Raw genomic sequence first — 269283 nt, forward strand, 5'->3', positions numbered from 1 at the left:
CAGCCTCGTGCAATGAGCAGCAGTGTGAAAGGACTCTGCTCCAATGGACAGTGGTTATACTTGGCAAGCAGGGGGAAATGAGTAAGTAAAGATTTAAGAAAGGTTTACAGTTTGGACTTAAGATGTGGACTTTATATTTAGTAACCTCCCCTTTACTTTAGCATGTTCCACCAACAACCAAATTCATGATGTAAATGGCTTCATGTCTGCTCATACTTGAGCTGCGTGTGTCTGCATCCTCAGCTGATACCTTTGAAGATGTCAGTCACAGGGCATTTTCAATGTTGCAGCCTTGCCTTCTGTCCCATTATTGTAGGTGAGAGTTATTCTTTGGGAGCTTCAAGCAAGCTTTTTGCAAACTAAAAAGCTATGTTAACAAAAAAGAAAAAAGTATCCTACCCTTGCAAATAATTACACTACTTTATTTTCCAGTATCATAATCTCAGGGGATGAAACAGTACAGATCCTTTCCAAGACACTAAACTGCTTTTTTTCCCCATCTCTCTGATCACAAAATAATCAAATTAAATATAAATTTGTTGGTTTGCTACATCCATTACATTGGAAGAACATAATTATTGGAAGTGGCTGAGCTCCAGGAGCCAAGGGTGGAATGAAGTGCTGTCTTCTCCTGCTCTTGTGTAACCCCACTTGAGTGTTTCCAGAAAAGCACACAGAAAGATAGAAGGATGTGATGGATAACAAAATACAGCGGTTTATTGAACAACATGGGGCAAGGCAATGTTCCCTTTACATTCAATGAGAATTCAGGAGTATGAAGCAAAACATGCTATACACACAGAGACATGATACTTTGGTTAAATGTCATTCAGAAGTTCTATGCCAAACCTGATAAAATTATAGAGTGAACAGTCAAAAAAAAAGAAAATAGCTAGGCTTGCATAGACAGATTATTGTCAGTGCACAATGTATATTTAAGGATTAGCTGTTGCAATGCAGGGTACACTTGCAGCTCTGAGGAATTTAAACCTTCTTACAGATCTATCTCATTGCATGGCTAATATTTAGATTCAACAGGCTGAAGTTTATCCTGAAGAGCTAAATGAGACAACTGCAGTTATTTCTGTTATAGTTAACTGTATTGCAGTGCACAGATGCAGCTGGAGACACACCGTGGAGTCTACTTAGAGTGAACACTGATACAGTGGAACCTGTTTACCATGAAGTAGAAAATACTCACTTGTGTGTGCCACTGTCCTCTCTGGGACTCTCCCGGAAGAGACCAAACTGCACAGCTGAGCTTTGCCCTGTCCTCTTCACAGGGAGGAAGTGGTTGATGGCATCTCCAGCCCAGAAGCTGAGGGCAGTGTAGCTTCTCAACACAAAACCTGCATCCTGCCACCCGTCCTGGGCAGCACTTGTCTGAGCAGCACTTGTGTACAACACAGCCAGAGCATCCACAGCAGTACCGCACGGCCAGAAGCCTGCTACGGCACATATTTTAAAAAGTTTAGTAGACTGGGATCTCGGTAGGTTTATGCCTGTCCTCCTCAACAACAATAACAAAAAAAAAACCCACACAAACCAAAAACAAAACCCAAAACAAAACAAACAATCAAAAACAAACAAAAGAGAAAGGAGATAAGCTGTCTGTAGTACCCACTGCTGTGTGTCAATGCTATATCCCACAACCACCTCCCAAAGCAAATGCAAAGTAAGCAATGAGCTTCTTGAGAGAGTGAGGCAAAACCAAAACTCTCCCTATATCCACAGATGCAGGGCAAAGTAACACTCAAAGTCACCCCCAATGGGGATTCCTGCTGCAGCACCCTCTCTGGCATCACTGCCAGGAGCAGGACAGCAAAGAGCTCAGTTACCCATCAGTCCATGCTATGAGCTATGCTTCATTTCCTACTGCATCTCTCACAGCCTTACAGCGTCAGTGCTGCCTGGAGGAATGGCAGGAGCATTGCTTGGGGTGACAGACACCCAGGAGATCATTCTGTGTAAGAAGCAATGAGTTTCATGGACTGGCTGTACTAGGTTACAAGTGTAAACTAAGTAGGGGAATCCTCACACTGTCTCCAAGTGCTCCCCTTATACATAAATTAGCAATCCACAGTTAGTTTGCATACAGGTTAATATGATTTAAAATAAAAACCTTGATAATAAAAATATATAATACACACATTGATCAATAGCAATAAACTGAATGAAAACACTAGAATGTAACAGTTGCTGCAATTTGACACAAAATAAAAATGCAAAACAGTCTAGCCCTGTAAAAATAAAAATTTTTTTTCCCTAAGTAAGAGAATATTATTAATCCTGATTCAAATCCTGACAGGTGGGAATGCAGAGATATAAAAATACTGTACATACAAGATCCCTTTTATAAAGTGAAGCAGACTGCAGCATTAGTAACTTCCGTCCTTCTTCCCCAAGAGGAGAAATTCAATGATGAGACATCATCCATCCCCTAAGAGCTGGTATTTTCCCACTCCCACTAAGTTCAAACCCATGAAGTTCTTTAAAAAAAGATGAGATTAACCTGTTGGATCTATCCATGTGACAACAACTGCTTTTCACTGGCAGAAAGCTGTACAGTCCACATTAAGACATTGTTTCATAGCAAGGTGACTCAGATCAGCCTGCTGAAGACATCGAGTATCCCTGCACGTAAGGCACGATCACTCGGGTCCGCCTGACCTCTCTTCTGCAGACCATTGTGCTTCGGACGGAGGTGAGGAGGTGGCGAGAGCTCTTGCTGGTGAGTTGTGCCTACTAAGGAGATTAGGAAGTGCCAGGATTTCATGGTGATGAACTTTCCATAGGGTGCCTGTTGCCTTGTTAATGCACAGAGTCAGAAAGGAATGCAAGGCCTAAGTGACCTGGGCAGAGGTCCAAGCATGGGCTCTGACATGCTATTAAATCCAGAGCAAAACCATAGGCAAAGCTACTGAAACTTGGCAAGAGAAGACAAGGAAAAAATGAAGTTACTTAACATTTTTCTGCCATAGAAAGGAAATATTGCTCTGATTGTTTCTTTTTAAAAGATCAACTTCATTGTGGCTCTTTTTAGGAACACACATGCAAGATGCTGATTTGGCATCTTGCCCACACAAGCTACATCTTCTTGACTCCCATCAGAACTGTCGCTGCTGAGCCCCAAGATGAATGGGCTCCCTGCCCACCCATGGTCTTAACTCAACCCTTGTTGACTTCAATGGGACTATGGGATCTCCTTCTGAGTGGTAACTAAACAAACAAGTCCAGTTGCAACCTTTGCTTCAGGAAGTCTCTAACCTACCTGTTGACTGCATGAAGCCAACAAGGTGAAGTGTTCTTTAGACATTACCCAGCTGCCAAACAAAAAAATCAGCCCCAGTTTTCTCACGTATCATTTCCACTCACTCCCATTGAAGTTAACTACTTGGATACTCCCAAGCATTCCTCCTGAATTAAAAGGTTCTTAAAATGTCATCAAGCTCAGGGCCTTCATGACTTTTCTGATTAGAATAAGACAAAAGTTACATCAGCCAAGTGCAAGGAAGCCCATCACAACCAGCTACAGAGGCCCAGGGAGGGCTCAGTTCCTAGTTGGCAATTTCCCCTTGTCTTGTACAAAAGGGTCACCATTTTTCCCCATTCACAGTGAGTACAAAGTACAACCCCTTTCTGATTTGGCAGGATTTTTTTCCCATCCAGTTTTCACAAGTGTACTAGATTATACAAGTGGCAGGGTCTGGAGTATTTGCAGAAATTATTCATTCATAAAACCCCACCAGGCATCCATTTCACAACAATAAATACTCTGATGACAATGGAGGGAAAAATCCCACAGAAATAAAGTGGCATTTTCAGCAGTAGAAATTGTGACTGTTACATGAAATACAAAAATAATTTTTTACAAAATAAAATCATTGCAAATGAGGTTGCCACATTGGCCCAAGTTATCAAATTAAAGCAAGAAAAAAAATACAGTCTGTGATGTTCTTTTTCCAGATCCTTTAAAAATACGTTAACGCTTCTGAATGGACAGAGACGGAACTAGAAGAGGGAACAAGGCATGGACAGTAAAATCTAGCCACTGGCTGGGGTATTTCCTGAGAAGAAGCAGCTAGCAAGCAAGCGCCTGCAAGTCACTTAAGGGTCCATGTATGTGAGCAAGCTCATGGTCTGGAAGCAAAGGTATGCAGCTAATGAGATGCTGCTGATGCACAAAGTTCTATGTTATAACATTTCCAGGTAGTGTTTACCTGAAGCAGAGGTCTACTGGGGCTTAACTGTTTTTTCACAGGTAAACTGCTGCCAGCACACTCATGGGGGTAGGATATGGGTTTCTTCAGTTGTTGGTCAAGGCAAGGTATTAAACCTGTGCTGTGGTATTAAACTTGCTCTTGCAACTGAACTAGTTATTTGCCTCAGTAAGTATCCTGACCAAGGACAACAGCCACTGCCTTGGGATTTGAATTGTACATCAGTGCAAGAGCAGAGAGATATGATCTCTTCCAGTTTCCTATCAGCGCTCCACAAAGCTCTACAGAGCTGTCTGGCTCCTCTCCCAGGCAGATAGGTGATGAGGGCGAGTACAGCTATGGCTCTGTCTCCCTCTCAGCAAACTCAACAGCAGAACCACAGCTCCATGCTAGGACAGACTCAGTGCCAGGCACTAAGAAAGCTGGGCTGCAGAGGCAATGCAGTCACGCTTTGTTGCCGTGAACTAGACTGCCAATGAATAGCTAGCCTGTACCAGATGAACAGATTCCAAATCAGTGTCCAGATGCTTGGTTTTAGAGTTAAAAAATGCACTTGAAATAAAACTGAAAAAAAAATAAAAATTAATAAGACAAATTGAAATAAGAGGTGACCAAAGGAAAATGCTACTTGTTTGAGCATGAGAAGAATTATTTTTAAAGAGTGGAGGGAAATAAAGCTATCAAAAAGAAAATACAAAAACACTGCATGAGCAAATCTATACAGAAATTTATACAGACACCTTATTCTCGCAGACCTTGCCATGCCCTAGAGAGGAATCATTTTATCCTAACTGGAGTCTGCCTGGGCTGCTGGGCAGGAGCAGCGTAAATGGGAGGCAGTCATTCTGTGGACTGTTTGGCACTGTTTAGCTCAAAGTTGCCTGTAAATGTAGATTTTGGATTCAGTGATCAGTGCCCAGATGTTTCCAAAACACATACAGGTTCAGACACAAGTTACTGTATTCAAGTGCATCAGAAATTGGGCTAGGAGTTACCGTAGTTCCCACCTGGCTTCAGTGAAAATCCCTGGCTTCTACCACACCAAAGCTCAAAGCATGTGACCACAGAGGTCCCTTCAGGCATTTAAATCTGTTAGTGTAATTCTTCCCAATCCACAGCTCGCAGCTTCATCAACTATCTGGCAAATCTTAAAAGTCATGCACACGAAGTCTAATTTCAGTTGAAATTCTATTTCCTTTTAACTGTTCTATCCTATATCCTAGAGGTAAATGACTGGTTACACACTCTACCCAAATTGCTGGAAACTCTAGGAAGAAATACTTGTTAAGAAATACCCTAGTTAAGAAACATTGTTCTACAGGCAACTTCTTCCTTGCTAGTCTCAGGTTTTGGCTTTTGCTGGTGTATGTTATGAAGACGCCCTCTCCTTTCTGCTAGCTAGCATGGTTCTGTCAGATTGGCTCAGCTGTCTTATCTGGCACAGGAAGAAACACATTTACTCTTACAACTCTTCTTGCTAAGTCATCCTAATATCGAAAGGACTCGTACTTCTCACATTCTGCTGCACTACCATAACCCAACTAAATTCTTGGATTTTCCTCCCTGTTGTATGTGCATCTTATCAAAGCTCCAGCAAAAATAAAAAAATAAAAGTAAACGAAGGCCTCAAAACAATACAAGAGAGAGCTGTTAAATCAGCTGGTTGATTCACACAGCTCAGTGGCGGCTAGATTGTACTGCACTGCTGAAGTGATGACATAGGTGTAAGAAACTGAAACGAACAAGTGTTCCTTATTAATACAATGACACTTAAAGAGGAGATCCTGGGAGTGGAGGCTGTACCTCCCATTGGGTAAGGAATTGAAAAATTGCCTGGCAATTCCAGTAATGTTTGCTACAGAAGAGTCAGTACCAAAGCAAAGGCTAGCAGAGTTTACTGCTTCCTACGGGAACCTGGAAAGCAAAACAGAAATACAAATAAGGATAGATCCTTGTGAAGAAAATACTACCTGCAGTCATCTTTTACTTGTCCTGCCCTCCTAGACGTCTGCGGGACTTCCAGGTAAAGTCAAATGCCAAAAATGGGAACCGCCCATTACTTTATGCAAACAAAAGGAAGGACAGATCCAGAAGACAGGCAGATGTTTGCATTTGTTCTAGGCTGTGAACGGCACCGCAGCCACATTTCACAATCTCACTGAAGTAAATTGAACAAATACACAGCTTAGAAACTATATGAAGTGCCATCAGCTTTCCAGCCTGTGTGATGAAGAACGTAAAAACTTCCCAAGCTTTAAATTTTGGTAAGTCAACTGTCCACATTTAAATTACAATCCGTAGAGCTGAAAGAAACCTGAGCAACTGAGTCAAACTCTGGCTGCCCTTTCCTCCCCCAGAGACTCTACAGATAACTCAGACAAATGGTATTTGGATTTAAAAAACTGAGGAAGGTAACCCTAACCACACTCTTGTACCTAGCTACTTCAGAAAATGAGCCAACAAAGCAGTACTGAGGTGCTACAGAACAAAACAAGCCTGTTCTGAGGATAAGATTCTGTCTGATCATGCCATTTGCCATCCAGACAGGTGATGTTGAGGTTTTGTCTTGTATTGGATTGCTTGATACTAGTGAGTCACCTAAAATCCATCATGTCATTGTCTTCATGTTATTTCTCCTTCATTTGCTGCCTGGATTTACAGTCATTTGTCATTAAGAGATTACAGAGGACAAGTAGAGAGCAGTTTGACAAACTCAAGAAAAACCCATTCAACTTTTTAGTTTCTCAGACTACAAAGTGCTCACCAAACACACAACACTGGGTAGTAGCACCTGCCTGTTGGGGCAATAATTTCCATTAATCCTCTCTATTAGCACTCCTCTTTCAAACATCCCGTCCTGCAGGACGGTTATTTGAAGAAAACAGCCCACAATAACCCAAGTGCTGGGGCAACCATGGACTCAATCCTACCTTTAGGAGAGTGCTCAGGTCTGGCAGTCTGGCGCAAGGGGCTGGGCTGGCTTGTGTAGTATCGAGTGTGTTCAAAGTCATCGAGGAGAGACTGTGACCTGTCAAGCACAGTGAAAAAACAAGTGTCAGGGAAGAAAACCTCAAAGGCATAACAGCATGGCAAAAGCTGTCCTTGTCAGTTTGATGCAAGCTATGCTTGGCTCGCTTTTCACCTGCTCCTCCGAGCATAGCCTGTTACTGTTCCCACAGTGAGAAAGGCACAGTATTTACTATTTTTCATGGACCATGTTCATTTGATAATTGTTTCAAGTTGTCAGGAAATAAAGAATTTTCATTATGATATTTGATCCAAACTTCACTCAGAAGAGCAACATTTTAAAGTGTTAAATGCTTGCCCAGTTTTAATCCCAGACTATTTTGATAAGATCTCTCTCAATGTTTACCTTCAATGTCTATACTTCATTTGTTGGGTTTTCTTTTTTGCAAATTCAACTAGAAGTTTAGGCTTACATCTAGTTTTGAAAGCAAGGCCACCAGGGTCACCTCCAGGGTTCAGACTCTCATGAGAAGCATCAGGCCAGGGTACCAAGTGATTCAGAAGCAGCGCTGGGTTACAGCATGATCCCACAGCTGCAGGATGAGGTACCTCAAAACAATTGTTTGCAGTGAGGTGTCTACATACAGCAGTGGGAGCAGTGTATAGACCTTAACCGGAGAGCATCTGGGCAAATGCATCATGATTACTTGTTCCTGCCCAGAGGTGATATTTGGCTTCACATCCCCAGAAGCTTTTTAAACCTCTCAGTGTTTCTCTGCCTTTTAACAAATGTCACTGCACAAGCTCATCAATCTCTGTCAGTGCCAGGCAAGAAGACTGATACAGACAAATGCCATGAGCACAGTCAGTGACGCAGGTCACCAAAAACTTCATGAGCTCTCTACCCTCAATCTCTTTTCAATGATAAAACCTCTGCTCTCTACCAAGCCCCAAGTGAATGGTTCAGGCTGTTCACTCCACAACTCCTCCTTAAGACTTAGCTTCTGGGCAGCTTCCCAACTCCATTTCCCCATTTTTACTAGCCAGTTTAAGCTCACCTCGAAGACCTGTCACCTTTGTGTCGCTGAGTTTCAGGCCCTTCTTTTGACCTTGAACGTGTAGACTCGCTTGCATCATGCTGATGGGAAGAAGAAGAGAAAGCAGTGCATAACTTGCAAGACACCAGCAGGTGCGTTGAGGCTGCCACAGCTCCATGCAGTCGTTTCATGCATCAGTTTATACAACCAACTAGCAACAGCCAGACAAGGGCTAACAGTAGCATCAGGACTAGTTTCCACTACATGAAACTCAGCCTTGCTTACCCAAACTCAATTTTTGTCCTAAATATGAGACAGTGCTGAGCGGACTTGTCCTGAAGCGGAATCGAATGCGGTCAAAGCATAATGACTGCACAAGGCTGGGCGGAGCAGGAGGGATCAACTGCATGCAGCTGCAACCACTCAAACACAGTAAGGAGGCTGAAAACAGAGCTATCTCTAACTAGCCCCAAGATTAGCACAACACCCCCTTCAGCACCTTACCAGTGCAGACGGTGAAATCAGTTTCCTATCACCTGCCAGTGTCTAGGCAAGCCTCTAGAGTATTAGACATACAACAACTACGCTTGATACACTCAATACCTTCATTACGGAGCCAATTTTATTGTGAAACACAGTGACAACCGAGGCAGCTGCATTGCTCTTTTCCTGCGGTGCACAAACAGAACCTACTACTGCTTTTATCACTACAGTCAGGACTTCAGCAAAGGCAAAGTCCTGCACTAGGAGAACTGACACTGCCTGAGAGAGGCCACAAGGTGCTGCAACATCCAGTGCCAACTCTCCAAGGCCAGAGCCCAAGCCTTTACCTTGCTTGACACTGAAGCCAAAGAGCATCTAACCAAGTAGGTAGTTCTAGAAGGCTTGGGAAGCAGCTGAATAACAGGCAGCAAGACTCTTTGGATACAGAAGTTTGCATAATTCCCTTTGCTCTCACCATACATCCTCAACTCCCTCTTGGAATGGGAATAACATTATAGCACTTCATTTGTGGTGCCTCCTGTAGCTTGACATACCTTCCAGTCTTGATCATGTCTCCTCTTTTCCAAGGAGGACCTTTCTCTCTCCTTCCCTTTCTTTAAAGCCTTTTTCTCCTCAGCCATCAAGAGTCGGGCAATTTCCTAGACGGGAAAATAAAGAGAGTGTGTCAGACAGCTTTACTGCTCTTGTAGGTTTGAGTTATTTGAACTCTTTAAACTACTGAATGGGAAGGGTGTAAAGGCAGAATTTCACTCATTTGTGATCAGTGACAGAGCAGAATTAAGACTGACTGCATTCAGAATGCCAAGTGGATCCCTAATTTGCCAGAACTATGTTTGCAGAGCCTTTCTGCCCTTTTGCTCCTTTTCCTTCAATGCGAGGGTTCATCTTGCAGCATCTATGATACCCTGAGCAGCGCAACTCCCTGCCTGACCAGCCTGAGGATACACAAGAAACCCAGCTGGGGACAAACCCCACTGGAGCCCTGAGAGCCTACAAGGAGAGAAATTAACAACTACAGGGTCAGAGGGAACAAGAAGGGTTTGGGAGCTTCCACAGTAAAGGAATACCACAAACATTTGACGACTTGCTCACCTCATCTTGGGCTACTTGAGCTGCCTTCTGATCTGCCTCATTAGCCTGAAAAAAAACCCAAAAAAAAACCCTTCAAAAAAGGAGGGTTGTCAGGGGAGAAAAAAAACAGAGACAAAGAGTAACACTTCTGAATTATTCATACACATTAACATACCGGTCAGGGCAAGTAGATGCCCATACAAAGATGCTACCATCCTCTCCAAATATACTTAGCTAGGTCAATACTTACCTTACAACCCAACACTAAACTGTCATTTCAGCTTTTTAGCTGAGTTTTGCCCTCATCCACCTGCCCACCCTACTGCCTTCTCTCTCAAAGACAAGCACTGGCCTGTTCCTCTCCTAGGCTGGTCACACCGACTGCACACCATCTTTACCTGCCTGGAAATGTTCATTTAATATCATTGTGCTTTGACCATTTAATTACTGGGTATTTATTTCAGAAAATAGGGCTCTAGTGTCAGGATACCAGCTGTCAACTGTTTATATATGTGTGTAAAGTCACTATCATATATAAAAGCTTTGCAAATTCAAGTTGTCATTCCTGGCTTCCTTAATTCCTTCGAGTTGACTAATGCACCCTCTCTACTTACCATGAGCTCTTCCTCCTGCAGCTTCCGGGCAATCTCTGCATCAGACAATTCCTGTTCCCTTTGGGGTGTATCATACATGACTTGCTTTGTACCCTTCGACCTAGTGCCTACATTATTGCAAAAGAAAACAATCAACTCAACCAAATGCTTTCATAAGGAAATCCCTACCACCTCAGCGACCCACAAAATACCCGTTCAAGAGCAGCAGAAACCACAACAGCGTACCTGCCAGACAGCTGGTTTGAGAGTACCTTTAGCTGAGATGTAGCATGCACCTTAGGGGGGGGTCTCTATGCATACAGAAATATCCGACACATCAGGTCTCATATAACAAACGCAACTATACAGCATAAGAGGCCATGTCCGTTGAAGCAGTCTTTGCTGACAGAGAATGCTAGAAAAGGATTTGCAATTTTCTATACTCTGCGTCGATACATATATGCTGGCAAAACTGGGCAGTAGAGAGCAGTCTAACCCCTGTTACCGGCATGGCACAGCCTGTGAACACGCTGCTGGAGTGGCACGGGCTACAAAAGCCACCTGGGATAGACTCACATGAAGTTTCAGACAAATTCTTCCTTGGGCTGACCCATAAATTTTACAATTCACAGTAAGAAAATAGCCAAGTAAACTTTTCTGAAGTTCATACAAGGTTCACTACTTGCATCAAGTACAGAGTTTTATTTGTTTATTTATTTAGAAGATAAATCATCTCCAAGTGTTATATAATTTTGCATTTTGAAAGTCTCTCTATGATCTATTTGCACCAGGCCATCCAAGGAGTCACACAGTATCCCTGTTATTAAAATACAAGACTTCACTCACGTACAATGAATGCCTTCTTCCAGCTACAGTTTGAACTGTATTGTTCAGACATCTAAATGAGCTTTCTGCTCTACATCCACAGTACACATATACTCCAGACATCCATCTGTCTCTCTACCACACCACACTCAGGAAATACATTTCGCTCCAAACTTTCATGCCTCCAGCTACACCATTTTCACATATATTAAAAATACTTTCCTTCCCACCAGGTAAGACAAAAGAGAGAAAAGGAAGTAACCATCTGACCTCAAAAAAAAAATAAAACCAAACATCTTTCTTTGCATTTATCAACACCCTTTGATCATACTCCAGCAAGTATCCCCAAGACTTCAAACTGCAGAGTGCCAGAGACCTCATGTGTCAAGCTGCAATAAAAATGTGGAATAGGGAACCACCTCCTCATCAAGTTTTAAAGGGGATGTGTCGAGGTTCATGTGTTCTGTTTTGTTTGAATCAAACAATCAACGATCTTAAGCAATCAATGCCCTTCTTACAAACCAACTTGGCATAAAAAGCAAAAACTTGGCTCTGGCGCATTACAGTTAAATGTATGACCTGGTCTTTCCCAGCCCAGTTAGATCAACCCACGCTGTGAGGAGCTGCAGTCTCTGGCTAGCACAGAAACTCTGGGAAAAAGCACCAGCTTGGTTAGAGTTAAAATTATTCAGAGAGCTTCCAAGGCCACAGTAAACACAGTTTTACCATGCTGGAATGAACAACAGCCTGGCTGACAGGCTCCCATACTCTATTAGCTCTATGAAGAATAGATTTCCAGGAATTGTTTGCTGGTCAGCCCAAGCCTGACCTTTCTTCATAGACTGACTAGTTTGCTCAGAAGACAACAAAAACATTACTGCCACGTCACTTCTGCCCATAGTGAGAGGAGCGCAAAGCCCACCATGACCACTGCCTACAGGAAGAGGATGTGAGCTGCTGGCTATTTCGACTCAGTTATGAGTGTGATGGGATACTCAGTCACTCAGATTCACATTGTATCAGGGCAATCATGACCAACTAATTATTTATAAAAAACTCTATTAACACTTTCCAATTCCCCAAAGAATTTTTTGCATGATGGAGATTAAGAATAATTCTCCCAGCACCTCCAGAGACAAACACATTATCATCCCCATCTTACCCAAGTGAAGACCAATTAAATGGCTTAAAGCACAAGTTTCCCACACTGTGACATAGATCCAAGCCTCTACACTCCTACTTTCACCAAATGACAGGTTAATCCCACCTCCAGTGTAGTTTTAAAAGTGGAAAAATGGATCTGGCTCTTTAAAGTCCCAAGTGTTATTGAATAACAAGAACTACACAGGTACACTTACACAGAAATCGACAAGAACTCCATCTTACAAATAGAGCCCAGTTGGACATCTACCATCACTACTGAACTTTACTTGAGTTGATTATGTTGCCAGCAGAGTTTTCAGTAAGGACTGGATAGGAATTGCTGGCTTGTTAGTAGTTAAGCAAACTGCCCTCGCTTACAGCCCTGCATCCCAAATTAAGAAAACACTTGTAATCCTAACACTTACTTTTTGGCTTTTGTGGTTTAAGTTATGCAAATGGACCACAGCATGAAATTTATCATGAAAATATAAGTTTGAGGGGTTGGTGTTGGATTGGTTTTTTTTCTGTTGTTGTTTCTATTTATTTATTTTTTAACATACAGGATACCAAGAACACCATTCCCAACAATATTCTCTAACTCGCCCCCTCTGACATCATGGGACACGTCAGCAAATAAAAACAGCAAAACTATTAATGGATAGGAAGAATCTCACTAAATAAGGAAGGAATCCAGGCAGGATTCACCGTGCACACTTTGCAAACATATTGGAGATAAGCATCTTCAAAGAAACAACATTGATTTCAGATGCTAGGATGAGGTGTAAAATTGTCCATCCCCACACGTAAACACACCTTCCCCATTACTTGGTTACCTGAGTGTCGCTGGTACTCTCCAACCTTTCCCCGGGTCACAGCATGTGGGGAGGGAGAAGGTCTCGTGTGTCCTGCCCTTTTGCAGTCTCTCTCCTCTCCCCTCCTATGATCATCTCTAGATTCAACATCACGGAACTTTCCATTGTGCACAGGCCCTTGTGACGAGCAGCCCTGATGACGGGATTTGTGGCTTTCAGGGCGCATCAGCTGGCTGCCACCCTGATGCCAGGTCTCTTGCTCAGCTTCTAGTTCCATCTCAAGAAGAGGAAGGTGCTTTTCTTTTCCTTGCCTTGTTGGCTTTCTGTTGTGCCGTGCCTGGTCTGCGAGTCCATGCTCTGACTCCAGGTCAAGACTGAGAGGTCTCCAAGCCTTTTCCCTGCTGGCTGTTCTCCTTTCCCGTGGCTCCCAGCTATTGCTGTGGTCACAAGCACTATGCCCAGCCTCTCTTTCCAGGTCAAGGCTGGGAGGTCTCCTGGACCTCCCCTGGCTGGCCAATTTGTACTCCTGCTGATGGCCACTGACAGCCTTGTTTGGTTGAGGAGACCTCTGACGATGCTCTGAGTGGGAATGCTTGTGTTCGGAGGCACCATTGGACAAAGACGAGGGCGCTTCTTGGTGCTCTCTCCGACGGTGTGTGCGCTTATGACCACTGTGTGCCCTGCGAGGGCTGGAAACCTGCTCTCTGGGGTCGACCCAGGGGTGCTCTGAGCAATGTGAGGACAAACAAGGAGCGAGTTAGTGGTGCAGGGGTTAATGGTAGTTCAACAAGGCCAGACTTAGTTGCAGATGAGGCAGCTTGATGCAAAGAGAAGCTAGAAATGCAGGCAAAGAACGGTGGGATCAGAAGGAAAAATAATGAGGATATAGTGCCTGCAGGACATAAGTGGGGATGGAGTGAAATGCTGGCCTGGCTAGCAGCGAGGCAGGATGAGAGTCAACGGAGTTAGAACAGAAAGCACACATCCAGCTCAAAAGCATTCCTAAGTGCCTCCTAAGACAAAAATGGACCAACATGGAGATGAAGGACTTTCACTGATGTCCCTGAGGCTGAAAAATAGCCAGCAGAGCCACCCATCTCCTGGTGCCATCACTGCTACAAGATACTGGAGCCATCCCAGAAAGGCTTGCAAAAGAGGGTGTGAATCGCAGGTGAGGCTGGGAGGCAACTGGGGAGAGTAAGACCAGGAGGGGCCAAGCAGAAGGTCAGGATGGGTCCTAGTTTATGAGCGCCTGTGCCTTGCCCTGGCTTCAGGCACAAGGTTTTTCATCAGAAAAAAACAAGCCTCATCTAACAGGGAGGCAAAGACCCACATAAAGCAGAAGAGAAAGAGGAAAGTCTGATGAGATTTTTTTTTTTCTTTAAAAAGCAAAAAATGACTGATAGCTGCACCATCCAAATACTTTCCATCATAGATTATCACATATCTCTCACAGACCCAGAAGTTTCAGGGTCCACAATTACTCATTGCTTAAATAAAAGTTTAGGCTCTGACTGCAAAGAGAGTTATGGAAATTTAAGGGCAAGATAAGACTTCACACAACCCAGGCTCCTGACCTCAGCAATGTAGCTTTTCTGAAAAGCTGCTTACTTGGCAGTTTGGCAGGGTTGTTTCCTCCGTGCTTTCCAGAAAGCAGGTGGAAATTTTCTTTACTTTTAGTTTCAGTAATATACCCAACACAGCTCTAAGGATGCAGCAGTCCACCTGTAAACAATCTGCTGATCAATTTATTTTCCAGTCATCTTATTTACTAAGAAAAATCATTGCACTGAATGAACTATTAAGTCCAGAGCAGCTTTTCAGAATGAAAGCTTATTTCTGAAAAAAAAAAAAAAAAAAAAAAAAATTCCTTGAAGCAGACTGATTTGAAACAGAACTATACGAAAAACAAAAACCAACCCAGCAGCGTAGGACTTTCCTTCTCCACTGCTGAGACATCTTTTTATAGTATCTAAAGATATTTAAAATAGATTTCACTGCACATGGACTGCGTTCTATTTTAATAAATAGCCTTGCCTTCCTTACAGCCATCCAGATTTCAGAGAAAAAGCCCCAACAAAATTGAATGTTCCTTTCAAGTCATTCTATTCAGAAAAATCTTTTTCAGAGCCAGCAAAAATATAGCCTACAGAAAATCCACCTTGAAAACAAATCTGTATGACTTATCCAGAACAGCTATATTTTTAAAAATCCAAGAACTGCAAGAGTAACCACAGCAGTTCCTGCTGACTGCTGAGTTTTTCTGCTCAGTTTTAGATCATTTGTGTCATTTGGGCACTGGAACAGGCTGCCCAGGGAGGTGGTCAAGTCACCTTCCCTGGAGGTGTTTAAGGAATGGGTTGATGAAATGCTTAGGGACATGGTTTAAGGAAGTGTAGGGAATGGTTAGACTCGATGATCCAGTGGGTCCTTTCCAACCTGGTGATTCTATGATTCTATTCTATTATTTACAGAAAACAAATATCCAATAAAGCAAAGTGACTTACTGAACAACGGAGACCACAGCCTGAAAGCAAGAGTCATTTTTTAAGTGATACTAACAAGGTCTAAGAATTAACTCAATTCTGTCATTAAGGAAAGCTCAATAAAAACAGCAGCAGAGAGCAGATCATGAGAGAGCAAAGCGTGGCTGCACTGAGAAAGGATTGCTGCAGGTAATGCAACCATGCCAGACAGCTTGAGAAGAAGATTTACTTTTGGGGTATCTTGGGGTGATTAACTCCTCAGCAGGTGCTGTGTAAACGCTCTTTAGATCCTGGTGTTAATCTCTCAAGCAGCAAATGACTGAGTGAATACAGAAATATTTTTCATGGCACTGACACATTTGTGAGGAACTCCGCCTTTCTTAATGTTTATTTTTCCACTTTTTAATAGCTCAGATTCCTCTGGAGCAATAGCCCTTATCCACACTCCTCCTGGATGTGCATAATCTTTTCTTTAGTCTCAAGACAGACTAAAATCCAAGCAAAGCAAGGTTTTTGTTTATTGAAGTTCACAAGTAATGAGGACGACACAAACAGAGGATGCTGAAGCCTGATTAGATGGCACCTAAGTATTTAAGATGTTCCAGATCAGTGGACTAGATGACCTGGCATCAAAATGCACTTCAGTCCTTTCTAGTTTTTAAGAAACGAGGACGAAGAGCAGCACTACCACGAAGGGTCAGACAAAACACCTTCTCCCTCACCTCTGAGAATACAGATTATTGCAGGAAGAAAAATTCAACCCACATGATATCCTGCTCTCTAAACCCACACCACAGTAAGTTCAGAGAATCACAGGCTTTTGTCAGCTGATTTCTGTTCTAAAAAGCCTCTCTGTCCTACCATCTCTGCATGTCCAACATTATTACATATACTGCATTTTTTCAGGGTCTTGTCCCAACTAAGTCTGAAAAACTGAAGTGTGGGTTGGCCATAAGAGTCCCAAGATCTAAATCTTTCCCAGTTATGTACACATAGCAGAATTTGTGGCCATGAAGTTTTCACTTGATTACTAGTTTTACACTTCATGCTTTCGGTTTTATTAGCCATCCCTGAACTTCTTTCCAACTGAAACTAAAATGCTTGTGTAAGTTCAAAAAAAGACATTTGAAATTGCCAATCGCACTGATGATAAAATGAGAAGTAAGAAATAAGGTTTGATCTCCATCTTCACAATGTTAATCCAAAGCAGCCCATCTCCGGACCATCAATTTTTAAGAAAGAATACAAGAACCACCACCAGTGCACAGCAAAGCCATCCCCAGATTGCTCCATAATTAAACACACCCTGATTTTCTTCTCTCAACTTAAAGAACGTCTGTATTCAATCATAAAAAGGGATCAAGAGAAAGCAATACAGCACCGCAGGTCATATCTTTTCCATAACATATAGTCCCAGATGATAATCACAGCAGAGACGCTCTACGGAGATGACCTTGTTATTCAGTAAGTCATTCAAAGTGGTTGTGCTAATTTTAATGCTTGGATACATACCTGCAAGGAGTTATTTTTGAAAGGCTGTTCCATGAACCAGCATTTATTCCTTTATTTATGCAGCTGTGCCAACATCACAGATGAGCACATGAAACTACTTCTCTTCGAATGCAAGTGTGGAATTGTATCTGAATGTCTACCCTGCGTGCTTATGGTTTTACACAAAGGTAACTGTGCCATATCAGTACCATCAGCTACTGTCTTTTTCCATAAGCCTTTTCAAAACATACATGCACGGGTGTGCTGGCACATACACACATGACACACCCCATCCCCATCCTTTAGACCATTTCCTACGACAACAAAAAACATAAAATTGTCTTCTTCACTTTTTTCTTTTTAAATATTTCTTGGTTCTAGAATAAGGTCTGATCCTGACCCTGGAAACTGATGCAATGCCACAGTTCTGAATGCAGGACTGCAGGATAAGGTAAATAACCTAAACAGTTTCCAGATAATGAGGTTCACCTACACTGCCATGATCTTGGTTGTTTATCTAGCAGAAACGTACCTCCACTTTCTGCATAATAGCTATCTTCATAGTCTGCGTGTCCCTGGGATTCTGGGTAGTGCTTCTTGCGCTTTTTTTCTTCTTGAATTTCTTTCTCTTGTAGGAGACGGGCAATGTCCTGCAGAGTGGGAGGAAAATAGACATTACCCTTCCCTCACAAAAAATATCACCATATTCTTTTTCCTCTAACGCTTTATTCAATTACAAAAATGACAGGGTTACTCTCAAATTCAACCCTGGGCTAGATGAGGCTTCCAGTTTCATGGTTGACACAAGAGGCCACCGGTAGTCAACCTTAATCTGGCCCACCATTGAGCTTCCAATCCCATGGCAGACTCAGTTTCCTGTTCCACCTGCACACACACACGCAAAGCCCTAATGGCCAAAGCATTGAGAAGGGGCTGCACATACAGCCCTGGGTTTTCAGCGAGGATCTGAAAGTCACACAAATGCACACCTGCTCACACAAGTGTGCTAGACCTCACCCCTGGACTCCATTGGGGAAAGAAAAACAGAAAAAGATTGTTTCCAGCTGAATGTACTTTGGATTGGAATGAGACTCCAGAGCAAGACATGAACTTGCTTCAAACCAGCTGTAATTTACAGGGCCTGTAGCATGCCAGGCAGGGAAATGCATCAATTTGACAGACAGAGACTGAAGGAAAAGGAAATCGAAAGGGATGTTAGGAGGAGCAGACTAGGGACAAGGCAGGGGCACTGCGGAGACTGCAGCCGTTTATCTTCCATGGCAGTTTTGGTAGATATGCCATCAAAGAGAATAGCGCTCCATTTTCCTAATTGGTTTTCCTTCGAGATGACTAATGGATCAACAAGGCCTAACAACAGCAAGCAGATCCCTGGAGCTTGCTCATTTGGGATCCAGAAGCTTGCGAGTCAGTGGAGCCAGTCTGAATCTAGGAAGAGAACCTGGAAGATACCAGCTGGGCACACTAGCCCTTTGGATAATATTCATTTAAGCCTCTCTAATCCTCAGAACCTTTATTAAGTCATGCATGTAAAGTACACTTTGCAGGCAGGAAAGGCATCACTGAAATGCAAACTAAACGCCAACACCCTCCAAAGGAAAGCCAGCACTGGAGGACATTGGATGGTTATTCAAGTACTATTTCAGGATCCAGATAAGATCTGCTCAGCAACCAGCTTTATGGAGGACCTGGGGATGCCACAGGCCCTTCACAAAAAAAAAAGAAAATTCATTTCCCTGACAAGGTTAACCTCTTCTAGCAAGTACAGTAAGTCTATAAATATATGGGCTTAAGCCCGTTATCTCTAGGACTGAGATGGCTTAAGACTTGCAAATCCACACAAACCACTTTTAACAAACTGGACTTGTAAGCAGGTAGGCTTAGCACCTCATTTACAAACTCTTTTCACCAGACTGCATCTGCCTCAAGCACAGCTCTGGCATAACGCTGCTAGCCACTACGATACCAGATACCAGACCGCTACCACCTACACTGCACAACTATTACAGCCTGACATGTGACAAATACAAGACTAGTCTGGCACGTGTCCAGTACTGGTGTGATACAGAGTGAGCGTCCTGCAGAGGTCTACAGAAGGGGCTCTGATGTTGTCACTCTGCCAGCTCACACACTCACTCACATTTCTCAGGCTCTGGATCAGCACAGAAGCCCACCTAGAAGAAACAATGCTGGGGGAAGACTCTGGAAGGGAAGCAGGATCAATTCAAACTCTCCAGAAGTCTGTTGCAAGGATGGGTGGTACTACCACATCCTTGTACCAACAGCACCCTAACTCAGTCCACATCTACATTTCAGCCACACTTGTTAACTTCCCACATACCAGCAGGAAGATAAAGACTATTTATGGCTTTTCCTCATCACTCTGAGACATGTCCATTTGCAGTTTGCTCCCAACAACAAAAGGCGGTCAGCACAGAAGCGTCACAAGTGTGACAGGTTACAGGGACCTATTATTAGACTACTGTCATCCCAGCAGCTCTCCCCATCAAGCAGGAAGGAAAGGTGCAATTCCCACACACAGCATGAGTAGTATTACATCCCCTTCACCACTCTGATAAAAATGAGACAGATGGTCAACATTTATAGCACAAATCCCTTAGCCAGAATGTTCCTCCCATCCCCATTACCACAATCTCCTCTTGGAAAGCCCCTCCACATCTGCCTGGGTAGTCTTTCAGTACTTGCTTTGACTTAATGATACAAGAAGAATACGGTCTTACAGAAGCAAACTGATGCATTTGTCATGCGAGGGCTGATTTTTATTTCAGACTCTCACAGGAAACACAACCTTGTGTTCAAGTTCTTCCAACAGAGAAAAGGCCACTAGGTGCCTCTTGAGCATCTAGAGGCTACTCAACCTTCTCAAAAACCTATCTGTAATCAAAAATGCCATCACACTTCAGGCTCACAAAGGTGTCCTTCTACTCGGTGGCATTTTTGAATACCAATCTGACAGGCTGACACAATAAAGTGGTCAACAAGCCAAATATCCTTTGAACATCATGGACAAGCCACACCACTCACTCTCAAGCAACAGCAGCAGAGCAATATTTTGCTATAACAAAAGGAATCTGGTAGCAAGAAATTGTTTCAGGGTATTCAGGCTTTGAAAGACTAAATTGAAGATGAAAGAAGGTAGTGGAGAAGCCAGAGACAGATGGCTGGGCTGAAGTTCCCACTGAAGTTTTTGTACCAAAGACCAAGCAATCATGACCCATGATTCTCCCGAAAGTAGCACCTGTCTCCTGACAGTCTCTGACTGCACTTTCCTACCCCTGGGCAATAAACCTCAAGAAGACCCACCTATTACTTGCCATATTCATTACCAAGGTCACTGGTATCAACAACGCTTGTGACCCTTAAGCATGAGGATTATGACTGTATCTGTTACTGTTTCTGTAACAGGACTTGCCAAAATTTCCATGCATGCTGAGCTCTGTGAGGACCAGGACTGACACCATGCAAGCCAACTCCCATGGCTAATGACCAAGAAGCGTCTGCACTGAAAGGCCCACTACAAATAGCCCTGCTATCCCTGAATCTTCAAAGGTTACCTCATCGTTTGCCTCTTGCCTGCGTCTCTGCTCCGCTTCAAAAACAAGTTTCACTTGGATTTCCTGAGCGATCTCGCAGTCCTGTTGTTCTCTGGAAGGCAAGGAGACAGGATTACAGACACTAAAGTCTTAGGCATGAGTCAGCCTGGAGAAAGGGATAAAAGAGCTAAAGAACCCACTTGATTTACACAGAAGACTTATTACACGGTGTTAAGGCAGAGCCTATAAATCCCCACTAGGGACCAGGACTCCCTGTACTTAATGCTGGCCAAATTTAGAAAATAGCTCCCAAAACATACACAATCAAAGTACAATGCAAGATAAAACAAATTCATAGGCAGTTTGCTAAGAATGGAGGTAGGAACCACAAGATAGGGCAGGCCGAGAGAACACACAGGTGTCTCTGCACACAGTCTAATTCTGATGGGGAGTTTTTGTATGTGTGGTGTCAAAGGAGGGGTTTAGGGGTATGGTTAATGCAGGTATATTTCTGGGAAACAGTTTTCATGCGAATGCCGAGAAAGTGCTGAAATGCAGCTATCAAAATGCAGTACATAGGCCAAGTAGAGGCTGGAGGTGGCAGTTCAGCAATGAATGAGAAACACTGCCAAGGTGGGACAAGACCACAAAAGCAGAACCAATGCCAAGAGGCAAGAGAACAACGTGCATCAAAAGGAGGGGCAAGGGAATCATCAGCACAGCGCCAGTGCAGATGCAGGAACAACACAAAATTGCTCTAACTGGGGACAGAGAGATACCCAAGTAATAGAGACATGAGAGTTTCGTCTATGGAGATAGACTAGGAAGGCTGTATTTCAGGGAGGTCATACAGAAAGCATCTGGCACAATTCTTGCATACTCAGCCATGCACTCTGATGCCTGGCAAACAGGCAGCTGGAACGATGGCCAGGGTCCCTTAGGGCAACCCAGAAAAGAGCTGGGGGATTTGAGAAGAAAGATCAAGAGCTCTTTTTTTTCAGCACTGCTGAAATTGAGCCAAAGACTAGCTCTGAACAGGTCAGAAAAATCAATCCAAGCTATCTCTGCAACTGAGACTACCGAAAGGAGAAGGAGATGAGAATAGGAACAACAGGCAGAGTGTGCTTTATTAGAACTTTTGAAGAATATGTTGTTGAATATGCTGTCAACAGACAGGTGATAGGAGGACTACCAAGAACATATTATGGAAGTCAAGCAAATATTTCCAGAGAAGCAGGTTCAGTTACATTGAACTCAGCTACATTCAACTAGCGAACCTGGAGGCAAAAGACTGAAAGAGAGTCTACGACATGAGCAGAGGAAATTAAAACAGTAAGTGCAGACCAGCACTTTTGGTAGCAAAACAGAGATAAGTGTCACGGCTGAAACCATCAGTGGCACCACAGGGCCTTCTTTTACAGAAAGTGAAGAAGAACGAGAGAAACTGAGAGTGGATATATAGCTTAGGGTGGGGAGGACGGACACTGTGACAAGAAGAGTTTAGAGGACAAATGCCATCAAGAAACAAGTAATATATTATACGGAAGGAAAATGAACATGCAGTAGGAGAGAAAAGTAGCTTCTTTATTTCTGTTAACTGCTCCTTGGTAGCAGACTTGCACTAGGTACAGCGCATTATTTACATGAACCCCAAACACATATGAACCTTAAGTCAGTGTCACAACATGACATATTCTTCCCTTTTCCCAGACCACCACACTCAAACACCTGTGTATGTTCATAAATTGAACTATATTCAGAGTCATCCTGGCACCCATGAATTTCAGTGTTCGTAGGGCTCAAGTTATCAACAGGCCAAACAACTTCAGACATCAGTTTCTGAATAAAAAATCATAAAGCCTGGCATTTTGCGCATGTGTCTATGTGCAGTTGAGTCTGTGGGGAAAACTGTTCAAAGGCACACAAGCTCACATAGCAGCAAATCTAGTTCTTGAACTTGCCATATAAAAAGGGAACCTGGTACCAGCAGGGAACCACACTCCCCAGCAAAACAATAGCTGAATACACAAATCATAGGGAGCTGACTGTTAATGGGCCAAAGAAAGTGGATCTCTTATGACCCCAGTCTCAAAGGACATGAATCCAGGTAGAAAATAAGTTAGAAAGGTCAGACATATCAAAGCATCGCACGTCTCCAGTTCCCCCAGCACCTGTGAGCAGAGCTAAGGTGCCAAGTTCATCGGCACCAAGTTACTTGCTAAATGCTTAAAATAATCTTACTGCAGACAAACAGCAGACAGAAACAGCTAATAGCCTTTCATAGACAAGGCAACAAGGTCATCGCTTCTCCATTCGCAGCAAAGAACACTAGAAGCAATGCCAAAGCAGAGTATTTTCTTGTTCCTGATGACAGCACCTTGGGATATACCATACCAGTCTCTAAGAACCACTGAACAGCAACAGAGGATTAGATTTTGGGGTTTATTGCTCAGTGGTAATTAAATACTGAGACTTGATTAGTTAATCAACATAGGCTAGTGATCGAGGGTACGAAAATAGGTTAAAGGACTCTGACAGCTTTTCTTGTCCTTTGGATTTTTTGGTGTGAGTTGAAGTGCCCACCAGTCCCCAGAAATCAGCTAAAGCAACATAAACGTCATCAGCCCTGAACACCACATCCAGGAGTCCTTTATTCCTGGGCAAGCAGGAGCGTGAAGAGCACCAGGAAAACTCTTACATCAGTTGAGGAAAAAGGAGGGAGGGAGAAGGGAGGGGGAAGAGAGGGGAGAAGTCAGAGTGATCAGAAAGCTCCCATTTGTGTTGGCTGCAGCTACTAATCATTACCAGATGAGGAGAGAGGAAAAAAAAAAAACCAAAAGAGTTTGAGGGAATCATTCAAAGGAACTGCTTGCATTAGTGTAACAGAACCATCACAGCACTGGGAGCAAAATAAGGAAATAGCATTTTTCACGGTATTTCCAACAGTTCTGTTAGCAACCTTGCTACTACGCTTGGCAATGTGCAGGCTGCTCAGCTAGATGTGAGAGGTGCTTTTAAAGAAGCATGAAAATAAGGTTTGATGCTTCCCTGAATTCTTAAAAAGAGAAGAAAAGTTATTTCTATTTTCTCACTTATGTTCACAAAGATCTTCTGAAGGAATCAAATCCGAAAGACAGAAGAAAGCCCATAAATTTGAAGAGCTTTTTTATGTTCCCTGTTTCTAAAGACCACCCAGTTCTGCCTCTTTGCTTCTCCCATCACCTTGCAGCATCAAAATGTCCTAGACGATACAGAAAGCAACGACCACAAGGATCATTTTGTTGCCAGAACACACTGATCTCGCACAAGGAGGAGACAGTGGGAACGTACAAAGAATTAAAGAAGAAAATGATCCAATTACAAAAGGATGCCTCCAACTTTTTTTACTATTCTTGCAGAACAGCACATGCTTTCAGGAGCAGAACTGCTGCTGACACATTTTGCATCAGCAGTTCTGCCTGTAACTTGGCTCACAAAGTCTGTAAATCTCATTCTACAGTCCTACAAGAAGAAAATTGGTTGCAGTCTACAGCAAGTAACAAAAAGGAATCATCTCTGCCATATAAAATTAATTTTTATGTTGTCATATACATGCTCACATCTCTAATTGGCAATGAAGACAAAACTAGGGAAAGACAGCACAGATCTGAGAGATACGCGTCTCTACCCAGTGTTGCCTGGGTGTGCTGGGAATATTGAAAACAGTGGCTGATTTATAGCACCGCAGCTTCAAGACTTTTATGAGCAGTTCCTTTGAAGCTAATCCTATATCTCACACATCTGCAATACAGAGGTCTTCTACTCCACCAGTGCCTCTGCCAGATGAGCCACCCAGAGGCTGTGATCCACCACCAATTGTACCTGGTGGGTGGCATCAGAGCACGACACAAGCCAGGAGGCAGCACAGCAGCTGGGAGATGCAGCCTGCCTTGCAGACCCTGCATTTGCAGGGAGTCACATCCTCTCTACTGTCCTCACTGGGATATGACAGAGCCGGGTCAGGCGACCCACTTGTTACATCTCATGTATTGCAAGAGGCTGCATTGGGGAGCCGGGGACGGGGAACAGAAAAAGGAAAAAATGAAACAAAACAACCGTAAAACATACAACCAAATAAAAGCACCAATGTCAATTCTGGATTGGAAAGTACAGTTTGTCTTGCCCTGCACTGTCATGTTTAATTTGTACACCAACTCCACACCCGAAGAGCCATGGCACACAGAAAAGCAAACGACAGGCCACAGGGTTAAATCTGGTGTGTGAGGCCTTAGCAAACTGGATCACTCATTAAATACCCTCCCACAGCCGCTGCAGATGTCAATGATTGCAGAAGAAGGCCTGTCCCCCAGAAACCATCTCCACCCAAGTGACCCTGGGGTAACAGCTCCTCTTCCCAGGTCACTGCATACTGGAGCAACTGCAAGCAGGGGCTTTCACCTGTTCAGTGCAGCAGGATACCAAAAACCACTGCGCTCAGCTCCTCAAAAGCACTCATCAGGCACAATACAAACACATCAATACCTGCAATTTCCAAAAGCGAGAGAATTCACTGTAACACTGTGTATTTCTGTGCTGCAGTTTCTTCTTTGTCAGACTTTAGCCAGGGACAAGATTAATGCAAGTGGCCAAGTTACCTCACTTTGTCAACAGGCTGAACAGGAAGGCTCCTTCTCATGGTCAGACAACCAAACCCAGGCCAGGCCAGGCCTCAGGGCCACGTACTCCCACCCTGTCCGCAAGACTCTGTGGCAGGGCCTAGTACCAATACTTTTATGGCAATGGGTAGCCAAGGAAAAAGGAAACAAAAGAAGGCTGATCAACCTGAACTCCAAGTACTGTCAGTAAACTCCAATCAAAGCAGTGTTCTGACCAAAACCAAATTTCAGTGTTCTGACCAAATGGGACTAGCATTTCAACACCTCCATCCCAAACTTACAAGTCTTTTCGGTGTTTCTGGATTTGAGCACGGGCTTTCAGATCCTCCTCTTCTTGCAGTTGCTTGGCCACCTGCAAGTCATGTTTCACCAGACGATTACGCTGAACGTTTGTTGCCAAGTGATGCTCAACTGGAAATAAACACAGACAAGAATCCCCCCAAGTCACCCTGCAGAACTTCATGGTGTGAATAAGACAAAGCAAGTGGGAGGGAGATTCCAGGCTAGAAAGAAAGACAGATCTAAGCAGAGAAACATCATAGAACATCTCTAAAGGTGGGGAAGTCCTGAACTGAAGTTACACTAGTAGCTTGAGTTTATCTCGTTTTAACACTGGGGGGGCTGTATACCTGTGTCTGTTCCCAAAACAAGATCTGCATATCTTAATCACATGCAGGTTTATAGAGAATGCTTTTTAGGCTTTGCATTCCATTTTCTGCCCAAAGGAAATCACCCTAAATTAATAAACTGGGGCTGGAGGGGACCGCCAGAGGTCAGTGAGGATTAGTTGAACCTAAACTACTTCTGATGGCTGCTTCCCTAATTTGTTCTCAAGAACCTCTAGAGGAGGAAACTTCTCTCACTCTCAACATAATTGGTTTCAGAATCTCACTACCTTTATATATAGAAACAGAGCAACAGAGTACTACAGTGAATCCTTTACCATACATGGATACTGCCTGCAAGAAAAGACGGCTACATGAGCTACAGCTGAGAGCCAGCTTCAGTTCAGTGGTCTCAGGTTCCAGCAGCAAGGACACAACTTCAGTGCAAGCTGCACGCTTTATAGAACAGCTGGAGCAGTACTAGCACCTAGTAGAGGAAAACACCAATGGTCTTGGCCCCCAGCAAAGGAGAACAGAGGGGCCACCACATCTGAAACTGCAATGCAAGCGTACCTCAAGTAACAGATAACCATGTAAAAAACAGAGAGAAAAAAAAAATCATCAGTCACTTTGAAGTTCCTGACTGTACTTTTTTTTCCTCCTTTTTAAACCCTACAGTGTACAGCTGCCTTACAACAAAATATCTTAAAAGGAAGCCTCCTTTCAAAAGGCAGGCACTGGCGATTCTGAAATAAGTAAATAAACAGACCTCTTCTGGTTGTCCCTCCAGTCAGGCTATAAAACTTAAGCTTCCAAAACTGCTAGTAATTTCTAAAAACCTTGCAGAGCAACAAAACCTCAAGTGCACTCCCACATGCAATTTTATCATAAATGGCATAAGCAAACAACTCTAAAGGAGAGCACAAAACTTACACATGAAATATTATTATCTCTAGGGTACAATGTGAGCTGCAGCAGAATACAGAGTAGTGTTACATGACAGTGAAGATAGCAATAATCATCTGTAATCTATTAAAGAGAATACAAACGAACTAAAAAGTAGGGAGGATCTTTCTTTGCAAAACCAAACAAAGCCAGATATCTGTTGGGACAAATTTGCTCCAGTTTGAACAAGCATCATTGCGACTTACTTTCTTGCTCCTGTAAGTTATAGGCCAAGGTATGATCTTCCAGAACAGCAAAGTCTCGACACACTGGACAGGGAAACAAAGCCAAGAGAATTAGCATCAGGAGTTAAAAACCTCAAAATATCAAAAGAGCTATGGGGGTCTGTGAGGCACACATGCAAAGAGACTTCTGACACTTCATACCAAACAAGGTCTGGACTGGTGGGGTTTTCCCTCTCAGCACTTGTGGCTATTTCTGCATGTACTTACTTTTTTGTCCCTGTTTGTGTAACAAGACTCCTCCATGCTCCCCTACACCTCCGCTTCTTTAGTTTAAAACCAGAACTGCCCACACCACTATTGGATCAGCCCTTGTATACAAAACCCTGTCTTCAAACCAGATCTATACTAACGCCCACGCTTAGCACGTTCAACTAAAACCAAGGTCAAGTATTTGTGCTTACTATGACTTTCTGTGCCAGGTTAAAGAGTCTGAGAGTAGTATAGTCTCTGCACAAAGACACGTGCATACTGTCACCTCTGTGGAGCTAAGCAGACTGAGCTGTACGGCTCTCGCTGCAAGGCACTTCTACTGGCTTGAGAATCATTTTACAGTTGTCTCCTGTAAGCTTCATTGATCTTTTTCAAGTGCAGATGCTGGGTATGTACCTAGAATCCAGATACAGGATCAACCACAGTATTACCGGCGGGGATATACACAGCTTCTTAAAAAGATGCTGAAAAAGACCTGCAAACAAGCCAAACAGGAAGGGGACAAGCTCCCTTTGACACCAGTCTGAAAGCAGCAGATTTTTGCCAATGCCTATCACTTTCACACTTGAACTTTCAAAGGAACACTACCCACACTGCAGAAGCCACCAGCATTTATTTTTAACTTGTTATGATAGGCAGCAGGGCAACAAAACACAAGCCACACACATATTGGGACAGGGACACACACACAGCATCTGTTTCAGCATTTTGGTGGTACACATCAGGTTCTCAGGAAGCCAACTGTGACCTGTACCCCCAGACTGCAGGATGGGGCCTCGCTGCACATACACGGGGCCCCCGTCTGCTTCAAGGGGAGGTTAAGGCAGGGACACTGGAAAGGTCTACCACTTGTTCTTCCCTCAATGTGACAAGCTAAACAGCTTAACAGGACTTGACAGGACAACACATCCCATCTGAAATGTACGGCACAAAGTAAAAGAAACTACAAGGTGCTTCTGAAGCTGCAGAGGGAGGGCAAGAGCCTCTGTCGCTGCACTCGATAGGTGAAACTACTGGGGAAGACTGAGGTTTCTCTTTAGCAGAGCACAGTGACAGCCTGGAAGAAAAAAGTGAAAATAACATCAAAATCCCCAGAACTTACCAAAACTACAAGGGGAATTTATGAGGAGCCCATTTGTGAGAAACTCATTAATGAAAAGGTTCAGAGTCAGAGAACACAAAACATTTCCGTCACCACAAACGATGGAAAATACTACAAGGGAGTAAGGCGGCAGCTGTGTCTTCCCGAGCCACAGTCCTGCAAGCCTTCCCTCCTTTCAAATTGACACAGATGCTTCACTACAGAAGCACTGAGATGTTCCTCTGTGCCCAGGCGTCTTCACAAAACATCTAGAAGCGTTTCTAGTTGTGTGTACCAAGAGATCAGATAAATGCTTTATCATTTATTATATCCAACAGAATTTTTGGTTGAGTCTTTCTGCGTCAGTGTGTGTTTTACAGATGACAAAAGGTCCCAATAGCTAGAGCAGTGCTTCAGGAAAGAAGAATGACAAACAGCAGGGCGGAGATGAGGACAAAGATGACTGTCACACGATCCCATAGTGACTCACTTTAAGCACGTACAATTCTGGACGGTGCAATTAAGGTTTTTTTGTTGCTTTTTTTCACTGCAACTTCTTTTAAAAAAAGAAAGAGGATACAAAATATTAAATGCCACTGAAACACTTCCAGTTGGCATTTACGTATAAAAAAAGAAATGCTGCCTTCAGCTGCAGATCTGGAAAAGCCACAGCTGTGTTGCACACAGAAGTGCTACTCACAGGTGATATACCAAGGGTGCTCAGTGGTCACAAACACATTTTTATGGGATAGGGCAAAGGGAACTTGCTCACAGGGACTTTACTTCTGTGATGCCTAATACTACTTCAGCTTCACAGCACAGGTGTGGAACTACCCTCTGTTTACAACAAGAATCATCTGACCTGCTGGAAGGGCACATCCAACTCAGACGTTTAAGCCCTACTACCAATCCAGAGCTAAGCAAAGACACCTCAATACAGAGACAGAACATACTCAAGTCTAGGGCTGTGCTTCTACCACAAAAAACACTTGTTCCTGACAGTTAAAAAAAAAAGGGGGGGTGGGGGGAGTGATATTTTTAACTGCAGCGAGTCTCTGAGCAAGTCCACTGCTCAGCTGCCTGAACAGCTGTACTAACAAGACAAGGCAGGCAGCATAGGAGCAAGGATGAACATTTCAGAGCTGCATGGATGCTACAAGAAATGCTTATGAAACTGCATCTTAGTCCATTCCAACTCCTTTCTGCATAGACTCCCAACACTGCTCTGATTCTCATTATACTGGAGAGCTCTTCCTTGTTTGTCATGGTGTTGATGGTGCTGTCAGACCTTTGCTCCATCCTCCCCAGAGAGGCACATGTACAGAAGAGTACTTTAGTTTTTTTAACTCCATTCTACCCACACCCAGAGACACTCTTCTATTTGTTTGGGGAAAAAAAAAATATGTTGACAGAAACATGCTTGGCATACAGGTGAGAAAGTGGGAGGGTCATGGTAAACACTGCTACTCTTCTCTTGACAGTCTTGCACCAGCCCCAAAGAAGTCTCATCTCCTTGGGTAAGCATCATTCCTACAACGTAGCAGTAATTGTTTAACCCTTTTTGATTGATGGGCCACTAAAAACTTCCTAAAGAAATCAGAATCCTTAAATAAAAAGGCCAAGGGCATATACTGTTATATAGTATAGGTGGGTCTGCTTCTTCTAGCTGCCTCTCCAGAGACCTACTCAAAGTAGTTTATGGGTCTCCAGAGTTAAAACAAACAAGGAGAAAGCAAGTGGGGACAATACTCTAGTACAATCCACAACGTTGCAGGGTCTAAATGCAAATACAGGGGCTGTGTCTTAAGGCCATGATGATTCACAGAACTACTTGCATCAGAAGGACCTTAAAGGTCATCTAGTCCCAACTCCCTTGCCACGGGCAGGGACACCTTCCACTGGATCAGGTTGCTCAAAGCCCCATCCAACCTGATCTTGAACACCTAGATCCAGTACAGACACAGGGAAACAGGATGGCTATTCACAATGTGCTACGTGTCTGGGCTTGATGGTGCTGCGAGCTCACAAAGGACAGAGCAGGCTGGCAGGACAGCAGCAAGCACTGGGTTTGCTCACACATTTGGATTCATTCATGCACTGCTGAAGAAGCCACTTGGCTGCATACACACTCCACTAAGCCGCTCTTACAAACCCGCAAATGGACAGCTCAAGCGCATAGCCCTCGCTTTGTACTGCTGAAGCTGTTGGCAGGGCAGACAGCACAAGAAGACTTCGTCACAATCAAAAGCTTGGCTGGACTGGCTGCCTCTAGCTCATCTGAGCACATTATTCCCAATTCCCGCGATCCCAAGAACAACATGAAAAGAAGATGAGAACGTCCTATTATGAACACAACAAGGTGCTGTCAGCCAGCCAGGTGGCAAGAGATAGGACACCTGCAACTCCCTAGCAAACCTGGGGGTGAAGGCAAATCCAGAGCACTCCTTCAAGACTAGATTGAGCACCCATGGCACAGCATCAAGCAAGACCACATCTGCAAGTGTGCCCAAGGAAATCAAACCTCCATCCTTGAAGACATAAATCCAACAATGAGGCAACTATGAAATAACTGGAGATGTAGACCAGTCAGGCATGGTCTGAAATGAAGCTTCATCAGTGCAAGTCCTCATTGCCTGCCCAATGGCCCCAGAACACTCATTATCAGCCAGTGCATCCACAGGATTTGTGCTGAGAAATAGGATGGCCCCAATGACAACAGAAAGACTCACAATTCCTCCTCACCAGGAAGCTTCATATTTAAGGGGGAAATAAATCTATTTCCTTATTCCACAACTGTATGTCTAAAAAAATGAAAGGTAAGATAAATGTTACATTGACTTCCCACCTCCAGGCCCTGGCTGTGAGCCATCAGATGGCCAAACAAGCAGCAGCGGTTTAATCACAGCAGGCGCAATTGGCAAGTCCAGTGAAGCGTGAAACATTACCAACAGGTTTACCATAGCCTGATTAGGCCAATCTGCCTTGGCACAGCAGGGAGCAGGCTTGGGATATGCGCTTCTGGCACATCTGTCAAAGAAAGAAATGCCAGCCCAGGAATCCCTGCTGCTGCCACAGCTGGCAGAGGTGCCAGCAGGAGAGGACAGCGGCATAGCTGGAAGCATCATCATTCTTGCAGTAGCGGTGGGCTGCAAAATCCACGTAGTGGCATGAAAGATGGAGTTCACTTGCATGAGGGACCTGAAGAGCCTCTCTGCAAGCTCCAAGTTTAAGTCTCTCCACTAACAGGAGTTCCCTCAAAATATGCCTTTCTAAGCACCAGTGTAGCCGAGGCTCTTGCAAGCATGGTTGCAAGCCCTGCATTTATGGCAAAGATAAGAATGTCTCTAGTTACAACTTCACAAAACTTCACGAAATAACCTTTTCCTTTTTATATTCTGCTATCTGCCTCACTAGTTTTCTCCAGCATTACTTCAGCTTCATAGCTCAGCATTTCTAACAGCAAACTGTTTCAAAGAGTGAGCTAACCATAAGAGAAGAGCAAAGGCAGCCTTAGAAGTGGTAAGGGATACTTAGGTGTGTGACAAAGAGTTAGGTAACATACAGGAATGGGTGGCACGAATACCCACTGGCTCCACAAGAGCCCCTCTCCAGGTTCCCAACCACGGCTTAAGGCAAAACATACCCCATACTCCTCCGCCAAGTCTCAGATCATGTTTCGACATTCACCGACAGGCCCAAGGGGCCCCCCTTGGTTGACGTGGCCCTTACGACATGCGGCAGGATACTGGCCAGTTCAACGATGAGGGACCGCACACGCATGCTCCAAGCATTTCCTCTCAGGTCTTAAAAAACATCTCTTGCTCCCCACCCCCTCCACTCTCAACATTTTCCCATCACCATCATGTGCTGGATAATTCACAAAATAAACTAGAAGGTGTGAGTCATGCTTAGTTTAGAGCATCTGCAGTTTTCGAATCCTGAACTGAGGGACAGGAGGGAGAGGAAAGACAGAAGTGACACAGGAAAAAAACAGTTTCACCAGCTAAAAATCATTTTTAGGGCCTACAGAGCTGACAAATTAAATGGTAAGCAGCAAGTGCAGCCTGCTACAACCCAGCAGTCTCAGAAAGATAAGTTATGAAGATCCCTGCAAATGAGAAAGCAGGCTGGGACCTCGTAGAGACCCCTGCCAGCAGGGACTGGTCAGGCAACTCCAAGCCAGGTAAGCCCTCAAAAATTTGCAGATCATTTTCTTGAAATGAAGACAACATGACGAAGTAGCCACTCAACTGGAGGTGAGAAGCTACCCAACAGGCAGTTTCCAGAGGAAACATGCAACTGGGATGCCTCCTTCCCACTCCCAGTAAAGCTGCTCTGCATGATACACGGCCAGACCTCAGCTCTTCTCATTACCATCCTGCCTCTCCCATCGCACCAGGAGATTGCTGAGCTCTTGCAGCCACACACAGGCACTGAGAGAGGCTGGCCAGGACATGTCTCAGCTGCTGCAGCTGCAGTTACACAGACATTCCTAGAACCTTGTTCATCAGGCATTGTCAGTGCCAAGGACATCAGAAAACTCACACAGGGAGAAGGTGGCTTCCAGTCTGGGCAGCTCAGGGAAGGGAACAATTTCTTCTTCTCAGCCACAGCACTAGACCATCTCACATGGCTGGGACTTACGAAGTAGCACAAGGAGACTGGGAGGCCCAATCGGGAACCAAACTGAGGGGTCTCAGCCTACTTCTTAAAAGCATAAACATGTAAAATAAAAAAATACCACCAAAGAACTATGATTCTTTTTATCAGCAGTCTTGAACTGCAGGCTAAGAACAGCTTGGGATTTGGGAAGGAGGTTATCGCCTCTGCTCTAAGCTAATGCCTTGAGGTCAAGGTCATGAAGTTTGTGCTCCATCTGTACCATTCTCCAACAATAAGCTCTCAATGCCCAACAATGCCTTAAAAAGGAAGGCTATAAATAATTTTGGAAACAAATTCTCAGAACAAGAGTCTATGTTTTAACCTGCCTTGAAACCTGCCTTAAATCAGCAGCATTCACAAAATGCATTCTCTTGAGGCTCCTAGTTTGGCATTCTCAGTTCTGTAAACGTGCCTGCAAACTGTACCACAGAGCAGTCCTCAAGCTGAGAGGGCATCTGTTGAACACCTCAAAGCGGAAGGTGATGTGCTGGCACAGTATAACAGGGAACTGGAGATACCCAAGATCGCAAAAAACCAGGACTAAAAGGAACCTAAAAAGGTCATCCTAGAGCATGCCTCAGACACGAATTTTGACAAAATTCATCATTCTGACTTTATTATAGAAGGCTGTCATCTTTCTTATCATTGGATAACTGCACCCTACATCAATTCATCTACAATCTTTCTAAGCAGGGGCATCTCTTCTTATCCTCCAAGCTTAAAACACAACCCATCGATAAAGAAAATTAAAGACCATGTCTTTGATTTCCAGAAGAACATGATGAGTTGAAGCACTTCATGCTTCCATACACAGACATACTTGAAAACGGTGTTGAACCTTAAGGAGTACTGGCACACATGCTTTGAAAACTTCAGCGTGTTAGCCAGGTCCAGCTGGGTCCCCAGACACGAAGTACTCTGACACAAGAACTTTCAAAAATCCTCAGTCCTATAGCCAATATTGGGGCTACGGCTGCTGCTTCCTATTCCAGAAATATCTCTGCATTAACGGGCTAAATACACAGTATTTTGCCACTTCAAAGCAGACAGCAGATAAATAAGCCATGATACATCATATCTGTGAGTCATTACCTGCTAGGGTCAGAACACTATTACCTCCGTAGCCCTATTTTGACTGCCCCAGTGTCCAGCAACCTGTACAGGACTGCCTAGACTCAAAAGGTCACCAGTGAGGTCAGCCATCCTACTATGGATCCATCGTTAACATCCAGGTGGACAGGCATAAAAACTCAAGGTATATATATTAGTCAGAGATGGCTTGGCTAGTTTGATGCCACAGCCAAACCGTAGACTCCCGACAGCCAAACACACATTTCATTCACAATATTCAAGACATAACTGGGTCTGTCTGTAGAGAAAGTTAGTCTTAAATCATTGACGAGAACAAAAGTTGTTTCTGTAGTCATCACCTCCAGCATCTGCCACAGCTCCAGCTGACTCAGCTAAGACGTGTGCAAAATGAAGAACCAACAATAAAGACAGGGAGTTTTCCTAACAGTTAACTTTAACCACTGCCTCTCAACCATGGATCACAGCAAAACAAACAATACTGCCTCCAACAGCAGGTGGTTTACCCTCATTTTGCCCAAGGGCTAACCACCACACATGCCACTGGAGAGTGGGGCATGAGTTACCTTCATCGGGAGAGGTCAAAACCCTTGGTTCACACAGATGTGCCCATGAGCACTACTGCAGCTGTAAAACATGCCTTTTAGAGTGTCCCATGCATTATATGACACTGTACTCTTCTGGAGGGTTTTTTTTTTTTGTTTCTTTTGCAGACAGGATATCAGTTTTAATTTTAAGCCCAACACCACTCATTTAAACTGGTGTAAGGGAGGAGTAAAAGAAAAACAGTTTCCTTTCATGCACAACTCCAAACAGCCACCCACTCAGAAAACTGCTCAGGCATGGAGTTTGTATCTCAAGAGATTTGCACTATATACGTTCCCTTCCCCCATACCCATCTCAGTGATCACTGTATTTTGCTTTGATATGTTTATTTCAGCTTTTATTTCAGCATTTTAGGCAATTATACACTACACAAAATTCTTGGAAGGACACACTGAAATTTCCAGATAGGCAAAACTTCTGTTCTCTGCTAAATGCAAACCTAAATCCCTTGCTCAGTTCAGAAGTTTCTCTGCAGAGAGCTGGCAGGCCCATTTTGCGGACCACAGTGGCTTTCAGGAGCCATGGCACCCTGGATCTCAGATGCTTCACTAGCATTTCTACACCCTAAATTTCAGACTGGGGTGAATAAGCTCACACAGCAGCTCCAGAGGGGCAAGTAGGCAGCCGGGAGCAGAGAGGGCAAGTAGGCAGCCGGGAGCAGAGATAATTCAAAGTGTCAGCTCTTCTAGTCTTCTCCAGCTTCAACCTAAAAGACAATGTAGCAAAATACAAGGGAGACAGGATTCACAAAGGGAGCTCTCAATGCCTCTCTAGTACAAGGTCATGCACTGACTCAGTATAGTGACTGTTTACGCAAGTCTGACTATGGGAAGCTTGATGCCCACACAGAAGGTGCCATTTGCCAAAAAAAGGTTCCAATTCCTCTCAAAGACCCACAGCATGGTTTTATACCACAGGGACCTGCAGTCATATGGAGGACCAAATGTCTCAGAAGAGAATAAGTAGCAGAAAGACTCCCTCAGATGCCACTTTCTGTTCAGCTTTTCGGTGAGTCAAGCCAAGCCTGAGACTGCTCTGAGGCTTGTAGCTAAATGAGAGCGGCAGCTTGGAAGGATGGACTGCAGCAACGGTGCACATGCAAACAAGCCAGGATTTATTCATCCAGATCAGATACCAAGAGAAGCAAAGCTCTAGCAAGATAAGCCTCAGGGCAGCCTCCCAGGCTTGCTGGAAACCTGACCAGCTGCTGTATTTGAATATGGAGGTGTCTGTATTGATTCTGCAATCAGCTCTGATGCTTGCACAGATTCTTATCAGCTCCCTTTTTCCTAGAAGGATGTCTGCGAGGTGGCTCCTGCCACCGGTTCAGCTGCTGGTAGAGCTGCAGATCTGCTCAGCAAGAAGAACTTTCCTCTACCTAGCCAACCAAGGCTTCTCTGCTTTCAGAACCCCTTTTCTTTGCTCTGCCATGTGTTCATGGGTACTGTCTCCTCTCCTGCCTTGCTTCCTCTGCTTAAGTTCTCCAGGTTTATTAGTCAGATCTGGAGAACACAAAGCACCCCAGATCAGTCAGACCTTCACATCCATCTACAAGAGTCACAATTCAGTAAAGCTGCAGCACTAACAATACACATCCCCTTCCTGCCACTGCCTGGCATCAGCACGCTCTCCTTAGAGCAACTACAGATTTAAAAGAGTGGCAATAAGAGGGTAGGAACAAGCAAGTTCCTGGCCTTTAGGGCCAGATGGGCAGGGAGGCAGAGCTCCCACCAAACTGTTTCGTGGCATCTGTGCCTACAGCTGATGTGCATTGCAAAGCACGAGGAAGAAGCGGACTTAGCTGCCTTTTAAATGCCTCTTCCCCAAAAGCACAAAGTGAGCTCCAAGTCAGTCAGAAGTAAAATTTTTGTTTTGAAAGCCAAATCATCTTTAGGGAAAAATAAAAATAAAAATAAAACTGTATACTCACAGTTTTAAAAAAAGAGACAACTAAAATAAGGACCTAAGCTCACCTGTTATGTGGCCAGAGCTGACAGATGCTCTGGGCAATGCCAGCCACCCAGCATATCAAGTAACTGAGCACTATAATCAGAGCTGGAGGCCAGTCTGCCTTTTCCACCCTGTATCAGCGATGCAAGGAGTGCAGGCAGGGTTATGCAGCCCTAGCCAAGGAGCCAGTCCCTCCAGCACAACAAACAAGGACAGGAGAGCCCAGCCTTTTCCCAAAGTCAACTTCGTTAGGAAACCTGGCACCAACCGAAGGCCTGCAGGAGAGTGCAGCCCTGTGAACAGCAGTGCTCTCTGCGTGCCACAAAGCCAGCCAACACCCTGGCATCCTGGAAAATTCCCAGGTCTTTTCCTGCTGTCCTCCATTGCTTCACCCCAGCTCCCAGTAGCACTGTCAAAGGCTCCAGTAGGCACTGGTGAAGTTACAACCCAAGCCTTCTCTGGCACCCCATAACAAAATTAACTTCAGAACAGAGGGAGGAAAAATTTCTTTCTATCAGTATCCTGTAAGAAATGTTTGCTATGTCCATAACAGACATATACGATAAGCTCAGATACTTTCGCAGTGCAAACCCATTTTCAGACAGCGAGAAGCTTTCCACTCATGTTGAGGAAGGCTGCCCTGAGCCAGGCCAGTTTTTTCCCAGCCCACTGTCCAGGTCAGCAGTGACAGTCCCTCTGGGAGGAACATTTCCTTCCAGGGCATGCTCCAGTCTCTTGTCTGGCCTGGCTGTGAAGGGTCGAAGCTACAAGCATCATGTCTTCCTCCCTTTAGTCTCATTACTTCTCACGTCAGTCCTTTCAGTGTCTTTATGGTATGTCTGTGTCTCGGTGCCTTCAAATTTTGCCTCATTTGTGTCCTCTTCCCCTTTGCCATCACATACTGAACACCACATCCTGAACCCATGTAACACTTCCTCTTAAGCCAATTCCTACAGCCATCAAGTCCTGGTTCAGGACTGGGAAAAGAACAAAACATACCCATATGCGCACAGGAACTCAAAAGTTTTACTGCACACAGCTTTATACATCTTCTTTGAAAAGAGAAGTGAAGAAGAGTGACTCACTTGTAAACCCACTTTGACTTTCTGTCCTGAACAGCACTCACCACAGGCACAGCTGTCGAGAGTGCGCAGACCAAACCGCTACCAACACAGGTCTCAGTCAAACAGGTCTCACTATTTTTATTTGGCTGACAGAGCAAGTGTGGCAGTAGCACCGTGGGTTGGTGTGCATTTAAAATAATCATCGGTTGAGTTTCTGGAGCCTGGCAGAAAATCCTTGGGCAGAAGGGCTGTGCTGGGCTTCTGAGCAGGTTTTCATTTACACCTTTCTCCCCAGGGGCAGTAACACTTCAGCAAACTTAATTCACAAGGCACCTGGGGTTAGAGGGTAGATTTTATGAGCACCCAGGTTTAACTGGTCTCCTTTGCTTGATGTAAGTTTCACAACAGCCCTGCCTTGCATCTTGTATCTGCATTGTGGTGCTGTGCTCTCCTGCTCTCTTTCCAGCCCTGCTAAAGGTCTCTCCCAGCTGCCGTACAATGCCAAGGCCATACAGCATGCACTCAATGAGCTTGTGGTGTCTTTTAAAGTGCTGTGAATGAAAACAGAGAGAAGGCTCCAATTAAAGTTTTTAAAAGTGAAGTACAAATGAAGCATCAAGTGATTTTCCTGAGGTCTACTGTGCATCCCACAGAGAAGCCAGCACCGTAAGGTGAACATGGAGCATCCCTACACACAGCAGCCTCCGTGGAGACAGCAGCCCTGCTTTTCCAGGTGGAAATGCCCAGCAAATGTCCTTTGCTCATTGCAACGCAAGCCACCAGCCACAGAAATGCAAATATCTTTACTATCATTTTAGATATAAACAAAAGGCCAAAGCAGCAGAGAGTACTATGACAGAAACTGGACCTAAGCTTCTCAAATCTTAGGGCACTTTTACCAACACACCAGCCTCCTTCCTCAGTGCCTTCACATTAGCATTACACAGCAGAGCACCAAAGCATGAGTGGGAAGCCAGCCAGCTGGGGACACTGGAAGGGGACCAGGAAGCAGAGAGAGAACGTGTAGTTCTTCCTATAAACCACTACATTCACTTGAACTTTGAATTCAAGTCTCTGAGCAAGAAAAAAAACCCCAAGGCTTATCCAAGCGAAACAGAGCCCCAAGGCCCATCCCATCACTTCCCCAAGCAGGGTTTTCCTTGCACAGTCCCAGTGAAAGCACAACTGGTCTCTCCAAGTCCTTGCAGCAGCCACTTCCAGCTCCTGCCTGGCATGACATTGCTCATGGCCACAGGAAATTAAAGATTAAACAGAAGCTCATGGTCACAGCAAACACAATGTCATCTGCAACACATCGCTCAGCTGGCATCATTACTCGGAGAGCAGCAATGGCTAATCACCTTCACACTAACCCTAGAAATCAGGGCAAAACAGACTGTGCTCCCTCTTTCCCCAGTCTGAAAACTTGTCAGCAACTAAAGACAAGTCTCTATCTGCAGAAAGAATCAACATGGGTCTGGAAGCCAGTCTCTGCCAAAGAGTGTTTTTTGGAGAATCTTTTTGCTTTGGTACAACCACCTCAGCAGCTCGCAGAGGACAGTGCTGAGGATTTAAAGGCTGCGAGGAGGCAGACCTGCCGGCTCAGTTGCATTTTAGAGCCAAAAGCATGAAGTATGCTAATCCTGCCCATCTCTGCCAAGTGCTGCAGACCCAGAACAACTGAATGCATAATAAAACTCTCACCCAGCTTTAAGTAGAAGTTAAATGAGTACCATAGCCTCAGCTACTGAATTCATGCATGCTGGAAAAAACAGACCTCCTATTACTCAGAAGAGCTGGACATGAACCAGTGACCTAGAAAGAAGAGCCTGCGTCTATGTCCCATCATCCTCCATCTCCTCGCTGCCCCCAAGCCATCCAGCTAGCCTGAATTTTTCAGAGGCCTTCCCCAAGGAAGTCACAAAGATGAAAACCATGACAGTGTACATCACGCTGCTAGGAAAAATCTCAGCTGGAGCCAAGGGTACAGCACAGGTGGCTTCACAGTGACCAGGCTGACCCCTCAGCTGCTTTCAAAATTGTTGCCCCTATAATACTAATCCAGTTAAAGGCCAAACCTTCCTGCACATGAGTACCACTGACAACTCATCACTCAACACCAGCCCCATAAAAATTCCAAAGCAAAATCCCTCCGCAACAGACTCCTTGCCAGCCACCAGCATTTTCTGAACCCACTCCCACCCTTGACAGACATCAAGTTCCTCTCCTTCACCACTGGGTTGCTGGGCACACACACTGGCACCAGAAGTCCTGAAATAAGCAGATAACATCAGTAAGCCTGTTGCAGGACAGGCTGAGACACTGCACCTCAGAGCTGGCCCCCTTCCCTGGTCATAGCCAGCAGCTAGGAGCTCTCTATTGTAGGAATCTCAGAGAGGGGCACATTAAGCTGCAGAGGTCAGAGGGTAGGTGCTGTGTTTAGGAGGAAGAGGAAGAATGATGCTTACAGCCAACTTTTATTCCATTTATGTTAAGGCAAAAGAGAGACACCCACTCTGCCTTCCCCATAGAATGACTTGCCAAGACAGAAAATAAAGACTCAAGCCCTTCCTAGTCCTTCAAGGATATGTTTTTTTGCTACCACAATGGTAAGTTACCCTCTCTTGCAACAGACTACAACGAGCAGCATTTGAATGTACAGTTCAGAAGCTTCAGAAAATCAAATTAGATGCTTAATGAAGAGTAGAAACCATAGTGTGAACATCATTGCTGTGCCTCTCTAAGCACAGGTGGCAGCAACAATCAGCCTTTGTCAAGGCTGGAGCTCAAGAGACAGCAGCATGGCAGGGTTGGTTCTAACAAGTGGCATAGACATTCTGCCATTGTACTTCTCTATAGTACAACCAAAAGCAACATTAAATAAAAACACTTAAGCCACTGCAATTTCCCACAATTCCAAACAGCTGTATATTGCTGGACCAGACTCTTCCTCCTCCACCTCTCCTACTTCTATCCTCACAGAGGATTCAGACTGGTAGGAAACCTGTACTTGGGTTTTATCTGCCACTGTTGATAGTTGATGGCTCTCAGATACTGCATCAGATGAGAGACTGAGCTTCAGTCTTAGCAGACAGGCATCCCTTCTTAAAGCCACTGCCACAGACCTCAGCCCTTTGGCAAATGCAGCAAGAGCAAACAGGATCACAGATAGATACTCCAGAGAGGAGGAAGGTCTGCACAGCTCCAAAATACCTGATCAGGAACTCCCTGCATGCAGGCAGGGATGCCTCAGGCCCAAAAGGTAATATACATCACTTTGAGATGGCATGGAAGCTGCACTGAAGAGCTCAATTAAAACAGGCAGCAAAACAGAGGGTGCAGCCCTTCCCAATTTTAGCTGCTAGCAATGCATCATATCACACGAGATGAGAGACAGTTACAGATCAAGCGCAGCCCAAGCCCATTTCTTTAATTTGCATCATCAGTAACTAATTAGAACAATATTTCCAGGATGCTTTTGTCCCCAAAAGGCTCACAAATGAGACCTCTAGTAAAGAAGATTGACACACAGAGAGCTGAGCAATCCCCTAGGGTAGGTCAAAAGAGCACAAAGCAAAAGCTGCTTTGTGAAAAGAGGATATGTCACAGACACTTGAGAGGCAAGCAGAAATACAGGCAGAGAAACTCAGCCCACAGATTGCAACTAACACCAAAACCTTCAGCAAATAACTTACAAGAGCTTTACTGACCACAGTGGTCAGACCATCTACTTTACTGTCCGTGGAAAAATGGCTTTGTAACACCAGGCTGCAGCACCAAGATCTAGTTTACACTAGGAGAAAGAGTATTTTGAAGAGCGTATTTTCCACCAGCAAAGCCCTGCCCCAAAAATAAACTGGACCAGCTGAAGTAGTTTTCACCAGCAAAACGCCATCTATATCAGGCCCACTCCTAATATAAATGCCTTTAAAGATAAAGGACAAAGTAAACACAAGAAGGAAGGCTTCATACAGCACCTAGCTACAGTCACCAGATTTTCACTGCCACCAATGCACACAAATGACCTTGCTTCGTAGAGGACCTTTTGAGACCATGAGGAGGAGGATGTTTTCTCACAGCGGTCCCAGCTACCTGCAGCCAAGGAGAACCTGGACACAGCACCTCCCAAAAGGAAAGCTGGTAAAGAACAAAGTGCGCAAACCAAAACAATGTTCTGCATTGTTAATGAGTGACTAAGCTGACCTTTATCCAAAATGAAGAAAGGGAATTTTTTTCCAGAAAGATCAACAGTGATTTCTGTATCAGGAACAATAAATATTTCCCTAGGTATGGAAGGCAATGCATTTCTTTCCATGGCTGGCATTAATACCCAGACATGAAAAGACCTAATCCAAGGCATAGCTTGGTTTCAACACTTTCCACAATAAAACCAAATTACATCACTAAACAAAGCGTGAAACATGCCTGAGGCTTTGCAGTGCGTGGCTGAGGCCTCATCTACTTTTCACGCTGGAGCAAGTGGGTAAAGAGTAGCAGCTATCAGGTAGCAAAGGTTTGTCATACCAGGGCAATCTTGAAACTTAATCCATGCCAGCCATATGTGCAAATTTACCAAGGACTGGTGGAGCTACATCGTAACCCTGTAAACATCCTTGCATTCAGCATGTAAGCGACCTTAACTCAGTCTAGTTAGTTCACTTCAAAAATTAATAAAGCTAAATCAAATCAAGGCTATTTAAATTCTAAATAAGAGCGTCTACACAGGGATTTAATTCACTTTAATCAATCCACTAGAAAGGTTAATGGGATTAATTTTCTTGAGCAACCATGTGAGAACAGACTCTAAGGTTGAGATCTTGGACACGCTAAAACCACCAATTACAATTTTGCTAATGACTTAACAGGACCAACATTAACCCCTAAAACTTCAGCAAACAGGTATTGCTACTGGAAGAAAAGGAAAAAGAAGTGAAGCATTAAAGGATGACAAGAGGTCAAAAGGAATCTCCAGCTCGCTGCACAAACACAGGCATTCTACTCCTGACTAGCTGAATCATCAAATCCAGACTTCCTATTTTGCAAGAATTGAAATTTAAACAAAGAAAAAGAAATAGCGGCACGGAAAACAAGTTTGAGGAATTATGCTTGCATTCAGACAAGCACACTGTGTTCTCCGGTACTACAGCGTAAACCTAAAATAACTTGATTTTGACAGAGCTTCTACGAATTGATATCACTGTCAGAGAGAACAGAGTCTAGCTCGTACAGAGCTTTTTAAATACAAGGCAGCTCCAGGGCAGCTCTAACTCAGCTTCACGGCGCACAGGGGGAGCAGATACTCTGCTCGCAGGGGAGGGAGCCCGGAGCACTGAAGGGGACTGTGTGCAGCGAGCAGAGAGCAAACGGGTGGCCACGGGCAGCCAGAAGGGGAACGAGACCACTGACAGACCCTCTTCCAATGCACTCCCGGGGTGTGCGGGCATTCCGCGGGGGGGAAGTGGCTGCTTGGTGCTCCACGCCTCAACGCAGGGCAAAGTCTTCACAAAACCGCCGCGCAGGCTCAAGCATTCCTAACGAGGACCTCAGCATCACCAGTCCCCCATCGAAGCACCAAACGTGTCGACGTTCACGGTTCCGCTGCCGTTTTTCAATGCCCCCAGCAGAGCCCCCAAACCCAGCCGGGACACACACACATCCCCACGTCAAAGCCCCCCCGCAAGGTCTCCCAGCTAGGAGCTGGAGACAAAGGGCTGAGCCCCCTCCCCCAGCGCCACTCCCCGCCTCCTCCCGAGCAGGAGCGGGGAAAGGCAGCCCCGGGCCGGGCTCGGAGCGGCGGCCAAGCGCTGCCCGCAGGCCCTGCGCTGCCCTCCCCTCCCGCGGAACGGGGCGGCTCCGCAGCCCCCGAGGGACCCCACGGCCCGGCTCCGCGGGGAGCGCCGAGAGCCGCCCAGAAAATTCATAATAATATTTTTAAAAAAAAAAAAAAAAAAGAAGAGTTTCCCCCCTCCCTTCCCCCGTTTCCCCCCTCCCTTCCCCCGTTTCCCCCTTCTTCCCCCCGTTCCCCCCGCGCCGTCCCGTCCAGCTCCCCGCGTCCCCCCCGCGGTGACCCCGACCTTCTTTGACTCCGGGCAGCTTGGAGTGGTCGATGCCGATGCCGGCCATGGTGGGGCGGGCAGGGCTGAGCCCTCGCCGCCCGCGCCCCGCGCCACAAAGTTGCAGCGGATGGAGCCGGCGCGGCCGTACGGGGCGGGAGAGCGGACAGAAAGCGCCGCGCGGGGCGGGGCGGGGCGGGCATCGCCGCCCCCTGCCCGGGATGGGGGCTGCGTCCCCCGCGGGTTCCCCCTCTCGCTTCCCTTCCCTTCCCTTCTTCCTTTCCTTCGCTTTTCCCTTCCTTTCCCTTTTCCCTTTCTTTCCCTTTTTCCTTCCCTTTTCCCTTCCCCTCTCTTCAGTTCCCTTCTTTTCCCTTCCCTTTTCCCTTCCCTTCTATTCCCTTTCGTTTTCCTTTCCCTTCTCCATCGGTAAAGTCCAAGTTCAGCAGAGCGGGCAGCTCCTCCCCCCCCAGCACATTTATTTATGCTTAATTTTACTTTTTTTCTCTCTTTTTTTCTCTTTTTTTTTTCCTTTTCTTTATTACAGACAGGCTGGAGATCTGCTGCCGCCAGGGTGGCTTTTCAAACCGCTTTTTCAGCCCCTCGGCGCTTTCCCGTGCCGGATCCGAGTGCCTCTGCCCTTGCTCCCCCTTCTCTGGCCATCCCTTCCCGGTGTTTGCATTTGTCCCGGGGTGTGAAAACGTGCCCAGGGACATAGAAACGTGCCCAGGTCGAGCCTCAAACGAGCCAGCTGCTCAGCGGCTGCCGATGTATGGGGCACTTTGGGCTTCAACTAGGGGGGATGTGATGAGTTTGTCTGTTGGGACAGGCACAGCTTGAGGAGGGCAGTGCAGACCAGCGATTGGTGGCCAGGGAGAACCTTGAGAGGCCTTTGAACCCTGGTAACACTCTGACACGTAAGGGTTAGAGCCAGCCTTCAGCAGAGGTCAGCAGGGACAGGGAGGACTTAACAGCTGCTGTCCACCTTTGTTTTCCAGCAGCAAAGAAACAGCGTGAGATAATGTCCTCTGGGAAAAAGGGAGGGGATAAGAGGAAGAGGATTTGGGATTTAGAGATGTCTGGACTCCTTCAGGCTGTGCTCAGCACAGGCAGTCATGCAAGACCATTTAGTTTTGATCACAAATAAGCCTGTGTCTTACGAGTGCGTGAGAAGCAGTTGAAATCAATATTACCACACTTGAAATGAGTACACCCTCCCCCAGCTTCTATTCCACTGTCCCACAGCTACTGAACCACTAGTGGGTATGATGTTGCAGGGGTGAAAGGGAGCTGAGCCTCTCTTCCACTCCCATTCTCCAACAGGCTCTGGACAGTTCTGTGCTCTTGGTAACTGCGACAGGAGCTCAGAGGGAGACCTACTGGGATGCGAGATCTCAGAAAAAAAAAAAAAAAAAAAAAACCCAAAACAGCAAAGGGAACAAATCTCAATTTTATTAGAAAGTAAAAACAGTAAATAAACTAACTGTGAAAAAAAAATTAATCCATTTCTAGAGGGATAGACGTGTGCTACTCCAGAATTTTCAGTCCTGTTTTCTGAAACTCAGGAACTGCCTGCCCTTAATTCTGCTGCTTTCAAATGACGCTTTCTCAGGCCAAAAGCAGGTATGCATAGACTTTTGTCTTTAATCTGACCGCTTTTACCTTTCTTTCAAGCACTCGGCATTCTCCACAGAAAAAGTCACTGAACTGTGTATGTATTTATGATCCCTCCTCACTTACATGCACCTAGCATACCTCTGCTGTGTGCTGAAAGCTGATAAGCCTTCTGCCTAGAAGGCCATTTTACCGATTTACTGGAAGGTGAGTGGTGCACAGGATGACCTCCACTGCATGGGTACTCCATATGATCATACAGATGGGGATTAGTCAGCGGGTCTTGCCCTCCAAGGGGCAGCTCACACAGATTATCTCCTGTCACAGCCCCAGCTCTGCTCAGCTCCTCCTTCTAATCCTCCTGCCATTCGCACAAGCAATACAACTGGACTGCTTGCAAATAATCCTGGTGGTTACAACCAACTCCATACTAAGGAGGGACTTAAAAGTCTCTTTTCAGTTTTTCCTAAATTTGAGTTTTTCTTGAGTCAGTGTATTCCTCTGGACATCCTTTGCTAATCAAGCTTTTTGATGGCTGAATAACCATTTATTATTGGACAAAAGTGAGGCCAAAAGAAGAGGCCAAGCAACCAGGAAGATACAGGAGAAGTGGCAAAGAACACACCAGTCTGACTTCCCAAAACCTGAATATGGTTTTCTTCTGTTCTCTCAGTATAAGGTATTCAATACAAAGCAGCAGAAGTTGAAAGCCTGAAGCATTCACATTTACTCAGCAGCTTTAATGCAACAGAGCCAACTTTATGACAAAACTTCTAATCTGTTCATCCAGATGACCCTGCAGTTTACTCCGTGCACTCAGACTTTTGCTCTAGTCTTCAGTAATGAATATGAATCATATTAAGTTGTCTGGCTCGGGTGAAAATCAGCAACATAAATAAGTCACAATCTATGCTGCACTCCACGTTGGACTGGTTGTGGCTTTGGCTGCTGTTAAGGGAGAATTACATGCCTGGCTATGGGCAGCTTCACTAAAGCAAGATCTAGTACCTGATGCTCAGAGTCACAGCAGAGTGTTTCTTGTGTTTGGTTTTACACCACACAAATAACATGTCTCCTTTAATCTTGCAAATATATTTGTTCCTGCAAAACCTACTGAACCTCAGTGGTAGCAGTTAGATGGCAAGTTCTGCTAGGATACAAGGAAACTTCAGGCAGACAGTGTAAGTGACATTATTTTCTTGGTGCTGCCAATGAAGGGAACACCTTGAGGCAGTAGAGCACAGAAAGGCTGGAGCAGGCTCCTGGAAGGTGTAACATGAGCAAAACTGGTGAACAGCATTTGCCAATTCTTCTTTAAGGCCGAGTCCTACACACCAAACAAAGTATTTTCTTTGCGTTCTTGATCTTGGACTTCCCTCTCAGCTTGATTTTTGAGAGATTTATTCAGATGTAATCTCTGAGACTGGAAGATGGCATGAATCACTTGAAGACTATAGAAAATTTCAAAGGCAGGTACAAAAAAACCTCAAAACAAAAAACAGGAGGACTGGAAATGAGAGGAAAATTACCTAGGAATTGAGTTACTGATGTAATGCTACCACTGCAGCAGGATCACATTTTATGTTCCCAAAGGGCTCCTCATTGTGGTGGATCTCAGTCACTCTCCCAGCTCTCATTCCTGCCTAAAACCTGCTGCTTCTAGACAAAAAAGCATGGGAGGTATTTGTTCTGCTAGGCCGACACCAGCTTTTCCTGTGCAAATTGTAGAGCATCTAACTTGACAAATGGTAAACACTGCAGTGGAGAAATTAATCCCAATAAATCTGGGAAGGCTAACCACTTACTTTTATTTAACACTTCAATATTTTATAGAAGCGGGTACTTAATCTCACAGGAGCTTCTGTTGGAAGACAAGCCCATCTCATTTCCCAGGACAATAGCAACTGGGAAGCTGATGCAGAATTTGAACTGAAGTGCTTGGCACACACCTTTAACTTCATTTAGGAGGAAATCTGCAGAGCTCTAGTCCAGCCCCCTGCTCAAAGCAGCACAGGCTTCAAGGTCTGATGAGGTTACTCAGTGTCTTGTCCAGGTGAATTACAAAAATTTTTGAGGCTGGAGATTACAACATTTCTCTGAGCTGCTGTTCCATTCTTTGTTCCTTGTGATTTTTCTCCTTATATCTAGGTGGACTTTCCCTTGCTACCTGTGACCCTGGCCCCTCATCCTTGCTCTGTCACCTTGTTTGGCTCTGTGCTTTCCATCAGCCACTCTGCATGGCAGACCCTATGTTCCAGTACACCTTGATCAGTGAGGAATGTGCTCCAGTGGACAGCTGTGGGCAGGGGCTCAGAGATGGCACTCCAGCCAGGACCATGCCTCCACACAAGTCTTAAACCGAGGGAACCCCAGGACTGGGTACTTTCCCTGCCTGCACCCAGGCATCTGATCCTGGCCCCAAACACATCACTCCGGGGGTATACCCAGACTGTCTCACTGGTGCACCACAGAACACTGAAAACATTGCTGAAGGGAATGTGCAAAGCAGAGGCTGAAACTGTTAAAAGCAGATAAAATCAACATGATCTGGACTGGCCCTCAGAAAAGCCACAGCAGAGTTTTAGAGCTGGAGTTGCCAGGCAGAGCATTGGGACCAGGAGCACCTTATGCTGCTAAGCGTTTTCTGCAGGCAGGAAGAAAATCTTGTGCTTGCTTCTTAAATAAACCAGGCACCTCTCCAAGTGTCCTGCTGTCATTTCAGGTCAACAGGATAACAACAACTGTGAAATAAATTAGGACTCAAAAGATGTTCACTTTTAACAGCACAGTCTTTGTTAAAGTTTCCTTAATGATGGCAAGGCTAACTTCCAATTGATGGGGCCGTTCTGGGAATAGTCAAAAGAGGACAATGAGACAACCGGCAGGGACACGTACATCAATTAATGGTCAGTGCAAAGGGATGGAAAGAAATGTTTCTAGCTGTCTTATGGTATCAGATGCAACCCAAACACTTGTCTAAAACCTGTGGGTCAGTGGTAACTGTTGCCAGATGACTGACCTTCCTTCTCAGCTGTGCTAGAGGCATGTGCTTTTGTTTGTCTCCTCTTTGACCCACTTCAGTCATTAACCTCCCTGCATTTCTAATCTAAGACCCACTTTAAGAAAGGTTTGAAGTCCTGTGCCAGAAGGGGCCCATATAGAGGAAGCAAACATTACAGCACTGGCAAGGAGGTCCAAGAAGCAGGTATGTGATTTCTGCAGGTAGCTGAATGGTGCCTGTGGGAATTCAGGCTCCCTGAAGAACAAGGGGAGCAGGAGCCTGGGAAGATTAAGCTGTTATAAAGCATACTGAGGGTAATGAACGAGGTGATTGCAAAGAATGAACAAAGAGGAATCTAAACTTGTGCTTACATGTAGTATAATGAGGACTACTAGTAAAACAATGTACATTTTCAGAACAAGGGCTTTTGTTGACATTCAGGCTGGAGAGGGAATTCATGCAATCTGGAGTCAGGTATGATGCTGCTCACCGCCCAGTTATATGCACAGATCAAGTGTTTGTACAGGCTACCCTGGAAACTGCAAGGTGCAAATTAGCTCTGCATCTCTGCCCATAATTTTACGTATGCATTTGTAAGGGTTGTAGTTTCGGTGGTGAGCCAGGCTAATTAACTCATCCAAGTGCCACACTAACACGTACATACGGCTTTTTGGTGGCCAGCTTAGGGCCTCCACCCCAATGGCAAATAGATCATCTTCCTGGTGATAAGATCAGGAAGTCTAGCACAGCCTGCTGCTACTTAGTAGAGATAATAAATCTCATGCCTGGTTTTCCCCACCTTCCCTCTCTATCCAGATGGTAGCAAGCTTCGTCAGAAGTCACATGCTAGACCACCACTTTGGGTCCTCCTGGCTTTGTGTGCTCACAGAAGTAATAATGACTGCCGATATCCAGTCTTTAGAAAAAAAATAAATGAGCAGAGATCTACCACTATTGGCATGAAGATGGACTTGCAGCAGCGTTTGATGAGGGCTAATCCCAGCTCTAGAAATCATCTCTTGTTGATCATGTTCTGTTTTGTTGCCTCAGCTACTGTTTCCACAAATGGCTGTTCTCTAATATCTTATGAATGATAAAGAGGGAAGAGGTTCTCCAGAAAGTCAGGCAGGCTCCTGCTCCAAATTGCTCTCAGCCCTCCTACTTCCACCGCCTTTATTGGAGGCCTAGGAAGGCTACCTTCTGTAGGGCAGTGCTACTCTTGCAAAGACATCCCACATTTACTCAGCACTCAGTGTCCCTGACAAGTTCTGGGACACTGCTCATGTTCATCACCTAGGATGGACTCAGGGCCTGCAGAAAGCAAATCCAAACAGAGGACAATCAAGCTCAGAGTAAATCTGATGGTATAACAAGGTCATTCCAGATCACACCTCTTCATGACACTGTCCTGGCACAGGTATCAGATTAGAACTACGCATCCACAGCAACATTTACTATTCAGGAATATCACTAGGAATTACTTTCTTTGAAAGTAGCAGGTCACAGCACATTTCAAAGCAGAAAGGTTTTCTACACTGAAACCCTCATCTCTTCATGAGGAACCTCAACCAAGTTTCTTGGTTGACCCCTGGTCAGTAGGGTCTGGTCTGGAAGAGGTGTTCTAGCTCCAGATTAAGAGGCAGAGGTGGGAATGATACAACAAATGCCTCTGCTCCCTGTTTTGTTCCCATGGGCTGCCTCCTCCCATATCCCATGCCTTCATATTCCTGCATTACTCTTTTAGCCCCCAACTCCAAGAGAACATTTTGAAGCTGGCTTATTGTTGAAGAAGATGATCAGTTTTCTGACAGCCCCCAGAGTGGATGTGAAAGGCAGGCAGCCCAGCCCAGCTGCATGCCTTACCTTCTGCTGCCTTAGCCACAAGGAAATACTCCTCTTTAGTACAATGCCCATTTGACAACACCCTGGTGATGCTTCTGTCCACTTGCTCCTTTGGTTGCTTGCAGTGAGATGAAGACTTGAGCTGCTTTACACTCTGCCTCAGACCTTTCCCTTTTCTTTATCTAAGCTAGGAGATGGTTAAAACATAGCATCTAATTTTATGGCAGTAACAGGCCAAGCAACAGCTGAGTCCCAAAGACAAGCACGTAGAACGGGGAACAAATTGCATGAGTCAGACTAAAAGCTTCATAAATATTGACTGGTTTTAAGAGCCCCCTAAGGAAAATAGAATCTCATTTTATAACTACATCTCCCTATTATGCACTCCCTCCTATCAGGGAGCTCTGAGGGGGGCTGCTGTCGTGCCTCATGTGCACATTATTTTAATTTCTTTCTGCAATCAAGCTCTTCTGTCAGGGACTTTGCACTGCACATCAGCAGAGTATCTGAGCGCCTTCCAGTGGTGCTTTAAATAATGAGACTAAAGTGGCTTTTGTGCTCTCAAGTTCACTCCAGGGTAGAAGTAACACAGGCAAAGGAGAAATGAGATATTAAATGTGTAAGAGATGAAGGCTGAAAAAGATTGAGTGGTTTTCAGTACCTTGTAATCTGATTCCTATTAAGCGAAGCATGGTTGGAGAGAGTGGCAGACAGAGAAGAGGAATGTAGACAGAAGAGATGAATGGTACCACATCTACAATGGTGATGCAGGCAAGAAAAGTACATGCTATTGAAGAGAGAGAATGGACTTACCTACAGAAAATGGAAAACATTTGTTTGGCATGTGAATAGACAGAGGAGGTAGAGGCACATGGGTAGATGGGTAGGGTGGATTGCAAGTCACTGCCCAGGGTGGGGAGAGAGATAACTCCTGCCTTTCTGAAATTATGTATGAATCCCACTTCAACCCTGCTGTGAGGGAAGCTCCCCTTTCTTGCCTGATAAAAGCTCACCAACTCCTCCTCTCTTTGCAGGGGCTGTAAAGCCCCTACTCTGCCTTTTCTTGTACAAAGTATGTCCCCTCCTCATTTCCAAATTGATTTGACATTCCCCACCCTCATTCTTATAAATGCTCTAAAGAAGAAAATAGTGAGACATGAGTCCCCCTGTATGTACTGCACAGTATAAAATCCTGCCTCTGCCAGTTGAGACTACCTTGGTCACAGCCAAGTCCAATACATGGTGCAGAGGTTGCAGGACAGTTCATGTGCCATTTCTCCCCACCTTAAGTAGAGGCCCTTCCCTGATAGGTTCTCTCACAGCAGGTTGTTTGCTTTGGGACCAAGAAAACTATGATTAAGTGGAGACTGTAAGACCACAGCAAAGCCTGTGGGTGCTGTTGAGGCTCACCTGAAATACATGACGCTTGCGATGTTTTTACGTGTTCTTAGGAGGATCTGGAAAAGAAAAATTATTCTCCCTCTCTCCAACCCCCAAATGTACAATCTACAAAGTGGTCTGGAAGCCTGCCACTCCATGCTGGCTCTGGAAAGGAGCCCTTTCATGCTCTCCCGCTTTCAGCGGCTCAACGCTGCCTCCTGCACCTTACAAGTCACACAAAACCCACACTGAATCCTCCTTGTCTGAAACAGTAGGAGTTACCTCTTCGGGGTTGAGTCCAGGCTAGGTTATTTGGGGAACACAACTCTTCTAGAGGTAGTCCTAGCTTCATTGGAACTAACAGCAAAGCCCAAAGTGACTTCAGAGAAACGCAGAGTTTTGTATAACATACCTGAAAACATTTACCACTCCAGGACCAGAGAAGGAGGAGTTGATGCACCGAAAGAGGCTGAACATTTTGAGGAGAATTATGCTTAAGAGCAGCTCGGGCCAGCTACTCCCTAGGCAACAGGGAGCAAAGCTGCCATGATGCTGCCAGAAGGACAGGTACCCATCCCAAGATGTGCAAGCAGGGCAGGCCCTGAGACAGCAGCAAGATTCAGTCAAGAGTCCTAAGGATCAGAGAAGCCCATGATGACGAGGAAGGTCCAGGGTCGAGCTTAAAGTCAATCTGCTTGTCAGTATGAGGCCTGACAAGCAAATGCCAGACAGGTCCACACTAATGGAACATGTCTGAGGTCAAGCCAGAAAGTCTACCTGCATATCTGGGTCCAGATCAGTAGTGGTCACAGCCAGGGAAATACATAGCTCAGGCAGAAATAGAAGGGCTCCAGGTCTGAGCTTAAATGAGGTTCCTCATCCTATGGAAAGAGAGGGTGAGTGGAGGCCCCAGCTGAGGCTGCTCAGAACTATTAACAACCTCAGGGCCTTGGCAGAGGTACTCATCCCTCTAGCAGTCAGAGCTGGTGCAGCTGAGTTTAATGGCTTTTGCCTAGGCCGAGTTTTCTCCCTTTTTGCCCTTTGAACTGGTTGGCTTTGTCTACCGCTGGCAATTTTCCAGTTTGATCACTTGAAAATGGCATAGCTTTATGAAACAAAAAGGAAACTTTTACGTGTAGAGACTTAGATAGACTATGAACATGGGAGATAAAGATGGAGCTCTTATCTTCGTCTTCTCACTATCTTTGAGCTGTAAACACAAGTGCTCAGTGGATGATGTAGAAGACATCACTGAGTAAAGTAACATGGAGAATGTGGAGACTATATTGTTTTTCTATTGAGAATAAAATATGTAAGAACAGTAAAATTTAATAGTATTTCCAGCACCTGGACAAATGCTAAAAGTAAATGAATTTCCAGTTGGGAGTCTTACAGAACCCCAACACTGCAAATCAATCATCTCGTAACTGCTACAAATGCAAAAAATCCACTAACATCTGGCAGCAGCTGTCAGACATCTATCCACCTACCCACTGAGAGCATGCCCTCACTCACAGCATCCAGTAAACTTCCTTCAAGCACGTAAATGTACAATAGTAGTCCCTCATCTTCAGCAGGGCCCTCACTTGCACACTATATATGTGAGTTGCTTTCAGAGCTGAACAGTCACCATGACCCAGAACTTAAATTTCCCTGCAGGGAAAGAGGGAAACTCGGGGAATAGCTCATCTTCCTGAAAAAGCTGGCCAATAGCACATGATGCCTCACAGCCAAGGGTAGGGGAAAACAGTCAGAGGTCTCTGGATCCTGAATAAACTTAGATGAGATGCAGAAACCCACCTTCTCTATCAAGGTAAAGCCAATTTCAGAGCAGATCTCAAGACAGACAAGTAAGGAGCTGAAAAGCCATATAATACGAAGTAAAAATGGACCTGACCTTCCCTTATGAATATGGTTTTGAGTCAAAGCTACTATTGTCCATCCTGGAGAGGGGAGATTTAGACTAGACATTAGGAAGAATTTCTTCACCGTGAGAGTGGTGAGGCACTGGCAAAGGTTGCCCAGGGAAGTCGTGGATGCCCCATCCCGGGAGGTGTTCAAGGCCAGGTTGGATGGGGCCTTGGGCAGCCTGAACCAGTAGAATGTGTCCCCGCCCATGTTGGAACAAGATGATCTTTAAGGTCTCTTCCAACCCTAACGATTCTATGATTCTGGACTCCTGTGCAAGAACTCCATCAAGTTACAGCCTCCTTTTCATGGGGTCTGCTCACTACTGACCAGGTTGAAACAGGCAGCTTAGGGAGACAGAGGTGGCTGAAAAAGTGTTCCCAGTAGGACATAGGTGTCCTTCAGCCCAAACAGAATTTTGTGAAGAAGGAAAGAGGAGTACTTCAGCTGATTGGTCACTGGTTTACAAGACTGAGAAAAAAAAGACTAATTTTATTTATTTATATATACTATATCTACAGGGAAAATTTTGGAATATTTCCTTAGTAGAAAAGTATTCCTTAATGGAAACATTCAGTTTCATAGGCACTTCTAGCAAAAAATCTGAGCCTCTCCTCCATGGTTAGTAAAAAGTGAATATTAAAAGTAATAGTAAAAGAGTAGTCATTTTATAGCTATCCAAGGTACACAGCAAGTTGTGGGGAAAGCTGGAGACCAGAAGCCAAAAGCCCAAACATGGAAATGCTATTGTCTTTTAGTTAAGACGAAATGCAGGTACCACCAGATGAAGCTGTGCTGGGTAATCTGGCGTGATGTGTTGTCAAAAAAGGAGACAAAATGAGTCATTAGGAGTGTATGTACAAGTCAGAGCTTGGCCAAAGCGTAGTACAGATGATTCAGTTCTGCAGAAGAAGTAGAAGTGAAGAACACAGTTTAACACTGTTACTAATACAGCATTTTTCTTGGTAAGGTTTAAATAGAAATCTAGTAGCAGGTCTCTGATCGATAGTGGTGGACAAGAGTAGGAGCCAAACCAGGATGTAGTCCTTACCTAAGAAGACACGGAATATGCAATGTGCCTCAAGGCTTTGCTCTAAATAAATTAAATGTCTGTGCAGCCAGAGCCAGCATCTAACCTTCCACTTCTTTTTTTCCCCCTGAAAAAACTGAAGGCAGTTGCCCATCCTTGATGTATTCCATATCTGCTGCCAAATCTGCACTCCCCCACTCAGATACAATCCCAAAATAGGGTGTGATGCCTTTCCCGTTGACAAAGCCATAAGTCATGGTGAGCGAGACACACTCAACATCCTCAAATCAGTTAAATGAAAAGAACTCTCCCCCTCTGTTTCCCACCACTTCTGCACTCATTATATCTCACATTAATTAATATAGGCATTAGGAAGTGAGATGATAAATTACAAAAACCCATTAACCCGATTCTCTCCAAACTGGTGGTGTACAGCAACTTCTACGTTAGACGAATCTTCCTTGTTAATGTGGGAGTCTTCATGTCTGAACTCCATTAAAGAAGCAGCCCTGAAAAAATATTTTCAATGTATGTATGTATGGAATGTATATCGATGTGCGTGGATGGAGCATGCCTGCGGGAACATCAGAATTCATTAGATCAACCTGATATGAGATATATTGAACAAGTTCCATCTGACGTCTGTTACTGGGTTGTTCTGTCCACTCCCAAAGGAGTGAATCATATTGACAGGTTGAATTATATCTCAAGAGATATTTTTCTCCCCTCCTCCAAAGGCCATTTGCAATCACAGCACATCCACTGCCTCTTAAAAGTGAGCTCATCTGGCACTGGGTTGCATTGAAGTCCTCCACCGTGCCTGAAAGAAGAATGCTTTTGGGTGGTGGGAACGTGGAGAAGATGTGGTCTGTCCAGCTGTCCTTTGGAGTGCTAACCATCTTGACCATGATTGTGTATATCCCATCTACACATGGAGAGCCTTTTTTACTACAAGGTAAGCTGAAATACAGACTAGATGACACAGGTACGTGGTTATCTTTTTGCTTTGCTTTGCTTTGCTGCTTGTCATGGCCATGCAACACTTCCTTAACTATGGGAGAAAATCAAATTAACCTTGAACTATACTAAACAATCAATTAATATGGGTAATACCTAAAGACTTGTTCATATTAGCCTGAGCTAAAGCTGTCCTTTTGGTCTGCAGCTGGTCATATGGCACATTCTGCTAATCAGTGGAAATATCAGATCTGGTGAAATCTGGTAGGAGTAGCTCTTTCTCTCCGAGAAGAAAATTTCTAAGGCAAAACATTAAAATATGAGTGTAGCAATTCCAGTATGTACCATGCGAGATTTGACAACTTATAAATGCCAGTAGCAGGGTGCTCCTGACTTTTCTTATTCGCAAAAATTCTTTTTATATGTTCTTCTCCCATAATTTTAATTAATCTTAGCCTGAACTTATTCTGCAGGGAATGTCAATCATTAATCTTTCTTAAAGAGAGTTGGCAGTAGAAAAAAATAGAGAGCAGCTAAATATAGGATTGAAAAAAACATTGCTTTTCAAGTGATTTTTCCTCTTATATCGCCTATTTATTTTTATAATGACAACCAAAGCATTCCTGAGGCCACTCTATCTAAATACTACTTCTGTTTAGATTTTACTAGAGTGTTTATAGGGTTTTTTTTTTTTTCTGTAGCAAATCCCCCAAATCACTAAAAAGTAGCTATTTTAAAATCATAACTGGCTTTCATATTTAGGAATGCGGTTTATAGCACTCCACGCTAACTGCAAGTTTAACACAGTGTGTATCTCAGCTGATTCCCTTGGGTTTATTTCTAGAGATCACAACTAGGACCAGCAGCTTCAGCTGCAGCGTGAAGCAGGGTTAAGGCTGGCCAAATACTTGGGGCATCACTTTGGTCAGGACCCCTGTGTTTCTGCAGATTTATGTGACTTTAGCTAATGGAGCTGATTCCCACGTACTCTTGAGGATCCTTAAGGCTCATCTGGTACAATGTGTTGTCTCATGTGTATCAAAAATAACTGCATTCATCCCATTGCAGCTATGTAGAGCTGATGGCTATATGAGACCATTTTCTCCTTTCTCACCTCCTTGGAGGGAGTGAACGGAAGTCCTAAGGATTCTGAAAGAAGACAAAATAAGCCTTTCTGCATAATTTCTTACTATTTTCCATGGATTCTGTAGGTGTCTTTCAGGGCTTTGTAGAATCGGGGGGTGGGGGGTCAGGGGTGTTCAGATCAAAGATTTTGAGGAGTGATTGTTCTCCGTGTAAAGTCTGGCTCCTATTCTGCCAAAAATTAATGCAATACTCGGGTTTCAGATGATCCTGGAAATCTGTTCAGCAGAGCTTAGTCCATCCGCTGTGTCCACTGGTTTCTGCTGAACCCCTGACCTTCACAACCATTCATTTGAGGGCATAGCCACAACCACTACAGGAAAACCGCCGAGAAGGCTCCTTAAAGTGGCCTCATAGAGAGACCCAAATTGCTTTAGGACAGCAGCTTGGAGGGTTTTTTTACTGGAAAACAGAAAAATTTTGCATGGCCTACAGCTACTATAAGAGGCTTCCTTGGGGATAAAGAAGTTCGTTTTAAAATCCTCCACACCTTCACTGTGTTCAGGAAGAATTCCCTAATACCGCTGGCAATCAGATAGAGCAGCCCCAAGGCTAAGTAAGTACAAGGATAGACTGCAAGGGCTTTTCAGCTATGGTACCCACAGGTCAGCCCTCATCAGGAGTGAGTTCCCACCTCTACTGGCTCTGGACAGGTGGGTGGGCTGAGAGGGGAAGCACCTGCAGATTTGAGAAGAGGGTCCTGTGTGTTGCTGTCTTGCTTTGCAGAGGCGTCTGGTACAAGTGCCTTGCAAAAGGGGTTGGGACTATCTAAATCAAGGTGAAGTCTCCGGATTTCTGCAGTGAGCCATGCTGATAAGGCTGCAGCAAGACTGGCCAGCAGCCCAGAGTTGGCACGGAGGGCTCTCCCATCCTGCACCCTTTCACTGCACAGTCCTCGCTGCCTGGACATTTTTTCCTGTACTCACAGATCCTTCCTCTTCCCCCGCTCTCCTTCCACCCTGGCAGAGTGCTGGCAGGAGACATTTTTCCTTCCATTTCTTAGCCTTCCTAATATAGCTTTTAATGTTGGGGGCTGAAGAGTCCATGCATTTTTGTCATTAGAGATTGAGAAAGATTTGTTTTATCTGTTGCAGAGAACCAAGTGCTTCCGGAGAGAGACGACACAAATCACGAGGACACACTGCTGACTCTGCTTCTTAATAAAAAACTTGCATGGCGGAGACCAGAAAATATTGGTGAGCAAAGGGGATGGGAGATCTCAGCTTCTCGCATCTGTGTTTGCATGAATGCAAGGAACCTGCTCTCCAGGTTCCTCAGAAATACCGAATGCTTAGAAAGTGGAAGCACCCAGTGTGGTGTCTACACATGATTAATCTCAGAATTTCTTCATCATGGGACTCCTGGACTTGCTTTTGCAATGCAATGTAAAGCTGCCCAGAAGCGTACACCACAGATCCTCAGACACTCAACACTGATCTGCCAAGGGTGTATATTGTGCATACATAGCTAATAACAAGATGAGGTGCTCCTGAGTCCTTGTGCCCCTACTATCCCTGAGACATTCTGTATTATGCCTGGGGCATGGGCAGCCTTGGGAGTAATTTCTTCACCCACAGCTCCACACAGCCTCATGTGCTTTTGAGATACCTTTCAGTATCTTGCTGGCATGCTAAAACCAGCAGCATCTTTAAAGCACATGGGGCAGCTGGGTGGAGTTCAGATTTTCCAGAGAACATCCACCTTAGATTTCTTGTCAGATGTAGGTTAGGATGACAGTAGTGGGAGATCCTGTCTCAGCCAGAGCTCCCGCTACTGCTGCAGGAGGTTGAGACAGTGGGCTTTTCCCACAAAGTGGAGACACTAAAGACAGGCCACGTAGAGGCTTTTCCTCATGGTGCTCTTTGAAAAGGCACCAAATTAAAAGCCACCTACATGTTGCAACAGCCTCCAAACACAGACCCATTAAAGAGAAACTTGGGCTTTGCGTGACACTACACACAGCAATCACAAGCACCATACAGATTACAGGGGTCAGCTATTCCCACGGCCGCTGCAGCCAGGGGAGGGTTTGGGCGGTATGTGGTGGTCTCAGAGCAGGAAGCTGCCCTTCCCTGTGAAAACAGCCAAGAATGGAGCCTAGCAAAAGTTTTGTTATGAAAATTTATTCGTTAAAATCACTCGGCTCTGTTCTCCAGCCCCTTGTTAATTCAGTGAGGCAGTGGTTAAACAATCCTGGGACGAATAAATAAACACAAATAAATCAAATCCTTATATTAACAAAGGCATTCTTCTTGCAAAGGGGATGCATTCAAGAAATAACGTTTTGTTTATGGATTATTGCACTTATTAGTCCTAGAGGAAAGGCTGCATTTTATGCCAGACAATTGAATATAATGAATGTCTGAGGAGAGCGCAGACAGAGGATTTACAGCAGGCAGTTTCTCAAGGCTTCGTCCATAAATTAACTTCCTTCCCCCTGCCTGAGATAATATCTTCCAAATTTTGACTGCTGTTCATTTTCTATTCATAGCAGTCGTTGGCCAAGCTTATGGTTTGCTGAAAGTTGAGCCAGAATAGGCACTCAAAACTCTGACAGAGGTAAAAATGTGTATTATAATAATAACAATGATAACAACAATGATAATAATAGTCTCTTAAGTGGCACTTCTGGACTTGTAGATATGCAGGCCTGGGCCTCTACCTTCTAGACAGGTAAAGATGAACTTAAGAGAAATCTGCCTGTGGTCGTTGCTGGCAGAGCCAGGAACAGAGCCCCAGTTTCCTGACTCCCACCCCATCCTCATCCCAAGACTGTGTCTTTCAAACTGAGCCCTGATGGAACTGTTGCTTTTTCTGTTAAATGAATATCTATCAGAAAATATTCAGGATTTTTCAACTGCATTTTTTCCTTCTCAAAGGAGTAACTGAGAAGGCAGTCAGCTCTTTCTTGGCACATTCCTGCTCAGTTTCTAACATTTTTAAAAAAGCCCAAGTCTGGCAATCTCTCTGTGTGCAGAAGTCTTATCTTATGTCCTAAATCCCCTTGGAGATGCAGACCAATGCTTGCTGCCACATTAGGAGCAGACAAAGGAGGAAGCTCAAGGGCTGGTTTTGGCTTTCTTGTCAGGCCCAGCAGAGACATTCTTTAGCTCTTTCCTGGCTCCTCTGCTTATTTTAGAGATTTTTTTTTTCCCAAACTGGCACTTATAAACAGCTGATCACATAGCGTTCTCGTCCCAGGGGAACTGCTGTAGTCCAGTCACTCAGATTTGACTGAGCTCATTTTGTCATGGCGCTTTCCATTGTTTTCATTGTATTAAAAAAATTAACTAGTTTTGACATCACTTTGAGTATGAAAAAAGGTACCTCATTCCTCAAGAAGATTGAGATTGAAATCTTCCATGCCTTTCTGCAGCTTCACCCTTTGCTAGTCCAGGCCCTTCCCAATTCAGCTGGAAATTTTAGATCCCTTTCACAGACACCAAGCCCTTCCTTGGTCCTGGATGAGACAGGGCAGTTCATTCATCCATCTGCATAAGTTTTTTGACAGTCTAGTACGGTACTGCTCAGCCTTGAGATCTTTAAGTCTGATTCATGATGCTAGTCCCCAGGTCCCTGTGTTCCCTTAACATCTAGAAGTGCAAAACCCACGCACTCATTGCTATGTTACTTTTCCCGTTGCTCCTCTGCGACCCCTGATGTTTGATGTTTATAAAGCAATAAGCTATGCTAGGCTAAATCTGTGTCTGACTTCTGCCTGCAATGGGTGACGTGAGGGTAAAAAAGTCTTACAGAAAGCAATGGGAATTAATCTAAAAGCCTAGTGGCAGAAAGCCCAGCATTAGGGATTTGCTTTTATCAGGCTGAAAATTAAAAAGCAGTAAAGAGGTATCATACAGTATATGACCCTGTTGTGCCCATTCCCCTAGAGCCTGGTGAATGATAAAGAATCCTTCCTCACAGTTGAGAACCAGGGCCAAGTGCCAAAGAATTCAGCAGAGAAAGGCTGCTTTTCTGTCACTGTTTCTGCTACCATAGATCTAGAGACCACTATCAGGAAACAAATGATAGCTGGGTCTTTTTTTTTGTCAACACCTGAAGGGGTTAAATGAAGAAACTGTTTTGTATTTGAGCTTTGGAAAGCAATGCAGATACTGATTTTGCTGTCTCCCTTCTTGCAGATTGGGAGCTGGCAAAGAAGTTTGAAGAGCTTGAACAGGTAAGCAGAGCAAATGCACAGACACATATATGCATACTGTTGCATCAATAGCTAAACAACTGTGCATATTGTCCCTATGCCCTATTCTTCTATCTTTACATTCTGCTACTCTTCAATCTGCTGCTATCATGTAAGTACGTCTTATACAAAGGGAAAAGCAAAACTGGGGCTAAACAGCTGCGCAGGCTGGAAGAGATAAAAAGAGAGCAAGGCTGTGAACTAGTGTGGTAAAGGGTGAGACAGACTTTGCCTCTGCCATAAGTGAAAGGCCAGCAAAGGCTAAGCCGGGAAGAAAAAAGGCCAAAGGGAACCTCTGTCGAAGAAAAAGGAGGGAGAAGGGAAGGTCTTGCTGTCTTCCTAGCTGACTGCATCTGATGTTGGGTTGAAGATAGAGGGATAGCCACTGCACGCTAATCCACGGTGATTTTTGTCAGGGCTCTTTACTGGTAAGGGGTACCCTACCCAGGGTCAGAGTCCCACTGTGCTGTGAAGAGTGTGCGCACACACATACACACCGATAGCAAGAGGAACCTCATCCTACACTGAGTTTCCAGAAATGGGGAAAGGTGTGCAGCAACCTTGACATGGTTCCCACTGTGTTCCAAAACCCACAGGCAGTGGAAGCCCTTCTTACCCTCTCTCAGGGCAGGTCTAGCTGTTGGCATGGATCCTGAAGGTCTTGCTGGGTTCCGCTTGGTCCTTTTAACTTCAGACTGAAAAACCACAGTGTGTCATACCAGATGGGAGGCTGCCAGCTCCTACCCTAGCCCCTCGCTCCAGTGCTGAGGGACGGTAAGCTCTGGCTTCCTGGGAGCAACACTGCCAGAGCAGCAGTCTACATCGCGGCTATAGATGCCCCTGTAGCTACACATGGAGAAAAAATACCAAGAACTTTCCACATTACAACCAAAGGAATTTAGCAAGAGCTGGGCTGAAGAAAGGGCAGGTACAGCTCAGAGTAATGGAGAAGCAATGCTCTCTGCCACAGTGAAAGGATGACTGGAGATTTCCTACGTCAACATTGACTTGAATCTTTGTGGTGCAATATCCTTCTACATAGCCTCCTCTCCAGAGGTTTGTGCCCTCAGGTGGGAGGGTAGAGCAGAGAGTTCTTACATTGCTGCCACCACACAAGCCGCTTAATTGAGGACATGAGGAGGTGTGAGTGCTCCAAAGTCAGATCCTCCTGTTCCAGGGGAGACCTAGATGTCCTCCCCAGTGATACTGTCAGCCAGGCTGCCTGTACCTCCTGCTACTGAGCCACCACTGTGCTTGCCAGATGATGTGGAGCTCCTCATAACGGGGTATTTGTTTACTGCTGTGGTTTCATTTCAACAGCTGGAGAAGTTGAAGGATCAGCTCTCAGCTGAGGAAAGGTCAGAGGTGGCCTATGCCTTGGAAAGCCTCTCAGCATCCCAGCCCAAAAAACGAGGTAGGTTTGGAGTTAGAGCCCTGCAGCAATCCTGTCCAGCTCTCATCTTCAGGGCTTCCTTTCTGCAACAAAGACAGTGACAGTAAACATGCCCCAAATATGCTGAAAAGTAGGCTAGCAGTTTTTCTAGCAGTCCTGGCCCTGTCTTGTTAATGTCTGGGTGGTTTGGCAGCTGGTGAGGACCGTGTCGCCAACCTTGTCTGCTGTTGGGGCAGCTACAATGGGTATGCACACCCAGAACCTCACTGCAGGCAGTTAGTGTTGCATTCCTCCTTTCACAGAGGAACACGGGATTATATAAGCAAAGAGTGCCTGTCCTGGAGGGGGCGATTTCTGTATGAACATGTCCCTGCAGTGCTCTTTGCTCTGGGCACAAACCTAGTCCTGAAGGCATAATGAGGCATGTGAACTGCATGCATTCCCTCCTGCCAAGGTCACAGCCTCCCTACTAAGTAAAAAGGAGCACTTGTTTGTGCTGCTGAAAAGTAGCTAAAAGGGGTGTGGAAATCAACGAAGAATGCAAGGAACTAAGATCTGGTAGGTCCCCAGTTGGTCTCCAAGCTTTTTCAAGTCTCTATCCAGTGATTCAGGAACATATTGCACCAGTGCTCCTGCAAGACTGCCCCTGACAAGTACATGGACAATGCTGCTCATGCTGCCTCCCAGCAGCTGAAAAACAGAAGTCACTGATGACAGATCTGGCCTGAAACCAACAGAGCTACTTCTGCCCTTGCCCGACACTCTGTGCATGCGCAAGCTGACAATCTGCCAGACAGCCAAGAGAAAATCCCTTTGTGCAAAGCTTGCTTAAGTGCTTAGGCAATCCTTAGACAATCTGCAATTTATAAGCAACCCTGGAGGCTGTCATTAATTTGGCTAATCTAATTCATGGCCCCACCAGTCTGGAAGGTTCAAATGTAGATAAAACAACTTCCCCTTGCCGGGTTTAAATCAGATTCTGCCAGAAATTAAAGCAAAGAATCTTTGCCTTCATCTAAAGTCCTTCCAGTTTTGGGGAAGCTCATGTCTTGACATGAGCACTGCTGATTCAGTAGCTTTCTCCCAAGATCCTGGTTTCAAAAGCCAGGCAGGTATCCCTTCTTATAATTGATAATAGGACATATGCACAGGTTTCAAAGAACAGCACATGCTGGTGGTACAGCTATTTTTTTCAATTCCAAAACGTGCATCCTTCCCTAATCTGGTCTTCTTAAAAGGTTCCACAGAGATCAGTGTTGTCTGGAGGACAGTTAGCAGCAGAATGAAAGGCTGACCAGGTTTTCAATAAAACTGTAAGGACCAGATCTGGTCTCTCCAAGCCAGTATCCTGCCCTTGCAGTCAGCTACAGGTGAAAAACCCCACACACCCCTGAGGCAGCAAAACTGTAGACAGGAAAGGAAGCACCAAGTCCTGATATTGCTGAAGTAGAGCAAAAGGAAAAACAAACCCTTATCAATCAAGCAACACAGAAACTATTTTTAGACCCCTTATTTACACTGTAAGCAGCTAAAAGAAATGCCTAAAAATGTTATATGAAGTCAAAGCCCAGAAACCACAATGCTGTCTTCATATCCCAACTCTGTCAAGATATGAGGCTTTTGAAATCCACTCTGGGGCTAGAGCAGAAAGCCGCAAAAAATCCCTGGGACACTAACATCCTTCTCTTGTATCCTTTCCCAGCCTGCTTTTGGAAATACTGCATCTGAAGGCTTGCCAGGACTGGAGGACAAAGATGAGCCCTTCCCCAAACTGCCTTGCTGGGTATTAATGTGTTAAGATTTTGTTCTATTCTCTCATCGTGCTCCTAACTTGGATGCCATCCTCCATGATCGTGACACAGTCAAGTCTAACAAGGACTGTGACAGGAGACAGTAGCCAACTACCACTCTCCACTGTTCCTTTCTTCCAGATATAATATATATACTGTGATTTTCTACTTGAAATATGCTTCTCAACTTCCTTTGCTGTCCGGTGTGTGCCATTCAGTCTGCTGCCACTGTACACTCTTCCCCTTCTCAACAGGTCTCCCAAGGCACCAAACGCTAACTCAGTTCCCCTGAGCTTAGGCCTCTGCCCTCATCTGCAGACATCACTCATGGTGGGGTCTGGGTTTCCCATTGCCTCCTACGAGCAAGTCTGTGATGACACCCACTGTTGGGACATGAAGGCAGACTGGGAGTAATGTGAAGGGCTCAGGACTGCCTGCCTCAGCTTGCTGAGCCAGAGCTGTTCCTTGTCACGTCCCATCAGTGTACACAGTAGGTTTTGGGGAGAGCAGGCACAGAAGTTTGGATCCTTTGGATATCATTCCAATAAAGATTTTTCTGTTGCACAGAAGCACATGCTGTTTTCTTTCTCACCCCTTGCATAGGTCCAAAGGTGCAGCACATTTCCCTTGATGTAGGCTTTTCTTACCCTAATTGTTCATATGAAGTTTACACTGGAAAAAAGGTTTCCATTAAACACCTAGGTAGCAACATTAGCCTGTTTAAATTAGCCTGAGGAAGAGGCTCTTCATTTTGACCAGGATTGAGAATGAGGTTTGTGTCTTCCTCATGGATATGTGCAGGCTGCTGTCCTCATAGGACTGGACCAGACCAGACTGGACCAGACTTCTACCTACTCACCCAAGGAGATGTTTTGAGTGGAGATTTTTGGCTCATCTGGCTGGTCAGTGCAGGTGCTAGGCGGCTTTTTCTATGGCAGAATTAAGTCTGCCCCTGTCCAAAAGGAAGAGATCACAATCCATAAGTCATTCCTATGCATATTTATCTTAAGTCACATTATCCATATGTTTTTGCAAAAACAAAGACCATGTTCCCACAGGTGTAAATTCAGAATAAATCCTGGTGTTAACTTCGAGGTCTCAAACAGCTTCAATGAGAGCAGAATCCAGTAGCCACTGTAAATGCGTGGGTTGATTTTGACTAGAAGTGAACTGCCTCTCCAGCCCTTCAACTGTAGCTCGCGTACTGTAGCTCGCGTACTACATATTCTTCAGGTCTTTACCTCTCTGAAAGCTGTAATTACCATACTACAGTCTTTGCCTTGGGCTCTGGCAAGGAGCACACACTTACCACAGCAGTACCTTGTATGTACTTCATTAACAGGAGACGTACTCATCCTATTACAAGCCATCACTGGCATCTGTGGAATAAAACCAGCTTGATTATATCAGTCAGGTCTAACGACATGCACAATACAGTTTGCTGTTAACATTAATTCTTTGTTATTTGCTTGGTAGTGATTTAGAACACATTTCCCATTTTCTGTTGCTTTTGTGCAAGTTCAAATGTACGTGGGAGCATACTTTCACATCCTCTCACAACAGCACCAAATCCAGGAAAAATTATAGCCTATTTCCTAGAGAAGGGTCTCTCTTTTAAGAGTTTGGTGCTCTACCTGAAAGGTATGTGTATTACAAGAGCTGCACCGAGTGCCTCAAGCTGGTGCTTAGCTCAGTTGCCTTCAGTTTGCAGGAAAATCCCAGTGCACTGGAAGGCTGGAGCATCAGGCTCCATCTGTTACCTGCTAGCTGTAGCCATACCTTCCTGACGTGGTGTGACAACTCATCAGTGAGTCAGGAAAAGGAATACAGTGTTTGTGATTCTCATCCTAGATGTAGGAATTCCCTGGAGTGGAATGCACCTTGCTGCTTAGCTGTGATTTTTAGACTGCATGGTGTGCTACATCCTATCAGTGCAGTTATTTACATGTTCGTGGTATCCAAACCATCCCACTAGTTCCTCACAGGCACTGTATGCTGCTGCAGTCAGGTGCTTCTGCTGGAGTGGTGAATAAGCGTTGAATGTAGCGCATTTACTAATTCAGAGCAAAGATAGTGATGCTTACCCTAAGCTCATTCTCCACATGTCACTGAGGAGGTCTGTCCTTTCCGCTAAACACACGGAACAGACACTCTGCTCTTCCTCGGGTGCCACTTCCACATTGTGGCTGCTCACACCTCACCCATGCATGGGTGGTCACTTTTGCTAAAGTTAGTGACTGACAGGCAATAATTAAAGGGATTTCCCTTAGACATTCTAGTAAACTGTGTTGATTTATTCGGAGAAAATCCTCACAGGCATCTGAATGGATTTGCAAACAGGCAGCACAGGGCAAATCTAGCGTGCAACAGATACTGCAGTACGCCCTCATTTTATATTTGTTGACCTCTCATGTTATACACAAACACTAAAGTTATCCAATACTGTCTATGAAAACAAATTGTTGTGTTCGGTCTTTCAGACATCAACATATTTTAAAATGTACCTGATGATTTATGGATTTTAAAGAGTGCTTTTTGAGCCATGTCATCGTGCCCTGTGGTGGATATGGCAGAGAAACAGAGAAGCTGTTGCTTTCTCCCAAGTAACCCACACAGTTAGGTGGGAATCAACAGCAAGACTGAGGCTTCCAGCTCCCAGTTCCAAGCAGCAACACCGCAGACACCTCTGTCCTGCTTTGCTTTCACATCACCCTTCAGACAGAGGGCATTTCTGAACAAAACTTACAGGCTTTAAAATCCCTCTTTATTCAAAAGCCCAGGCTAATACCTGCCAACTCTTAAAACACTTTTATGATCCAGCAGCGACTTTGTAAAGCTGCTGTTTTAACACTGTTTTCCTCCGATCTGTCTCTCCCAAAATATGCCATGCAATGACTCTGTCCATGCTGCTTTTTACAAACAGCTGTATAAGCAGTAAGGTCATAGATTCCTTAACCTGCCCCCATAAGCAAGTTAACAGCAAACTGACGAGATAAGCTCAATGCAATAAGATAACTGCTTACTAAACCGCAGAAGGGGCTCAGGGTGGGTGGTGGCAGTGAACTGCAGAAGGTATGGTCAGGGCTTGTCTGGGACTGCATTTGCAGACTTGCTTCTAGCATGGATGGAAAATCTGGTTTTGAGTCAGCCACTTTACACGCACACACTTGATCCAGCTATCACAGCCTGGGATCAGCGGAAAAGCAGGGAGCAAAAAACCCAAGACAACCATGTATGAATTTTTAAGCTCTTTTTTCTTTTTCTGACTTCTAAGAGCTTGATCTGGAAAGCATCTGTGGTGCTTCACCTCACACACAAGTAATTCCACTGAAGGAGGAATGATCACCTAACTCAGCTAGAGAGTGCTCTGCTTCATGCAAAAGATGAGGACACCTCTTGATGTGGTTCTCTGTTTTGTGCCCCTGCTCTCAGCAGCATTAGCCTATACTGGAGATAACAAGAAAAGTAAAGTTCTTGCAGACTTTCTGTGACTGGGCAAGTCTTGGTTTCAGAGCAGGGCTGTAAGCAAGAAGGAGAATGGAAAAGACCCCTACTATGGCTGAGCGCTGCCCACTCTCAGATTTGAATTGGATGTTAATTCTCCTTCTGAGTGGGAATCTCGTCTCCCACCATGACCTGAACCAGCGCAATTGCCCCAAAGTTCCAGTCCTCACAATACCTTTAACATCAAAGGTTCATTGACTTCCCAACTCCTTTCCAGTAGCTGACTGGTATGTTGACAGTATTTTTCCCTATATTGCTAGCTGATGGCCAGGTGCTTCATCCCTCATATATGATTAGAAAATAAACACTTAATTCTTATCTCCAGCCTTAGTCTCTGCCTAACACAGGGTGTTCTGCATGAATAATTTTTTTCTTTGCCCTACATAATCCCTTCTTCTCTGGATCTTCTTTTGTAATGCTAAGGATGATTTATACCAAAGAACCGCAATCCAAGGAATTTAGCTGACATAGACCAAAGTCCAAGAAGGAGTATGTGAGGTTTAGAAAACATCAACTAGGAATCTGAGCATTGAGATGTCAGCAAACAGCTCTTTTTCAGACATATTTTATAATCTGGAAAGAAGTCAAAAATGTGAAACAGGATTTAAGATAACCCTATTTTACTCTGAAAGAAGTGAAGAGGACATGTTTACACTTTGCCAGAGTGAGAAATACTTGCACATAGAGTTGGATGTCCAATTATGCCCCATGCACACATCAAGAGGCTAAAATAAAGCATATGATGCAGATAGTCCAGTGAGTGGATGACTTCATACTTGGATGCTATCTTATGTTACGCATAGGGATGAGTGAAATGTATTCATTAGACTAGAAGTCTCACCACATTTCAGGATCTAAAAACATGTCTAAATATGGTGCAGATATAAAAGAAAGACTACTAAAAACGTCAGGACAAATACTAAGGTATTGTCACAGATCTTATTCAGACTAACTCCCGGTGCAGCCAGTAGACATCTTCTCTCAAACAGCAGTTGAACTAAATTTTAGGTTTGTCCCATAACTGTTAAATTTTCCCTTCATCTATGAAACAAACACCCCCTTGAAAGAAATGTGCAAAGCAAACTGTCTGATTTTGATGGACTGTTGGCATCTCTGGAAGTTTTATTTTCAATCAAAAAAAAAATCTAACTAGGATAATGAACTTCTGCAAGTTTAAGAAATAAATGCCATGCAATTAAACTATATACATATTTTCTGTTCCCTCCTATCAGTGACACTGTGCACAACTATGAGAGCATTTCGACCTGATGAATTGAATTTGTTATTATTTGTAAATGCAACATTTGAAAAACACAGTGGGAAACAGATTTTGCAGGACAACAGTTCCTTTAGTGTTGTATCATAAGTCAATGATAAGACATGCTGTGACGCATCTTCCGTGTTTCAGTAATGTTTCCAGTACAGCATCAGTCATTCAGAACAGAAGCACCTGCAGGCAAAAAAAGCAGTAAACATTACATTTTCTCATGTCAGAAATGCAAGTTGTGGACAAACACACTGTAAGGTGGTTAATACGATATAAAAACATGAGGAATAATTGTTTACTTGTAAGGGGTACTAAGCTGAAATTTAGGGCATTCAAGCTACAATGACAGTTACAATCCATGTTATAAGAAGCCACAATTCACCAAGCCACTCATTCCAAGACTACTGGCATGACTTGAGTACCTCCATGTAATGAGAAAAGCTTGGGTTCTCCGAGCCTGCCCACACTCAGAGTAATTTGGCTTACTTTGCAGGAACTGCTAACCCTTGGTGTTGCCAAGACGGCTCACTCCGATCCGGTCAAGAGGAACTCCAAACCGTCTCTTAGGCAGCTCAACCACTTTCCTGTTTGGGGGAAAAAAGCAAATAAGGAGGGAAAGATACCATAGGAATAATCAATATATTACTACATCTTTGATTCCTCCATTTATCCCACTAAAAGCTCACTGTTCAGACACAACAGCTATACAGGAGCAAAGGCATGACCATTTAAAAATAAGATACTTCACTTCTCTTACAAAAGAATAGGCAGGAGTTTCACCTCTTACAGACTGGCTGACATTGATCAACTATCCCTGTTTTTATTTGGCAGCAAACAAATAAATTCACACATTAACTACTATTCATAAAAGGAGAGACACAGCATGTATAAAGGGGAATTGTTTCATGCATAGCACAACATACTTCAGGTGACCCGCTAGCCTGGATCTTTTCAATCTCTAGGGCAAACTGGGGCTAAGATGATTATGGAGGTAGAGAGCATTACACAGTAACAGAGGGCACAAGTCAGAAGAGCCTTAACAGGATTTTCCAATGGGGTCTCCTAAAGAGCAGTGTTCTCAAAATTGTATGGTAGCAGTTCTATGATGACATTGAAAACTGGAGGGGTTTGGTTTTGTTTTTCTTCCATATGGTACATTTCCTTATTGTTTGACGAATGAGGGCATAAGAAAGTGTGAAAGAAGTTCTATGCAGGAATATTTTTTTATATATAAAAAATGGTAATAGAGAAGTTTTCCCACCTTTATTCAGTGATTTCTTTTTGAGAATCCTTCCCACTAGCAGTAGTTTTGTTTTAATTCATTTTGGAAATGGTGTGATTTGCTGTAGCTGAGAATAACCTCAACTTTTGCCCTTGGAAACACTTGCCAGTGAAATGCAAGTCCAAGAGAAGCCTTGGAAGATGAACTTTTTTCCCTATCTGTCCTTGTCAAGGAACATAAAAAGAAATTTTGTTCTGTAAATGCACAGTAACTAACTGGAAAGCATGCTATGGTGCACTCCGATCTGACTGTATGTGCTAGCACTGCCATGCTCGCTAAGCCTGTGGCTTTGGGAGCTCTGCATACCCCACTCAGCACTATCGGTTTAGTCCATGGTCTCATCTGAGCAGTCTCATTTCCTCATAGCACTTGAGCTTGGGATGAAGCCTACAGGAATCATTCCAGGATCAGCAGTCCATTTCATACTACCTCTTTTCTAGCTACGCTTTAGATGAGGTCAAGAAATGGGAACTGACGGTGTACCGCATGTGTGGGGATCACCGCATGGGTTACGCTGGAGTGGCTACAGAACGTTGCAAGTGAAGGGGAGCTGTCTGCAGAACCCTCGCTGTCCCTTCCTCAAATATCTACATATCCAGCACTTTGAATGCAAAGGGAAAGCAAGCCAAGGGCTGATCCGTTGTTGCCTCCGGATCAGCACTCTTCCGCCCTCAAAGTGTCAGCACAGGCTTGCAGGGGGCAGGTGGGGGACTTGGGCTGCTACAGTTATACTGAGCCTGACTTGATAAGAAGGGGAATTAATTTCCCAGATTGCATAATAGGGGCGGGGGGAGGGTGTTCCGCATCTTCAGTTGTAACACCGTTATTCTCTGTAGTTGAACAGTGAAGGAACTTGTGCCAAGGGGGAAGGCTGAGCAGTCAGGCAGGCGAGCAGCGCAGCTCAGCTTCCCCTCTTGTGGCTATCCCGAACCACAGCAGGACAGCCATCGCTCCCTCCCATGCTGTTTCAATCTTCCAACCCAGACTGGGCCTATTTCAGCACTTACTAGCGACAGAGTGATATTCTCTATTTAAAAATAGCCTTCTCTAGGATTTCCGAAGTCTCTTTCTCTCCTTCAGTCTAGGAATCTTTCTACATCTTCTAAAGACTCATGTCTTCTTGCATGCTTATCCCACACCCTGAAAGCTTTATGAACTGATGTTGAGCAAGATTAGGATGTGGACCCTACTGTAACTGATGAGTGCCACAACAGTCTGTTAAGTGGTTTTATATTTGAACTACTCTTTTCCAAGGGTTTCTGCTGTGTCGCCAGGCACTACACACACTGCATTAGATTCAGCCCCCTGAGTTATTTAACGGTTTTCACACTTCAAAAGTCATTATCTGGTCTCTAAAGGTAACTATCTCAGTTGGTATAGGAATGGGCTATTACCTACTGTGTGCAAGACAGACCTCAGTTTTACTCCTCTAAATACAGAAGCCTCTGCCTGTTTCCACCTAAAGGTACAGCCTTATTACTGGCTTGTAGCACTCATCTGATCTGCAGTCTGTGCTGATTCTAGAATCTGACTATCAGTGATCAAGGCAGCTCAGATGGTTCTAATAAGGGAGTAAATCTCAAACTCAAAAGCTAATTAGCTTCCCCAAAGCTATAATCTCAACACAAAACTGCAAACTGCGCTGATAATGCTGGGTAAGGAAGAATTTTGTGCAGTGTTTCACACATTTACATGAGCTCATTATTCAGAGACAAGCTGTTAGAAATCTCAGATAATTTTCACCACAATTTCCCCTATTTGTGGTTTTTTTTTTTTGTTCCCCTTGTGCAGCATGTAGAATGAAATGACATTTCCACCCAAAAAGTATGACACTAACTGGGAATATTATGTACTTTTGCAAAAAGCTGCTTCAAAAATTACCGTGTATTTCTTCCCCTGGAAAGGGCAAACACGCTAAAAGGCAAACAAAGAATGAGCTGATTTTGATCTCTTGAAGAGATAAAGCAGAATAGTTCTGCTCAAGGTTTTAAGAATTTTGTATTTTATCACTCTTGGCTGCAGTCAAAAGTCCTAGTAGCAGACTGGGTGGATAAATGGAAAAACAACAAGAAAATATTGCAAAACTGTTTGGAAAAAATACTTGTAACGCTGACTAGCTCTTGTGAATACTTTCCACTTCCAGATTAAGCTTAAAGCATGTTATTAAATACTTTGTGGCACTGGGGATTCCATCCAAAAGAAGACAGTTTCCAGAAGAAAGGAACAAGACAGTTAAGCTCTGTCAAATATGGTGAGCAGCTCCTTGAGCTTTGCCCCAAGTGCACTGTCTCTCCCCAGCCATATCACCGTGTCATGGCTTAGCCCTGTTATAAACATGCTTATCTTCAAACGAGTACTGTGAAGGTATTGTTGTACTGATTAAAACCTGGCATATCATAAGCTGATTGAGGTGTTGAAGCCTGTTTTATTAACTGTCTGCCCATTTACACAACGTGTTCTTCATCCTGCTATTCAAGACATACACACCACCATACCGCCTCTTCAACCCAGCCTCGGGGACGCCAATTCCTGCCCCTCTATTTTTTAACCTTAGGCATATTTTTGCCTTAAATAATCTCAATATAAAAAAGGCAGTTTAAAACTGAATGTTAGTTCACATGGGTGCAAAGAAACGTACTAATAAAAAAAGCATATGCTTGAATGTTCTTTGTTAGCTGTATTGCATTATGAGGATGAGTGAAGCGCATGTAATATTCATCACAGCTGAAGGATTACACACCATGTAATCAGAATGGTCTCTGTAGAGATTCCAGTACCCTGATCAGAGGCACCTCACAACTGACTTGTAAACCTGCTGGTGGTTAAAGCTAACCCATCTGTACTCAGGACAATTACCAACAGTCTTCTTCCAACTTTATCACTGGTAAGAACATCTAAGAATTTACCTCTGTTTGACTTTAGTATCTATAGAGGTCGAAGAAATCCTGTCAATTGGGGAACCAAATCCTGGGAAACTTCTTTTCTTCTTGGTCTCCATCACCTCATTCTCCAGAGACACCAGCTCATCCAGAAGGAATAATTTGGCTGCCAGGTTGGTGGCCGACTTCTCTTCACTGGCAATGGGATGTGCTCCCATATCTAGATCAGCAAAAGGCTCCGAAGGCTGCAAAAAAAAAAAAAGGAATATTTTCTTGCTACTCAAGTTCCAGAAATACCGTTTCAACCATTGTCACAGCAGCAGTCCTATAAACATATAATCACTAGGATGCTAAACCGGGGCCACTCTATTAAAACAAAGTTCCTTCTGTGAAATATGGCCATTTTGCACCCTTAGGAGTCTGCCATAAATGGTTGGGATCTTTTTTTTTAATAGAAATAAACTCATCTTCATTATCATTGTAAGATTTTTCAAAATTTATTACCTCACAAAGGCATTTTTTGTGTGCCAGCCCACTGTCCTTACCTCAGCAGTGTGATTAGTATCACTTATAGCATAAGCTGAGTAATTTAATCCTTTTAAAAAAATGCAATCATCATTACTAGGCTCCAATATCTATCCTTGCATTTTTCAGAAAACTGATTTTTGTTTTTTAAATGAGCATTAATAAATAATAACAAACACTTATACAGAGCTTTTCATCCAAGGCTGATGAATTATTTGATTGTTATGCAAAAAATATCCCACGATAAACTTGCTCAGCAGTGATGTTCAAATAATTTATGCGAAGGAGGAGGAAAGGAAAGAACAGTATGTTGACTTGACACAGAAGTTTGAACCTTAGTTATGACATTAGGCTTAACTTTTCAAAACCAAACTCTGCTTCACTTTCTGGAATAGCTGAGGATATTGAGGGTCTATCAAGACAGAAATTAAACAATCAAAGGGAAATGTTTGCTTTGCAAATGACAGAAAATTGTAGGGCAGCAGCTAGTCTTCTAAAGCAGGTGTCAAGCTCAAATCATTCTCTCTTCAGATGAAATATTTGCTTTCTTGATACACATGGCCTTCACAGAATTAGGTAAAAATTTCTGACCAAAACTTTTATTCTACACATCGAAGCAGGGTTTCCTCTCTCTTTAAAAGCACTCCACTATCTTTCTTATTAATACACAGCGAGTTTAGTGCAAATGTAAAGGAAGCCATCGCAGAGATATGTGATATATTTGTATCTACCGCAGTCCACACCATAGCTGTGGTGATGACATTTCCCACTACTGATGAGTGGCATAACTGGTGATGGAGTGTATAAAACTGATATTTATGTAAGGAGGAGTGCGCAACCACAATGATGACACAAATGATGTAGCACTGCTAGTACTTTTGTAAAGAATTTCATATCGTTCTCTGACTTTGCTTTCTATGAGTCTCAAGTGCACTGAGCCATCCTTTCTGGTCCATTTCAGGGTTATACAACTTTCATAGAAGTCTACAACAAAATCATGCCTTTAAGATAGGCTGAAGTTTCCCATTTGGTTAGTGGGGAATAAATAGCTACAATAATGCTTGAGACTAGAAGGCAAAAAAAGCCTCAAGTACTTTGTGCAATCTCACTTACTTTGCTTAAAAATTATATACCAGAATTGTAAAACGTAAAGATACAGCTTAAATGATAGTCAGAAGTGGACCGGGGTTCTCCTATGGTGAATCACTGAACAAAACAGAACTTCACAGATAAGCAGAGATAAGTGTAGTATACAGGGAGTACAGTGCAGTGTTTATAAACTTAAAAAGAGCAAAGAAGTGAATGAAGACCAGTAATTTTCTCCTCAAGAAAAAGAGCTCCTCTGTCCACCTAGTGAAGTCACCAGCTGGTGGATTTAAAATTAATGCGAGGAGCCACTTTTTAAACACAGAACATCAATAAAGTGAAATGCATTGCCAAAGAGCATCGTGGATACCAAGACTTTAAACTGTTTCAAAGACAGTCTTAGCAGCAGCTAGAACATGTCCTGATGGAATGCAAGGCTCTGAATTGGAAAGTCTCTGAAGATGTTCTCTTCTTATATTCTTTTCACATAAGTCTGTCATTGCTAGAGACGGGATATCAGTTCTCTGCGGCATCACGGCAGCAGATACTTTAGCACTGACGTAGGGAGTGGTTCCCCCAAGCCCTATTATCTATAACAAATATTATTTTGTATAAACATGGTATGCTTATGTGCAGACAGAGCAAGGTAAAAGGATCCATCAGTATTCTTCAGTATGCATCTAACTTCTAAGCTAATCTTAAAAATCTAGGTAAAGACCCCACAGCCAAACAGTGCTACTTTGATTAAAATTTTAGATCCTTGTTTTTTTAATAGCATGAAACCATTACCTAAATACCTTTCCTGCAAAATCTGTTTTGTGTCAAGATGACATATAAAAAGAGAATGCAACAGAGGTATTTTCAGGTGCAACCCCTGCATATTGTACTGGATGAAACATAAGACAGCTCTTCCATTTCATCTGCTGCTTTCCTTTGCAAGTTTAAGTAAATTACTTTGCTACTTCCCTCTCCTGGTCTCTTCTGTCTCCTTTAATCTGTGACTTTTGTGTAGGTGTTCCTCTCTCAGGGATCTCCTTATGACTTTTGAAAGCTTCTTATGTTATTATCTGTCTTTCAAGAAGAATAAAACCTTCTCTTCAGTGTTAGAGGAGTTTATTTCCCTGCCCCTACAACCTCCTTCCCCTCTGCAGGAAGCTCCCTAGCCAAAGTCACTGGACAGTGCTTTAACACAGAAATCGCATGGTGTTTCAGGAGAAGTCGCATGAATCTGGATGAGATTTCATTCTGTCTGTTGTCCCAGATCCATGCAATTTGCATCACTCTGTTCACTGGGGAAGTTGTCCTGCTCCTGCTTGGCCCTTGCAGAGTCAATACCAATGGTTCACCTCCCAACACTCTTTGGAGACCACGGCCAAGAACAACACGAGGAAGAGCAGGGTTATGTGACAACCACCAGAAACATTCACCTACCTCTGGAGCTGCCTCTGCAAGAAGCACTGAGCTAGAGCTCCACTGCAGCAGGGTAATCACAAGGGCCAAATGCACCACAACAAGCTGGAACTGCAGCATCTGCAAAGGAGAATATCCTGTTAATGACTTCACAGTGGCATTCCTGGAGGAACCTTGCTCTCAAGGTCTTAAAGAAGTGAGAGCAAAGGGACATTCTCTTCCCACAGCTGTTAATGTTTGGGTTTTTTGTATCTTACAGAATGACTGCATAAAACCCAGTGACTAGATAGTGCCAACTGAGTGCTCTTCACCTTTAGGTGCAGAATGATCTCACTCCTCTTTGCCCCTTTACAGCCCTGCAAATCATTTAATTCATTTCTACACAACAACCTAGTCCTTGCAGGGGCAGCAAGTAATGAATGCAAACTTATGTTAAAACCAGATGAACTAGACACTCACTTGTAAGAAGGGAGACTGGCTCATAGGCACCCAGGATGGCCCCAATACCCCTCACCCCACATGCATGATAAGCACTTAAAGCTGTTACAAAAATTGCATTTTGAAAGCAAGACTACATTTCATCAGTTCTCATCAGCCACAACTTTCAGGATCTTCTTGGGATCCTGGAATAAAGTTATCCAGCTACTACACCTGGAAAAAGCTTACATGGGAATCCATCACTCAGACTGGTGGTGTTTCGATCGCATGCCACAGCTGTGGAACTGGAGATACCTACAGAGCCTTTCAGTGCAAGGAACGTCAAGTTTACGGAGGCCCGGGATCAGGAAGCTGCTCAGAGGGTTCTTTGGCCACACAGTTTAAGCCCTTATTTGCATCTAGCTGTTAAAACCTGACATGCTTCCAACTCACTCAGGTGGCAACATTTCAGCTCACATTAATGAAAATTAGGTGGGGGCCTCTAGTACTGAAGATATCCACTAATTTGCTGATTAATCTGTCTCCAGGTCCTACCCTAGAGTACAATTCAAGTCTGATTGTGCCATACTTTGCTGACTCTCTGCTTGGCAAAAACAGAACTAGAAAGAGTTTATAAATATATTTCTATGATGTATGATAGTTGTTTTATCTTTTGCATAGAAAATTTCCCATTAGAGCAGGCAGAAAACACATGGTAAAAAACATTTGGCTTTGTACTTTTCCTCCACAATACAAAGGAGAAAAGCCACAAAAATATTTGGAGTCCATTTTTTAAAAGTAAAGATATAACATTTGCAGTGTTTCTTCTTGAAACCATGTTCCATGCTTGGCTTTTTCAATACATTTTACGTGTGTGTCTGTTATTTGGTTATTCCATTATACATATGTATTTTTATTATGTCCATGAGGGATCAGAAGTCTGCTGGTTATTCTGTAGGAGTGAAACAGACTTAGTCCTCTGGAATCAAAGAACAAAGTCAAAGCATTGAGCCAAGCGGTACCACTGTCTCTCAGTTTGAGGGCAACAGCCGTTGCAGTCGGACAGGGGTCTGTCTGGATGTTTTTAAAGCTGTAGTCCTCTACAACTTATATTTTTGTATGTGGGCGTGCATTGAAATTTGAAGCAGTAGTAGACTACCTTCACAGGTAACCACATCCTGATTATTTAGATACAGAGACATAAAAATTAATGGCAAGGTTAAAAACACGTTTATTATGGTTTAAGATCTGGGCTGGTATTCATTCAACCCAAAGAACTAAATATAGCAACTGGTACACTAATCAAAATAAACATTAAGGCACCTGCCACACAAAAGACATTTGATTAACTGGTCAGAACTCAACACCAGTGAAATCAGGAGTAGAGGAAATCATAAGTAGTTAAAGCTTGGCTCTAGTTCCCATGGAAATAAGTAGCTAAGAAGTAATGTCACTGGTTTAAAAAAGAGCAAAACTTAAGCCTGGCGAGATCCTGTTGTGCTGATTTTTATGCGGCAATGGGACCAAGGCAGAAGAAAGAAAGGTTGTTCCAGTGGACCAGTTTAGCTCTATAAAAGCATTTGCAAAACTAAGGGTTCAATGAGGACTATGTAAACATAACTAAAATCACAGTCTTCTGCCAGTCTCGGACTTGGCTTTCCACCTTCAGCCATGTCATAGGATCTTAGCAGTTAAAAGCAATTGTTGCTTTTTCTCCTTGAGCTCCTCTGTTGCAATCGGGCAAGCCGAGCCCTCCTGCCAAAAAGGTTTTCCCAGCCATGCACTGGTTGTTGCTTCATCTCAGCCACATTTTACCTTGACCCATTCCAAGCGAGACCTAAAGTAAGGCTTGACATTATTTGTTACTGAAGGAGAATACTCAAAGCTCCAACAACCACATGGGCCTTTTCAAGATTTACCCTTAACACTTACATTGAATTTGCATCCTTCTGGAAAACACTTCACCACCAGTTTCACAGAGATAGGTCAAGGGATCGGGGTATTATTCTATGCCTTTAGTATCTCAGGGTCTGGTCTGGTGTTATCTGACATAAAATATGATTTACCCTTAACTAAATGTAATTGCAAGTCTGAAATTCAGACATATTTATGTGTTTTACTGATATTTTAGCTTGAAACGTGTCAAAACTAAAATTCCTCATAATTAGGTATCTTTGTTGCAGGTCCAATTAAAATAAAATTAAAGATAAAAGAGAGAATGTTATTCTACCTTATCAAAGCAGGATAAACATTCAAAACTTTTTCTTAGGAATATGTGCAGAGCCACTTTTCCAAGAAAAGATCACAAGAAGGCAAAATTCTTTACCAAACAGAAACTGTTAAGTCTCCAACATCAAAACAAAGGACTTAAAAGAGGTTTTTCTTTTAAAGAAAAAAACAACAACAAAAATGATATCCTGAAGATAAGTGGGCTGAACAAACCCCAGACACTATGCAATCTATCATCAAACTCCAAATCCATTGCCTGTCAAAAATGGTAACAGCTGTCATTGTTCTTACCCATTTGAACTATCATATTTCACATTACTGTAGAGATTACTCTGCAAATATAAATCACAAGAGCTTTATTTTTTCTGCTGGCCTGTTAGCAAGAGAACTAAGGCAAGATATCATGCTCTGCACTGTAATCTTTCACTTCAGCTGCCTCTATATATTGATGACAATGCTCTGCTTGTCATTGCAACACCAACACAGGACTGAGCTCACCTGCAAATGAGGACCTTCCCTTTGTAATGAGCTTGTGGCTGAGCCCAGAAGACCTTGGGGTTTTATGCTGTATGGTCCCAAGCTGACCTGATGCAGAGCTCCTGTGCAACCTGCTCTAGGTGAACCTGCTTTAGCAGGAGGGTTGGACTGGGTGATCTACAGAGATCCCTTCCAACGCTGACCATTCTCTGATTCTGTGATAGACAATGGGAAATTCCAGGTAGTGCCCATTAGGACTCAGACCTTCTGTTATATGAGCACTGAGATGATACTGGTGAGTCTCCATCAAGTACCTGTTAGCCATGAAGATCTCTCATACCATGCTGGAGGAAATCACACCTGTGTCTACAAGCCAGTTATGGATGTATTTTGTTGCTGCTCTGGTGCCACAAAATTCAAGATTAACTGCTGCTACCTGTCTTAATCAAAGGTACCATTGAGTCCTAACGCTGGCCTCACTAGCCTTGGACTGGACACCTGATGGGAACCTACCTTGGCCAAAAATATTATGATGGATGAGTACCTTACCAAAAGAACATCTTATAAATGCTTGTGTGAAGCTCTGAGAATAAGTCTGCTCCTGCTGAAACTAATTTGCCCTACTTTTAAAAGTTGTAGGATGGATCCTCTGAGCATATTTATTACCACAAAGCCAAAAATATGCCCTTACCCATAGTCCTAGTGATTTCAGAAACTCATAAGAGACTGCATACATCTCAAGGGTAATTTTCTAGTCATGTAAATATCAAAGAAAAGAGAGAAAAATCAAAACAAATCCTACCCTCAGAAAAAAAAACAGAGTCCAAAAATAGGTTAGAGTGGTGTTTTTGCTCCCATCCCACAGATGAGATATGAGCACTTCTTACATACCGCTTTCTAAAAAGTTACTGAAGCAAGTCACTGAATCATGGGTCTTTGTGGTAAAATGAAAGGCAAGCAGTCAGATCAGGCACTTCATGTTATTAATAATGTGTTTCCTGGAGTAGTTGTAGATATTTAAGCAGTGCCACATATTTTATTAAGATATATAGTACAGAAACTGTCAATTTCTACAATGTAAATTCCCCACTATTTTCAGTTTCCCAACCATGTAAACAGGTGCATGTAGATTTAATATAATGTAACTAGAAAGAACATAAAATTCATGCACTTATCCAAGAGGTGTAAGACTAGTGATTTTGAGATAGTGTCTAGGTATTTATGTGTCCCAAAAGAAACATGTCCATCAGTATTTCAAGGCCAAGGATGTACCATTTCCTGTAAAGTAGTTCCTTAAAGGCTTCTCAAGAAGGCACTTCAGATTAGCCACTGTTTTTCAAAGTCTTAAATTCTACAATTGCATTCACTGTAAAAACATGATTTCCAGTGTTCGGTCCTGATGTGTTTTCTTATAACCATGATAATTATCTCTGTGTTTTATCGAAGTATGTATTGTAAATGCTGACTCAACTATTGATAGCTGTGCTTTTGGTGGATGCAGATGTGATCAGACAATGCTCAGGTATACAACCATTCTTATCATCTGTACTAGGACAAAACAGATTTAACAATAGCCTAATTTGCCCAGAGTCTGACTAGTCTCAGCATCAACCCAGCCCATGGAAGGCACAATGTTCGTGAAAGCAGCACAGGAATCACATGGCTTGTATGAAGAAAGGTTGAAAATGTGACACTCTAGTTCCCACACAGGGTACAAATACGGTACAAATGGACACAGCCCTGCTGGGGTACATTTGCTTATCAAACACAAGCATGAGTCAGGAAAAAAATTAGCTAACACAGGTGGACAAACACTTGTGGAAGACCTTCCAGTCATTGTCTTCATCTCTTCATTTGAATAAAGAGTATGAAATCAAATGGCCATGCAGAACAAATGAGGACACTTTTCCTTAGAATGGGCAGGAAGGAGATAAGTTGGACATCTTGCGAACTTAACTATACTGTGCAATAAAACCATTTTTAGCAACATATTTTAGAGATTTAAAACCCCAAACTCACTTCCATACCATAAAAGTAGGAGACCATGAGCAGGAGACAAACGTAAGCGAGAAAACCCATCTAGAAGCCTAGGGACTATTAAATAAGAAGCACACTATGATGTGTAAGAAAATATCTCCTAAAGTGAAGAACTTTTTTTTTATGTTTCCAAAATGAGATAATTGAGTGAGCTACAGTATTCTTGGTATGCACAAGGGAAAACAAAACATTATTATTCTTCATTGCTAGCAAACTCTCACCCTACACTATTTATATATGTACTGACTGAACATGCCAACTTTTGTAAGGAGTTTTAGCAACTTCTCATTTTGTTTTCTCCTTCGTCTTTAGCACGAGAACTAAAAACTGTTCATTGTTAGAGTGCCATCTTCAGCATCTGAGGTAAAAACAAGAAACACTTCTATCAATAAAAATCAAGAAATATATTGTGTTTTTCTAAATTCAGAAAAAACATCTCTGTTCTTAACAGCACTGTAGTGATAAGTGGAAGTTCTTCATACCTGTTATGAATAATATATTATCAGAATATATTATTAATACAAAGACATAGGCCATTCAAAGTCTTATAAAAATATCCTTGAAGATACACCTTCAAGATAAACTCATAGAAGAGAAGAATGGCATTGAAATTTCTCAACAAGAGAATCAAACACTGATGCTGATTTACTGGAGAAACACTTTTAATCGTTCTGATCAAGGATGTTGACTGAAGAAGAAAAGTCAGTTTCTTGGTGAAGATGCATTCCAAATGGAAATTAGAGAGTAATCTGTTTCTCTGAGTTGAAAAGGAAAGTTGTAATTGCTTGCAATCTTTGTTAGGGCCAATAAAGAGAGTCCTTACAACTATTTGGTGGTTCAAGGTTTTAATTTGCCACGTAAGAAGCCCAGAGAGGTACACTTGTCATTCATTTAAAGAGCGAAAATGTAGTCCTACTCTGCTGAAATCAGTGTCACGAGTATTTATAAATACTGAAGAACATCTGGTCCAACCAGATACATTTTCCCCATAATTTACACCATATATTTCCTTGGTTTGGGGCTGGTGTGGGTTGGTTGGTTTTTTTTCCTGTTATTCCTCATGATATTCAAAGTATTTTATAAGAAAAGTAGATGGAGCTACGTTTTGAATACAGGTGAGCAAAGACAGACAAATGTAATAATTTTCCTCAGGTTTCCTGGGTGAATCAGTGGGCACAAAATGTCCCTGCAGCTCCTCAGCTTTCAGCTCTGCACTGTCTATAAAAGCATGGCCATTCTGAACTGAAAAGCCAAGTAAGGAAATTTAAAGGCACCGTGTGCTTGTGCTTCAAAAATTAGTAGATTCCAAACTTTACTGTAGCCTCTGAACACCTAAAACAAAGGTTATTCACATGTATTTACTGCTATGATTCCAGTCTGGGAGTCAAAAAGAAACAGTGAAATAGATTTGAACTCAGAATGGAGAAATTACAGTGACTATCACTGAATGAGTCTGCCTGCATTTACAATGGTAAAAAGCTGAAGTAACAAGGTCACTGAATAATGATAATTACTCTATTAGTGTAGAAGAGTTTCTGCAGGGTTATTGTATTGCAGGAATGTGGCAGAATCTGGATGAACATTTATCTAATATAGGATATAATAAAATCTTTTTGCAGATCCATAAATTAAAGAAAAATAATTTTCCTACACAGTTTGTCTTGTGTTTTGCAATATATGACATGCAGAAAAGGTCTGCCAGGTATGATATTTAGTAATGCAATGGAACTATTCTGTCATAGCTCTTTGGCTTACTTTAAAAAGTAATATGCCTTTGACAATAACAAATACAGAGGAAGATCCATAACAATATAAACAGACAGCAGTTTACTGCAAAAGCATAAAAATAACTAGTCCCTGTTGTAAAATGCACTGACACATTTTGTTTAAATATTGGCTGATTAACTTAAGGAAATAAGTTTCTACTGAATATTATTAGTTCAGTTTTAGTGCCAAAAATATAAGTGATAAACATCTTATTATTTTAATTCCAAAGTGGAAAAGGAAGCTGTGCTTTTCACATGAGACATGGGCATATACCTTGTGAATGCCTGTTAATACAAAAAAAAAAAAATAGAAAACAATTAAAAAGAAGAAAGCATAGAAGAAAAGAAAGCTTCTGTAAACAGAGCAGAAGACACAAAACATCCTCAAACCCATCTCATCTTACCTTGCACTGGAAATGAGCAATTCCAGTCTTAAGGGTCCTGCTATGTTCTTTCTCCTAACTTATCCCTAATGTTCAGCTTTCTTTCAGAGTTTTTATAGTCTCTGCTGTGGGCTACAAACTCCAATCCCTGCCTTTGCTTTCTCTTACATCATTTCTAAAGATTTTCCACTGATCCTTGCCCTAAACCTTTCTCTGTCCTGCAGTCTCACACACATACTTGCCTCACATTTGTTATATTTATTGCTCTGATCAAGATGATTACGTTATAATTAAAGGTCCAGGGGGTTATTGTTGTTTTTTTCCTTTTTTTTCTTTCAAGATTCAGACAGTGTTGGGAGTGGAAAGAATTTCAGCAGCATCACCATTCCTCTAATCTCTCACTTTTACAAAACTGCAGTACAGAAACCTGATGTCCTATTTTTTTCTTTTTTTTTTTTTTTTAAACTGTATTTCTCATGGACAAAGGGAATAACTTTAGAAGGACTATGTTAACTCCAGGAAGAAATTATTTAGTGCACTTTTAGTAGATCACCACTATTCTAAGATGATCATTAGAAAAGGGATGTGTTTCATAAAGCAGATCACAACAACTTAAATCTTCCAGTGTTTCAGTGCTTGAAATGATTGTAAAATGTGAGCTGTGAAGCTGCCTATCTTTCCTAGGCAGTACTAGAGGACTTATTTCTTTCCCTGTTTACCTCACTAGAATAAATCTATCTTCTCTTTTGCCTCCTCTTTTTTCGTCTCAGTTTTAATTGATTCACACAGCAATTGAAGACCCATTTGGGGGTCTAAAATTCCAACCTGTTCAGACTCCTTAACAGTTAATTCATAGTGACTTTATTCTCTAAACAGATAGGCACGGTACTTTCAAAACAGATTTTACTCTGACTTGTGGAAAGCTCTTCCTACACATAACAAACAGTAAAAGAAATTTCAAATGCAGCCTTACAATAGCTGGGAGAAATTCGCCAGCCAGGAAGCAAAACCTTTGATTTAATCATCTGCCTTGATCAGAGTGATTAAAAACAGAAGTTTAGTGATATCATAACACAGCTCATTTCCCAGAAGAAGATGGCAGCAGAATTTTGCATAGCTGCCTTCAAGTGCCAAATCAATAGAGCTCATTGCAAAGCATGTTTTTGCCACACTCCCTGACTGAGTTGTAAGGGGAAAAACAAGTAAATGGAGAATGAGAGGCTGCTCTCCTTTTAGATAAGTAATACACATTTTCTATTTCAAAATAAATGTGTCACTGTGCTCTTTCTACAAAAGCATGCAGTCTATAAGATTTCAGAAAAGGACAACGATAGACACAACTATCACCATCTCTGTCTAGGTGTGAAAGACTCAAATCTGAGTAATTAGCCATCTTCATGGGCTGCTACTGACCTTAGAACAAGACATATGTTTCCAGCACATAGTGGGGTTTTCTTGGCAATAACAACAACAACAACATTTAATTTCTTGCCTGAGTTGACTTAAATTTAGCAACAACTTACAGATACCGTTTTGATGGCTCCTGGAGAAGGCTGCTGAGGAAGCTTGCTAGATAATGAAAAAGGTATGCAGTGGTTACTTAGCCAACAGAACGTCAAAGGATCAGATATACTGAATAGTAATATGGTTCTATACTTACAATATAATTAGGTTAGGACAACCGAGAGTTTGGAAAGAATCTTTATTCATTTACAGTTAAGACAATAAACAAACATAATTTGATTTTCTCAACTACAAAGACAAAAAAGAAAGAAATGGGAGGAGGTGAGGATACAAGCCATGAAGCACTTTCTGTTACCATCCAAGAGAAAGACAAGCTTGCCTCCCTGCTGCCCTCATGCTATTGCAAGTATTTTCTGTAATTTTTCCAACACTAGCTTGCAAACCAATTGAGCTGGGTCAATGTTTTCTGTAATTCCTTTAGTAGAGACGCTCTTATTCAGAGAGCAAGAGTTAGCAAGGGTTCACTTGCCTAAGTGTTTAGAAATCTTGCTCTTTATCAGCCTTGCCTGTGAAAACTATATTTGGGTTTGTCAGACCTCATCTTCAATACCTTAGGAATGACACGTGAATACAGTGACACGTGCTTGCTAGTTTGACTGTATCATACGTCCAATGTTTTTCTTCTCCAACTAAAACATGTACCAGTTCTTTTAGATCACTGTGGTCTAAGTCGCAGAAATCCCCTCATTCTGTCGTTAAGTTGTCCCATGACGATTGTACCTGCCAGCCTTTTCAAATTATGGGACCCTTTCTATTGATCATTGATCGCTCACACAAGGTCACACATTTGTCTCTTGTAAATCAACATGAATAATGCAGGGCCCAGAAGGTGTTATGTATAAAGCAGTAGATCTACCCTCACAATAGGTCATGACCTTCAGGGTTTAGCATGGGAAATAAGGACAATATTGAAGTTATAAAAAGTGGAAATTTTTTTGAGTTTTGAAAGGTTTGCCCCAAAATTCTAAGAAATAATCCAAGAACTTTTTCTTTCCAAATAAAAATTACAATTTAATATTTATATAAAGAGCTGATCTCTACAAATCAGGTGCTCAGCTGATACTGATTCATATGGCTCTGAGATAAACAACTGAGATATTCCAAATTATGATGTCTTCAATCTAATTTTATTACTTCGGACAATAAATATTGGCCCAATTCTGACCAGCCTGAAAGTGGGTTAGTATTTCACCACATTAAACAAACATCCAGCATTTTGTAGCTGTATCACTGGTTCAGGGAGAACATCCAATACTACTTTTATTGCACTTACATTCAGATCTTGTCTAGAGAAGAGGAAACATTTTAAAATAAACACCACAGCTTTTCAGCCAATATAGAAGAGGGAATTTAAGAAACCAAGCTGAAAAAAACAAGCTGACTCCCACCTATTTTCATATAGATACACAGAGCCAGAAGCAGATGACTCACTGTAAGACAGGACTATGGAAGAGAGACCCTGCATTAACAATGTGCATGTATGTATTCCAATTAAAGGTACATTCTACCTTGGAAGGAAAAACTATATTGAGAGATCTATTCTTAGTTCTCCAAGCTATCAAAGCAGGTTTTGCTGTGTCATTTCCATTTAAGAAGACTCCTAACAGCTAGGTAGACTTTGAGAAGCAGAACCCACAAAGGAAAGGTAGCATACAAAACCAAAGACAGTAACATTCTTCAGGAATGTTAGGCTTGCTACTAGCAGCTTCTGTATATGTATTTTCAAAAAATCCTTTGTGCTAGAAGTACTTGTTGTAGGACGTGGGTCATTACAGCTAAGAATCCATAAAAAGCACTCACAAAAAAAAGCAACAGTCCCAAACCCAGACAGTTTATAGAAATGCAAGCTTTTTCTGTAACGGTCATGCTATGATGCAGAACAATGTGTTTGGAAATAAAAGAGACAGTTTATCTTTTGTGCCCATGCCATTGGCTCCCAGCCCAAGACAGCTGTGAGGAATGAAGATGGCCAAGAAGAGTAACAGGGCCTTCTGTGCTATGGACACAGTGTTCCACAGGATAGTGTATGAGAGGTAACAAAACCATACAAAGAGGTCTCAAAGTACTAGGCAAACAGTAATAAATTCTGGGCCAATACCAGCCTGGTCCTAATTCATACTGGCAACGCAGAAATAAAAATGAGTAGACTGTGTTTCCATCCCCTCTAGCTACGCTATTTGGAGTCAATGCTAAATATAAAAATGACAAACTGAGAATCAGTCCCATCTTTCTGTGCTAAGAAATGGAAAGAGGAGTGGTGCTGATGTTTTCACTCTGCTGTCTTCTCAAAGACATGTATACTGATGTCACCTGCCACAGAAATAAATGCTTTTTGATGCAGGAACCCTTGTAGCATAGTACACAAAGCAAAGAGCAGCAAAGTGTGCATATTGGCTGCAGGGCACAGAATTCCTAAATACAACCTAAATACAAATGTACCTAAATACAAATGTGGCAATGTAGCACAGCACTTAAAGCACAGCAGCAGCATAAATTCAGAGACATGCTCATAAGAAGAAAAAATAAGCCTGTTCTGAAACGCTGCCCTGATTGCATCCTTTTTTTCACACAACTGATTACTATTTTCCTTGTAGAGCCAAAAAGTGGAGTATGGTTCATTGACAGCAGGACAAAGGGTACAGATGAATTAAAGAAAGCAGCCAGCAGCAACACGACGGCAACGGTCTGCAGGAAAAGGGGAAGGTGAGTGATACTTATCAGGATTCCACATGTGGACCACTCACAACATCACAGGATGCAGCAGGAAATGTTACCGATAGTTTCTTACCTGACATGCAGGTATAGGAAGAAGAAGCCATGCAAAACATGGGGCTGGGCAGCTGTTTCTCCCTGGAAGCAATTCCTGCACCAAATAATGTTAGTAAGGCAAGTACTGTCCCCCGATTTTTAGTAAGCATGTTCCTAGGACAGTGGCTCGCACAGCGGCACCATCCCATGCTGGAAGCCAACTGAAGCGGAGCTGCTAGAGTAAACCTGGGCGTTTGGAGCAATTGATGCTGACTGATTAGATTTGCTTTCCTGTTTTGCTCTGGTTTCAATGTACTTCGTTTCTGCAACAGACCTCACAAACAAATGCTGTTGTAGAAATGAAGGCCTCTGGTATTTGTAAGAATTAAAGATCCCATGACAGTTCGTAAGTTCATCCTAATGCTCGGGCCAAATTGTAATACATTACTTGGCCACGTTTCCCCTATCATTTCAACTGGACCAGAGATTTTTGCTTGTCAGACCCACTGCGTCTTTCTGCAGTGAAGCTGTAATTTGCTAAACAGCTGCAACATCGCAACGGGATTAATCCAGGGTAAACCAGTAATCATCTCCAGTTACAGCACAAACATTAATCAGTCAATCACCGCCCTCTAGAGGTACCCACACTGCGGGCAGAGCTGATGTGGCTTTGCTGCAAATGAGTTATCTGACAGACAGAGCAGCTCTGTATGCAAGAGGAGGAAAGTATTTGCTGATTAGAGTAGATCCATGTACCATTACAGGCATAAATTACTAACACTGATTGTCAGCTCCTCGATTATTCCTGCCCTCTCCTGCCTGGGAGGTCACCCAGCTTGCAGCATTTTCATTCATATATTTTGCAGTCATGGTACTGCGGAGAGGAGTGAAACATGTGGGTAGATAGATGACACAGATGACACAGATGGTAATAAAAAGCAGTAAAAATAGCTCCCAGGCTAAACTTGCTTTTGTTACCCTTATTCTCCCTAAAACAATGTGTATAAACTAAGTCAGTGTCACAACTGTAAGAATGCATTGTGCCCACACTAGCTGGATGTGTTGGTGTAAGAAAGGAAGTAAGCCTTTATGTATAAACACAACTACACTCATTTCTTTCCTTGACTGGAATAGTTAAGAACTCTTGAAGGGAATAATATAAAGATTGATGAACAGCAAGTAACCAACCACATAACCAAGTGAAGAATATACTGTTTCTAGTGTGCAAAGAATTTGTTTGAATAGGTAATTATTTAAGGAGAAACTGTTCTGTGCAGAGACTTAGTGCAAGATTCTTGAGGCAGGAATAGCTCATAGCCAGGTTTCCTCAGACACATCCTCTTTTTTTCCAGCTGGAAATTCTTTCTAGGTGGAATACAGCAATTTTTCACATTTTTTTTCTGGCAGACTGGCCTGATGCACTGGCTTTCCTGTCTATAGCGGGATTCTCCAGGTATTCACACATATGCATATGTGTAGCCCCATACCTGAACATATGTTTCTGTTGCCAACATTTAATCAAAATAAAGAGCTGATGTCCAGGATCCCAGTAACCATTTTGTTGCCTATATTACCCTGGGATTCAGGAGTGCTATGTTCCATTGCTGAATCACAGCACAGGGGAGGCTGGAAGGCACCTCCAGAGACTGCCTAATCCAACACCCCTGCTCAAAGCAAGGTCAACTCAAGATACTTGGTTAGGGCTGTGTCCAGTCGAGTTTTGAATACCTCCAAGGACAGACACTCTCCCATCCCTCTAGGCAGCCTGTTCATTGTTCAGCCACTGCCATAGTAATAAAAAAAAAAAATAAAATTAAAAAAAAAGCAAAAACAACCACCCCATTTTTCCTGATGTTTAATTGGAATTTCCCGTATTCAGTTTGTGCCCACTGCCTCATGTACTTTTACTGCACACCACTGAAAAGAGTCCACTTCAGCGGTTTTCACTCCCCCATCAGGTATTTACCCACGTTGTCCCTGCTCTCCAGTCCCACCTCTCTCATGCCCTCCTCATATACGCCGGATGTTCCGAGCCCTTAATCACCTTTGTGGCCCTTCCAGTACTCCCAGGCCTCTCTCGTACTGGGCGGACCAGCACTCCAGAGGTGTGCACACACTAACAGCCTGGGATGCTGTTCACTGCCAGTCCTGCAAGGGCAGTGCTGGCTTATGGGCACCTCACCTGCCAGGACCCTCAGGTCTTTTCTAAAAGCTGCTTTCCAGACACCCAACCCTCAGCCTGCATTGGTTCATGGTGTGAGTCTCAGTTTCACTGCTGCTTTGACTGGATGACCTTGGGTTCAGCTCTCTGGCCCTTACTGACCGCACTCTTGATGTTACTGGCATCCTTTGTAAGGAGATTTAAAACTTTCGTAGTCTGAGGTGTCATCTTTACTTATTCTTCATAGGTAAGTATCCTATCATCCTCTGTCACCGTGTGACCGCTCGTATCGAAAATACTCACTTCCACATGGGCTTTTATAGCAGTCACTGTCCTGCTGCCAAAGCGTTGCCTCAAAGATTTTATTTAACTTACCTTCTCTGCTGCAGTGTCCTTTATTTAGGAGCTTACAACGCACATACATATGCACATATTATACTGCTACACTACAGGTCTGGAAACTGAGACAGAATACTGAGCATTGTACAGTATCCTATAGCCAGGAGCTATAGCATCCTCATCAGAACATAACAGAAAATGCCCTTTGATCTTACCAGCTTCTTTTCCCTCTGTGGCTGCTGTATCCTAGCATTAGCCAAGAAGCCAGATGGAACTTCTAATTTTGTTCCCATAGGGAGTGCAGGGCAGCAAATATTATCTGTGAACATTATTTCACTTCTGCACAGAGCTGAACAATTTGTGCACTAAATATTTGTGATTAAAACTGAGAAACTACCAATTTAAAAATTTTGGCATCCTAACACTGCCTGCTTATATTTGCTGTGTGTTTCTTCTTCCTCTTCTGCATCATGCCAGTCGCTTGGATGGATCCTTCCCCTCTGCAGGCTAAGGTTTGTCTTTAATGAACATTTTTCATGAGGATCTCTGCTCTGCAGAAAACTGAGTTCCTTCATGGATTTTTCTATCCCATTTGAAGTTACAGTGTCCAAGCACTTTGGAAACAAACTGATTCATTGTTTTCACAACACCTTCAGGGGCAAAGAAGTACAATTATCCCCTGCCAAATTTCAGAGCCTAGCTCTAAAAGTGCACGTTTGTCACAGCTTCTCTATATAACTCTCTCCCTAGTCATACATAGCAGAAAGGAGGCTTGTATCATGCACAGCATTAAGTCATTATAACTATAGGCATTGCTGCTGGCATGCTAATGAAACTGTATAAATCATTATTGATTCATGCGAGCAACGTAATCCTCTGGGCTTTAGTTACTCACACCATTCTGGGCTGTGTCCAAAACCTACATGCTGCCCTCCCCAAGACATGGCTGCTCTCCAGAGCCTGTTCAGTGCCTCTCCCCACCTGCCTCCCTTCGTCCTCATCTTCACAAAAGGCTCCTGCATCTTAACACAAAGACTTTAGAAGAAGGGGCAAAAACACCCTCCTTCCACTTGGTTGGCCCATTTATCCCAGGTGCGAATCAACTAGATGGCATGTGGGAGAAGGTTGGCCCTCTACCTCTGTAAGGGCAGACATAGGGAATTTGTGCTTACTTTACAATTAGACTTGGAAGCCAGGAGCAAGAACATAATAGAGTTTCTTGTGTAACCATATATTTATTTTGGTTACGTGCGGCTTCAAGACAAATCTAAAATGGTGCTGGACCATGTTGCTGCCCTCAAAAGAAGTTTGTCAGCACAGTAACAATAATGTTCTGCTTCTGAAAATGATGTGCTGGGCTTTATGGTCAGCTTTTAGGTTTGAATGCTTTTTTTCCACTTTGATATTTGAGCCCTCCTTTCAAAGCAAATCCTTCGAGTGTGTACATGGCTCTCCAAGCAATGGTCAGGGGAGGACATAGTCAAGCACAAAAAAAAAATATGCTGACGGCATCTGAAAACGATTTGTAATCTCTTAGCCGCATGAGCTCAGTCGCATTAACATAGTGATTTAAATACTGTGGATGGCTTTTCTGATGTTCTTTTAGAAATTTCTTATTGGAATTATTAAGCATCCAAAATATATTTAAAACCAACGAAACAACCAGTGGAATGAAACCCGACAAATAATACTGACTAAGCACTCCAAGCCCTATCTTGCAGCCCCAAATCAAACACATTGCTACCAAGCATACAACTCCAGTTACTGTATGGGACAGCATCTGGAACTGGACTACTGAACTACATCATGCCTCAGAAGCTGTGATGGTGCATCACAAAAGGATCCTCCATGGGTCTGAAGCATCTACATTCCCCACAGCCCAGCCTTGCCATAGTAAAGACGAATGACATTGTGAGGTTTTTGGTGCCTCGCACATCAGATGTGCGTAAGCTGTGGCCACAAGGAGTGGCTGACTTTTTTTTTGTAAATGCTGTGATAAAATTAGAAAAAATAACAGCACATGGTAAATAATACAAGGAGTGTTCTGAACACAAAAACAGAGGTGGGCTGCCAAGGCTGCCAATGAAAAAGGAACAGACCCTTCACACTGCCACAGATACCTCACTGCTGGTTACCGAGTGCAGAAATTCTGCCCTCAGCAGTGTGGTGGCATGGCTCCATCGGGCTGGGGGATGCCAGGTGGCTGAGCAGAATAGGACTGGTTGCACACAGACATTACCAGGCACATAATGATGCCACTAGTGTCAGTCCTGCTCCTACAAAATGCTCAGGGACATCCAGCACTGTCAGGAGCAGAGAGTGCCCTTTTCATTGAGAGACGAATTGGGTTTGCACTGGACCAAACAGAGAGCCAACAAATGGAAAACACAGTCAACTGCCAGCCAGTCCTGGTCTTCCCATTCCAGACACAGGACTGGCTTCTTTTTAGGCAGGTTATAAGTGGAATAACTGCTCTCAACTCAATAGCCCTAATAGAGAGTGCTGTCATCACACTGTAGTCAGTGGAGTTATCTGTGATTTACACCACTACAAACAAAACCAAACCCTGGCTGCAAAGACTGAATGGAGAGAAAAATCAGACCCTTCTTCTTCAAGGCATTTGTCACACACAACCACTACTTGCAGCACCCTGACCTTTCCCTTCTTCCATCCTTCTTTTCCCACCTGGTCCTATAAGTTCCTCAGACCAAAGGCTGTCTTTTGCTATTCAGTGAAGTTTTTTTTCCCCCTCCATCTCAAGCAGGTCTCTACTCTACTGCCACACAAATAACGCAATGTAACTAGCATTCCCCTTGGGGATCAGCTAGGGTTAATGAACAGCATTTGACACTGAACTGCAAACCTCTTCCCTTCACCTGTTGACTGCACGTGCTTTGAAGGCAGCTGGGCACACCAGCCAGAGACTCTCCAGGTTGTTTTCTGAGGGGCTATGGGAAATACTTCATGTCAGAAAAGGAAGTTTAAGCTAAGCGTACAGCCACGTGGTTAGAAAGTAGAGAAACCTCAGCCTGGAGCTGACAGTGACTGATGACTGTAGGTGCTGTGAGCATTCGCTGCTCCTCATGTTACCCAAATGTCAGAGTTTTAAAGTGATGTTCTTAAAGCACCACAGGACTGCAAAGATCTGTGTAAACTGAGAGGATAATCATCATGCAAGCAGATCATGAGCTGTTTGACTGTGTTGAAATTATATTATTTGGTATCCCTCTAATTTGTCACGTGACTTGACACTAGGAAAGAAAAAACATATTGTGTTTTTATGCTCTGGGTCCACGACAATTGCTTTTCCTGCAGCAGACAATGATTTGTAAAGTGAGCTTTCTTATTCCCAAACCACCCAAAATTTTGCAAATTGGTTTCCACGAATTTGAAGTAGTTAAGAAATAACCTTGGCTTGGGGACTGGCTCTGTTACGAGGCTTTCGCTGCCATGACAGCTAGCTGGGGGAAGATAGTTATTTCTAAATTACTCTATTTTTACATTAATATTTCTTTTAGAGTAAAACAGCAGTAGAAGCAGTATTATTTCCATTACTTGCTCTGAAACAGGATAACTCCTAGGAACCACAACTTTTTATAATCTGATCATAGGCATCTCTGCTCGTTTCATATGGAAGTATATCCAATGCCTTCCCAGTCTGAAGCCTGGGCTCAATGTGGAAGTGCAGGGAGCAGCCTCTTTTCTCCTTTGTGCTAGGAATTGGCAGCAGAAATATATCACACTTTACAGCCAACCTTGAATGGCCAAAACCATACAGCCCTAAATTACAAAATCTTGCATCAAAAAGATAAGGCTAGGAGTTCTCATTTCAGGAAATCATCAGCTGCTGTTCACCCAGCTTGGGGCTAGATTTGAATCCACGATGCAGAATTTCAGATAGAAATATTTGATTTGCATATCTTAGTCAGGAGCACTGATACTCAAAACCACAGGTATTTAAGCATAAAGAGGTCAAAGAGCACCTGTGTGTGAAGCTCTACAACCCAGATCTGTCCAGAGCTGTCCTGTCCCTTTCCAGTTCTGTTTGGCCGCACTCTGTTTTGAAGGGTACAGAAAGCCAGAACAGAAAGGATTGAAGGGAGGTCCTCTCAGCTAATATCACCGTCCCCTTGCTCCTCTTTTTACCTTTGGAGAACTCACTACTTTCTATAATCGGGTCCAGGTTTTGCAGCGCACTAGAAGTGGCAGCAACAGAGAAAGCAGGGAGGTGCTACCTGTCCTGTATTACTACAGAGTGAGACATCACACGATATGCTGAGCCTTTCCCCACCTGCGAAATGTCCAGCTTACATCAAGAGCTATGACACGTCTGGATTAGGGATTAAGTCAAATATTTTCAAAGCTCTTGTTCTAGTAATAAGGGCCTAAATTTGGCATCCTCTGAATGCTCTGAGGATGCAAGCACTGATATGTCTTGATTGTTTCATTGGGCTCTTCATGCTTCAGGAAATCAAATGTGCAATTTTAAGGTTTTCACAGAAATTGCTAAAAGTGATTTAATGGCTCACTTTAAAAAAATTAAAATATTTGTCATGAAAAAAAGGAGTCCAGCAACTTACAGAGGGAGAAAGGGGGCAGGAAGATGGGTAAACAAATTGAGAGGCACAAGACTGAGCTGCATTCCAAGCACACAGTGGAAAATGCAGGCCAGTGCCAGCAGCTGATAATCCAAATTCTCTTTCTATGCACCGACCTCTTCTGAGAAAAGGAAAGAATTTAAAGGAGCGTAAATGATAACTGTACACATTCTGGAAGCAAACCTAAAAGCACTGCCAGGAAAAATCACCCTTCTTGTTACAGAGCCATTAACACATTCCCTTCTGTTTCCATCCGGGCAGCAGAGCTCACACCTACAGAGGGAGCGGGGAGAGAGGGAACGCTTCTCGCTCTGTAATACACAGTCTGTCCTCAGCACAGCAGGAGGATGAATATTAAATCTGAATGGTAGGATAGTGACACATTATTGGGAAAAGCCACCGTAACACACTGAATGTTGATACCCAGGCAGGCACGGAGCACATGAACAGAGCAAATGTTGCACCCGTGGGAGTTCCCAGCAGACAAGGTGCAGGTCATTTTCTCCTTCCCCTCCCACAAGGAATAACAAGCACTGCTTTAGGTACTGCTATCCAAAGTGCTGGGAACTAAGGAAATGGTCCTAGCTATTTTTTTAAGAATGACAATGTTCACCCCTTTTACATGCTACAGATGGCTGTAGTAAAAACAACAGAATCACCAAAATACCAGCAGTTCAATCCACAGATAACATAAATCTGCAGAGTTTGTTTTTCCTTGTTCTTCACACAACTATAACCCCACACAGGTACTCTACTCTGCATTATATTTCTCCCTGCATGCTGCTCCGTGCCTCCACCTGGATCCAGTGGGATGGAAATCATATTCATTTTGCACACCTATTTTATGCCAATTTTGTTTAGAAACTTGGGTCAGTTTACACACTGATTAGATCCAATTTGCACAGATAATCAGGTTTGCAAAATCTGTCCCAAAGACTTCCAGTGGAGGATATTCCTGCTTACCCTAACTTTATATTTGGCCCATTGGCCGTGGTCATTGCAGGATCGAGGCAGTGTCAGTATTATGAACAAAGGACTAAATGTTCTTTAGTGCTGATGAAAATCCCTAGAAAATCACTAAAATCAATGGAGATATTCCAGATGAGGTAGGTATATGGCTCAACAAATATAGTGGAACAGAAAACATCCACAGATACAGGAGAAGATGTTGTCCAGATGGTTAAGCTAGCCTGGTGTCTGTCAGGAACACATCCCTTAACACCCATGCAAAAACCTTTTGCACTGCGGCTTTAGCCCATGACACTTATCTTCCTGTCACTGGCCCAAAACTGCTGATTTTGTTGGCTCATGCTGCCTTTCACTGGACAAAAGCTTAACCGCTGATATTACCCAGAAAACATGTTTGGGGGGATATTCTGGAGGGATACCCTGAGTGTCGCTGCTAGCGAGCTCCAGCGCAAACCCCGCTGGCAGGGTCAGAAGGCTGACTGCAGAGGGGAGGCTCGGGGCGCGGAAACTGGGGCTGATCCTGCTGCACTGGGACAGGGTGAAGGATACACAAGGACACATGGTGAAGGATAAACTAGCAAAATAAATAAAAGGTTTCTTTTATCTCACAGCATTGTTCTGGTGCTATAGCCTCCCTACACTTAGTAGCATTTACATTAGTGTAACTGAAATGAAGATGTGGTCCAGGAGAATTAGAGGACTCTGAGACCAGCTGAAAACAGGAAACACTGCTTTCCTCCACCAGATTAAGCAAGTTTCCAGTGGGGCAAGTCAGCACAAACACCCTGAAAGTGGAAACAAGTCACTGTCCAGAGAAACACAGATTTTCACAATGGCTTTAAATCAACTAAACTTTCCAGCAGCTGAGAATTTTCCCAATAACCTTGGCTGAAGCTCAGCTGACCTGTGTCAGACTGGGATCCTGACTTACAATAAGTCCTCTACAAGTGCGCAACAAGTGCCAGACCCACCTGTGCTGAGTGTGACAGGTAAGCTGCTGGGGGGATGGAGTCTGAGGTTAAGCCAATAACTCCAAACAGAAAGCAGAGATTTGGCTGCTAAAGAAAGGATGCACCGAGTTGGGCATTTAACCATCAGCCCTCTTTGGACAAGTGCACCTGGACTAGAGAAATCAGCTAATGGGGTCTGACATTTCCTTCAGGAAACATCTGCATTTAATGTGCACTCTTTGCTCAGATTTGTCTGTCAGAACATTAATCCAGCACAACAAAAAAAAATGAAAAGCCCAAGTCACCAGCTGTGGGGCTGCTGAAACCAGGCCCTTTGACTTCTTCAGGGAGTTTACTAGGTGTGTATAAGTAAACATCGATGACTACAATTCGGCAGCAGTTTAACAAACTGCTAGAATCCCTTCTGAAATGTTTATGAGGTGAAAATAAGCAAGCAACCTCTGCAAAACCAACTGGTATTTTTGAATTTATGAGGCTTCCCATCTCACAATGTCTCTTACTTTACTTTGAGATATTAATTTAAAAAATGCCTTTCTGAGCTATGCTGATATGGGAAAGCTGCTGGGATTCTAGGCAGACAACCCAGGAACCACAATAGATTGCCTCGTATTCACAGTTGAATTTTCTAATAAGGCGGTGAACACTTCCAAAATGTCACTGCACAAGTGGCCATTGGTGGAGTTATTTTAAGGCAGTGGTTCATGAAGGCGCTTAAACTTCTTGTGTCTGTTCCTGAATCGGCAGACATGCATTCCTTGAACTTTCTTAAGATCCTGCTGTGAAAAGAGACTTTAATGGCAAATACAGCTCTAAGATTACTTACTGGAAGAGAATTTTATTCCTTCATTTTCTCCTCTTTGTACTGGTGTCAATTAGAAAAAAAAAATATTGAAATTCAAGGAGTTAGTACTGAATAAAGGCACTCTGTAGCCTGAATTGAGCCAAAAAAAGCACCTTCTGCCTTACAGCAGTGGTGTTTTCCAGTGATAATCCATACTGGAATACAGGGAAACTGAAGGGAAACAACCAGCTATACCACCCCTATCTGTGAAAGCTCCTTCATCTCCTTTTCCCACACCATGTACTCAGGGACAGCTTTGAGGCTGATACGTTACAAGTGTAGCCAGGCAGATCGGTGGGTGTCATGAACAGTGTCAAGCAGTGATCTGGAAGGCATTTCCAAAGAATCTCTTCTGCTCCTTTCTTTGAGGCTCTGAAAAGCACATAACTACATTTCATAATCCCTCACCTCCTCCCTCTGGGAATCTGACTCATTTCCTTGTTTTTTGCTTCAATTTCTCTTCTCCCAGCACTTTTAAAGTTAGCCTTAATGCTCGTGGAAGTTGCCACTATGGGGAACTGATTTCCATTTCCTTACGGAAGCTGTGCAAGATCCTTCACCAACCACTTCTATGTCTTTGACAAAGATGTCCATGAAGTTCAAAATGTTTATGTTGCCTATATGTTAGCAGAAAATCCAAGAACCTCCTTTTATATACACACCTCTGGCTAAACAGATGGTCACGCTGCTTCTGACTGCACTTCTCTACGCCCAAAAGAGATAGCAATGCTGAGCAAATCAGGGCAGAAATGAGAAGAGTAGGTCCTTTGTAGCTTTGTGATTTTCAAGTGCCGTTAAAGCCACAGGTGTAATGAAAGCATTACCCACGTCCTGGAGTTTGCAAGCAGAAAACACAAGCACTGAGGCATGGAAGAAAGCACAAGGCTGAGAAATTTCTTCTCACAACTAATCCTCTCCACTTACTTCTACTGCCTATTTTTTGTATTACCTTGACACTTCAGAACCTTGTTGCTGAGTTGAGGCCCCGTTGAGTTGGATAGCTCTGAAGTTATTCCTAGTCTTTCCCAGCCATGAATAACCTGAATAAAATAAAGTTAAATCTACAAAACTCCCCAAGCTCCCTATTTGTCCAATATCCCAAGAATTTAATATGTTACATTTTAGTACTGAGCCTTGAGGTACCTGCTGTTGTATCTCAAGGCACATTGAAAATAATTTTATTTATTTTTTATCCATTACTTGGTATTTTATCCTGACTACTCCACAAAATGCATAAACGTTTTGTGACTGACTTTGTCATAAGGACTAATGGTGCTATAAACAAACAAGATCTTTAGGCTTCCTTTAATTATTGTTTTACCAACAAAAAAAATTATTTTTTTTCTTTTATATTGGGGAATAATTCTCATCTGAAGAAACAATGCCCCCTGGCATGCTTCAAAATTCCTTTTTACTCAGCCTAGGTCTGAAATGTCCCAATAAAATCTGCTGAGAGCTGACAGCTGCCTCTTAGCAACTTCTGAGAATCCCATCTTTAACAAAGATACCTACTGCCTTTACAGTTGGAAAGGTCAAAGTGAATCAGTAAAGGACCTGGGACAGACCTGACAAAGGGTCAGAGAAAAGGAGGCTCAGTTATCATCGCTCAGGCAGTGGGTGCTTTACGTTGTGGCAAGGTGGTTGGTGTGCTGCTGTACAGCTCCTCCACTTCTATCCAGGTGTTGCCACCTCTGCCTGACAATCCTGGCCAAATGCCACGAAAGCCACTGGCTCCCTTTCATGTAGAACTGTCTGGAAAAAGGAATTTCTGATCTATGAGAAATTCCAGCATTTTGAAATTTGTTTTTCTTCCAAATATAAATGAGAAGCCAAAATTCCATGGGCCCTGTGGAACGGATCTCCTGGAGAGGAACAGAGGAAGGAACAGAGAAGATTAAGAAACCGTATTTTGGGGAGGGGAAAGAAAAAAAAAAAAAAAGAAAAAGATTCCTGCTGATTTTTTTTTTTGTAAATTAACTTTGCCACTTATTAACTTCAAATCAGACCCCAGAGAAGACCCATGAAGTCTGCAGCTCACTGGGAATCTGGGAGAAAGATGCAAAAAAGAAGAAACAACTAATGATCAGTCAGAATCGATAGGCAGAGGCACATTGATAAATAGGTTATTTTCAAGTTGGTCATATATTTCAAACAACTTATATATATCCAATATTTATAGACAGCCATACTGCTCCTCAAGGGGTCCAGCGAAGCTGGAAGTTAAGTATGGTTTCCGGTTTCAGAATATATATCCCCACTGAAAAAATTTACTGAAGTATAAACAGTTGAACATTCACTTAATTGCTTTTCTTGACTAGTTCCTATTAGTTTTTAACCAGGAACATTATTTTTTACATCTAATACAACACCCTACTGACACCTGAGCAAGTCTCACTCTCAGTTTCAGTGTTTGACCTGCTATTTAATTCTTTAGCCAAAACCTGTTGATCCTTAGTATCTAATGTCAGCCCTTTAAAGTTACATAAATAAAAGGCACTTATCTGTCAGTGAAATGGAACATCTCCAGTTTCCTTAATCATTGCTGTTGAGCATCTATTGCATTCCCTTTTACATAATCTATGAAAGGTCGGGAAGTTCATAGGCATAGCAATATGCATACTCCTGACATGACTGTAACTTCTTATTTTCTACCCTATGAAGAGGCCAGAGCTGCCCAAAGAGGAGTTAAAAATTTTAACTGGAAAAAATAGGCTTTACACAGTGATCTAGAAAAGAAAGACAATAGTGAGAAGGCAGCTTGCTACTCACAGTCAGATATTCAAGGAATTAAGGAATTATTACAGAGAATTTCAGGTAAGGAGACAAGATGGAGTATATGGCCAAAGAAAGGGCAGATGAAATGCCACTAAAAGTGAATTGACGCACAGGGGAAGAAACAATTCTAAATAATTCTACTTTGCCTACATACCAAAGGGCTCTGAGCTGACTGTTTCTATTCCAAAATGAGGACCAAGAAGGGGTTTGGCAGAGGCTGACCTTCAAAATAACTGCTTCCAATGTAACAGCTTGGGATCTTCAATTGAAAATGACAGGAAATAGGCTCAAAAAAGAGAAAGGACCTCTTTTCAACCAGTGTGTATTTAAACAGTGGAACTCCTCACCAAATTATATACTAGATGCCAAAAGCTTACACAGATTCAAAAATAAAGTCACCAAAGGAAAATCCCTCAAGGACTATTAAGTGCAAAATATCGGGTCTGGTTCTAAAATCCCTCAGCCACAAATTGTTGGAGGCTGGGAGAACATTAGAAGGAAGTGTCAAATATGCTCGCAGTACTGGCCACTGTCAGAGTGAGTATCCTGAGCTAGACAGACGGCTGGTCTGACCTGGTATGACTATTCTAGCACTTTTAGATCACATTTTCCTGTTTCCTTGTTCTCCAAAAAGTGTTAAAATATTCACTGAAATGATCATAACATTTACACACACATACCATACTGTGTCCGATAGACAGAGTTGGCACAGAAAATTTCAACCCAAAGTCTTAAAGCTTAATAAATTTTTAAGCAAACTAAAATAGGTAAATGTTAAATGTTTGCAATTTAAGTAAGAGACAGAGCTATCATTCCTACCTTTAATTCAAAATAAATATATTTGGAGTTCAAGCAAACAGTACATATCAGCAATTTGGGGTAATATACAATACAGAGATTATATAACTGTCTCTGAAGTGAGCTTTGTATACTCAAGAAATTCAGAGCTAATCTTAAAGTTCAGAGAAACACAAATATGCTGAGATACAAAAACACATACATATTATGCATCCAGACATAGTGTGGTAACATCTGCAATGTTTCCCACAGTCTAAAAGGCTCTAGTGGTTTTAGAGATATTCTTTACAGTTAAAATACAGAAACTAGTAAACCTGATAATATTCATCAGTTTGGTTAGAACTTTTCATATGCACACATACACGTAATATCTTTGTTTGAGAGGTTGGCATCAATTAAATTTAATTGCTTCCCCCGTGGGCTTAAATCAAGGCTGTATACTAAACCAATATATTACTATATATAGTCTCTTTATAAGTCATTCTTGTTTAGCAGTTGCACCTTTTCCAGTCATTTAGAATAGAAGCTGACCTTGTTCTCTAGCACAACCTCTACTATGAAGGCAACAGAAGAAAGTAATTATACTTAACAGGCACCACCCTTGTTTAATGGTGTAGAAATATGCTAGTGCCAGCCCTATGCCTGGCATACCAAGAGAAGTTAAATATGCTAAACATGTGCAGCTCAACCAAACACCAGTAAAATGCTGGAGGAGAATATGATAACCATTGACAAGTACAGAAGAACTGGAAACACTAAGAATGGAAGAGCACTGTTTAGGATAATATCTAGTCATCGAACGATGCTTTAAAAGTAAACACAGGGAAAGCGATGGAAACATTTCCTAATGGAGGGATCCAATAGGTTGTAGAATTGTCACCCAAGGGAGATGGAGGAAGTCCTTTTGACTGAGTCATTTCTTTCTGGACTGGGCAAAATGTTAAGCATACTACAAGGAAAAAGTGTACTGGTGTGCAGAAAGACTACCAGGTCTACTGTTCAGAAGCTTAAGGCATTTTTATTCTCAACAGTAGCAGTTTTGTTCAAAACAAACACAAACTCATCAAAAACTTTTTTAATTGTGCTTGAAGAGATGAGTGACTTCCCTGGTATTTCCCATCTCTTTCTCAAATTTAATATATTTACATGTATTTATGACTCCTCCTTAAACTGCATTTCTTGAACAGAGGTTTCACCTTGTGTGTTCCTAGACCTGCAGTCATGTACACAGCAGTCATCTGATGCTGTGTGGCAGGAATGGATGCAGCTTTATAAGATACTTCTCTTGAGCAGGTCTTGCCAAGCATGACTAGTTTAATGTGACAGATTATGAAATGAAAGGAGAGTGGAAAGGAAGGAATAAAAAGTGCCAGGGAAAGATTAGATTCTCCACACATTTCTGCATTTATTGACCTTTTCTTCTTCGATATACCATTAGTTACCCAGATTAACAGCTTGAGATGGCAGGCAAGCTGCCAGGTGCACTATTTAGGTCAGTAATGATGCAATGAACTCTATTGGAAAATGATTTCATTAAATGAAAGTATGTGACTTGACATTTGACATAGCAAATATCTAACTGACATTTGTAATTGCTTCTTTGTAAATATTGAGATCTTTTTAGTAACTTCATCGGGATCTAAAAATGAAAACATCTTTGAGAAAACTGCATACAGGCTACCAACAGCCAGTACTCACATCCACGCTGCAAGTCATTACATGTGAGTGCAGTTCGGCACCAGTGTACATAAATCTATAGATCAATCTGCAGAGAAGCAATGTTTCACCTTGAAGTTTCATGAAGGCTCACTTGGATGGTTTTCTTTCAGCAACCTGTACAGCAAGATTTTAGTCATAAATTTGACTTAATTTGCAATTTATTAATTAATAAAATACCACCTCTTGGATTTGATCCAAAGAGAAAGTAGAGAACCTAGCTACGGGTGGCAAGCAGAAACACTGTTCAGTCACACAGGACACCAGGCTAAGCGAAGCTCTGCTTTGGGTTCTGATCAGTTCATAAATAGTATGAGCTGATATGATTGTTGACAATAGAGAGAGTAAGATTTGAAAACCTTCAGGTGTATGTTTCTGAAGGCAAAGGCTATATTATTACTTTAAGTAATGGAGCAATGAGGGTTTGTATCTTTTTTTTTTTTAGGTCCAAACCCAGGCTCTCACTGTGCGTTCACTTGAATCATTACAATATTTGAAGTGGTTGAAGTCCAGTGATATACAAGCACTCCACTGGGGTAAGAGTTTGATCATAGTTCAACCATAGCATGCTGGAGCCACCAAAACATTTATCTTTTTAAAACACTTCCAAGCTACAACAGTTGTCTTCCAAGAAACTCCTCTTGCTACCTGGTAATACTCTACAAACACGAGCACTTGGAGGAAAATAATTGTCATGCCTGTTCATGACATAAATCCAGCATGCAGTGATGTGCCCTTAGTGTAAACAGGGAATAACATCATGAGAATCAAAGTAGGCTGGCCTGGTTTATCTCCCTTCTGTCAGCTAGACACAAAGACTTTGGCAGGCTCAAAATCCAGCCTGGTCTGCGATACCACAGGAACAGGGACTCATCCCCAGAGAAAGCAGGTTGTGGAAGGCTTCCCCTCAGTAGAAGAATGCAGAAGCATCCTCTGCACCAGCCACACCTGCCTGTGGAAGGGATTACTTGTTGGTGTCTTCTAGACTCTAGCAAGAAGGTTGCAAGTGTCACTTGTGATCTTCAAACAGTTAAATGCAATGAACAGCCATTAGCTGTGCACTTAAGTTTGTTGAATTTTAATCTCTGCAGCTGTGTAATGTGGCCTGTCATCTCTTTTAGCACAGCAAGAAGAGCACAGTCTAAATTCTAGGACTCTTGTTGCTGATGACAGTTCCGTGCAGCTCTTGTTTTCCTCACACTGCAAGACCTGGCTGGCTTTGGCACATCCTGCCTAACTGCTGCTGAGTGATGAGGAAATATTTGCCTTGAGCCGGAGCACTAAACACCTCCTTTGTGGTTAGGAGAGTTGCAGCTTTCTCCACCGTGAGGTGGTGATTAGATTGAACCGTTACCTCTATTTTCCACCTTTGCTACAGTAATTGCTTTCCCTTGTGCCCCTCACTGGACAAACGAGCTAAGGAAATATTCTAGGAACAGCAAGGGCTTTTGAATACTGCGTAACACAAGCATTCTGGCTTTTGGAAAAGGAGTTGGCTCTGCATATGTGTGAGCACAAGTCTGCTATTCTACCCCGAGGCAAGAAATTAATTGCTATGACTGTACCCCCTCTTCGCCATGAATACAGCTGTCAAGCCTTAGCCCATGGCTACCACATAGGGTCAACATATGATTCTGGGCTTTTTAATGTCCTATACTTTAAACTAATGCTCCTGTAATTCATAGTACTATTACCTGAAGGGCAGAATAGATCCCTCTTCCTCCACTAAAGGGCAATGGGCAGTGCAGATTTAACTTTCCTGTGGAGAAATATTGGTTGCATGACAGATGTAGAAGAAGAGAAAGGTGCTCATTAGAAGCTAAGCTCTGTTCTACCCCTGTGGCAAGAGAATTAAGATGGTTCATTGCACCTGTTTGTCAGTCTTTGTTTGTCCATGGCCATGTGCACCTTGGGAAAGCCTTAATACCTGAAGTGATGTACCATCAAGATAGGAAGCCCCATGTAATCAGGTTTGTGGGAACTCATGAAATCCAAGGAAGCTGGACCATGAAATATTTTATTATCCCTAGTTTCTGAGCCTCAGAGAATTTCTGCACCCAGGCTAAGATGGCCTGCAGTTTTAAGCAAAACACAGGATTAGATTGGCATTCACTGTGGTCCCAATCACAGGTCACAGTCCTGACTGGGTAATGAGAACAAAAAGACCCTCTCTCCTGTCCCACAGCCTCACAGCCTTACAGTCTGTTAAACCTTCCTCCATCGCAGACTAAGCTGAGCTGTGTCACATTCCTGCAGCCTCAGGCTTGGAGTGCATTGGGCAGACAGCATGTGGGGAATGTGTTCAATCATGGAAGGCAAACGCACGTCTGGGTGCCTGTGCATACAGACAGACAATAACATGTACAGGATGTGAGTGTTACATTACAGACATAGTCCATGTAGCAGAAAGCAACTAGAAAGCCAGGGAAGCGCCTGAAGCTGGCATGCTGGCTGCCACCTAACTCGGGAGTGGCGAAGGTATTACTTACATTGCCTGGTTTACTAGAGCCTTTGTCTTGCCAGTTCCAGGACTGGTTCCAGGCTGAAAAGATGATGTGGTGACTTGCCTTTTCTAAAGGGACAGCATTTCCCTGATGATGATGAAGGAGTCAAGGCCCTGAAGGAAGGTAGGAAACATTACATTCTCTTTCTTTAGGGACAGAAGCAGCCAGTCTGCATAACTCATCTGGATCCAGAAGACACAGCATGGCATTCAAGTTTGGAGTTCTTCTCACTGCAGCACCCACAAAACAGAGGAACTGAGCTTCACTTATCTTTTTATGCTACCACGTGTGCCTTCCAAAGAATAACCCTCTTGCCATACTAGTGTTACAGATGGAAAAGACTTCTGATATGAGGTTCCTGCTCCTACTCCAAATGCCACACAACTTCAGATTTGCTCAGATCTTCAGCCAACGTGAATCAGCTACTGAAGCCTGACTCATCAACACTGGATCTTCTACCTTCACAGAAGAAAGCTGATACTTAATCCATAATAATGCCAGCAGCAGAAAAACACGTACTTCTTTATATTTTTAAATAATTTGTGTAACTTTGTTCAAGTGAGTTACTACATCTCTCAGCTGGCACAAATCCATCAAGTATGGCACTCCCTCATTGATGCACTCCACAGTGTTTTACTGAAGTGATGTTATACAAGAAATACTATAATCTCAGGATAATATGGATTTGATACAAAAGTAAAGTCTGAGAGAATTAATCCAAGAATGAAGGAATGCCTAAAAGGAACTAAAGGGAAAATGTAAATTGGAAGTTATAGTTATAATCTGCTGTGGCAGGCAAATATCCCTATCATTGAAAAAGCTCACAGGATTTTTAGTAGCCTAATAATATTGATACCTTCCTCAAAGATAATGGGAAAGAAAAGCAAATTCCAAATTTTGGAAATAATGCCAAGTTTTCTGCAACAATTTAAAATACACTTTCCCTTCCTCTGTGAAAAGAAACTTAATTATTTTCACATAATTAGCTTTAAGATTTGAAAATTTTAACCCAGCTTTTACTGTATTTAATTTTCATACACCACTCAAAGAAAAAACCAAACTAAACAAAACAGGCTATGTCTATGGAAACCTCACTGCAACACCTGCTTGGATGTCAATAAGAAACTGCTTGTAAATTACTTAAGGTGGAAAAAACTTCTGAAGAATTAATAGAGTCCTAGAGCATCAGATCGTTAGATTCCAAGTTAACCTCCATGTGTGTTTACATTTTGCCAAGTCAGCATCCATTAACTTGTGTTAGACTAAAGCAGAGGCATCCACTTTGAATATGTACACACGAACAGAGATAATCCAGCACTTCCCTTGCTAGGAAACCAAGGAAGTGATAAGAAAACTACTTTGTGCAGCTGCAATATCAATCTCACATAAGAGTGGATTATTAATGCGATTTACATGACTTGCACATTGCCTCTTTATAACCAGGCGGCAAGAAAGAGCTCATTTTCCAGCAACCCGCAGTGGAAGACAGAAGTTTTAGTTTCTGGTTTTCAGCATTCCTTCCTTCTGTATGAGGAGTCTGACCCAAAGACCTAACCAAGAAAGGATTTGCTCTGGATTCTCCATGCCTTTGCATGGCCCATGGATGGAAAAACCTTCATCTCAATTAATATTTGCTCTCTAGTCTAAGTTTGTCTACGTTCTGAGGGCAGCCCACTCCAGGTGGACACTGGAGTCCACATAGTGCATCACTGGTAATGAGCAACATTTCCAGGGAGGAGGGGGAAATGGGGGGGAGGCAGGCAACAAATCCACACTGGAAAATTCTCACCCTTTTCTGAAGCAGTTGGGAAAAGAAAGCAGCAGACAGCACATAACATTTCCAGAGGGAGTTAATATAGTCAGAAGGTGGTATAAACTGTCCTAGGACTTGACCAACAAAATCTGATAGCTGCCTGTTCATTTGGAGAAAGAGAGTTACTGGCAGGTGTAGATGGCAGAAATTGGAGAGATGCTACAAAGCAGAGAAACAGGGGACTTGCATTTCAAGGTTAGGCAGAGACAGTGGTTAATAGACATGGTGCCACTGTCCATAACTTTGTTAGCCTCTACCTCTATTTGGTGTCTCTGTCCCAGGCTGAAGGGTCTCAGTCTGTCCCATCAGCCATCATAAAGGAACCATTCTGCTCATCTGGTCATCTTCATTACTTTTCTCTAAAGTTTAGAATGGCTGTGAGCAGGACCCATGCACACTGAACTCTGGAGTGGCAGGAGTGCCTGCAGCAGGCCATTGAAGAATGACACAAGTGCTTTACTGCTTCGCATTGCTGCTAGGCATGTGGGAAGAGTCTGTCGGAAAGGTGGCACCCACAAGTATGCACTGTGAATGCAATGGAGACACAATAAAGACTTCCAGCACAGAGACAGGTGGAGTGCACTATGTCACACGGTAGCTGAGTTATGTGTACAGTGCCTCAAATGCCTTTGGACATCTTCAGAGTAGGAATATCTCCTTACTAAAAGAGCTGCAGCATGTTTCTACAATGGAGATGGATACATAAAAACCTTCTTCAATCATCAAAGCATTCTGTTAAATGACAGTGGGGAAGCTCCAAACATAGATAACATCAGGATTCCTTTCTAGGCATAGTTCAGGTTTGTTTAAGATTGTTTTTGTCTGGGTAACATAAACTTTCAAGAAGAGCTGCCAGAGCTGTAAAGAGAAGACATAACTTACAGTACCAGAGGAGTACCATTCTCTGTGTTGCCTTCATGAAGCTCAAAGACCATGATTTTATTAGAACACTGCTGTTGCAAGACCGCAGAGTAATATGCTGACATTTTTAGCTTCATTCAGTATGTATTTTTAAAGCTACATTTATATTCCATCATAAACTGACAGGGGACAGAAGAAGTCACTATTGCCACCATGACTGTGCTCGAACTTAAAACGGAAAAGGCTCTACTCTGTGGAGTGCTGCAAAAGCCCCTTTTTCCAAGTCAGGGCTTACACAGAGGTTTGCAGCAGAGCCTGTCTCTCTAATTTCTGACCACTCCCTCTTAATTAGAATACAAAGCCAGTAGGGCTTCTAGAAGCTTCAGCTTCTTTCCTTTCTCCAATTACAGGGTCTAGTGAATTCCCTAGTTACAGAGAGGCAACACGCAACATTACAGACTGCAGTGCAGGGAGAAACCCAGCGCTCGTTTCAGATGCCTTGTCACAAAAGGAAGCTCCTGCAGTATTTCATAAGGATACTCAGTCTCTCTCTATTGGCCTTGTATAGCAGTTCTCCTGCCCTGGGAGTACTTCAGCTCTATTTTCTTTGCTCTGTCTACAGCTGCCAGGGCAGTCTGGTGGTGTGGTACCCAATGGGAGCTCACATGGACAGAATAGGAAGAAAGAACAGAAAAAAATGTTTGTTAGAAATGAGATGGTACAGAAGTGAGAAGACTGTATTTTTGGTACTAGACAGCCACAGAGATGTCTTTTTTCTTTGCTGCGTATTTCAGAGTGCCACTACATGCTACCTCACAGATGGATTTCAAGGCACATATTCTTAAAGAAATTATTTATTCCCTGCATTAAAAGCCTGAGGACTAAGCCAGGAATCAAACTCACTCTACTAAGCTCTCTACAGACACGTAATAAAAACTTGGTTGATGCCCAAAGCAGTCTGCACTGTTGCACACACTCACTTTGGGATACTACAGAGTTCAGGCTGGTATGAATCCTGCCTTCCTTTGTGTAGAGTCAAGTGTGTACATGATCTCGTTGTTCAGTAACTGTCTTCTGGTTGTGCAACTGTGCGATGGGATCTTGGCTGACAAGTAGGGTGCTGGGAGAATACAGCAACTCAAGTACAACAATAAATACATATTAGATGCTCAAGCCACTGTATGTGCATAGAATAAAAAAAAAAGACAAAAAAAACAAAAAACCACCCCAAAATTAATCATCTTGCAAGGTTTCCTATGCCTAATTGCTTATTTATTTATCCTGGAATGATAAAGTAGATGTTCCTAATTGAGACAAAAAAGCAATATAAAATGCAATATCATGGCTACTTTCATCGTACATAGAAAGGAACAGCAACACAAACTTAGAAGACGGCTGAGACCAGATATGAGTACTATATCTAAAGAAAGCAGAGATGTTCTCAGGATTGCTGTCATCTGTATTAATATTTTCTGACATTTGTATTTCACACCCCCTAACAATTTCAGCCAGAGAACAAGATTGCACTGAAAAATGTGGACACAGAGCTACCAAAGAAAGATAGACCCTGAACACCAAACTTACCCTCTTTACAGTGTACTTATTGCTGCTAATTACTTCCTCACTTTACCTGCCAAATGAGTCAAATAACCATACTGTCCATCATAAAGCCAAAAAGATTACAAGATAAACGCTTTAAAAAATGTATACAACCCATAACATAAGCCTGGAAAAGGAAGAAACTTCACAAGGGACAAAAGAACCATACAGCAGATACGTGTCCTAACAGAAGAACAGATTTGTCACACAAATAAATGTAGTGTGTTCCAAAAAAAACCCAATCTAATAGTTCTTAAAAGAGCAATATCCTCTTCATGGCTCACTGGTACTCACTGAGGAATTCAGGAAAACATTCTAACAAGACACGCTTTGGCTGATAATATCATTGGGTTGCTGGGATTTGATTTGATGTTTTCATTCTTTTTTCTTTTTGGTTTCTTGTTGTTTTGATTTGTGAGAATGAACACTTGTGTCAAAAACAGGATCTTGGTTACTGAGGAATCTGTTTATTTCGGGCCCTTTTTCCTAACTTGGTATCAGTTGGAACCGCGCACTGTTCTTGGTATTTTAAGGGCCTAATTTTAGGCCCCAGTTTTTCAGATGTTGGCCAGAAGCCCCACTCGGTGTCTCTACACAGAACAAATGTATTGGAAGAGTTGTTTTTATCTCTGGTGAGAATGCAGAGTTTCTGAAGACATACCATTGAGTTCAATAGCTCTAGGTCTGGGCTCAATGCTTGTAATACCAGTTAGTCTGACCATCTGTGGAAGACGTGAAATAGACATTTGATCATGGATTCATTTCACTTCAGGCTCTTGTTAAGTGAAGAGCTGCCTCTGGTTACCCACAATAAATCTAGTGTCCGTGGCTGCACAAGCTGAGACAAACCAATTCCCTTGCCAATTCTCTGGGTTCTTTTCCCTCTCACCAGAACATCCCAACATTTCACAAGCTGAAAGATCTGGTGGGGCAAGTTGTGAGTCTCTTGCCACTTTCCCCATGCACTAGTAGCACTCACTGGGAAGGGTTAGGCTTGGATTGTGTCTGCCACACAGAAGCTGAGAGCTGATGACAAGCATAATAGCCTCTTAACTTCGGGGCATACGTATGCTAAAAATGTGATTATACTAAAGCAGGAAGAACAGATACATTTGGAGTGCAACTGTATTTTAACTAATTTACCTGCTGCAATTTTCCTCTGTTATTGCAACAATTGTGGCTTTGAGACATCATCTGTCAGGTGCTTCTATGCCACAACTACCTTTCCCCACCACCCCCGAGCCACCCCGCAAACAAGAGCTATGGGCACCACTCATAACTAACAAGTGTTAAGAAGGAAAGCTGAAGGCCCCTCATATAACCAGAGAAAGGGTGGTAGAGAGGGTTATTTGCACAGAATTCAGCTTGGGTTTTCAAACCAGTATTTATAGGTTTGGAAAGAGCCAAGAACAAAAACTTTGAAATAGTTATTAGGGGTTTTATGGAAACTGGATGAACGGATGGCTTCAATGGGAAGCCAAATAAATACAAAAAAAGATAATTTAAGCCTGGCAGGAGACCTTTGGATCTTGAAATAATAAAGCTAAAAAAAAAATAAGAAAATAAATCTTTTGAAAAGTGGCATAAAGAATCTGAAGTCCAGAACAAACCCTTTTATCTCAACAGTAGAGATGTTGTGCTTAAATTAAGGGACAACAATTGCTACTGTACTGCCCTTTTATTAATTATTATTAACATAAACTATGCTGTCCTATGCATTGCACTCTAACCACAGCAATACAGTCAGATAAACCATCCAATAAGCACAAAGATGGCATTTGAGAGAAAAGCTGAAATCATCATAAAATAACACCAAGTTATATCCACCAAGTGGCTTCTCCCACTTTGCTTTATCTAGTAAGTCATGCATATGCATTTAAGTCCTTAGATGGTCACAACGGTGCCTGTGCTAACCACAGTAATATCCCCACAGTGGTGACCCTACGTTACTTGGAGCGGTGTCTGCCGAGCTTCTGTAGCTGGACACCTCTCAAAACCAACCCACAATCTATGATCTGTGGGGTGGAAATGGAAAACTCCTCGTTTCTCATCCTTTTCTAGAAAATCAGGCACCGATTTGAAGGAGCGATCATGGCTTCTTTGTACCTGAACACCTATGGTTTAAATGATGCCATAGTCTTTTTGTAGACATAAATGTCAGGAATGAGCAGAGAACACCGAACTCAGGAACAGAGACGATAATCCTTATGATACAAATAGGTTTTATGCCAGCAAAAGTGCACCCCTAGTGGAGCTTCAAAAGCCTCTTACAAAAATAACAGTAAATGTAAGGTGAGTTTTATTAATTTAGTTAACTCAGTAAATAGATGAGACATCCACAGTCTATTATGCACTGATAAATGGGGGAAACAGAGGCAGAAAGCAGTGAAGAAATCAGCCAAACAGTGGGAACAGCAGGGATCAACCCAGAACTTCTGACTCATGTGCTTGTGCTCATTTGGCTAATGCTTCTTTGATGTAAGCCAAATCCTGGTTCTGGTCTCATTGAAGCCAATGGTAAAACTTCCATATATGTGAGCAGAGCAAAGATTTGAGACTTCAGTCTGTCATCTGCACTTTATAGGTTTGTGCCTTTATAGATGGGGCAGATATTTCATTCTGCTCTGTGGTTCAGCCAGCTGGATAGTGTTATATATATTTAGGGCACAATGAGAAAAATAAATAGCAATTAAAAAACAAAAAAAAAAAACCCTTTCTTCCATATGGAAGATTTTAGTATTTTTAATAGTAAAACTACTCTTCTTCATTTATGGCACTTCCACAGAGAGATCAGTTGCTTGTAACTGTGACCAGCAACAACAGCTGAACTCATTCTACCAGGAATCTGCTATGCCATGGCAGCTCCCCATGGTCACTGGAGACAACAGCTCATGCCCATATGTACCACGCACAAAAGACACTGCTATGCTCAGTTCTCTCTTGTGTAATCTTCCCGCTGACAGATGCTGCTGGACCCTGTCAGCCCACAGCAAATAAGCAGGGCTCAGGTCAGGATGCAAAGTGAGGTTTTCAGCAGTAAGACGACTGCCAAAGGAGGCAGATTAAGGACCTGTTCTCCTTACTCTCACGTGATGCTGAAGTGAGCATCAGAAGGGAAATAATGTCTTTGTCTGAAACACAAAACTCTACTTTTGACCTTCTGGTAGGATGCTGACCGACTACCAGTCTGTATGCTAGAGTTCCCAGTGTGCATCTTCACTGCCTGTTCCATGACCCGTTCTGAGGTCAATCCAGATGTCACATGCCATCACAATGTAATATCTAAGATGACGGTCTCTGAGGTATACTTCACTGGAGCAGGAAGCACAGCCTGTCTGCAGGAAGAGTGACAGCTGCTCACTCTCCTCCCTGCCTTTTGACATTTGAGGATTGCTCCCAGAGAACGAGGCTGCAGCTTTTGCCATCTCCCCTCCAAGGAGCAGAGAAATGGGGAACTCGGACTCAAGCTCTATTCCCTGAGACCTAGCCTTACTTAGGGTTTTGTCAACCACTGCACGCTTGTAAGGCTCTCTTAAAACTATTAGCAGGTGACAACCAACACCATTATCCTTGAAAACAAAGCAGCGCAAAAGTTTTAAAGCTCATACAAGCAAAAGATGAAAGTACTGAAGATCTGGTTGCATCCATACATTGCCTGCAGCAGAGGAAAGAAAGAGGAACCACATATTTCTTAAAGCTTGCTTCACCAGTCTTCTCATGAGTAAGTCTTCATCCAGTGATAAGAAAGTAATTGTTCAAAATCTGGGAGAAAACTATCATAAATTATACATATTAAGAAAATTAAACTGTCTTAGCTGATACTTCTTAATTAGCTAGTCAGGTACACTGAATATACATCAGCCAGTATCTACCTTAGTTGAATTAATTCAAAAGAATTAGCTATATCTGCTCTACTCTCAAGTACCTTTCTAAAGAATCTGAGAGATGACCGCTGAACTAGATATATTCTTCCTGAATAGGGTGTGCAAAAGTGGGCTGGCAAGCCGCTGCTAAGGATTTGAATGCTTTGTTTGAAATGCTAGAAATGCCTCAAAGGAATCCTCTTCCTGACATGGGAGAGAGGAGAAAGGCATTTTTGTCCTGTATCATTTTAATTTCTGCATACTTATCAGCACCATGCTAAACTCTAATTAGCTAAAGTTATAGTATAGTAGATCAGCCTTCAATTCAACAACTTTGGAGTCGTCCTTCTTGAAGTAAATACAACAATCACAACAGCATCATATTTCACTGCGTTGGGCAGTCCTGTATCTCCCAAAGAGAAGGGATGCATTGCTAGGACAGTCCATTCTAGGCACCTCACAAAAGTGAGGGCAAATTCAGTGTAACTGCTTGTCTCAACCAATCTGGAAAGAAGTGGGAGGCAGGGGCAAGACTGCTTTGTCTATGACAGATCCCAACAGAACTGAGAGAGAACAGATCCTTACTGCAGCTGTGACTCAGTCACCAACAGATCAGAGCAATGATTCCATTGTACATGCTCTCTCCTGTTCTCATAGGTGAGGCTCCGGTAAGCACACCACCTAGGTTTGGTCCTGAAATTAAGATACATACACATACAACCCTCCTCATTACCTCTCTGCTCCTACATATAGGAGATTTGAGGCAACAGCAAACAGCTTCACTTGAGTTAAACTGACTGCTTCATGACATGAAGCTGAATGTAGTCCATATTTTATTCAACTCTTCAAAGGAGCCACAGGCTTTGTTCTAGAGCACTGCGGGTCAGCAAAGTAGAGCTGGCACAAGGCAAAGGGGTGGACTTGTCACCTCAACTATTCTCCCACAAAAAGCACCATTTCATCCCAGCAGTTCCCAGAATCTCAGAGCGAGGAGATCTAGGTGATGATACCCTTCCCTCTCCCCTAGGGTAGATGGCTTCAGTCATTGAATAGTTTAATCTCAAACAAAACATAGTACATATATGCAAACACACTCACACAACACTATCCTCAAAATACTCCCAAACCCAAAAGACATTGAGATTTTCTTTAATTATTGTATTTTTAAACCCTTGATTTTCTTGTGGTGGGGGCCTCAGAACCATTGGAGACCTTGGGGGGTGGAGAGGTGCCAAAGACAATTGTGGCCTGGGAATATTCGCCAGCTGGACTACGAAATTTATTTTTCGTTCTGAATTGTTTTTTTCTGTTCTCCTTGCAGATCCTGCTTTTTGGCTCACTAGGATCTGCAAACGCCCAGCCTTACGAAGTGCAGACCTGGACTGTGCTAAGGTTTCTGTCCCTGAAACTTAGAGTGCTAACGCAACAGTGAGCAGCAATTTGATATAGCAGGAAGCCTGTCTTTTCACGAACTGCACTCACTAGCCACAATTCTTACTGAACTCTGAAGGCCTAATTTTGCTCCTGTTTACATCCATTCAGCCTTAACAGCTACTGTTGATTTATATAAGCAATATGGTTTGGAATCTGGAATTCATTTCCTATTCTAAAGAAAAAAAAGAAAAACACATACTTTGAATCCAGCTATCTTGCAGGCTGAAATTCTGTTCTGCATTTTTTCCTTTCAATGCCACAGCCTTCTCTGTTCTTTCTGCCTAATTCCAATTTTCAGATGAACTGCTGAGATGCTGAAATTCAAACTACACGAATACTCAGCATAAAAAAAAAAAAAAAATCACAAAGACTGCTGGTTCAATACTGTCTTACCTATTCTCCATACATGAAAGCAAAATCTCTAGTTGCCTGACAGAGTGAATAACATCTTGCAAGTGCGACTGGAATTCTGCCCCAAAGCAGGTAAGTGCTGCAGGAGCTGGTCCCCAAGGCTTCTTCCCATCATGGAGACGTGCAAGAGGGTTTTGAACTCAACCCCCAGCTGAAGTGCCAGCACAAAGCACCAGGAATTATCCTTTGCAAACAGCTGAGAATACAGGCTGTGACATAAAAGCTGCTGATCTGCTCCATGTGGCAAAGAGGCAGCACTATCTACCAGCTGCACACAGAAAGGGGATTTGGGAGAGTATTTTAGATCACACAAAGCCTTCATTATGCAGAAGGGTAGAGAACAAAACTCTTCTATGTAATAATGGTGAGACACCTTCAGCAACAGAGGCCTGAGAGGAACAGCTAAAGCCGGAGGAAGAGATTACAGATGCTAATAGGTATTAATCGCACAAAGGTCTGGGAGAAACTAAGGCCGAAGGAGATGACCTCCTAAATGGAATATCATTAAAAAGGGACTGAAAGGAAGCACTGGACTGACTGAAAAGTCCCGTATCCTGCAACTCTTGCAAAAGACTCTCTGTGGCCACTTTGTAAACAGTTACCTTCCACGTCCTTTTTTAAGACTTTCATCTTTTTCTCATGAGTCAGCTCCTGCAGTACCCAAAGCAAAATAGATCCACAGTTCAGATAAGAGAGCTCTTGTCCTATATGCTGGTTTTATCTTTAGTAACCAGAGCTGGCCAGAGAGCTAAAAACCAGAGGAATTTTAACAGTCGTGTTAGAGGGCCGGAAGGCAAAGACTTACTATAAGACAAAGCCTAGATGAACATCAAATAGCACAGTATAGGCATCTTTCCCCCACCCCAAGCAGTCCCCAGTGACTTTTTAGAGCTTGATTTCTAAATACAACACCATATGCAAGAGACTTGGAACTTGCATTCTTCTTTGTCTTATTTATTATCCAAATAGTTGTGTTCTTTTGTAAGCCTTATCAACAGTGCCCCAATTTCACAATGCTTCAGTCAGTCCTTTCAGAAAGAAGGAAAATCCTCTATTATCTGGTTATGCCACTAACATCAAATCAGGAATAACTTGCATGAACAAAAGCAGAAGCATGCTATGTATGTGCTTGTCCAAATTATTTGGCAAACAAGTACACTAGGAGAGAACAGATAGATGAGGGATAATAGAGAAGTTATTTCCTCATGAATGTTATTCTTAATAAATAACTTGACTCACTTTGCTAAGAATGATTTGACAGAAACATGGTATTTAAACTGTTTAAAACTTTTAATTTTTAGTTGCTTCTCATACACAGCTTTCTGTCAGAATTCAATTTGCCTTACTGGATTAGGGGACCAGAATTACACCCAAGCACTGCACTATAAAGCAGCAAATTTCCCATTTGCTCACTGTTCTTCTTGTTCCTCTTGTGCCTCCTCTTTGTTTTAGAGTTCTTCAAGGGTATATAACATATTTCTGTCCACTCCAAAATCCTAAATTGCAAAGATAGGGTGAGATACAAAACACCCCACACAGGTGATCAGGACATAAAAACCCACAGTTGTCAGCCTCCTACCACTGAACATGAGAACTAAACTCAAAAGCAGGCACCTTTTCATTTCTTCATTTTCCCCCACTCTATACAGCTTCAACGTGCACAGCTTGATTTACGGAAGTTTGTAGCCCATCCATCTGGGCCACATAACTATGGATGACTCCAGTACAGGATTAAATACTTTAGCAAGAATCATGGGCTTTGCACTGCGCACCTAATGGCAAAGCGAGGCTTAAGCACATGAGCAGGATTTGAACGTGCAGCCAGCACACCCCACGTACTGCCACTGCTTAGAAAGCAGACTTCCCTAACGTTTTCTGGGTCTTTTTCTTTGCCTCCCCTTGAAATCTGTTGTCAGAGGAAGGGAGTTCAGAGCTTCTCTCTACCAACGGGTCAGTTTCACTCTGTTACATTAATGGGAATTGCAGGTGCACATCAGCACAAATGTTAATTTCTTCAAACAGCAGAGAAAAGGATACATGCACTCAGGGAGGAAGAATATACATCCATTTGTGCAATCTTAGCTTTCAAGGGGAAATGTGCAGTGGAAAAAGAAGTAATGATAGGGAAATTAAATTAAAATGCAGGGGGAAAAAAGAGTATTAGTAACAGAAGGGAACGTTTACCTGTAGTGTTGGCCAAAATGCTTTCAAGGTGCCCAGTGAGAATACACAGGTGTACAGGAAGCCCCTCAGGCTATCCAGATACGATGCTGACTCAGAGAGTTCTGGGGAAATTGTCCTGTTTCTACGGTCTAACTCAGCAGCTCAGTCCAGCTCTGACCTTGGTGGCTCTCTTGTCCCTTGTTTCTCTGGGCTGGCAGGATCTCCTCACAGAACCTGGCCGAACAGCCCTTTAGGCATTCCTGCAGTATCTCTCAGCTCTCCTGCCAAATGATCTGGGACATGTTCAAAGGCACTGCAAGTGAAGAGGGGGCAGTACTCTGAACAACATGACATGAGTGTGTTCTGGTAAGATTTTCCTAGGTACCATGTGATGAAGAACATGGGAGGTTGTTCTCACTTACAGTGCAAGCTCTTTGCTCAGGCCTACAGAACTGACCTCTCTGAGCCCAAACAGATCTCCACCAGCCTCAAAGAGGGTAGTGCCTCTCTACAGACACTCATCCCCAGAGCAGATTGGCTAAGAACTGCACATCTTCTGGTTTTGTTCTCATATTCTCATGCTTCTCACTTCATCCAGGCTCACTTCCTACTTTGGTCGAGGTAAGGATATTTATCATAGCATGACAGAGAACATAAGATGGAGACACTCAACCTGGACAATGCTGTTTGCACTAAAAGATTTATTAATCATCAATTATTTATGCCACAGGAATCTTAAACATGCTTCCACTCCTCCCACCCCTGTAGTGATGCTGTTCTATGCCCTCTCAGAGTCTTACTTTTACCTCAGCTCTGGCCCAGTCACTGTTCCTCAAGCTCTTCACCACAGGGTCAGTCTTCTCACCTAGCCCGCTCTGCCCTGTTCTCCATTCTGTGTAGTCAGTCTCTCAAAAAGATGGACTATATCCCATGGAAGGAGCTAATCACTGTCGTCCCAAGCTCAGTCACTTTTATTGTCCACCCTCGTCTCTGTTGATCAGAACTATCTTTGCCACCACTCATTCATATCAGAGAGAAAAATGCTCCAGCATGCCGAGGGCACTTCCAGGTGGGGGTAACACAGTCTCACAATAGATGCCCCTGAATCTAGAAAAAACACATCAGTGCTCTATTCCATCCGGTAAGATAGCACTGCTGAGAGACACCGAGAAGTCATCCACTGCAGGGCCACGCTAATGTGGCAGAGCTACAGGCTCTGTGTGATACTACGCTGTGTGATACAGGTGGAATAGTTTCTTCAAGGCTAGTTCAGGTGTCTCTAACTCCACATGGTACACACAGCGCATTCAGGTGCTTGGTAGTATCCTCCACTACCGGGGGTGTTTTAATAAGGGCATTTCATGGGAATGACCTATTTTGTCCCAAATTCTCCAGATGGCTATTGTTCTCCCTCTCACTTTTTCTTTCTTTTTCTGGATAATCACCATGAAATGGACAAAAAGGCGAGTAAAAACTTGCCAGACTTTGCATTATCTGAAGTCACTATTTTACCTTTTTTGTCAACTCAATGTCATTCCCCCCATCCCTAAGGGGCCGTATCAGCAGAGGAGAAATTGTTCTTGATCGAGACACTTTCTTTTAATTCAAAGAAGTAAAAGTAGATGTTGATAGAAATTGTCTTGCATTTTCAATTAGAGAGAAGAAACTACAGTTTACTGTCAACAGAAACCAATAAAAATAGTATCAAAATAACAATGGCTCATATTGCCATGCTTTATTTCTTGCATATCTCATGCTTCACTCCCCCATATCTACAACCTACTTTCAAAAGTGTTATCTGTTTCTCATATGCAGTAGTAGCAAACAAAAAACACAATAAACTCCACTTTTTATCTCAAAATCCAGAAGAGACAGGAGTACATCTAAAGTAAGAGGCTCAGGTTCAGGGAATTCAGCAGCAGTTCTTCTCATGTTTATGTTTAATGCTTTCCTGAAACTACACCTGCACGCCAAAACGGACAGATTCACATCCTCATGACCGGAGAGAAGCATAGTTTTAACACTCTTGTGCAATCTTTTCTGGCTCACTTTAGTTATTTGTAGTATCACTAAGGAAACTAAACGTGAGACTGGTGATCTTTATTCAACATGTGCCTTCCCAGATGTGATCTCAGCTAACTTAACTTCACTTAACTTCAGTCCATTCTTTTCTTTACAAATACCTATGAAATCAGGTTGAACTGGAAGGTAAGGGATGGTCGCTGTGGCTTAGCAGATTTTTGTCTGGTACATAAAGAGCTACAATGATCTCTAATGGCAGGCTGCCGAGCCTTTGGAACTACAGTGCCTGTGATGCTAAGCAGAGTGTGTTGTGTATTTGGTATGAATGAATCACACCTAGCACTTGCTGGAAGGTCCCACAGCACTATACAACAGTGGCGTGTAACTACCACTGGACACAGAGGCAGAGGGATATGATGTGACTCACTTAAGATGATGCAAGTGGTCTGGAATACAGATACAGTGCAGGGCTGCTAAGTCTCGATTCAATGCTTTTGCCAAATGAACCTGACAATAAAACACACTGGACTAGATATGAATAGAGACAATTTTGTCTTAAATTCAGGTTCTTCTCTACCTTTCCATGGCAGCTAGCACACTGTTTTTAAAGCATTCACCTTCATTTCTAAATAAAATGATCATGGTGTGCCAGTGCTTGCTGTTGGTTAGTGTCTGTGGAAAGTCAGAGTTTTATTTATGTAAAATCAGGTGAGAAAAACCTAAAACTCTCTACTTTTGATCTGAATTCCTCAAGGAATTCCTCAAGGGTCTGCTTCTTAGCCTATAAGCAAACACAGGTATGGAATGAATTTTTCATGGCAATTTCAACAGAATACAATTAGCAGTTCTCTGATCGTGACTTTTCATGCAGTTATCCTCACAGTTCAGCTGTTTGTCAGGAATGTGTGACCTTCTCCAATTTAGAGGTGGAAAACCAAGGCAAGGACTCACACTCAAGGCCAACTTCTGTGATCACTCACGCAGCTACAACTCACGCTCTGGATGCAGCTTGAAGATCAACTGATTCACATGGGCAGAGAGATGTAAGGCACAGAGAGCAAAAGCCTGGGTTATGTTCAGACTGGGCCTCCGTTGTATCTGGCTCCAGACATACGGTGTAGCAAATGTGAACTTAGGCTCAAAGTATGTTTCAGACAGGCAGAGATGCCGGAGGCACTGGTAAGTTACCGTGCACCACCTGATTTAGGTGAACAATCTCTGAGAAGGCTCTCACTTCTCAGCAAAGACCTAGCTAAGCATGCAATAAAGGAAGTTTCACTAAAGCAGCATCACCTTACATGAAGGGAGAGTTGAGTGCCTGCATCAAGACAATGACCGTGACTCAGGTGACATGCAGTAATTTGTTGAGTCACAGCAATGCATTTATCCAAATCCAATCAAATTTCCCCTAGTCATAATAGAAGCCCAGAGCAGAGTGCAGAAGTTAATTTTCCCAGAGCCTCAACTACTGAGCCTGCATTCCCTTTGTTCACTTAAAAATGAAAAATAACAGTCAGGTGTATCCTTTTATTAGGAAACCAGTGTTTTTGTAATTGCTCCAAGATGAGAGCTTTCATTCATTCAAACAGCTCCTGAAAGGACAGAATCTGTACTAATGCAGATTAATAGAAGATTTGCAATAACAATGCCTAGAAAGGATGCTTCTTAGAAATTAACATCTTGACAAATGTAAATTTTAAGATGTGTACAGCTAATCACATGGTTGTTTACTGCAGGCTTTCTTGGACTTCAGAAGTAAACATATTGCAGGCCACGGTATGCAGGACTAGACGGGACCTCAGCCTTACAAATCCTATGCAAGAAAAAATTTCCCTGTCATAAGATTTTCCATCGTATTGAAGTACTTGTGCAATCTTTTGAAAGTTATATATATATACACATATAGAAGAGCTCCACAAAACTGCAAATCATTATTTCAACCCACAGCATAAAGCTGCTCTGCAAAGGTAAGTGATCAACAGGAAGAAAGTAAGCCTAAGATTTCTGGTGACATTTGGGTTTGTAATGCTTGTTGTTGTTATGCATATGCATATCACAGTCTCCTATGTCAACCACTGAGAGAACCGTGATTTCTATCAGTCAGAAAACGGATGGTTTCATCACAAGCCAAAGTTATGTGAGGCCATGAATTGTCCGGTGCCGCGAGTTGTCTGGTGCCTGTATTTACAGCATACTCTAAATAGTATGCTACATCCCATTATTTATGTATATTCCTTAGTATTTTCAGGAACCTAGCACTAAAGAGCTCCCAGTAAAATCTAGCCCTCCTGCACAGAGTGCACCTGCCCTTCCTGTGGGTCAGTTTCCCGGTCAAATGTGCATTTTAGACAATGTTTTCTCAACCAAAATAAAGCCATCACTGCTGAATCTTCCAGAAATCCAAACCTGGAGGTTTCTGCAGAAAGTATAAAAATGATGGTAGCAATCCCAGCAGTTGCCAGTTCCAGCATCCATCCAAACTCCAGTTTCTCCATTCAGGTCTCCAGTTTCTAGCTTAGCAAATAAGTGTTGAGCACAGTTTGGCTTGAGTCAGTCCTCAGCCTTTGCTAGAAAGACACAGCGCTACCAACAAAATAACATTCTGCAGGCAACATCAGAACACGCTTTACTTAAACACTCAGTCTTACTTTGCCCATATGAAAAGCTGGTGGGTGTTGTAGCAAACTGACTCTGAGTAGTAGGCAGTGAGCAGCTGGCAAGACAGAGGGGAGTTAGTGTAAGTTTCTATAGAACGTGTTTCTGTCTATATGGTTTTCTGTGTACTTAGGTATGGCAAGATTTAACCCCCAGGAAATTCTGTCACACATTTTCAGGAAGCAAATCCTACATTGCCAAGAAAGGACCCATGACAGCAAAGATGTAGAAGCTTTAACTTTCCAGAAAGAGGATAATCAACTTTAGTTCAACAGCAACACAAGGGAACGGGGCACCTTCAACAAGAACCTATTCCACTTAGCGCTGCATGCCCAGAGCAGCTCCTGCATGTGATCATGTGGCTACATAGAGAGAAACAAGGCTCAGAGAAGCCTACCACTGGGTTTCAAGTGTGCTCTAACTGTGGAGACCCTACACAAAGCAACACCTGCCAAGTTGACACCCTTTCCGGCATTCTGGCCAAGAAATCCAGGTACAAATTATGCAATAAAGCCTGGAGGGGGGAGCCTCTACATATTAAAAGTGGAAGCTGATTTCCCTGTTTATCTCATTACAGAGGACAATCCCACCTGATCTCTCCCATGTCTTGTTCTTAGTCTAGCAGACACTTGCATCACTTGGCAGGTACCTGCAGCCAAAAAGACGCATCACATTTGTATTCTTCCGATGCTATCAGTAGGTAAATAACCATTTTCACAACAGTGAGGTTGACTAAATGCCCTTGGTAGCTTCTGGTTTATGTGTGAGTTGACAGCACTGACACTTTCAGATGGTATTAAATACCTCATAGAATTGGGCCAATAGCCAGGGCACAGATCTGGCACACGGGAAATAATAAGTAGAATATCTCCTTGTTACCACAGAAACTTGAAAACACAGTGAAAACAATGCATATCCCTGCAGAATTACTGAGGATGAACAGACATACACTTTTGAAATATTGAAATAGATATTACAATGATGCTTCTGTATTGCAAAATAAATCCTATTTCACGTAGACATGAATGTCAGAAAGCCAGATATTGTCAATTGATACTGAAACTTCCTATAAATCCCCTAAAATCTGTTGGATAACATACAGGGAACTGATTGTACCAAAGCTTAAAGAAACAAGAACAGCAGTGACAGTTACAGAATTAAACATACGGAAATACCAGTTGTATTTAGCAACTTATTCTTAATCAAGCTTTTGTGGTTTTTATTTAATAGGCATATTTATTTACTTCCATGGACTGCACAGTAGAGACCTCATCCTACCTTCTTAGTGGGCTTGATTCAAAGATCACAAAAATCAAAAGAAAGAACTCCATTAACTTTAGTGAGCTTTGGCTCAAGGCTTCAGGCAAGGCAACAGTTGAGCCAAGGAAGTCAATCAATCCTTCTAGCTGAATTTTAAGGAGGATCAAAGGCAGTAGTTTGATAATCTCTTTTACTGCACTCTTCATGATTCAGACTTAAGGGACGTCACTCTTGGTGGAAGTGAAGAAAATCTCTTAGAACTAGAGATGCATTCTATCAATATTGACACAGTATCAGATTAGATTTTCCTGCATTACAGAGGTACTGCAAGAAAATATCTGAAGACTATAAACAAAACCAGGGTAAGTTCGTACAGGTCCATATTATTGTGTATGAAAGAAAAAGCTCCTAATTACTTGGTGCAAAGGTGATGTTAGACACCTTGCAAACATGTTATCTCTCCTTATTCACATTACTAGAGTTGGCATCAACATAGACATGGCTTGGTAATATAATACCAAGAAAGAAAGGTAGTTGAGTGTCTTGAGATAGAAGCTCTGCAGAAAATCTGAAATTAATATGCATTCCAGCAAGTTCATCACAATGCCTGCGAAGTAGAAACTATAAACTAATTCTTGGACATAAAAAATTAATCACAGTAAAAAATACAGTAAGAACAAGAATGTCTATGGTGAGAATCAAAGTAACAATGGATAGTGCAAGAACCTCTTGGGTCTTGCTAAGTTACAACCTTCTCATGGTGTCTCTACCCAGTGATGAGGCCAACTTTAAATACGTTCTGGACCAATCACATACTACAGCAATAATGAATTTAGTCTACCAAAAGGTCTCCACTGAGACTGATTTTTATGTCACAGTCAGGGTGGCGGAACATTTAATTAGAAAAAGTACGGAGCTGAACTGCTATCCAAAACTTGAACCAAAGCTTAGGGAGTTCATGAACTGTTCATTAGTATTTTCTTCCCAAATGGCTAAAATTGCCATTTGCATTTCACTGACTTCAGGTATTGTTGTATTTAAAGGTAGATACTACCCAAAATCCAAGATCTTAGTAATATCAAGCTGCGAGGAAGTTCGTAGCAGTATAGAGTACATGAAACCATGGCTATGTCCATTGATTGAAAGGAGGGATCTCAAATAAGCATAAAACACTAATCATGGTAAACAGCCTGTAACAGGTTCAGTTTGCGAGAAGAAAACCAAGTATTTCAAGGCAATCCCTTTATGAATCATTTCATGGTAATGTTAAGAGAACTTGAGAGCACAGCGTCTTTGTGCTTATCACTATTTGTCTTAGTTTCACAGAATCCAAGATGAAACAAGGGCCAGGAAGAATCCTAGGAGGTCAACCCCATCCAGACAAGCACCTCCAGTGCTGCAGATCTTATACCTTTCTTGGTTAATTCAAACCTGGGCTTTGCTGCCTTTCTGTAAGACATATTCCCTGGGAACTGTAATTAGACACAAGACAGCTATTTGCACATACTCTGCTGTTTCACACTGGGGAATCCACTCCAACCTCCCCACAGGCCAACAAAAGAGGATGGAGATCTATTCTTTATGGGGAGTGGACCACTGAGAGATCAAGTTAGATGCCCAAAAGCCGAGTCTGCAGAAGAGCCAGAGAGAGAGAGAGTGTCATTGAAACTAAGTGTTGTCCGGAGCATATTGAAAAGCTGCAGTTGTGTTTCCTGCTGCAGAGCTTCTGATCATAAACCAGTGATCTAAGAAGAACATAAATGCCACATGCTGTTAATAAGGTCTATTCCAATCACAAATACACATTTATCTAATCACTCTAAGTCTCAGACCTAGATTTTTTTCACTATAAGTCACTAACATGTCACAACGATTACCTGAATTGATGCCAAAGGAAGTCTGGCTTCAGATTGCTTTGAACAGCTCTTTTTTTTTTTTTTTTTTCCTCCTCTTCTTTAAAAATACTCTTTACCTGGAAGTTTTTGCCTTACACTTAACAGTTCAGTAAGAAAACAAACAAAGAGAGCTTTATATCCCCGGATCTCACAACGTTTTGCAAACACTCATGAACTCTCCATGCTGCTGGGCTATTAACTTGCAGGTGCTCATTCCCTGTGAAATTCAGGGGTAAGGAGCCTGCTTGTAGGTGGAGCAGAACTCATAGCTGGTGGAGCCCAAGTTCAGCTCTGTGCTGACCAGACACAGTGGAAAGTTTTACCTTTTATCGTAATATTACAAGGTAGAATACAGCTTAGTGTCAGCCTGGAAAAGAAGCAAGAAAGGTCCCCAGTGCCTCTGCTGTCTTCAGACACGCGAATGCGAAGGGCCAGTAGATGCAACCTGTACCAGGCAGCGGGCAGCTGTAGTTAGCAAATAGCAAAAACCATCCCTCCATATGGGAACAGGCTTGAGTAAGTTCCCTCCTCCGAAAAGGCCAAGAACTGCCTTCAAACATTTCAGGAACAATTAACAGAGCCTCCGCTTCCATTTGCTTATTTTCTTTTTTTTTTTTTTTCTGGCTTATCTTCTTTCAGACTGCAAACTTGCAAGACAAGGACCAAACTAAGTCCAATAGAGGAATTCCATTTATCAGGGGAAAAAAAACCCAATAAATAAGACAGTCCTACACAAGAGCTCATTTATATTCTAGACAAAATGATACTATGAACTAAGCAATGACTACCCAGTAACTTAGAATAAAATACATCACAGAGACATGGTAACAGTCACCTAACCAGGAGACAAAACAAGAAAAACAGTGCTGTAGTGATTCAGCTGAGGAAAAACTCCTAATGCTTGGAAAGCTGAAAACATGCAAGTCGGTGGAAAATGCCCCCAAATGTACTTTATTAAATGGTATTTAATAATGTCATTAATGTAATTTCTCTTTTTACTGCTGCCGTCATCAAAAAGACTTGTGGATTGAAGGTGAACTGACCAGTCAAATTTTTGGAGACACAGTGAGGCTTAAAGAAAAAAAGTAAAAAGTTTTTTAGTAATACAGGTTAGGAATGTTGATATAGATATGTATCTCCAAACTAATATATATAATGATTTTTCTTGTTGACAGCATCTGTTTAAAGATGACCTCATGGCTGTTAGCCAAAGGTTTGGAGAAGTATTATTTGGCCTTGTAAGTCACTATTATGGAAAGAAACCACATTCTTTTGGGTTATTTGGTGTACATGACAGCACAGATGTGATTTTTGCTAGGCTGGCCCTGTCTTTGCAACTAACTCTACTTTCTCTGACACAAAGTCGATACCCGCCTCTGCCAATACTCCTTCATTTCCCACTCAGAACTGGTGTTGGCAAGCAGCAAATTCTCATCTTGCTCCTCCCCCCTTAAAGCATTGCTTTCCTCTGCCTTTTGTCTATGGGCAAAGGAAGAAACCTCAACCTTTCAGCTGCCTTAATCTTCTTGATCTGGTGAAGCGCTCCACCACTCCCAAGCATTAGCAGATTTCATAAGCAAAGCAACGCCAACCCTCTGGTGTGATAGCAACCCTTTCCAGATAAACGTTTTCCAAGGCTGTTTTTTCCATTAGGTTCTTGATCCCTTTGGCACGAATTTTCCTGAATTATGAATTCCCAAAATGAAATCTGAAGCACACTGTCTTTTAAGGAAGAAATAGATTTTGAACACAACACAAATTATTATTGTTGCAAAGTGGCGGTGCCTATATGCGTGTGTACCTGTTTGCACGTATGTGCACCATTTCCTTCTGCCAGATGGTAGCAGGAACGTCCAGCAAGGGCCTACAGGTCAGATACTACAACGTAGCAAAGAGAAATATCCAAGCTATCCAGACACTTTCTGCAGCTGGAGAACCTGTATTTTACTCTTGCTATCTCTTTGAAGTTTTAGGTGCTACATCTGCATACAACGACAGGCAGAAGCAAAGGTACCTTTTGAAGCCTGAATAGCAGTGTTCGGGGGAAATATAGGAAGGAGAGTCCCAGCTTTCTGTGTGGTGTGACAGGGCAGTGATCTGGGAACGCTTAAGTGCATTTCTGCTACCTGGATATGTTAGAGACGGGTTGCACAATGGCAAATAATTACTTTGTCTTGCTACCATCTGATAAGGAGAGCAGGAATTGCCAGATCTCATCAGTGGCTGCTTTCAACCAAGACAGGCAGGCTGGGTCAGAAATCTCCATTGTGGACAATTAATCACTAACTAACCCAAAGATATTTCCTTTCGTTAGCCAGAGGAAACCCAAAGAACAAGAGTTTAGCACCCTTCTGCTTTTTTATTTTCTCTTTGTGATTAGCCTTGAAAAACGAATAAACATTGAGTGTGTCTACCTCATAACCTGTTTGTCTGCATGTATAGTAGCTGTAGGGAGCAAACACTACCACAACAGATCTTAAATCAAAGAGATAGTTTTTTGTCTGCACTAAAGAAATAATTTTTTTTCTCCACTGACAGTTTTCAACTCCTAATAAATTAGAAATCAATCATACAAACCTGAAAGCAAACAGAAATGTACATTTGCTAAAGTATGTATGTGCCTATATATGCAGATTCAATACAGGGTGAAAACTTTCCCACAATTAATTCATTCTAGATGTTTTTCAGTTTTTAAGAATGACCTAAGTCCTCCTACAGTGAGTCCAGTCATGCAGTGGAAAGGTCCTGGAATTACACCCGCTTATTTCTGATCACACCATATGTATCGATACTAATACTCTCTTACATTATTAAAACATTGCTATCCTTAAGTAGCCTATAGGTCTAACACCAGCCTAACAGCCTGACATTCAAATGATCTATGCTTAAGCTCATTACCAGCCAAAAGCCCAGGACATAGTTTCCCTTGGCTTAAAATCCCTTCTCATTTCCAGAACTTCTTTTCCTCCATCACTTATGAGCCTAAATAATACATGACAGTCCACATTAAACTGCCTTTGTGTGACAGTCCTTGGACAATTTGTCAAACGGCTGCAACTCCCTTTGTGCAGCAGGTTCTTAATGAACTTTAGGAAGGGCTTTGTAACCTCTCAGATCAACCTGAGCCCTTACAGGCCCTACTTAGTGACCTCTTTATTAAATAAATACTTGTGCTTTAATTTTTTTCTTTTTGGCAAGGAAGATACATGACTGTATGATTTATCTAAGCAGTTGTAAATAGAGAGGAGAGCATATAAACACTGGTCCAACCTGAGTGGGCTGCTGGGCTTCCCAAAAGGAGCACCAGACAAATCACAGTGTGGTACAGAAGCCTGAACAAGGACACACCAGGCACAGGGGCTCACGAAGGGATGTCACTCAGACAAGACGTTGCCGTCATATTTAGTTTCTAGTTAAGATGTGCTATGCATGCAGAATAGCCCGAGTTCTATGTGCTGTGTGGGGAGAGAGGCTGGCGCAGAAGGTGAATAATGAGACACAGAAGAGTTCGTTCTAGAGTCCTGATTCGTGTGTACCACATCTCATTAGGGTCCTTGAGTGAAATTACCTGCTCTGCTGACGTCAATAGCAAAACTCCCACTACTGTCAGCCTGGGCCAGGATTCCCCACAAGTACTTCTGGCACATGAGAAAAAGACACAATAACCAAACAGATGCGACTCCCCTCTTGTTTGCAGGAGACTGTTCACTGTCCTACCCAGCGTGACATAACCCTTACTAACTGCTGTATGTGTGAGAGGCTGCAGCGTGAGGCTAAGCTACGTGACGGTGCATGAGAGGACACAGACCCTGGTAAAGTACATAGATACAAAGAAATTGCACTGTTGCTGGTGTTGTGAGGGTGGCATTCTCTAGAGCTGCTTAGGGCAGAAATCTGAACCTGTGCCAGCTGTCCCCAAAACAAACTTGTGTGTTTATGGTCGATGCAGTTCCTCACTGCCTGGAATTTTGTGTTAGCAGTTACAAAGATGCAAAATAAGGACAAGTCAAGCACTTAGTTTGGGAAGAGTTGTACAACTCTGACAAAGTTTGATCCATATTTACATTTAACTTTAGTTTTGCAGTTACATAAAAGTAAAATGGTCCCTGAAACATGTTTTTCCAACAGAAGATAGTTATGGATCAATGATTCAGGTTTCAGTACCAATCACATCTTAACAGAATTTAAACCCACGTTTACCTTAGGCAGCTCTCAGCTGGGCAGTGAAAGACACAGATTCTCTCTCTACAGCCCTTTCAACACGTAATACTTTTTACTATGAAACTGCACAGCAAATTTCACCCCCCGGATTTCTACTTTCATAGTTATAATCTGAGATCGCTTTAGTAAAATACACAGGGGAATTAAACTGTAGGCTCAGTGGGCTACTCCGGGAATATTTCTTTCGTGACAGCTTCCTGTAAAGTAATTGAAAACCCAGGATGACTGTGTCTCATCACACTCGGATGTGCCAGATTTAAGTGTTACTGCACATGGTTCCATCGATGGGGGGGATGGTGAATCCTGGGGCTTTCGGTTTGGATCCTGATGGACAAGTCCACCTGAACTTGCTTGCTAGCACCAAAGTCTCTACAACCTCTTTGCAATTACACGGCTCCTGCACTCCTGATTCCCCAATGACATCGATCAGAAATACATGGACCCGTGTGCTCTGTTGCCGGCGAAAAGGAAGCATCAGAAGGAACACAGGGAAAGCAAACGCCGGGGGCTGGGCAGAGCAGGGGAGCCTTCCCCCTTCCAGACGTCTCTCCCACTAAAAACCCACTCGGTCCCGGAATCAGCCGCGGGCTCCGAGGCGGGACGAGCTCGGAGCGCCGCAAGGTGGGGCTCTCGGAGCGCCGAGCGCGGCCCGGGGAGCGCAGGAGCCTCCCGGGGGCCGCGGGGCTGCCGGCAGCGGGGAGCGTGGTCAGAACTGCCCGAGGAGGCAAAGAGAGGCTGGGAGACCAGCAAACGCCAGTTTTCCTGCTGAAGTTGGAACCAGGAAGGCAAGATTCACCTAGGAGGAGAGGTAGATGGGAGCTGGCTGCTGATGCAGAGACTTTCCAGCTGAGTCCCGGGCAGGGGATGGGATGCTGGGCAGGCAGCGGTGTCCGAGGTGTGTGCTTTAGTCAGTGTGTAGGATGAACCCTGCCTGCTTCAGAGAGCACCTCGCTGTAGGAACACGAGAGCACATTCACCCGTAACGAGCCCTGGAGACAGAACCTCTGCCTGAGTCCGCCACAGTGGAGAGAGATGGGACTCGAGACCAACTCAGCAAAGGGGTTCTCCATTGGTACGTGCCAGGGAAAGCAGCCCCGTCTCAGAGCTGCGTTTTGCATAAAGGAGGAAGCTGGATAGATGTAATGCTCTTTCCTATTTTACAAGAACTTGGAATAGATAGAATAATACATAAAGAGAAAATTAAAGTGCTGCTAAACTTCAAAAGCTACAGATGCACTTTCATTGGGTGTCCTTGGGGGCTTGTCTACAGGACACTCCTCAGATGTCCTGCAGGAAAGAAATAAGTAAAATGCACCACCACTAGCTCCACAAGAGAGGCAAGACTGGCAGAGGTGTCTCCTGGCTCTTAAACAGGCTTCTGTGGCAGATGCAGGGCCACAAGCAGCCCTCTCGTACAGCAGCCACTTAAACCACTCTAAAGTCTGCTGTGGGTAGCACCCACCCCCACAACCTGCTTCCTCCTGGGTGCACTACTGGCTCTTCTCTTGATGACTGCTCACATTCAGGGTATCTGCTGAGCTCAGATGATCTGCTACCAGATCCAGCCATGGTGCACCCAGCCCAGCACATCCCCTGTCCCACCAGCCTGCTGGAGCAAGTGTGGGCCTTCCAGAGAGTGCTCAGCCCATGTGTTTGCAGGTAGACAATGCTGGTTTGGGGTTTACGGACCATACAGACATCCAAACAGCCCATACATGCAGGGCTGTTCACAGAATGCAGAGTCCCACCTGGATTTTCATGTGAGGGGTCTGGTCTACATGCAAGAGCTCTGCCTTGACAGCAATGCACAGGTGAGACATTATAAAGCATCCTCCTACATGCTGTGATTCTGCACGGCTAAGCATGCTAGAGAAGCTGTCCGTAGTGATCTCTGAATTACCTACAGATACATGCATCCACCTTTGAGAGCCAGTGAGGGTGCAGTTGCAGTAAAAGGAGGCAGAGACAAAAAAGCCCTGCAAGAAACAGGACCACAGAGAAAGATACAGCAGGGGAAAGACAGTATTTTCTCTTGCACCAAGGCTCAGCCAGTAGGTGCCTCCCAAGGAGAGGGGAGGACTGTTCAGGGTGCTCCTTTTTCCCTTGGCAGCAGAGCAAGTGCATCTGCTAATGAATAAGACCCTTAGAAAAGGCAAGGAATTTTTTTCCTCCCTACACATATTCAGAGAAGCAGAGAAGTTTTTTGTTGTTTCTTCTTCTCCCCCCTCTTCAGGATTCTTTCATTTGTGATTTCTAATCATCATTCTGCTCTTCCTTCCCCCCTTTTCTTCACTCCCCATTCGTGAGCCACCCCCTGGGCTTGGCACCTCTCCAGACCCAAAGAACTCCAGGAAGGTTTTTTTCCCTCCTTTCCCCACCACCACCGCCACCTTCTCCTCCCTATTCAAACTGAACTTGTGGACAAAATAAACGCTGGCACTAGGTCATTGTCCTTCCCCTCCCCATCAGAGGATTCTGAGAGAGGATTAAACTAATCTCATACATTGACTCGCTCCCGGGTGCTGGCCTGGACTACTGCCATGCAACGAGATGGCATGAAGCGCAATGTCCTGGCAACATGTTTCTGCAGTAACTTCCTATGCAAAGGCAGCAAAAGGACCTGATGCAGGAGCGGGTGGCTCTATATTGCACAATGTCAACACAGTCACCACATTTAACACGTTGCCTTGATTTAAAAGGAAAAAAAAAAAAAGGAAAAAGGAAAAAGAGAAAAAAAAAGAGCCTAGAATCCCCAAGGGAATGGACAGTCTTCCCAAGCCAATCATTTTAACGCTTCTGTATTGGCTTATTTGTTAATTAATACTTAAGCAGAGAGTAGTGGAAGTTGTGTCGTGATGAGAGGAAGGTTACTAGGAGCAGGACTGCCTGGGATTTCTTGAACTCACTCCTCCTGTCTCTGATGCACACAGATGATCAGTACCCACAGCAACCTCATAGGAGCAGGCAGCGCCTGCCTGCATCAGCCGTTTCCAAGTGCTTAAGAAAGGAAGACAACCATCCCTACTGCTGTTTGGCTGATAGGAAAATAAGGCACTGAAAAATACAGTGACTCCCGCAAGCTCACACTAGTAAACAAATGGGTTCCTTCAGTGCTGTAGTTGCTGTAAATATCAGATCACCACTTACACTTCTGAAAAGATACTGCTAAGGCTTAACTGCTTGGATAGCTCACATGAAATAAAGCTGCTGACCTGTGTGCGCATCTCCATCATCCTTCACTGACTTACACAAAGCTACTCTAATCCAAGGATGTCAAAACATTCAGCAGACATCAAGGCCCCATCTCAGCACAGAGTTGAAACATGGCTTTGAGTCCTAGGAGACAACATGACTTGTCTTTGATGGAGCACAGTTTTATAAGTGCTGGTGGTTTTTAATTGGCAAAATTAAGTCAACCTCAAGACTCCCAAAGAGGCAGGTAAGAGTAAAGGGAGAAAAGCACAGATGATTTAAGATCATAGTTTGCTGTCAATGGGGAGTATATGTAACATATTTCTGGCGCACAGTGACATGCATTCAAGGCTTGGAACACTCAGGCATACGGCTATGGATGAGCTATCTTCAAATAGCTACAGCGGATGTAGTAACAGCATGATCCATAGGGACACGGACTGAAAGCAAGCTGTAGAGCTCTGGCAGGTAGCTGTCTCATGGTTGGCTGTGCTGCTGCAAAGCTAGCTTGTGCAAAGCACATCTGTATGGCCAAGACATCCTGGTGGCTCCGAGTCAGGAAATGTGTCTGTTCCTTGTTCTGTCACAGATTATTTCTGCATCCTTCAGCAAGACATTTAACATCTCCGTGCTACAGCTTCCCATTTCTAGGTAAAGCTAACACAGCCAAATACATCTTCATATCCCATTCACCACCACGCTTTGTGAGCAAGTTGACAGAATGAGAAAGTTTGCTGGGAAGAAATAGCTGGAGAAGAATGGAAGAGGGAAGACATGACCAGAGGGTAAAACTCTTCCTGATCCATCTCAGACAGCCAGTGCTAAGGGAGCAAATTCTCATTCCTGCTTCAGACTCTCACTTGATGACTGAACAGCGCTGAAAAAACACACAGATAGCAAACCATTCCGGTCACAAACACCCAGGCACAAATGTCTAGGTGGTTTGTCAGTGAGCAATTAAATGCTGTGTTGAATAAAAAATGCTAAAAATGCATCACATTGTGGCTTTAAATAGCCTCTTGTTGGAGAGATTGGTCTCGCTGCCAACTTGTGCTTGGGTAAACTCCATTTTTGCCACTGCTGAGATTCTCTGAATGTCCATCAGGCCGTTGCATCACACACTGAATAGTTTGGCATTACCTCATGCCTTAAGGGAAAGGCAGAAGCAAATTAACTAGCAGCCTGTTTTCTCTGTCTACTTATTTATTTACTTTGGTGAGGGGCTTTTTTATTTGCTTTTGTTTAGGGGGTGGTTTTTTGTCCCTTTTTGCTCCTGAGCTAAGGGTAACTTGAGTGCATGGTAATAAAATAAAAAAAAAAAAAAAAAGGTGGCGAAGAAAGTACTTTGGGAAGTGTAAGTGGGGATATGGAAGGCAGGGGAGAGAAGGAAAAAATGTGAGTCAAAGGATTAAATCCAAATTCCAGTCTGGGACTTTTTAACGAAGATGGAATACTGACTAGTTGAGCAAATTAAGCTTTTTCAAGGGGGTCTGGGGAAGCAATTGGTTTCTATCCAAGCAGAAAATGTCATTCTTCCCCATTGGTACCAGTGAAAATAAGAAGAGAGACAAAACACCCCCAACCCTGCTCTGAGAAATCTGAAAGGATGGGAGAGTGGACAAGGACAAACAAGTAATTAAAAGGAAATTGCTTCTCCCTCCCCCCCAAAACTTTTCTTTCTTCCCAAATGAAAGTGGAAAAAATTGATTAGGGGGTCAAAAAGAGGAAGGACTGAAGAACTGCATCGCGTGCAGTGCCACGTGAAACAGCCACTATGATCACCAGGGTGTGGACAAAAACGTGCTGCAGTAATGGGACCAAAGACCTGCAGGGATGGACAAAAATTCACTTCTCAATCTGTTTTGGTTGAACCTTCTTCTTGCTTCCGAACCTTACTTTGATAGTTACAGTTTCCCTGCCTAAATCAACCATGTTAAGTCAATGAAAACTTCATTGAAAAATTTTCATATATGTTGAAAGCCGCCAGGCCAGCATTTTATTCTTCCTCCTCTACCATCCTTCTCGCTGTGGTTTCCCAGAGAACAGCTGCTATCCCAGCAGACCTAGTACACACACTGACCAGCAGCTACTCAGTTTTTCTGCTGGGGGAATCATGCCCTCCTCTCTGTCACTGCAAGAGGTAGTCAGGTATCCTACTCAAATCTGGCTTAATCAGTGGATTAGGCAAAAGTGGCAAAGAAAAATGCTTATTGTTTGTTATCTGCTGCCCTTCTAGTGCACACAGCTGTGGACAGTAGCTTTGTTAACTGCTGCTGTAGGACTCACACAGCGACTTAGTTCCCTTGGAGCCCAAAGCATAGCATCCACACAGGAGAGGAGGGGGACATCCATGGGACATTCAGTACAAACATGGTTTTTTGTACTAGTACAGTACTTTAAAGAAATGAAAGCTTTGCGTCAAACCTAAATTCTGTACCCAGTGGTCTGCAGCTTCAAAGGATTCCTTTAGCTTTGTATGGAAATATCTCAAGCCATACCAAAATCATCTGAGAATTCAGTATTCACTAGAACTAGACTATAAGTTTATGAGAAAAACGGGTTCATAGGAAGAGGTTTTATATAAAAAACATAATACTCTTGCATTAAGTCAGAGTAAATACCTACCTACGTAAGCATCCCTGCCACAACAGTGACCACAGCAGCTGCTAGACAGAGCACACAGATGTATGATAATTCTCCTTTAAATTCTTCCAGTCTTTAGTTTTCAGCTCAGGAACTTCCTCAATCAGAGGGTGTTTGCTATGGTTAGTAACTCTGGTTGGATTTCTCTTTCCTGAACTTCTCCAGTTTTCTCTTGAACACATGCAACAGTTTAGCCTCTAAACATTTTGACAACGGGACCCTCTCCAATATGTAACATCTTTCAGGTGCTGTTTTTAATACTAGGTAGTAATGTATGTAATCATTTGGCAGTTTGTAAGGCCAGCAAAATTCTCAGCTCATCGCTCTTGAAAACACTTCTTAACAGTTTACATGTGGGGAAATTGGAACCATCTCTCCTATATATCCAACCTCTCTCATACAATAAGCGTGGCAATGCATATTAGGTATCTCAGCTTAAGCAAAACACAATACCAGAGTTCATAGAGCGTTTTTTTGCCAGAGGAGCTGGAAACCCTCTCCAAAATCTCACTAATTCTACCTTACGCTAAAACGTATACCTATGCAGAGGTTGGATGATGACATCCATACAACCAAGACAACTGTGAAACTTTCAGCAAAACGCTATGAGAAATCATGTCAAACCCATCAGACTTCTTGAGAAGCTTGAAGTCAGCACAGTTGTGTTTGCTAGAGGCTGGCACATTTCCAAGGAAACCAGAGAGATAGCATCATTGATTTGAAATACAACCATTCAGAATTTTTATGAAAGTGAGAAATTTAAGACATTTTGTCAAGCACAACTTCAATATTTCAAACTCATGTGTGAAACTGAAAACAAAGTGACAAATTCATTGTGATAATCACATGGGTAACGCAAAGGGAAAAGCCAGATGAATTTCTACAAAGCATGAAGGGCATTTCCAGCATCTGTCCTGCTTGACATACAACCAGAAAACAATTTCTACAGTAATTTAAACTGAGCCAGAAGACCTAGGGCCGCATCCTTCTGACCTTTGTTTCACCATGCTCCCTCTACACATTCTGGTGCTGGGAGATTTATCCTAGGAAATCCTTTAGACATAAGACCTTACTGACACAAATGTTTAGAGGAGTTCTTGCAGTTCAGGCTGCCCAGGGAGGTGGTCGAGTCACTTTCTCTGGAGGTGTTTAAGGAACGGGTGGATGAAGTGCTTAGGGACATGGTTTAGGGAGTGTTAGGAATGGCTGGACTCCATGATCCAGTGGGTCCTTTCCAACCTGGTGATTCTATGATTCTATAGCATAAAGAGAATATATTTTTATATTAGGCAAAACAAACACTTAAAAATACCTAATCATCTGCATTTCAATGCACTCATTAACTCCAACCAAAACATCCCAGGAAGGGGTTTGTCTGTATTATTTTTTTGTCGCTTTCTTAACTAAAGGGTTTGTTATTGATCTTTGCTGGTGCATTTATCCACCTGAGATATTCACCCTGTACATTGATTTAAGTGATTAAGTGGTTTTAGAATCCATTTGCAACTCCCACGCAGACATTCCTGGGCAGGTTTGAGGAAAGGTAGGGTAGCCAGTCTGCACTTGGCTTTCATTTTAACCTGTGAGCCTTCCTCTCAGAAGAGCCAGTTTCAGTAACCCAGAGGTCCTGGGTAACCCACAACAATGATGCCTCGCTCCTATGTCCCAGGCTTTGACTGGTACTACGGCAACAGCTAAGCCTGGCTAGGACATTTTCATTATACTCTCAGTGCTTGAAAACAAACAAATTTGTACAACGTACACAAACAGCCTTTTCTAATCTCTTTTAACGGCACTCTGAAGACCAGACCATCAATTGTCTACTGTGTTCTCAACAATTTACTAATGATAATTAAAGATGCCCAAAGTTTGCCAACTATTTCAGCACTCAATTTAACCAACAAGATAAGGGTTCAGGAGGAAAGCAACCAAAATGAACATGATCCAAGAAGGACTTATTACCTATGGAGGAGCCCATGAGGGTATAAAGATAGTAAAACCAGAGTAAAACATTCTGTAAACTGCATGACAGATACACAAAGAGATGATGCCAAAACCGTGGAATGAGATGACAAAAGCAGGAGAGTGAGTCGATTCTTTTTTCCTTTCTCTATAGGATTCCATCCCAAAGAAGTTGCTTGGACAACAGCAACCCCCTACCATGCAATCTGTGTTTGAGGAAAAACAAATCTGTGCTGTAGTAAAAATGGAAGATCAAAACCTGGTTTGTTTTTTTTCCACCAGCCAAGAGAAATGAAATACCCCTTGAGTGCACATTTCTGCAGGAAAGGACCACAATTCCTCCACAGGCTGACAGATATGGGGCATTTTGCTAGTACCTAGGAAACAAAGAAAAAGGAAGAAGATGCAACTGTAACTGGAAGCATAACTTCTGCTACTTGGAAGTTCTGCTGAATAATAGTCCTTAATAGAGCCTTGATTCCAAAGAATCACACAGATCATTCAGTTGACCACTAGAGCTATGATTTTGAATAGATATTTTTATAAGTTCTACTATGGCAATGTGACAAGGTCCACAGATGCCAGTCTGTGGTGCATTTTCCCTGTGTTGACATACGTAGCAGGTATGCATATCTATCCCATTGTCAGACTGAACTCACTGTCTTACAGGAAACACATCCTTCCTTTCTGAAGGTCACTGTCCCTTGCACAAGTTCCTCTGCCATAATCCAGTGTGATAACATGCCTGTTTCCAAAAGTTTAATGGAGTTTCATCAAATTCATACTCTCTGTCAGCTCCATAAATGCAAAATTGTAGCTGTGACCTCTTGGTACCCTTCAGTATTACGGTCTTTGTATTTCTATCATCTTGTTGCACATCTTGTGGGGTTTTAAAACATTTTTATTATCTCAATGTGCCTGAGGTTGTTTAAAGCAGCATAACAACATCCCTAACAAAAATTAATAACATGGAGAACTATTTTTGTACCAAAGGTGAGGAAGTCTTTATTGGGAAGAACAGTCTTGCCACATACTTTACAGGAGCTTTATCTGTCCATCTTTTTGTTTTCTGAGCACATCACATTCAACTTCTGCTTATTTCAGTAACTTTCAATGACTTCAGTGCTACCCACTTGGCAGGTTTATGTCCCCCTTCTGTGAACAACATAGTAATTGGTCTTTCAGCAGATTACCCTTCACACCATTCTGAACTGGAAACTCAGGGAAAAGTGTTGATTTACTGGCATTTTTCACCCAATGCTCAACATCAGCCAAAGAAACAGCTGCATCTGAAAAGTTTCCCAAGTCAGTAACGAGATAACACGCAAGCAGAAAGGCTGCTCCACACAGCAAAAAATGATAAAGCATGAATTACAAAGTCCCTCCTATATAAAAAGGTGCATTTTTTGCTTAAATTATGTTTCACTTGTGCTCAGAACTGTAAGATTGTTTGCTCAGTAGAGAAAGAGGACAAATAAACTTACATCTGAGAGTGCATCTAAACACCCTATCAGGGACACATTAGAAAACAAAAACAAGTGCACCAGTCAGTTGTGATTCTGAATAAAAGAGGCAGAAATAGGGGAATTTAATACTTGAGAAGGGGGAAAAAAAAAACAACAAACAAAACCAAACCCAACACAAAATCCACTACATAAAAAAAGCCAACCCAACACTTTCCTGCCTGTCCAACAGACAGGTGGATGTCTGCAGTTGGCTCCCTGGGGGACCTGGAAGAGGAAGCATATACCTTCCCTCAATCCTAGCCACTGGTACCTTTAGATCCAAAGCCCGTTTGAGTTAGTTCCACCTCTTTCATTGCTATGGATGGAACTATTGACAAATTTGGCACTCACATGTCTCCCAAACCCTTCTCACATGGGCAAAATCACCACATCTTTAGAGAAATACCAAAAAAAAAGTATATTCCAGTCTTACATTGTAAGAGAACAACCACTAAGGTCACATAGTGCTTGCCTGTTTGTAAGTCCAACCTTACACAGATAAGTTTACTTAAATTACATTACCCAACAATGTAATCACTTTTTTATTCTAAAGAAAAAGGGTACTAAATCCAGAAGATTTACCAATTCTCTTTAATGCTTCACTTCAGAGCCAACCAGATGAGTATCTAACCTGTGTTTAAAACACTAACTGCCATGCTTGCAGAATAAAATAATCAAAAGTGGTATGCACAGAGAAGCGCACACACAAAAACCAGAACCATATTCTTTATTTCTTAAATCACAGTTCTCTCTCTCCAAATGATTGGGACTATAAGCCAATAATCAGAGACCTTCTTTTTAAATCAGGCCATATTAATGCTTAATTAGTTCTTGGCACTTGAACTGCTTGTAAAAAATACATCTCTATTTAACTTCAAAGAAAAACGTTTTCTAAAAAAATTTTAAAATCGAATTTTTTAGAATCCTCCAATCAAATAGCAGAAATACACAGCAACGGTCAAAAGTAAAGTGAAGTCTACTGCCTATAAAAGTAGATTTCCAATGTAGTTCCAATTTTACTTCATTTATTTTTAAATCTTTTGAATTTTTCCGTAAATTTTAAAATCAACAACATTTGCCTAAAGTGTTTTACATTTACAAGTTTTACTTCATTTGCTAATAACCGAGGAAGTGTTTCATGTAAATATACACAGGTTTGAAGACTTGCAATATCACATTCACAGGGCTTGATGGTAGCACTTCAAGGCAGATTTGTCCTTGCTTTTGTTTTGATGCCACCAAATGCATCCAAAGTAGGAGCCAAATCATTACCAACACACTAAAGCATTTCACTAATTCATCTCACAGCCTTTCTGACCAAGTGGATGTAACTCCAGAAATCAGGGGGAACCGATATTCCCCCTGATGCAGTTTTGCTCATACTGCATTTGACTTGTACCAAATATCAGGCTTGGCAGTGACAAATCAGGACATAAGGTGGCATTATTTCCCTTCCTTAACTGTCTGCAGGGCTGGAGTCCAGATCTGCATGTCAATTGTAATACAACTTAGCTACAAACAAGCTGTTTGGTATTCCAGAAACAAACAAACAAACAAACAAAAACCAAAACCCCAAGACATACTAAGGAGAAAATAAAGTCTGTACCAAGATGCATTCAGAATACTATATAAAGCCAAATTCTGACTCCTCCCCAACCTGAAATTTTCCCTGAATACTGCATGTATAAAGTGGTCTGTCTGGAAGCATCACTATTAGGCTTATAGTACCTTAACTGTGCAGAACTTCTAAAACAACATTTTGAAAATCTGGACTTCATTTGTAGCCTTGACTCAGTGTTCAGCTCTTATTGTCCAACAGCAGGGACTCCTGTCAGATTTATACACATACTTGGAAAAAGAAACAAGAAAACAGTTGCAAAGGAAACAGAAATTTGTGTTGCACGTTCATCTACTTTCAGTTCACACAGATTATTTGAAACTTTTTTTCAAGAGGTATATTCTAAGTATTGAAACTAAAAAACAGGGAACCAACTTTTCCCACATCTTGCCAAACATTTGTGGTATATTTGGATTGAGAATCATCTTTTTTTGTCCAGTATGAGACTTCTGGTATTACTTGCCCTAGATTAAACCTAGAAGCTAGAGGAATAAGCATAGAAACCATAGAAGAAGGTAAAGGGCAATTTAAGTGCTGACTGCCACTTTTGCACAGAATAATTCTCAGCATTTTGATTAATAAACACAAAAGCTCTGATAATAAAATGTACAGAATTCTGAATATTAAAAATTAAAAAGTGGTCTAAACCCCTCTGGGAGTTGAGCCCATTCAAACAGAATTCATTTTACTACTCCCACGTGCAAATTCAAGGAAGCGTACAATACACAGGACAGCAGTGGTGCTTGGAAGGAATTGGAGAACACAGTGAGCAAGAATCTCAACATAAATTCCTCCTACACAAAAGGGAAAAAAAGTTAATGCATGGAGAGAAGGAGGGTGCTCTGTGTAAAAACACAAAGGTTGTGGTCTGGGAAGACACTACTGAGTTAAGCATAAAAATAATACCAGATGGTTAAAGGCATAGAAGACTGACCTGGCAGAGAGGTCAGTCTGTTCGGTCTACCCAAAAAAAACCAAAGATTGGGATGAGATCAACAGCTACATGTGTGTTTCCAGTTCCAGGTTCATACAGGAGCTTTCATTCAACAGTTGCAAGCTACTGCTCAAAATGGAAAGAAGCTGGAAACTTTAAGTAATAATAGTGGTTAAACACTGGAACTCTCTCTCACACCAGCGGCTTTCCCCTCCCCTAGTAACGCAAAACTAGGGCAGGTGCCTTTTGAGCAAGGATGTTTTAATGGCATACAGAAACCTTAGTCTCAGTATAGAGAAAACGAAGAAAACTGACAGAGCTATACAGTATCGGAGGCAAAGTGGTCCCTTTCAGGTTAAAACTCTGTAAACGTGATTCTACAGAACACAAAATTCACTGCAATATCTCCAAACACCCAGATGCACTCATTCATTTCTCCTACTAAGACTCTTTAATTTAGTTTTTATTATTATGCATTTTGCTTAAAACTTACAAAGGTAAGGTCAAAACCTGTAAAAATACAGGTTTAAAGAGGAAAAGCTTGTCAGGTATAACACAAACAATCAGCGTTCTTGTCTGCAACTCTTGCATCATTGAACACTGAGCCATGGGATCCAGAAGTGAAAAAAAAGTGGGAGGTACCTGCTGAAAAAATAATCAGAAATTCAAGACAGTTCTGAAAAGGGTTTGTTTGTGCTTGGTTACCGTGGTGGTGGCAGTTTGGGTAAGCTTTAATTGTATCTGACCCATTTCACCACTTTAATGAACAGGGGCTATTACAGTCTGAGAGATATCAAGCACAAAAGCAAATTTGTATTTCTTGTTCCATTAATCTTGAGCTCCTGACAACTTTTGGATCATACTCTCCTCTTTCCCCATCTTGCTGCACCTCTGAAGGGCCTCCGTTATTGGTTCCATTCAGGAACACCACCTTCATGAAAGCAGCCTGTGTGGCACTGGTTGGTTGTCAGACGTGGCTCGATTTCTTCTCATTCCATCTCCAAGAGTCCCCTGACATGGCTATTAATCATGGCCACACTGACAAGGCGCTGAACTGTCTGGAGATGAAACTTCACATTCCTGTCCAGGGCTCCCCAGGTAGGACATGGAATTTGTTTCATCTTTGTGTAATCAAGAAATGGAGCACATTAAGGGAGTGAATTAACCTCAACTTCAGGTTCATAAAGGTGTCCCTGCTCTGTTTAATTAAATCTGTCTTAAAACCTCCTAATCCCAAACTAAAGACTTAATAATGTTCAGGAACCTCTTTTTCCTTACAATGTATTGCTATAATCTGCTAGTGGCTTAATATTGAAATAAACATGCTGCTCCTCTAACAGACCTGGCCAGTACAAAGACCAAATCCCACATGACAAAGACCAGCTTCTCCTAGAATGGCAAGCACGAGTACACGGAGGACATTGTATGCCATTAGTCTAAAACCTTTTCATTTAATGCCACAAAGTAAGTGTCAAAGATTGTCCACAACACGAAAAAGGAAAAAAGAAGTTAAAAAAAATAAATCAGGAGTAGAATCAAAGACAGGATGCAGACATTCGATTATTTCTCAGAAGACACAGAGAGCTGTTCTTTGAGGCTAAAGATGACAAACCCTTATCCATGAAGTTTGTGTATTACACATTCCTTGGAGGGTCTCGAGGTACCAAATACTACCCCAGGTCTGTGTCTCATAGTGGCCAAAGAGAAGCTCTACTCAGTCTCTTCAAATGTGGTGGGAAATCTGATTTTGTAACTCCTTTAAAAAAGTGCAGAAGATTTGTTTCAGATTATGATCAGCAAAATTCAGACGTAGATCAGGGCTTCCTTCCCTCCATTGAAAAACAGGTGGCTGGATTCAGGATTTTGGTGCTGGAACTGAAGTATCCTGGAATGATGATCCCGGCATCAAGTTAGTTGCCAGAGGTACCAAGCTATCAGCAGAGCTTTAGAAAACAGCTTGCGGAAAGCAGAGTTGACTCTACAGTCAGTAGAGTGTTACTCAGCATTGGGGAAGAAAGACAGGAGGAACAAAGCAGACATGTAAGAACAGAGTCAGCAGGGCAGGCTGTTAGGACTGCCAGCCCATACTCAAAGTGATCCATGGGAGGCAGACCATTTCCTATTGCTCTCCTTCCCGTATCCGTGTTTACATCCAGGTCCAAATGAGGAAGACTACAACCTTCAGTGCTTCTCCTTTCCTAAGATCTCATGCCATGCCTTAGAGAAAGAAGACAAGGAGAAACATAGAAGACTCGGGCACAGCAAATGCTGCATCCAAAGAGAACATGCAGCAGATGGAAACGCTTTCTACTCTTTCTTTCCCTAAGAGGATTATTTCAGCAGGGCCTGGCTGGCGTCTGTACCGGAGCTAAACACCAGTGACCACGCCAGCCAGACTTACCCTCCTGTCAAAGGGTTTCATTAAGACTTTGGTTCCCTGTTGCTCTCATGGTGCTGTGCACGTGCTCACTAAATACTCTGCATCTACTCTCAAGGTATTTGCTGATACAGAAATCTCTTCTCTCCCTCTTGCTCCCCTTCTCAAGGACTTGGGGTCACAGCACAAGTTACCCTCCTGCTGAGAAATTTTCATTACAGTAGGACAGAGGACTCAAGCTGAACATGTATTATCAGAGAGGCAAAGACCTTGCAACTGAACATCACTTCCACTCCTCTGACCATGCCATCAGTCAGCTAAGGGTGTATGTAAGCCACACAGAACACAGCAAACAGCAACAAGTCCCTTCTTTTCATGCAAGTCTCTCATTGTGGAGTAAGCAGAGGAACGGCTGCTCCCACCAGCTCTGGGTGCTACCACACTAGCTGCAAAGCCACCCCATGCACTGGCACCTTGGGGCCACTATCTGGATTTCCCTCCTTGCTGAAGGGGTATTTCAAACCTTAGAACCAAATGAAAATTTCTATATACTAAAGACTAAAGAAAGACGCTTGTGTTCCTTCTTTCCCAACCTATCTTGCCCTCAAGGCTTGCCTTTGCCCTGCTTCCTTAGACAGCTGGAACAGCCATGCAGACCCAAGAGGGTGAGATCCATTTGGCACAAGACAGGGAAGTCAAAGGACAATTCCATCCATTTTAAATAACACCATAGATGTTTAATATAGTTTTGAGATGAAAGTGAGGGATTTTCATCATTAAGTTCAGATGTAGGAAAGTCAAAATACTTCTCTTCAGTCACACAAATAAATCCATCCAGATGCAGATAATGACATACTGTGGTAACAGCATCTATAAACGGGGAGGATGGATGTCCCCAGATATTTAGCTCCCCAGCATTCCAGGAATGACGTATAGCTCTGCCCATCTCCATTCAGGTAAGACTAAGCATCAATACTTCCACAGCAGAACCATTCAATGAATCTACCTGGGAAGCAGTTCATTCCTTTCATTTCATTTCTCCGTTACCAGCTTGTGTAAAAACAGGAGAAAGATTTGTCTCTGACTATGCAGATAACGGCACTTATGTTACAAAATGTAGCATATGAAAATGCTACAAAATTCATTTATAAATCCTCTTCAATTAAAATTTGAGCCAGAATCCATGCTTTTACATTACTAGTTCCTGTAGTACCAACTACAGCTTGAGGCAGCAACTGAAGCACCAGACGACTACACCATCTGATGGAAACGCCAATACTTTTTTTCAGTATTTCCCTGCCTCTTCTACAGATGCTCAGTAAGACAGCTCAAATGGTAATCATAGGCTGCAATACTCTGAAAGAATATATTTTTCCTAAAATAAAACACTAGAAATCTTTTGATGAAAACCCCTCCATTATTTGGAAAATAAGAACTATCTATAAATTAGCCTCTATTTTCTTTTATTCTATCCCAGTTTGCATTCTGTCACTGGAGAAGCCATTCTTCATTGCTCTTTATTTAGAAGGTTTTTTAATTATTATTTTTCTAAATATTTAAAAATTCTGAGAACTCAAAAATGTCAGCCAAACTGTTAATTTTGGGGAGGGATGAGGAAAAGCGGTAGCCTGCAAAGTGTAGGATCAGGTCCAATAAGATAGCTTTGAATTTTATGGTTCATTACATTTGGGAAAGCGAAAGAGATTGTGATAATATTCACATTTCCCATGTAGAAGTCAGAGAAGATTAGAAAAAAAAAAACTATTTCTGTTTTTAGAAATTCAAATTATATTGTATTTATCCAGCACTGCTGGAATTGTCAGAGCAGTTACGCCAAATACATCATTGCACATCAGCAGGCTAACGAGTCCTCCTCATTTTCATAACCATTTAGCCCTTTACCAAAGGAACATCAAGACTATATATCAGCTAATGCTTGCAAGCTAGGATGCATGGCAAAGCTTGACTCTAGGCTTAAATTAAGGATCTACCTTGTAGCAAGAACAAATATCCAAGCAATAGCTATAAATCCGATAATTTGCATATAAATATGTATATTATCTGTATGCGGGTGCACATACTGCAGGCAACCACATGCTACAAATTGCAGAAATAAACTAATTCACAAATGACTAAATGCAGTGAGTCTGTAACCTAAGTCTTAAATAAAAGACCATCTCGGTGACAAAAGCGTATTTCGTGACTAGTGACTGTCTGAGGTGGCTTAAGACAAGTTTCACTCGTGTCTCAGACAGTGCAGCATGTTTCTGAGAGCACAGACCAACACTATCATTTCTTGTGGATGTCCTCATCTGTTCCAGATGGCAAGAAGCCCAAGCAGAGTCAATCGGGACTCATTTCTGATGCACACTTAGTCTGGAGCCTGGACAACAGGGACAGAGCATACCACAAAGATTTGCTGCTTCTAGCCCTGAGCATTTCTGAGACTCAGCCCAGTAATTCCCAAGGATACTTTCTCCCCACCTCTAAAACAGACAGTAATATTTAGAAAGGGCAGCCTCAATCCAGCGCTTTGCCTTAAAGAGTTCAGTTTTCTGAAAAAATCTTGATACGCAACAGCAGTAAATGCAACAGACCTTCTTCTGGCCCTCTCCTTATTTATGTCATAGCATGTTAACCTCCCCAAAATCTCTATTTTTCTGGCCTCGCATCCACACCTTCCCATGTATGCATCTTGTAAACTCACTGTGAAAATAACCTTGAAACATTGCCTACCAGTCTAATAACATTTAAGGTGATACAGCTCTTAAGCACCAGAGGCCAGGCCAGAGAGGGCAGCAGAGAAAGCAACCAAGGACAACATGAGAGTCGCTACTGATTAAAGCCTTGGGGGATCTTTTTAAGAATATAAAATTATATATGGTTATGCGCGTGACACACACATAATGCCTTTGCCCAGTTCCATTTAATTGTAAACAAGTACATATGCCATAAGGGAAAGCCACCAATGTGAACTGACATTACGCACAGCACCATATTCTGCTTTATGTGCACAAATGACAGCGTAAAGGCAGATGGAGGGGCCAGTTGTGTTAAGCCCAGGTGATTATGTCACCAGGTTTGGGGTTTTGTTTTACATTTTCTTTACCAGCAAACTGTCCATTAACTTTTCTGAGAACAGAAAGCAAAAGGAGAGGAATTTGTGAAGTCGGTAGTCCATATGGCTGGTAGTGAGTTAATCTGCGTCTAAGCAGCAGGTAGCATGAGCCAGGCTGTCTGTTGGGGTTGTTAGTAACCTAGGGGCAGATCATGGAACAGCAGGGAAGAGGATAAACTCAGCCTACAAATACAGTCAGGAATGTGGCAGGAAATTATTTTTGAAAACATACTCTGAAGCATAATAGCAACAATCAGATGGTCAGACCGTGTGTATGAAATCTATCTGGACTCAGGGCACACAACAGGAGTGCACAGAAGTGTGTGATGAAACAGACCGTGTACACACACATCTGTCCATATATATATATTAATGTCTGCCCATACATATATTACAAGCATCCCCTCTTCAAATAAAAAGTACACACACATCAGAATATACGGAAACAAACATTGCTTCCCCCTACAATTCTAAGCAAAACAAGAATAATGTAGTTTGCTTATGCTTCATGTAAACTATCTGCCAAATGGCTTTATAAAATTATTAATTGTCAACACCAAAGAACAAAAGGTAGAATTAGTGGAAACCAAGAGGTTCAGGCAACAAGAGAAAACTTTTTAAAGGGAAAAAGAATGAGGAAACAAGTTACAGGTCATAAGAACAGCACAGGAGAAAGGCACCCCTAGTACAGATCGTGACACTGGACAGAGAGTGACATATGATGGATAGCAAAGAACCAGGTGGCACAGATGGACACAACCTAAGACAACCCAGAGCAGATTTGTAGGACTGACCAAAATAAGAAGATCTACTACATTTTCTAATTCAATTTTGAAAACATCACTCAATAAGAATTCAGACGTTTCAAGTTTTTTCACCATTCAAGATGACAATGAGACAGCAAAGGATTGTCTAGGCTGGAATATTTTATTTTAGTCATCTTTTCTAATTCATCACAGGCAAAACCCGATATAACATTAACCTTCCAGCTACAACCACCTTTAGTTTAAGAAGTGGCAAATACTAGGCAACTTGACACCACACAGCTGGATAATCTGCCCTCCTTTTGAGGAGAAGGTGTGAAAGTTAATCTTTATAAACCTGTAGATACAACAGCACCAACAAACAGCACATTTGGGTCTACAACTTGTGGCCTTCACAGACAGGTGATGTCCAGGAAAGAAAGCAAGAGCAGGGTGACACTTCAGCCATATACTTTCCTAGTCATGAAGAATTTGTAGCTCAGGAACTTCTGGAAGCATCGCTTTTGTATTTAGTACTAGCACTTAAGGCATGAGTGGGACTTCTATTTTAAACCCAGCAGAGTAACCCTTTTTACTGACCATAACAAATTGCAAGACAGTTCAACACAGAGGGAGATAACTCGAAACTTCCCAACAGAAGTGAGAGCTCTTCCCCAAACTTAAGCACCATAACAAATCAAACATGACAGATGTTATTTGTATTACATATTAGTGCACTACAGGAAAGCCAGTGCCACTAGTAATGCGTGCTTTACTAAAAGATCAAACAAAGGCTACATACAGAAGGCTACAACAAAGGCTACAGAAAAGAAGCAATAAGGAATAATTTTCATCCAATTATTCTGATATTCTGTGCAGCCACTTGGAAATACAGAACTTCTCTGCAAATGGCAAAATTTTGAAACCAGGATGCAACAGGCAGCTATTTAAAAGAGTTTTAAATAGGAAAAGTAATGTCACCTTATCTATGAGGTACCTGACCCCTAAAACCAGATGCTTCTGTCTCAGGCGAGTACCAAAATGCTGTTCAGGTCCACACATGAAGTCACGCAGCAGGGAAGCTTTGACAGAAATAACATTCCTTGGGACTAATGCCTGTCCCCAAAATTCCAGGATAACAGCACAAAAGGAACAGAGAACTTCCCCTGAGAATACAGATGAGTTTTGGCATAAGCCAAACCTTCAGAGGAAAATCAGGTCAACTCAAGTGTGAAATAATCTCAGAAGAGCTTCTCCCATGAGAGACCTGCAGTTAGGAATTGACTGTATTTTACTTCCAGCAAACAGGAGGAAAAGTCAGTGGTTGGACAGAAGTATTGCAAGCTGCTCTCTGTATGATCTCTGCATTTGGCTAGAAATTTCAGAGGCGCTTGTCCTAGCACAGAAAGGCCCTATCGGTCATTTTACTGCATCTCAGCCTTCTTAAGAAGTGGGCTGAGTGAGAAAGAATTTTATCATATATGTCCTAGTGAAATGCAAGAACAGAAATCATGAATGAAGGGAGTAGATCAGAGGTTAACTGCCACAGGTCCGCCTGCACTGCCAGCCCTGTCCCAAAGATCAGTGCCACTAGTGATGCAAGTCTCATGAGCAGAGTAGCTTGGTAGCTAATTAGAACAGCTACACACTGAACTAAAGGTGATCACAAATCTTTTTCCTTATCCTAAAACACCAGACTCCACTTAGTCACACAGATAATGTGCCCCTGTCTGAATTCTAAGCTGCATGTGGGACTCAAAGTAAATAAACTGCTGTTAAATACTCTTTGCCTCTGAAAGACTTTACACAGCCTCTTCACCTTGTTACCTTTAATCTGTACATCTTCCTCCAGCTCTGTCCTAGACCTGCAGAGTGATCTCAAAGATGCCAGCTGTCACAAATCACAAATACTGCTGTATGGATCTTAAATTCAATGCAAATTGTGTTCCTATAGTACTTTAGCTCATATATGAGAAAATTCCTTCGCTCCTTCTGCATTTGTTCCTCTCCCTTAACTCTCAAGTCTTGCAACATATCAAAATATTTCTCTGCACCGAAGTCCACTTTTTTCAGGTGAGTAAGGAAGAGGAAAAGGAGAAGCAGTTTTTCAGAGGGCTGTCTGCAACTCTGTGTGTCAGTCCTGGTATATCTCAAGCACGCACAAGCAGTGCGAGGGCAAAGTTTTACCTTGCAGGTAAATTAATTTGTAAAGCATCTCAACCGACCTGCTAGAACTGCCCAAGTTGCTCAGAGAGTTGAGATCCTCAGCACTTCTATAGTGACCGCACAACTCCTGTCTCTGATGGACTGAAACCGTTTTGCACTGCTCAATTCTTTAAAGAAAAATGGAAAACTGTCAAGTTAATGGGGAGGTTTTATGCATGCTAATTATAGCACACAAAACCCCATTGTCTGTGTCCAAGGCTGGGTCACACTCTGTTGTTACAGAGCTTTTGTAACTCTACTAATACCTTTAATATAAGCTCCTATTAATTGTATATTCAATTTAATTCCTAATCTTGGTGCTACTGGATCGCACTAGCCAGGCAGCTGACTGTAATTACAGTGTGCTTACAGTGTGCTTAACCCGTATTTATAAAGCACATTAATTCTCATGATTCTGTTTTAATTTGGTGCAGGATTGACAGCCTTTTGATTTTGCTTCACAGATTAGATCTGGCTTGAGCAACAGCCAGGTAAATACACTGTGCTATCACAGAATCACAGAATAGTTTGGGTTGGAAGGGACCTTAAAGATCATCCAGTTTCAACCCCTCTGCCATAGGCAGGGGCATCCCACTGGATCAGGCTGCCCAAGGCCCCATCCAACCTGGCCTTGAATGCCTCCAGGGATGGAGCATCCACAACCTCCCTGGGCAACCTGTGCCAGTGCCTCACCATTCTCATGGTGAAGAAATTCTTCCTATCTGCCCCTCTCTAGTTTATACCTGTTCCCCCTCATCCTATCACCACAAGCCTTTATGAATAGCCCCTCTCCAGCTTTCCTGTAGCCCCTTCAGGTACTGGAAGGCTACTATAAGGTCTCCTCTGACCTTCTCCTCTCCAGGCTGAACAATCCCAACTCTCTCAGCCTGTCCTCATACAGGAGGTGCTCCAGCCCTCCAATCATCTTGGTAGCCCTCCTCTGGACCCATTCCAACAGGTTCATATCCTTCTTCTGTTAAGGATTACAGAATTGGACACAATACTGCAGATGAGGTCTCACAAGAGAGGAATAGAGGGGCAGAATCACTTCCCTCGCCCTGCTGGCCACGCTGCTTTGCATGCAGCCCAGGATACAATTGGCCTTCTGGGCTGCGAGCGCACACTGCTGGCTCACGTTGAGCTTCTCATCAACCAGCACCCCCAAGTCCTTCTCTGCAAGACTGCTCTCAGTCACATCATCTCCCATCGTGTACTGAAAATGGGGATTGCCACGACCTACGTGTAGGACCTTACACTTGGACTTGTGCAGCTAATGTGACTTGCTCTGGAAGGAGATGACACAGTGCTTCATCCTTCTTTGGGTGACTGGATCTACACTACCCCTCCAACTCACTGTAAGCTGTCTTTTTCTCTTGTACATACTGGCTCATTAGAAATCTTTTATCTCCAAAACAACCACCCTGTTAGAAAGCATAAACAGGAGTCCAGGGCAAATAGAAGTACCTATGATTGCCACAGCTGCTGAGGGGTTTACAGTCTTCAAAACAGAGTTTCCCTGTCCATGAAGTCCCATGTTTTGAGGCCACTATCAAATATTTCAGTAATCTTAGAAACTAGATGAAGTATTTAAAGTGTTTCAGAACAGTTTTGGACTGTATCTACAGATGACTGTAGATCAAGGGAAACACTACTTTGTCTGTTTGCTTTTTTGCCTATATTGAAAACCTCTGAGAGGCTCTGATGAAACCCAGCACATTGCATAAATCTGGAGGAAACCAATACTTTATTTACTTAGCTGGCTCTCAGCCCATGTGAATTGCCATTTTTGAATGACTTAAGAGCACTGAGCCATACAGGTCTTCCTGGTGCTACAGCCATGAGCTATAATAGGATCAGGGTGCATACACTTATATGCTATAGAGTACAAGAAAAGGGTGGGCTACACAGAACTGAGACATGCCCAAACTTCAGGATGGCAGCCCGGGCTTGGCTGTATCCAGCACCATCTCCGCTTCCCTGACACTCCAGTTAGCAGGTAGCTCATACCTACAAAAGTTTCCCTGGCTAAAAAGCTCTTTTAGCAGCAGGTCCTTAGGTTCTCTCTTGGTTATGCAGGAAATAATAAATAGCACATATTGAAAGTCCTGCGGGTAGACACTAGAAAGATCAGTGATCTGGATACCATGAAAGAAGAACAAAATAACATGGTGCTTGCTGTGAAGAAGATTTAAGGAAGGTATCAAAATTAAAAAATATTGCTGAAAGAGGAAAGGGAATTAATTTTCTGTTCAAGGAGCACAGGACATGAAGCAACGGATTTAAATTGCAACAAGGATGGTTTAGATTAATCATCAAGAAAACTCTCTGCAGGTAAGAAGAGTGGCATGCTGGAATTGGTTGGCAAGGGATCTTCCATTCTTCTCTTTTTTTTAAGAGCTGGCTAGGCAAATGCCCATCAGGCACAGCTTAGGTACAGAGGAGCTCATTTTAGGGCATAATGACTCCCAAGGATTTCTTACAGTTCTCTTCTCTGTGATACTGGTAACCTTTATATTTCCATTCTTTTTGTGTCTGACTATTTTTCTCTTATTAGCTTTTCCTTTGGCAAAACCAGTTTTAAATGGTAGCATAAACTCTTATACAACTTAATGCCAATATACCATCTTTCTCTCATCCGTGTTTCCCTTCTTAAAAAAGATGTATAACAAAATAAATCCCTCTATGCACAACTACATTGATTAATATTTCAATCAAAACTTTCTTTGAAAGAAAATGAATTTATGTAAAAACGCTAACCTAAAAAAAGTGAAGTTTTTTGGATGTTGCATTCTCAACTAAAAGAGAAACCACATCATTTTAGAAGACAATTTTCAGCAAAAAGAACTTAATCTTTGACTTATCTTTTCACAAGAAAAAAAGTAACTTCCTAATTTGAAGTAGTGATTACACTGTTCCTTTTCGCCAATACCTGCATTAAACTCTCCATTGACATACTTTGATTTCTTTACTTTTAAAAGAGAATTATGTATTTCTCAGAAAACAAAGGCAACCAAAATATATGGACTACAAGTGTTTATATTGTAAACTAGACCACTGCCCGTGTATACAAGCACACGTTTAAGTACACACAGCAGTAATAATATTTCAACTTTACAAATTCAGGACCTGCTTAATCTCCGTTTAAGAAAACCTGAACAGGGAAGTCCTCTGTCCCCAAATGCTGCTCTGCCTTTATCTCAACAGGCAGGCTCTGGGCTTCTCTGTAGATGTGATTATTGCTGTCCAATTCTTTGCCTTTCTCTCAGGACCACTCTCTTTATGCGGATGACTCATTAGCCTCCATCCCCAGCAGGGAGCTGACATCCAATTAACTAGCTGACAGTCCTCCAGTGGCTCCCACTACTCCTCTAAGGCTCTGTTTACAAACACAGGCTGTTGCGCCCATAAGGGAGGGGAAGGTGAAAGTCCCCCTGCCAGGCCAGTTTGTTCAAAATCTTCAGACCCTTTAAACAACACCTTTGTAGGGTAAAGATCGGACATATTGCTTTCAGCAGGATGCAAGTCATCCTAATGGTTACATCTGTGTTTGGCGGGAAAGGGAGCAGCAGTTGGTACTGAAATGGGAGTGTCATGACACGGCAACTGCTACGATCTAGGTTTCAGCTGGGAAGCCAAAGGAAATCAACAAACAGGGAAACGTCACTGAATTTAGTCTGGGAAAGCACCTCAGAAGTTTGTCCCTAGTGATGTAAAGCTGTCAAAGAAATAGGCTTTGGGAATAAAAGTACAGGTGTACCAACATCTGCACTAGGAAACAAGTCATTTTATTAACTCAGACTAAAGAAGCACTACGATCTAGCAGAAATGCAGTGCTACTTGCAGAGAACGTGCATTTTCCCTTTGCAGAGACTCAGTGTCTCTGCCTTTGATCAGAGACAAGTACATCTGCCAGTATGTACTGGTCTCGTTTGCTGGCACTAGGGAGTTCTCCTTAGATTTTTATCCCTTTCAGCCAACTCCAAAGAAAACAACATGCCCAGAAAACTATGATCACTGCTACGCAATTTCCATTTGACACCAGGTAGACCAAATAACTGTTCCTACTCAGATATAGGTCTGCCCTTGAGCAACGACTTCAAACTAAAGTTGGAAAAGCTCTTCTTCACTTGGCAGCTGGGACATCTCCCAGCCCAGTCTGAAACTGGACTTCAAATTCACATTTTCCTGACTATTTAGAGGATTTTTGGATCATGATCCAACTCCTAATCTTCATCTCCAGCTCCCTTTCTGAGTTAGGTACAAAACCAGTGATCCGAACACTTTCAAACCTGAGTACAATTCCTTTGAATTTTCAAGAACACCTTCTTGCATTTTGAAACAAGCTGCACTTGCTACAAACTAAAGCAGCGTCTAGTCTTTGCAGTGAGGAATGCTGGCACTGCCTTGAGAAGGTCTCCACTGTCTTTTGCCACTTCACTGGGTAAAAAGCAGAGTGGAGTGGAGTGGATCCTAAAAGAAACAGAGAAGCATCAAATCCTAAGCACCCAAAGGTGCTTCTCACCATGCAGACAAGCTAATAAGATGTTATATTGGGCTTAAGTGTTGCTTTCCTTCAGATCTCTCCCTCACACTGTCGGAGTGATACAAATGAGAATTTATTGATATCTCAAGCCTGAAAATTGAGTTTCAGTTCTTTGTCTAATGTATACATCACAACAGAGATGCCGATAGAGATCTCAGTAAGAAGTAACTATTCCTATTTGGTTGCATAGCAGGCAAAGCTTTCAGCAAGAAAAGGTCCCCACAGGTAAACACAAAGCAAGGCTTTGGTCAGAAACCCACTGTAACAGCAACTTTAATAGTCTGAGAATTTAACTCTCTACCTCCTCTAGATGACTTAACTAGAGATTAACATCTCAATAGCCTGAATCTGTAGTGCAAGTTAACATCAGTGCTTCCAACCTGCAGCAGTGCAGTCAGTAAGGTGAGCTCAAACCTCCTTTCACAGTACCAGTGTCAGCTCTCAAAAGGGCCTCTCATGTTTGGTCCCATACTCACCTGCAGCTGCAGCATCTTCTCATAGGAGATAAATGCTTGTCCCTCACCTATTTCTTATTTAGCCACAAAAGTTGTTTCTACTGTAACCATCTCACCACTGCTTCACTAAGAAAAGTTATTGCTGTATTTGGGTGAATTACATTCCAGAATGCTGTGTACAGATCTACTCTACCCACTAATTAACTCTTCTACTTCATTGCATTATAGGAGGGACAACGATAATTGCCATGCTCATCGTGGTATGACAGCGGAGCCATGTGCCAGCCAGCACAGCAATGCATGAAAGAACATGAGCCGTGTTACTCTGTCCCAGGCCCTGGGCTGTGCTCCAGCTGCAGCTCGCTTTTACAAAAATAAAGCATCCTTTTCAAAATCAGATCACACTGCCCAAGACCTGCCCCAGGCAAGTTATGAAAACCTCCAGAAATAGTAATTCCATAGCCTCTCTAGCCTATCAAATTTGGTTGGGTTCCCCCTCCTTCCCCCATATCTAGTTGGAATATAATTTGTCACAGATTTTGTCCGCTGAGTCCATTCATTGTGCATGTCTGAGAAGAGTTGGCCTGTCTTCTCCATACTTCACCATGGCAGTGGAAGACTGCAGACTCCCTTAGCCCTCTTGTCCAGGCTAAGCAAACCCAGGTCCCTTGCTCTCATGTGCTCCAGCCTCTCACAACCAGCTTAGCAGCTCCCCACTACATTCTCCAGTTTGTCAACATCTCTCTTCTACCAACACTAGATGTAGTATTTCAGAAGCATCTTCACCAGTGCCTAGTAGAGGTCTCTAAGCATCTCCGTCAACCTGTGGCCATTCCAGTATACAGACAGCCTTCTCCGCCAACTTTTTCTCCATCTAGGTAGTCATAAAATAACCTGTTTGATGGGTGTATGACATCATTCACCCCTAGCATTCTTTCTGCTATTAAAACTGCTATCTTTCTATAGTTAGCATTTCCAGTTAAGCAAATTATGAGAACTCTAAAATGTCATAAGTGTCCATACAGCCATAAGTCCACTCCTCCTGGAGACCATGTATGCCTGTGAAAAAAAATTGCCTCTAACCACACTGTTTTGAACCCTGTGGCATAATCCAATTCATTTGTGAAAGACCAACAGATGGACAGAGACGCTCTCCTTCCCCCTTTAGCTGGTATCAATTCCCATTAAATATTCTCCTGCATCCAGACTATACATGCTGACCACTCAATGCAGACAAAATTGGAATCCACCTTGACGAACTTCCTAACACGTTCTGCATGTCTCCCTCCTTGTTCCTCTACCAGTCACACTCTTAAATTCTCCTCTAATTAATTCCATATTAAGCACTGAAAATCTGCAGGGTCCTCAGTCATCCCTTGTCCCTTTCTGTACGGACCCTCCGGGTCCCCAGTGGTAAGCCCACTGGTAAAAAGCTGACATCTGTGCAGCAGCTCACAGGCTGCAATTTCAGGTATAGCATGTGTTGCACCTTGAACTACCGTCTCATTTCAGACCCCACCATTGAGACCAATTAAGTATAGAGCATGCAAGGAGCCGACTGAGTGTTGCATGCTGACTATAACTACAAGGACTTAGAGGCCACAAATCTGTTATTACCAAGCTGTTCCTGATAGCAGCATGCTGCCTCCCAACAAAAAGAATAGATTAGGATCAATCATGTCACACTGGCTTGTCAGTGGGACTTTGGACCACATCATCTACCCAAAACTTTCCTCTTCTCCTGCTTCTGAACACCTAGGCAGCTCCAGGCTAACAAGGTGGCTGCTGAGTCAAGCATGAGCTGAACCATATGTTCACAATTAGTTAACTTCTTGCTTTGTTGCTAGAAGCACTATCAATAAATCAGTGACAGCCCGTAGTGGCCTTAGGAGAGGCAACAAGCCACCCCCAGCCAGCACAGAGCCCACCCCTCCACACAGGCGACTGGCCGTATTTCATTCCAGCTGCGGCATTGTGCGGTGAATTAACTTTATCCTCAATTTAAAAAGCCAGCATGAAATCAAAAGAGACTCGAGAAAAAGGAAAAAAAAAAAAAAAAAAGAGAAAGAAAAAGAGAAGAGGAAAGGGTGTGAGGAGAGGGCAAAATACTAGCAGGTCAACTCAAAGAAAGTCCGGTCAGTGACAGTCTATAGAGATGTCCCTGCTTAACCCATTGCTGCAAGGCTGATTGTTGGCAACACATTAACTTTCAAAGCCATTCTCCCTCTTATTCCCCAGAGCCGTGGTCAAAGGTTTCCTGTTACACGTTGAAGGGGGGACCCAGTGATATAGTTGTTTTTAAAGCAGTCAAACATATTGTTAAGAAAGGTCTTTTCCAACCTAAAGAATTCTGTGATTCTGTAAAGTGGAATAAGAGCCAACAGCGCCAGGGTGAGACAGTCTGGCTGGAAATACTGTCCCAACGTGGGCGTGCTGCACATAGCGCTGAGTTCAACTGCATCCCTGAGCAAACAGTGGCATGACTAGGGTACATCTTGCAAACAACCCGATTTCCAGCAGAGCACATGGTACATGGTAGTTATCTGTGCTTGCTGCTCCACTCTGAACCTCAGGAAATGCAGTTTAAAAAAAATAACTACAAACAAACAAACAAAGACAACAAAAACCAAGCAAACAAAAAATGCAACGGAAAACACATTACAGGGGTTCTATTTAGTGTGTTTGTTTGTTTTTAAGCACCAGTGAAACAAGCAAGGTCCAGACTTAAGTATGTCCTACTAAAGAAGTTCTTGTGTTTTTAGTTTGTTGATATCAGATTGATATGGGATATTCCCCCTGATCTGGGAAAGCCCATGGCAATAGTCACACTGCCTAGTATTAAGCCAGATACCTTACACGCAGTGGAGAGTGTTGGAGACTTCTAGGAAGTGACCCACAACACCTGAATCCAGTGCCTGCCTATCCTAAAGTCCCCATCCCTCCACGGACTACAGTGTTATGGGCAACCTGAACATCACCCGCAACTAAATGCTGAATTGCTTGTCATTAACTGCTAGTGCAATCATTCCACCTGACTGGAGGTTTAAGTGAAACAAAAGCCCATGTTTGCAGTGCTCCCACTGGTAACTTTTATTTGGTTACAGATGCACTTGAAAAGGTTGTTGCTGTAAGGTGGAGGAAGTGCAATTGTCTTCCCTGGGCTGATGGAGCCTGTGAAGTTCTGGAAACCACTGCCTTATCTTGGAAAACTCAGCTCCTCAGGAGTGCTCCTAGCCGCAAAGCCACGGGCATGCTTCAAATCACTCGCAGAGGATGTAAAGAAAGGAATTGAGAACTCTTTACAGCAAAAAGAATGCAAGAATAACTTCATAGCCCAGTGGCCAGGATACAACTCCCAGTTGTAGGGAGTAAGGAAAAAAAAAAAAAAATAAAAGAGAGTGGCCATGTCCTGCTTCCAGCACCATTTTGGATTTTACAGTGAACTTCCACTCGATAAAACCCATGAACCGCTGCTAGCACAAAATGAGAGCCAAGTCCCACTCTCTCAGACAGGTGCTTTAGGACCAGAGGAATTTACGCATCCCTTCTTTACTAGGAGGCTCTTCTACTTCATTTTGATGCATTGAAAAAAAAGAAAAAAAGCTAAAAAAACCCTAAGTCTAAGGATGTCTGCTACATAATTTTAGAGGAGCACTTCTATGTTTTAGATCATCTGTCAAATGCATTAACTGAAATTTCCAGTAGGTCTAAGAAAGGAGAAACCAATTATTTTAGATTTTTTTCCTCACTGCCTCCCACTGCCACCTCATCTACTCCAATTGTTTCTCTAACACAGTCTCTTCTGTCACTGACATGCCTGAATTCAAATCAAACAGAACATTTTTCTGAAGAAGTTTTAAAAATGTGGACATAATTAAAAAATCAGACATCTAAAAGCCACAAGATGATAAAAGATACATGACTTTAACTCAGTTGCTTGATCTTTTGTTTCACTTTAGGTAGTCTTGCCAAAGGTCCCTCATCCCTTTAAGGAAACCAAAACAAAACCCCAAAGAGAAACAACAACCAAGACAGAAATTAAACCTGATTATCACAGCCAAACTCCCATGCTCAAAAAATTTCATTCAGCTTATACGCATGCACATTTCAGCTGCAGATGTTCTGCTTTCCTGTCTTATGTTGCTTTCCTGTCTTGTGGTACGGCGTCTGGTTGCTCTTCAGTGATAAACATGACTTTATCCTTCCCCAGAGAAAAATGAAATTCATCTAGTTTGTAGAGGTTTGGAAAGCATGTGGAAATACGGATGCTGGTTTCTCAAGAATACCTGATCACAGATGAAATCTTTTCAGGAAAGGATGGTGTGGCATCTCCATCCTGCTCATTCTGAATGATAACTCTGCAGGTATATTGGGGTAACATGACCAAAAGACTATAGTAATACAGCAGCTGTATACGGGCATCATTAACATCACACTCACAAAGAGATTACTAATTGCAGATCTGAAGAAAACAATTTTTAAATGGAAGCTGAGATCCTGATATAAAACCACAAAAATCTAACTCTATCAGTCTATTCCTTTATTTTTTTTTCAATGCCATTTATAAATTAACTGTCAGATGAAGTCTTTAATAGTAAGCACCAGTAGCTTTGGAAGACAGTTCCGTGAAATTCAGAAAAGGACTTCCACAAAGTTGTTTTTCAGAACATGACTGAAAAGTTAATAAATCTTTATTCATTATCAAAATATACACTTCAGAATATAATTTTATAAATCAAGTCTGCAGAATCCAAGTACACAGCTGTGTGCTGCCTCCATGGAATGAGGTTTTTTTTTCTGTAGCAAAGATATTGCAGATATCTTATGGCCTGTGTTTCTGGGACTATATTTACATGACTATGTAAGAATGTCACCTTAAAAGGTCTCAGAGATGCAGAATAGCCCCAGCCTTTTAAAATTTGAACTTTGGTAACTCTTAACAATAAGAGGAAATATGTAAAAAAAAAACCAAATTAGTCTATAGTTGGTCTCAAAACTCAGGGAGTATAATTTATGTTATTTTAACTCTTTATACAGGCAGCACTGATTTTAGTATTAAAAAAAAACAACATTTTTTTGTTTTGATGCAAAAACAGGCTAACAGCAACACTGCTCCATTGAGGACAAATAAACACATTTACATCATTAGACAACATTAACCAATTCTTTTGGACTTGGAAAATACTGGTAAAATATATAATAAGCTGTTGCGGGTGAGGGAAGGGAGTAACAAAAAAGAAATAACTACAGACCTAGACATATTAAGGAAAGTCATCTGGTCAATAATTGCGCTCAATGAATAAATTAAAGATAATTGCATGCTACTCCCAGGCTGTCCCAAAACCAAACTAGCCTTTCTTTGGAAATATCAGAATTTTCTTATACAGCGCCATTCGAGACTGAGGATAAGCAGAGCCTTACACCTCTCCACTGCTCTGTTCTCCCCCTCAAAACTTCAATCCAATTGCAAGAAACTGAGTGAAAGCTCCCTGGGTGGGACCAGAGGGAAGGATGCTAGCAAGCCCTCTAGTGTCCAGCTATTGCACACTTCTATAAAACACACTGACATCCAGGAATGCATGAAAGCCAAACCATTTGCAGCAATAACCTATCCCTTGAAATTCACAATAACAAACCCCATGTTTAAAAGGATAACGTCTCTAACCAGTGTTACACTTGAAAATGAAAACAGTAGCACTTACAGAGGGCTATTCCTCAGCCAAAGCACCTAACCTAGTATCTTCCTCAGCACACATTTGGGGTAAACTTGCATAAAAAGAGATAAAACCAAAAGGCTGAAGGCTACCTTGCAGGTCAGCAGCCAAGTCAGAAATGAGCAGTGTAGAGCTTTTCAGTTTTCCAGTGATGTATTTTGTTCCACGAGGCTAGAGCTCCTTCCTGCCAGATGCACCAAGTGTGCTTGCCCAGCCTCTTCCTTGTGGAGTTGCATCTCCTTGTCACTGGAGATTACAGATAGGCCTGAACCCCACCACTGAACACAAACTACCTTAAAATTCGAGGAATCACAAAGCAACATCAAACAGCTAATAGCAGCATCCCAAAATTAGTTCACTCCAGATGAACATGCTGCTTTTCAAACAACAGTACACCTTTCCACCAGTAAGGGGGAAGCCAGTGAACGCTGACTCGAGCCAGTGAGGGTCCCAACATCAGGAGGCTGCTAAGCTTCAGTGCTAGCAACGGCTGACAGACCAGTCACTGGAGGTTCTGTGGATAGCAAGAGTTCTCATTTCTGTCTGACTGAAAAGAGAGAAAAGAATGATGAAACTGGAGCCTCTGGGCAGCTCAACAGCTGCTATTTAAGTCTCTGTTCCTTCCAGTCATATCAGGAGACCAGGACCCACGAACGTTGAGCCAAGAGAAAGTCTCCTCTCCAAAGCCTGCTTTGTTGCACTTTACTAACCTGTTCTTTCTTTCCTTCCTGTACTATCACAATTTGCAATGGAATGGTAAAATTACATTATGGCATCGATGAATCCTGCTCTCTCATCCAGGGCACTGAAGTTTTCTCTTGTTTCTTATTCATATTGAAGCCTTTTTACATTGCTTTAGCACAGTACAAGGCTGTCAAGTGCATGCAAACCTCCCCCTCCACCACCTCTTTCCCCTCCATGATAGCATACAGTATAACTGGGTAATCAAACAAAAAAAACATTTCTGTTTGCAGTCATTCTCCACTGCACATCATTGCTGCAAGGGAATCTGTGCCATCATTGAAGTCTGTAAACTTCTTCCTAAAATTAAATTTAAGCAAAAATTCAAGGGAGAAAACAGCTCTGTTGTGTTCCAAATGGAATTCTTCTTTTAAAAGGCTTTGGGATTTGGAAGACATTTACTCTTTTAATCCATTATATCAAAATCATTGACAAAATCACAATGAAACATTTTGTTCCTTCCTAAAAACAAAACCCAAAGAGGGGGAAAAAAAAAAGTCTCTCACAGAGAATTAAAAAGCATTCAGGTTTCATTCCAGCGAGCTGGGCGTCAGGACCTCAACATTCTTCAAGAAAAGAGATTATTGTCTCCAGCCAGCTCTGGTGTAAGCCTGTAAAATCCTCTGCCAATCTTTTAGATGAATTACTTGCCAACTAATTCCTTTTCATCACCAGTTCATCGAACACTACCTGCATGGACTAGGAGCTGGAAATTTTATGTATACAGACATAGCTGTTTAACAGGAGGATCTCCCTAGTGACTTACAGTTTTAACTCAGCTTTTGAATAGTGTGCACAAAACTCCTGACATCTTCCTCAGCTTGTGACAAAAACATCCTTCACCTTCTGAACCCCGACACATTTCCACACATTCTAGGATCTTTCTTTCATTATTGATTAGGGAAGGCAGTGCCACACAGTTCTGCAATGAGGAGATGCCCTCATATATATTTACTCAGATCAGAGATCTCTGCCAAATATCCCAACTGCCAGCCAAAAGTGAAAAGTGCCCAGCTCTACCCAAGGAGAGATGGAGGGGAGCCAGACTGCCAGCTCCTGAGCACCAGCCAACAGGAAAAGCACTATTCAATAGGTGAAGCCCAGTACATAGGTACTGGCAGCACTGTGCACGTTGGAGGAACTCACAGGGCAGGTCCGAGGCAGGCAGATGCATGCATCAGTGGCTGATTAGACATGGGGCTCCATTCAACTCTGCATCTTCTCCCATGAAAATTCATCACAATTTGGATGAAACTCATGAGCTAAGCTTTTCTGGCAGGTCTCCCTGCAAAATAGTTTTATTTCAATAGAGAACACCATGGAGAAAAACATGTCTTTTCAGTACACCGGTCTTTCTCTCATGGACTCGATGATTTCCCTCAAACCATGATGGTCAACACTCATAACACAGCCAAGAGAAACTGTTTCTATCATCTGTCATTTAACCATGGAACTACCTCGGTGTTTTTGTTTACACTGCTGAATCACTCTTCTGTGATGAGAAGGTTATTTAGCTGCAGCATGGCAACTCAGTTCAGTTTTAACCTCTGAAGGGAGGAACATCAACACAGAAGTAGCGTACTGCTGATGCCAGACCAAGAATAGGCTTCAGTTCCAAAACCACATCAAGGTTTATGTCAAAACTCCCATCAAATTATCCCCCAAGACTCATGAAGAGTCTTCTGTTCACAAATAATATTGCTCTTGTGGGACCCAACAGTCACAGCCAAGAACAAAGGGATTCATTTGGCCAGGGGCTATGTGAGTACATTTTTGATTACACAAATGTAAAATCTAAGCAGACACACCACTCCTGATTGATAGATGAGAAACTGAAAAAAACGAAGATGCAGAGACCAACTTGGGTATATACAGTAAATGAGTGACAAATGTGAGGTCTGAAACACCAGAAGAGGTGCTGCAATAAAACTGTATAACATCAGACCCAGGAGCAAAACATATTTCTCTTCCATGCACCAGACCGGTAGCAGTAACAGATTCCCACCTGTGGCTTTCAGTTAAACCCACCATCTTGTCCAAAGCCAGACCCGAGATCTATTCCTCTTTAGGACCTCATTTTTTGTGGTACAGTTCCAGCCACTCAAAAGGAAAGGACAAGATGTATGCAATACATCGGGACTGGGACGTGTTCTGAGATAACATGCCCATATGACACTAAATCAGTGCAATTAGCGTCCTCTTCAGACAGCGGATCAATATACCCAGCAGAATTAATGAAAATATTCAAAAGAAAACTCCAGAAGGACAAAAAGTATTATTCTATTGATTTTAATACCACAATGGTCTCACTCTCAATGACATTCTGTAGTAGCAAATTCTACAAACTTAGTCTGTGCTACATAAACCCAGCACTTTCTCCATTTGTCTTTCCATTTCAGGAGACAATTCTCCATTCTTGTATCTGGGGGTGTAATGAACTGCAACCCAGAGGGCTGTCAAAAAAATAAACGGTCAACCACACTGACGAATCTGTCTACTAGAGGTGCATTAAATGCTTTTCAGTCAGGAAGACAGGAAAACAATTACACAAAACCAGACAAAACCAGCACAAACTGCTATTTAAAAGCATATCAAAGTGGCAAGCACATAAGCACACAAAAAAAAGAAAAAGCTAAAGTCCAAAAAAGCCTCCATGAAAAAGTCTCCATGACTAAGTTCAGATCAGACCTTAACACACCATTCTGAACAGGTAAGGAGTAAGAAGCAGTACCAGTGTCACAAGATAAGGCACCAGGGAGCTGTCATTTAAGTTTTAAGAACCGACTGCCTAACTAAAGCAGGAGATGGGACAAGACGACCCAGGAGTCCCTTCTAGTCCTAGATGTCCGCGAGTAGTTATCGGTGCTTTACCCAACAGATCTCTCTTTGAAGCAGGGATCTTCTGTGAAGCAAGTTACATCCACAGGAGAGAACCAATATTAGCTATCAACATAACAGGGTGTGATGACAGATGGGGGAACACCTGTGCAGAAAACACATGGCACACAGACATGACACACAAATTATTCAAACATACTCCCTACATATTTCATCTACAAGAACATTCAATACCTAAAAGGGTTGCTACCTATGTATGAAAACTTCAACTTTGAATTTCAGAGAAACCTGCAGCAGGGCTGCAAATCTATGGAACTTCATCTTACAAGAAAATGTGATGGTAATGTGATTTTCTAGTTCAAAATTAATCATGCCAAATAAAGTATATCCCTTAATGAGTTCCTTGCACAGTTGCTACCCAGAGAATAAATGTGGAAGATGACTGCAAACCTACATAGCCCCACATGCACACAAATCCATCAAATAATATCCACTACTCAAATTAAGTTTCTATAAAATGTTATCCTTTTCCATACTGCTAGTAAAATACAATTTATTTCCTTGTAAAGATCAACGCTTTTCTGAACACAGACAATCCAGCACTAGCAATACCAAACTACCTTCTAGGAAAATACGAGGGATAAATCCAGTGTATACCAGAAAACACAGAAACAAAATTGCATACTCCTAAATCCACCGTGTGCCTTCACTTCAAACCAGAAGAAAGCATCAAAGCCCCCATGAGAACCATGCCCAAGTAGGATAGTCTCTGTCCATTGACTCACCACTCTTGCCGTGAGAAACTGCAGGTAAACCCAAGGTCTATTCAGAGTCTTTCCATCTTGAAGCCAACCTTTTAATTTGTTTGTTCCTAAATACTTGTGAAACTCCACAGTACTAGACAGCATCAGCCCGAGGGAACTGAAGCTAACAGCACTGAAGACTCGGTTTGACTAACTGCATTTTACAGCAAATTAAGCCCACATGGGGTATTTACTGTCAGCTGATGATAATTTCAAAGCTAGAAACTAGTGTGAGAGAGTGACGGAAAAGGTAAACACTACTCTAAAAGGCACCAGAAAGAGATGAAAGAGATAAAGATTTGCCAGTGCTTTTCTTTAAAACATTGTATGTTATGGAGCAAACTGAGTGATTTTGGTCACCCATCTGAACAGGTTAATGTCAGATGGAATATTCTATGAGATGGGTCCCTGTGCTGTTTTTGTTAGGGAAAGATTGTAAAAGAACCTCTTATATGACCTAAAAAGCAAAGGAAAAGACAATATGTGACTGCACTCTGCAAAGACAGAGGCTAAACACTACAGAGATGAAGTGTCTAAACTAAAGCAAGAGTTTGGCACAAGGACAAAAGGGATTATACCTGCTAAGAATACATGCAGACTGGAAACTAGAAAGTGTCTAGCCATCTGAGCTCAGAGTATGGTGTAGCCTCACAGTGGGAATAACATAAGGAAAATAACCTAATTAGTTTTAAGAGGGAGATTGAAAAGTTTAAGAATGTCTCAACAGCAGGGGACAGGATTTGGGAAGTGCCTTTTAGTCCTGCACTCAAGGAGGAAGACTGATCAGAGAACAACCAGAACCCGTATCTGCAAAACTTCCATTCAGAAGCATTCTTGCAAATTAGTCTCATCAGGTTTAACTAATCACACCTTTAGTTTACAAACATCATCAGAGATTCATGCAAGTACCACAGAGCCTGTATGTCCCTGACTACAGGTTAATGTCTGGAACAGGCTGTCCAACAAGGCTGCAGAGCCCCCTTCTCTGGAGATATACAAAACCCACCTAGATATGTTCCTGTGCAACCTGCTTGAGGTGAACCTGCTTTAGCAGGGGGAGGTGGATTGGATGATCTCAAGGTCCCTTCCAACTCCAACTATTCCATGACTCTATGATCTGGAGTTATTAAGTGAGCCTCTATTTTGCCACTGATACACAATCCAATTTTAAGAGGGATAAGAAGCCCTGTAGCAGCAACATGGCAGAATATGTGAAGGTGATTTGGGGTGGGTCTGGACACCTGTGCAGATGTTAACATGAAATGTAAAACCCATTGTAGTAAGTCTAGTATAAGAGTTGAATTAAACTCTTTACAAATACTACTTTTATCCTGCGTACCATTTCTTCTGAGAACCAGTTCACAATGGTCCAAATGCAATTTTAGTGCCATTTCTACATTTAAAAAAAAAAATTAAACCATGAAAATCCAAGTTTTTTGTTTGTATCTTTTTAACCTGAAGAACTAGCTTCATCACTGTCATTTAAACAAGAAAAATCATTGGAAGTACAGAAGAAATTATATGTACAAAAACCAAAAGAGAATTAAGACACTGTGACATATATGTGTATTCTCAAAACTTCAGAAATGAGTTGCCATGATACTCAAGGTAAAATCTTATCTCCACTGAAGCAATACTGTAGTCTTGATAATCATTTCATCCTTGATTTCCAGTTGAAGAAGTGCATCATTAACTACAATAACAAGTAAGAGCTCTGAGAGGAGCTGCCTCAGATGAACACGAAAAGAATTAGCAAATGATTGATGCTTGGTTTAGCTTCACACTATACATCAATGTGCAATTGCTACCATGACTTGAAGGTCTTCTATCACCGTGTCTGACATTCATGAACGATTTTGCAAAATTAGCTGTTTATCTCTTACACCAACAACATTTGCCTTTCCTTCAAAGAAAGTCACCCAAAATTCGTCTTCCCAAACCTAGGATAGTCTACGATTTGGTAGTCTTTTACCCACGCGCCATATTTCACACCCCAGCACAGAAACCATCGTACTGTGACTTGATATGAAATCCCTGAGCTCAAAGCGCAAAGCACTGTTGAAACCCAAACCAATATGATACCATCTGTGCAAAAGCAATAATGGAGTGACCACAGTTTTTCTTCATAACTGCTTTTCACTCCAAGAGTGTGCCTGTACTCCTCCCACCACTTCCCAAAGACAAACACCGAGTATACAAAGCTGCCAAAAGGAAGAGGAGACAGAAGGACCAGCCCTATGCCAGGCAAAGGGCCCCCTCCAGCAGCAGCCAGGAACCTACACTTCTACCCACCCACACATAAAGTGGGAACGAAGCTCTGCCCACTGGCTGCCTCTCTGATACAGGTAGTTACCATTACAAAAAGTGACGAATATTTTTATTTCAGCTAAAGCAGAGTTAAGTTTCATCTACACAACTGTGTTTTTTCACACATATCTCTGCTTCAGAACTCAGCTTTTCTCTCCCTGCGGCTGCCCTCTGACCCCCTGCTACCAGCACCCTTTACCCAGCCGAGCCCTCCTCCCCAGGCCCCGCCGGCCCCTCCCCAGCCCGCCCGGGGACACCCGCACCGCGGCCACGTGCTCGGGGAAGGAGGCAGCGGGCGGGCCCGCGGCGGGCGCGCGCTGATGACGTCACTGGCCCCGCTGGTCTTCCCCAATGGCCGGAGCCCGCGCTCCCGCTGCTGCCCCAAGATGGCGCCTCTCTCGGGCGACCCGAGGCCGCGCTGTCCGGAGTGGCCGTCGGCGCTGGGCGGCCCCCGCGGCGGACGCGCGCGCTGATGACGTCACGGGGCCCGCGGGTCTCCCCCAATGGCCGGGCTCCGGGCTCCCGCGCCTCCACCGCTGCCCCAAGATGGCCTCTCCCGAGGGCGGCCCGAGGCCGAGGCCGCGCTGTCCGGAGAGGCTGTCGGCTCTGGGCGGGCGCTGCGGAGCTCTTGCGCCTCGCACGGGGTTGTTCTGGCCTCTGAGGCTTCCTCCCGCCTGCCCCGTGGCTGCCTGCCTCCCCCGAGCCCTCCCCGGGCTCGTTGCTGACCTGCCAGGCCCGGCGCGGCAGGTGCTTCGCTGGGTGTGAGCCTGGGCTAGGGGGGCCGCTGCTGCCACAGCCCTCCAGGAAGCGTCCTGAGGCAGCCCAGCAAAGGGCGAAGGGCCCAAACCAAACCACAGAGGGCCGGGCTGCGCTGGGCCTTGCTGCTCGCCAGAAGTGTTTCAGAGAGCTTGTGTTTGTTAGCGCTCTGGGAAGCATCGTGCGGTAGCCCAGTAAAGGGCAGAGGGATCAACCCAAACCAAGCTGGGCTGTGCTGCTCTGTGGAAGTGTTTCATGGACATTATGTTTCCTGTTAGCCAGCAGATCCCCATGCCTCGCTCCACGCAGTGGAACGGGAGAGGGGTTGACACCCAATGACTGTGGGTTATCAAAGCAGTTATCAAATGTACTGTGCAGCACTGTGATTTAGGAAAGCTAAAGGGCAACCCCAGGCTGGGTGTGGTGTGGATTAGAAACGTGAGCCCTTTTTAAATTATCCCTCTTGGGAAAAAAAAAAAAAAAAAAAAAAAAAAACAGGCAGGAGATGGCAGTGATTTAATTTGGCACAGCTGCCAGTTTACCTTGGGCAGCAGCAAAGGAAAACATGCCAGTAATAAAAGAATGGAAGGCAAAAGGCCTTCTTGGTTTGTGTTGGTTTGTGTTCCCTGAGCCTTGCTAATAGGTTAAGAGCACTGAGCATCCTACAGGGGAGGAATGAAAGACCATCCCATACTCCAGCCTGGCCTGCTTTTGGCCCTGCCTCACCCTCCACCAGCTGCAGATCGTGTCTGCAGGCAGGTCAGGTTATCTCTCTGAATAGCCCTTGCTATGACAGGAGGCAGAGTCCTGACTGAAAAAACACTGTCAGGAGCTTTATTCCCAGCATCCACTATGTTCTTCAAAGACAGACACTCAGTGAAGAGTTGTTTGTAGGGTTGTTTTTTTGTTTGGGGTTTTGATTTGGTTTAGTTTGGTTTTGTTTCTGGGAAAAACTCAAGCTTTTCCATGGATTTTAATTGCTGGGGAAATCTGGTGTGAGTTAGAGGTGACTATAAACAGACAATCTCTATCTTTCAAACATCTGCATATGGCTTTTGTGACATTACCCTGTATGACAGTAAATCTTACACCACTGTCACAGCATCTGACAGCTCTGTGACACATCTCTCCTGGAAGCGGTCTTCTCCTGGAAGCCTGGGGCTTGGCAGGAAATTAATTCCTAATAAACTGAGGCATTTACAGGAGCTTGTCACTGTAGATTTTACTGCTTTCAAATCTGTACTTTCTTCCTCTGAGCTGTCCACAGAAGTGCCTTCAATCAGTTTTGCTTCTACACGCCTCTGGGAAGCCATAGAAAACCCAGTCCCTCAGCCAGGTGCACTGGACAAACTTGCTTCTTCCTGCTGGATTTTACAACTGCAAACAAGGCTTGAAACAAAACAAAACAAAAAACTCACCAGTGACACCGGCAGCCCTGCTCTGAACATGTGGGATGCTCCCCTGGATCCCTGCTCATTTCCTGAAGTGAAACTCAGACACACCGGTTCAGTGCTATCCTGAAGTGTGTGGAGCCTTTTTTCCCCCCCCTCTCTCTCCTTCTTTTCTTTTCCCTCCTTCCTTGTGTTGATTTGTGGGGCCAGAATGACTTTGATTTCAGCAAGTTTGCTGTTTATTCACGTCACAAGTTTGACAGCTTTACACCAAATCAGATTGCTGGGTTTCAGGAGAGCTCTGAGGCGTCACTGGGAGCTCCTTTAGATTAAACTCGCCTCCCCGGTCTCCCCCCTCTCCCCCTCCTTCAGAGTCATTTAAACCTCGCTGGGGCTTTTAACAGAAACCTGCTCCCAAGACCTGCATTTCATTCTGCCACTAAGATGGTAAGTGCTCTTTGCATTTCTCTCGACCTGGAAACAGAAAAGGAGAAGCTGGTCTCTTTGCCTGGGGGGCTTGCTGTGGGTTTTGTGCCCTCTTTAAGATGGAGAAGGAAGAGGGCTCTCCTCTACCTGTAAGGGCAGTCTCTGCTGCTGTGCCTTCCCAAGGGTGATCAGATTCCCTGCTTGAGGGTCCAAGCTCAGCCGTTGCCTTGCAGAGATTTAGAACTGCTACAGATAGGGCTTATTTGGAGGAGGGAAAAGGAATGAATCCAGACACAACCCCAGGCTTTGCTACTGTGCGGTCTGGGACTCCTGCAGAACTGCAGGGGCAGAAGAGAGTTAGAGCAGCCTGGAGGTGACTCTGCTGGCTTTGTGCAACTTTAGAGCTGAATCGAGCCCCCAAGGCGGGAGGAACGAACTTGGCCAAGGACAGCCTGCATCCTCCCTTCACTTTAAACCCACTCAGGACCCTAGTATTTCCCAGGGGGCTGCAGGAAAGGTAGCCACCTTCCTGGCACACCTCTGCTCGGAGCCCATCGGGGGCTGCGCGGCGCCTCCCGGGGGGAGCGGCTCAGGGCTGGGAGCTCCCACGGGGCAAGAGGCGCCCGGCAGGGGCTGCGGGGCTCCCCTGCGACAGGTACCTGAGCAAACCCCAGCCGGGACAGGGGAGCGCTGCCCCATGGAGAAGGGACCTGCCCCGCCGCGCTGGGATGCTTCTTCCCGGGAAGCGGGAGCAAACCCCAGCCGGGACAGGGGAGAAGGGACCAGCCCCATTGCGCTGGGATGCTTCTCCTCGGGATACTTCTCCCCGAGGTGCGGCGGGACCGGAGCAAACCCCAGCCGGGACAGGGGAGCGCTTCCCCGTGGAGGAGGGACCTGCCCCGCCGCGCTGGGATGCTTCTCCCCGGGATGCGGGAGCAAACCCCAGCCGGGACAGGCGAGAAGGGACCAGCCCCGCCGCGCTGGGATGCTTCTCCCCGAGACGCGACGAGACCGGAGCGGGGCTGTCACCCCGGGGGATGGAGGGGGGGACCGGGACACCCGCCCGCCGAGGGTCGCTCCGCCACCACGCCTTCCCTCCGCAGAGCACCAGCCGGCCGGGCTCGGAGCCGGACTTCGCCTGGCCCTGGCCCGCCCCCGCCGGGGTTTCCAAGGAGACTTGGGCCGCCTGCGCCGCGGAGGAGGCTCGGGCAGCGGGGGAGCGCGCTGCGGCGGGGGCCGGGCCGTACCCCTCCAGCCTGCTCCCCGCGGGACAGCCCTGCGCCGCGCAGCTCGGCGCCCAGGAGAGCTCGGCGTGGCGGGGGGACCAGCTGTCCTCGCAGCTCTACAGAAACAAGCAGGTAAAGGCTCCCCACGAGGTTCCTCTGCTCTGTAACGTGGATCCCGCCTTCTGGGATGGTTTATGGTGCGTCTCCCAGTCGCTGGTGTGGGTGTGGGAAACGATGGCAAACTATGTTTGGGTGGGTTTTGTTCCGTGCTTCAAGTATTTGTCCCCCACGCGTTGTCCCGTGAAGCTGGAGCAACTGTTGTGGGGTTCCGTATTCATCTCTCCTCTCTTACAGCATATTGCACCGGCTGTCTCGGTGCTAGAGAAGACCAGGGAGCCCCTCAGGCTCTGGTGATGCAGAGCCTCATGCTGTTGACTAAAAATACACAGTGTGTGTCCTCCCGAGTCCACCGTGATTAAGTTCACGAGAAATGATTCCATCAGAATTGTCTACTTATATGGAAGATCAACCACTTTGACCAAGAAGCGTTTCATTGTTACTTCATTTTCTTTCTCTTCTTTCCTTCTTTTGTTGTAAATCCCATCAAGGATCAGGAGAAACTCTGAACAGTCCTAAATGAAGGATCCCCACAGATATCACTCTGATTGAATACTTGGAATGATTGACACAGTGAAGTCAATGGGAATTCATTTACTAACTTCAAGATCTCTGGAATCAAACCCTAGTCCCAGGCATCAGCGTGCTGCTTTCTTTGGCTTTACCTCAATCATTCACACCTGTGCTTTTCAGCCTGTGGTCAGCAGATGACTGGAGTCCTTAACAGAAGATGCTTTGTCCTCCCTGAGCAGTCTCCAGAGCTATGATCAGGAGGCAAAAATGTATCTGCAAATACCTAAATTTCCCATGAAAAAGCATTAGATGTCTGAAAATCCAAACATATCTACTCAGCTCTTGGGACCAGGGATTATATCAGCCATGTATATGTACTGGGACATTCACAGTAGAGTCCAGGACTGAAGGGATCCCTGAGTACCACTGTATTCTAAGGAATGGTAGTTGCATCTTCCTTTTACACTCTGTCCCCATAAACTGTAAACCTGCAGCTCTTCCTTCTCCTTTTCCTCACCAGCCAACTAGAAATGGGAAAGCAAAAGGGTGCAAAGGGATGCTTTCTGCTGCTCGGGAGGAGATTTGGCAGCTGCTGTCATGCCCGTGACAGTTTCTGGCTGTTCACACATCTACCTGTAATTCTCTTCTGTTATTATTCCATGGTTACAGGTTTTTATTTTCAGAGTAATCTTTTCAAATACTCACTAAAGAATAAAGGAAGTCAAAAGTGAAAACTGAACAGTTGTGCCCCTTAGATTTACAGAGACAAGAGGCTGGAGGGGCTAGGTTGGGTTCACAAAGCAAACACCCAGATCATCAAATCCAAGCAGCCTGTACCATAGGGCAATTGCTATTAAGTTACAGAGTAAACACCTATTCATCATTATCTCTATTCCACAGCTTCAAGATACCTTGCTTCAGAAGGAAGAGGAACTTGCTAGGTTACATGAAGAAAATAATAATCTCCGACAATACCTGAATTCTGCCCTGATTAAATGTTTAGAAGAAAAAGCCAAGGTATTGTGTTCAAACCTGTTGTATAGACGTGCAGAAAAAAAATGGGTTGAATAGGTACATGCTGTTAAAATATGTAGAAAGTCTAAGAGTGTAGACAACCTGCAGTGTGAGATCTCTTTAACTTCACAAAACTGATAAATTGTTGGTCCTGGGTCTAAGGTGATGATTTCCCCCAGGAATGACATCCTGTCAGCTTCTGACTGTGGAGATAGCGTAGCCCACAGCATAAGTAAGCTTAGTTTATAAATAAGTTAACTATAAGTAAGTTAAGTTTATAAGCAAGGTAAAATTATTTCATCTAAATGTTTTTCAGTGAAAAGTTCAAATCTGAACACGTATATCTTGAATGTATCTATTTTCTCAATTTTCCCTTTTGATAAGGGCTGGTTTTTTCCTTTTTTTATTTGGGTGCTTTCTGGTTTATGTTTTGTTTTGTCCTCTTCCAATGGCACATTTAATTCATTTACATTAGAATACTGGTCTTCTAAAATTTTTTTAATTTATTTAATTAAAAAGTTGTGTGTTTGTTTAAAGGTGAAATACAAAATTAAACACTTCAGGTTAGATGAAACATTCTGTTAAACTCAATGTGAAGGGTTTTTTTTTAATTAAGTATTTTGATTCCCTGTCTCTCTTCCAAAATAAAGTTAGTTGTTTCTTGTTGACTTAAAGACATTTTTTCCTATTACAGATTTGCCCATGAAACCAAACTATTAATTATTTGCTTAGCTCTGTGGATTGGGTATAAGGCAAAAAGACCTGTAAAAAATAGCAGACTTGCCTTTTACATTCTGTTCCAAGGTGACAGTGTGGCATGCGCCCCCTCCCCTGCCAAGACATGGCTCCTTGCAGGAGAAAAGGTGTCCTTCATTGGGCACAGCAGGGAAACGTGGCTACCTGTTTGTGCCATACAAAGGAGAGTCCAGTATGAAACTGTCATGAGAGGTGTCTGAGCAGTGAATTCATGATGTGATGGGGAGCTTCCTTGTTATTCCTGCCTTTCTTTGACGATCCCTGGATGTCTGAAGGGCCCTTGTCCTGCCATGATGGCAAATGAGATAGACTAATGAGCTCAAAGACACTCGGTCTGCTACTCCAAGTTCTCCCTGGCCAGGATCACACCTGCCCCAGTATGACTTACCTTCGCATCCTCTGTCTTTGTCAGGTTGCCACATTCCCCCCGTACCCCACTCACCTGCCAAGTGCTGCTGGCAGCGACAGCACAGAGGAGAGCCCTACAGCCAGGCAGGAGCTCTCATTTCACACAGTACTGAATGAGAATGCAGTCAAAGCACAGGCCTTATTGACATTGTCAAATTCTTCTCTTTCATGGACTGGGTTGTTGCAGAAACTGAAAAGACACAAAATAATTAGTCATATCCATATAATTAAGCACAGGGTAAAAGAAAAAGTATTTTTAATAAGGACAGTAGTAACCGTCTCGCGGTCTAAAAGCTGAGATCAGAAACTGCTGCTTCCAGGTAACTAGAAGCTCAGATTTTAATCTTCTCTCCCCACTCCTTTTTTTTCTTTTTTTTTTTTTTAATAGAAACTACTATCCTGCCATGGCCAAAAAAACTGTGCTGTCCTCAAAAGCACCAAGAGGAGATTAAAAGAGGACCACTGCTTTGTTCCTCAAGAAACTCCTCATGCATCCAAAGCTAGAAGGAGCCTCTTCAATGAATTCACTGCCTGTGAAGAGCAAGCCAGCCCTGCTGTGGACAGCTGGGTCTTGCAGACTTTAGGATTAAAAGATGTCAACACTATTGATGAAACTTCAGCTAACTACAGTGCCCTATCCTCAAACCTTGGAAAAGACACATACTACCTGAGTCCTGGTGCAGAAATAGACTATGACAACAGTGAAGGAGTGGCAGCAGCGTATAGCTGTGGTCACGTGCCTCCAGCTGACAGCAGTACCCGTCCATGCAGTGAAGACTCTCCCTTTATTCCTCAGTTTTCTTCAGTGCCATGTGTCTCTTCATCAGTACCAAGTGCTTCCTCCCTGCCAGCCTATGGGTTGCCTTATCTGACTGGCAATTTGTCACCCAACAAAACAGAAGTGGCCTTCACAACATCTCTAAGTCCTCACCGCAATGTGAGAACTCACACTTTCCACCAAGGACAAGCCTTTGTGTGCAGGGATGATGATGGAGGATGGAGATTTACGTGGGTGCCCAAGCAGGCTGAATAATGCATCTGCATCAAGGGTCAGCCATAGGGTATGTAGGAAACAGACACTTCATCTTGTGCTTGAGACAGGTTCAGTTATCGAAAATGAGCCCTTTCTGGTCTCTGTTAAGTGCTACTCTGTCATCTGCTTCCCTCCCAGATTTTCACAGGTGTGGTTCCAGATTGCACTTATTAATAATTACTTATCTGCTGCAGGCCAGATGTACAATTTAGATACTCCCATTTTGCCTGTGTTGAGATACCTGCTTTTACTTGTTTCGTGTTTTTTTCTGCTGTCAGCTATTCCTTGTTAACTGGTAGTTTCCAGGCTGGAGTACTTTCAGCTTTGATGATCATTCCCACGTGCATCAAACTTGAAAGCGTTTTGGGAATACGGTTTGGAAATACCACCTCTCTCACAAGTAACCACAGCTGACAAAGGAGGCATAGGTTGGAGGCTAAGGATCAGCAGTTTCTAAGTGATTTGTGTCTCTTGGCTAATCCAAATTGCCTTGGATGAAGACAGCCAGGAGTATATGTTTATGTGCTACACTAGGCTGACCTGCCTGCAGTCACATGGTGCTGTCATATTCTTCGATAATGCCTGGAAGCAAACAGGTTTGTTTCTGTTGCCTGGAGGCTACTTACTAACAAGTGATTTAGCAAGTTCAGGGGATTTTAAGAGACTAATGTGTTTGCTACACTGTGTATTAAAGGTATTTTATCTGTCAGATAAAATGAGTTTAAAAATTTGAACTCTGGAATGGGAACTAGAATTGGAGATGCTGTAACGATACTGCCATCACCAGCCAAGGCCCTGGCCCAATATATTAGCAGCAGAAATTTTCCTGCCTCTAGGTAATGTACACTAAGAGCACTCTTTCTTCCGTGAAGGATATCTTCCCCTTGCCTGCAGCATCCCACTAGTCTTTTGATGGATTTTCTTCCATGTTTACCTACCTGACGTTGGAAGCCCTCGTAAAAAGGAGCCACTCCTGGCTTCATAAGCAATTTCTGTGGCTTCAGTGGGGCTTTTTTTGCAACATCAAGAACTGCGCTTTTAAAACTGGACATTTTCTTTCCAAGAAACAATTTATTGACCTCTTTTTCCTCATCTCTGAGAGCACGCAGATTTATCTGCAATCAACATCAGCCCAGAGTCAGGGCTGCTTCTTCCTGCTCTGCTAACCCCATTGTTCCTATGGGAAATGTTTCTCCTGGTTTGGGGAGGCAGTATCACTCAGTGGTTAGTGAGTCTTTAAGAACAACGGCCTTCAACATCAGCTCTTGCCTCTCCATGTCTCTGTCAGGCTGTGGTGGGCTGAAGCTATGATCATCACTGCCTTGAGAATGCTTTAAAAATCTCTGGAGATAAGGTGCTCTAGAACTGCACAGGGCTTCCAGTAACATTACTAATGACATGAAGTCAACTGACATGAAGTAAGCTCACCAGCAATTTTTTGTGTTACCTTTGTTTTCTGCTTTACAATAGTTTGATACGTAAGTATTGGAAATAGAGTGATTTGGTTATTCTTGCTTTCAGAATGGTCCCAGCGACTTAAAGGAAGTACTTACGTGATTAAAAATATGTGAAGATTTCAGTCTAGTGACTTGTTTTCCTGTAGAAAACTGTATATTCTTTTATTTTTAGAAGATAAGAGTATCTTCTAAATAGCCTCTTGTACCTTAGAATTGCAGTATTTGGGATTCTCCACCAGGAGTAGTGATTTCCCAAAAGATTTTCAAATAAACTCAGTGTTTCTGGGTAGTTGTTTTAAAGACATAGGGCAGATTTCCAGATTAGGCAATTTGAAAGCGTTGATTGCAGGCATTATTGCACTGGATTTAAACAAACAAACAAATCAACAACAGAAAAAAACCAAATTATGCACATGGAATAAATACAAATACTTGTTTGGGGGTTCTGTTGCAGTCAGTAAAATCATGGCAGATGATGAAGACCAGTCAGACAAGACTGCTGTTTTTATACCACTTTTCTGCTTTTCAATGAAAGCAGAAGAAGAATCCTATCCTAAAAACAACTAATTTCTTTCCAGGGCACTTCTTTTCTACTCATGTCTTCCTGCCCTACTATATAAGGTAGCATTGAAGACAGTACTCCTGTCGCTGGAGATTTTATTGGTGTGTGTGGCAGTGTAGAAAATGCCTGACCTTAACATGAATATGTGATGGGAGACCCTGGTATGTGTGGTGTGGGTGGTGAACAATATGCAAGAAATAGACAGTGTGGCCAGAGGATTGCACCCAAGGCAGCTGTAAAACATAAGTAGAAAAAGATCCGTGTTTTCTAATTCTACTGAATGGTGTTATGTGTGGATTTCAATACTATGGACTCAGCAGCAATAATAAGTACATTTGTTCCATCAGCAAATATTATATCTGCATTTTTTTTTCCTCTAAAGAGAGGAAAAAAGCTTTCTACCTGTTTGACATTTCCTTTCTGCATTTTTATATCACTGCATGTGAGAACTTCTCCTGCAAAGACCCAGAACAAATGTATCAGATCTTTGGTACAATCTCAGAGTAGGGTTTCAGTAGGAACAAACCCTTGCTTGAACCTTTGCCAGCCTTTTGTAAAGGGGTGACTGGCCCCTTGTCTCATAGCAAATAAATTATAGATGTAAGTGAATAGCTCAATGAATAATTTACCTGAATGAATCCCTTTCTTTTCCTGTGGATTACTGAATTTTACTCAGCATGAAGGTGTTTAGTCCTGTGGCAGAGATTTCTGTCTGATCCTGGTTTACTGGAGCTCGTCTGGGCAGAGTGGCCTAAGTTCCTGTCAGCTTACGGGTGCTCCTGATTTGCACATAACTGCCTGAGCAAAGGTCTCTATGTTAATAATGCTGCTGATCACTGGAGTGCACGGAGCACACTGGAAAGGAAACAGAAAAATCTCCAAAGCATTTTGGCAAATAACTAAGGGTGATTTATTTTCCCCCCAACAGCATCATTTAAACTAGTATTTTCCAAGTTATCATGAACAACAATAGAAATAAGCTACTCTATGCCTAACACCAACCCACAGCAAGCAAGTCAGCCCCAAGGTGAAGAATGACACTCCTGCTTTTTTTTCTTTCTATAATACTCCCACTGAGTTCAGTGGTGCAGCGCTCATTAAGGACAAGTCACAGTGACCGAACCATTCCGTTAGATAAATGTTGCCCTTACCGCCAAAAGAAAACCTTTACTCATCATACCTCACTCTAAACTGCATGGTTCCACTGAAAATTCTGCATGCAGATGTAATAGATATAGAAAATGAATGAGAGATTCAAGACATCTCACGGCAGATTACTGTCAAACGGCAGAGTACAGAGGGTGGTTACAGACAGGGCTGGTGCTGGTTTGACGTGTTCAGTTGACCTACTGCGTCCTCATGACTTCCTTGGGCATGAAAGCAGTAAAGCTGCATTAACACGGTGTGGCTTCCAGTTGATTTGCTTTTACCTCTTAGCAGCGCTCATGACCTTAGGTGCAGACTGGGGCTGCAGCAGCAACACTACTACCAATTTGATACTAGTGACTCTGAATCTAGATCCTCAGCATATAGGTACACAGTGCAGATGCATCTGAGATTGAACCTGTTAAAATCAGCTGTAGAAATGGAGCCCCGAGTACCATCTTTTTCTTAAAGAGATAAAATGCTTATTTGCTTTTGATTACTGTCCAGTTTGCATCACAGTTCTTTGGCCTGCAAAGACACAAATGGGAAAGAAGGTCTTGCCTGTACAAAGCTTAGACTAGTCTTTGAGATGCCAGATCAGACCTGGTTTGTGCCTGATACTGCCTTTTGGTCCTTTTGTATCTATTCCCACTGGGTGTAAAGGTACTACTCATAGAAAATAAAAGGTGAAGCCCAGGGAAGCCCGTCACACAATCCTATGCCACAGAAGTGGCTAGAAATCAATAGGAATGAAAGCAAAAAGTGGAAACAAATCCAGTTCTTTGCACAGCCATCACAACAGGGTAGCCGGGAGATAGCAGAAATTAAGAATTTCAGCTTGGTACTATACTTCAACTAGAAAAACAAATCAGGCAGCTTGAATAGAGGACTGGGAGAAAGAATTTCCAGGTATTACCTCTAGTATTACACTTTATTTTTGTGCTTGGTTTCTGTGGAACCCTCTGCTGGAACAGTTCATAGCGATTTAACAAGAAAACATGATTTTTGCTGTTGTAAACTGTGAGAGAAGTTCCCTCTTGCCAGGCACAAATACCTCTCGGATGAGGAAATACAACTTGAATGGCCATAGGGCCCTGGAAGGTTCTTTGGGCAGTGGTGAACTTCATTGTCTGTAAATATCCATTTTGTATTAACGTATTTGTTTTATTTTTTTTATTTGACATTTGTTTGCCTTATTCTGTGAATGTAACATGTGCAGCTGCACACTTTAAAACAATCCCTGTTTTTAGAAGGATATGCTAATAGAAGTGTGAGTTAATTTAACACTTAATATGTTGATGTTAATTAATTTTGTGATTGAAAAAGGCCATGATTATATGTAAATGTCAATTTTACCACTGTCATTAAGTTATGCCTAATAAAACTTAACAACTAATTGATGCAATTCCTTCTGCCCACTTCAGCTGTTGCTCACACTGCGGAGCAGCACACCTGGCACCTCCAAACCTCTCCAGAGAGCTAAAAGGGATCTTTATTTCCTGCAAGCACAAATGTCCACACAAGGTGGTGCAACTTTTGATCATAATATATCAAAGGTAAAGATGTATTAATAACAGACACAAATAAGATCATTTCAGTATATTACAGTGATCAATTATTGTTTTTACTCAGAAATAGATTCCATGCTACAAAATGACTAGGACAGAGGGAAGTATTGGGCTTTTCTTCTGTGATTTCTGCAACATCAGGCTCTCTGATTTAACGGAATTACACCTCCTTTCTTAGGCAGCTGAGCATCCCGATACAGGGCGACCTGAGTTGTCATAGTACCCTAAGTACTCCCGATTTTGACTCTGAAATGATTAATTGTAAAACAGCACTGAGGTGTCATGTGAAGACACTGAAGATGAGAGAGAAACAGGAGTGAAGAAACTCTATTTAATCAGGCATACTTGATAACAAAAGTAAAGCTGTATGACTTATTAACTTTCCTTTCTGATCATGGGCAGGTTTATTAGTGGCCATGCACCCACTGGGACCAGAGAGATCTACTTTTTATTGGAATGTGAGCTTGTTTATTGCTTACAAAAATATATAAACTGAGCCTTCCTTAATCTCTTTTTGTCCTCCTCCAGACACCACAGTAAGTCCATTAGATGATTCATAAACACTCTGGCTTGTTGCCAGGTAGCTGACATCCTGTAAGAAAGAGAGAGGAGTCTATAAATAATGCTTGGAATGAGCTGTGATTCACCTAAAATGCCATCTTTCCAGTTGTTCTTCTGCTTCGTTAGTTGTGCATCATTTGATTATTTCAAGGCTAAATATTTACACACAGCGCAGCCCAAAGAAATCAGTATAATAACGGTGCACGAGCAACAGATTCTAAAAATCAGTAGGTGCATGACAGTCTGGGAAGTCTGAGGTCCCTCTCTTCCCTGATTTATTCAAAAATCCCCCTTTCAAACTGTAGCTGTAATACTGGCAACGTTAGCTGACACTCCCAACAACTGCCTCAGAAGCTGTTATTAGTCAAAGAACTCTCTTTAAATATCCATTTACTAAGTGATGTTTGCATGCATAACATCTCCCACCACCACATTATTCCTTCTTGGTAGTCACAGAACACAAGGTCAGGAATCGGGAGTGTGGGATCTGTACGACACTTCCAGGAGCAAGAAAATACCATTAGCTGAGCTGAAACGCAGACCGGGGATCCCAGCCTCCAGCTGCGCCGTCTGAAGGCCTAACAGCTCATCAGAGAGCCCGCATGTGCGGTCACCGGCCCAGATGTGCCACCGGAGCCGCTGTTGCACAGACGGATGTGCCAGCCCGGGCTGCTGGTTGCCGGTGGCTGTGCCGAGCCCGGGGCTGCGCTGGAGGCTCTTTGGCCCTCCGGCTGTGCCGCTTCGGTGCCGAGCGAGCACGCCCCGCCGCGCGCCCCCGAGGCTCTGGCCAGGGTGCTGAAACGGCCGCGCCGCTCCCGCGGGCGCTGCGCACGCCTCGGGAGGGAGCGCGGAGGTGCGAGAGCATCAGGGCGAACAGGCGAGAGTCCCGCACCAGAGGGAGATCACGCAGTATCAGACCCAAACGCTGCGCAATCCAGGCCACCTAAGGCAGGAGAAACATCCCTCTCCAGTTATCCCCGGCTACCCTCTCACAGGGTTTTGGTTAGAACACCGACCTTTCTTTAGTTTCGAGGTTATCTATCTGTGCCTGATGACATGACAGGGGTTAAGGGACCAGGGGGAAATACTGTGCACACAAAGCCGCATCCTTGGTAAACGTGACTGATGCTATTCACAGGTACAAAGAGTGCTGGGCTCCTCTGCCCAGGCTGTGAGGTAGCTGGGTAACAGGCAGGCTCATTCAAGAGGCTGTGTGCACAGCCGAGTATCCTGTTACATATCCCTGCATGTAGAGAAACTGTCAACTGGAAAGCTCCAGTGTTACGAACTGCAGTTTATTCCATATACAGAAAGAAGAGATTATCAACTACGTCCCAGCTAGGACAAACCAAGAAATCCCTGCAACCTTTGAGGAGCAGCATCCCCTTTGACCTCTGAAGCATTGCATATTGTATCGAGTATCAAGCTCCAGGTGTTAAGCTTGATACTACAGAAGCATTTGTTACCAGAGAATGTAAATAATCATTACTCCCTTTGTTATAGATTTATGTAAACTAGGCAGAAAGGAATATGGGTTTCATTGTATTGGAAATTACATTCAAAATCTCACCACTCCGTAGTGAATTCTGTTCTCATTTCCAATGACTAAGATTCCAAATAGCCTCCCTCTTTTAGAAAAGGTTTTTCCAAGTTATAGTCTTAAAACTGGGGCCTGAAATTTTTTTTTCCTAACATTCTCTCTGGAATTACATGACGGACAGCTGCTAAAACAATTTCCAGTAATCAAGAGACAGAAAATAAGAACTAGCTTGCTGCTGCTCTCCTGTTCTTCGACACCTAGTCCAATTTGAAATCCAGCAGCACAAAATTATCTGACAGTTTCAAACGTGTAAAAAAGTAAAATCTGTGTAGATAGAAAGCTTCTGTCTAGATTTGGGGTTTAAGAAAAGTTGAAATTTCTTTAGGTTATAAAACCACACAGTTCCAAGACACAAGTAACTCATCATTCTAAAGAAATCCACATTCCTGGCCAGGCCTAGACAAAATCATAATCTGACAATAGTGTAAGATGGGTCAGCTCAGTTAAAAGCTCTGAATATTACTGTAAAACAAGCATTCAGCTCAGCAGTATTCACACTCAATTATAGCTGTTGTGCTTACATTGAATTCCAATTACCTCACTTGGACATAGGATTAAACAGAGCAAGTAGAAATGACACAATCCTTTCTTGCTTCAGGAAACAGGCATAGTTTTGATTACATACAGGTCATGAAATATTTAATTATACTTTTCTGCAAGTGAATAGAGAAGTCCAGATTTAATACTGGTAGGTATTGTTTAAACCTGCCAGCCTCAGTTTTCTGGCAGTAGCCTGGCATTTTTTTCTTGCCTTCTTACATGAAGCAATCAACAATACTGCTATGTGAAAGATATTGCGTTCCTCCACAACAATTCCTCCATTTTTTTTTTTATTTTTTTTTTTTCGTCAAATGGGATTTTTGCAGTCTGGAAAAACTGAACTAACCCACTGAAATTGGTACGAGTTAGTACTACCCCAAGAACCAAATGGAGCTGAACGAGTTTTCAGTTTCTTCCTACTGAAAGACTTCTTATCAGAATGAAATATCATTACCTCAATGGCCCTGTGGCCATTTCAGAGGTATAAAAACATTTGCTACCTATCTGTTAGCCATTCAATTACTAAGATCTTGATACTTTGTAAATATTTAACTACAATAGAGGATATAAATCAGAGAAAGTGATTTTGTTTCATTCCACTGGTGGCAGTAAATCACAGGCTATTCAGACTACTGGGTTACACCCAAAGAACTGACTGGGCTGTGAATGTAAGCAGACATTATCTAAATTTCCTGTAAAGCAAGCCGTAATTTAATTCAGAATTCATAGGGGAAAGACTGACAGTATCCTACAATTCCAGAAACCAGGAACACTTCCAGACATTTTTTCTGAACCAGCCAAGAAGGGAGAAGCTACCCCAATCTGTGAGGTGGTTCTTCAGAAGGCATGATCAGAACACAAGAAAGAGTAGAGAATAGAAGTGGCCAGTAAATTCTAGTCTCATTCATTTTCTGGATTCAGACAGGTTTGAGTATTATTAGAGGCAGCAGCACAATGAAAGACCAGTCAGTTCTCATGATCCAAGTTTCTGTGCTGTAACAAAAGCCCAGGAGCTGCCACAGGAGCAGCCATTCTGTGTACTGCTACTCTGGAGATGCAACGTTGGGCTAGCCATCACAATAGAGAGATGAGTTTTGGTGCATCTAATTTCCTAAATGCACCGCAAATTAAAAGTTAAAGTCTCCAAGGACATAGATTTTTCTATGAGAAAAAGAACTGCAAATGCAGGGGCTCATGCTCAGTTTTGGCAACAGCTATCAGGGACTGAATCATTGTCTCCATTCTCTAGTGAAGGGCCTCTGCAATATTCTCTTTGGCATTATGACGTAAAAGTCTTGGTACCAGCCCTAGGGCTAGGATGGTGGGTCACCCTTACCCTAGTACTACTGCTGGCTGGTATTCTCTGCCAGGACTTGTTTATTCTCACATCTTCATTTCTGCCTGTGCCATCCTCTGCCATAAAACCACTTCAGCCAGAGGAGCAATTAGTGTCACCTCAGTAGCTAACAGAGCCATGCTGCAGTCTTGAAAGGGACAGCAAATAGCTGATGGACCAGGCATTTCAGAAAACAGTGGCATGCTCCCACCAGAAAAGTGTGTCCAACACTACCAGAAATATATCATTGCCCTGAGGGCACCTCACTTATAGCCTTTCCTTACTCTTTGCTCTGCTATGGAATGGGCACTTTAGAGATGTAAGACTTGCTCACAAAAAGAAACCCTACAAATTAGTTGATTTCCATCCTTTTATGGCTTGGGGTTTAGCCTTCACAGGCTACTTCACCTCGCCAGTGCCACCTGGTGGGTCCCAGCTCTATGGGCCCTCACCCACGGGGAGGAAGAGGAAGGTGTAGCCCAAGGATCGGGAACAGCCAAAGTCTTCTGCAAGAGAGTGGGACTACAGAGAAGACACGCATAACCCCACACACACTTTTCTCAAAAACCTTTCCAAGCTGCATGGCCTCACTTGGGGCTGCTGACAGTGGAAGTTAATCTGCCTCTGCAAGGACTGATTAGGAAGAAAATTCCCTTTGCCTGCCCTTCTTTACTGCTTAGTCCACTTGCAGGTACAAGTTTAGCAAGTGCCTGCAAGCTCCAGTGCATACAAACAAGGCTTACGCAGCATTATATTTTGGTTCTCTCTACCCCCCTTATGGCCTCCCTTGGCTAAAGTCAAAGAAACACTGAAGCATCCAAGTAAATCAGCCTATTGCATTTTCTCATCAGCTTAAAATGCTCTCCTAGATGCCAAAAAAATGACAATTCTCTGCAGAACCAGGCTTGCAGGATGGTTGTATTGAATCTATTTCTTTTTGCCTTGCCTTCTTGAAAGGCATGTTGGCAGGGAAATATGTCTCCAGACTCTCAAATCTAGTGCGCCATACTGAGCACACAAAAAATATATGCATGACTTTGACAGAGTGCAGAGGGTGTCCCAGCATGAATCCACTCCATGAGTGTTTGCCTCCTACGATGGTCACCCTAAGACAGGTCAAATTAATTACACCATAACTGACAACTGCTACATAAAATTCTGTCAGAATACAGGAACACAAATGTGCTTGTGTGCTAACCATCCTGAGGGACAGGACTGGACGCTGTTAAACACCTTGAGCTGAAGACTTTAAGGCTGAATGAGTCCGTAGCCAGAGCCCTGGGCTAACAGCAGCAACTCAGCACTTCTGAGTGGTTTGAGCAGAGGGGAGAGACGAACAGAGGGACTGGAACTGGCTGTGGCAGGAGAAGTTCCAAGGATGACACAGCTGCTCCTTAGTACACGATGCAGGTGATTTATTAACAAAGAAGCAAACCCAGTATTCCAGTCATGCCCTGCAACACTACACAGTCCTCTGTTGTGCATCTGAGCAGTTAAAACCTTCACAGCTACTTCTGTCACTAGAAAATGCTCAGGCTGCCAAAGAGTAATTGCCACACTCCACCCTGCTCTCCTCTTCCATGGCAAGATGCACACATGCAGGAACATCAAGAAGAGGCACAGAATCCCAAAGAAGAAAGGAAATGGGTTATCCAGTGATTGGAACAACCAACATCTACCAGAATCATTACTTGTAATATATTGTTTGAGCAGGTCAAACACTCCTGTAAAAAGCAAAAAAAAAAAACCCAAAGGATGACCATCAGCTCAGAGGAAGGAATTGACAAGTAAGTTGCTTGGGAATAGCTCAGAAACATCTGTTTTACAGCAGTTTAGGCAAGTTTTAGAAGGATAGAGCAGAAATAAAAACATAACCTTGTCCTTAGACTGTTGCCTGCATCCAAGTCAGGAGAGAGAACATGTGCAAACAGAAGCAGCTGTCATGCTGGAGTAGATAGGCACAAAATGTGTATGTATTTCTTTTTTATTGATTTAATTTTCAGCCCTCTCTGGAATTGGCTGTTCATTTCAGCATGGATGCACTCAGCAGTTTGTGACACACTGTGCTGTTTTGCTCTGGCGGCTGTGTTGTACCTGCCAACATTTGTTGAGAAATAACAGGAGGTCACACATGGTGTCCAAAAAAAATACCCCTGGCACAGTGTATAGAAAAAGGCATTGTATTAGTGGCAATGAATTCAGACCTACTGATGGTGGAATTAATGAAATCCGTGACTGGCACTCTCTTCACATCCCAGTGGAGGCTAGAATGAACAAAGCAAGTGTACTGGCCACTAGCCCATAGGATTGGCAAACCGTGCTTGTCCAAGGCAGCTGGAAGTCCATTGCCTTCCCTGGCAGGCCCTGAAGTGGAGAAGGGAATTGCAGTGGTTATCTAAGACCTCTCTTCGCTGACTCTAGGGCAACAGGAAACCAAGAGGCAGGGAAGTGGGGATATGAGTAATGCTCGTGGAGGAAAAAGGGCAATGAATGGTGAGGGGCATTTGATGATTACTTTACTGTTGGCTTTCTGGATTTCTCAACCTTTTTTGATCTAACTACAAGGGAGGAATATATTTCCCTTCAGTTCTAATTTGCCTCGGACCTAAAGCCTGTCTTCTGAGTACCAGCATTCATTAAGTTTTCTTTCCTCTCCTGAGCTGTTTCCAGTTCCTTTTAGGAAACCCTCAGAGATATTTATGTTGGCTTTTGTCTTTCCATTATCTTTATATCAGGCAGAGACAAAGATATATATATTTCTAGATAAAGACAAAATTGTTCACAATAAAAGCAAACACTACAACAAGGAGCCAGGTAGGTGAGGTCAGAAGGTGGCTAGACAAGACCGTGACTGATCCAGGTCAACTTTAAAGCTATCCCTTGCTTTGAGCTGGAAGTTGGAACAGAAAATCTCTATAGTTTTCTTTCTACCTCAGATTTCCAGTATGTCGGTGGTTCTAAAACCACACTTGATCAGCCAGTTCTTCATATACTGTCTACTACATTCATCCCTTGTATCAACCCAAGAAGTCTGGTAATATCAGTCTTTACAAGTACAGTTTGACCAATTCTCTCTAAAGCTAATCTGAAGAGCAGCAATTCCATTTTGTTGAGCACTGACATTATAACTTTTGTTTTCATTTTGAAAACAAACACCAGACAAAAATTTTGTCAACTACTTTGAAGTAGAACATATTTGGGATACATTTTCTGCCTGAAGTAGAAATATCCTCAAAATAAATAGTATTTCTTGAAGTATTTTCATTTTTAAGAACTGCATTTTCTGATGGAAAACAGGTCTGCTGATTTTTTTTCTAGAAAGCTTTCTTCAGCTTTAAAGTTCAAGGTAGAGGAGGGAAAACAGAACCACCAATTGCAAACTCTCTCATGAGGGAGATCAAGCTGCTCACAGAGGTCCTGGCAGAATCAGTGTTGCATCAAAATTATTCTTAAGCTGAACAAGAAGGTAGCAGGGTGACAACAATTAGTGATTTATTGTTGATCAGCTGTTCTTCTATGCTCATAACCAGATTGCAGTATGGAAACATCACTTACCAGCTCCAAGATAGCTCATTGTCTATGACTGGCAGTTGAAGAGGAATTTGCCAGATAGCAGCAGTAATCTGATTTAGGAGTTGCAATAGCTTTTTGGAGGTGGAGGTGACAACCATAATGTGTGCTGATAAAGCCAACAAACTTGGGACAAAGGTCTTATGTTTTCTTTCCTCTGATGCCAAGGAGAGGAGTGTGCCTGGGTCTGCACAGAGTGTTCCCACTGAACAATATCAGACACACGCCAATTTGGAGGTCTGCCAGTCCAGGGCCACCTCAGCGAGCTCATACCGTGAGGCAAAAGAAACACAAAAAGATCAGACCTAGGTTATCACAGTCTTCCCAAAGAAGTCCAAAGAAACCATTTGTCATCATTACATTGATTCTCTATTCTTATTTCTGTGCTCCCTAGAAAATAAAGTAATTCTTACTAATAAATATAAGGAGGGAAAGAACAACTCAAATACCTGAGAATGGATAAACTGATGGAGAACATGATGTATAATAAGTATGGCTGGCATAACTCATATTCTTCCTTTATGAATGTTGCACAACCTACTGCTTAAGCTATCAGAGCCTTGATTTATTACTTGCCATGGTGTAAAAAGGTTTTGATGCTTGACACCTCTTCTATAAAAAAAAATACTGAAGAGAGCATCCACCCACGATACTTCTCTCTACGTGTGTTGTACAGCTGAATCCTCAGACACTCTATTGCAGACTCAACTTTAAGCAGCCGAGCAGTCCCAGCAAGTGCCCTATTAGACTGAAACTAACGTCAGATTGGAGTCTCTTTGCGTACTGCCAGAACACATTTTGCATGTGAAAGGCTGGAATAAGCAGAAACCAGAGAAAAACACTCAAACAGTGACAAAAATGAGAAGACAGAACCTGTATTATTTTACCTGGTTTTTTTTTTTTTTTTCCTATCAAAGAACTTTTGGATGCTGCATTCTGCACTGGTCTCTGGGTTTGCTCACTTCTCTTTAGAGGAGAAATTCCTTGATCACCTTTGCCTTCTTGCTAAAACCTCAAATAAGCTAGGAAATTAATGTCCCACTGGCACACAGCCTACAGCTAAAATGTGCCAACAAGGTCAAAGATCAGGGGCAATCCTTGTCTGTGTGGAAGGACACAGGATCTTGAACACACACATTGAAACACACAAGCCCTTGATTTTACATTCTTATTCAACTGTAACCCCACAGAGCTCTATGGTGCCTAAGGACAGGCAGGGAAGATGGCCTTCCTTGCTTCTGACATGGGGGGGCAGGTATTGCAGTGAGCATTCCATCTTGCATCCCTCTTCCTACTAGCTGAGCCCTCGCTAGAATAAATGACAGTGTGTTGACTCCACAGCTCTGCTCCTGTGATCCTAGCACACACTGAGCAATCTCCAAGTGACAGACTAATTAAAAAAAAAAAAAATCAGGATTAAACCTGGAATGGCAGAGCAGAATGAACTTGTTCATGCTGCATTGTAGCATATGCCACTGCAGTCAAATCCGCCTGAGCATGAGTTAGGATATCAGAATATGTCCCATGAAAGAAATAAACCGAGTTGGACTATTTAAGCAAAGTTTTCCCACTGGGAACATAGCCTCTGCAGGCTCTTCCTGAAGAAAGCAGATTCACAGTTCTGGCAAATGACAAGAGCAAGTAGAGAAAATGATACACCCAGATACTTCCATGTCTGCAGTCCCATAAAATGAGAGTTGTGATCATCAGCCCACAGAGAAGGAGGACAGTAGTGCCAGGTTAATGCAAAACCAAGGAAAACCAAACAGAGTAGGCAAGGGGCACTTGTGGAGGCATGCGCATTAATTGTGCTTTCTTGTGTCTGATAATTTATGCTAGAAGCCTTTGATTAGCTGCTTCTTTGGTGACACTAGGTCGGATTGAGTTGTTTAAGAGCAGCAGAGAATAGTGGAGATTCTTCATTATAACAGCTGAAATGAGTACAAACAAGGAAGCTAGAGTAAATAACTGGACAAATTGTCATCACTATGCACAGCACACAACATGTACTTGACCCCTTACCCTACAGGGAAGGCCTCAAATACTGTCTTCCCTCAAAAAAGGGGTGTAGAATAGCAAGTCTAGGAACCACAACCAGCTTGTGGAGGCAAGGAAGAACAGAAGAACAGTCTCAGAGGGACTGTGAAATGGTGGGATAAGGCCTCCTCATCACAAGAGACATCACTTGAGGTAATCAACACAGATCAGCAAAGGAGACTTCACAGAGATTCCAGACGTTTTATTTTCATTATCTTTGTTTCATGCTTGAAGGGAAAGTTTGAAAGAGCTGATAATTCAGTCACATCAGAGGGACTGCCCAATTTTAACACACTCTACTGGTAAAAGGCATACAGCTTATCTATGTATAGGATACACACTGTCTGCAGTCAAGCACAGAAATAGTAAAGTAGGAGAGAGATTTCTTCTTCTACTGCTGTGAGTATACCTCTGTCAACTCCACATTTCTAGTCCCAAAGAGGAGTCAGTGTGATGAAAACAATAGGAAGAGCACAGTGGGAAAAAGTAGGTAAGCTGAGACCCCAGTGCTCAGGTGAAGCTTCACCTATCAGGCCTTCCTAAGGTCCTTAAAACACAACTGCTTTTTCCCCCCCCCCCCCCCGGCTTTTCAACCACCGTGTAGTCCACAGAAGCCAGCTATGAAAAAGCAGTTCTAAGAAAATTGATTTTCAATTGCCACCTACGTTTCTTACTGCTGGATGTCCATATCCCACTGATAGCTCACCTGTGTAGAGGTGAAGCTGCTTTTTAATTATTCAAATAGATGTGTCTGGAAGGCTTTTACATATAAACAGTGTTAAGCTTGAAACATTACTGTACAATGCTTTATAAAGAAATAAAGTATAAAGTTTAAAACCTCATTTCTCATTGCCATCTTCTGGTCAGAACAGTGTAGTGTATTTTCATGCTAAAACAAGCTGCAATACAGGGCAGAGATGCAAGTCAGGTCACAAGTGCAACCCTCGTTTAGCTTCAGTGATGTGCTAGTGTGCAGGAAGGGTATGAAAGCAACTATATGGAATTCGCCATCCATCTGTAACAGCTGCTCAAAAAGTGACTCTATGAAAACTTATGAATTTGAAGGTATTTGAAAGCAAAGCTAACTGAAACCTTCCTCTTGAATGGCACTTATTCTTCAGGTTGTTTAGTTATATTCAAATCATTATATATACTAATGATTATCAATCATTTCAGCTCCCTCATCATGCTTAATAATGGAAAAACAGCCTTTAAAAAGGACTATAGTTAGCCTGATCTCTTCCAGACCAGTATGTTCAAGATTTAATCTTTGGGGCTGGGCTAATACATGCTGAAAATCTATATTCAATGAACAATACTTGCATTAACACACCACATACTTCTGATGCAGATGCCAAATAGGCTCAGCATATGCACTGCACAGCTTGCAGTGATCTGATTGTGTACCTATTGCCACAATATTTTACCTACACCTTTGTTGGGGAGCACCTGCCCTGCGGCCATGAGTCACACCGCAATGGGGAAGCAGTTGAATATTTACACATGTCACACCTTTCGAATCTATAATAATTTTGACAAATTTTGGCCAATCCCCAACCTCTGCTCCCTTTAGCCTTTAGTTAAACAAGTTGGAAGGTTTAACTGCAAATTTAAAACAGAACAACCAGAAAAGACCAATAAACGTAAATAAGCTTAACCAAAGACAGTAAAGTATAATAAGATAAAGGAGGAAAGCCACAAATATCATAACAGTAGGTATTTGCAACAGCCAAGTTCACTGCTCCTCTTACAGAAATACACTTGAGTTAAGGAGCGGGACAGTGCCAGAGAGCCACACCAGGTGTGCTAGGACAGTCTGCAAGTCCTCCCCAGAGCAGCACAATGTGAGAATATTGCTCACGCTTTCCCAGACAGTCGTCCCCCTCTTCCCACTGCTCCATTTCCCCTGTGGTCTCTAGATGGTTCAAGAGAGTCCTCTTTCTGAAGCACTGCCAAATGCAGCGAGAGGGCTGCTCATGAGGACCAAACCACCCTTTGATCCCCCATTTCTGGATTTTATTTACCCAGCAAACAAAGCATATCACTACTGAAAGTGGAAGCCCCAGTCTCAGCCAACCCTGGGTCATTAATGACATGTAACTGTTACAGTGCTGGTAGTCTTTGATAGCCTCAGCCTGGCTGCTCTTTTCCCAGACCTTTTGGTAATCTGAACTGCAAACTTTTTAGAGAGAAGATTTAGCATGTAATCGTTAAAGCCAGGATTACAGGGTCTTGTACCATAACATTTTCAAAGGTTTGCTTATTTTCCAAGCCTTGAATTTGAGTGATATCAAACTGTATATTCCTGCTTTACAAGCAAGCAGTTTGATAAGTTCCTACTCACTTTGGAGTAGGGGGTCATCAAAATATATAGTTATATTTGCTTCTAGATTCTATTTTACTCAATAAACATTTTAGAATACCATTAGAAAGGTGAAGCCAGGTTGCATTCACAATAAGATTAGGTCTGTCTCCTTGTATACTTCTACATACACCAGTCTTCAGTTATACTTTTTCACCCATGAGTGGCCCTGCTATTCAGGAGAAGCAGTAGCTTCCAAGTCATATAAATCAAATACTTGTGACAGGTGGGTTATAACAGCATGGACATTATTTGGATGGTGGAAACATGCAGCAGATCCTTCATGAGTATCTCAAGAAAAGGCTGTTTCCAGATTTGATTGGATGAAACTTCACCTTCCAAACAGATATAAACTCTTATGATTGATACCAGTGTTTAATTCTCAGAGACAGTGTTACTAGTTAAAACATTCAGATCGCATCTTAACCCTCATTGTAATATGCTTTTACATCTAACAAAAGCTAGTATTTTCAAATAAAAAACCTTGGACCTTGAATCACTTGGACTAGAGAGAAGGTACAGGTCATATCTGCTGTGCTACTATTAAAAGCTCTACAGCCCACTGAGACTGAGAGCCAATAAGCAGTGGTAAGAAACGTGTCTGAAGAACCAAGTAGCAGTGAGAAATCCATCCAGGAGTTAGACTAGGTATTTTTTCTACATATCCCTTGAGCAAGTGAAATATTTTTTCTTGTTCAATTCTGCCACAGTAAGCTAGCTAATGGATTCACAATGAAAACATAATTAGCAACAGTAATTAAAAGGGAAATGACTTGCATAACAGCATACACAGGAGGGTGTCTTGCCAGGAAAGTGCTTCTGAAACACTACTTATGGGCAGTAAATTATGACTACCTGCTACTTCCATCATTGTATTTGCCAGTTTGGCTCTAGTGCATAAGCTGCGAACAAAGTTGTTATAAGATCAAATTCCAAGAACACCTAAATAGGTCTAATGGGATCTGTCCCATTAGTCACATTTTACACCACTGAGTGCTACCGCATGTGTTAGGTCAAGAACAATGTATGAAACTGAAGAGCTGTACCCTACAGACAGCATCGGATGCTGGCAAAATTCTAGCATGAAAAAGAGCAAGTCGAGGTGAGATTAATCCAGTCAAACTGCTGCAGCTTTGAGGAAGTCCAGGAGCCTCCTCTGAATTTATGTGAATAAACAATAATTACAGGAAGGAAAAGAGTTGCATAATAATTTAGGGTTTTCACCATGTATTAACAGCAGCCTAACCCTCATATTTGCACTTTGTGATTGCAGACCATTTTACACTGAGGCTGTCAAGCATAAAATTCATGGATGGTGTAGAGGCCATTGAATGTGTGCAGGTGGCCTACATTAAGTACTCACATGCTGCTCAATTTCAGCCTTCAGGTGGTAAAAAAAGTTCAGAGAAAAATAAGGATTAGGTGAGGGGGAGGTGGAGGTAAAGAAAAAGAAATCAGAGGAAGAGGAAAGAAGAAATCAGGAAAGGAAGAGAGGTATTGCAGCAGCTCATAAAAGAGGCTGGCTTCGCTTACAAAGCAATTTGGCCAGGCACTATAGATATATCTTTTAGGCTGTTTGATGCTGAAACAAAGGCTGGGATCCCCTGGGATGTCTGTGCAAGCACTGCCTGAAGGAGCACACTGAACAGTGCTAGCATCCCCACATGCCAACTGTTAGCAAAGCCAACAAGCCACACTGAAACCCAGCATTTGTTCCACTCCCTTGAGGGCTGCAGAGTCCTGTCTTGTTCTCAGATCTCAGAGCATTTTAACTGGCTTATTTTGAACACTCAAACACTAGGGTTCAGATTCTAGTTAAGCATTATATGTAGTGCATGGACTGTTGGAGCTGAAGCAAGGGAGATGCTGGCAGTGCAGTCTCTATTGTTTGCACAGGAAAGGCTCTGGTTTTGACACAAAACACAATAGGTTGATTCGAAGGAATTTGACCCTGAGATAACTCATCTGAATCATATGGCAAAAGAAATTTTAAAACAAAACACAGTTTTTCAAACCCTATATTTCTTGCAAGAACAAGAAACTCAGCCAACGTGTCCTGCAATCACTGGGTTCTGTTCCTATGCCACTGCTGTATTTTTCCCACTGGAATTAATGCAAGTGCAAAAAACATCTTCAAATGAGACATGATTTCCTCTTCTGCTGAGGCTTCTAGAGGGAGGCAAGCTTGAGCTGGTTTGGAAGCATCATATGTAGAATTTGGAGTCAGAATTCCTTACAGTATTCATTGCTTAAGCACAATTCCCAATACTGAGAGGTTGTAATCAAACCACAACAACCTCATTTCTCTTCCCCATAACACTCGAGTTGCTCTTATCAGAATAAGATCCTGATACCCACATTTCTGATTGAGACTGAGTAAAAACTTGTGCATACATGTACTTTTGTGTATACACACACATAGCATTTGATCTTGCAAATACAAATTTGCTTGAACAGTGCCATCTACATCAGTAGGAAAACGGCTGTATCCAAGAGTAAACCCAATTGCAGGGTCAGATCTATGTATATATTGTGATTTTATATATTATTTTTATCCTACTAAGAAGCAAAAAAGATATTTGACAGCACATACACAGAGTTGGAAATTCCTTCTGGACTATAATGTATTGAGCACAATTTAGAGAGCACAAGTACTTGTGCTACTACAAAAAACCCTATTACTTTATCTGCTTGCAAGTCAAATGAGGCTTCTCCTCAGGAGAAGGAATAATCAAGGAACAAATTTCCTCTTCCAAACCCAAGTGCCAGAGCTGTACTCTTTCAGCTGGACCAGAGATACATACTAATGTTGAACAGCCTCGACACTGTCTGCCATGTTAGAGAGTTGGAAAGAAATTGTACTAGAAAGAGATAGGAAGCAAAGGACACTAGTTTCTCTCCAAAACCAGGTAAGTTTCTAGGTCTGAGGTAAAAACTGGAAGTTGCAAAGAAAAACAAAATCACCTGGGGAGCACTCCATGTCTTGTCTCAAAGTCTGCTGTTAGAAAAGCTTGCAACACAGAAATAATGGCATTTTAATGCTGGCTACAGACAGCTTCTGAAACTCTATTAATACTGTCTGAGGTCAGGCCTAAGCTATGTCAGGTGAGATCACGGCCCTCCTGTCGAGCTGCTCTACAAGCCTTTCATCAAGGATGGTGGCTATCACGGTCCTCACTAGAAGCCTCGCCCAGTATTAATTCACTGAATTTAATTGTCTTTAAATGATTTTTTTCCAGGAGCTGCAGATTGCTTCAAATTTACCAGCTTCCTTCACCCTCCTGACACCAGTCATGAGAAGACATTCCCAAAGCCCACCAGATAGTTTAATCTGTCACTAAAGTTAGTTTGCCTAACCCAGCCAGATAAAGGCTAGAATTGAAAACCAGCGATAATTACAGTGAAGAGAGCAAGTTCCTTCTGAACTAATGAATAATTCTGAGGATTTTCAACAACCAGTACAGGTCCTCTGGGTTAAATAGTTCTCAAGGCATTCAAAGAGGCAAGCCTAGCTATTTATTCCCAAGAGCAACCACATCTGATATCTGCCAACACACTTCACCCACCTTTACATACTGCCAGTAACAACAGTACCACCTTTAGAATAGGGTCTATTATTGGCAACTTCTAAATTCCAATCTGCTCTAGTATGTGAGTTCATGAAAAGGAAAACAAAGGCATCTGGAACTTAGATATTACTCTAGTGTTTACATTACAGCAGCCCCTGGAAACGTGACCAAGACAACACAAAGGTAGGTATTCCATACACACTAAAAAGATGGTCCTTGCCAAAACCACTTTACAACTACAGCATACTGTGGGGTCTTGGTTAAGCTTGTTTATATACTGCTGACATCTCCAAGGGTCGCAGACTTCACCTTCCCCTCTACCAAGGTTGGCTTCAGCAAATGCTGAGTCTTGTAAAGGGCCAGAATCCCCTACTAGGCCCAGATAAGGAGCATGTGGAGAACAGGCTGCTGCAATTATTCCTTCTCAAAGCAAGGTCTGCACAGTGTGCAGCAGTGGCATATGCCTTAACTCACTTTTACCACAATAGATAGGAAACCTGGAAATTAAAGGCACATCTTTAATATAACTACTTACTTTGAAGAATGCCTGGATGATTCCATGGCTAGGACAGCAGGTGCAAGGACTTCAGCTGCTGCATAGAGATCCTCTGCATCCAAGGTATCAAGCAGATTTGCAAGGACTGGCTGGCAGCACAAGCACCTTACTAACCAGTACCCCATCCACGAGACACAAGAACAGCGGGCTGTAAAAAGCAGCCAGGTTCAGCTGGGAATCCACATCATTAGAGAAAGCCAATCTACAGGTCAGACCCTGTGATGGCCAGGCAGGTTCACAACAGCAAGGCATATCTACAGTCAGGCCAGGAAGCCAGCCTATACACTGGGGTCCAGATCAATGGTGTTCACCACCAGGCAAGGGCAAAGGAAAGCTACAGACCAAGACAACAACCCCACTACATCATAGCTCAAACAAGAACTCAAGGGCCCAGCCTGACCTTAAATAGGATCCGTGGGCCACTGGGTAAGGGCTGCAGGTGGAGGTACCAGATGAGGTTAACTAGGGCAATTAAGAGCAATTAGTGCTATCAGGGCCCCAACTCATGTGCAGAAGGACTGTGGTTGTACATTTGTCAGTAGTGCTATTAACTACTAGAAGAAAGTGATGAAATTACTCTGGCGTCCTTGAGAGTTTCTGTAAATTCCTGCTTTCTCATTGCCTATCCTTTAGTGTATTAATCCTACCTAGAAGAGAGGTTTATGCAGCTACAGCTTGAACAAGTAAGTACTTGCCTCTGTAAGACAAGTAGAAAGCTCAAAGAAATTAATGGAAAGCTCCTTTCCAGGGATTTAAGTGGACTTTGAATCATTAAGCAACAGCACATCAGCACCTATTGTATTGGCAGCCATAGAGATCCTGTTTGCTAAAGAGATCATTCCCACCGCTCATCTGGCTGCTGGGAAGGTTTATTTTGCCACTGCTTTCCTCAGGCCTCCCACTTCAGTAGTTACACTCATGTTGCCCATTAGCCCCATCACTAGCTCTACTCCAGCTGTCTTGCAGCTGGTGATATATGAGAAACCAATTCTGATTAATTTTATTTCCAAATCATTTACCCCAAATGGTATATATTGTTCTGGTTGATTTCAACTGGAATTTGTTTATACTTTTCAATGCAACGTGAGATTAAAGGTCAATATTCTGACTTGTTGATGGGGATGCACTGGGTACAAAGGTCACTCTGTCCGCACTCCAGTTCGGTATTGTTTGAGCAGTGTAATTCAAGTTCAGGGAAAGGCAAGACAGGTTTGGTTTGTGTAAAACAGTGGGATTTATTCTGGAAACTAAAAAAAATGTTGGAAACTGAGGGGAGAATCTGCATAATCACATTGGCAGAGCAAAGCAAAACTAACTGCAAGCTGAGAAGAAACGGTCAGGGACACCCTCAGCTTTTGGGGAATCTACTCCATAGGTCAGCTTTCAAGTGGGACTTCGATGACACACTGCTGAGGTGTTAGCGCGGATATCTTCACGTGTATATATGTGTGTAATATATTGGGTTTTAACAACGAAGATTTCCATTATATTCTGATTGTGCTCCCTTTTTCTCTGTTAAAACATCTCTCTCTGATACATCCCAAAAGAAGTTAAAAAGTGGAAAAAAAAAGATGAATAAATGCCTGGCAATGCAACCAAAAGCCATTTGACATCAAAGATGCAGGGCAGAACATGGACTTGCCTTGCAGAAGACTATTTCCATTGTTTAATTTTTATTTTCTTTTAAAAGAATCACTGGGAAATTTTAGTCTGGTGTTTCTTGTTTCCTCTTGATAAAAGAGTTTCTCTCCTCCTTCAGTATACTCATATCACTAATAGTTTTAATATTCTAAAGCCTCGTGTAATGACTTTCAGTTGACTTCCTGTTTTACCAGCCAAAAAGTACAGAGAGCTTTTAATAGAGTGGGACTGAATGTCTCAGAGAGGTTCCAGTCTACTTGACTAACCCCATCGCTTCACTCCTGCCAGTAGTCTCCACTCTTGCTCATTAGAAACAGAAAATGTGCTTGAGAAATGCTGTGGAAGGCCTAGGTCAGAGAAAGAAAGTGATACTAGAAGCATTTGGAGAAGGAGGACATGGAAGACAGCCATGAACAATTTCCAGAAATGTCCTGGGAGATCATTGTCTTATTCAATGCCTCTCATTTCTGCCAGCCAATTTTTGTCTCAGCCCTGAATGTGTCCATCTCACTCAGTATATGCAGCTAACTTGGTAATTTTTAACTCATGGCACTAATTGAAATGTTATTGAATGTGATTAATTTGAACTGGAACAAGCCTTTAATAAAGAATTGATCAGATCCTTTTCTGCTCATTCCACTGACTTACTGTTTCCCAATGGCTTCAAAACTTGCATCTTGGGCACATTCATACAATCTTTGGCAGGTCTCTGGTATCTGAACTGCACTGGAAGCTGCTGCCTTATGGGCATGGTGCTGGTGTAGGCAGCCCGGCCCTCCTCCACCCAAATATGAAACAACAGGTGAGCCAGATTTTTTGCTTACACATTTTCACCTGCCAGAGCACTGAGACTGGCTCAGCAGACCTCTGCTTTGAGCTGCAGCACTCGGGTCAGATTAATTGAGCTGGGATAATGCACACGCTGTAACAGGATGACAGAAGGATTTGGAAAGCAGCCTATCTAGGCTCCTAGATTTCAATGGGAACTTAGATACTAAGTACAGATTAGCGTCTAAATATCTTTGTGGCACAAATGCAGTGGCAGAAGATTTAATATTACATGCAAACAGATTAGAATCACAATAACTCTGGACATATGTGTGTAAGTATATGCAGCAATACAAATATGTTCGTCTCAAGACTAAGACTTTTTATGCATCTTGCAGTATTCATGACCACAATGATATCAAATAATGCTGAATTCCCAGCCTGATTGTAGCTGGAATGCAAAACCTAGTTTTAATCAGTTTAAAACTTGGCATTTTTTATTTAATTGGCCATATCTTCCTCCTTTTCCTCGTAGAAGCAAGAAATGTACACATTAATTCAGAGGTCCCCAGGCAGAAAACTTGTGTCACCTGGCAGCTCTTGGTAATGGGTGCCAAGGAAAGGAATGATTTGATGCCAGAAGCTGCGCATCTTTCAGAGAAGGGACCCCGGATACAAGGTCTGCCTGCCCAAATCAAAGTGGTGGGTTTGATCTTATTCCTGTAACTTCTGCTGAGCATGTCTTGTATAGGAGAAGAGCACAAAGACAGCTAGAAAGGAGAATTTAACTGAACTGCTTGTCAATTGAATGATTTTTTTCATCTAAATGAAAAAGTTAGGCAGTAAAGCTGAAAATAAAATTATGTTTTTCTGAACTATTAAAGCACTTCTTTATTAAACACATTCTTTATTTTCAAGTGATCTTTCTAAATGAAAGACTAATTGGTCCTTTTATTTGTTTCAAAGGAAGTAATATTTGTTTTCAGTCTCAAATTCAAAGTATACTGAAATTATGACTTCTCCTGAAATATTCAGATCTGCTGCGAGACAGTTTCAAGCTACTATCAGTCAAAACCTGGAGAACTTTCAGACTGTTGTAAGCAGAAAGTCACACAAATCATGAGAAACTAGCATTGCCATTCTGCCAAATTATCATTTCTTAGAAACAATTTCAAGCACTAACTGAGACACATCTTCTGCATGTATAAAACTGATCTTTTGGATGGGAGCTGCATCAAAATGAGGCTTCAAATAAACTTAGGGGAAGTTTTTCTTCTTCTCTGAAGGCAGATGGAAGAATTCTAGTCCCGACTTATGCAAAACGCAATGTATTAAGCTAACTGTAAAATAAGCCTATGCAACTGCTAACTCACAGAGAGGAAAAAAATCCAAAAAATCCCACAGAACAAAAAAAAAACCCAAACAAACAAAAACAACACAAAAACATGGCAAAGCTTTCCTGTTGGTCTTTTTAGTGCTCAGGAAAGAAACTGAATCTAGATGCATTTCACTCCTGGCCCAGCCATGAAGTGGCAGAGTGCTGTTGATGAAACTTTAGACAACACCAGTCTTAAGTGCCCATCTCATTCTCTGTAGCTAAATATGTGCTGCTTAGGTAGCTTGGGAGAAGAGAGATGCAGCCTGTCATCAGCTCAGCTCAAGCATTATTTTAAAACACAAGGCATAGCACAGTTAGACAATTGGACTGAAAAACAAACAGAAGTAGGTTCTATTTACACTAGGCTTAGAGTTCCCTTTTATATGATGTCTCAGCTTACAAAAAATACACATATTTAGTTCTAATTTTCCAAGACCCATATATTCATCATCATCATAACGTGCTTTGGCATCTGAGACCAAATGAAAAGAAATGACGACAGAACAAATATATACTTAAAAAGTTCAGTCCTACCCACTTATTTGAGCTAATCATCTCTTCTGTACCTTGCTCAGCAAACAAAAGGCAATCCAAATGGGCTGTCCTCCCTGATTTTCCTGGGGAACATAGAGCAGGTAGAGCATGTCACTCAGAGGATGAGTTCATTCTTATTTCTCCTGCCAGCTTACCAGAAGTCCTGTTTTAGAAGCATTGGGCTCAAGTGGGGAATCAAGAAAAAAAAGACTTACTTGATAACAAGTTGCCAGTTTTGGAAAGAAAAATAACCTGTCTCCTTCATTCATCAGTGATAACTTCAGTAGATGCTGTGGAGGAACTTGTAAACACAAACTGGCATCAGTATTTGAGCAGTCTGCAGTCTCTCTCTAAGGGCCTTGGGTCCCCATCTGTAGACATGAGATACTGGCATTTTTCTGACTCCCAGGGGTTTTGAGAGATCAAAGGAGGGGGAACTCGAAGGGGATTTCTTCAGGTAAGATATTTTCCCTGCTATTCCACATGTATATACAGCACTCTTCAAATCAGTTAGTACCAGCCTAGCCAATGGTACAGCTGTGCCACAGGAAGCTCAGGACCCTGCTCGGAACCAGGGACAGATGCTGAGACAACCACTCCTCACTATCATCTCTGTGGCATATTCATAAATCACGTGTGAACTTACCCATCTCTGTATGTGTGCCTGACAGGCTTTGGGGGCATTGATTTTGCAATGCTCTGTCAAGAGCTCCAGCTCTCTCCTGAGGACAGAAAATGTAACTCCTGTCCAGCACGGTCAAGACCTGTTCTCACTTTCAATGTGTTGTGTGACCAGGCAGTGGCAGAACGTTTGCTTACTACAGGGTACTTAAATTCCTTTTTCCTTTCTACCCAACAAATATTTCTCCAAGCCAAACACAAAGAGTTATATTGTACATAGTCTTTGAAATGCACACTTAATTTTCAAGGAAGCTCTTTCAAGGAGGGCAGCATACTTGTAGGTATTTTGAACTAGCAAAAGAAAAGAAAAAAAACAATGAAATGGTGGAGAATTGAAGCATGACTTTTCTGTTGTTTAGTTTTTTTCTGTGCCAGCAAAGATTCAATAGTGTGGAGGATTTGTCTGCAAAGTCATTCCTTGCCCTCACTCCCTTTCTTTCTATTTCACCCCTCCTCAGCTGTAGCAGTTCTTTGTTCTCATGACAGTTCATGAAATGCCTCATTTATGAAATAAAGTATCATCAGCCCTTGCTAGGTAAAGGAAATCATGGCCAGCGTGGTGCTGTAGCCTCTCCATATCACAAAAACAGATCAGCAAAGCACTCAGGTGGGAAACCTCATTTGGAAACTACTCAGGCCGCAGAAGCTGGTGAGCGTTGCAAGATATATTCCTGCTTTCACTCAATTATAATGCTACTGTGTTTGCAGAAGCGGTATGTAAGCTGCGAAACAGAGGCTGTGACTATTCGTATGCACTGAGTCACTTATTTTTGCTAAGATCGAATACGTCCTTAAATCCCAAGTCTGTACTTTGAGTTTCAAGGTCTGTGTTTGTAAGGAATTTCCACGTGCAGATCTCAAGTCTGAAAGGAAGGCTAGCTGATTCATGTTCTCTGTATCAGTTTTCCTCCCTTTAAATCTGTGCCCACAAAGGCCTGGGAAAAGAGTGATCAAGAAGAGGGAAATGCTTGTACTGAGATAGATCCCCAAGGTCAGACATCTGCCAAAAAACAACTGTCGTTACACATGTGGACATCCACAGATCACACCAGAGTGGGTAGATGACAGGCTCCTTGGGTGCTGATGGCACAGAATTTCAATGTGTCAGGTCTCACAGACTTAAAAATAAAGTAGAACAAAGCAGATCCAGCAGGATATTATTTTGTCAGATTATTAACAATGCTTTACATTTTAATTGCCTGCAATTTCCTTAAAAGTCCCGCAGAAAGAACATTTAAAACCTTGCATTGTTGAAGAAGTAACATATATTTTAACTGAAAGCAAACTTTCAGCCAAAGTGCTTTTTGGAAAAAGATCACAACTATTGGCCTTTTCCAGAACTAGAGCTAGACATCAAATTACGTTCTGATTTTCAACACCATCATGAATCTCCTTCTAAGTTTCTGTGGTGACTGGGTTGCTTATGGAAAAATATTGAGAATAAACTGATTTTCTCTTGGTATTGAAATAGTAGTTGACATAAGGTGGGGTGTTAGCACCTGTGTGCATGTGTCTGAGAGAGAGAAAAAAAGAAAGAAGTTTGCATTCTGTAGTTTTGTGGAAAGTCCCAAGGAATAAACCACGAAACCTTTCACAACCAGCCACTGTAAACTCACAGATCTTGCCAACACTTGAACAAAATGATCCCCCAGCTCACTTCTGGAGGATATTTATTCGTTGTGGGTACTGAGGTCACAAAGGTAGTGTCTGCTTTTTTACCTCTGCATCCTATGACTCGGTTTGGAGCAGGACACACCTCTTGGCAGTCACTATCTACCCACCAGGCTGCACAGCAGCATCAGGAGGATCAGACATGTGTCAACAGGTCTCGCTTGCTTTCTCTTCTCTACTTCTCAAAAGAATCAGTCTCAGTTGACTTGACTTTTTTCTTTGTCACCAGGAAAAAAGAATAGAGTATGGGGCTAGTGCGCAGACATCCAGGTACGATGGCAAAGAACACTTAATCCCACTCCCAGCCATGCAGCCTCTCTCATGCTGCACCTGTCTGCCCCTGCTATGCTACAATTACTGTACTCAAGGCAGCTCTGATGAATGAAGGATTTAATTACAGTCATCTGACGGGACAGCAGAGATGAACAGCACGGGAGCTGAGGAGACACGGGATTTGCACTCGTGGCATGCTTGGTGGGTTCTTGGCCTCAGGGCTGAAGGACAAGCTGGGTCACTGGTGTTGCAGGTGAGCAGGACTGTTCCCCAAAGGAAAAAAAGTCACATTCTCTGGACATGTGGGTCTTTTCCCAATGGAAAATATTTTGGCATTAAATTATGTACAACATGAAGCTGCTCTTGAAATCTTGTGGCACATGCAGGTCTGTCAGAGGAAACTCAGGTTTGCTTTCTTTTCAAGGAGGGTTTCCCAGCCCAAACAGTTCTGCATAATGCACAAATAAGAATTTTATTTACATAGTAATAATAATGAAAAAAGAACCACTCATATTTTAAACAATTCCAGTCTGTCACAACAGAAAAACTAGTATTTCACATTACCTTTGGGCAGATGAGTTACATAACACACCTGGCCTCTGACTCATTTAATTTCTTACTGTTACTTGGTGGTTTATGCTGGAATTGCTTAGCCATGAAGCCTTCAAATTCACTGAGGATCATCTATGAATTTTCTAAGACTATGTCTGCATTAACCTGTAGGATGGACTAAAAGGAAAAGTTTGTCTTTTGGGAATTTTCCCCTCTTTTTCATTCATACCATCCACAGTCTGGTCTTAGAGACTGATTTTCCAGTAGTGACTGGAACGGATTAAGTAAGAACATACTCCAGATAATTTTCCTCTGAAGGGACGTTAATTCAAGCATCCTTAAGATGGCACCACAATGCAAACCAATCTACTTCTGCATACAGTTTCTGGTCTGAACTGAAACACTAGTGCAGACACACACTCAGGTCTTCAGAATGGTTTAATTAATGGAACTGTAATCTCCAACACGGTTTAAGAAGAAAATCACCATTAGCAGTGCTAAGAGGCAAAAATAAGGACTCTACTTCTTGAATATTTGTTTTCTCTGGGAGCACACCGGATAAGGCATTATGGTTACTAAGGATATGAGACAAATAAGGTTCGCTCTGCCTTGATCTCCAAGGTTGTTGATTTATGAGTTTTATCAACCCTCCAGCTGCATATAAAGCTGATATAAGAAACTTCCCATCTACCTGAATAAAGGATGGGCCTATTTCTCTTCTGTAAATCTCACCTAACCTTGGAGTGGAAGAAAAGGAGGGGGAGAGGACTGAGAAAAGAAAAATAAACAAGAAATTAAGCACAGGATAAGATCAACATTACTATCCATTTGTCTTAAGTGTGTGAGATAAATTAAAGAATAGAGATCACTATCTGGGCAAAATGTGCATCCAGTACCCTTCTTCCCCTCCACTGAAGTAGGAAATATGTGGTTTATGACCAGCTCGGACAATCTCTAATGAATGGCTTTGAGGCAATAAATCACAGAAGCTGGTTTGTCCACATTTCTTTCTTTTCTTCAGACTGTTTGGCTAAATCTCCCACAGAGAAAGTTACGCCATGCAGGGGATTCAGCAAAATGCATGAAAAATGTACTCAGGTCACCTACAAATTCTTCAGCTCTGGCCAAGGTCCAGTTCTGGCTTTAATACAAGACAATGCCTTACTGCTCTCCTTCCCTGAATCCTATGAGGGCAGCTGTTTAAACATTTATCATTAAATGTTTCAAAAAAAGAGAGCTCACTATAGTACAATGATGCTATTTGAGCCCTCAGTTTTGTTTCCGGGACCTACAGAACACGTGTGGGTTTAGGTGGGGTCATCCCCTAGTCTCACAGTTGGCTTGATTTGCTCACATTCATGGTAAATACCTCACTACTGTAGTTTTTTTCTGTATGTTCCCGATTCTTCACAAACTGGTTTCACAAATCCAAAACTGTTGCAAACACTCTGTATTGGGGAAAGGCCTCCTTACAGCCGCATCAAGGAGAAATTGAACCGCAAGAGAGATGGCTTGCTTTTTCATGCCATTTCCAATTGTTCTTAGCATTCATTCTCTGTATTTCATTTAACAGATTCATTCAGTCTATTCTCATCTAAGGATGTCGTAGATGCTACCAGTCTGTGTGAGACCAAGGAGGACAGAGAAACTTCTTGACAGATAGATGGATTGAGTTACTAAAGATGGAGAAAATCCCTCAGGCTCTGGCAGTTCTTGAGCAGCAAATAGTTGGAGTTGGGAGAGTCAAGTCCTTGAGAAGATCTTACATGTTTTTCTACAGGCTGCTTTTCTCACAGATAGAAACGGCACATCAGGATAGGTGGACCTTTGGAATGAGGCAGTATGGCAATTTGTTCACAGGAGATCATTTATGCAGGGAACCAAGGTCCCTCTCCCATGGACAGATAGGCTCCAAAAGGGTATTCATTGAAAAGGGTATTCAGTCCATTCATTTCACAGCAAGACACCAAGAACCAGTGTTTGAATGACCTTCCAACCTGAACTAGGCATGAGTCAGTGATCTAAATATGTAAAACTCTGATTTGCACCTTGAGAGGTTCTGTGTGGCTATGGATCTCTTCCATGTTCCGGAAACATGTTTCAGGAAAGGTTTGATTCCCCCTGAGAAGACAGATTATTAAACGCCATTGTGGGCTTCATGGCATGTGCTTGAAGGGTCCCAGATTGCCTGTGCTTTGTGGTGCAGCAGGAAACACCATGGCCACCCAGTCTGCACCCAGCGCTAATCTGAGCCTCTGTTTGCCTTTTAACAGCCAAATTTCTTCAGCTTAGGTGTCTGAAATGAGGCAGCTAATGCTATACTTAATGACCTATTTAATGGCCCATTTTCCAGAAGTGATGAGGACTTAAAATTATCCCTGTGCTCAGCATGAGCTGTGGCTGCTTAGCAATCAAAAAGTTGAGACTAGACATTCAGATTCCTTATTTTAAATGGGTAAAAGTATAAAACCATAGCCTTAGATCCTTGTCCTTCCTGCAGTAAGGTCAAATACAGATGTATCAAAATAAAATACATCCTCCCATTCATTTTCACGGGGCTCCTGGTGTGAGCTGGGAGTTGGTGTTTCCCGGAAGCAGAGTAGGTCCAGCCAGTGGCTCAGCAACTGCTGCATGCTGTGGTCCTGTTCTGCATCACTTAAGCTGCTCACAGATAGTCTGCCAGTCTCTGCTGACTGTGCAAATTTGAGTTGGATGACCAATGGTGCAAATCCATGATCCCATTGACTGGAATGTTCTGGCTTTTCCAACCTCCTTTCAGTTGTCATAGACCTCCCTGCCCACTACATGCACACTGCTCATTTCAGGGATTTCAAGGTAATAAAAGATCTCACCTAAATAGCTCTGTGTGGGACATTTGCACAACTCAAAAGGCAATTATCATTTCTCAGCAGCAAGGCCTGGGCAGGCTTTGTTGATTTTGGCTCAGGATTGGGCATACTGACTAGTCAGAGGTGCTATTTATGAGCTGACTTGCCATCCCAGGGTAAAACACTATGGACTGAAAAGCCTTTCCCACGCAGGCGATTTTTAAAGGAAAACCCTACTGCTTATATGAAATCCCTTGTCAGCCCAGTGCCTTCCATCTGGACATCAATTCACCTGCATGGCACCAGGTATATCTGACAACAGTCAAACTGTTTTCTGCCATGCACGCTAGGCCATAGTGACCTTCACTCTCCTAATAAGTGAGAGAGCATGGAGAGGTGAAGACAGACTGCAGATATTGATTTGAATCTTGGTACTCAAAAACTACTGTTGAAAAATGAGTTCTCAGGTCTGTGAATGGTAGAATAGTTTAGGTTGGAAGGGACCATAAGGATCATTTAGTTCTACACCCCTAAATCAGGCTGCCTAACACCCCATCCAACCTGACCTTGAACCCCTCCAGGGATGGGGCAGCCACAGCTTCCCTTGGCAACCTGTCCCAGTGTCTCACCACTCTCATGGTGAAGAAATTCTTCCTAATGTCCAGTATAAATCTGCCCCTCTCCAGTTTATACCCGGTTCCCCCTTGTCCTATCACCACCAGCCCTTATGAATAGCCCCTCTCCAGCTTTCTTGTGAAGAACAGTGGAAGTTTTTTAAAGTATTTTATCCAAAAATGGAACACTTTGGATTGAAGTCTCTTGTTCAGCAGATCTTGAATTCCATCATTTATTTTAAAAACACCTAAACATTTCTGCTCTTAGTTTCAGGAGCCTTGACATTCCCCAAGATGCTGAGAATCAGAACATTCAGCAGCACAAATCTCAAGCTTAAAGAGTCAGAGCTTCTTGCTGCATAAGCACTGTTTGAAGGCATTTTAGTGTATACTGAGAATAGCTTACTTTTGGGACAGTATCAACAGAACATACTCCTACACATGTACTAATTAAGGTTCCATTCGTACTTTTCCTTACCCTGGCTTCGGTGGGTTTTCTCGATATGTTGAGGACACTGCTATGCCAAGAAAAAATGTTCTGTTGTCCTGAAGTTATCATCTCCAGGTTTCATTCACCCAGTGTTGTCCTCTGCCTTCTCAGTTGGCTTTTCCCTGGTTATCTTCACACTGACTTCAAGGGGTGGTTCCTGATCTGCCATGCAGGATGAATGATTTAGCGATGTCCAAACCACTGCATACTTTAGGGATTTTCACTCAAGAAAAAAATAGGTGAGAACATGGCAGAGCTAGTTTAATTCATGATGGTCTTGCTGAGGATGAAAAGGTAACTTCAACTTGTTGCCACTAGTATCAGCACAGAGGGACATGGTATAAAGTAATCAGGCAGCATATTTAAGACAGATAAAAGGAAGTATTTCTTACACTCAATTCCCAAGCAAACACTGCCTTCTGTACAAGAGCGTGATAGCTCTCTAAGGGATGCTGGGATATAAAAGTCAGTCAAAAATTCAAGAAGAAAACTATGTGTTATCTACAAAAGGTCTGAGCTCTGAATCCTGGATTGTCTGAGCCACAGCTGGCTGGAAGGGTATTCTGGGGAAAACTGCTCAGGGTACTTTTTTTGCCTTGGCATCTCTCAGTAATGAGATGCATGGCTGAATGGATGCTGGATTACAAATACCCTTGGCTTGAACTTATAAGATACTATTACATAAGCGAAACAAGATCAAAGATGCCAACACTGTGGTCCAAAACCACAAACACAGGAGAACTACCATCTCTGGGCAAACCTGGCTATGCCCTAAACCGGGTAAACATGTGGCATTCCATTAATTCCCTGAGCCAACATACGTTCAGCAGTCAGGTTGGGACTGTCCAGTACTGCCCCTGCAAACAGGACCCAGAACCTCATGACCACAGGCAAGGGCCTGATATCCTCCCTTTGGGCTGCAGAACTGCTTTAAGGAGACTTGCTTTGCCCTCTAGTGACTACTAAGCATAAAACAAGGAATTACACACTTTATTCAGATTAATGAAAATCAGATCCTATTGCGTCTACTGGTTGGCAGACAAGCAGTGGGGTTGTTCAGACATTGTTTGGCTTAATTGAGAACACCCTTCTCCTGAGGCATCCTGTTCACTGTTTTTTTCTGGGAGGCATGTGGGATGGAGCAAGGGAAGGAGATGCTATTCTGAAAAGTTGAGAAGCGACACCCTAATTTGGGGAATGAATGTCCAAGTGAATTGTAAAGGAAAATCCTCCAGGGCTGATGCTATTTCTAGCCTGCACATGCCTTGGAACTGAAAAGAGGCTATTTGGGGGAAAAAGGAATAGATGAATAATGGAAGCAAAAATAGTCTCTCCACATTCCTTTCCAAAGCTGTGTTGCCTACAAACTGTTTGGAAACAATCGACGATTCATCAGAACATGAGCTCATATTTTATCATCTATGGGGCCATAGACTTTGTGATCTATGGTCTAAGTGACTATTAAAAGAGCTCTTAGTTCGAAAAATAATAACACTGATCTTTGTTTAAACAGTAGCCACAGAAGAGAGGGATTAGGGTAGATATCTAGATAGCTGCAATTGCTGAGCTGTATGGAAAGTAAACTCTCTGAAAACACTGTATAGAGAACAGTTTTACTTTAAACTTAAGAGTCTGTCTTTGCTAAATCAGAGAGACTTTTGCTACAATCCAAGATGATCCAACAAGGTAAAAAGAGTTTGATTCCTTAGTATCACAGAAATAAAAAGAAATCAAATTTCTATTTGGAAACTCTCATACACTTGGCTCTTGTGGTCAGAAAATAGTGTTAGGATCATGCAATAGGAAAATATTTTTCTGTGCTTTTACATGTAAATTATCTGTTTTACTGAAACTCAGAGTCAATCTATATGTTTTGATGAACAAACATCAGTATTTTCTTAAATACTTAGACAAGAACATTAAGAAAAGCGCTATGAGTACTAATGTTCACTAAACAAAAAAAGATTGGTGGCTATACATTAATTATTATGGAAAACTCAAGCCCAGAAACAACCTTGAGCTTTTGTACAAAGACTAATTAACAGGAATATTCCAGGCAGGTGGGAAGCTGTTCTCCCAGACCCCTCGCTAGAGTAAGTAAAAAAGTCTCCAACACACAAACCACAACAGCAACAGAAAAACTCAAAGCCCATCCTTAACTTGTGAATGAAAGAGGAGAGGCTTCAGTAGATGATTTGCTCAGCTGCAGATTTAGAGATATAATTCATTTGGGTATTACAATACCTACAGTTGTGCCTAAGAACTTGGTCTTAATCAGGATTTTCAACATATCAGTGTCATCAGCAGGGATACTGTTGGTAGGACAGAAATGTTCGGCTTCAGTTGTTAAATCACTTGGAACTACTGCAGAAGGATTTGGAAGAAACTGGGAAAGGGTTACACAAAATCTGTAACCACGTTTGAAACTACTGCCTGGCTATCAGCTCCATATTCACACTGGATAGCCAGAGCTTCACATTAGTATCTGTTTATCTCTTTTTCTGTGTTTTTCTACACAGAATCCACTTCCATAAATTGTTTCCTGCTGGTCTTTCCTAGGCTACAGCTGGCCAGAGTCTGCTGAGCCATCTCTGTGCTGAGCTCTACCTTGGATTTAGTGGCTTGATTAATGCCAGCAGATGATTAGGAGCAGGCTCATCTGTTTTTGAACACTTTTGACTCCAGGTATAACCATCACTCGCAGTGCCTGCATTCCCCAATATGGGCTGCTGTACAAACATTGTGCTCTTGCAGAGGCCCTCAGCAGACACCAGAGATCATCATCAAGTGAGGTGGGGAGAAGCTCAGTTTGAGCATGGCCCTGCTCTTGCTGAGTTGGTTTTAAAATCTGGTAGATATGTCCAGTAGATATCTGGAAAACACTCCCAAAGGTTTCTGGAAGACATGGACTGCTCTTACATGGGCAAACTGTTTACCTGCCTGTCCATGCTTAGCTTCACCATCCCTGGGGATTACAAACTGATGTAGATGATCCTTCCAAAACCAAATAATTCTGAAAATACTAATTAGCTAAAATGATGGTTTAGAGGCTTATAAAAGTTTACTCCTGTTTTTTTACCCTTTAGAGAGTTAGGGGTGACTGTTCCGTAACCAAGTGTTTGAGATCTTGTTTCTGATAATAACCAAGTGCTTCACAGGAAGCAAAACCACCGCAACAGAAGTTTGATAATCTCTTGAATGTTAGGTTATTATTGCCCACTAGTTTGAAACTGCACATTTGTTTGCTACTGATCTTAGTAGCTCATAATCAATTTAAACCTGGAAAGCTAGAACTGAATCGCTTGATTTTTGTGGTTCATGTTTCTTAACCCTTCTTGACAGCTGCAAGAGTTCGAAAAGCATCAGGAAAAGAAATCTGTAGTTATTTTCTGAACAGTGGTATCTAATAGCCATCCACAGAAAGGCTCAGGAACGCCAGGAAGCAATAGAAAGATATGATCAGAAGCAGTTCTATGAGTTCCCCCACACATATCTAAGTGAGCCAGTTTCATGCCCGTTTTATGCAGTGATGCATCCTCAGTGTCAAAAAAACGTGAGTATTGCTGGGCAGTTTTGCTGTAGTGCAGGCTCAGACACAGCTGAGGCAGCATGAGGCTCCTCTTGCTCCTTTGTGAGAGCTCTGAGGATGCCATTGTCGTCAACTTGGGGAACCCATATAATACACAGACACAGGGTCAGTCAAACACCTCTGAAATCTACCCAAGGTAGATCTAACAGCACTAAAATTAAGAGGGCACAAATTCCCTCCAGAGTTGTCCACCTGCACCCAAACGCTTTTGACGAAGTCCCACAGCCCTATGAAGGTTTTTCCAAGAACAGACAGGTGTTATCAGCATGTACATCCCACCTGATTCTCTATCTCTGAAGTTTTCTTTATGTCCCTTTTTCTCAGAAAAGGTCTTGAGGAGGCAATGCTTTGGCCTGGTCATCCACAAGAAAGGTGGTAGAAGTGTAAGAGAAAGAAGAACAGGCTGTGACAAAAGATATTAGCAGCTCACTACTTAGTAGGGAGAGAGAGCCAACAAGGAGAAAAAAAAAGGATGTCAAAGCTGAAGTACTCAAAATTAATTTTGCTTTGTTTTTCACAAACAAGTAAATTCTAACCAAGTAATTAAGATTGTTAATTATATTAAGGGAATAAGTTATTTCAAAAAAGCATAGTGGAAAAGTGATTTAAAGAAACAGCCAGACTTATAAAATAATCCCAAATCTTCAAGCTGGTACGGGCTGCTGAAATTCCCCCTAGAGTGCTTAAAGAATTAGCTGAACTAACCATTAGTGAGGCAAAGATGACAGCGGAGGTCCCAAAAGAGTAGAAAAGGGCATATGTAACTCTTACCTTAAGAAGGGGACAGGGCAGAGAGGGGCTCTTGGGACGAGCTTTCCCAAAAGCCAGGACATGCGAGTGATTACTGACCGGCCCATTATTAGTACCAAAGGGATAATGAAATAAGGACTTGTCATCAGGGATTTGACGACAAATCAATCTGAATTCCTTGAGTAGGTAAGTGACCTGATGGAGAAGGGGAAAACAATGGATATAATCCTATCTTGAGAGCAGTAAAGCTTCCAATGCTTTTTTTCTCTGGCATCTTGTAAGCAAACTGAGGAATTATACTCTATCCAGAGCTGACTCATTGGCACTGGTACTGAGCAGCTGGGCAGGGAAGCGCTGATATTCCCATCATTCCTCTAGTACATTTGCATCCCACCAGTGTCATTATATAAAAGTATCATCATCTTTCTTACCTGCATAAGCTCACTCCTCGCATCCTTATGTTAATAGATGAGGCTGGAAGTTTTAGTACAGACCTTTAAAGATCAGCACCTGGGAGGCCACTGCAAACCATGAATGATAAGCAAAAGAGCTATATGAAGGTGGAGATAGTCCAGAACAAAAGGTTAGATCTTCCTTGCACTGAATTTTGAGTAGTTTTTGTTCTTATAACCTAGACAAAGATTAAAAACAAATAAGAGTTTTATAGATTTCCTATTGCTTTATTAGAGCTTGAGCCAAAAGCCACCTTGGCTAGATATACAGTCTAGCCATGAACTGCTTTTGTGAGCCAGATCTGATTTCAGTGCCCAGCCCTGCAGGTACAGCCCAGCATCATCTGAGAAGTAATTCTCCTTTCCCTTCACAGACTGTTGCAATGCTTTCTAGAACATCTAGAGAGAAAAAATAATTATAAACTTGAACTAAATTCCAGCTAGGGAGATCTGCTTTGCCTATCCCCAGTTTTTGGGGAGAAAGATGCCTTGAAGTGGTACAGCATTTTCTGATCCTCTCTACCAGAGCTCCCTTCAAATTGGGAGGCATTACAAAGCAGCTTGGCAGAGCCTGCTTGACAAGATTTAACATCTAAATTGAATGTCCAGGCCTCAAATTCCAAGGATTTGATTGAAAAGCCAGTAGGATTGCCTCTTGGTAACTTGTGGGCCGTAAAACTGGCTGTGTGCTCCTCCAGATAAGGGCTGCTTTGTGCAGCATTGTGTAATGGCTGCCACAGGGTTGATGTGGGCCAGGCCGTAAATAACTTCTGCATAAATATTTTTAGCAAATACTTTCCACTCTCTTGAGATACACAGGAAAGCTTGAAGTGTGTGTATCCGCATGTGAAGTAGGTGGGGGAAGCTGGAAGAGCTCCCATCCTGAGCACAGAGCAAATATCACAGCACTCCCAATAATGCATTTTAAAGCAATAGGAGCTGGCACCTCCATGCAAGAGTGTCCAGAGCAAGCAAGACATCTCAAAGGAGCTGCCTTATCAAGGTGGCAAGGTGTGTTGTCCTGTGGTAGAAATGTGAACGAACCCAGTGCCCATGAGAGGTGGATGCCAGGAGAAGTGCCCTGAGCAGAACAATCCACAGCCAAACTCCCTGCTGCCATCCTCTCTGAAGCCTCCTGCTGGCCTTTCTGGTGTATGCTTAATGCAGAGGGAAGTGCAAGCTGCTGGTTGTGTTTCCTACGAGGATAGCCTGCTTTTAAGCTGTACCTGAAGGGCACGGTGTGTCTTTGTCTATAGTCAACACCACTAATCTCTATAGATGATCATCCAGCCCTGGAAAGCAAGGGTTAACAGGGCAGTGCAGTGGCTAGAACACTCCAGCTACTAGGAAAAAAGTGAACCTTTCACTCATATATATGAAGCTTTATACTAGGAGTCCAAACATCTCTGAAAATGCAGAGCAGGACAAAATAACCTACTCGCATTTTCCCCCCGCGCTCCACAGACACTTCGAAAAGGTGCAATACATTCCCAGTGTGTTAATCAGCCTATACTAGCTCCAGCTGGTGGCCCAGTGGGAAAGGAACAAACTGGTTATGGATTTCACATGTATTTATCATTACCGATTATCTGACTACTTCTGTGAAGAGCAAGTCATGAATATAACTTGCGCACCTCTTAAAAACTGAACAGACCAGCAAAGAAGGTACAGCAGAGGGAGGGGGAGGAACTAAAAGCTATTAGGCATACTAGTTAAAACAGCAGTTTGGCACATAATAGGACATAGGGATACGTAGTCAAGAGCATTCTTGTTTATTCAGGTCCGCAATCTGGACGCCCAAAACTCAGGAGGAGTTCATTTTGAAAGTGGCAGGGAAGCATTGGTATGTTTGTCTACTTTTCTTCCATAGAGACAGTGCAGAATCTGTATTTCAACTGAACAAATTAAATATATATGCAAAATTTAACTCTCTGCAAGGAAGTCTCTATGTAATAAAGGACAATTATCTAGAGTAAGATACCTGGAATTACCCAGATATATTCACCTCTCAGTATTTTTTTTCTTAAGGGAGATAACAAATCATACTTTACCACAGTGATCAGTAGGAAAAGTGGTCTCTGGTAAAATCCACTTTCATCTCCTCCTTCCAAAGCAGACATATGCTGATATACCTAAACATAACCCCGCTTCTCAAGCACTTCTGTGTGGGCTTGCTCGCTTAGCTATATTCCTTAAACACAGCTGATGTAATTAGTAAGCATTGGCAGATTAGTTAATGAAGTGACCCTTAAGGGAGTTACTTAAGGCAGCAAAGGAGTTGTTGCAGGTGGGCCTTGTTGAAAAGATTCTCCCTGCCACCTACTAGCAATGCTACTTAACTATTTGGTGCTTTCTTTCTTTCAAAAGTGAAGGAAATACTAATGTAACTACTGTCTAGCATTAATCCTCTCTGCCCTGCTTTTGCAGGCAGGGATGAGAGGTAGCAAGAGTTTCTAACTATCCCTCGTTAGAAGGGGAGGGAGGTTACACCATATAGTATTTAAAGAGAAAGGGCAAATGCCAACCTGGAAGGAAAGCAATGAAAATCAAATAATGCAGTGGTTATTCCAACTGAGCATTAAAGGTGACATCAGTTAATGGGGAATACTGCTAAAGTGCTAGTGAGGCAGCTATGAATTCTCAACAATAGTCCCAGAGCTTGATTTTGGGCCAGTTGCTCTTCTTCTTTTAGCGTGTCTGTAAAAGAACTGTCTAAACAAGGAACAGTAAGGGTTACCTTTAGACTCTGAAGTGAGTGGCCACGGTTTCACTTTTTAGTACTGTAATGGAGAACTGATATTTGCCTCACAAGTGCTCTATTTAAAAATAAATAAATAAAAGTACAACTGAAAATGTGAGGGTGAATACACTTCCTCTAACTGGAATGATGTGATCTATATTCTCTGCCACATCTTTCCTTGTTCCATCTTTTTTTCATTACGTCACTTACCAGAGACTAAATATAAGCTACCCACCAAACCGAAAGAGCTGGTGACAAAGGGTGACACCCTGCAGGCTGCTTGGGTCTGGATGCTCTGGTATTATGCTGGTAACTGGCACACAGGCACCTGCACACAAATTTGGACCATACTTGCTGATGAAGTCACTGATCAAAAACATGTGTCATGTTGACCTCTTCACTGTATGCCAAGCCAAACAGGGGAGACTCAGTGTACCTTCACGAAGTTTACTGTCAGGCTGTGCACGGCAGCTGGGATCACACAAAATAAGAGCAGAGCAGAAAGTGTCTCCTGCCTGTGTAGAACCTGACATGCACTTCCTTAACTGTGGAGGATGGAGAGAAAGAATACGCCTGAGACTGAATTGTACAGATGCTGTTAAAGCAGACAAGTATAAGGGCAGGAGGCAAGCTGCTGTATTTCAATGAGGAATAAGTGAGAGAGAGGAAGCAAGCAGGTAGGCTGGAATACAGCCACATGATGAGCCCCAACCACCTGCTAAGTCTGTCTCCCTCTAATAATCAGGCTGGTGTACGGAGCAGCTGGAAATATTTGGATGCTGCTTGCGTGCTTGACAATGGTTACCAGGAAGCTTCATATACAGATAGTCAATAAAGAAGGGTAGCTAAATTAGAAATGAGGATAGGAAGCTAAATCATCTTGATCTAATTTACAAAGTGATGACCTAGGGTCCCCCCTTGGCATAAATTTCACAGAAGAGGAGTTGCAAGCAGTTCAGCCTGACTGAGCAAAGTTATGTTTGGAGTGAGCTCTGGACATCTTCCCAATGATGTCTGTTCATGGAAGCTTGGCAGGAGTGAGAGGGGGTGTGTGGGAGAGTTCTGGCTCACTGATAAGAACAAAGTGAAACAGAGGTGCAAGGTGTCCTCAGCGAAAGGGGTAACAGTCCAGTTAATTTGTTCTATTTCCTTACATCACAAAAGTCATAATAAATACTTACAATTTTAGTAACATTAATGTATTCTGCTGACATTATTGGCATTTATTAAATTCTGTCCTTGAAGACCTCAAGGGAAAAGGGAGTATAAAGCAAAGCAAGCAGAAAACTAGCACCCAGCGTTAATAATGCAGCCCTATATAGATTCTGATGGTTATTTGAAGAGCTGGGGAGTAACTAATTGTTGACATAGCCCAAATGCCCTCATTTCTCTCCGTTCAGGTCTAGCTTTGTGCCAAATCCTGGGCAAAAGTACACCAACTGAGCATTTACTATTTTTAGGGTGAACAAGGACTCTGGCAGGATTGCACTGCTAGAGTGGATGAAACCAGCCAAAATATTAGCAGATGCAGGTATTAGTGGACAATAGCCAGATATTTATTGGGTGGCTTGTTGTTTCTTTTTCACGTATGCAAATCTGAAGGGTATGGTGAGTGAGTTTGAAATGCTGTCTGACTTCATCAGGATATCGAATGCAGGTAAATGAACATGTGCCAGTGAGGCTGAGGCTGATACCAAATGGGAGGAAGCAGCTGCTCTCTTGTGCATGACCTCAAGTGGAGCAGATGCTTTTGAGGCAGAGATGTGAAACAAAATGCTGGATGTTACTCTTGCCTGCTTCCAGAAAGGAGCATGCAATTAAAATGTAAGCGTGAATGGAGCAGAATTTTCTTCCACTGGCAACAGTATGCATTGAAAGAGCATGAGAGAAGCAGAAGGCATGGGTTACTCTCTTCAGAGACATCTCCATTTTTGTTGGCGATATATAGGAGGAAAGGCGCATTAAGGCATTATCCACAGCCAAGTTCTCGGACCTTATACACAAATCTGAGTGAGATTTGAGAAGCTGATATGATCTGATATACAAACATGTAGATTTTTTCCAGTTAGCTGTAAGAATACAGTTGGAGGCTTTTCAATAGCTAGAGGGTTATTTGAGGAACTCATGGTATCACTGACCTAATTCTTTAATATATCTTAGAAGACTGGCAAACTGCAGATACTTAAAACTGAGAATGCTGGGCCAATAGGCAGAAAAGGGCAAGTGTGATAACTGATGCAAATCTGACGGTCTGTTTATAATGGAAGCTCTTTTTCAAAGGAAAATGTTTTCTTCATTTAAGTTGAAATGTTTTAGAAGATACTAGTCTTAACAAAACATGCTATAAATGAAACAGAAGTGAAATACCAACGTGTGTTTGACACTCTTGATATAGCACATTTTGAGCTTCATTTAAAAAGCGTTTCAAAACATGTTTGTGTTAAAGAGAATAGAAGTTAGAGTTGGAATTGAATATTTTTCTTTTGCTATGTATATAGATTGCTAAGAAAACATTTCTTTCATGGAAAATTTTGATATCATCTTGTGCTATTTGTGCTCTGTTTGATGACATTGGAGGAGAAAACATAAACAAACCGACAAAACCCCAGGATTTCCCATGGAAGGGAAACTCAAGTTCTTTGCGAATCTGTATAGGTCGCTGCAAACTTGTTCCCAAACTGGTCAGTATGGAATTGGCCACAGATGGAATTTCAAGGTGTCAGTGTAATTAATTAGTAGCCAGTAAACATGCCTTATTGGAAGCAGATATTCCCAATGACCCTTTTCCATCAATAGTATCTCCAGCTTGGCTGGTCATTGTAGGTGCATAGGTGTGGTAGTGTTTTGCAAGAAAATCCTGTGCACATTAACAGCAGGTTTTTGGTTCTTCATCCATTAACCTATAGGTCTCAAAAGATGAAAACTCGTCATTGAACATGTTTCTAACGGGAGTCAGAGTCTTCATGATCTGGAGATAAATAAAACATCATTTGCTAATAAGCGTGGCAGATGGCACAAAGATTGTCTCTCATTGCTATTTACCGCTTCACCGAGCATGCAACGTGATCTGGTTTGCCTGATGAACTGGCCTCTAGCAGGTACAGTGAAGCACAACAAAAGAATTCACTGAAGATCGTGCCAGTGGAGTGCCGGGAGCAACTCAGCCACAACACCTCCTTGGAAAAGGTGTTAGAGTGGACAAGCAGGGAAGTCAGGTTTCCCATTGAGATGTGGTGGCATGAAGTCAGTGAGAAGCATTAAACAGCCCTGGGTCAGGGTCTACACTTCATCACGCAGTGCAGCCAATAGGAGAGACACCTCTGCCTCCCAGTCTGAAAATAAGTAAAGAGCAAAGAAAAGGAAGAATACCTTTTGAAAAACTTGAGAACAAACCTTTCGTGGGCAATGGATTGCCAGATGATTTGACAACAGCATGCAAATTCTCTGTCCATGGAGGCATGGGCAGAAAAATCCCTGAAAAGTGTCTTTGTTGCAGCAGAGAAAGGTAGAACAAGAACCCTGCCTGGAAGCAAATGCCAGGCAAAACAACAATCAGGAATGATATTAAGGGTGAGGCTGATTATTTACTTGAACAGATACTGATGAGTTGAAAAACTCTTTAAAGTTTTCAAGCCAAATGACTTTTTAGCAGATATATTTTAGTAAAATACAAGTCATTAGCCTGATTACAGGCATATCAATGTAAATGTTGCGTCCCTGATGCCGGGCCATTATTGTGTCTAGTATTACGAAGAACAGAAGTCATACTCTTTTACAAACCATTCTGCAACATTTATGTGTCTAAATAACATCATTGCAAAAGGGTCCTGAGTGGTTCATTTATTATGTCTTTTTAGAGCTGCAGCCCCTCCCCAGCGTGACCAGTAATGGTACACAGCATTAACTAACAAGAGTTAGAACTTGACTCTCTCACGTGGATTTGGACAGGCAGCTACAGACTCAGTCATTCATTCATTTGAATTTCTCCCTACTCCGGCCACCATGTTTCGACACACACATCTACGGAACAGCACCACATACTCCTGGATGCCAGATGGGGCCAGCTGCCTGGGTGGTGAGCAGGGAGCACCTATGTTTCCAAGCCCAAAGCTCCATGCTATAGGTGCACCCTCTTGTCTTGGCAGATACCATTCCAGAGGCAGTGCCGTCCTTAACAGAGATTCGTAGTAGAGCAACAGTAGGAGAAAAGATATGTATCTATAAATATAAACCAAAGATTAAGTGTTTGAAGCATTTTTTTTTCCTATTTCTGGGTTCTGACAGTTCTTTCATGGTCTTGTCATCGTTTGGGAAGATGTCTGCTATAAATACACTTAGATCAGATGCTCTGACAACAGCGTCTAGTGTAATAGATGAGAATAAAATTTTTGTTGATGTTAGGAAGAGAATTTGTTTAAGTTTTTGCAGGTTAGTGATTCATCCAATATTTCAGATGTGAGGAGCAGCCTGTTACTGGCATGTCCAGAGGAACTTGTCAGGGAGAGACCTCCTGGGTATCAGCTTTGCACTCACTAAAGCAAAAACAAGTTGATGTTAAGATAGAGTAAGTGACTTGCCTACATTCCTGTAACATATAGGTAGTACTGTTCAGTGTCCTTATGACACCACCAGCCTTATACAAATTAAAATTGTCTAGATAACAGTGAAATACAATGCAAACAGCTCTGCACATTATGACCTGGTAGACTTGTACCATTGCCTGCCATAGGTAGGATATACAAGGTTGTACAAATGTTTCTATATTGCGAGTGGTAGAAATTCTCCACACTGACTCTGATCCCATCTGAACCGTTCTCTTGAAAGGACGGGATAGGGTAAAGGTGATGGCAGTACTGTGTTAACTTTGGAGACAATTGCATCTTTACTCACAACAGACATGCATGCATACTAAAGAAGAGAGCAGTGACTACAGTCCATCTACACCAGTCAGTGTCAGATGGGACATGAACAGGTTTTAACTGATTTTCAGAGAGCAGAAACCAAACCCTGTACAAAGAGTTTGTTCTGGTCCTAAAGCAGAACCCTGTGCTGGCTCTTGGGGTAATTTCTAACCAACATGTTTTGGATGAAAGACAAATAAAACTGAAATTGGTTCTAGGGTCTAGTCCCTGTGATCTTGCTAAGACAATCCATCCAGTACAACATGCCTTTGGTCTGTGGGAGCACGGCCTCTGGGGACAAAACTCTACACACACTGAAAACCTCTGTCTCAGTATTTGTTACAGGAGCGACCAAAATCCTGGGTCAGTTTGGTAGGTAGTAAAAAGGGTAGTAAAATTGCATTAGCTCTGTTGAAGCAACAGGAGAAGCTATGGTCCTTTCCAGTTTGCTCTTGTTCTTTCATGTAGAGAAGAGAGTTTGCTCCAAAAGGCTGGACATGCCCATTCTGTACATCTGTTAGAAGCTCCAGATGTTGTTTCCCGCATATTTCGATTGCTGTCCTCCAGAAAACACCACAGTCAAACAAAAGCAAAGTTAGTAAATACAAGCTGCTTAAATGCCAACAAATAATAAATATGCTGGCTTTGGAGGTTGATTGATTGCAAATTATTTGTAGTTTGTAGTTTATGTTTTCAGCTCTACCAGACTCATTGAAGTACTGTCCCACATCTAGTTGTAAGCAACAGGAACCATTCACCCATTTAATGATATTTTGATTATCTCTCACAAAGTATTCTGCAACTTACCAGCTCACTTTTCAAATATCTCATTCCTGCCTCTCTTTTTTGAACACTGAGAATGGCCATGTATGGATAAAATTTTTCTGAGCCATGAAAAATGCATCTGCTTGAAATTACAGAGAAATCCACGCCTGAAAGGTTCTCTAGAGTCTTAATTTCTAATTCCTATGAGCTCTGTGTGTGTGTGTGGGGGGGAGGTGTCCTTATTTTATTTAGATTGTCTGAGCACTAGGGTTTCTTGTTTTCTCTTTTCTCAGTCTGTTGCAGCAGAGCTGTTAGGATTCAGCTCACAGAGACTTGTAACAGGAGAGCCATAAGCTGTGCTTGCTCTTAGAAAGAAAGGATGGAAAAAGTGGGGAAAATACAGGGGAAGAGGGGCTGCTGAGGGAAGGAAAGCAGTGTGTGAATTATAACCAGGCTTCAATGTTATCGAAATAGGCAAGATGTGGCTCCTTCCTTCCTCACAGCTCCAGCAATGCAATTGCACTAAGGCTATATGCAAGGACAACAGATAAGGGCTTGTCAGATAAGGGGGCCACAAACCCTGTAGCCCAAGGTCTTAGTTTCTGTTTCCAAGGCAGAAGAAAAATAATTGCTTGCCAAACCAAGAGGCAAGAACTAGACTGACCAGAGTGGTCAATGAGACCTTTTTTTTGTTTCTGGGAAGAAAACAAATGCAGTGTATTACTCGCTCTGGCATGTCTGAGCATCAGCTGAAGGTGGGCAGGCAGCTCCCAGGATTAGCACCCTTCCTCAGTAAGGAGACAAGTCATCATACAAAGCAGAATGATGCAAATCAAGTTTTCATTGCAGATGAAGAGTGGGAAAGAGTGCTGACAGCCAGCTCAATGGGCTGATGAAACCACAACCCCAGGGAGACTGTTCAAAGGCTCTTTTGGTTATTTAATGAAGTGTGGTTGAGTTTTGACCCCTCAGCTTCAGTGCCTGAGGTTTTCTGTGAATGTTCTAGGTCTTGCTCCTATCCCTGAGCTCGTTGACTACTCAGAGAATTTTTTTAATCATATTTCCCTAGATTTGTAATGTTTTTCTTTCTTGCTGCGTGAAAGGCCACACAACTGACAGAACTAATTCATCATACAGGGAAGCCAGGAGAATGACTGAGCCCAGGAGCACACTGGAAGCACCGAGAACAGAAGGGGACTTCAGTCAGCTTGGGCAAACCGTCTCTCTAGGCATCACCTGGTGAACAAGGCTTCAGAATGTACCGATTCCCGTGGCGCTTTTAACAACAGCAGGCTAAAGAAATCAGTTTTATTTAGAGAGAAGAGACTTGTCTTAGAACTTTTGACCAAGTTCTTTTAAACCACAGTGGATAATGCACTGTACCGCACGGTGCACTCCTGTGCTGGCAGGGATCCCATTGCCCTCATTAGAAAAGTTTTATCCTTTGCAAAACACAGGCTTTCTCCCCCTTCTCCAGAGGTTCCTGTCAGGCTTCTCCCCCCTCCCTCCCAGTCCCCAGCTGGGGACCTGCCCTCCCACACCTGACCCCAGCGGCATCCCTGCCGCAAGCACAACCACAGCTGGGGAAAACCAACACCAGGGAAACACATTTTTAGCTCCGCTTTGCCATTTAAATTACGGAGAAGGACCCAGGCAGTAAACCCTCAACTGCTGCCCTGTGTGCGGCTGCAGGTCGCTGGCGCAGAGCACCAGCACTGGTGACGTTGCTGCAGTTCTCCATGCTGGCATGAGACTGGTGGTGAATGCCATCGCATCAGCCTGTGATACCATAAAACTATCTTAGCTGAGGCTGCAGTGAGTTTCTTTTGCCAGCCCTGCACCTTCAGTGCTGTCAGTCTCTTGGCTAGAGTACGTAGAAGTCATTGTTCGACAGGTCACTGTAATGGCAGAGGGCAAGAGCGGGAGCCTGTGCTGTCGGGGGCTCAGGCCGACTTCTGCCCTGAACCCCCTGTGCCGCAGGCCTGCCTGGGCCTGGCTTGCAGAGGCGAGTGTCCCACTTGGGCTCAGACACAGCCTGATGCTTGTGCTTGATTCTGCTGCCACTATTGCAATAGGTCCCACAACACTGGCATGTCAAGAAGTGCTTGGCTCGGTGTTTGGCCTTTGATTCAGGAGCTGAGGCCATCCCTCTGGAAGCAAGAGTCCCTGCTGTGGCGCCCTGTGTGTCAGGCTGCCCTTTCAACCGGCTTCTTCTCCTCTGAACAGCATCCAGGCTGATGTCCGACTGGGAGGAGCAGCTCTCGTTCCAGCCGGCACTGGCACTCAGGCTGCGCAGCGGCAAGGCAAGCCGCAATGCCTTCCAGAACTGGGAGCCAGAGCGCTTGGATTTCTCCCCCTTCCAGGTGACGAAGGAGACGGACTCCTTCAGCTGGAGGATGCTGGGGTGGGTGCACTGCAGCGGCCTGTACTCCACCACGATGAGCTTGGTGGCAATGGCATTCTGGCACATGATGCCCAGCTTGAATTCCAGCAGGCTGATGCTCTTCTCCGTCAAATAATCAGGACTCAGGACCACAATCATTCTGCGGCTTCTCTGTATGAAGTCGAACACAGCTTCGGTGGTATCTGAGAACGCAAGGGAAGAGGAATTGGAGTGCACAGGGGTGGGGGAGGCAGGGAGAAAAAAACTGAAGGAAGCTGTTTAGTGGCATACCTGCACAGTTCCCCCTTTCCACAGAGGGAAACCTGACACAAGCCCAGTGACTTTCCACTTGCCCACGCTCCTGCTGGCAGGAACTGCAGGAGCAAAAGCAGCATTTTTGTTTTGCAGTGAGTTTTTGAGGAGGCTGAAGTGGTAAATGAGAAGCCAGGACGGCAGGATAAGCCAAGACCACACTCGACTTCTGCCCTGCACAGCATCACTCCTGCCCAGACAAGTGCAGGCATTTGATACAGAGCAAGTCTTGTTCAAGAAACACCTGCCCACAGCTCTGGCAGCTCTTTGCGTTTAGGGGACAATCTGAAGCAATCATGCAACCATGCCATAGCTCACACTGATGAAGCTAAGACCCACCTCCCTCCCTTTCATGCTCTTTAGTCTAGAAATGGAAGCGTCCAAACCTAAAAAGCAAAACCATCAGCCTTAAATCTCACCACCAGTTCCCCCAGCTGCGATGGGGGGGGGGTTAAAACACTGTCCTTCAAAGCATTTCTCGGGATTAACTGAAGTTTGTACAGCTCAGCAAGATGCTTAGCTGGAATGGTGCCAGGCAAGGGCAACATCTCTCCTATTATGAATGTTGAAAAGCAGCAAATCTGAAGGATGTCCTTGGACTCCTATCTATGTCCTGGGATGCAGTAAGTATATTGAAGGTGTCATGGACAATGGGTGAGCAGTGGAAAGGATGGGAATTAATAGGGCTATGGCACTTAGCAAAGTAACCCAAGCTGATTAACAGAACTGTAAAAACTTTAAAAAACCCCACTCCACCCACTTACTGAGTTCTGGTGTTTGAAATGAGGTGGGGGAGGGGGGAGGCTGTGGGCAAAGTGTTGTTCAAGCAGGATGGGGAGCACTGGAGTAAGAGCTATTACACACTTTGTAAGAAAAAAACTTCTAGGAATGTCTTGCAAAAAACTGTTCTGTGGAGAACTACGTGCTGCTTCCATCACATTTTGCACTGCAAAAGCCTTGACTCCTCAGTCTGGAGTCCTCCCTGCCAGTGGAACAGTGGTCTTTTATATAAATAAAAATACCACTTCTTCCCTGCAATGGCAATGCCTCTTACTCTTCCAGCTCTTGGCTGTCTCTTTCCTTATCTCACAGCAGAAGGTGCACCATATTGCACCTGAATTCACCTTATTTTAACACAGAGCAATACTCTTTTTTTTCCCTTTGTTTTAAAATATATATGACAAGCTGTAAAACTTATTGTCACAAGATCATCTGGGGACCAAGAACTTGCACAGGAAAAATGACTGAACAATAATACCCTAGTGGAGAAAGTAAGGCACTCTTTGGTTCTTTAACATAATACTGGGATTTAAATCAAACCATTTGCAGCATTTTTCCCTTGTATACAAGCTCTGGTGGGATTTCCACCCACCCCACTCCACTTCCCCCAGCAGACACAGGGAAACACCGATTCATTGAAAGCAAAAGTAGATGATAGTTCTTTCAGAATTGTTACTTAATGCCATGAAACATTTTTACCACCCTATTTCAAAGGCTTAAAGAATTGGCAGCAATCTCCCAATTCACTGAGTCCAGACCCTGTTCAAACCTTTCTATAACTGATTGAGATCTATCTTGAAATCAGCCAAGCTTCAATATTTTGAGAAAGAAAAAGCTCCTTTGCTGGTTTGAAAGGTCTTTTTGAGACTGAAATCACTGAATCACAGGGAAACACAGGTAGGAGCAGCCCCTGGGAGGTCACCTATGCTACCTGCCTGCTCAAAAAGCAGAGGTTCAATTAATATGAATGATTCCAACTCCACTGAAAAGAAATGTTTTCATTGAGTTCACAATGATGGTTTTCTTTTTATCAGTTTTGAATTTGCAATGCTTTTAAGAGATTAGACTTTTTTTTTTTTTTTAGCAGAAAAAATGCTCAAATTCCCAAAGATATATTTTATTTCTAAGAATGGGATGCATTTAGACTTTGCTCACCAGAATGCCTTGGGATGTTCCTTTCACAATATAATGATACCTCACAAAAAATCCTGAGTGGCCACTTCAGTGTGCAGGCAGGACAGTGCCTCCCAGTGACACCAACAGCACAGGATGGGACAGGCAGCGATAATGCTGTGAGAAGATGGGTACCAACAGAGCTGAAAATTTGATGTCTGCTTTATACTAAACTTCCGTCTGTACTACATGGTTATGAAGGACATTGCATATTTTTGTTGGTTACTAACACACCCCAGAGATATAACAGAGGAATTCAAGAGCCACACATTTGTCCCAGCCCAATAAAAGCTGTGGGGTCACAGATCCCATACCTCATAGACCCCCAATCCAAAGATTATCACAAGTATTCGTTTTGCTAGCACTCTGGAAGTGCTAGTCTTTCTCTCAACTTACCTGCTAGCATGTAACCAAGGGAAAAAGCCAAGAAAGTGGTGTGAATGAGAAAATACGAAGCTAAATAAACCTTTTCTATCCAACTACATGAAAGGTGATGGGCAAAGCAGCCTAAGAGTGAGTTTGATTTCTGTGGTTAGGGCAGATTTCCAAGAGTTCCATCCAATGCTCTGGCTTCATCCCTCAAGCAAAGGGATGGTGCTTCCTTCCCATCTTTCTGTCTTGTGGTTGCGGAGCAAGCACTTTTTGAGTCAGGGACTTTCTGTGTATACACGTCCACCGATGGGTGACATTTAAATCCTGCATGTCACTGTGTTTCTGCTTGCATGGCCCCAGCAGCAGTGGTGGTGCCTCAGGGTCTCTGCAGACACACCACCAAACAGACAGGAAAATGTCCCCCTCTAAGGAGGTGTCCCCAAATGATCTTGATATTCGGACTACACAGTCATCTTTCTTTAATGGCCTTTCACAGACATAATGAGGAGGAAAATGATATTTATGAGAAATGCACAAGGACTGAAATGCAAAAGTGAAAATGTTTTATTGAAAAGCAAAATAAAATAATACTGACAATTCACAGACCAAATAACACAAAGGCAAAAACATACAGAAAAGAGAGGGGAAAACTCTGGAACAGCTGTACATCAAATGACACGGGCGAGAAAAGATATTTTTTTCTAATTTGTACCATGCTGTTTCCCAATGAAATAACAATGAGGAACTTTGTATGAGCTGCATATTGATAAATGTTAGGTTAGAGCATAGAAACTCAAATGAATCAACTGAACTAGACAATGCTGTGACAGAATCCCACAATGGAAACCACACATGGCATAGGATGAAATGGTAGGTGTATTTGGGGTGCTCTGCAGATCTGCATTCCAGCTAGGACTGGTATTTACTACCAACCTGTCAGCCTCACCTCTGTGCCTGGGAAGATCATGGAACAGATCCTCCTAGAAGCTATGCTAAAGGACATGGAGGACAGGGAGGCGATTAACAGCAGCCAGCATGGCTTCACCAGGGGAAAATCCTGTATGACCCACTTAGTGGCTTTCTACAATGGGGTAACCACAGCAGTGGACACAGGTAAACCGATGGATGTGATCTATCTAGATTTCTGTAAAGCCTTTGACACAGTTCCCCACAACATCCTTCTCTCTAAATTGGAGAGAGATGGATTTGATGGGTGGACGGTACAGTGGATGAGAAACTGGTTGGATGGTTGTATTCAGAGTAGTGGTCAACAGCTCAAATTCCAGATGGAACCCGTGATGAGTGGTGTCCCTCAGGGGTCCATACTGGGACTGGTGCTGTTCAATATCTTTATCAACGATATTGACAGCAAGATTGAGTGCACCCTCAGCAAGTTTGCAGATGACACCAAGCTGAGTGGTGTAGATGCCACTCTGGAAGGATGGGATGTTATCCAGAGGGACCTGGACAGGCTGGAGAAGTGGGCCTGCGAGAACCTCATAAGGTTCAAAAAGGCCAAGTATAAGGTCCTACACTTGGGTTGGGGCAATCCTCAATTTCAGTACACAATGGGAGACGATGTGATTGAGAGCAGCCTTGCAGAGAAGGACCTGAGGGTTCTGGTCGATGAGAAGCTTGACATGAGCCGGCAATGCACGTTAGCAGCCCAGAAGGCCAACTGTATACTGGGCTGCATCAAAAGAAGCGTGGCCAGAAGGGCGAGGGAAGTGATTCTGCCTCTCTATTCATCTCTTGTGAGACCTCACCTGGAATACTGTGTCCAGTTCTGGAATCCTCAACGTAAGAAGGATACGTACTATTGCAACAGGCCCTACTAGGAAGCCTGTCCTCACCTTTCTTATAAGCCCCCTTTAAGTATTGAAAGACCACAATAAGGTCTCCCCAGAGTCTTCTCCAGACTGAACAACCACAACTCTCTCATGGTTTCCTCAGTCTTACCCAGCTGGACAGAGTTAGTAATTTTAGTAAGTTCAAATAAGTTTGTAGGGTCTCCTGGGGAGTTGGACATACGTCCGTTGTCATTCCAGAGGCCTTGGCAGCACCTTGTGTGATGCTCTACCCCAGCCAGCAGCACAGAGACAGCAGGCAGAATCAGTAGTAACTGGGGTTCCTTGCAGTGCTTGTGAAGTCCCTGAGTTTACCCTACAAAGAAACCTCCAAAGCCTGTACTAATGAGAGATTTCCCCTGAATTATGAACATTCCAGCCTCAAACGACCTGGGGTACGTGGGAGACTGTGGAGTCCCAGAGACTGACCACTTATTAGTAGAAATGCTACAATACAAATATTACTCAGCAGAGCTTTTTTTTTAAAAAAAAAATGGTTTTGTAACAGCCATTTCAAATTGCTGAACCATCTTAACGCACCTGCTCCTACAGAAATGTGGGGAGCAAAGATAAGGACTCTCAAGAGTCTATGCTCCCCCCTGAAGCAGAATTCTGTAATTCCACAGCAATCAGGATCATATAGCTGAGACACATAGGAAAGGTTCTATACTGGAGGCACCTTTCAAACTGTTCCCTTGCCTCTGCAACAAGTACCAGGAAGGAGTGGAATCACTTAGGAAAGGAAAAAAGATCTGTCCTGGATGCTAGTGCAAGTCCCATAGGAGCTGGACCTAGTAGTACTGGCCTATATAAATACCACGCTATCACAAGGTGCTGGCTACATCCCACCTGGATAGCCCAAATTCTGACCTTGATGCCAGGGCTTGTGTGGTTGATGACAAGGATGGGCATTTACAGAGCTGTATGCAGGGGTGTGTGCATCTTTGGTCTCTCTACTGCCAGGGCAGCAGAAAAGCTGCAGGGATGCATGACTGTCCTCTGAAATGCTTGGGACACAGTCCTTCATGGCAAAAACCCCCGAGTTCCTTCCCACTCCCTGGACTAACTTGTGGAATTTTGGCTTTTGTTTTGTTTTGGTTTCTGATGGTGTCAAACTTTTTTCAGGGATACGTATGAGCTCATCAACGCTCAAACTTGTGCTAATTTTTTTCACTGGCAACTCCACCTGCAGCTGCTTCCAGAACCTGCCCTTTGGGAACTTGGATTTCTTGCCTTTCCATTTAATGACAGTCAAGGCCGCCTTGGCCTTCTTCAGCTCCTTCACTTTGCTCTTCTGGATGGCTTTGTACTGCACTAGAATGACTTTGATGTTGCCCTTGGAGGCCATATTCTCTAGACCAGCCTTGAGCTCCAGCAGGGCCTGTGTCCCCTGTAAGACGTAGTTGGGGCTCAGGACAACAAGCAGACGTTGGCTTTTCTGGATGAAGCTCAGGGTTTCGTCTGTAACAACTGGGAGAAAGAAACATTGAGGGTGTTAGTGATGGCAAAGAACACGCTGCTGAGCTGCTACTGTGACACCAGGTGTCTCTTGAACGGGACAATAAGATCCCTTGGAGGCCCTCTCTAGAAAACAGTAGTGCTTCCCAGCCCTGCAAGCAAATCCAGGTAGGGCCTCCGACACTGTGGCTGGTACCCACTGCCCCATACACTGACAGCTTCCAGTCCTTGCCCCAGGCTGCCTACAGATGTGTTTTCTCCTCTCCACGGAGATGCCAGAGGCAGCTACATCTAGAAGGCATTATACTATGTGGTAACAATACCACCCAATGCTATGAGGATGTCACGTGGCCAAGAGGGCTGCTCTATTAAGCTCAGATTTAGCTCTTTACTAATGAAAGTAGAAAAAAAGAGGCTCTCTGGAGCAAAACAGGAAAATTGCCAGCTGGACAACACATGACCTTAAGGAAACGACTCAGCCTGAAGAGGTGCCTGTGCCTATGCGTATGTCCTCCTCTGGCAGATGTCCAGCATGACTCTGGGTAATCTCTTCAGTCCTCTTGCCCGTTTCCCCATGCCACACACACACAATAAATATCTACAACCCCCCTGAATCTCCTCATGGGTTAATTTGCTTTGGAAATACTACCATCCTAACTCCTGTTACTCATCAAACTGTTCCTGTTGCTGTCATTGATGAAAGCAGCTTTGAGTGCTCCTAGAAGTGACAAGTAAACTGCTCTGAGGACTTTTAATGAAGTGGCCCAAAAATTACACCCTTTGAGCTGGAGACACGTCATGGTAACTGTACATCCTCTTTGATTTTCTAAAATCTGCTGGTAGACTATCCTTAGGCACCTTTTAGTAACGAATGTGAAAATTGCTTGTAAGCATGAATCCCAGTGCTTACACTCTCTGCTGATGGATCTCCCACACTCTGTTGACAAGGGAATGCTCTTGACTGGTCAGAAAATACAATAGAGAATAAAATAATGCTGACAGGCAACTTCATTTAGCTGTCAAGCACATCTGATTAGTTCCCATCAGCAAACCTGCAGGATAATCCATCGCCCACTGTTTCTTCATCAAAGACAACATAATTCTCTACCCATGACACAGATGCACACTCTAGAGAGATGACACCAGCTGCCAAAAGCTATTTCCTGGCCCGCCATGCTTCCCCGAGAAGGAGATTAGTCAAATCCACCTGAGAAGACTGGGGAAGCCCCAGCAGTGTTGCAAATGGCACTGTAATGCTAAGTCCCTCCAGCAGTGCTCTGGAGGGCTGGTGCTGGATTGAGACTGGCAGTGACTGCCACAGTGGGCAAGGATGGGAGGGCTCCAGGGATCAGGAGGGAGGGCAGGGGGCCCAGGAGAGCTGTGCTGGGAGGAACATGAGACCCTCCAAAGAGAAAGGGAAATGATGGCAGGAAGGAGCAGAAGAAATAGGAGGGAGATGTACATCTTGATCAACAACTGGTCAGAACTGCTCAGAGCAAATCTGCTCAGAGCCTGGCACTGGATTCAAGCAAACAGAGCCTGGAGGGTGCCCTGCCATTTCATCCAGGCTTTCTCTAGAAGGAATAGCGCCAGGACTATAGCTGTCTCCCCGTCCCCTGAGGCACACTTATTTATTTGCCCTCAAACTCAGAGGTGCTGTGTCCTGGCAAGACATTTCTAGGAGATAAAGATCAAAGATCCCAGACTGGTTCTGCTCCCTCTGTCACACAGCTGAGCTAGGACTGCAGCAGTCCCTCCTGTCCTACCCAAACCAGACTCCAATGGACTTTATTAGCACTGGTTCTGTCACCAGTAGGGTCCTAACCTAAAGCCCATGAATTCAAAGTGGACTGGTCTGTGCTGGCAAAAGTTCAGACTTTTAGTAGGCATCAGGGATCATTCAGCCAACTCAGCTCCCATGACACTAGCAATGGAGAGTGTTGAGGGCTAGATTTCTGCCCTTGCTGTGGCACCTGTGTGACTGTATGCATATCTGAACAGTTTCACAAATTTCCCAATTTCCCTGCATCCTTCCAGCAGATACCATGTCCAGAATCTTGTATGATTTAGCTTGAAATGGTGAAAAAAAAAAACCCAAACCCTACATTTTAGTGAAGAGAGGAGTCTCACTACCTGCAACTACCTGCTTAAGCATAGCAACTTAGTTTTATGCCATGTTAGAGGCAGACTCTCCAGTCAACGAAGGTGAGTGAAAGCCTGGGAGGGCACATTATCTTCTCCCTAATATTGGCATGGTGCTCTCCACACCTCCCTGAAGCAGACACTCCTGGTTTTTACAGGCACTCACCATTACCCTCTGTGAGCCACCAGTCTCATCCAGTACTACATTCTTCCTGCCTCTTTTCTTTCTAGCCTTGACTTTATCCTGCTCTTTTATGGCAGCTCAGAGGGTTTGCATGAAGGTCAATGGTCCATCTGCTGCACGTTGATAGATCAGACATTCCTGCACAACACTCCTGGTAAGAGCAACTGAAACGGCCAACAACCACCACTTGCCCACCACAGCTTTTTTGGTGGACTGTAGCTTCTGTGATACTGTCACGGGAAGCAAAAACATTAGAAGACATCAACAAGAGACCATTAATGGAGACGGGGAGGAAAAAAACAAAGTTAATCTAGATAGACCAGTTCCCATCAATTATCAGTCGCCCAAAGAACAATAAAGAGAGGACACGCATGGCGCACAAGCCCCTGTAAAATACTCACTTCCCCCAGGAAGGCTGTCTCTGTCGAAGATACACAGCTTGTACCCAAACTCATTCTCCAAGACTCCCTGCAGTGTCAGCAGCACAAATTCCTCCTCCTCTGCGTTGCGTGCGTAGGACACATACACATCGTATTCCTTCCCGTCTGAGCATTGGGAGCACAGAGAAACACAAACAGCAGAAGAGACACTTGTGATACTGCACATGCTGAGCCTTTGACTTGCTTTCATGAAGAGCAGGTATGAAGGCTCCCTTCTAACACACAGTGCCTGGGCTTAGACACATCAATTTCCACAGTTAAAAAACAGCGTTGCTGCCCCTTTGCCAGCCTGAACGCGTAGGTACGCAGACACTGCTGGATCGCTGAAGGCACGAGATCACAGCAAGATGACCAACCCACTCTATCCCGGGTCCTTTTGTCTTTTGGCATCTCTGACATTGCTTTCTCTGATTGCTACATATCCATATGAGCAGTCCCACCAGAGACTTGCACCCTGCTTACACCCTCCAAGAGCTACAACATCCCCTTGGCAGATTCATATCACAAACTGCGAGGGCTCGAACATCCTTCTTATCCTACAGGAGTCTCAGCTCAGAGTCCCAAGAGATGAACTCCCAGTAACACACAGAAGACGTGGAAGAACCGAGGACAAAACAGTGATTTCCAGATCCATCCTGTTGGATGCCTTTCCACATTTTAAAGCAAATCACGTTGGATTTGTGAACACTTACACGGAGTCACCAGAGAAACAAGGGACTTACTGAAACCTGATGACTTATCTTGACCATGGATGAAACAGAGAGCCATCAGCAAAGCCGTGCCCCAGGGAACTAAACATGTCTGTGCTTCACCTCTGCAGAGAACACAGAGGACCTCTCTCTCCTTTTCTCCTGACCCAAGCCTGGCTCCTCTTACTCTAAAATGACCCACAAATGAATGCAGATGTAGAAATTAAAAGTCAAAATGTCATTATGCTGTGAAAATAGCTTATATGAAAATTCCTATATGAAAACAAAGGGTCTGGCGTGTAGCAGAATAAAATAAATGTAAACCTTTTAATTCCTTACCTAGAATGGTTTCATCTGTTCCAAAATGAGCCCGATAGAAGAGAACCATTTCAAGCCAATAAACGTGATAGACGACTATCAGCACCACAATGAGCAGGATGGTTGCCCCTAGTCCACAGGCCAGCTCCACAGTGTACTTTGGTGCTACAGCTGGGTTCAAAAAGAAAGATGGGGTCTGGTTTACAGAACAGGTTGGTCCTTCAGCTAAACAAGAACAAGCTTGTGTCACATGCAGCCGAACACCACAGAAAAACAGCCAAGAGCCAAGCTGGCTCTTCAGTGGAAGGTGGCCAAGCCAGCTCTTCAGTGGAAGGTGGCCAAGCCAAGGCTTTTCTAGCAGGACACATGATGGCTGGCCACCCTGAAGTTTCCATTCTGTGTTACTAGGTCTGGTTGGGCTGGCAGAGCAAGTCAAAGCACAGGCTGGACTTCTGTCTCTGAGTGAAACCATGAGAGCAGCCAGATGGCAGAAGAACCTGTTGATGGAAACCGCCTGCACAGTCCAAAGCCAGCTCACGAAAGTGACCTTCTCAGCAGTATATGCAAACAACTTAGGGCAACACAACAGCACTTACTTCTAGGAAAGTCTGCCAAAGCTCACCTGCAGTGAAATAAAGGCAATGGCTACCATTTTCCCTCCTCATTAAACACACACAGCTCTTGTTGCTTGTCCCAGACTGGCAGCAAAAATACAATTAGCCATGGCCTGATTGATTTCTACCAGGGAAGAAGAGTTCATTACAGGAAAGCTAAAATGCTAGCAAACAAAATGCTTGCAAACAAACTGGACAACCTGTGGACATCAAGCCAGAACACCACAAGCCCCCCTCCAACTCATACATCGTCTGTCACATCACTACTGTTTCTTTGTATTAGGGGACAGAAAATAACTCTTCTAACTGTATCCCTAGCCCACTCCATTTGTATGGCGTCATCAGGTGGCAGCTGACAAGCACACTGGCAAACTGCATAGTAAAAGAACAGCAGTGAGTACAAACATCACCAAAGTCCAAGATCCAATAAGTTTTATTAGAAATCAAATTATAAAAAAGAAAATAGCAGGAATTTAACAACTTTTATTAGGTGATGAGCAGCAGAAGTACATGAGAAGGAGAGGGAAATGATCCAGAAAAAGCATGAAACGTCTGTAACCTAACGTAATGAAAGAGTTGGAGCCAACTATATATAGCTACATCCTAAAAACTGGAAGATAAGTGCTGAGGGGTTAGGTGCTCGCATGCTTGATGTTCCTATGTGCAGTGGAAAGGTCTGCAGTGAGCTTAACTTAAGGTTGCTCTGCCAGCAGCAGTCAGGGATGGTTCTTGGATTTTGTTGTGGAACGGAGCAGAAAAGAGAGGTGCTGAGTAACCAGGTCTGCTCAGAGCAAAGCCACTCAGCTCTCCAGGAGCAGATGGGGGAAGGAAGAGAGAGGACAGTACAGGTCAGTCCACTAGAAAAAAGCATTTAGGCACTGTTATAGAGAGAATCTGAAGATTTTATATTTGCTTCTGCTACATGGTACCAATGTTATCATCCCAGAAGAATTACGTATGTAGGATGAGTACGCTGGCAGTTTCAGCCTCTCTCAGTTGTTTGGTCTACTATTCCTTCCTAATGATCCAGAAGAGGTTTGTCTCAAAGGAAGGGAACTAAAAAGGATAAGGACAAGTACCAAGAAGGAAGAGAAAGAGCGCTTCCAATAAAGACCTCTGTGAGCCTTTCACTGCTAAAAAGGCAGAGTTGGGGAAGGTGGCGTCTGGCGTGAGCTACACAAGGCAGGGCAGCACCCCTTATGGGAGAGAGGAGGTCTGACCTACAGCAAGGAAGTGTTGAAGCTCTAGATGAGGCTGACAGGGAGGCGGAAGCATCCACCTTAATCAGGAAACATCACATATTTATAGTGAAGGCTCAGTTCTTATTACCGAGAGGTGGGTCTAAGAAACAGGAACAAAATCTTTGATGTAAGATGTAGGAAAAAAAACCCATACTGAACAGAGCTGGAGCAGTCCATATCATCAATGCCACCATGGCTGTATCTAGACTGCAGCAAAAATCACAGCAAGGGCTAAAACCACAGTGTGTCATGGTCTAAAACCACAGTGTGTCATGGTTAGACTCTCTCACTCCCTGAGCAATTTCAATGAGCGCAGCCTGCCTTCTGCAGGATGCCAACCGGTAGCTGTAGCGTCACAAAAAACCGTCACACAATCAAGTAACTTGAAATAATTTCAAGCAGCCTGTCCCCTCAGGTCTGCTTCAACTGTGGTACATCGATGGGATGAGAACAGACCTATCCACCCCTCTCTCCACATGTGCGAGAGAGTATGATGTGGTATAAAGTTTTTGACGTGTCTTTGCTCCCTGCCTCCAAGAAGTGGTGCAGTAGGATAGCAATAATACAGCAGCGCATAGAGCAGTGTGTGTTGAGGAAAGAGGCCTGATCAAATTATTTGTTCCACTGCTGTTTTGCAGGGCAAGACTCAAGGCAGGACCAACACCTCCCTCCGAGCATGCTTCATTTCACCCTCATGCTCTGCAAGTACCTTTCAAGCGCACTATGGCCTGGCTATGATCCTCGCCTTTAGTGTTTCTGGCATAGCAAGTATAATTCCGTTTCAAGTCCTCTGGTGTGGCTTTTGCGATCGTTAGAATCCTTATGACAGTTTTGTCTTCAAAGTCTCTAGTGATTTCACTGTAAGACAAGAACTAGAGCATTACACACATGAAACTGCAGCAAGTTCTTAGTGAAAAAAACTTCTTTCCTTGATGTCAACTGACTCTTTAAAAAACCCAAACCACCTAAACCGACATTTATAAATTGATAAACATTTCAGATTTTAATACAGCTGCAGCTGTTCCTTTATCTGATTTTCCTTAATATTTATTTGTCACTCATAATTTTCTCATTGCAGCTGTGCCACATTGCATTTTAGAGATAAAGGAAGTTCTTGCCTACAAAGCAACAAGATCTCATGAACTCAGGATTCAGAGCCCACATTACATTCCCTGTGCAATCCTAGATGAGTCACTTTGTCTCTCTGCCTGAATTGATCATCTGTAAAATGGGAGTAGTAGTATATTCTTTTCCTTCCTTTTACAATGTAAGTTTTGCAAACTGATTGGGGCAGCAACTGCCTTCCTCACGTAATTGAGCACCCAGAAAATGTGACTCTGAACTTCATTCAGGTAACTGAATCTCTATTCCTCCTAATCAACACCACATGTAATGCTACATTTTTGTTTTCAGCCACTATGTTTTGAAACATTTTTACCACTTATGCTATTTGGGAACATTCCTCTAAATAAAATTGTGTCTGTCCTTGTTTTAGAAGCTTCACGATAGCACCAGCTGTTGGCACCACCACCAGGACCTGAACAAACGATGATGTAAACCAGTAAACAAAGTTCCCTCAAATTCTTCAGTAAGACAAGGCACTGTCTGGGTCTGGAGGTCTTCTCCCTGGAGCTCCTGGTGCTCATCGTGGCATTGTGCAAATACGGGGGTTTCCGATTAACAGTGAATTAGAGACTCCACACTACCTCAACAAGGGAAAATCAGACTGTCGCACGTCTGTACCCCGGGTACTCTGTGGAACCAAAAGAAGATTAAGATACAAAGAAAGATTCGTGTTACTACGTTACCTTTGTGTCACTTTTATCTTGGGGTCCATGATGTCATCTGTGTTTTTCCCATCTATGGTCCACCACACTTCAGTCCGGGAGTCCTTCAGGAAGGTGAAGAAGACCTCACAGGAGAGAACAAGGTCATCTCCTGGGAAGGAAGGACCACAGTGAGGTACTGCAAAGCAGGAACAGCATCACCCTGACTTCTGCGCTTTTCAGTGATCCTACCTAATTAAGCATTGCCTCCCTTTGGGAGGGAACAAAGCTAGCATCCACCTTCAGACATCTGATAACATTAACATCCCAGACATTTGTCTGTCGTAAGTCATTATAATTAGGAAAAAATACTGTGCCTTCTCAAATGTGGTACAAATTCCTTGACTGAACTAAGCGACCCACCCAAACTGAGATGCTCTGTGCCAACCACTTCCTTGCAAAGCAGGGCAGTATTAAAGATCCCTGCTGCACAAGGGACAGATGCCATAAAGTGAAGGATCCAGCTCCACAAAAGCATTTTGGTGTGGGAGCACCTGTTCAGGCATTTTAACTTCCCCTCAAGATCAGGCTTGGGAGTGTGCGTATCTCTGTAATCAGCCTATAAGTGATTTTATCTTATAGTGATATGGAAGAAGCCTGACCTGAGCCAAAAAAGCTGAGCTTTATAGTGAAGACTGTACTGCTATTCATTATTGTTGGCACCACATTTATTACAGCATTGTAATGGGACATGATCCATTCAATATAGGAAACTGCTTCAAAGAGCTATCAGTCCAAACAGATAGGGTGGGGGGAAGGGATGAGGTACTCTGTTACAGAACGCTGTCAGGCCAGCCAACGGAGAGCTGTCATTAATTAGGAAGTAATCAGCCAAAAAGAGAGAGGAGATGAGCAAGAAGTGGCTAGAAGGCTGAAACCACTGAGAGGCTGAATGACAGAGAGTTGGAACAAATCACATCCAAGGACAGAGCTGAAACAAGGTCCTACAAGAATTTCTCTAAGCAGCTGAGGGTCTCCATTTCATCTACTTCTGCAGCTGCAGTCCTGCATCTCCATGCCTGAATATCTATATTTGTACTTGGAAAAAATAAACTTTTAAAGTGGTACTCTCCTATTTTGGCATTGAGAATTGGCACCCCACCCTGTCTGCCAGGCAACTTGTGGCAGCTTGTGCGCTCTATGAGGGAAAGCACCGCAGATGCAGAGGAAAGGGAGAGCTGCTGTGCCTCGCTAGGTCTCCTCATCCCAGGAGGTAGGCTGATAGGGTAGCAACAGCAGACAGCGAGCACTGCAATTTACCTGCTTCCATTTCATAGACAACTTTCTCGTTTGGAGAGACAAATTGTGGTGGCAAGGCCTTGTTTGGAGATCCTGCAGGAGAGAACAGAGAGCACCCCATGAGGACCTGGACTTCATGAGAACTTTGGGTCCTTGAAGCCTCACTCATGACGCCCTCACACCCCAGTGCATACACCCCAATCTAACTTGTGATACACCTCTCCTGCAAAGTTCCGTGTAAAGAGAAATCTAATCCCAGTCCCCACTCTCAAGGCAAGACCCAGACTGGGAGGCTCCTCCAAAGTTTAGGTAAGTCTAGATAAAGTTTTTGGGCCTCTCACATCAGAAGAGCAAAACAACCATAGACATAATTTCACGTTTCAAATATTTAATTAAGCTCTAAAAGCAGTGGGTGCCATGGGACTTAGCAAGAGCTCTACTGTTCAGTAGGCTTTTAAGCTCTATCTACAGTTTCTTGGCAGGCAGGGTGAGCCCTTGTGCCTGGGATGGACCTGTCCAAGCGCTGGGCTGGGTAACTGGAGCCCTGTCTGGTTAATTAACAGTCTCAACCTCAGCGCACAAAGCTTTGAGGCTGCCAGGAGACTGAGGTGAATTGCCTATAATGGGACAATCCCACAAATAATGATGAGCAAAGGGCAATGGATACAAAAATGAGCAAGAGTGCCAGGGTTATGCATTCACATGCCAGCAGAGGGTACCCCTGGCCATCTCATGGGCTGTACCTCACCAGCCTAAGCCTGGTCACCCTCTGCGCTCTTAGGGGCGGTTGACATGGTGGTGGGTTGGACCTCCAGTGCAACATGTCCTGCACAATGCTGACCCCAGCAAGAAAAAAAATATACCGTGTCAGTTGGGTAAAGCAGGTTGAGCACAACCACAAATAGATCCTGTGACAGACTCTTCTGTGTTTTCACCACTTCTGCAGTTATCCACACACATTTTACACACTTTAAAGTCATTCTTACCCACCACCTTCATCTTTATGGTTCTGGTGAGATTATAGGTTCTTCCGTGGTCCTTGAATGTCACAATACAAGTGTAATTCCCTTCATACACACTGCGGACAATGCCGATGACAAGCCTAGGCCCCTGAGGGTACCGCTCATTGAAGCCATCCACCAAGTCGCAGTTCTGGAGTCAAGGAGAAAAATACTTCAGTTTTGGCATTCAGAAGTAAAGACACTGGTTTGAATACTATTACAAAGATCTTCTTTTAAACCATGAATATGATATTTGCGATTGTTATGTAGGTTGGACCTAAATACCATGAAATTTGAACATGTTGGAAATCAAATTGGTATGTTCCCCATGAAAATGAGTTAATGAAGCAGATGACCCTAGCAGTTTTATCCCACCTTAAATACAGACAATTTTATAAACCAGACATCTCTGATCCAGAAGAACATTTTCAATCAAGGTGAGCACCTCAGCAGAGTGAGAGTGAAAGTAAAATGAGACAGGAAGAAAATAATGATGATGTATTCACAAATGGATACTAAGACTAAAGGACATGTCCCTGGCTGATGTCAGCATGTCTAACTCTTCTCTGACTGACTTCAGCTGAGGCTCCAAAATTGCAACTGGCAGATGAGAATCTGTAGTACAGAAACCTTAAGAACTCTTCTCTTTGTCAGGTAAGGCTGGAAATCTCTGCCAAGTACCAAGCAAGAGACCCCTTTTCAGAAAGGGGATATGCAGATGACATTTCGGTTGTCATAAAACCCAAAGATGAGCACATTTTCTAAGGGATTATTTCTGAATGGTCCATTTCCAAATCAGATACATCTTAATGGGGCAGTTTAAGACAGGGGTCATATACCACTTTTAATGACTTTTATTAGGCATGGGATGACTTGCTGCCTGAAAAATTACTTCCATGGGGCTTTTTGTTTAATTCTGCTAATTGATCGTTGAGATGTGAATTTCAATGAGTGGTACAAGTAACACATTTCAACTACTGGAGTGAAACTCCTCCACTTAGATAAAAAGGCTTTTCCTGAAGGCTTTTAGGTTTGGGGTTTTTTTTTTCTTATAGGGTGCTTTTTTTTATTTTTTTTAAATCAGCAGATATATTTGTTACCAATTTTCTTTATTATTAAATTCACTCTTACTGAACCCTCTACCAGAAATCCAAGAGTGCTTTATAAGCAGTTAGAGAATTCAGTGCCACAACCCCCTGGCTGCACATCCCCTGAGAACTCTTATTCTCTCTTGACTACAGGCATCCACCTAGAAAAAAAAACAGAGGTCAAAATTTAATAAAATTTAGCAGTGGTGCTGTAGACAAGAGCCTGAGGATGGCTGGAAAAAGCCTAATTTTCAGAGCAGTATGAAGAATTGGTTAGGGATGTCTCCATCTTCAGAAAAGAGTTTTGCTGAATTGTGTCAAACAGGGCACCCATGGTCCTCCAGTGCCTGATGCACAACTTCATTACTCGACCTCAAAGGATTTTGGAAAGGATGCTATTTTCATTTGCAGGCAGATAGGTTTGGGGGTTTGGTTTTTTGGGGGTTTTGGTTTTTCTTTTCAGAAAAGGGAATATGAATCACAGTTTCCTTTACAGGATGACTTGCTTACATAGCAGGTTGCATATACTGCCAGCACCTGAACTAGGATCCTAAATCACTGCTAGTGTACGTTCCACTTGTGTGCACTGGTCAAAAAAATCCAGTGTTAGCTCTCAATTTTATTCAAGTTCCTCCAAGGGCAGTTTGAATTCAATGGGAACAAAGCTCTTAAAATTAATAAAGCTTCATCACTGGGGAGACGCTGAAACGTTGCTCCATGATCCTCATGCCAACCACTGCTTTTTCAGATACAACACTGAATTCCCCCACCGCCCAGATAAGACAAGAGTCCTTCTTACGAAGTACCACTTGACGGTTGGTGTTACACTAGCAGGGTAAAACCCATCGATAGCTGGACATATGATCTTCTCATTGAAATGCTCCAAGTAGAACATCTCCTCGGTGGGTTTTATGGAATGGCTCACGCAAGACTGATGGTCTTTTGCAACAACTTCCAAGGGAAATGCAACTTTACTGCAGTAAGTGGTATTTCTAAGGAGAGAGGAAGACAGGACTGATTAGTTGAAACTTGTTTACTCCTATAGCAGTGGCATGAAATAAGAATCACATCTGCAATAACTAGCATCATAGCACTGACAAGGTACATACAGCCTTAGATGACTCATTTATAAATGAGAAAGAAACCAACACCAGAGATAGCCACACTAACTCAGAAAAGCCTATAAAGATGACTAACAAGCAACATCCACTCCCCTGCTGGTAAAGTAGATAATAGGGTCAAAGACACAATGAGCAACAGACAACATGAGGAAGATCAAAAAGAGCTCATGTGCTCAGTGAGTAGCAGATGTTATGTTCATTTTGTACCACACTTAGAGACACTTTTAATTTCCTAGAAGTCTGAATCTCATGAATCTTTGCCAAATTAGCATGCAGTCAAAACATTACCCCTGCATCTGAAGCTATTTTTACTCTAGACATACAGATCTCTTCTTAATGGTGAGTGCCTGTAGATTTTGCCATGGGCTCAGCAATAATATTTCCATGGACACTTGCAGCTAGGAAGGAGAGGCACGCTCATTAATGTTTGCAAGGCTCCAAGCGTTATTACGATGTAAATTGGCTCAGCACTGAGCGGTCTTATAATTGTAACATTCTTTTCCCATTAATGTTTATGTAAATGGTCTTCTCCCCACAGAAAGATCTGGTGCTAACAGCGTAGTTTTCCTACTTCCATGAAAGTCCTTCAATTACACTGAAGACATACAGAAGCTGCACTGCACAACCTACCTCAGCATGCATGTATAATTCCCAGTGTCATTGAGAAGAGCAGGCCAGAACCAAAGCGTGTCTTTCTCCTTACTGATGTGATTGTCTGGGAGACGAAAATTAATAGGTTCCTCCAGATCCCGGTCCTGCCCAATCCTGTACCAGATCAAGGTTAAGCCAGCAGAATGGGCTGTGCTGTAGTTGTACTTCAAGAAGGTCTCAAAAAGTGGGCATTTGATCTTGGCAGGCTCCCCATCATAAATCTGGATCTGCTTCATGGTGTCCACACCCCAGTCATCACAGCGTTCTGCAGCCAGGAAGAACAAGGTACCTTTGCTTGCAAGTCTGCAGGAGAAGAACAACCCACTCCATGTTCCCCACAGCCCTTGGTCCTATCCCCATTAAAATCAGAGGCAAAAATGTAGTGTTTTCAGTGGAAGCAAACTTGGCTTTTATAAAGCACAGCAAGAATACTACGTTCACTTCCAGAGAATCTGCAGACTTCTGCTTTCATTTGTATACCTCCTGCATATCTTCCAAGCTATTTATCCCCCATCAGGAGGATAGGATAGGATAGGATAGGATAGGATAGGATAGGATAGGATAGGATAGGATAGGATAGGATAGGATAGGATAGGATATTCCTGCATAACACTAGGCTTCCTAGAGAGCTCCAAGAAAATTCAACTGTAAAATCTTGTGTGCGCGAAGATACCATTTGGATTAAAACAATGCTAGAGGTGCATGTGCATCCATGCACAGTGACAGGGTATATGGAGACAGAGGTGTTGAAAGAAGAGAAAATAACAATGGAAACATCAATCCTCCCTTAAAGCTACGGGCCACTGTCCCTGCCGGAAAAAGCTAGACTATGGTTTCTGGGAGCAAGGACTGTCTTTCCTGTGATGGATTCATGCAACACCTGAGTACGCTATGATTATACAAAGAGTATAAGCACTAATAAGAGATGGGAAGGGAGGCTGAGGGGCAGAAGAGACAGTATGGAGAAGGTGGCAGCAGGCTCTCTTGTGGATTCCCTGGCAGTCTCCAGGTGCAATCGCCAGGCACAGCTTAATAGGCTCAGCGTGGCTCAAGACAGACTCAGGCTGACATAAGAACTGAGCGGCAGGAGAAAAAGCTGTGAGGTGCCTTTGAAAAAACAAAAAATATTATTGCCATCAGTGACTAGTTTCAGGACAAATGAACACAGTCAAAACTCATTCTTCCGAGTGCTCCTTTCCACTCCACTCCTCCTACACATTAGGATACCCAGTCACTAAGGGACTCTGTGCAAGCAAAGCACGGCACCAGGGTGTCAAAAAACCTGAGAGCAACCTGTACTGCCAGTTACAGCTGAGACACATGGAGAAGCTGCTGTCACTGCAGCTCCTGTCACCTCACGCTGATGAAGCAGAGCATGGCACGGCACACTTCCCAGCACATCTCTTGTAGCTGCTGGGAGGCATTAGCTGGGGCAGCCTGACATCCGAGAGCCCAAAAGGAGTTGAACAGGAGAGGGGTGTGCTGCCTGCAGTGGTTCCCAGGAGCAACGTCTCAGCGTATCACAGGCACACCAGAGACGACACTGCAAAGCCTCTCCAGTTTGCAGAAATTAGAAGAACTCAGAGCGAGAGGAAAAACAGAATACAATATGCTCTTTGAGCCCAGCTTTTCTGAACTGACTTCACAGGCCCAAAGCAGGCTTTCTGGCATTTTATCTTCCTTAAATAGCCAGTGGGATGTAGCTTGGCCCCAAATTCGTACTTATTAAACAAAGCCAAGAGAGAAACCTTTAGGAAGATGGGCACCCTGGAGCACTTAAAGGCAGTGATGCTAATTCCCGGGGCTCAGCAATGGTTAGTCACAGTGAGGAGGAATCTGGGCCAGTAAGAATAGAAATGTTTCTGGCAGGTTTACACATAAATGTAAATGCAAACTGCACCGTTCCTGCTGTGGTATGTGAAACACCCATATGACAGAGTGCTACTTCTGGAAGAAGAGAGTGAGTTGGACTAGGAAGAGGCAGTGAAGCTACTCAGAGTACAAGTACTTACTAGTACGAACTCCAAACGGCTGAAGAGTGCCATTGTTTATCACCTAAGAAACATATAGATATTTCTTTCAAAACTGCATAGCATCACCTAGCACGACTGCTACCACAGCGAGTGCCAAGGCTGATTTTGAAAAACCAAACAATTATTGGAAGCCTTATATCATTGAAGATGTGTAGTTACTAGTTACCACCACAGCCAAGGCCAACTGGAACCAGGACGCCCCTTTATGATGGTGAGGTCAAGCTACTGGTTTAGGCATGATAAGATTTCCATAAAGGGGTAGATTAGATAAACAAACTTGACAGAGTGCCTGCTAATTTCATAATAAAACACTGATTACTATTCATGGACAGGGTGCATTTGCTTTTATAAAGAAAGGCCCTCCCTCTGAAAGGAGCAGACCTGGGTCAGTAAACCAGGACACCCCAGAACCTGACTTTGCTCTCTCCTCTTAGACTTCGTAAAGGTAAACTGTCCTTATTACTTCAAATGGCAGGACTGGAGAGGAAGAAAACTATATAAAACATTACAGTACTGAAATTCTTGGACTCAAGTTCAATGAAATTTGCAATCATGAACAGCGCTTGCATTTTGCAACAGCTCATAAATCAGCATCATAAAACTACTTACTCATTCTACTTGAATGAGTTATTGAAAATAAATACAACTATTTTATTCTCTTTCTTCCTAAATTACTGAAAAGCAATGAATGCACATGCCTTTTCTTCTTCACTGGGGAACAGATGACTGCTATTGTTTCTTATTATAAGAGCCTGGAGATCTTGTCCTGGAGCTGGCTAATTCATACGACTTCAGGAACGGTCACACAGAACAGCTAGTGCTAAGGCTCCCCACGTGTGTCCTGCCTTGGGGTACTGCATGCTCTGAGCTGAACCCCAAACACAGAACATAGACACACTGGTGCCCAGCAGCTCCACCACAGACCACAGGAGCAGCAGTGCAGCTTGAGGTCACAGGCTGTGCTCGCCAGCCGGAGGCAAGGGTTCCTCCTGGCTGCCAGGGCAAAGCCAGTCCAGCATGGCTCTGAGGGATCAAGGAGCGAAGCTACCACCCATCACTTACAGCGGGGATTGCAGAAAGACGATGGGCTGGGGACCTCCTTTACACACAGAATACCAGGTTTAGAAGTTGTGGCACTTTGCACAACTTCTCTCCTCCCTGTGGCATGCTGAGAGTAGTACTGCTAGCTGGCTTCTGCCTGACAAGGCATGTGAGTAGACTACAGGATACCCTCACACACACATTTATGAGCCTCTTATCCCTATGCCAACAATATCCTTCACTGTGGTGACACTTTCGCAGCAGACCCCAGATGATGGATCAAGTCCAGACAACCCATACAGGTGTAAAGTGATGAGATGCTCACATTATTATTGCTACAATGTTATTTGCACTCAACAGCTCCTCGCCTCCCTGCAACATTTTGTGTCTCTTCTACTATCTTAACTTTTACTGGATATTCAGAGCCTACTTGCTGCTAACACCAGCATGCAACTACTTGGATGTCAGTCTAAACTGGATCTAAACTGGAAAAAGCCTGGAAAAAATGACAGGACTTCACATGGAACCTCACTGGCAAAAAGTAATTCCCACTATGAAAAACAAAATATATATATATCTCTATACACACACACTTATTGACATATACTGACTCCTTTAACAATACTTGAGGGGGGACTGCAGACAGAAGATCCAAGAACCCATTTCTAATTGTGAGAAACAGTAGTAACTTCTACGGTGCTGTGCTCATTTGCAGGAACTCACATTTGTTTTCACTGGCTACGCCTAGGAAGTAACTTTCTTCTTTCCTGAAATGTTCTCTGAAAAAAGAGCCGTTGGTGTGAAGAGCAGCTCCTGATTAAATCCACTGGTATCAGCATTCATGCTCTGACTTCAGAGGTTCACTAACAAATGGAAACCAGTGAAGGGATGGGAGAGCTATACACAACTCCACAGTACCTTCCATGGTACAGCAAACTGAGCACTACACACACAACAGAGGGAGACAAAATTCTCTAAAAATCCAACATCCCACACACGCATCTTCCTAGAACACCTCTGCAAAATACTTTTGAAAGTAGCCATCCTTTTCTCATTGATGTATACTGCAGATGCCTCAATTGGCCCCTCTTACTGCTGGGTGCTCTGTAATCACACAGCAGGCCAGGCTGTAACCCGCAATACCTGCCCATGACAGAAAAGTCATGAAAAAAGAAAGAAATGGTCCTGTTTCCACAGCCCTAGTTGAGAAAATGGATGAGGATTATATAGGCTGGAGGGAGGCTGCATAGTTGCAGGAAACAACCACCTTCAGCATCGGAAGAGAGTGCAGACAGAAAGGTCAGCATAAGGATGCCACTCTTGACTTCATGTGCCTTGAGATAAAGATAAGAGTGGGCTGCTGCACTGCTGCTCCTCCCTGATAAATGCTGGCAACTTGGGGAACTGGCAAAGGTAACTCCAAATGTCTTCCTTGCTTGGGCTGTATGTTGCAGTCTGTGTTCATAAGGCTATCTACTACTGACAGAAGGGACAGAAATCTTTTCTGTTACAGAAATAGTCAGATCTGTCCTATTTGTGAATCTCATCCTACAACACCCTTGAACATCAGGTATTCCATAATAGACAACTCCTCAGAAGCCGAACAAAGCTGAAGAAATTGGCTTCTCCAGCTGCGAAGTAGAAAACTAAACAAGAAAAAAAAAAAAGTCTGTTTTCACCTTTAGGCAGCTGAACATCGTTTCTGGAAATCTTTTGCAACCTTTCACTGATTGCATTGATTTACCCCCTTGAGAACAGAACTCTGTATACACACATCTTTAGTGCTCCTGAGATGCCTCTGCAGCACTGATTACAACCAGTCACACAGTCAAAACTGGTGCAATTATTGGGGTTTTTCAAGAAGAGACAGACTGCTTAACTGGTGGATCAAAAAAAGAAAACAAGAGTACGGCCACATCAAGAAATGCTGTCCCATTTTCTCCACAATTTGGCATTCATACAGAGCCATTTTAAGTACCTCTATTTAAAAAAAATTCTCAGCCACCAAAACTCTATCAGCTCCACACCACTTCCATCCCTTCCTCCCTGGCCATTCCGTAGGGACAAAGGCTTCTCCTAATTAAAATTTCTGTGAAGAAATAATAAAGAGCCATTCTTATGAGAGGCCATCTATCATGCCAAATTACCTTGCCATTCACCAAATTAATGTGCCCTTTTTAGTCGTCTCTAGTCTTGGGAGGGGAACTGCCTTGCGTGCAGACTGGGACCCTGCAGCAGTGGGACACAAAGCCACCTACGCTGCCAGCTGAATGACACGGCAGGCCACTCTTCCCTATGCCATTTCAGCACTAGTATTAGATACGGCTGTGCTATCTCAACAGCTTCCTACTTTCATCAGCTGCTCCTGCTACGTTACTTTAAAGCAAAGCTGATATAAGTCAGCCTCTAAGCCAGGAGCATGACCAGGCCATTGATTAGCTTGATGCAAGAACCATCATCAATAAGGCAGAAAAAGCTGGTCATGCAAGCAATTAAGTGAGAATTTAACATTACTACCTTAAAAAAAAATCCTCCCCTCCTTCTCTCAAGCTCACAGCAGTCAGTGAGAAGGAAGCAGAGGAAGCTGGGCTGAATGGAGGAGCAGTACTGTGGGTACAGGAGGTACCAGCTATGGCCAGCATGGGTGCACTTTCCATTTATGTTGGTGCCAGGAGCACCCACTCTTCCACTGTGTCTGCATTTTTCCTTTTGCACGTGCATCCTGCACAAGGCCACCCCACAGGAGCATGCTCCCCGCTTTGCTCAGCAGCTGAGCAATAAGTAGCTTGGCAGGGCAGCATTTCACATGTGGTCTGTATGCCACCAAACTGTACAACATGATAGAAGGAAGGTGACGTGGAGCAAAAAAAGTGAGACTATCTTCCTTGAACTGGGAGAAGAGATATAGACCCAAACATGCTGAAATAGGCGGAAATGACAGAGAACTTGGGTTAGCCCTAACCAAGATCAGCTAGTCCTCAACATTTGCTCCCACTATCTCTGAAGCAGCTATAACGGCAACAGAATGCCTAAAATCTGGTCATAGCTCAATGCTGCCTTGAAGCCTCAGCATGGAAGCTGCACGAACTCTGCAGGAATTTATAATCTGACTTCCAGTGGAAAAACACCAAAACCAGACTGTTGTAACCTTACTGCCTTCTTCACACAGCCTCTCCAACAAAGCAAGTAAGTGGAAGTGGTCCTGGTACAAACCTCCCCATAACCAGCTACAATGCACAACATGCAGCCCGGCCCCATCCATGCAGTTCTGCTGCAACAGCATGGATGATGTGGCTTCGTGCTCCTCCTGAGTCTCACTGTATTCATGCTGTGTTGCCACTGAGCTATGACACTCCCTTAGAAGAAGCTCCATCGGATGCTACACACAAAGATGGAATCTTTCTCTCTCTTCACAACTGCTTTTATCATTTAAATATAGGACAATTGAAAAAGGAAGAAGGCAAAGGACTTCCTATTGCAGAACAGCTCATTATTTCCAAAAGTATTTGTATATTGTGGTTGTTTAATGTTAGATCCTAAAGTCTACTTTAAACAGATGTGATGGTCTACCTCTCTGCCAAATTCACAAAATACAACCTGACAGCATAAACTTCTGTTGACTTCAGCACAACCAGAACTGTAGAGGAAGCAGCCAAGGCATGACATCCAAAAAACGATGATACTGAAATGGGGCCCATAGGTCCTGACTCCGACTTTCCTTTTCTAGTCAGGCACAACCTGTAAAATGGGAAGGGGCAGTCTTTTAAAACTTCTCCACAGTTAGCTTCGTGCCTTCACTCTCTATAAAGCTGTGTTTATTGTATGTGGCACAGAGTATTTTGGTTACCTCCAGCCAAAAAAGAAGTATTCAGTTTTCTCTAGCAAGCTTGACATATTTTCTTGGAGGCTTTTTTTTTTAAAAAAATTGAGATCAAAACGATAAAGTTAGGGCTATGAACCGCTTCAAAGCCTGAAGGAGAAAAGGAGCAAATATATACTTTCCATCCAATTTTGTTGAAGAAATTGATGTGTGAAAGAAAGCAGATCAGCACAGGAGGAAGAGAGGCAGAGAGAGGAAACAGAACAACCCATTACAAAATCACCTATAGGACAAGCAGTGTGAAAAGGAGGTTTACCTGATTAGCACTACCATAAAGCTGTGATCAAGCTGATAGGGGCTCTTCTGCATGCCTGCAACATCAGATTAGGACCTGACAAGGTCCAGGCTCAACTCCTGGCCTGCCACAGGCTTGCCTAGTTAAACTCATGCAGCCTAGTTACTGCACTTAGCCAGGGTCTCTGTTGCCTGCTTTAAAACACAGTCAACAATTACGCATTACCCACCACAAACATACACAGGGACGTCTGCATAAAAATCAGCCTGCTGCAGCAGTTGTTCTGAGATGAAGATGGGAACTGAAAAAAGGCATCAGGGAGTAAAATACACTGTAAGGGTCTACAAGCCTGGCAGAAGCCGCTTGTGTGCAATAAAATGTATGAGATCAAGTGCAGAACAGTGAAACTGCAGGGGTGGGGATGTGATGGATGAGGAGGGTAGAAGAGATCTCTCACATCCACTGATGCCCTATTTAATACACACAGAATAGCAAATGTGACTGTCCAACATCGCATCAGCAACTCACCCCAAAAGGGCTGCCTTCTTCCATATCCTTCTACACTTCTGTGCAGACAGACGGGTCACACCACATTGATGCCTGCACAGAACTCACCCCTCACAACCTACTTCCTCAGCTGACAAGGAGGAGACATGAGGTCTTATCTCCTCAGTGGGCACAATTCTGGATGGTGCAGAGGGAGGCTGGGAACTGTGCTTACACATCTGCACGCAGGCCAAATCTGTTCCACAGGTTTTATCTCCATTCACTTCAGGGCTATGTACCTTTCAACACCTTCAGTGTAGAATAACTTCATGCCCCCAAGTACCATAAACTCCTACAATTGCAGCAACTCGCAGATGGGTATGGATGGTTATAAAATCATGTCCTAAATTAGGACGGCAAGAAGCAGAGATTGGAAGAGTAGGAGGAAGTCAGGAAATCCCAGGAGAAGATGGCGGGGGAGGGATTTAGTCTCTTTAGAAAACAATAATGCAGTTTAATCTATTTTTCTTTTGAATTTACACACTGAAATAAGCTTCTCAGCTTCTGGGGCTGTCACAAATCATAAGGAAAATAAGGCCACTTGAACCCCATCAGTAGAATAAGAGCTATATAGTAATAATCCTGATGAGCTGTGCAGGGCTTTCCATCTTCAAAGTAGTTTACAGACAGTAATTTATTAATCTGCAAATTTCCCCTGGCCATAAGTAACTACTTTGACTGTCTGCTAAGCACAGGAGAGGCACACAGTGCAGATCAGCACTCAGGAGAGATGATGCAGACAGCAGCTCTGACCTCCAGAGCCAGACCTCGGTTTCTGGCTTACTGTGGTCAGACATTAACTGCTCTGGCCACCGCCCAAATCCAGAAGCACTGATGACATCTGGTGCTTCAAACTCGACTTCAGAGGGGACAAAACCGGAGCCTGAGAGACTCTGGTATAGGGGAGCATTAGAGACATGCTCATAATCCAGCAAATAACAGCAAAACCCAAACTAAACTTCCCAAGACAGGCTCCTGGCTGCCTTACAGCCACTGCCTGCCATGCTGGGGTGTCAGCCTGGGCAGAAGCTGGTCCTAGTCCGGGGCTCATCCTACCAGGCAGCCTGTCTGATAGCTCCCAGCGGAGCCCTGGAAAGAGTCTCCTACAGAAACACAGTGCTTCCCTGCACCAAAAGGCTATTTACACACAGCAGTTACCTGTTCACACTAGGTGGATCCTTTAGACAATAAGCATGAGGCTGCTCCTTCTCTCCTGGCTGCAATATTATTCCGCTTTGTCTAGTCCTTTCTAATTCCTCAAGACAGTACTCCTAACTGTGATCCTCTCCCCAGTCCCCATCGTGCAAAAGCTGGGAGCTCTTGGAGAATGAGACTGCATGGTTAGCAGAGAAAAAAAAATGGATTTTTTAATCTGGTTAGCAGACAGAAAAAAAAAAATGGAACGTGGAGCACAACTACAGTCACCTCTTCTAAATAACTCAGTATCTAGCATACAACAGCTTTGTTTGGAAACAAGGAGATAACATTATTCTGTATTCGTATTGGCCTGTTATGTTCTTTGTCTGACTGGTTTTTCATCTCTTTTAAGCCAAGGTCTATTTATGACTTCAGCAGTGTCAAAGAAATCATTGTAAGACCAAAACTGGGTTCATCAGTTCTTGCCGTTGTTCTCTCGATATCAGAATATCTACGTTAATTAAGCACGCCACAATAAAGGCACAGACATCCAAGCCTTATTTCCTTCTTAAGGATGGCTTAGCTGAGGCAAAGAAAGCAGAAGACTTCGAGTAACATCGCAAACAATGTCTCAAAGGTCACGGGTAAGAGATTCAAACACAGACACTACAGATTATGTATATTCTCAAGACCACAAGAGATTTACCCATGCATATGGCATGGGTGAACAGTAGACTTGGGCACGAATTCAGCCTCAAACTCCAAGTCTTTACTCTGTACTACTCAGATCACATTTCTTTCCTCTTTCAGCCTGTGGCTCCCTTTCAGCAAACGATTGTGTTTCAGCACCAGCCTCCATATGCAGCAGAAACAGCAGAGCCCAAAGAACAGATGTTTAGAGCCACAGCGCTGTTGGCGAAATTTTTTTGGGAAAAAAAAAAAGTTTGCAGATTTGTCCATCCAGTAAGATGCATAGCGAAGTACAATGCTGAGGCTTTCTGACATGCTGCCAGGGAAACTGTCAGCCACACTGGCTGAACTGGGTGGAAAGCCTGTCTGCATGATAGCTGGAGCAGTGCTGGTGATTTATAGCTGAAATTCACTAAGTGTTTGCTCTTCAATCCCTCTGTAACCTCAGGAGCGCAAGAGACTCAGCAGAGCCGGTACCCCTGGCTCAGGGCGGTGTTGCTGACAGAACAAACCATGGAGGCAGGCAGAAGAAGCAGCAAACTGCAACAGGACTCCTGCCCCTGCCTCCAGTCTTCCCCAGCCCCCCGTCTGCCTGGACTGCAAACAGCTGGTCTTGACAGCACCGCATAGCACAGAAAAAGACCTAGCTTGAAATGACAAATTCCCCCAGGCTATACATCTTAAATATTCCAGGAGTCAGGTTGCCCAGTGAGAGATACCCATCTCCATGGCCTCACCTGGTGTTAGGAGGCCACTGGGCCAGCTGCACGCTGTGCACAGCCCTTCTGCATTCATGTTAGACAACCTCCGCTTTGCCCCCTCTCCTATGCTCCCCACTCGGAGAAGAAAAAGCAAGCCCAAACGCTGTAATATTAATAGAGTACGTCTTGTCTCCTACACTAGTCCATGTTTATGACTTTGCAAGGGTGAAACGAGCTCCAGTTGCTTTTGGTGCCGGTCCCAAGAAACCCCACAGTGTAACAGAGGGCTGCACAGACGGCTGCCCCTCCATCCAAGTACAAACAGCCATCCAAGCCTGTCATGAATAACAAAAGACATTTTGACAGCCTGAAGTGGTTTATGGCATCCATGGAACAAGAAAGGAGTTCTGAACTGAAGAGTGGGTCTGTCAACCACAGACCTGCAGAAAATTAAACACATGCACTGCAGTGGATTTGCAGAAGAAACGTATTTCAACTGTTCACTTGTCCCATGCATCACCTTTTGACATGTTCACCTTTGCATCACCCTTTGACTCATGTTCTTGCAGCACTCTACAAGGACTCCAACCGTTTTTTACAAAAAAAAAAACTCTGCTAAAGGATGGGTATTTAAAAAGCACTAAATATCTCATAGAAATGCATGGAGGATTCTGTCAGACCAATTGGCACGAGCCTGTGTAACCCAAATGCCAAGGTACTCAATTCAGAGCTTCTAGCTGACAGTCTCAGCTTTCACAGTTGCCCTAACATTTCCTGGGCAATCTTGATTCAATTGCATCTACCTCCCATCTCTGAAAAAGCTCAAGATGACTGCATGTGGGGTGACACAATGCTGCCTCAGCAGGAGAAGGATATTGCGTTGGTGCAGAGCAGAACAGCACGTCCAGAAGCACATGTAAAGCAGGGATTTTCCCAGTGAGCAGTGGCGATTCGTGTCACTGGGTCCCTCCCCAGGCACTCTTACTCTACCTATGGCTTAGCAGAGGACACTTGAGTCACATATTCTTTCCCCTTTGCTCTTTCTCCATTGCTCAGCACTTCCACCAGGCCCCTGTTAGCCAAGATGAGACATCCCCTACTGAAGACTACAGCCCACTCTGAATGCTCGCAGCCCCCGGACAACTCAAGGAGAAGAGCCTCTCAGCCTTCAGCCTCTGTGATGAAGCCTGCACTAAGATGAGCCCTGCTGAGATGCGTTTTGTAAATCTGACCCCCATAATTTAGCGTGATACAAGAGTTGTTCATTTGCTCAGTGTATTATAACTGCTTGTTTCCCAGAGCTGCAGAAGGGCAAGGGTTCATGGAGAGGGGTAGGTCGGGGAACTTGTCAATCCACTGCACAGCCCTTATTTCTGAACATCTCCTCCTGTAAACCCAGCGCCTGTTCTTCCCTCCCACCTCCTTCCCCCTCGCCTCCTGCAAATCATGCTGTCTTCTTCCACCCCCAAATAGGAAGTCCGGAGCCGAGACACACACAATCTGCCTCTTCACAAGAGCTGGGCTGAATGTGTGCCAGAGGAGCTGCGAGCATGACAACATATTTCCTGTCAGGAAAGTGACTCAGTGAGATGGGTATGAGAGCTCCTCTTACTCAAGAAGTCCCTCTCTCCCCTTACATTGCTGAGGCATGAGTCAGAATCTGAACACTGTAATTTTAACCCCCCCCAGATCCAACCAGGAAGAGCAGAGTTCAGGTTCAAGCACAGGTCCTGCTCACAACTCATTGACAAGTCAGCACCATGTGCTGAGCCCTGGTTTCACCCCTTGCAGAAGAATAACAATATGGACCTGAATTTGAAAAGCACTTTTAGGTCGAGCTGGTGCTTATTGCTATTTGCTAATGTACCTGTTTACACCACATTCATAGCCTCTGTACATGAACATTAGACAATACTGACAAAGAATTAAAATCATGTTTGTACATCTTGCCAAAGTATAATAGTTTACACACGACCATTGAATCCAGGAATACTGTAAACACCTGAAAAATCACTGTGGCCAGTTTTCTTTCTCTGGCCTCAGACCAACTCTTCCCATGATAAGGGAGAAGGTACGCTGTGTGCCACATCCTTACCTGAGCTGCTGCCAAGGGTGACCATGCATAGCCAGAGTGTAACCAGAAGGGCACCGACCATCTTCATCCTGCTGAGACAAAGCATACATATAGTTTCTGGTATTTTACAATACTTCACCATTGCAGATGATTTTTAAACTCTGAGTGTAGGTGCCTGTTCCCCTGACCACCTCAAGGTTCTGGTATATTTTTTCGTTTATTTCATCAAGATTCTTGAAGAACAGCATCTGTACAGCAGCATCATTCTGCCTGCAGGCAGTTGCATGAGCGCTCCACACCTGGCAGGCAATGGCTCAGAAAGAGGACAGCCCAGCTCATTGACTTTAGTCACTGAGCAGTCTGTATCTGCTAGCCCAGGCAGTAAAGTAGGTGCCTGCAGGCTAGAAATCCCAAGCTTTGACTCTCAAAACCAAGGTCCTTTGCCAAGACATAATTCTGCTTGTTTCCAAGAATGAATGCACAAAGCACTCGCAATGGCGAGCTGGCGGCGGAAGCACATTATCACTGATAGTGTATTGGAGTTTGGCGCAATGATCACGTCAGTGCAGTCCAAATTTACAAGGTCTGCCTGGCGACCTGCAAAGAGGCCGGCTGCCAGAGTCCTGACTGCTTCACCCCATTCCTGCAGGCAGATCAAGGCAGGACAAGGCTCCAGCTTTTTCATGTCAAACCCTCCTTGGATCAGCCACCTGTCAGGAGTAAACAAGTGCCAGGTTTGTACACTTTCTGGAAATTATCTGAACAAAGGTTTGCACTTTCAAAGCAGCACCGATAGGCAGAAAGCAGTCCCAGATCCCTCCATTCCTGCACAATTTCCTGTAATTTGAGATAAATGTACACTGCCAGAGATTCCCTTGCTGCCTGCTCTGGTACCCGACATTCAGCTCTCAGAGCTGCTCACACACCAGAATGAAATTTCCCCATGTTTCTAGGTTTTCGAGGATGCAACTTATAAGCTGGTAGTCATGAAAGCTGACATTTACTAGATGCTCTCATTAATGGGGCAAAGGTTGCATTTGATATTCCTGGGTGCTGTCAGCTCACAAAGGGAGAAGAGATGGTTAAAAGGCTGAACTTCATCAAAGCATCTCAGCTCTGCCGGGCAGATACAGTAATGAGCATGGTGATACTGACAGTAGTGTGCTCATGAGATGACAGGGAAATCTGCTCCATCAGCGTGGGCTAAAAGAGCAAGGAGAGAAGCCACAGAGCTCCCTTAAACATGTTCTCCTCATAAACCTGTCCTTAATATACGTTTTACACAGAAAGGCTTTAAGCATAAGCAGAGCACCTAAGATTGCACAGATTGCAGAGATTAACAAGAATGCCATGTCTGAACTGTACTACTCAAAATCCAGCAGCGGATATTGAATTCTTCCCTTTCAATGCTTGCATCTGAAAAGCCTTTGTACGATGCTTTCCCTCTGCTGGGCTCATCTGGAAGAGACAAAGAAACTTTGGAGCAAGCCTGTTCTTCCCTAAATAGTCCATGCAAAGGGCTGCAGACTGCCTTGGAAGCCATAAGGCCCTCAGAAATGGGCAAGAAGCCAGGAAGATGATGAGTTTTCTTCCCTTGGGTCCATCTGGGAGGGCTGGTTGTCCCCTACTTCCTTCATCCAAACTGAAATGCCAACTGCTAATCAAACCCTTCTCTATTGCCATCTACAACCATAGGGAGGAAACAAAATTAAGTATGCCTATCCTCTGGAAACACTGGAGAAAGATAAAACATCTTTATGCTATCAGATTGGCCAGAGAAAACCAACACCTTGCACTTCTGGTAGGAATTTATGAACTTTGGGGAATTCAGATGCTGGAAGAGAGGGAGTGTAAACAGTTGGGGGAATCATCCCCATAATAAAGATCCCTCACGGTTCCCTCACCATTTGTCATTAGATAAATGCACAGTCTATCCTAACTCACCCTTTTTTCCAGTGACTCTCCCCTGCGTTTTTCACAAATTGGACTAAATTCAGCCCTGAAGTAGGCAGGAACAACTTTTGACTTTGGATGAGTTTCTTTGGTTTAAAGCAAGGCCATTTAGGTGGTCCAAGGCCAAAATAAACTACTACATTTCACTCAGTGATACATGAACTCTGCAGTGAGCTAATATTTACAGCCATTAAATGTGCTCATAAGAGCATGCTCCTTTCAACTGTCTCAAAGAGCCACTGGGTCTCTGTTCCCACAAGCAACGTATCTAAAATACTCTGCCTGCTAGTAGAAAAATTCTTTGGTTTTGCTCTACACAGCTGAAAAATCAGAAGCTCTACACAGCACAATTTAGTCCTCGTTCTTTCCAGGCTCTCCAGAGATCTTATCAGTGCAGAGAGACGGACACAGAGTCTGTCAGATTACAGCAATTTCTCCATTATGGGAATAGGACTCAGTTGACCACAGCCCTGATTGCTCTCACTCTATACAAAATACAAGGAGCAGTGTGAGGAACATACACAGAGTCACGGTCCGTCGCAGCTTCCTGGATGCCCTGACCACGACTGTATTTGTCAGCTGAGATGAAGGAAGAGTAAAGAAATGGAGAGCTCGCATGCACAACAAAGAAGATAAATAGGACTGTAGGGCAGGATGGCTTCTGCAGTCCTGTGACACGCGATTATTTAAAAAAAAACAAAATTCAATTAATGCCACAGGATCTGATGGTTTGTACGACCAACACAGCGCAGGGACTGGTTCTTATGTATTAGTGGTGTTAGAACTAGAATGCTTTGCTTTAAATGGCCTGCATTCATGATAAACCCCAAAAAGAAGGGTCTTCCCACAGCAGTCCTGTGGTTACACAATGTCATCATTTCTCCTCGGGGAAGATAACATGACTCTGCCAGTGACAGCAGGAAAAGAGCATTGCATCCATTCAGTCATGAAGAGAGAAGGTGGGTTTTGCAATGCCTTAAGAACTTGAGGCTACAGGACTACAACCCACCCTGGTTTTACCACGAAGAGAAGAGTTTTCTCAACCTTTTCCAGCAACCTGCGTCTTTGTTTCATCGCATCAGAAAGCATGTTGCCACTTTGCCTGTAAATGATGCAATTCCAGCCGTGTCTGATTAACTACTTGCACAATTCGATATCACTGCACTGAAACAACAGCATCTCTGGCTGCAGTCAAAGGAGCCAGAGGTCAGAGAGTGCAAACCCCAGGCTGTAGCTGAGGGGTTCACACAACTATCTCCACCCAAAAAGGTCACAGACCTCACCTCTAATACACAAGCTAATAAAATAAAAAAGCAAACAATGAAGGGAGCCAGGAATAAACTCAGAGAGCAGAAGAGCGTACCAGCTCAGAAATCACATCACAGCTAGAATGCAGGTAATCAGAGCAACCAGAAGAAGGCTGGAGAGCTCTGATACAGCCTCAGCGCTCCAGGAACTTCTCACGAGACCAATATACTCTGAAGTGTTCTTAATGTCTCCATAAATTAACATTTTAATAATAATAATTCACAGAGTGGTTAGGGAAAACAAACCATCACTGCTGTTCCTAGAATTCTTTTCGAGGAACTTAATTAAAATGTTCATTTTGTTCCAAATCAAAAATTGCTTCCTTTTCATTCCCGAGCATTTTCTTCTTCAAACTTTCAGGTTCTGTCTACTGGGGAGCAAAGAAAGGTGGGGTGGGGACTGGGGGGTGGGGGGGACAGTCATGGAGATGCCTCTTGTCTTAAAAACAGAGGTAGTAGGAAGTTTTGGGTTTTCATTTGATACCGGCTAGCAGTGGCCTTTTATGTCAGAAAACACATTAATATTTTCATATAAAATACCTTTTAATAGAACATCCTTCCCAAACAGATACAGGCAAGGAATTGTTCGCTTCTGCTTTTAGCAGCATGGACCCTGCAAAGCGTACATACATTCCAAACGATTATAAAATCCAAGACAGATGTCAAACAATTAATGAAGACAGCTGCACTCAAAGTAAATACTGTACACCTATTCTCAAAGACACTGTACCAATTCTACAGAACAATGATGCATTTTCCAAGAAAATGCCTTTGTCCCTCCTAAACACAGGCACCTGGGGAGAGCTGACAGGTTTTTTGCTTTTCACTGAGAAGTCACGCTTTGGCACACAGAACAAAAGCCCCTTCAAAACCTTGCCCCTAAGTGCTCTGGCTGAAAGGGCATTTAAAATAAAACAGCTTCAGAAAGAGGAAAAAAAATAACACTGGCCAAAGCAGGTCCTACAAATTATTTTCTTTCTGCAATTCTGTCCCTAGGCCCTCTGAATCAAAAGCCTTCAATAGCACAGGACCGGGCTCAGGAAAAGGGATGCAGACACATGAAGGATAGCAAGAAAACAGGGTAGGCAAGCTTAGGAAAAGCTATGCTTCTGTGCCACGTGGGGCTGAAGGCTGATGGGCTGCAAAGTGGGGCTGGTGCTCAGGACAGGGGCATCGCTCCCCTGCTCCCGCGTCACTGCATGCCTACGAGCCCCGGGTCCCCGCATCATCATATGCAGAAGCATCGGAAAAGGCTGTTCAGTGAGATTCTGCTGGGTTTTCGCATGGGGAAAATAGATGTACAGTCCAAGTAAATTCAAAGAATCCAAAAGGCAGACAAAGGGTAGCCTGCAAAAGCAGCTGCAGGAAAGTAATAGCAAAAACACTAATGGAAAGTGGGAAAAGGCCCTTCATCCCTCCAGGAAACACTTGCTTTTCAGTATGTGCAGGAGTAAGTCAGACAAAGGGGGGAATTACTGTAGCATAAACCATCTTGGTGCCACTTACCCAGGATTTGTGCAGAACCTCTCTGACCCTGCCTCTCCTCCGGAGGCCGTATGGGCACTGCGCGGTACCGCCCTTTACTACAGCACTGGCATTTCCTCTTGCACCCTGCTCAAATCAAGAGCCACACCTGGACTGAGCTGGCTGGTCCTGTGGACAGCCCTCCCAAGCAACATAGTGGTACACTGAAATCTCCAGAGACATAGGTAGAAAGACAGGCAACGGGTTTCAGAAGTCCAGCCTTTTCTCCCCAGAAGGAATCAGCAGGTTAATTTACGTTTTCCTACCCAGAAGGCTTCCAGAAAAGTAATGGGGAGGAAACTGGCAGCAATTTGATGATGAAAGCCATAAGCAGCTCAGAGCACTTTCCCTGCTTTCGTGCATGCTACGCCACACTCATCACTTCAAACATGCACACACTGATCAAAGGGCCCCCAACTCTGTCCTCAGAAAAACAGTCACATCTCTCCTAAGGGCAGGGAGCCCAATTTGTCTTGGCAACAGTTCCCTACCAGACAGGCACAGTTCAGCAGGAATAAGGCAGGGCTGAAATCTGGCCCACAGTCAGGGATACCGTGGAGTGGTCAGTGCAGCCCGATCCAGAGAGCGCATCTAATGGTGACAGATCCAAGGCAAGAAGCGGAGATCAATGCTAAAGTCTCACTTTTCCTAGGGTTGCTGCACTCACCAGGCTATCACACGCCTGACAATAGAAGGGGCTGAAAGGATTTTGTTCTAGGATGTTTCTATCATAAAAACAATTTATATCACTAAAACCAAAGAAAACATTTATATTTGAGCAGATTGAAACTTTGTCACTAGCTAAAATCACAGCAAATATTAAACACTTGATTTGCAGAAGGAAAAAAAACAAAAATGAAACTAGTGGGAGTCAGATGGAAAGCTGCGCCGATGAGAGGTCTCCACTGTCAGTAGCACAAAGCATCTTCTGTCTTCCTTGGCCAAAGCTGGCCACCATCACACAGGACCTGCAAGCTCGGGCTCCTGGCACCGGTGAGATGCAGCACTCACACGCAGTTTTAAACCCAGGCCTAACAAGAACACAGAAAAGGCAGGAAGGAAAAGAAAACGAGAAAACCTGGAAACAAGTTTCAATGTCAGTGGCTCAGTCAGCTCTTTGCCAGCTGAGGACATGACAGCAGGCATCTAGGGTAGCTCCATTTGCTGCCTCTTCCTGGCCTTGTGTATTGCATCTCCAAGCCAAAGGCTCCAGTCTACTGGCTTTTTACTAAATCCCCGACATGGGGATGAACAAACCCAGCAGTGTGTCACTCCAAAGATCACTGAGGGAGGTGGTCCCAAGCTATTTCTCCTTCAATACAGCAACACAAACTACAGGAGCAAGGGCGACCTTCAAAGAGTACCAAGAGCTCCCAAGGGCAGCGCAGGCAGCAGCCCCACCTCGAGCTCAGGGGCTCGGAGAAAAGTAGGGAAATGTTCATTAACAGTGAGTCATTTCTGGGAGCTTCCTTGATAGTGCAAGATTTGCCTCTGCTGGTGCCAATGTTTGGGACATGGAGGCGACTGTCAGGCAGGGAGTTTGTGATCTCCTGTTGGCATTTAGATACCACCCCCTGGCATCCTTTTGGCTCGACAGATTTAACACTAATAATCAGAATTCAGAGGAAGAAGATATTTCTCCCTCTCAAGAGAAAAGCAAAAAAGCACAGTCTAGATGCGTGGAGAGAAATGTGGGGGGCTTTAAAGTAGATCTGAAGAAAGTCGGTATCCCCTCCTTTCCTCTTCAGTTCTCCTGGGGTCCTCTCAGGGCTTGGCAAAGCAGAAATGCTACAGATCTTGCACACTGCTCTGCTGGAGCCCAGGGTGCCGCTGATTATAGTCTGGTAGCTCTTTAGCAGGCAGAGCACACTGTATTTCATACATTTAAAATAAACTACTTAAAAAATCTGTCACCTCTCCTAAATACATGCACACCTGGACAAGACAAATAAACAGTTGGGACTATCACCGAGAGATCTGTGGAGTGGGCTGCAGAGGGGCAGGTTGAGCCACAGCTATGAAATCAAACAGCATGGATTACAAATGCACACATGCTGGCCAGCGAGCAGTTCAAACACCAATCTACAACAGCACTTCTGTGCTCAAGCAAAAGGTATCCAGCCAAGATAGTCTATTTTTTAAGTCTGAATAGCCAGGGAATGAAAAGCTTCCAACAGAGCTTCAAAGAGAGCTGAGACCTTCCATGAAGCCAGACACAATGCTTCTATTTTGGATGGTGATGTTATAGTGAAAGGAGAGCTCTGAGAAATAGCCATGTACTGTGCTACCAGAAAATAAACTGTCAAACTAATCTTTGCACAGAAAAAAGAAATCTACAACCAACATGGCTCAAAGACCTGAGGATAAGGAATCCAGAGTGAGATCCCTTCCTCACTGGAAGTGTCCCGATTAGCTCTCATGGAGCACCTGAAGACATCCAAGAATGAGCATTTAATTTACACATTCTGCCTCCTAATCTTCTTAATGGCTTTTAGATGTCAGTAACTCCATTGCCCACTCTAAGAGGTCATTCCACTGTCCCTGTGGACATAGCAGTATACCCACATTGTGTAACAGGTTGCACAGAAGCAACCTCCAGCTCGTTCAGCCCAAGTCTCTAAATCCAGAGAACAGAATGCAAACTTGAGCAGGTTTACCAGCTGGGCTTACTGCCCTTTGCAGGACCGGCCTGGGACTCTTGAATGCCAGAGCAGCTTTCCCAGGCGAGGTTTCTCCTCACAAGCTCAGCATAGCACAGCCAGTGCTCTACACACCCACTGCCTATCTCCACCAGCACAAGAGGGGCTGCACCCAGCTCTGCTGAGCAGTAGCTGCAATGGGCGCTCATTCTCAAAAAAATGCTCCAAGAGTTTATTTTCTTAAGTTCAAGCCCTTGCTGCCAGCTACATCATGAATAAGACCTGAAGATGCAAAATTTAAAACAACAGAAAAAGGAACAGCAAAGGCTCTGAAAGCCTAAGAGCTACCTATCTCTCACAGGACAACCTCCCACTTAAAAGCAGTTCTCCAGAAGTCCTTCCAGCCCTCCCATAGCCCCCCACATATCCATCCCACACATTTGGTCCTCCTGGACCGAGAAACTTTCTTCTACATGCCTTCACCTTCCTGGTCAGCACAGCACAGCTGCGCTCTGCAAAGTGGATTAGAAAAATCTGGGTACAGACAGACATAAAGGACAAAAAGAGAAACAGAACAAGACAATCTTTGCCACGTTACGTGTATCACATTTGCTCCCCATGTCTCTAACATTTCCTTCTGCAAATATTAGATTGCACCATCACAGGAAATTTGCTCGGGCTTTGCCTACACTGACCCCATCAGTGCAGCTTTAAATTCAACCTTCAAACAATGGAACCCAAAATTCAAGTCAAGAAGCCTCCTCTGAGAAGGTCTGTTCTGTGACCCACAGTACCTACACAGTGGGAAGGCTGAGAGGGAGCTACAGACAGCAGTATGCTCTGATTGTCATCAATATTAATTATTTGGAGGGAATATGATTGATCTCATGAGGGCAATGAATTCATTTCTTCAGCTGAATGACAAACAAAAGGCAATATATGCGCTGCTGACATTTTCAAAGGCTACAAAGAGTAGTGACAGGAGGAAAATACTGCTATGTGTTAAAATCCTGCTGCAAGGGCCAAAAAACTGAAAAGTGTCCAAAATTTTCATTTCTGAGCATTTCCAATGCCAGGAAGTGGATGCCTTCATATTCCAAAATCTGCACTAACCCTTGCTCTGGGCTGGAACGTTGAGAGGAAGCAATCACTGAGTGTCTTCGGAAAGCTGGGTTGAATTTCCCTCTTGCTCTTTGACACTTCTTGTCAATAACTACAGAGTCATTGCACCTGGCAGGCAAAGAGAGGAAAAAGCTTAGAAAGGGGAAAACATTGCCTTCCTGGGTAGCCACAACCCAGGGTTATTCAGCAGGGCTCAAATGCCAAGATGCAGCTCCCCTGTGCAACAGAGCAGGACACAAACCTGGAGAAAAGCATTTCCACCTCTCCATGGCCTTGGGTCAGGAGTATCTGTGTGTGCACATGCGCAACCTGCCAAGGAGCCAGAATTAAGCAGTCTCCCTGAAGTCCACACGAGAGAGAACAATGAAGGTGGAGAGAGGGAAATGCACCGAGACAGCAGCTATTTTTGGCAGGAGAATGGATGAGGGGGAAAAACAGTGCATGGGGATGCTACTCCAGTGGAGTCTGAGTTTTGCCCATCCTTCAGTTATCCCAAAAGATCAGCCCTGTTTGGCTCAACCATAACCAGCACAATTTGCTAGAGCAACACATTTTGAGATCCAGCAGCACATCTGTGCTCATTCAAAGAGGCTGGGTGCCCTACAAGCCCTTCACAGTCTGCCAATGTTATCATGCTGGGCAGCAACCCATACATCCTTCTCCCATTATCCTGATTTCTCCTTATAAACAAGGGCTGGGAGATGCGTGTACTTGAAGGAAGAGGGGGTAGGCAGCTATTTCTCAACAGAACAAATCCAATTACTTGTATTAGACTGAATTTCTACGGCTCTTACTGTCAGAATAAGTATTTTCTGCAGATTCCAGAGCTTTGAATCAACAGATTACTGATAAATTTATGTAGGTGAGATCCTGGATGTAACCACAGTGGGATGGAGGTGAGGTTGTTTTACTTTTGGTTCCTTGTGAGATTTGGTTTTTTGCAATAGGGCTAACCTCGGGGAAAAGAACAGCTAGAAATTCAGGCTCCTGCCACTGCCATTTACTATGCTCCTGTAAGTCTCTAAGGTTGAAGATTTTAAAACAGTCTACTAGTTTACGGTAGCAATATGATTTTCTGGTTAATCCACATGAAACTTACAGAGGCATCAATCACCAATTGTACTGCATGACAAATTGTAGTGCCTCCCGGATAATCGGGCATCAGAGAACTTCTAAATGGCTATTCTCTGAAGTGAACACATTAGTAAAGGCTTCCAAAATCTATGCCTCTGTTTCCCTAGCTACATTTATAATAGCCTCTCCCCACCTCACATCACAGCTGAGCAACTTAGTGTCTCTGAAGTGCTTAGAGATGCTGAGATGAAAGATAACATATGAGTGAGAAGTGTAGATTAACTTCCTGAGCTCAGCAGTCACTGTAGTTGATGGGGCTAAGCATACCACACAGCCACCACGTAAAACTTGGGTTCTGAGCCAAACTAGTAACTACTTAAACAGCAGTTCCCTTGAAACAAGGCATTTTGGAGCTGGTTGGCTGGGCACATGGAGCCCCAGCAGGTAAGAAACACAGAAACGCAATATATTACTATGAAAAATAGATGCTTATCCAGAATAAGGTCTCAAACCTCTTCCTATAGAATCTGGTAGCAAGATTTCAACTCGTTTTGGTAGGAATATGACAGAGCCGTTCAGGTTTTAGCAACCAGCACATTAAGAACATGGCCAAACACACTTTGAAAAGCTATTTCCATTTCTGTTTGTTTTTTAAATGATTAAAAATCTAGTTTAAATATTGCAAGGAAAAGTTTAAATTGAGCAGGATAAGTTTTGGCTTCCTTACGAGTAGGAGGCAAACCCCAAAACGCTACTGCAAACCTAACAGATGGGAGTTATTTTTCACTCCTTAAAAATTTCATTCCTTTGCACCAAGATTAACTGTAATTAGCTCTTTATTTACATCTAGGACAAAAGGTAAAATTATGAAGGCAACTGTAACCACAAATCACAGGCAAAAAAAGGCAAAAAGAAAAGAGCAAAAAATCCCTCTGAGAGGAAAATGTCCTATCTTTCTCGCCAAGCAGCATAATGGTTATAAATACACAGTTAAACAGCTCCACAGCATCCTGTCAGCACTAAGGATAAACATTTAGGTCATGGTTTTGCAAGCTTATATATTTGATCAACTTGTGAATAAAAGAATCATTCTCTGAACATCTGAAAAGAGCACATCCCTATGAGTGGACAGGATCAGGCCTAAGAGAGTCGAGATATTCCATTACACTTTTATTTCAGTCATGGAAGGGATTAAGCAAAACCAGAAGAAAACAAACCCAAAACCCACACAGCAGCTTTTCTAGTTAAAGACACAGAGAGGTATTAAAACTCACATTTTTAAAGAACTCTTCTAATCCTAACAACACCTCAGCTTAGTAAACCTGAAGAGGCTTCTGAAGTATTTGTGCAAGTGTGTGATTCATGCTGTATCTTTGCCTTTCACAACAAAGCTATCTGAGGAGCTGCACACCAAGCTAACGTAAAACATTCCAGGCTGTAACACAGAACTCCCAGCTTGTGCCCACACAACCCTGCTGGCTTGCAGCTCTTGGTGACCCTGCTCTGGGTAGGATTGCCAAGGTAATGGCCCTGTGGCACCTCCCTAATGCTCCTAGGAGAAGGGGCCACCTACCACTGCCCTGATTCAGTCCAGAACTCTCAGCAAGCTCTTATTCTTTGCCCCAAAGACAGCGGAGAAAAGGAGGCCCAAACCCAACACCAGAACTTGACTCCACTCGCTGCAAAGTTAAGGACAAGTATTAGTTCTCCCCATCTTCCTTGTTCGAGGAAACAAAGATTTCGCACTCTCGCACTCTTTCCTTCTCTTTCCCGAACACTGTCAGAGTCTTCTATTTTTAATAAGTTCTTTGCTGTAATTTTCTTAATATTGTAATTGGATAATTGTCCAGACTTGGGGGAAATCTGTGTCAAAGGAATTCTTGGGAACACAGCTCTCATTTGATGAATCTGAGAGTTGTTAAATTAACAAAGGACTGTCAAAAGATATGATTCATTTGTAGCAGAAATTCTGTTTTACCAGTAACTATTTTTAAGGAACCCTATAACAAAATACGTACACTTACACATTTATGTTCCTGTATTTTATTTTCTATCAAATAAGACTCTGAATTTATGAATATCATGATCTGGGCATGTGTCTCACTGGGACCTTTGAGGCTGCAGGTAGCAAGCACGCTGGCTAAGGCTGAAATTCCCAAAAGTGTAGGCACCATTTGAACTAATTTCCCCAAACCAGTTTCCTTTTTGCACTCTATCCGAGTGTATATGTAGCTCAGTCACATGTAAAAGCCCTACACATAACAACATTGCAGCTGAGAAACATGAGATTAGCCTTCTGCTTTGTGAAAACATGGGGCGGGGGCAAAGGATCCTAAATGAAGCAGAAGCAGCTGTTTTGTTCTAGTTTAGCAGTGACTGAATCTCAACCTTACATTTTGCTGATGGCAGAGCAGAACAAAGCAGTTACAAACACTGGAGGAAAAGAAACCCAACTGAATGCGGGCACCCAAGTTCTACCCAGGCTGCAGAGCTGGCACGAGAGATCAGCTCAAGTGTGGCAAACATGATACTCAGCTTTGCCTTCCTTCTGCACTGCAACTAGCCCCCCTCAAATAGCTGGAGGAGGACTAGCTCTCACCCACCGGGTACAGAGATGCCAGCGGCTGGGCTGCATCAGCCTGGCAGCACACAGGAGACAACTCTTGGCTCTGCTTACAGTGACAGTGAGATCCATGAGCTGTGTCAAGAGAAAGGCAGAGGAAAAAGTGGGAGAGCAAGCAATGTCTGAACTGTGAGTTCTGGTGTAGAAAGCATTTCAGTTCCCAGATAACATGGCACTGTTCACAGATCTCAGCTTATATAGGCTTTTCCATACATCTATTTTTATGCCCAAAGCATCCCCCACTGCTGTGTAATAAAAAGAAAGACCAGACACCATAGATGTTCGATACACATATGATATGTGAATGCATTCGCATGCTGATTAGAATCTTCCTAACTGTCCACCTGCCCAACACAATGTGTGGTCTGAGGGAACCTCAGACACCTCCTCTCCCATCCCACAACACGTATTATCTTCATGGAAAGTTTCTGCAAGTCAGAGTCTTGCTGAAATGGGAGTACATTAGACAACAGTAGGGGACCCAGGAGAAGTGAGGAAAGGAATATGGATCTTGTTCCTGCCAAAATAACCAAATAAAAAATCCTAACATAGCAATAAGGGAGAGGAAGAAACAAAAACACGTTCTTGCCTCTTATTCTGAAGGAGTGAAATGCTTCTTCCCCAGTGCTGGCAATCTGGCATGCAGGTCTTGAATGAATAAAGCTGGGACAAACTCTCTCTGCCTCCTCCTTCTTACGTGTATATTTCAGACCACAAAATTACAGCACTGGGGCCAGCAAGGAGGCATTCCCCATCCCTCCATGTATACAGGCACCAAATCTCACTCCACTCTCCCAGTTCTCTGAAATCTCTCTTACCTGTTTTGCTGTGAGACGCTCTGAGGTAGCACTACCTTCCCCTGGCTACGAGCCCGCTGAGGCCCAGACCACTATCCCTGCTGCGCACTGACTAATGCTCAGATGCAGGATACCCACATAGAGCCCCAGAGGTTTGGAAGGAGAGAGCCCTGAGGTGTTCAGACACAAGTTTTTCTTCACAGACCCTGGAGGGACCAAAAAGGGGCAGACTTGAGCAAACACAGTTCTTCCCTTGTAATACACAGACACTTTGAACTCAAGCTACACCCAGAGATATAGAAAGTCAGAGAGCTGTGCGCATGTAGTTCTGCCTTGCACAGAGGCACTGTGAAGCACCCTCCCACTCCACGGTTCTCTTCTTCATCTCAACGTAGCATTTCCCACCTTCCCAGCTTAATGTTTCCTGATCATTCCAGTACCCTAACAGGCTTCCATCACCCCACATCCTCACATACTTACTCTCCACAACTCGTGTTATTCCTTCCTTAACTGCTCCTACAGACGCGGTGTTCCCAGAGACACAAACAACTCTGCACTGACTTAAAGAACTTTTCTCTCTGCTTCCCCTTCCCTGCTCACCACAGCCACGTGGACAATGGAGGCAGAAAGCAGGACCCTTCCAGCACCAAGCACTCCCACCAAAATGCCTTTAGACTGGATTGGTGCTCTCCATGCAAACTGGAGAGCCTTTTCCTGCAAGGAACACGAGACAGCAAGTAAATCTTCCTGAGCTGCCAAAAGCAACCTGTTATTAACGGCCTTCTAAGTTATGAGATATGGACTCTCCACAGCACAGTTAATAAATAATACCCCACAATCCTTCTGTGTATGGAAGTGTAAGTTTAGTGACAGTCCTGCTTTCCCAAGAGCGGCCACAGTTAAAAACTGCAGTGTCTGGAAAACAGTACTTTTCAATTCCGTAGCAAATAAATTTTTTAAAAACGATATGGAGTTTGCTGCAGTTTCTCATGTCCAGAAGTAAAATGCATTTCCTAGGACAACAAAGCCAAAGAACAAAAAGCTATCATTTTATAAGAACAGAAGATCTGTAAAAGAAACCAGAATTTTATCTGGCCATTATAACCAGCTATTCACAAAGCAGAGGCTAGGATGGAGACAATATGCATTTAAGAGTGCCTTTATAACCCACTTCACAGTAACATCTTAAGGCCCCGAGATCAGGTTCCTGCTGTGCCAAGCACTGAACAGACACACTTCGAGAAACCAGCCCAAGGCTGAGGAACAACCACTGACACTGTAAGGAAGGGAAGTGGCAGAGAAAAGGGCCCCCTAAAGCACTGGGACCCCGACAGCCTCTCCCTCCTCCTTCCTTTTCAGGAAAGCGTTCCCACCATCCCGTTTTCATCCAGATATCCCCCTAAAATGTTCCACATAAGGGGGTAGCTGACCCCAGCAAACACATAGCAAAAGGCATCTTGCTGCCGGCATCTAATCGCTTCCAGGCTGTTTTCTCGGATGTGCCGCTTCCACTTTATTTTCCCGATGCGGTTTAAGTCTGACCGCCTCCTCTACCCCCTTCCATCACCAAGATGCGTTTGACAGCGGAGAAGAACAGGTATCAGCGGCTCACGCATTTGCAACGCGGATGAAATTTCAAGTTACGTTCGTCAGTCCACGGAGCGCTTTTCCTAGGAATATCCACATTCCCATGGCCCAAAGGAGGGGAATTTAAGCGAACCGCTCCGCATGCCGGTCAGCGCGGCTGCAGAGGCGGCAGAGCCCGGCACCCGCGCTCCCGCGGCCCGGACCTGCCCTCGAGCGGCTGCGGGGGGACCCCGGCCGCGCCCCCCGAACCAGGGCACCCCGGCGGCAGCCCGGGCAGCGCCCGTTCGCCTCCTCGCTCCGCCGCTCGCTGTCGGGGCTGGAGGCAACCGCGCACGTTCGCTCTCACCGTGCAGAGGCGGCTCCGTCCGGGGGCGCCGCGAAGGCTCCTCGGGGTCTCCCGAGCGTCACTTCTTCCTTTTTTCTCCCCGACACGCGGGGGCTGCCGTGCCGACACCTCCCGCCTCCCCCCCACGCACAAGCGGGGCTGGAAACCGCCTCCTCCGCGAGAAACTTTCCCTCCCGAGCGCAGGCGAGTTCGCCGCCCGGGGGGCCCGCAGCCCCCTCGCCCGCAGCCCCCTCGCCCGCGCGTGTCCCGCTCCCCACGCCGCGGTTTACCTCGGGACGCGCGCAGCCACGTCCCGCAACCCGCGCTCTCCTCCTCTCCTTCTTCCTCCTCCCCGTCTCCTCTTCCCGGGTGCGCGTCCCCCCGCCCCCGCCCCGCCCCTTGCGCGCACGGGGAGGCTTCCCCGGCCCCGGGCGCTGCCGGGGGGGCGGCGGCGGCGGCACTGGGGAGCCCGAGCTGGGGGGCGGTGGGGCTGCCTCCGCGTCCCCCTCGCGGCTGGCGGGGTCCTGCCGGGGGGGGGGGGGCAGGCTAAGCGCGGGCCGCGGCTCCCTCTCCTGGCCTGAGCCGCCCTGGAAGCTGCCGGCAGGAGAGGGGGAGGCAGGCTGGCGGCTGCCTCGAGTCAGCGCGGCGTCCCCGGGGTGGCCGAGGGACATCTGGAGCCTTTGGAGCCATCCCTAAGGACGCTGCAGTCCCCTCCGCTCTCTGCAGGTCTCTCGTCCCCCAGGAA

At 43.3% G+C, this 269283-nt stretch overlaps 5 protein-coding genes across 14 annotated transcripts; 2 read left to right on the forward strand and 3 right to left on the reverse strand.

The window, feature by feature from the left end:
- Positions 1 to 699: 699 nt before the first annotated feature.
- On the reverse strand, positions 700 to 44068 carry CCDC50 (coiled-coil domain containing 50). 2 transcript variants are annotated; one of them, XM_054074367.1, is made up of 12 exons: positions 43908 to 44068; positions 27133 to 27195; positions 25658 to 25787; positions 20743 to 20833; positions 17682 to 17799; positions 13194 to 13898; positions 10414 to 10520; positions 9821 to 9865; positions 9262 to 9366; positions 8246 to 8325; positions 7151 to 7248; positions 700 to 6134 (listed from the first exon to the last, which is right to left on the reverse strand). In XM_054074367.1, the coding sequence occupies exons 1-12, from the start codon at positions 43954 to 43956 to the stop codon at positions 6115 to 6117; spliced, it is 1611 nt and encodes a 536-aa protein (XP_053930342.1). In that variant the 5' UTR covers positions 43957 to 44068; the 3' UTR covers positions 700 to 6114. The 2 variants fall into 2 exon arrangements, with proteins under 2 accessions (XP_053930342.1, XP_053930343.1); XM_054074368.1 differs by lacking the exon at positions 13194 to 13898 and having other exon boundaries at positions 43908 to 44067.
- Positions 44069 to 55387: 11319 nt separating this feature from the next.
- Positions 55388 to 64664, forward strand: UTS2B (urotensin 2B). Its single transcript, XM_009565611.2, has 5 exons — positions 55388 to 55613; positions 57853 to 57954; positions 60901 to 60938; positions 62277 to 62370; positions 64052 to 64664. The coding sequence occupies exons 1-5, from the start codon at positions 55490 to 55492 to the stop codon at positions 64075 to 64077; spliced, it is 384 nt and encodes a 127-aa protein (XP_009563906.1). The 5' UTR covers positions 55388 to 55489; the 3' UTR covers positions 64078 to 64664.
- A 3729-nt stretch (positions 64665 to 68393) lies between these two features.
- On the reverse strand, positions 68394 to 117705 carry OSTN (osteocrin). 4 transcript variants are annotated; one of them, XM_054075022.1, is made up of 6 exons: positions 117511 to 117705; positions 105331 to 105458; positions 76114 to 76212; positions 73099 to 73316; positions 69415 to 69494; positions 68394 to 69093 (listed from the first exon to the last, which is right to left on the reverse strand). In XM_054075022.1, the coding sequence occupies exons 3-6, from the start codon at positions 76210 to 76212 to the stop codon at positions 69071 to 69073; spliced, it is 420 nt and encodes a 139-aa protein (XP_053930997.1). In that variant the 5' UTR covers positions 105331 to 105458; positions 117511 to 117705; the 3' UTR covers positions 68394 to 69070. The 4 variants fall into 4 exon arrangements, with proteins under 4 accessions (XP_053930997.1, XP_053930996.1, XP_053930995.1 ...); XM_054075021.1 differs by lacking the exons at positions 105331 to 105458; positions 117511 to 117705 and adding an exon at positions 83423 to 83516 and having other exon boundaries at positions 68398 to 69093; XM_054075020.1 differs by lacking the exon at positions 105331 to 105458 and having other exon boundaries at positions 68401 to 69093; positions 117511 to 117704.
- A 52034-nt stretch (positions 117706 to 169739) lies between these two features.
- GMNC (geminin coiled-coil domain containing) lies at positions 169740 to 177535 on the forward strand. The gene is made up of 4 exons (XM_054074514.1): positions 169740 to 169834; positions 170917 to 171171; positions 172570 to 172686; positions 174236 to 177535. The coding sequence occupies exons 1-4, from the start codon at positions 169832 to 169834 to the stop codon at positions 174878 to 174880; spliced, it is 1020 nt and encodes a 339-aa protein (XP_053930489.1). The 5' UTR covers positions 169740 to 169831; the 3' UTR covers positions 174881 to 177535.
- A 44465-nt stretch (positions 177536 to 222000) lies between these two features.
- Positions 222001 to 268989, reverse strand: IL1RAP (interleukin 1 receptor accessory protein). Of its 6 annotated transcripts, XM_054074274.1 has the most exons (12): positions 268829 to 268871; positions 253609 to 253676; positions 243263 to 243305; positions 241230 to 241515; positions 240278 to 240470; positions 238376 to 238541; positions 237411 to 237482; positions 236133 to 236262; positions 235034 to 235182; positions 232491 to 232640; positions 231424 to 231567; positions 222004 to 222957 (listed from the first exon to the last, which is right to left on the reverse strand). In XM_054074274.1, exons 4-12 carry the CDS (start codon positions 241484 to 241486, stop codon positions 222236 to 222238), a joined length of 1983 nt encoding a protein of 660 aa, XP_053930249.1. In that variant the 5' UTR covers positions 241487 to 241515; positions 243263 to 243305; positions 253609 to 253676; positions 268829 to 268871; the 3' UTR covers positions 222004 to 222235. The 6 variants fall into 6 exon arrangements, with proteins under 6 accessions (XP_053930247.1, XP_053930249.1, XP_053930245.1 ...); XM_054074272.1 differs by lacking the exons at positions 243263 to 243305; positions 268829 to 268871 and adding an exon at positions 268560 to 268716 and having other exon boundaries at positions 222001 to 222957; XM_054074270.1 differs by lacking the exon at positions 243263 to 243305 and having other exon boundaries at positions 253609 to 253679; positions 268829 to 268908.
- Positions 268990 to 269283: the final 294 nt, after the last annotated feature.

This window comes from Cuculus canorus, chromosome 9, assembly GCF_017976375.1.
Source record: "Cuculus canorus isolate bCucCan1 chromosome 9, bCucCan1.pri, whole genome shotgun sequence".
NCBI lineage: Eukaryota > Metazoa > Chordata > Aves > Cuculiformes > Cuculidae > Cuculus > Cuculus canorus.

Excerpts from the sequence above, each read along its gene's own strand:
- CCDC50 (XM_054074367.1), bottom strand. The coding sequence starts at position 43,956 with ATGGCCGGCATCGGCATCGACCACTCCAAGCTGCCCGGAGTCAAAGAA. Across the intron at positions 9,367-9,820 it reads CTCAAGTAGCCCAAGATGAG|GAAATTGCCCGACTCTTGAT; the intron begins GTGAGCAAGTCG and ends TTTCCCGTCTAG. Across the intron at positions 6,135-7,150 it reads ACCTGAGCACTCTCCTAAAG|GTTCCCGTAGGAAGCAGTAA; the intron begins GTAGGATTGAGT and ends TTTGCTTTCCAG.
- UTS2B (XM_009565611.2), top strand. The coding sequence starts at position 55,490 with ATGCTTTTGGGTGGTGGGAACGTGGAGAAGATGTGGTCTGTCCAGCTG. Across the intron at positions 55,614-57,852 it reads AGAGCCTTTTTTACTACAAG|AGAACCAAGTGCTTCCGGAG; the intron begins GTAAGCTGAAAT and ends TATCTGTTGCAG. Across the intron at positions 62,371-64,051 it reads ATCCCAGCCCAAAAAACGAG|CCTGCTTTTGGAAATACTGC; the intron begins GTAGGTTTGGAG and ends ATCCTTTCCCAG.
- OSTN (XM_054075022.1), bottom strand. The coding sequence starts at position 76,212 with ATGCTGCAGTTCCAGCTTGTTGTGGTGCATTTGGCCCTTGTGATTACC. Across the intron at positions 69,495-73,098 it reads GATACTAAAGTCAAACAGAG|GAAAGTGGTTGAGCTGCCTA; the intron begins GTAAATTCTTAG and ends TCCCCCAAACAG. Across the intron at positions 69,094-69,414 it reads CCGTCTTGGCAACACCAAGG|GTGCTTCTGTTCTGAATGAC; the intron begins GTTAGCAGTTCC and ends TTTTGCCTGCAG.
- GMNC (XM_054074514.1), top strand. Across the intron at positions 171,172-172,569 it reads AGCTCTACAGAAACAAGCAG|CTTCAAGATACCTTGCTTCA; the intron begins GTAAAGGCTCCC and ends TCTATTCCACAG. Across the intron at positions 172,687-174,235 it reads GTTTAGAAGAAAAAGCCAAG|AAACTACTATCCTGCCATGG; the intron begins GTATTGTGTTCA and ends TTTTTTTAATAG.
- IL1RAP (XM_054074272.1), bottom strand. The coding sequence starts at position 253,675 with ATGAAGATGGTCGGTGCCCTTCTGGTTACACTCTGGCTATGCATGGTC. Across the intron at positions 235,183-236,132 it reads AAGATAAAAGTGACACAAAG|TGAAATCACTAGAGACTTTG; the intron begins GTAACGTAGTAA and ends CTTGTCTTACAG. Across the intron at positions 222,958-231,423 it reads AGACAGCCTTCCTGGGGGAA|ATACCACCGAAGCTGTGTTC; the intron begins GTGAGTATTTTA and ends TTGCGTTCTCAG.